The following is a 207,571-nucleotide window of genomic DNA, read 5'->3' on the forward strand; positions in this document are numbered from 1 at the left end:
CTTATTTCGACACTTGTACATTTGGTTAAACCACACCGTGCCACAATCCCAGATGTCTGTATTTTGGCCTATTTTACCGCCGCGTCTCCTCTCTCCGACCCCACCACTTTCCTGTTCGGTTGCTGTTATCCTTTCCCAAAGTTTCTTCCCCTAAATTAGTATTCTCTGAGTTTTTCCTTGCCCAGTTGTGGGCACTAGACCAGAGAATGTCATTGATTTTTGTGTGGGCCAGTGAAGCCCTTTGAGACTTTTACTGTGGGTAAAGTGGGTCTTTCTGTGTGATATTATTTCGAAAAGTGAGGTCACTTGAAAGTGGCCCTGGATCCACACCCAGTCTAGCCGATCATGTCATAGGGAAGAAACCCAATGCGGGGGTGGTTGTGTATATATAGTGATCTCACTTGTGGTTTAATTTCACACTTGATAAGTGGACAGGCACTCAGTATTTGTATACAAGACAGTAAAAAGTCAAATTTTCACATGTTCCCTTGGGGGGGAAAAAAAAAAGCTGCCCACACAGGGTGCATTCATTGCAAACTGAACATCTTTATTCATACCAGCAAAATATAGGACATTTGTATAAAAAAAAGTAGAAAAATTGTACAGAAAATATACCACTTGGCTTTTTAATCTATTATAGTTATTGCTACATACTCTCATAGCCTTTACTTTTGCTTAAGGTGATACTGTATACTTTTGCCAGCAAAAAAGTCCCAAAGAAAGGATGCAAACCAAACACACATGCACATGTCAAAGGCATCAACCATGAAATTCATTCATTTAAAAAAATCATACAAAACATCTTGTACATTCTAATGAACTGCGCTATGGTTCCATGCTTAATTATTGTTAGTGTTCAAAGCAGTGTTTTCGCTCAGGCGGTAAAAGTGTCTTTGGTAGCTCACTCATATTCTACAATCCGTTTATACATGGCCTTCAAAGTCCAGCTGCTGTGTTGCATGACCAAAAAAATGATAGAATTTAATGTTATTGCAGTGATGCTAATGCTAACAGCCTGCGGTCAGTGCAAAGCCACAGTGTGAATGATGTGTTTCCCGATTGGCAAAGGCGTACCTCAATGCACCGTGTTTTTATTGCAATTGCAGTGTTCGTCTAGCCATCTGTTTTTTTTTTTTTTTTTTTTTTAATACCTTGGGTGAACTGGAGCCTATCCCAACTGACTTTTGGCGGGAGAAGCGTGGTCCACCCTGGACAGGTCGCCGGCCAATCGCAAGGCACAGAAAGACAAAGAAACCATTCCCATTCACATACACACCTATGGACAATTTAGAGTTGGAAATGAACCTATTAAAAATGTTTTTGGAAAGTGGGAGGAAGCTGGAGTAGTCGGAGAAAACCCACGAAAGCACATGTGGACTGATTCGAACATCAATCCGCCGAAGTGTGAAGCAGACATGCTAGTTAGTCCACCGTGCTGCCCGTGTTATGTCATGTACCATTTTTGTTTTCTCAGTAAACGGTCGGCATGTACCAACTGATTTGTTTAATTTAAAATAGCCTTCATCCTTTGCCGCCTTGGCTGATTACATATCAACTGGTGGACCACTCATTGATAGTTGATTAATTCAAGCCATTGAGAGAAGAATGGAGTGCGCAACTTTCCTGCTCCCACCTATCAAATGCTTTCTGTATTAAAATATTTTTGGACACGACAATTAAAATGTTTTCAAATGCCTGTCATCGAATGCAAAATCAACTTCAGAAGGGAATAGCTTCCCACAGGCAATACAGCTGCTCTCGTAACACCTATCAATTAATGTCTGGAGTGCAAATTCTTTTCGAAAAGGCAATTCTGTCATTTTAAAACAGCAACCTGAGTGTCTGTGTTATCGGCTACACGTGTACCGTTCAATACACTGTGTGGAAATACTGCTGGGCTACTGATACCTACTACTTAGATTGTTAGTAGTACGAAGTACATGTTTGTATCTACCCCGACCACGAAAAGAACTTCATCATAATGTATGAACATCGATGTGAACTTTGACAAATAAAAAGCATCGTGAACGTTGACAAACAAAAAGCATCATCACGAGACAAAAGGTTTGCCCGCCGTCTTATTGCCGTATACACAACATATTACAGCATAAATGTATGTATCAGTTATATACATTGTATCCTTCTAGTAACCATCGTTGCCACTGGAATGCCCCGTTTTTGGGAAATAATGCAAGCAGCTGTTTCCAACACTGAAAAGGACAAAGTAATGGAAGAATATATGCGACATCTGAGTCTGAGTTACATTGCAACTCAAGAGAATTTCAAATTCTAACTCACATGGCACAGATACACTTGCATAGAAAGGCAGCAACGGAAAAAGTAGGCACCTTTGGTTTTAAAGTCCTGACGGAGTCACTCGAGTCCATATTATTGTCCGTGCAGCAAAGGTATCCAGTTGGTAAACAATCTCTGTCAGTCTCATGTCCTTACATTGAGAAACACGCGTTCAAAGGATTTAAGGCCTTGTCCCTGACACATAATCCATTAAACAAAATTGGGGGGGGGGGGGGGGGGGAAAGTATATTTCCCCAAACAGGACAAGTATGTGCTGGAGAACCGTGGCTTTTAGGCAACATAAAAACAAGGTTCTTTGATTGTTGGTCTGGTGTCGTCTTTTACGATAAAGTGTTTAGGTACTTATTCTCCCCCGCTAGTGAGGTGAGCATGGATGTCATGTCACCCACCGCCATGTTGGACAGGGTGACGGGGGTCTGTGGAGTGGTGAGACGTGATGATGTCTGGGAGGAACACCCCGGCTGACCCTGAATGGGATTGTTGAGCGGACTGAAGGAAGAGGGTTCCGCGTCATCAATAATGGAGGTAAAGTCTATGCGCGCGTTGTCCAGGTCCAGGTTTTCTAGGGCGTTAGGGATGGGGCCGGCCTCAGAATAGGGAGCCATGGGGGCAGATTTTGTACCAGCCGTTGGGTCTACGTTGGCTCCCATGCTGTGTTGCTGGGGGAGACAATGTCCATTCTGGGTATCCATGTGTTTCTCCATGTCCATGTGGATATGGCCCGAGTAGTAAACATTATTATTCGAAGGGGGGAACATTTCATGCTGTGGTTGCTGTGTGTGCTGGACTGGAGGCAGCCGGATGGCTCTTCTCGGGCTGGAAGTGGAGTGTGCTGGGCTGTGCTGTTGTGGACTCCCCATGTAGCCTCCTCCAACTTGTGACAAGCTGTTCTGGCGACTCAGAGGTTTCCGTCCTTGAGGAGGTGGTCTTGGGACCGCCATCTCCTGACTGTAGCAAGAGCCCTGGAGCCCTATCATCTGTTGGTCATTAGTTGCGGCTGATCCGGAACCACGGCTGTGTGTTGGAGGGCTCATGACAAGATTCTGGTTGGGGTAGGGGGTGTATGACTGGTTTGAGTACATGTTCTGATTTGGGTGCTGAGGACTGTGTTGTATCATTGATGCCTGGCCGGCCAGATCCACGTTCTCAGAGAGTGAAGGTGGCTTTATTGGACTCTGCTGCTGTTCTTGTTGCTGCTCCCACATGAGCGCTTGCTGGGACTGTACATAGTTTCTCACCATCATCTCCTTTACCTGCATCATGGGGGTTTCGGATCTCTGTCCTTCAGAAAGAGCGGTACCAGTGCATCCCAAATTCAAGCCCCCACCACTGGAGAAGGAGGTCTGGTTCTGTCCTTGAAAGTCACAGCTCATGCTGTTTGAGCTCCTCATCATAGCTCGGCCGCCAGTGTGCGGGGCATAACCCTGAACGTGCTGGAGGAGTAGCCGCTGCTGCTGAAGTTTAGCACTTTGACAGGCATCAGCACTCCCCATGCCAGGGTGGAACTGCTGCTCAGGCTTGATGTTGAGTTTATGTACCTCCTCTGGATTTTTGTAAAGGCCTGTCTGATTGTTGAAGTGGATTTGGGTCTGTTGAGGCGGCATTCTTGCTTCTGAATACGACAAACTACGCTGGTCCTGGAGAGAGCTTTGAACCGCGTTGTGACCATCGCGCCATTGACCATTTCCGGCCTCACTCCCCTGCCCCAAGATCGGGTAGTGGTGTCCTGACGGGCTGAGCTGACAGTTGCTCATACTGTACTCGGCCTGTTGAAGAAGTGTATTAGACATTCCCTCTGGGTGAGCAGGCCTTGCTTGACCCAAAGGATTGACCCTTGGAGTGACTTCCCCTTGGTTCTGGTAATGTCCCTTAATGTAACTTTGGTCCGGGCAGCCCAGGGGGTCATGGTTTGGAGATAATTGATTTGAAAGTGGTCCACCACCTCCTCCGAGTGTCTGCTGCTGATGGTATCCCACAAAGCCCCTCTCACTAGGTGGATCCATCATGGAACGGTCTCTGACATCCAAAGGGGGTAGCTGGGGCTCCATACCCATGGACTCCATTATGACATTCTCTGTAATGCTCAGGGGAAGAGGGGAATACATGTGGCGACCGATGCTTGTGCAGCGGTGGTCCTGGTGTTGCAAGGCGTTTTTTCGGGCCATCATGGATACATTGTTGAGGCTGTTGAACCGTTTCGGGAGGGCGAGCTGGTCTGCTGCTGCCGATCTTACCGGATCACTAGCCCTTCTATTGGTGTTGCCTGGAGCCAGTTGAGGGTAGATCACACCCGTGCCGTACTCGGTGTTGGCGCTGTGTCGACGTTGACCACATTGCTGAAGGAAAGGAGGCAGAGGTTGCCCTTGGAAGTCACCCAAGACACCTCCTCTTCTCCCGGGAGTGGCTGGTTGATCCATCCCAGGTAAGGGAGTTGGTGGTGGGCCACCAGTGGCTGCGGCGTACTTGGCCTTCAGGCTGTACTGCTGGGCTGGTGTCAGATTAGAAAGACCCGGCAGTGCACCACCGCCAGGACACGTTGCTCCTCTACGACAGTTCTCGGGGGAGAGCGGAACCCCGATACTCTGATCTTGGCCAAGGAGGTGGCATGCACCGCCTGCTGCGGCGCCCATCTGAGAGACATCGCTGGAGCGGCGGCTGGATAAGTAGGGCGATACCATGGAGGAGCGGCGGCTCACGGTATAGGCGGAGCTCAGGCTGCTTGTCCCGCTACCTCTGCGATCGTTTGGATTGGTGCCCATCGAGGCCCCGCCTCCGAGGTCATGGTTGGATAGCTCCATGACGCGCCGATTTGAAAGGAGGGGAGAAGGGCCACACATTCCCAAAGAATCACCCGAACCTGAAAATGCAGACAAAATAGCTCAGAAATAGTTGCAGGGTACATGTAAACAAACAACCATCCACAGGGCTTTAACTTGTACAACAGATGCGCTAACTAGTCATTCACCATGCTACCCAGACCTGTAGCTGATCAATCACACGGCACATATGGACACAGAAAAGCACATTCAGATTCCCACCATTACAGAGTGGCATTTGAACCCATGCTACTGCACGCAAGGTAGGCGTGTGAACTATGCCATCGTCAATGACATTCACATCAAATATTGAAAATATTTTTAACAAGTCAATTGGGATTTATCCAGACTTGCACCAACATTTAAATAGCGAGGGAATCGGTTACATAGCTTTCACAGAACCATGCAAAAAAACAAAGCAACTTGCCAACAAGGGACAATCTAGAATCTTCTCGCTTTGGCGAAGGTAGCAATAAACATTTACTGTACAGTATTTCCTTTACAATATGAAGGGTATGTCAAGGTTACACAGCACATACATGGAAGTGCAGGTAGCTTGTTGGGGAGACAGCGGCTAGGAGGTGTCGATCGGCGGATTTGCTTCAGTTTATCGATCTTGAGGTTCTCCAGCCTCTTGAGAGCCTGAGCCGACATTCCCATCGTCGCTGACCCACTTCCTGGCTCTCCTCCGCCTCCTCCGGTCGTTCCGCCATCTTCCAAGGCTGTGAGGTCTTCCAGGCTGCCTGCCGCATTCAGGTTCATCTCCACACCGCTGTCGTTGTTGTTGGTGCTGCCGAGCGGGGAACGTTCGCTGCTGCAGGACGATTGGCCACCAGGGCTTGGCTGGGATTTCTGAAACAGATTTGCAAAAACAAATATGCGAACACTTTGCTGTAATAATTGTTCTGTAAACAGTTTGAACCGTAACTATTTCAGAAATGATCATATCCATTTTTTTGTTGTTGTTGTATCCTGAATACGTAATGCCGGTACATACACATATTCCTTTACTCCCGAAGCCTGCGTGCATGTGCAGGGAAGACTCTCCTTAACTTCCACTTACAACCCAGGCCAAATTTAGCTCCTCCCCAACAAACTAAGATTTTGGTCTCTCGGTCGAGTGTAGTGAGGATAGCTTCCACGGAAAAAACCCACGAATGGATTGGAATTAATTCATGAATAGCAAACCACAAATAGACTGTACATTGGTCCTTTGCCATATGGTGGTTAAATTTTCCCAGTCTATATTACGGAATTTTACATCATATATATTTAATTTGATATTGCAGATATTTGGTGATCATGACAGATTTTGTGCTGATCATTTTTCCACATGGACTAATGATACTTATGCGCCTAGGAATAAGTGCGAGCCGGGACACAAGAGCGAGAGACGAAAAGACACTCACTAGAGCGCTATCGGGTGCCATCAGTTTGCAGTCCTCCCGTCGTTTCTCCTCCTTCTCCAGCAGCAATTCGGTGCCTGGAGCTCCGGCGGTCATGGCTGAGCCAGGCGGCCGAGGGCCCGTGTCACCTCGGTGCTTCTTGGTAATGTGGGCCTCGGGCCCGTGCACCGTCTTCACGTGTTTACGTAACGAGCTCGGGTCCGTGTATCGCTTGGTACAGCCGGGAATCTTGCAAACGTAGGGTTTCTGGACCACGGCAAAGTCCGAGTCAGGACAGAAAAGTTACATTCCGCCAGAGTGCTTTACGATCGGTTTGGATAACTACCTCATTGGAGTGGGTACGGTTCTGGTGCTTAGCCCGGTCGGAGGCATTGGAGAAGGCCTTGTTGCAACCCTCGTGTTCACACACGTAGGGTTTCTCCCCAGTGTGAGAGCGCAGGTGCGTCTTCAGGTTCTCCAGACGGGAGTATGCCTTGTTGCACCCTTCGAACTGAAACAAAAGTGCTCCTATAATCATTTGTATATAATCGGCGAAGGTTGAAAGGGGACATTTAATGTCAAGGTGACTTTTTTAATGGCTTGCATAAAAATAGGGTCTCTGGACTACCTGCCCACTATTCAAGGAAGGCGCCGATTTCCCCAACTGGGAGAGAATTGTTCTGAAGTTTCATTAATTACAACACTGTGGCTTAATAACAAAAAACGTTCTTTAACTCAGAAGCTCGGGTGTGCAAAGATCCTGAGCCACTCCCAAGCAATGACTGGACTATAGAGACACAGTGTCAAAGCCAAAATGTTAGAAAGCTGCGAGGTGTGTTGTTGGGTGTATCGATTAGCGTGAGCTAATAGCTTACTTCTGATAAGCAGCACATACCTCTTACTTAATTGGTCTGTAATGTTATTGACACAGTGGGGGCAGGGAGCATTTGTGTATGCCGTTACGTCAGCTGCATGCACCGCATACATGGATCCGGACAAGTGCATGAAGTCTTGTGTATGCAATGCTCCTTCCCCGGGTGAAAATGCTTCAATTTCAATTTATGAGTGCTCACTTTTTTCCACACTTTGTGCTTAGCCTCCACAAGAAAGAGCTGTCAGCCTCATCCAACCCTCTAGCTCCATCCCTTAGACCAGGCATGGCCAGCTCCGGGCCTGGCGGGCCTGTTTTCCATCTCTCCCGGGTGCAACACACCTGATTCAGAGGATCAGCTCGTCAGCCAGCTCTGAAGCAGCATTCAAAGGATCCTGATGATTTGAATCAGGTGTGTTGCTCCTGGGAGAGCCGGAAAACAGGCAGAACAGCGGCCCTCGGGACACCCCTGCCTTAGACGATTAGTACATGGTGGGGAAGACTATGGCTTCAAACCATGCTCGTTTCAGCTAAACAAAAAATAAAGTGTGTACGTGTAATTCTTATTCTTATTTTGATGAAAGCACGTCACAGACAATATTAAGACAATTGAGAACTGATTTAAATTGTGAAAGAAGCATAATGTGTCAGCTTTAAGGCATATATCAGCATACCGACCTGATGAGGTTTTTTTTCATTTACTCACAGTGCACTTATGTGGCTTTTCCCCTGTGTGCCTGCGCATGTGGACAACCAACATATACTGGGCCTTGAAGGGCCGTTGCTCGCGAGAACACTCCTGCCAGTGGCACACAAACTCTTTCTTCTCGCCGTGAATGTGCTCGTTGTTGATGTGCTGCATGTGAGGAAGGGGGAAAAAAATACTTGGATTTTGGAGGCATTCGTTTTTGCTTTCAATTGAACTGGTTCTTACATGAACGAGTTGGTCCTGCGTGTCAAACTCCTTGTTGCAGCTCTCCCAGCGGCAGTTGGTTTCGTAGACGGCCTCCGGTTCGGGCTTGCCATCCTCCTTATCTATGTCGTCTCGGCCGTCCAGGAGACCCAAGAGGGGGTCCTGATGAAACATTAACTTTATAACTTTTTTTTTCTTGCTTGATTTGTAATCAACACACACACACACACAATAATGCTAATTGTAAATAATATACATTTAACCAGGGTGGTCCAGTGGTTAGCGCATCAACCTCACAGTGCTAAGGTCGTGGGTTCAATCCCAGCTCCGGCCTCCTTGTGTGGAGTTTGCATGTTCTCCCCGGGCCTGTGTGGGTTTTCTCCGGGTACTCCGGTTTCCTCCCACATTCCAAAAACATGCATGGCAGGCTGTTTGAGCACTCTAAATTGTCCCCAAGTGTGAGTGTGAGCGCGGATGGTTGTTCGTCTCTGTGTGCCCTACAATTGGTTGGCAACCGGTTCAGGGTGTCCCCCGCCCACTGCCCGATGACGGCTGGGATAGGCTCCAGCACCCCCTCGCAACCCTTGTCAGGATGAAGCGGATCGGAAAATGCATGACTGAATATTTAACCATTTTTGAATATATAGAAATTATGAAAATAATTATAGTTATTCCCCCATTAAAAACATGTTGAAGCATAATATAAACTAATATAAATATATCAAGAGTTATTCAAAATATGACGAAATTACTACAAGTGTACTTAAAATATTGTGCTTGTTTGGACCTAATATTGTAACCAGCGACTGTATTTCACAGTCAACCGTTGGAAGGATGTAAGCATGTTTTAGTACCTGAGTACTAGTGGAGGAAGGGCTGGCCACATCTCCCTCAGACCTCTCCTCCAGGCTTTTCACATTTATGCCATCCATCACCACTCCCAGCCCAGGCTCTGTCTTTAGCTACAACATACAACAGATATAACTCAGCGTTGACCACTCTTGTCGCTTTTGTGGTATCGTGCTTCCCCTCAGGTGTCGGAAGCAGACGTCAAATAGATAATATATCAAGCTGAGCTAAGCTAGGTGAAGTCTTACTTGTCCGTGTTTGGGCGGAGCGTGGAGACGAGGATTGTGGGCGGGTAGTCGGGAAGCCTGGCAGGGGCCCGGTATGTGAGGTGCACCCCCACCTACTCCCCCGTAAATGGAGGCCTGAGACCTGGATTGGCAGTTCATGTTGCTGGAATAGCCCTGGGATGGACTGCGGGGGAACACATTCATGAAAAACAATAGTGGCAGTTTTAAATTTTGGATTTGGGTCCATGAAGGTAAAACTAAACATGTATTGTTACCATGGGGACCACTGCGATGAAGGCCACCATTTCACTCAAATTACACAACTGGTAAAAAGTGAAGTGCATGGAATACCAAATTGTGGTGGGAATATGGAAATCCAGTCTGGTATAATAGTACCTATAATTAGTAATGCATAGGCTAAATGATTGATTCATTAAAAATAAATAAATAAAGATTTGCTGTGCCTAAAGGCGGCCCGGTGAGCCAGTGTTTAGCACATGGAGGTGCAGGGTTCGATGCCGGCTCAGGCCTAGTGGAGTTTGCCTGTTCTCCACGTGCCTGCGTGGGTTTTCTCCGAGTACTCCGGTTTCCTCCCACATTCCAACAACATGCATGGCAGGCTGATTGAACACTCTAAATTGTCCCTCGGTGTGAGTGTGAGCGCTGATGGTTGTTCGTCTCTGTGTGCCCTGCGATTGGCTGGTAACCGGTTCAGGGTGTCCCCTGCCCACTACCCGAAGACAGCTGGGATAGGCTCCAGCATGCGCCGTGACCCTTGTGAGGATTAAGTGGTTCAGAAAATGGCTGGGTGGATGCTTTGCCTAATAACACTGTTAAATATGATATTTTCATAAAAACACAATACTCACACACCATTAAATCAAAATACAAATCTGGGATGCATGGTGTGCCACTCCAGAAGGCGCCCATGGTTAAAAGTGTCAAGGGGTCTATTCATTCTAATTCACTAGAAATAATCAAGTTTGAATTATCAATGAGTGTCATTATAATGGTCGACTGGTTCGCACATCTGTCTCACAGTGCAGAGATGCAGAGTTCGATACCAGCTCCGGCCTTGCTGTGTGGAGTTTGTAAGCTCTCCCTGTGCCTGTGTGGGTTTTCTCCGGGTCCACGCTCCAAAAATACATGTGGCAGGTTAATGGACCACTCTAAATTGTCCCTAATTGTGAGTGTGAGCGCAGAATGTTGTTTGTCTATGTGTGCCGTGCGATTGGCTGGCAACCAGTTCAGGGTGTGGTCCCCCACCAACTGCCCAAAGACGGTTGGGATGGGCTCCAACACGCACCATCACCCTTGTGAGACTCTTAAAATTCCAACAAACGAAAAAATTTGGGAAAGGCAGAATCACAGTACTGTAGCGCTGCTGAGTGGAGAAGTTGGTTAATTACAACCTTTCACTCCACCTGGTGGAATTTATCAGCATTTTAAAGAGGGGTTCTTCCAAGGCTCACTTAACAAATTTATTGATCAGTTTTTCGTAAGCCTGCTAACAAACAAGCAGTGATCACAACAATAACTCTCTCCCCCTCTCTCTTTTCTTTGAACAATTTCTGTTTCAGCAATAAGTAGGAAATAAGTTGAATTGAGAACAAAGGGGATTATAAAGCAAAATAGAAGAGTCGTGTTAAGTGAAGGAAGGAAGTATGCAAAATAAAAAGCGGGGAAGAAGGAGAGAATGTGCACAGGTAGGGAGGAGAGAGGAGAGAAAAAAAGGAAAGAGAAGGTCTGAGGTAGAATGATGGAGGCAAAGAGAAGGGAGAAAAATAGGTCAAAGAAATGGAAGGATGTAAAGATGTATGAATAGAAGCAGATCTGAAGGGACGGAGGCAAGCAAGGAAGGAAGGAAGGAAGGAGAGAAAGGAGGAACAAATGACCGAACGAAGCAAGAATAACAAATAGGTATGGCAGAAGGAGGGAAGGATGCAAGGAAAGGAGGAGTGAATGAAGGAAGGTAGGTAAAAAAGAGGTCTGAAAGGATACAGGCAAGGCGGGACCAAGGGAAGGAACAAGTGCAGAAAAGTCGTTTTTGGCAAAGGAAGGATGGAAGTAAGGATGCAAGAATAAAAAAAAAAGTGTCATGGAAGGAAGAAAGGAGGCAAGGAAGGATAGAATTCAGCATGGAGTTGGTTTAAGCCACGGTAGGAAGACCGTAAGGATGGATGAATGAAAAAACAACATCAAACGAAAAGGAAGCAGGAAAGAGGTCAAAGGAAGGAGGCTAGGAAGGAACAAAGGAAGGAAGTCAGAAAAATGTTTCAGTAAAGAAAGGATGGAAGTAGAGACGCAAGAATCAAAACAGGTGTGATGGAAGGAAGAAAGGGAAGACAAGGAAGGACAGAAGGGTGGAAGAAAGGCTGCATGATTATGAAGTAACTTTCAATGAAGGAAGGCCAGAGTACAAAAAGAAAAAAAATAGAAAAGGAATTAAAGGAGTGAATGAAGGAAGGCAGGAAGCGAACTTTAATCAAGGGAAGGGAAGATGTGAATAAGAATAAAAGCAGCTCGGAAGGAAGAAAGGTCAAGAAGAAAACAATGCCAGGATTTTTTCCCCCCAAAATGAACCGTGTATATTTCCAAGTTATACAAGACATCAGTATCTCGTATGTTCAATGACATCTGACCTCATGGCACTGACAGACAAATGGCCGTACGAGCTGGCCCCGTTGGGTGTGCAACGAGCGTTGACGAAGGCAACCAGGGAGTTGGGTGAAGTCCGGATGACCGTCTGCAGGTCCACGCTGGGGTCGGACAGTGGCGAGATGGACAAAGCTCGCTTCTTACTCAGCTTCAGCATGGAGCGTGGGGTGGAGAACCTGGAGCCTGCTTCAGGGTGGTGTCGTTCAAAATAAATCGGCTCATAATTGACGTGTTTGTTATTTTTGGTCTCTTACCGTCACCTGAGCCGATCTGATCCGAGGCCGAATGGCAGAAGTTGTGATGGGAGGACATCATATTGTTCTGGGTACAGTAGGGGGCGCTGTTGCCTGTGAAAATAGTCAAGGTCCTTCTTTACTTGCCACTGAAACAGAAATGTCCTCAAATAACCTTTATCCAGGCAATAACTACATTTCAAAATACTTAACGGCATAGTAGGAGGAACCTAACCGATTACATTCTTGCACCACGCCACAACAATAAATCAGTGTGGAATTTCTCGCCCAGCTTTCAGTCTTGTGTGAATACTTTCTATAAGATGTTGGAAGTTCTGGGTATTTGAGTTTCTTTCACCATCACCCATCAAGTATGTAAGGGTAAATTTGTGTGGCGATCGACTTCATTCCCTTGAAGAATGAGTTCAGGTATGATTGATCCCTGGAAATGAGCAAATTCCCTGAAAAATGACACTTTTGACCAAAAGGGCCAACTTCCTGTGCATTTCACAGTTTAGGTCCTATTTTTTTTTTTTGTCTGTCCTGACAAGATGAATATTCATGCCAAATTTTGGGTGAATTGCGTAAATCCCACAGCGGCGCAGTCCTCCCGCTCTTTGAAAAAAAATGGCCTGTGCTCGTCTGCGAATTACCAACAGGTTAAACCCGCCTCCGCGCAGCGCAGGATTTGCACCGGTCACAAAAATAAAGCCTATTGAATTCAATTTTTGTATAAATTGCCTGCCAACCTCCGACCTAAAACAACACTCTGACAAAAACCTAAGTGTTACCAGAGTGCCCATCAAAGAACCCTTACATGGAGCTTCCGTGGATGCCATGGTCCTGTGGCCCATCATTCCAAGGGGCAGTGGGGCCTGGGGGGGCCTCATGTATTGATCTAAACAATGGCCGATACTCTGCGCAGGTCCCGGGCCCGATCCGTGAGCCATGCCGGGAGTCATGGGATTGTACATGGCTCTGCAGTCCTGGGGAGGGCCGTTGAGGAGCGGAGCTCGCAACGAGGGGATATTGCTGTACTGGTCCGGGGGCAGTAAGCTGTAAAAAAAAAAAAAAAAAAAAAATCCAGAATAGCATGGAATCAGGATCAAAGACAAAGTAAAACACAGTTAATAAAAGTCGCAAATTGCAAAACCACTCAAACTCTGTACTAATATAAAATTACCAGTTGCATGTCACCAAACACTTAAAAGAAGGAGCATAAGCATTCCTTTTCCATAGACTGCCTCGTCTTGATTTGTTTTGGAAGTCGTCAGCAGTTACAAAGCATTCTACAGACACCTACTCGGCCATACATCCATCACCCAAAATGCATTTCAACATTTACATGTATTTTGTTAAAACTGACTTGCATATTTTTTTAAGTTACCTAAGGGATCCATTCAAGTGCATTATCAGTTTCTCTTTCCCAAACTCAGCTAGCGATGAAGACTCAAGATGTACAGTGAATGTGAGTGTAAATGCTTGTTTGTCCATCTGTGGCCTGCAATTGCCGCCGACCATCTGTGGTGATCCCCACATGTCTCACCAACAGACAGCTTGGATAAACTCTGCTTCACCTGCGTGTATAATGAGGACAAGTGCTATAGAAATGGACGCTTGAATCAAATACCTTTGAATGGCATCCAACCACTAGGTTGAAAACGTGTGCACCATACTGGTCCAGCATGGGCTCAGCTGTCATGTTTCCTCCTCCACACTAGAGAGCGGACTGTCATTATTTTTCTCCCGGTTGATGGAAAAGAAGCTCTGTGGGTATTTCCCATCCCTGCTTGGAGAAGGGAACTTTCCAGTCTCCCTTGACTTTCAACATTATTCCAAAAAAAACGTGTTTGTCTTTGTCTCTCCAAAAAGAGACCGTCTCTCATCCATCCATCCATCTTGTCCTAATTCTCTCTTTCAGATCTACGAGTCTTTCAGCACAACATGTATTCCCCACTGGAGCTTAATCTGCACCTTCTAATCCACAACTGCCCCCCACCCTGCCCCAGAATGCAACCCAGCTCCCCTTTTCTCTTCTGCCATTCAATCTGTTCAGTTCCTCCCTCTGCCCCCTCCGATCTCTCTCTTCACCAATCTCTTTCTATCTTCCTCTACGGATCGGCCCGTTAGCTCAATACGGTAACCTGAGCGGGGCCGTGGGGCAGTCATGCAGAGCGCAGCAGGGGCCGGTCAGCCTGTAATTAGCAGCTGTCAGAAAGGCCGAGTCCGCCCCGCAACCTGGGTGGCATGGGGAACCGAGGGAGGGTAGGGAGGCTTGGTGCGGAGAGCAAAAAGCGGGGGTGTGAAGGCTAAGCTCGCCCCACAACAATTGCAGCGTCACCTTCAGAATAGAAAGAAGCAGGTTCTGAGCATCTCCTAAGATGTCACCATCACCTATGTGAAGCTATGGTGATGCAAGGAAAAATTATGTTGGAGGTAAAGCAGTATGGAGACACTATTCTGTTTTTTATCACTTTGAATGTGATTTAAAGGTGACTGAAGGAGTTTTGGGGTGAACCGCTACCAAAAAAGTCCATTGTCATATTCGTGTCCTTTTGTTTTGGTTTTGGTTGCATTATTATAATTGTCATCACTGTAATTGTCTCATCCATTCATCCATTTTCCGATCCGCTTTGTCCTCACAAGGGTCGCGGGGTGTGCTGGAGCCTTTCCCAACTGTCTACGGGCAGTAGGAGGGGTACACCCTGAACTGGTTGCCAGCCAATCGCAGGGCACACATAGACAAACAACCATCCGTGCTCACACTTACACTTAGGGACAATTTACAGTCAAAATTTTAGAGTGTCTTTCCTGAAGAAAGTTACATTTTTATTTCCCCAAATGAAGGCCTAATTGTCCTTAAAATCACAATAAATGCTTCAATAAGTTGCCAAAACTTGGTCAAGAATATCCTGAATTAGTTAATAGTCTACATTTTCCCAAACATGACTTCTTACCCTCTGGAGGGCTGTCCGGGCGAGGTGTCATAGCGATACAGCCCCTGGTGTGGCTGCATGTCCACTGGCATCGGAGCTCAGAGACGGCCGACTGCTCCCCTTACGCCACCGACCTGCCGGCAGCCCAAACACAAGAACACATGCTGGTTAGTTCGGGCCAGCCCAGCACCAAACCAAAACAAACCAAAGTGGACCAAAATACCCCACTGCGACAGAAACAATTGTGGACGCGTAGGACGTTAATAACAGAGCAAAGCAAACACGAAAAAGCCTTCTTCCCAAAGATGGAGCTTATTTTAAAAGCGGCGCTGGCTATGAAATGCATTATATTAGAAGTACAACCGGGAATTACAGCAGGAATAACTGCCATTCAAAGCCACGTAATTAAACTTACTGGAACGCAAGGGAACTCCTTTATACACTGACTACAGTACGAGTGCTTGGAAAAGGCTGTTTTTTGACCCCCATTCTCTGCAAACAAACACATTTTAATTACTCTATTGCAACTATAATTATTCCTTTTATGTTTATAAATGCTGTTGTTTGGCATGCGGACTTGGAGAATACAGTGCAATGGGCAAATGTGCAATATTCGTAAAATGTGTATAAATTAGACATTTATGCCTTTTGTGTCATTTACAATATGAAACACATGTACAGTATAGAAAAAAAAGTCGATCTACAGGTATCTATCTATTTATCTTGTTGATGGCATACTGGTACACGCGCCGAGCTTTTGTGCGGGCAACATGGGATTGGTTCCCACTCAGTGGCGGTGTGAATGTGGGTGTGAATGGTCGCTTGACTCTGTATGTGCCCTGTGACTGACTGGCGACCAGTTCAGGGTGTAGTCTGCCTTCGGCCCGAAGTCAACTGAACAATGCTCCAGCCACTCCCCGCGACCCTATTCAGGATAAGCGGTGTTGAAAATGGATGGATGGATGTATATGTATATATGTATGTGTATATGTATATGTGGAAATATACAAGTGCTGTATATGTATATATACAATACAATAAATCTTTATTTGTATAGCGCTTTCATCACAGCTGCACCTGCACAGAACATTTAACATAAAATAATAATACAACTGAAAATATGAAGTGTCCCTCTTTTTGACCTTTCTGTCACTGGTAGGTCTTTAAAATATACCATGCCGTTTATAAATAATAGAAGATATAACAAACAAGCAGCACATCTGATAACATTTTTTTAAAATATAAAAAATAAATTTTTCCACAAAAATCACTGTGGCTCGACCCAACTCAGTGTTGACCACTCAATATTTGCCATCATAAATATTCAACAGATTTAGCATTTCAGATTGTCCATCTGAACCATTTTCAAAACTCCGATTTAACACCCCATACACTACAAAATAATCACTCCCATGTCTCTAAATGATTATGCCGATAATCCGTTTTTTGCTCACTTTTACCTATTTCGACTCATATGTGTTTGGTGTAATTTTACGGCATCTTGTGGTGTTTCAGAAAAAAGAATCGCAACATGTTGATGCTAATTCTTCCACTCAACGCCTATGACCCGGCCTCTGGTGGAGCCAGACGATCATGTTGCTGCTGTTCATGTGACGAGCGCTGAAAAAAGTCACGTTGGCCCTGAGATGAAAGCGTCCGTTTTCTATTGGCAGGACCGTTATGTGACCGTGCAAGTGTTAAAAGGGCAGCAGGGAACTGTTTAAGCCCCCGAGTCACCTTTGGGGATTTGGAGTGTAAACTTAGCAAGTGGCTAAATGACATGGGCAGCCCGGTGGTGGTAATTGCAAGTATTCGCCGCTGGCTTGACATGTATGTATGATAATTAGGTTGCAAGTGCTAAATAGAGATCTCGTCGTGCACTTCAGCTGTCCACAACTTGTAAATGCCACGAAGGGGCGCTTACACACACACACACACACACATGCACCTACATACACGTGCACACACAGTCCTGTCAGTCTCGCCAAGGGGATATCACAGTATTAGAGCACTTGTCCAGCAAGTCTGGAGTGGCCGCGGCACTACTGTATAAATGCATAAGTGTGGTGGCAGGTGCAATGCAAATGTGTGTGTATTAAATTCCCTGCACGTAAATGGAGCCACTGAGAACTAGAATGGGCTAACTCTGTTTTTGTCAGATCACAGGAAAGTGATTTGAAGTTACATGAAAAATCTGTGGGGGCGACGGGGGTTGTAGATTTATTTGATTATGGTATTATTGGGTGCACCTCCATCCATTTTCCGAACCGCTTGATCCTCACTAGGGTCGCGGGGGGTGCTGGAGCCTATCCCAGCCGTCTTCGGGCAGTAGGCGGGGGACACCCTGAATCAGTTGCCAGCCAATCGCAGGGCACACAGAGACGAACAACCATCCACGCCCACACTCACACCTAGGGACAATTTAGAGCGTCCAATCAACCTGCCATGCATGTTTTTGGAATGTGGGAGGAAACCGGAGCACCCGGAGAAAACCCACGCAGGCCCGGGGAGAACATGCAAACTCCACACAGGGAGGCCAGAGCTGGAATCGAACCCGGTACCTCTGCACTGTGAAGCCGATGTGCTAACCACTGGACTACCGGGCCGCCCGGTAATTTCATTAATTTGATAAAATAAGTTCAATAATAACGACAACAAGAAAAATGCAATCATTTTCACGGATTCAGGCCTGTGCAGTTCTAACCAAGCCATGTTGCACGAACCTGCTTGGATGAGAGGCAAAATGTCTTGAGCCAAGATAAAATCTCTACTTTTGCAATAACGTCTGATAAAAAAAGATGAATAATTTGCTGTATTTTATGAAGCTGGGGAATGTTATTTTATTTTTCAAAACTATTTTTATTCATTATTCATTTACATTTTTATATTTAATTTATATGTAATTTATATCAATATTTATAACGTTCATTTCTACAGATTCATTTTTTTTATGTAAATCCACTTAAGTCTTACAAAAATAATGAAATAAAATCACAAAGTAAAAATTAAAAAAGCATCCATATTCTCATGCAGGATACAAATAGCCATTTTAGACTGATTTTATTCATCCACACATGCATCTTGTCCTGCAGTGACACAACTTTGTTCTATTTTTGGCCATTTACTCATGAGAAATTCAGCATGAGTTTGCTGCTGCCCAGTGGAATTTTGTGGCCCTGGTTTCGAGTGGGATACGGCAGCAGCAGATTAAAACCCTCCGGAACATATGTCCAACGACGGACTAAAACAAGTGAGGGAAGCGGGTTCAAGCTGTCCCAAATTTGCAACACTTTAGAACTTTGGTCAACATCTGGATCCAAATTTTGCAGTCACAAGCGGGTTGGATGGCTGGTGATGTATTGCTCCTCCAGGCCAACATTTGAAGCTTGACCCTTGTTCCAAATTAAGTGTGTACAAATAGGGTGAGAACAGTTGAGCTCAAGTCGACGCTCATGTTTTTTAGCACAGCAACCATAATTTCTGAGCTTTTTCTGAGTTTGGGAGACCTTCTCGCACAATGTGTGCTCATATTAGTAGAACATGACTACAGAGCACACATTATGGAATATTGACTGATAGAAGAGTGAGGATAAGCGGTTCGGAGAATGAATGAATGAATGAATGAATGCAGTGATTGTAGTGATTGTAGTTAAACGGTAGGGTCTCTGGAGTGCGTGCTGACGAAGCAAAATGTAAGCTACCCATTCCAAAATGTGCCATGAGCGATCCGTTCAAAATTGTTCTGCATTGCAATTTCATAGTTTGGCAAATTTACAAAATACCACCCTCACGCTGACTTTTTGTCCACACATGAGTTGGCAGCTAGCCTAACTGAAGATCCAGCATTTTTTTTGAGCATGCCGGCAGGACCACTACACACGCAAAATTAATGGACACACACACACACGAATTGACAAAGTGCACTTCGGCAGATTGTTGGAGAAGTGCTGCCTACACGAGTGAAAATGCAAAATATAACTTATTTTTATGGTGGCTCACTTTGGTCTTCCATGTCGTGAGAACAAGTAGCCAGCCTAGCTTTGACCCTGGTTGTCATGGTAACAAAAGCTGTACTTGGCTCAGATCCATCTCTAAGGAGGCAGGCTGAGCAGTGGTTCATTTGCATGAGAAAGAACCGCCCCCTCAAAAACCGGCAAATTCCAGCGAGGCTCGAAAATGAGTACCAAAATGTGCAATTAATCTTGACTGTTTTGTATTATGTATGTTATTAAGCCAAATCGAAACTGTTTAAATTAGAATAAAATATCTCCTATCAGGGTAGCAAGACCGTGGGCATTAATGCATAGAAAAATGCCAGCAGTGTGTTGTCATAATTCACGATGGGTGACATTTTCCTGAAATCATCAGACCCTCCTTCCTGTAAGGTGGCCTGCAGAGAGGACAGACATTTCCTCAGGTTGCCGGTCACATGGGACAAAATGAACGGAACCAGGCCTTTTTCACCCCTAGGCCTCGCTTAGTGGGGTTTAAAATGGATGTCACCCTCATGCATCTCCCGGCACACTTTGCGGAGGATATCCAAAGTAGCACTTTTTTTTTCATCTCATCTCCCAGTTGGAAAATGTAAATACACAGCATGTGTGTTTACATGACTTTCCTGGATCGCCGTTCTCTCAGGAGTCCCTGATTCTTCAAACTTGAGTGTCCTTTACACAAAATGGTGATATCACAAAATTCCAACCGTGGACCTTGGAGAGAAACAAGTTATGTGTGGTGGTTGGTCATGGTAGCTTTCCACCAGTGAGAGCAGTGGTAGTTTGTGGAAGAGTCAACCCTGATCAAGTTTGCGTGTCTACAAACGTTAAGCGGTATGATGAAAAAAGTGTGGCACACAGAATTTCATGAATCAATCACCACATTGTAAACAAAATTATCATCTCATGAATCCTCTGTGTTTTTATCATGGCGCCTTTTTGAGTTCTCCTTAATTCATTGTTGTCAATTAATAATTAAGTCTATCCTAAAATTAAGTATTCACGGCAGCCAAAGCTGGAATCCAATCATCGCAGTTGTCAAACCAACTTATAATTGCCAACAATGGAAAGATAAAATACAATAACGTTGATGTCATTTACAGCTTCAAACAATGGAAATGCAGACAATTGCATACCGTTGTGTAAAGTACCCAAGTGTACCGTATTGGCCCGAATATAAGACGGTGTTTTTTGCATTGAAATAAGACTGAAAAAGTGGGGGTCGTCTTATATTCTGGGTCTAGACATTATACCCATGAAAGAAAATAAGAAGAAAATAATAGATAGAAAAAAATAGAAGAGATAACAGAAAATGAAGAAACGTAGTGACAATCTGGAGAAAAGTGGTTCGAAGATCGGCCAGGTTAACTGGCAGCTGAGGAGAAGTATGATGTAATTTACATTTCAAAAACCAGAAGCCATTCATTTATGAATGTGATTGCACTTTAGATTTGAATGAGGCAAAATATTGTTATAATCATTTGTTTCAAATGTACTGTAATTATTTTCTGTATAAAAATTTATTTGGTGTTCAAAAAGTCTTTTTTCAAACTTGAGTCTTGAAAAAGAGGGGGTCATCTTATAATCAGGGCCGTCTTATATTCGGGCCAATACGGTACTTCTCCATGAAATTGAATCAGTCTGGTTTCAAATTGGCACATACTGGACGCAAAATATCAATTGACTCAAGATCATTGTCTCAGGGCCTGTGATAAGTGCCCAGTTTCATTCAGATGCCATTACCTAACCTGCCACTGACCAGTAAGCAGTTCCTTGTGTTGTCCACCTTACATCCCACGTCAACTGAGATAGGCTTAATATGAGCAGGATACACGGAATAGAAAATGATGGACCAGGGTTGTTGCTAGTGTAGTGGTTCATGTGGCCAACTTCTGCGGAGATAACGGTGAATGCATTCTTTCGCTGCTTTTGGCACCTTAAGTCAAGTGGGATAGACTCATACTGAGCAGGAACAATGTTCGAGATCAGGGGTCACCGACATGGTGCCTGAATGGTATTTATCAACCAATTTCTGAGTGTGTATTTCTATCACAGCTCTTGGCAAATAGCGTGGGATGGATTCCGTAAGCTCCCATTGACTGATGACCGCCAGTCTGAGGGTAAAGGTGATCTTGAACAGGATACCCAGTGTTGGTAAAAATAAATAAATCAATCAATCAATAATGGATGGGGACGGCCTGGTGGACGAGTGGTTAGGGCGTTGACCTCACAGTGGAGTGATCGAGGGTTCGATCCCAGCTCCGGCCTTCCTGTGTAGAGTTTGCATGTTCTCCTCACGCCTGCTTGGGTTTTCACCGGGTACTTCAGTTTCCTCCCACATTCCAAAGACATGCATGGCAGGCTGATTGAACACTCTAAAGCGTGAGTGTGAGCGTGAATGGTTGTTCGTCTCTGTGTGCCTTGCGATTGGCTGGCAACCGGTTCAGGGTGCCTACTGCCCAAAGACAGGTGGGATAGGCTCCAGCACCCCCCTCGACCCTTGTGAGGATAAAGCATATCGGAAAATGGAGGGATGGATAATGGATGGATGTTTTTGAATCAGGGCCATTGGTGGAGTACTTCAGACAGGCAACTTTCATGTGTAAAGGATGGGATGGATTCCCCAACCAGGGGATGTAGTTGGTGAATGCTAGTGGAACAGTGCAGGGTGTATTTCCCCTTTAGTCAGCTTGTTTAAGATGACTTTGAACCTGATACGTGGTTTAAAAAAAATGGAAATGTCTTCTGGGGTTTTTTTTTGTACGATAAAGCAGGTCACCAAAAGTCGACTGCGGTTCGGCCCAACTTGTCAACAAATGGAAGACGTTGGTTGCGATTGTGCAGGCTACAAGTTCAAGTTCTCCACAGATTAAACTCTATGATTGTGTTCGCTGGCTGCCATCTTTTCTTGACTGTGTATCTCTGTCTACTATCTCTTGCTGCCTCCACCCTCATTCCTCCTCCTCTCGCTCTCTCTCTCTGGGCTCATTCCTACTCTCCCTCCCTCATTCCCTCCCTCCCCTCCCCCCTCCTGGTGGCAGCGCATTCGAGGTGGGTGTTCTCGGAGCTGTTATGACTTAGAGAGACGATAATGGCAGCTATAATGTAGCCAGCCGTTCCTGATGTGGCCGGCCTTGCGGAGGATGGTGTTGTGTTAAGGCTGGCGGGCGGGGGGGAGACTCTCAATCGACCACAGGGGCCAGAAAACCCTGCCCTCTCGTTCTCAGTTTTCTCCGCCCTCCAACCTACTGACTTATTGCGGCCCTCTTGTTTTCCTTCAGTGGTAAGCTTTGTTTTTAAATTCTGGATTTGTTTTGCTAACCCCACCCCACCCTCCACGGACTCTCAAGGGCTTACCCCGCACCCGCCTCGTCTCCTCGTTCACTTTCCCCAACTACCCTCCACTCTGTTTTTACCCCTTTTACTCAGTGAATTCCTCGCAGTTGCTGTAATGTGATGGGACGGCGGAGGCGGGGGTGCGAGGGCGAGGGGGGAGCCACGATGTGACCACCGCAAAGGCCACCGGGCTGGAGACATCACCGTAATGTACAATAAGCCTCGACTCACTGACCTGCTTCGGGCCAGATTAGTGTCAGTTCGACTTTCATCGAGCGTCATGGAAATGACTTTAATTCCCTTTTCAGCTTTAGCGTGACACTCACAAGATATCAAACAAGGGGAAATAGCTTTCTGAAAGTGGATGAAGAAAAATTCTGTTGTTTTGGATTTTGGTACCCTGAAAATGAGTGACATCGTCATTGTGAATGACAACGCTGTCATTCTTCACCTTTCTCAAAATTTATTTCATAACTCATACCGTATTTATCCCGTTTGTTTTGGAACTCTGAAATTTTGTATGACTTTTGAGGTGAACTTTTGTGGAACGATTGGAATGTGTACACACAAACACACACACGTGCATGCACACACACACACACACACACACACACACACACACACACACACACACGCACGGACAGACGCATGCACGCACACCCAGAGTCAGGTCCAAAGATATTGGGACACTTTCCCACAAATGTGGTGGAACTGGTTCCCTTGTATTTCTTGATGATGTAACTGCTGATAAAAGCAGCAGGATGAATTCTGAAGTGTTTCAGACCATATTATCTGTGCATTATCAGCCAAATGCTTCAAAACCTATTGGAATGCGCTTCACAGTGCAGATGGACAATAGCCCCAAGCATACTGCAAAACTAACGCAAAAGTTTGTTGTTTTTTTTAACCAAAGAAGTGGACTAGTACTGAACGGCCAAGTCAATCACCGTGACCTGAATCCGATTGAGCGTGCGTTTCATTTGCTGAAGACAAAACGCTCATTGAAAAAGTGTCGTCATAATACTGGATAATCAGTGGTTTTCTTAGCTTTGCTCCCTCAGGTTAGAGAAAACCGCAAATCTTCCTGTGTTGAAAAGAAGACTAAATAGTAAACGCTAATGTTTACTAGACTCTCTTTGTGGCTAAGCCCAGTCATCAAATGGGCTAATTCACACCTCGGCTAGTCAAGTATTGTAAACAGTGGCTGCTGATTTGGCTCTGTTGGCATTCTCACCCTGTCAAAATGAAGTGTTGATCCTTTGTTGTTACACGGCCAGAGTGACTGATGACAGACACGACAATGCACCGGAAGATTTTGTTCTTGGTGTATGCCAACAGTAGTGGGACGGGGGTCAAACTTTTGCTCTATTCATGTTGTGTGAATAGAGCAATAATAAACGCGTAGGAGTTTTCGCACTGTGCGCACAAGTTGAGCATATCCGTAAAATCACCGTCGGATTCACGACACACGTTTTGTGTTTAGATAAATAACGGTCGTTTCAATACGTTGTGTGTCTTGGGTAAAAGGTGTGTTTTCTGTCTTTTTCAGAAATCTGATCTTTCAGTATTTGTGGATACGCTTGGGCTGAGGATGTTTGAGATTTCTTTGCAGAATACGTTCAAAATCAAGTACAAAGATATTGGATGCGTACAGATGTTGTGCGAACAAATTAGTGTGTATGCACGTTAGTAAATGAGGGAATAGTAACTTCATATGACTGCTCTGAATTTTGAAAACTGTTGAGGTTGCTTTCTCTCTGGATTATAGTTCGATGAAGCCCAAGGTTTTTGGCAATTTACAAGAATATTTCCCAGATTTTTTTTCTAATTATAAAATGTTATGCGGCAGCTGAGGTGATTTTTTTTTTTGCTTGCTTTTTGTTTTTTACAACTCAAAAAAAATATTTGAGGTAATTTTCCCAGATTTTACCCCCTCAAATTTCGATGATTTGTGCAACTTTTTAATTATTTAGTTCCTTGATTTACTTTCTGAAGATGAATATTTGTGCAACTTTTTTTCACAGATCTGTTTTCTGAACTTCAAAATTCTAGGTATAGTTTACTAACTTTCTAACCAAGAAACTGTTTGCTGATTTATTTTTCTCTCCTGTGTTTTTTTTTTACTCCACAGATTTGTGAAAATTTAGCTTGTGCATTACCTTGTTTTTTTTTTTAATATACCTTTGAAATTCTGGACTAAAATTGAGGTGAACATTTCCAAGATTTTTTTTCTCAACAAAAACCCTCTGAATTTTGAGGGGGTGCGGGGGTTATATTCAACTTAAGAGTTTTGCTTGGGGAGGAATATTTTCATTTTTATTTATTTTTGGTGTAACTTTCCTTCTGTACTACTTCAATGCTTTTCTGCAGGCCACCCAGCCGTCTAGCTGTACATACCTGCGGTTTCCTGCACCCCAATCCTCTGCCACTCCTCCTGCTTCCCCCTGATGCACACGAATGCACTTGCGTGCACGCACACACACACACTTTTTTTCCCCACGTGTCGAACATGTATGAGCAACGTTGGCTCTTGTCTTGTCTGCCTCTTGTCAATTTTTCTTGTTTCTTGCATGGGTGTGTATTCTTCACAGATTATTTTCAAAGCAGAAAAGGCAACCTTTGAGGTTTATTAGTCCATATTAACTTACTTCTTATTAACTCCAAAGTGGTAAACAACTTTTGAGACATATATTCCCTGGATTTGTTTTTATAACGCTGAGGTTTTGCACAATAGATTGATAAATCAAATATCCATCCATCCATCCGTTAGTATATTGAAATAATTTCTACCTCCTGCTCCAACCGCCCAATCCAAACTACTCATAGTCACGCATACATTTTCTTCCCAGTGTGTCCGACATGTAACAGCAACATTGGTTCCTTTCTCATCTTCTCCCTTGCCCCCTTGCCACTTCGTCTACTTCTGTTGTTAGTCGCATAGGAGTTAGGTATAGCTCCGCCGAAAACCGCAAGTATTTCTTTGAACTCCTTTAAAGGAGAAGTGCCGGAGGAAACGAGGCTCAGGAAAAAAAAAAAAACAACGGCGGAGGTGGGCGGGAATGATAGATGCATAAAGCAGATGAGGAGAGCTGGATTCACACAGCTGGCTGGCAGCTGTAGATGGCAGCTTGCGGTAATGCTAATCTATAAACAACAAAGGAAGAACGTGGGGAAAAAAATCGTAAGTCCTCCACGACGACTAATTTATCATTTCTTTTCTATGGAAAGCTGTTTTCTTTGATATTCTTCATATCCAACTTCAGTTCTATGCACTAATGCGCTCTTTGGCGTCACTAGGAATACAATTCAGATGCCTGGTAGAATGACTCGTACGAGTAATGTTTTGGAGATATTAAGGATATCATGACTGCTCTTCATCAGCACCCTAGTTCTCGTATGCTAGTGCACTAACTACCTTATTTTCTGCACTATGAGGCACTTCGAAGTATAGGGCGCACCTTCAATGAATGGTCTATTTTTTAAACTTTTCATATATAGTGCGCACCTCATATAAGGCACATAGAATAGAAGTTACAATCGTGGCTGCATTATGCAACCACTAAATGGAGCTACGCTAAATGGAATACAATACAATACAATCCAGCTTTATTTATATAGAGCTTTCACAACCGCTGCAGCTGGAACAAAGCGCTTTACAGAACATTTAAAATACTACGTCCAAGAAATCAGAATATTGATCCATATATAAGGTGTATCGGATTATAAGGCGGACCGTTGGCTTTTGAGTAAATTGAATGCTTTTCGGTGTGTCCTATCGTGCGCAAAATACAGTAGTCTTGCTCAGGAAGACAAATGAGTGAACTAGTACAAGCACCTTAAATCAAGAATATCTTGAAGGTTCTTCTAGTGCACCGTAGTTGTTCTTTTCGTGCGCCCTAATAGTGAGGACAAAGGGTCTACACGTATGTGGACCTTTAGCTGAATATCAAGGATATTAAATAGAAGCTTACATTTCAATATCCTTGCAATCCAGGTGAAGGTCCATACTAGTAGACCAAAAGTGGTACAAGCAGTGGAAAACAAATGACGCTTCTACGCTTTGGTCGCCTGGGCTCATCCCTGTCACCACCCAAGCCTTTTTTTCCCCTGACCCCAGCGGCTCAGTCAAACCCCAAACCAGATCATTATCCGCTGGGTTTACACAAGCACCGCAGTGATTATAAGAAAAATAATAATCCTAACAGTCTTGGGTGGGCAGGCCATATTTATAGGCGGGCTGCCGCTGCTACTTATATATTCCTTAGCTGCGCAACAGCTGGAGGAAGAGAGACACAAGGGCACCAGGATGGGAAGAAGTGCGTGTGCGTGGGTGGATTCCCGTCGCATATGTGCGGCAGAAAGCGGGAAAAGACAAGACGGCAGAGTCGGCATGCACTTCAAGAGTGTGTGTGTGTGTGTGTGTGTGTGTGTGTGTGTGTGTGTGTGTGTGTGTGTGTGTGTGTGTGTGTGTGTGTGTGTGTGTGTGTGTGTGTGTGTGTGTGTGTGTGTGTGTGTGTGTGTGACGAAACCGCCGGACATGCATGACGACAATACAGAGGAGTAGCAGGCATGGACGCTTCATGTGGATTTTATTGCGCGTTAATGGTTGAGTCCATTTAGTTATATTATGAAATGTGTCCAGAAAGATGGATGGACACAAAATGGCAGATTTTTGTGATGTGGTTTCCTTTCAAGGCTCTTAAAGAATTCCTCACGTCATAATGACGCCTGTTCGTTGAGTGCCACAGTACAGGGCCAGTATGTTTGCGTCTGGCGCACGTTTCAAATGAGGAGCAATCGCAGCCCAGTTTCCATGAAATGGTACGGTTAGCAGTGGCGGTGCTAGAAATGTTTCAGTGGTGTGGTCCAGGGTACACAGCAACCCCGAAGGTGTGGCCATGAGGTGACACTTGGTGCACATATGCATCGGTGTACTACAACTTGTGAGATTTGCCTTTGCTACACAATGCACGCAGCTGAGAAGTCATAGCTTGTCATAATATAAACAGTCAGGGTTTCATAAAATATAATGAAAACACACAATAAACTTGCCCAACGCACTCATTATACAAGCTAAATAAGATGTGTTTTTCTGGATTTCATTTACTAGATAACACCTTTTTCATTTTTGTCATTTTTCTGCTTTTGTGTACTATTCTGTTGCGTGTATTGTCTTCTTATATCTCATGCATTGAGTTGCTCACTAATAACCAATCGTCAGTGATCATTTGTCACCTGACTGACGCATTTTGCATACTGCCGATTGACGGAGCATTCATTCAAATCACATCTAAGAAGCACAATAAGTGGTGTTTTTTTAAAAGCAATGTTCCTGCTTCTATTATGAGTATGACGGACAAGACTGATATCCATCCATTATTTGAATCGCTTATTCTCACGACATGGGCGTGCCTATCGCAGCTGTCTTCAGACTTTAGGGCAGTACACCACGAACTAGTTGCCGGCCAATCACAAGGCCCACATAGACAAACAACATTTGCACTCGCAATCATACCTTAGGACAATTTAGAGTGTTCAATTAACCTACCGTGCATGTTTTCGGATATGGGAGGAAACCAGAGAAACCAGAAGGGCAAAAAAAATAAAAAATCCTCATCTCCAATAATTCCTTGAAACAAAAGTTAACAACAATGGTTGGTACACTGCAACAAAAAAATTTCAATGTCTCATTCACTCGTCTTGTGCTCTTGACTATCAATTACAGCTTGACAATGGCGTCTCATGCTGTTCACAAGCCCACTTATTGTCTGCTGCGGCATGACATCCCACTCTTCTTGAAAAGCAGCCCTCAGGTCATTGAGGTTCTGGGGTACAGTTCCAAGTCTCTGCATGGCGACTCAGCTGATCCCACAGGTTTTCAATCGGATTCAGGGCTGGAGAAAGTGCAGGCCACTGACACGTGTGTACCTGGTGGTGTGGTCAGGAACCCTTGCAGGTCGTCTAGCACACAGACCAGGCTGATGTAAAAGATGTCAAATGGTGTGACGTGACACTTGGGTGCCTCTCACCTCCCTTCTACGTGCCTGGAGTTGAGGGCCACTCATCATCCGGTTTCTCAGGGCATTGTTCAAATTGTAGCGGTTATCAGCACGGGATGTGGCTGAAGGACGTCCACTTCTACATCTTTCTGTGACTCTTCCAGTCACTTGGTATGTCTGTTATTACCTGCTGATGACACTCCGTGACACTCTAAGCTCAGTGGTCACCTCCGTCTCAGACCATGAAGCTTCACCATGGCAAGGTACTGTTGATCCATTGTTCGGTGTGGTCTAGGTCTCATGATGTTAAAATGTGAACAGCATGATGACGACGACTGTTTAAACCCAGGCTCTCATTGAACCAGGACATTTAGTGGTCGCTTCTCTCTCTCTCTTTCTCTCTCTCTCTTTCTGTCTCTCTCTCTCTCATTGGACACTGAAGGTACCTTTTTAACGTGCAAGGTAAAAAGGTACTAACCGTGATACAGCTGTTACTATCAAGGTGCATAAATCTTTTGCATGATGCTTTGTGCTTGACATACTCAAGCCCTCCTCATGTGTGGTCCATCAAAGAGGCTTGCTCATTAATTGGCACCAATTATTCCCCCCCTGCCCCTCACTCACATTTTAGTGCTTGAGTTATTGTCTCATTGGCCCTGATACACAACACACATGCGGCACGCACATGTATTGTGTGAATTGATGTCACACTGCAGCTGTGTGAGCCTGCGTGTGCATGCGCGCATTTTTGTGTGTGTGTGCGTGTGTGTGTGTGTGTGTGTGTGTGTGTGTGTGTGTGTGTGTGATGTCCCACCAGGAGTGTAATTAAGAACATTAATTTAACTAAAAAGCAACAAATGACTCAATAGGAGAGGGGGAACATCGTCATGGTAATTCTACAAACACTTTTTTCTTCAGCTACAAAGGTCTGTACTTTATGACTTAGGATGTTTCTTTCTGTCAAGAGAGCTACAAAAGTCATGTTAACTATACAATGTACCTGAATATGATTATATTAGGATTGATGTAGGATTTCTTCACTCTCTGTCGAAAGTGAAAAAAAGTTTCAACATTACACAGTATACTGTACGTATTTACAATTTATGATTATATGTGTTTAAATGTAAAAAAGGACGATGTTGTTTTAAAATTGCAAAACAATTATTATTAATTTTGCCAAACTCAACCATGAAAAATGTCCCTCTATTAAAATATCCATTCATCCAGCCATGCATTATCTGAACCGCTTTATCCTTACGAGGGTTGCGGGCATGCTGGAGCCTATCCCAGCTGTCTTCGGGCAGGAGGCGAGGTACATCCTGAACTGATTGCCAGCTCATCACAGGGCACAAATAGTCTACAAACAGCTATTCACACTCACAATAACACCTGAGGACAATTTAGAGTGATCAATTAACCTACGTTTGTGGAATGTGGGAGGAAACGGAGCACCCAAAGAAAACCCACAAAGTCACGGGAAGGACATGCAAAATCTGCACAGGAAGGCCGGGGCGCAGAATCTGACCCGTGACCTCTGCACTGTGAGGCGGACGTGCTAACTCGTCAACAACCATGCCACTCATATTAAAACATGTGATCCAAATTTAAAATGCTAAAAACTATCAAATGCCGGTCTCAGATAAAACATGTTAAATTAGTGACGGTAAAATGTATTCATTAAAATTGTGATAATTGTACATTTAAGTATATATGTTTATAAAATTTAAATAACTGTATATCTTCTAAAAATATTACAAATAAGTAGATATTTAAATAGAAAAAGTAATTAAAAGGTCTCGTGTGTATAATGAAAAAACTATAGATAACTAAGTGTAAAATATCACTATTAAACATATGATTTTTTTTAAAAATTCTAAATCATTGTAGTTTTTAAATTAACAACAGAAACTGTGTGTGAGTCTTTCAGTGTTCCAGGAAAACTTGTCAATGGCATGATGCACTCGCATTGCACAATTGTGCGAATGGTGGTTTGCATGTAATGCAATCAACATGCAAGTGAAAGCTAAAACGAGGATGGCTCAACCAAAACAAAGAAAGAAAGAAAAACGAGTGAGTGTGAATCACTGGAGAAGGGAAGGGGGAAAAAAAGAAGCAAATCTGGCGTCTGTCACGTTGTTTTGTAGCGGATGACTCACCGAGTCTGTGTGTGGTATTCATGGCCTCCTTTCTACTGCACAAAGGCAGGATGGAGGGAATCGGAGGGGATCCAAATGGGGGAAGAAAGAGAGATTGACAAAGAAGAAGAAAAAGGAGCTGATGCTCGCAGAGTAATGGAGAGAAAGTAAAAGAGAGAGAGAGAGAGAGAGAGAGCCTATGCTTGAACGGATCTTTTGACTGACAAGAGAAGCACTGTTGGCGTTTCTGTTTTGCCCACTGTATTATCCCACCTGATCATCGTAGGGTCAGCGCCAAAAAATATTCACAGGCCCTCATTTTTAACTGTAATCTGTATAACTCAATTGGAAATTAAAAAAAAAAAACCCTATATATCCAGCACACTACTGCAACCATTTACAGTTCCTCTGATGATACCTCAATAAAGTTCAGCTGTTCTCTTCAGCCTTTTTGTGCCATATTTTCATCTGCACATGACAACTGTCTTCACTGTGTTCCTTTATATATTGTCAAAGCTTTGGAGATTCTTTTGTGCCATTTTCCTGACTGATACCTTTGAAGAATCAGATCCCGCTCATGCAGTGCTCGGTAGACCATGGCTTGTGCTAGAAGATGTGGTGACAAGAATGTCAGGAAACTCCTACTCGAAAACCTAACCATTATTCGGGGTTAATCAGGGGGCACTTGTGCTGCTGACTCTGACTTGACAAGAGTTTTAATGTGATTATTTAATTCTCCATGCAGCCGCATACCAATTTATGAGGGTGTGCACACTTGTGCAACCCAACGCTTGATGAGAAAAACAAAAAGATTATTATTCAAACTATTGTAATAGCTTTATGCTCCCAATTCTTGTTACCGTTTATCTATGACTGAGATCTAATTCTGATACAGATCTCATGGATCAGCTGCACATTTTTGTTGTTTTGTTTGTTTTGATAAATAAAAAGGATTTTTTTCGATTAATTCATGAATCTGATTTTTTTTAAAAACATTCGGTCAAATTTCCATCACTTCGTGATACAAAATCAGAAAATTATTTCAAACAGGGGTTGCCCCCTCTCAAAATAAATAATTATTTTTTGAATTAAATGTTTCTTCTTAATCCCTGAATAGGTGAAACCGTGAGTGCTGAGCCGTGAGTATGAGGGTATGCGGTGGCCTCCACTGTATATCTCTGTTACCCTAATAAGTGCACTTATATATACAGTATATATATTTTTTTATTTTATTTTGGGGCGGGGCTGATTATTCAATTATCGGAATTTCCTCTTGTCCAATATTGTAATCGGCATTGGCCTTATTCGCAAATGTGACTTTTGGGTACTGGATTACACTGTACAAGAGGTTCCACTCTGTTGTCCTGGGAGCCCGAGCAAAATTCCACGTCGGCTATAGAGGAGAATAAGAAAAGACCTAAGCATGTCTCCTTTAAGGGCCAGCAGACGTTTGGTATTCATTACTGGCCATAAAGGCTGACAGAGAGAAGGCTCGCATGTCGTGGAGAAGAGAGAAGAGCGTTGGAGTGCTTTCGCGAGGTTCAAGCGGAGAGTAGCGCCGAACTGAAGAAGTTCCTTGTGCCTGCCAAATGTGAGGGTACCTGAAGAGGGCCAAACATTAAGCCGAGGGGTCTGCGTTGTAGGACCCTTGGAGAGTTTGTCTTGTAATTGAGTCAATTGTTGACCCCCATCTCCCACCCCCGCCACTATCCTGCTACTGGCCCTGTTCAAGCTGCCTCAGCACGTCTTGCTTTAAAAGCCAGCCGTATAATTCATGCTCTCTCTCTCTCTCTCTCTCTCTCTCTTTCTCTCTCTCTCTCTCTCTCTCTCCCTCCCCCCTATCCATCTATCTCGTCCCCTCCCCAACCTCCTTCTCCCGCTCTTTTACGTCTTTTCCGTTGTCTCCCGGGATAATTGTGCTCTGAGTCAAAGGTGGCAGTTTGGGAGGGAGATCACCCGAATCTTTTTACAACCAGCCACCCCAACCATTTGTCGTCCTCTCCTGCTCTCTCCTCCTTCTTCTTCATTCCACCTTTTGTTTGCACCGTGGGATGAATTTTAATCACTCGCCACCTTCAATTCCACAACCCCCGCCTCCCCCCTCCCCCTACATTTCTTAGTTGATCATTCAAACTGTATGACTACCGTAGCTACAGAAGACTTTGGGAATGTGAAGACTTTCTCAAAAGATGCTGGGGTGCAATGACCATTCAACATTGAGGTTCAGTGCAGGTTCTTCTACACCAAACTCAGCCAAGCTCACCTTTATGTGCTTTGATTTTTGCAGTGGGAAAAGGCCCTTCTCCCAGTTTTACATATACAGTAGCTGGAAGCATAAATTTGATATTTTTGGGCGGGGATTTGTGAGATCCAAAGTGGTGAAGGGTACCAACTCTACCAATGTTGGGTAATGTTGTGTTGGGGTGCCAACCAAGGTGAGCTATGATAATTAACTCATTCAGTACCAGCCAATTCTGGACCAAGTCTGAAAACACGTTTAAAAACGTCTTTGGGAGTGAATGAGTTAAGGGGCCTTCTCCAAACTATTTCCTTTAGGTTGGGAGCATACAACTGTCTGAAATAAAATGCTGTTTGAGAAATTTTGTTGTGAAGGGTTCCAAAATACCACGACTTTGTACTGCACCAATTTTGGGCACAGTTCACTTGATGTACCGCAAATAGTGTTAAGGCAACTAAGGCATGTTTGCAATGCAGATCAATTTAGATGTTTTGGGGGCGGGGGTTGTTTTGTTTTGCTCATATGTGACATGTATCGATTATTTTCATGCAATGCAAGCAGTACAATCATGATTTTGAATGAAAATAAATCGAATTTGAGTCAGATGCGACGACAGCCGTCATCTGACCTACTTGTTTCAAAAGCCAAATATGCGCTATACGCACGTTGGAGAATGTCATTTCAATAGACGAATCACAATCCTCCTGACACGACAAAGTTGTGAAGAGTAACTGTTGATTTCATATTTGACCTTAATTTAGTTCCACTTGAGAAAAGAAGCATGAACTCGACATTTGTGACGACTGTAAAACTTCAGCCACACACAGACCGTTCATTTCACACACACGCCGATGACGTAGAGTAAAAATTACCTCAATCTCATTTCCCCCAAATATTTCTACCTCCTCCCGCTCGCTCCTCCGTCAATCTGAGATGAGCCCCTGCACGTTGGGACCATATTTACTTCTGTAAGCACTGCCCCACAGGACACCGTGTTGCATCACTTCATAGATGCATTCCGTTCACAGCAGAAGTCAAATTTGTTTTTGTTATGAGAATGTCTACATACAAAGATCATAGTTCTCAAAAATCCATGTTGGGCATCATGACGTGTCGTGCGAAGGTAGCCTAAAAGGCCCCTCTGTCTCTGTCTGGTTCCCGCGTTTAACCATATGCCATTGAAAGTGATCATATTTTCTGCTGACTTTCAAGCACAGTCAAAGCTACATTAGCAGTGAGGTCACGAGAAATGATGAGCACAAACTTATTTGAGGATAGACGTGGTGAGAACACAAAAAGATGTGAACTCATGGCTGGCTTCAGTAGAGATGATGCTCAACATTAATTTTCATATATGACCTTTATTTTCGACGAGTCTTCTGTAGGTTTTGTTTGGTTTTGTAAGGTTAGAAAATGCAACATCAAACGATTCTACAACAGACAGTCCGCTATTAGACGTCTAAATGGCGCTAGGCGGCTTTGGCGCTTGAAGTGGTCAGTTGTTTTAGCAAGCTTCATAAACACAATATGAAATATGGCCCCCATGTTACTCCCATTTTTTTGTACGTAGTTCCCTAGTACCTAATCTAGACGATTGATGGCGAGTCCAGGGGATTATCAAGCACAGGCCAAATGTTTGAAACAGCCAATGGGACTGGCCAGAACAGTTTAACCCTTTCATGCAGCCTGTAACCTGATAACATGATAAGTTGTCCCCTGTTGTAACCGCTGTCCCTGAAAGGGTTAAGGTTGGGGGTGTCGTGGGGGATGGGAATCATATTGTACCAGTGGAGAGGCATCAATTTAAATTCCTCCTTCATTTAAGAACACTTTGTTTGCTCAAGGGCTCTAGTGCGGTACCCCTACTGTGGTGCCTTTTCCCCGAGGGACACTGTTGTCATTCACCAACTTCGTAACAGGTGCTCTTACACACAATTGCGCTGGGGACGATAGCATGAGACAGAGCCGCAGGAATGAGTGACAAAGAGAAAATGATGACTCCCGCAAGAATGCAGTGGAGTGAAAAGGACAAACATCCTGACAACAACCAGCTAAAATGCGACCCATGTGTGATAGGTTTTGGTTTTACAAGCTTTGCCTCATTTCCTGGCCGCTGCGACATTTGGCCTACTGTGCTCTGCGCCCAGGGAGGATGTTTACAAGGTCAAACCAGAAGCTTGAGCGGAGTTTAGTCGGAAAATGCACAAAATACATAAAAATCATTCGGCAAAAGATCCATTGCATGTCGGTTTTGTTTGGTTTTGTAAATTTAGAAAATCCAACATCAAACGATTCTATAACAGGCAGTCCACTATTAGACGTCTAAATGGTGCTATATATACTGTGTGTGTGTATATATACAGGGTGACCCAAAAAAAACGGGCCCCTCTAATTAGGCCCCGTTTCTTAGTGTTTTGTCCGAATGAAATGAAACTTTGGCCATAACTAGTTTATTATATTCAAAACATCACATCAAAACACTAGGGTCTTTGGCCTTTTTTTCTCCGTTCTACAGCATATGTTCTAGATGGCCTCCATTTAGCTCCATGTATTTCTTGAGGCGCAGCCAGAAATCTCGGCCAGAGGCATCATTGGACCAATCTTCATCGAAAAATCTGGCGCAGCAGTGACAGTCACCAAGGAGCGGTATGTGGAGGTCCTCAAAACCTTCAAGAATGAGCTTCAGACCATCTACCCGTCGCTCATGAGCACGTTCTGGTTCCAGCAAGACGGAGCAAGTTCTCATCCCTCAAACCTGTCCCGAGATTGTCTGAAAGAGAACTTCGGAGGCCGAGTGATCAGTCTCAAGACTGATTTTGAGTGGGCACCCCATAGCCCGGACTTAAGCCCCCCAGATGTTTTTCTTTGGGGCTATCTTAAGGACAGAGTCTATGCAGGGAAACCCAGAACCATCACGGAACTCAAGAAAGCCATCAGGGAGGAGATGAGAGCCATTACCAATTCAGTCTGTAAGAACGTCATGGACAACTTCGTGCTGCGCCTCAAGAAATGCACGGAGCTAAATGGAGGCCATCTAGAACATATGCTGTAGAACGGAGAAAAAAAAGGCCAAAGACCCTAGTGTTTTGATGTGATGTTTTGAATATAATAAACTAGTTATGGCCAAAGTTTCATTTCATTCGGACAAAACACTAAGAAACGGGGCCTAATTAGAGTTGGGGCCCGTTTTTTTTTTTTTTTTGGATCACCCGTTATATATATAAAATATAGTATAGACCGACTGGAACATCAAAAGGCTGCTTTCCTTGTTAAAGTCAGGATGAAAGAGAGCCATCAGCTCCTTGATCCACATCCTCACTGCCTTACTGGGCTCCTCTCTCGTCCTCCTTGTTGAGTGTTTGTTCGGAAATCCTGAACAAACTGCTGCTGTTTGTCCTCACTTTGTCAATGATGGCTTTTTATAGACTTCTGCTATTGACAATCGCGCGACTCCCGATGGCCTCGCACACACCCTGGATAACACTGAGTAAATAGGTGTATGTACACACAATTCACAAACCGCTCTCAAACACTCTCACTACTTCACATTTGAATCACCCCCGAAGGGGAGATGGCTCCATTAGAGAGATCACACAGTGTCTCTTATATGGGGAAAGAACTCCAAATGTCACATTTAGCTGCCGATAATACGATGACGTCTTACCAGAGAGTTATTTTAAAGTCTACGGAAACAATCTCCGAAAATTTTTGCTGAATATCGCTAGTTCAGTAAACAACAATATATTGTACATGCAGATTTTAATGCAAAAAAAAAAGAAAAAAGCCAGCGAGAATAGCCGAACAGCACCGATGGCAGTCATTCTATAACCTTTTACAACCAACTTAAAAAATAATATTTCAATGCTCCAAATATCACTGTAATGACCAACATTAGAATGTAAGTGTACCGTAGCACAGTAGTAAGTCTGTTTATGAAAAGAATACTATTGTAAGTCACTGTAACATTATGTATAGTTTGAGCATTAACACTGCACTTGGATCTTGGAAAATTGGACTAAAAAGTGAAATACAACTGAACTGTACAAGGATAGTGATTCTTTCAAATACCATTAGTGGTACTAGCGGCAAACTTTAAGAATCACTCGAATAGTCAGAAGCAATATACGGTACTGGACTAACAAAATATTAATTTGTAATTCATTCATGAATATGTGAACAGTAGGCATTAATGCCTCTGAATAAGTGTAGCATGTTTTTTAAAATCATGTGCTTTCAACAAATCGAGACACTCTAGATCGATCGACCCTAGGGGTTCGGTGAATCGTCTCAGGGTGTGGACGGAGCCTCTGCCATGGAGGTTAAGGCCGACTCAACATGTCAATTAGTTCGGACACTTCCGCTTGGTCATCACTGGCTGCAGATGATCGCATTACATTGCTTGTCCAATCAGTGCTGTGGGAAAAATAATTTGCTTAGTCGTCAACGTGTGACTGTCGTGATAGTATGTCGTACAATTAAAAAAAATGTATACTTAGCTCTTGAAATTTTATTTACTGTTTTCTGTTTTTAATAAATGCATTTTTTGTATCTTGAATTTGTAAAAAATTATATATATTTATTTTTCACTAATGAAGGGTCCGGTTTATGTGGATATAAACTAGTTGGGTTTGGTACCTCTAGGAAGGTTAAGAACCCCTGCTCTCGATAGTCGAGGACACTCAATTTAAAGGCATTGAAAAGAGCCACTTTCACTGGCCATGACTGAAGTCAGCTATGATCACTCCCACAGCGGTGCAACCTTCCCTCTCACCCAGTTACAACATGTGCTGTGGAGGATTTTTGCCGGTCACGACACTAAAGGACTGTATGTTAATGGCACTGCTAATTCAATTAATACTATTTATGCAGGTATGAATAATAATAACAATACAATAATAGTCAGCAGGATTGCATTTAGCAAATGTACATGAGTAAATGAATACAACACATAAAGACGGCAATTACACGACGACACATTAATGGCAACTGGAGATGAATGTATGCTGTCAATGCAAATGTAATGTGGGCATAATAATCTGGCGACAAAGTGTCACACAATTTGGCACATTGCTTGTTGTTCCATTCCGTGGTCATGCTGCCAATGGTATAAATCTAATGTTGCTTTCAAGGAAGGTGGGACGTCGAATCCGTCCCATTTGGATTGTCCCAGTTCCGACATCAAAGTTTTCAAGGTGAATGTAAACAATAAAGATGGCTCATCCAAAAAGCTGTTTATTGTTCGAGTTCATCCTAAACATTTTGACCCCAGGCAAACCTTCTTCGTAATTTCCTTCATTTATATAAATACAGGAATATCTTATCTTCAAAGCATTTCATTAATTTCACCTTCATGCAGTCAGTACAAATCAGTGTTTCATGAAGTTATTTTGAATAACTAATGTAATAACAATAAATGAGGGTGGCTCTGGCCTCCCTGTGTGGAGTTTGCATGTTCTTTTCTTTTGCTCACGGTGTCTCATATTTTAGGGTCAAAATGAGACCATTTCGAGACAGTCTGGAGAACTGGCTGCTTGTTGTTAGCTTGTTTTTTTGGGGAGCGGGGGGGTCCAGTTAAATTGACTGGAAGACAGTAGAACACTCCAGAATCCTTTGACTGCCACTCTCAAGTGAAGGAGGAAGCCGTGATCGGCGAGAAAGAAAGTGAGAGGAAAAAGAAGACGTGAAAAAGTGGGTGGGTAAAAAGACAAACGCAAAGGAAATGAACCAACGCTTGTGTCTCAATGGAGGAGATCATGGATGCCGGTAGGGGGCTCAGCCTTTAACACAATAGACCCCCAACTGAGCCAAGACCCTTAATACCCATACACTTGTTTCACACATCTTTTCAAAGCACCCCGCAACCCCAATCCACAAGTCCACCCAAACCCCTCATCCCCCTCTCCCCAGCCTTGATAGTCTGGCCACGCTGACAGAAGCGAGAAAGCCCGCCTGGTGCAACAAGGGACCCTCACTGGGGCCATCAGGACACCTTGTCTTTTGTGTATTGGCGGACAATGGCGGCAACCCAGGACGGGGCAGGCTTCCTCTGTCCTGGCAGGGAGCTGTTAAGAATGACAGCGACATTAAGCGTTGGTGATAAATGGGTCATAATCATGTGATCTGAGGTGAAGTGCTTGCTAATGAGCCTCTGTATCAAAATCGCAGCATTGTTGTGAGAACCTGTCACTCAGAAGACAATTGACCAGTGGGCCGGATTAAGGCCAAGAAATTGGAAATGTCTTCATCCATTTTCTATACCCACTTGTTTTCATTAGGGTTGCGAATAAGCTGGTACCCATCTCAGCTGACTTTGGCCAAGAAAATCAGATTGATCTTATATTTTTAGTTTTTAAAAAAGTGGTATACCTTTTAGATTTATTCTGGAATACTATGTACCGGGTCCTAATGATGTCGATTTTTTTTAAGACCCATGCCAGTTCTGATAGTTGCCAGAAAAAAAATCTCCATCTCAACAAAATCTCTCTCTCTCTCTCTCTCTCTCTCTCTCGATATCTCTCTGACTTGTCAGCGTTTGAGACATTGGATGGTGAAGTCATACTAAAAAAATGTGAATATTTATGTTACAAAGACTAGATCCAGTGCACACGGACTGAAATATTTATCTATAAAACCCAAAGTTCACCATCTCAGGAAATTAGAAGGTTACACCACACTCAACAAGCTTTTAAATTCAGAAATCAGGTGGAAAATTGGCCATTTGAAAATATGTTCTCATCGGTCTAATGTATATGTAGAACTCATGATTTGAATTTAACTACCTAAATGAAGGAACCTTTCCATAATGTTCTAACTCAGGGTCCAATCACTCAGTATCCATACATCGTTGTGACCAGTCAAATATTTCAATTATCACATGTCAAATTGGAATCATTAAAGATGTGGTTGTGATGCATGAGTGTAATCAGAGAGAATTGCGAACATTTATTTATTTTTTCTCCTCCCCAAAAAGAAAACAACTTTTGAAAAAGAATCTTTGGGAGCCGGGGAGGAAAATTCTACCTCAGGGTCCTGGGCAGCTCCAAGGGATTTCTGGCTGCGACTCAAAAGCGCTGAAGGCATGGTGAAGAAGGCCGGGCTTTGTGGCCTTCAGCGACTTGGCCTTTTTTTTTTTTTTTTTTAACAGGAACAACTCACGTTGGCAAAATGGTTGTTTTCCATCAATGTAGATCAGTGGTGGGAAGTACATATAGACTTTTCAGGTATCTGCACTGAACCAGAGTTTCTTTTTCTGAGGACTTTGGCTTGCTACATGTTCTGCTTTGTGCTTGATCAAAACAGGCTCATTACCTGAGCATCATGGCATTAAAAAAAAAAAATTAAATTATGCACCTAATCTGAAATGACATACGGGTACGATGTATAGACTTTCACAGTGGACTATGTTGAAGTGAGGAGAGGAGTTGAATTAAGTCAGGCATAGCTATCTCTTATAGGCGGAAAAAAGTGCTTTGCCGCCATCTTGTAGTGTCGAGATGCATTTCCACACCATTTTGGGTGGTCATCAAATTCTTGTAATTTTTTTGCTATTTCCAGCAACGTGTGGTCCCTATCCCCTACGAATCATGTAAAAAGGTACTTTTATAAAACATTGCACAAAACATAAAAACATTTGTGTTTGTTTGTTGTCACGATGCTTCTTGTCAGTAACTTTTGTACTGTTACTAACATTAGGATGATGACCGAAGATGGTACTTTTTGGGATACGGACCGATTTGGGTTTGTACTATCGAGCACCGATTCACGTACTCAACTCAACTCAACTGAATTTATAGAGCACTTTCAAACAGCCATCGCTGCATACAAAGTGCTGTACATGGAACAACTAACATATACAACAGTAAAGCAACAAATTGGTCACAAAACGTAAAATCAGATGGCGCCATGTTTCAGTTCCGAAGTACCGTATTGGCCCGAATATAAGACGGTGTTTTTTGCATTGAAATAAGACTGAAAAAGTGGGAGTCGTCTTATATTCGGGGTCTCGACATTATACCCATTCACGACGCTAGATAGCGCCAGATATCATTGAAGCGAATGCTGAACTTGACTCCCCAGGCCAAAGCGAACCCCTGTCACGATGAATAAAAATAAAAATAGCAGAGGCACGAAGAAGAAAATAAAAAATAGCAGTAAGAAAGAAAAGAGAAAAAAATAATAGGAGATAACAGAAAATGGAGAAACGTAGCGACAATCTGGAGCAAAGTGGGTTGAAGCTGAGGAGAAGTCATGATGTAATTTACATTTCAAAAAAACAGAAGCCATTCATTTCCGATTGTGATTGCACTTTAGTATACATATGTAAATGTTCAGATATTAAGATTTGAATGAGGCAAAATAACATGCTTTTTCTCTCAAATATATTGCCATAATCATTTGTTTCAGATGTACTGTAATTATTTTCTGTATAAAAATTGATTTGGTGTTCAAAAAGTCTTTTTTTCAAAAAGAGGGGGTCGTCTTATAATCGGGCCAATACGGTACGTCTTTTTAAGTTACGACTGTGCCGAGCGTAATGACATCCCCCACTCACATTCGCTTTCTTGGAATATATTTCCAGGTTTGGACGCGAGCGAGACTTGCCCACTACAATTTATGAAGTATATTGCAGCGATGGTAAAGCCTCGCACTTTCTAGCATGCTTGGTTGAGCAGGCTGGGTGGACTTCTTAGTGCTTTCAGTACCATAGTAAGTTTGGGGTTGAAAGGGAGGATGCTGCCGGGGATTTCGTCCGAGCCGCCTGCCTCTGCCCGATGACTACACCAAATAGGGCCGTCGTCTCTGCCCCACCGAATAAAATCTTGCTGGACGGTGCGTGGCTTGACTGTAGGTACATTAGAGAGTATATACATTGTGTTTTAGATAAACACTTGTTGATCATATTTCTAATTTCATATGGGTGGCCAAAATGTAGCGAGCAGTAGGTACCATGTCGGGTACATTCAAATGATGAATTTGATCACAATAATTCGATCTGTTCTCGTTCTGGCCCTCTTCCAACTGTCATTTTTTGCTATATTTAAGTCCATGGTGGATTCAAATGCATTGCACAGCGTACAGTCGTATGTGGAAAAAAAAGGAGCGAAGAGAACACTAATCGGATTATTTGTCTTTCTTCCTTGCACTACTGTTTACCTTCATTCCTTGAGTTGTTCACCGCAAAAAAACCTTTGCTTCGCATCTTGTGTTTTGTGATATGAACTCTTTCATGCACCCTGGAACCTGATAACATATGAAGATGTCCACTGTAGTAACCGCTGTCCCTGTATGTTAATTTATTGTTTGTATTTGTATTTGATTATTTGGAAAATATTCTCGCTTTTATTTTTACTCTATCCTCTGGCTTATTTGTTTCAAATTCATGATGTTTTTATTAATCAAAATTTGGTTACATATTGAAAATCAATCAAATACAAATTTCCTTACATTTAATTAACTACATATCTTTAGAAAGCTGGTGAGTGTTCAGTTCTTCTATTTTACCAGTCCTTTTTTTGTTTGTTTGTTTGTTTTAAACAGGAGAACTTTAGTACACAATTTTATTACTGTACTTTTGCCGCCTCCGGCAAAGATAAACAAAATATATTCGATTAAATAAGATAAATCTATCTGGTAGTTCTCTCGGTTTAGCTTTAGCACCACTAGCCTCTGGGCTCCGGGCTCTTGCGGGCTCCCCCTTCCCCCCATTTACAAGGCCCTTCAGCAGCCGGCTGGTTGCTAGACAATGCGCTTGGTTATGTGGGTTATGTAAAGACCCTCGTGCACACAAAAGCCAGTGTGGGTGCCTGTTTTGTGGCGCTCTTCAGAGCCCCGGGTCAGTTAGCAGAAGAGCTCTGGTGCTAGCACTCCAAGTTGAGAACCCGTCCTCTCCACTGTGTTTGCTGAGAGGAGTGGGCACGTAAAGGCCAATGAATTATATGCTCGCCGTTAATTTCACTTACCCCTCAGCTCACAAAAAAAAGAAAAAGAAAAAATAAACACCACTTGACAGAGGTTAAAACAAGACGTTTGTTTACCGGGAGATGTCCTGCGGTTTGGATTTGTGAGGCCTGCGCTTGTTTACTTATACTTCAAGTACACAGGGTTGGATTAAGTTTGGGAAATATCAATTTATGGTCTTTAATTATTTGTTTTTTTCCGTGGTTAAGTGTTGCTTTTGTTTAAATCCATCCAATTTCTATACTGCTCTGAGCTGAAGCGTATTCCAGCTGATTTTAGGCGAGAGGCAGGCAAAGGTAGATGGCAATGTGCTTCGTTTACTCTGTTGGTAACAGAGTAACTCTTTGGATCAAGTGTACTTGTCAGAGTATTTTTAAAGCAACATCATTTTTACTTGAGTATTTCTGGAAAGAAGAAAAGCCACTTGATTTTGTTTTTGTGTGTCTCATTCTGCCAGATTTGTTCAATGCAGCACATTTTACTCCGTTTCATGAAGTACGCATCCATTTCTTTCCCGCTTCTCCTCACTCGGGTTTTGGATGAGCTGGGGCCTATCCCAGCTGACTTTGGGAGAGAGGTTGGGTCGCCAGACAAACACAGGACACTTGTAGACAAAAAAAAAAAAGGAATAAAATCTCGACCCAACATGCAGGGTCAACTCCTCAATTCCATGCGCTGGGTATAAATAACCCATCATTGCCTCTGTCTTTTTGGACTCAATGCTGGGTTAGCTATTTCCCCCAATTTGGGTTACTTTTAACCCAGCAGTTTCAAGCGTGTAACATGCCTATTTTTGGACTGGGGGATTAAGATGGAGCACCTAAAGAAAACCCATGCAAGCATGGTAGAGAGTTTGGACTCGAACCCACAATCTCAGAACTGAGACGCGGATATTACTAAATAATCCATACTAAATATAACCAGCAATATTATGTATCTTGCTATTTATCTTGTGACAGCATTTTAAAATATGTATGAACTCACATGGATTAACAAGAAGGTTTTATGGGCTTGCGTGTGTGTGTGTGTGTGTGTGTGTGTGTGTGTGTGTGTGTGTGTGTGTGTGTGTGTGTGTGTGTGTGTTTGTGTGACAAGAAGGGCCCTCCAGGCAATGACTAGCGGTAAGCCACACACCACAGACACATCAACAGTCCGCCCCAATGGCTGACCAGCAGGACGCTGAAGTCAAGCCACTTCGAAGGCGAGCACATTCGACGACACGCTAATGAGAGACTTTCTTGTCTGTCGCAGCGACTGAGCAGAGACGATTAGGAATGAGTGAGTTTCGATTGTTTATTTTCCAGCGCAATAGGAGATGGTAAATACTGAAGCGTCTACTTAAAAAACCTCAGCGAAGTCCCGCAAATTTATCATCTGAAACTCCCCCCCCCCTTCACAAAGACACAATACGTCACAGGAGCACAAACGTAGCGGGCTCTTCACCGCCAAACGTCTCCGACATGCTGCGGCATGAGAGCGAGCTGCTTGCAAACAGAGCATCCCGTTGCCCCCGAGGCCTCTGTCTCCATCCCACAGGAAGCCCGAGTGTGAGCCAGGACACACAAGGCGAGCGATGGTGGGCTGGGGGGGAGGGGCGTCGAGGGCTCTTGAGACTGTTCAGGATTGACTGACTCGCCACTGACTGCAAGGAAAGGAAACTCGTCAACTTGTCAGTTACCTTGCAGCCTTGCTGTTGAAAAGAACAGCCTGTGACCCGACTTACGTGTTTTACAAGATACAAACCGTACGAGTCATTTGGCCCTTTTTTTTTTTTTGCTCTGACTTGTGTGCACAAACTTGAGAACCGAGTGCCATGTGGTGGCAGTAAGATTGATTCAATTCACTTCCCGATGAGTAGCAGTTTGGCAAATAGTCACTCATGTTTTTCTGTATTCTTGGCATTTAACAAACCTCTGAAAAGCGCACCAGTGACAGTGGTTATCCTTTCCCCACATACAAGGTTTCCTTCCACAATAGCCCTACGACTGACTGGCGACCAGTTCAGGGGGTGATCCACCTTTCGCCCGGAGTCAGCTGGGATAGGCTCCAGCAACCCCCGCCACCCTGTTCAGGATAAGCGGTGTTGAAAATGGATGGATGGATTTCTACAATAGACTCGTAGATATTACTTCATCCAAAAAGAGTCTTCAAACTGTTTAATGTTGAATTTTACAATCAAACAAAACATAAAAGAGAGAATTAAAAATCGTATATTTTAAACAGCGAACCTACATTGCCTTCAGAACGACATCCAGTAGCTTGATACTAATCGAAAATTGAAAATCCTACTAGCATGCTCATGATTACCATCTATACTGTCATTGCAGTTTTTCAACCCTTTAAAGGTCGAGTGTTACGTAAACTTGGTCAATCATCTTTTGAGTAATACTTAGGACTAAACGATTTCAAGCAAGTTTTTTTGGTGGTAACCCACCTAGATTCATCGTTAGGCCCATAGCAACGCGCTGAACAATGAAAATGCCATTGTACTGCATTGTTGATTGTCCCGTTAACTGCTCTTTGCCATTCTTATCGAGTTTTTCGGTGAAATGCCTCAGCGCTGTGTGGCGATGCACTGTTTACATTCAGGCAAACGGTTGTTTGAAGGGCCAAAAGAAAAGAATAGTAAATGGACCTGAAAATTGGAACAATATCGTTTTGTTTTCGCAACGCGAGTGAATTTCACGCCGTGTCAACGAGCATTCTTTGTTACAAGCACTTTGAAGACCTCTGTTTTCTCAACCGGATTTGCAAAAAAAGAAAGGTGTGATAATCAATGAGCAACTCTGGCTGTTGTTTATGAAAACATTGGATTCAAAATATTATACATGAACATGGATGTAATCCTGTCCAAAAACATTCAAGCGATGTGATTGCATGGATGGAATCCTCCGTCATGATTTACAGCTAACAACTGCGAAGTGGCCGACAAAGTAACAGAACAACCTTGACAATGACAATGTAGGACACCAACTCACTTTAACGTGTGCTCTAACGGGAATACATGGACCAACATGCGCATTTTACAGCACAGATTAGTAGATTATTAAAATGAGCGTTTGATGCATATACATACAGTATATATTAGGGGCTGGACTTTCTCCTAAAATTCTGTCAAAAGAACATCAGGTATGATTTCATGTGATTAGACTCCATAACATTGTGTTTTAATTGCATCAACTGGCGTTCCCACATGGTTTAAATCTGTAACTGTCAGAGAAACGCCAATTCCGGTGATGTCACACCCATCTGATTCGAGTCGGATAAAATTTTTAATTTGTCACACCCTCGAATGTCCGAGGACACGGCAAGAGAAAATTAAAAAGGTAAAGCCGACAGTTTCAATTCATGGGCTAACGGTTGCAGTTCAAGAGCTCTGAATGTTCTTTAGCTTAACACCAGATTTCTTCTTATTTTATACTAAATGTACAAAAACTCAACATTAATTTCTTGCAAAAGCCGTAACAGCTTTTCTTCTTTTCCCCTGAAGCTATCGCCTAAATTCAACCAATGTCATTGATCCGTAGACTCCGAACACTCAGCACAACTGTCCAATAGTGACACAAACTCACCCCATTTTCATCCAGAGGGCAACCCCCAACAAAAAAGCTGCTTTCAAAAAGTTCCTCCAGTCAGCTTTGAACATTCAGGGGTTGTTCTCCCACCAACCGAACATGCCAAAAGAAGCGTTTCTTTCACCCCGGCAAGAATACAAAGGCACACACACACACAACCTCTATTCCGGGCCTTTTAATGGACTACAGGTGCTGCCTAATAAGGGGCAATAAATGTGCCACAGCAGAGCAACTGCCATGTCGCTTGCTGAATAGGAAGAACAGAAATGTAATGGTGGTGGACAAGGGGGTCAGGCTGCTGGAGGAATCATCAGTGGTCGGGAAAAGTCCCATAAAGTGCTAACCTGCTGCACCGTCATCAGCTTGGAGGACAATGGTGGATCACGCATACTTGTTGAAATGAGTAGTAGTAGGTGCAAAACTGCACCTCTGTCTTTATCACTGTCAGCAGTTGTGGCGGTACGAGTAGTAGCAGAAGTAAAATTAGGTGCGCAAACTACTTTATTGTTCTGTGAACACATTCTGGATAGCAGTGGTAACCGTATTTGTCGCGCTACCCATTTCAGTCGATGTAGTGATATTTGCTGTCGTAGGAGTAGTAGTTGAAACAGAAGTAATTGTAGTGGAAGTAGTAGCATTGGTAGTTGTAGTTGTAGCAGTAGCAGCAATTACAGAAATCATAGTGCACTCAGGTGATCATGCTGCTGTCAGAAATTCCTGACGTGAAGAGAAGGCCTCTGACAGGGGCTTCCACTCGTGCAAACCACCAGCAGTACCATTTACATTCGTCAAACCTGTGCTTGTAGCAGGTGCACCGCAGAGTGAGTTCCTGAGCTCTGTAGCGCAACCCCCCCCCTCGGGAGGAATACAGTGAGAGGAGCAAAAAGTACAGCAGGAGGAGCTGAAACAACAACAGCTGTGATGGCCGCATTGTCATCCCAACATTTGTTTCACGTCGAGTGCAGGGAAAGGTCGCGTCACCTCTGAATCGCTACTAGACGTTGACCATGTTTCCATCATGTTAGCTACACAAAAAAAATCATATTCCGATTATGCTCTTGTTTCAGATTTTGCAGAGGGGGAACTACCTGAGCTGAGTAAAATGGCATAAAAAAAATTCTGAAATCCAGAGTTTGGATTTTCCCTTCGAATAACGTGAAATTATTAGCGACACCAATGAAGTTGTGTCTTATCGATAATGTTAGTGAACAGGATTGGGCTAAAGCTACTTCCTTCAAAATCTTTCAGGCTGGGGCATTAACCCTTTCAGGGACAGCGGTTACTACAGTGGACAGCTTATCATGTTATCATCTTACAGGGTGAAAGAGAGCGGTAAAGGTGATTAAATCTCAGCAAAAATGTAGATCCTAAATTTTGTTTTCCCTTTTTTAACATTGCGATATTATTCAGGACACTAAAGACATTTTGTCTCATCATGGTAAAGAGCAGGATTACACAACAGCAACTCTCTGCAAGCCCTTTGTTGAACGCTGAAGCATTAATGGGAATTAAATTTCAGTTAAGATGCTGAATTTGTTCTTTTTTAAGATTACAATATCGTTCGTGACACCAAGGAAGTTTTCTTTTATTATGTTAGTGACAAGAGTGTCAGGGTGTGGAAGTATATAATCCCGATACAAACCAAAAGTTGTAAAAATATCACGGCTAAGGGTAAAGTATGAGCCTTAATGGAGACTTCTTTCTTCTTACTTTTTTCTTTTCTGATTGATATAAAAATGATTTATTAGATACAATCACATAACGGGGTAAGACTAGATAAGTTTTTTACTTCTTCCTACTCCCTTGAACATAATAACTGTGTTGAATGAAGATTGATTTCTTTTTTTATCTACCTTATTTTCTGTCAAATTATTACTGTATATATGTTTTATGTTCAATAAACAAACAAACAAAGCTGGACTGTGCAAAAACGAAATCATCAATTTCCTCAAAACCTTGTGGCATGGGCCAACGAAGAGACCATAAAATAAATCCAGACTTTGTTTGACACTTTTGTGAACGTTGTGAGTTTATGAGCAACACCGGGGTAGTTTCTTCTTATCATGTTAATGAAGCAGGATTACACAGAAGCTACTTTATCAGTTGTCTCTAAACTTTATGGAGGAATTGAGGGCTGGAACACGGAAGAAGCAATTCAAATTCGCTGAAAGTATAAAGTACAATTTTTGTCAATTTAGAGATTTTTCACAAAGTTTTAGATGAGTAAACTTCGTGAGCATGAAACGTACCAAAACGTATTCTATAAAACTTTAAAAAGGCAAATGAGCTAAAGAAGAAGCCGTGGTGGGGACTGTTTTCATGTGAGTTAACACTGAACTATCATCAGGGAAACCAAGGAAGTATGATTATGCCATATGACTGAAGTTAAAAAACAAACGAAAAACAAAAACAAATGGTTGAAGGCAGTGACCTAGCCAAAAGAAGAAGCCATTCAGTTTAGGTCCAGGAGTAAATGTGTATTTTTTTTTCAATTTAATACTTTGAAGTTATTAGTGACACTGAGAAAGTTTCATCATATCAGGATGGAGGAGAGCAAGACTATGCAAAATGTAATACTGTGATGTTCACAATCAATATTTATCACACAAAACAACTTGATGCACCTATCATGGGTTTCCTTTGGTCACATGATGGGCAGTTTTGAACGATTTCATTAGAAATCAATTTACATACATGGGGGGGGGGGGATACCTCTGAAAGAAAATTCCTATCTTAGGGGACTTGGCAGAGGTATGCTCTCTTCTGAGGGCCATTCCAGGTTTGGTTTAACCCCCCCCCCCCCGCCCCCCCCCCCACACCGCTAACCCTTACATTCCATAAGCACACTAGCTCTCCTCAGCGGCGGCGGTATGAAACCCACCGCGGCCGTCACACCTCCGTCCATCCAGTCACAACACGTACGCAGTATTTCTGCAAAGACGACCCGCGGGGAAGCTTTGTGTGTGGCCAGCAACAACGCCACGATCGGTTAAAAAGAGGCCGCGGTGATTTGCCATTTACATCAAGTATAACTAGACCGAAACCTCAAGTAGAAACCTCGGATCTAAACTAATACAAGTCAGTTGACTGAACTTCATAAAAGTGACCAACTGCACCAAGTTAATGCTTCATTTTTACCCATAAACACCCACACTAATATATTTGGCGAACAGATAGGCACCAAGACCAACATATGTAACTATGTACATGAGGATACGAAATAGTGGATAAAACGAGTCTGCACAGTCCTGTTCAAATGCCAGGCTTTGGAGGAATAAAAAATGAGTTCCAAATCAGTCAAAATCATTTCAAATGAAGCTTTCGATGAACAATAACTTGAGCTGTGAGATATGATTAACAATATGTAAGGAAAAGCCGACTACCTGAACTACATCAGTGACAGATGTGTGCTGACTCCCATTTAACATGAGTTTGAATTTTGATCCAAACACAGTCAGATCTCCATTCGTAAGACGGTGTGCACACTTGTGCGACCACATTGTCCTGCCTATTTATTTTTACTTCCCCACTTGATCATTTTTACATAGATTTTTTGAGTTGTATCGGTTGTAGATCACATTGGAAAAGTCTCCAAGCTGGACCGGAATGAGGCCACAATTCTGACACTTTGCCACATTCAATATGGCGGCACCAAGGCAGCGTGTGGCTATAAATAATGTGTGTGTGTTTTTTAAACCATAGGGGGCTATGTTTTATGTTTAATCACATGTAATCAAATGAAGAAGACTTCTTTACTGGCATCTTTGGCAAACAGGAAATGAGGCCCCTCCTCAGTGGAATTAATAGGCACAATTATGTAATCGCGGAGTGGTCTGCAGTTTTCTGTAAACGGGACCAGATGTCCCCCAAAGCCTGCCCCCGACCCCCGGCCCCTTTCTCACTCCAAAGCAACACCTGCATTCATTTGCCGCGATCACTTACAGTGGGGTCAGCACCGGTGCTCGGCCCACTTCGGCCTTTTTATTCCTTCTCTTGTAAATAAAGGCCGCGTGATTTACAAGCCTCCCAATAATCGTAATACTTTCAGAGTCAATTAGCAGCCAGACGCACAAGATGGCAGACTCTGAGGAGGAGGAAACGCTGGTGTGTCGTGTAACTTTTATGGAAATAGAGTGTTTGAGAATATCAGAATTTGAAATTGACAACGAATAATCACTAAAACGAGGTCAAGAGCCTTTTAGGTTGCTTGATAACAAGTTGGTGAACTGACTAACTATGTCATAGGTGCTGATTTGTTTTGGGGGGGGGGGGGTGAGGGGGGGTTGTAGCAGAAGTACTGACCAACGTTTTGTGAACCGAGGACTTGATTTGAATATTTTCTTGACTGCTCGCCAATCACACAAAGAAGATGAAGAAGTATTCCCGTTAGCTTGATAGGGCTCCTAGGTGGGGTCTAGCAATTTTTTTGTGAACACAAAACTTCAATTTAGACTTCCTCTCTTCCGTCTGGTTGTGCTATTTGATGATTAAGAGCACGGAAAAAACAAACTGCTTCGTTAGCTTCTCACGAGCTATTTGCAGACTGCTTAGCTGTCAGCTGTAAACAAAAAGTAAAGGTTTGTGTGTCAGTTGTGCGGATGAACAAGCAGAGGGTGTTCATGAGTGAACAACATCTTAACTTTTGTTTTGGTAAGTTTAAAGGTTGTGTTTTTCAAGCACATTATTTTGGAGTTGACCAACTTTTTTGTGAACAAATGAGTTTGATTTCGATGTAACTAACTGGTTACATGTATTTGAGTCCGAATTTGTGGACTTGAACATTAGCCTCTCCCCAGCTAGCCGCTGATTGGTTGACTGCTTGTCACTTGTAAACAAATGGTAGTTTTATATGTTAGTCATTGGACTGACCAAGCAGAAGTTGTTTGTTTTAGGTCTTTTTTTCAGCTTTTAATTTGATATGCTTCTACTTCCTATTTTTCAAAGTAGTTTGATTTAGACATCCTTCGACCATTGCTCTGTACCTGAGTCCACCTGAGCTGTTCGACGAGCATCGTGTAAAGATATAGACTGCTGTATTAGCTTCTTGGGAACTAACCATTGACTGGTTAGCTACCATGTGGTTCTCACTTGTGTACAACAAGTACAGTTTTATGTATCAGTCAAGTAGGTGAATGAGCAATTCTTGGAACTATTACTAGTTTTATTTTAGAAGGTTTCTACTCCCTTGTTCAGTTTCCATTGGCTTGGCTTGATAGAAATGCTACATTAGCTTCTTGCTTGCTAGCCATTTAACCGTATTTATTGGTGTTTCCCAACAGGGGTACACAAAAACATTGCAGACGGTACATGGAAAAATTCATAGATCCATCCATTTTCTAATCCACTTATATCCTCAATAGCGTTATTTACTATTCATGCATTTGTTTTAATTTAATACATTTTTTATTTATTTTACATATTTACAGTATTTATGTGGCAACCCAGTATTTATTTTTCTGTTTTATTTAAGAAAAAAAACCCCAAAAAACAAATAAGATGTCATGTAAGGTTAATAATTCTGCACACTCGTGGTCCAATGTTCCTGACATCATTAAGTTTAGTCTATCTCCAACTGTCATTGCTATTTGGTGTTCTTTCATGTCATCAAATATAGATGAGGGTTCAAAAAAAAAAAGAGAGAGGATGATGTCCTGTCTGATCACGGCAGTTCTGATCTGTTCTCTTTTTTTTTAGTACAAATCCAAGCAGTTAAACACTAACTGTGAAAGATATAACAAGGTGGGAAAGGGAGAGATAGTAGGGTAAAACAACACCGGAAAAACATGTTTGGTCAACAAGCGTCAGAAAGCAAAGCCAAGTGTACGGCAGGCAGGCGCGGCTGGCCGGGGCCAGGAACGCTTGACTTGGAAATGTGTTCCAGCAAGGGGAAGGAAAAAAAAAAAGCAGCCAAGCTCCTCGAGAAGCCAGGCCAGCAGTCGGCAACTTTCCCCTTGCTTTTTGGCTCCGGCGTCAAGCTTCCCTCCCTCCTCTCCTCCCTCCCTGCAGCCCACCCAAGAAGAAGCAGTGGCAGCGGCCCATGGGCGTACACTGGAGCGGCTGCACATTTAAAACAACATGCATCTCACTCTCACTGTCAAATGCTTCTTCCCTTTCCAAAACATACCACGCTTAATACAAATGGAACGTTTTGTGTCATCCTGCGCCAATCATAGTATTTCTTTTTACTCAAAAAAAAAAAATTGTCGACAAAGAATATGGGCCCTCACGCCCACACTTTCACGGCAAAGCCCTAAAATCCTCAAAAACCTTGATGATGCAGCAAAAAAGCTTGTAGTTACCAATCTGTCTAAGGTACCTGCTTCCAATTGTTACTCATTTGGGATAGTCCCCTAAAAGGAGTACAAGCCCTTGAAAGCACGCCAAAACCCGAACTTTGGCCAAAAATGGTCGACTTCCTGTTCAATTTTACAGATGGGATCTTCAGACTTTTTTGTGCATTCTGTTACAACACATGTCCACCAATTTTTATGCAGATAGGTAAAACTTCTGCTGGGGGGGGGGGGGGGGGTAATTTCTTTTTACTAACTGTCGGGGGGGCTAGTAAGTGACTTTTGGGTGGTTGTCTTTCGACCCTCTAAAATACCTTTCTTTTTCTGTCCATATTCCAGCTGAATTTTTGAGAAGCATATTGCTCACACTGTTCATGCCGTTAGCATCGCTGTCACCATCCAGCTTACACGAAAGCATGTTATTTTAACTGTTGTTTCGTAGAACTTTCTACAAAAACTCATGTATTTTGAAGGCTTCTCTAAGAAGCTTGTTTAAAAAAAAGTTGATTAATGCTCTAATTTTCATTTTTAATTACATTTTTTAGTAACACCAACCACTCGGCAAATATTCAGATTTAGCGTCATCATCGAGTTACATGCTTAATTTCTCGTACAATTTCTTACTTAAGTCTGATGAAGCACATTATAACATCATTGTTGTCACTGTATATATATATATATATATATATATATATATATAATATCTATAAAAATAGATATACAGGTACATATTTTTTTCCACATCTCTACTTGGTCTCTGTGGTGTCGTGTGGGTACCCAACTCATCATGCTGTATTCTATTATGCAGATATTCTGTATTTCCACGTTCGAGAAATGAATGAATATAAATTCATGGATTTTGTTTTTCTCTGCCAATATGACTGTGAAATAGATATTACGTTGTCGTTTTTCTTTTTTAATTCTAGTCTTAAAAAGTCTTAAATTTAACTTGAAGAAAATTGCAGGAACTCCACCCTTGAGAATTCTTTGTAAATCCTGTTATAATAGACATGCATGCCCAATTTCAGTTTTGGACATCTACGTCTCATTCCTACAGTTCCCCTTCCATTGAGATTTCCTCCAATTGTACTGTATGTAATCTTGCAAAAAACATAATTTCAGGCATTCCCTGAGTCCAACATAAACCCTAATTCATGTCAAAACAGAAATCTGAGTCGTGACCATCAACCCCGAAGAGCGTTTTAAATCACTGGCACATCATGTCAAGGTGTCAAGTTTTCCGTGGAATCCTCCAGGCACGTCCGTGACATTCTGCGTGGAGCCTTGAGGCTGGTAAAAGTCTGCAGAATGGGCGTCTGTCTGAACGTGGCGCGGTTGTAAATCTGAGGACGCTTGACCTGTGGCTGGCTGATGTGTGGGTGTATCGGTGACGGCGGTTGTAAGTCACACGTGCCAAGATTTCCTGTTATGGCATCGGATCTACTTGACATGGCGCCAGCCAGGCATGCTACTTGATGATTAGATGAATAAAAAAGAAGAAATTAACTCAAAACGATGAGACAGTCAGATTTATGCCCAGGTGAAAATGACTGGAAAAAAATGTGAAAAACAATTTTTAAGTTAAAAAAAAAAGACAACTTGTTTTAGAAAATCCATCCTTTTGCAAAAAAATATAATTACAATCCAATTCAGCTATATAGATTTTTTTATTTAATTATTTGAACGTTGCCAGTTTCTACACAAAAAAACTACGTAATTTTGTTAAGTACAAAAAAAAAAGTCTTCCAAACAAGAGGAAAAGTTCACAATATTGCATAAATATTTTTAAATGGGGGGGTACGAAAACATAAAAATGTTAAAGTTTAATGTTAAACTAAATAGAAAACAGAGAATTTTAAATTAAATGAAATTACAAATTGAATTACATTTAAAACAACCACATAGCTGAGCCTGATTTAATGGTAACGCTAAATAGTATGTACATTGTGGTGCTATAACATCTTCAGAATTGAACACATACGTTGCAGCAACGCGTGCAGACAGACAATATAACAGTACTCAGTCTCATATGTTCTTTATCTTCTGCAAAGAATGACTAATATTGTTGTACTGATAAGGCGATAAGATGCCTCAATGTGTGTGTATATGTATCTGTCTGACTTATACTGTCTCCATGTGGTCAAGGTGGGCACACCAGAAAGACCAGCGCAATGGCAATTCAGTGATGCAGTGTGAGAGAAATGGCTTTATTAGTTTTATTTCAGTGTTGTAATGCCATTACTTTATGTATTTATGAAATACAGTACTACGGAGTGCTGTTTTCTTCCTCACTTTTTGTCTTTTGTAGGGGGGGCCTGAAATGGATTCATGTATTTCCATCCAAAAGATCATTTGTCATATAATTGTGACAATTGTACAATTGTAGCATACATCTGTGAGGCACATCCTCAACGTCTGCGCCATGGAGTGCTAACGTGATACTGTACACCGGGTGTACATTAAAAGAAGGGAACATGTCGAGGAAAGCTGCCAAGTCAATGATGTTATCTCCTCTCAGATAACACGCTTGTTGGTCGGCAAGGTTCCATGGCGAGACTCGGGTGGTGTGAGCGATCCTCTGTTTGCCTTCCTATGCTAGCATTTTGGTGCGGTAAAATGTGTCAGCCCTGTTAAATTTGTATCCTGACAGAACAGTTGCTGAGAATTAGACTGGGCTAATTTTATTTTTGTCAAATGAATTGTTAAAAGGCATGTCTTTAATATGACAACATCAAGGTTTAGTTCAACTCAAGGCATTTAGCAGTCCATTTATGCACTCTGTACTTTTCCTGAGTCATCACTGCAATACTGGGCCAACTACCATTTTCAAGATTCCCGCTTCACCTCTCAGAAAGTGGGGTTCAGAGATTGCTCGAAGACTCACAAAGTAACTAGTGCTTGAGCTAAATGAGACTCTTTTTCATTTTGGGTGCCAGTGCATCTGCAGGTTACTTCATAATATAAATTAATGTTATTTATCAGCAATCATAACTGCTGATAGATTTGAAAGCCATTTTGGATTTAGACCACTGTTGCACTAAACATTTAGTGGCGGCCATTGAGCAGCAAAGACAAAACTCACAAAATGACAACAATTGAGTTACCCCACTTCACTGATGATGTAAAACTAAATCTTCTTTGGCTTTAAACTGGTAGTACAGTCGTGATTTAAGAGGGAAGTCCAATGCTCTAATTTCAACCCACGGACCCCAAATGCTTTGAAATATTGGAGGATTGTGATCGTGTGTCTAAATGGAATATGTTTGCTCCAAGCAGGTCTCTCTCGTGTTACAACAGCACTCACTTTTTTTGTTCAGAGTGCTGAATTTTTGGGGGGTGGAATTTCCTACTAAATTCTTGTGCGGCACTTTACTCTATAGTCAAGGCAGGGAGAAATTCAATCACGCGGGAGGGAAGAAAATAAACGCCGCTAACGGATGTTTCTCTGCCAGATCCAAGCAAGTCTGAGGAACGTGGCACCTGGAGTCTGCTTTAAAATATATGTGTAATATCAACCACACACAGCAGCAGTTACCAGGCCCCCCCACACACATTCAAACATTGCTTGAGGCGCATGCTTCAATAAAAGCAGCACATGTACTGTAATGAGATACAATCAACAGCTTGCTTTGCGTCAAGTCACACAGTGTGTACTTCCAATTTTCCCAAGTGTTCATCTTACTTCCCAATCCCAATTGTGAAGTATAGACGATTCAGGAAGGGCTACTACGTAAGAGGGATAGGCCAGCTTTTTTAAAATCAGATCCGTTTAATCATATCTCTTCAAGAAAAGATGATTTGATATCAACAATTTAAGGACAATTCATTTGTCCACTAAGTACCTGGAATCCAGCGCCTACATCAAGCATCTCATGCACACATGTAACTTTATTGAGTGATTTCTCGTAGGGCTTGTGAACGTCTCATCATGCCGCATTGCATCATGGACGTATCATCTATTTTCCGGTTGATATACTAACTTGGATGTGCCCTGTCACGGTGTTTCCTTCGTTTGTATTTCTGTTAACTTCTTATTTTGTCAGCTGAATTTAAGTGCAGTTTGCTCAGACGTTTCTGGGTTAAGGGGTGCAACCCCTTATGGCAAGGCTGCTAAGGGTGTTTTCTGTCGGTGAAATTCTAGTTATTCGCTATTGAATGTATTTTTTGTTGATATTTGTGAAACCCTGGAAGGGATTAATTAATTGTATATGAATGGGAGACATTGCTTTCCATTTTTATTTGATTCAGTTTTAGTCAAAAACTTTGAATCAAGGTTCCACTGTATAATGTATTTTAAAAAGTCTTTGAATCGAGTTTACAGGATCTTTAAGAACCACCTCTGACAAAAACCAACTTTTCTGTCACAATGACAGCGAGTTAAGAAAAACCGCACGCCGGGAATAAAGGCGAGCTCGCGGAGCATCCAGAGCATCATCATCGTCGCCTCCCTGCTTCTGTCCGGGCATACTTCTTTGAAGGGACAGACAGCTGCTATTAAAGCCTAATTGTTTCAGGTTCACAGGGTGTGAAAGGGCCTGATTGAGGGGCTGTGATCCCAGTGAGGGTGGTCTCACTCTCTCTCTCACTCTCTCTCTCTCTCTCTCTCTCTCTCTCTCTCTCTCTCTCTCTCTCTCTCTCTCTCTCTCTCTCTCTCTCTCTCTCTCTCTCTCTCTCTCTCTCTCTGCAAGGTTGGAGGAAGAATCATGTCGGTGTGGGGTGCACGTTTGCAGGCATCACGTGACACATGCTTTGGCCCAGAATGGAATCTGGACAAAAACACACCGCTTGTGGCCGTCTGCATCCCATGTCCCGTGATCAACACACCCTCGGTGATAACCTCCTTTACCTTCCATGCACAAGCGAACCCTCCAATCAGTGCTCTGTATGCTGATAAACAACTTATCTTGGCGTTTGATAAAAGCAGAGTGGAGGCTTCTTTCTCCTATTAGGAAGACGGCTCTTTCCTGTGTGCGCTCTATTTGTTTAAAACAAGTTCCCATTAAGGAGCCTTTTGGCCTTAAAGCACTTGATAAAGAGCTGGGGGAGTGTTAAGGGGGTGGGAGGGGCAAGAAGAAGCCCCCCCCCCATGATCTTTTCACATTTGGCCAAATGACGAGTGCACCCTCCATACTGTTCCCTAAACCTGCCCCCTCGACCTTGAAGCGAAAGGACAAAAAGTAAACTTCAAATGTTCCGGAATTGTTACCTACGACGTCAATCAAAACGATGCTGCTGACTATTATTTGCTGCCTAGGCAGTCATCGTATTGTACAGCGACCCGACAGCCGATCATATTGCAGTGGTGTACGTCCTGCTTTGTAGACTTTAGCAGGTTAGATTCCAAATAACTAAGCCTTGAAATTTCCAATGCAAGATATCTGGTGCACAAAATTGATTATGATGGGAACTTTGCTTAACTCAAGGATATGTGATGCTAGCATGCAGCAAGCAGGCCCCCAACATTAAAAATTGGGAGGCATATCCACAAACGGATACAATTCCGACACAGTTTGCATGTTTTGGATATAAATACCTTCAATGTCTGTAGTTGAAGCACATCTTGCTCATTTCCCTGCAAATCCAACTATCAACCGATGTAGGGCATCTTTATAGTATCAAAATCCAGAAATGAACATTTAAGACATCGAAATGAGGATGATATCAGTCACGTGACCTTGCCACGCTTGTGTTGCATGTGAACCTCAGTTAAAACAACCGCATTCCTCCTTTTGAATTTTATGTTGATCGACAATTAAAACCAGCCAATAACAATAATCCTGCGGAGGGCGGGAGAGAGCAGGGACAGATGCAGAGACAGCAAGGGATATATGCAGCTGCTGCCGCCTTGACAGCTCACATGCAAGAAATCCACTTCCGTGTTCGCGATCAAGTACAGACAGATGGTACACGTCCATTGTGTTTTAGAACATTACCTGACCATATTTATGCAGAATTCAGGACCAGTGGATAAAATAGAAGACCTTGTAAAAATATACAGGCAGCCTGCGGCTCACCGGTCCAGTGGTAGTGTGCCTCGCCTTTGAAATGATCCACACTTTCCTCATGATTATCGCCCACGTCCTATTTCTGTAGCAACATGTGTTTTCGTTGACTGCCAGCATCGTTTTGTGGATTTGTAAAAAGTCAGACCATGTGACATTATTGTATGGGGAGCCTCCGCAATCCTGGCTTTCATAGTCGCTGGGAGTCCACACATCACATCATATAATGCATCAATGCATACAAAAACCAACGTCATGTGCGGAGGTGATTTTTTTTTTCTTTCAAGCAACACAACATATCCATTCTGAACCGCTTGTCCAAGTTTTTTTTTTTTTTGTGGGGGGGGGGGGGGGGTTGCTGTTTTTATGATGGGATGCACGGTAGTCGACTGGTTAGCAAGTCCGCCTCACAGTATAGAGGTGCAGGGTTCGATTCCGGCTCCGGCCTTCCGATGTGGAGTTTGCATGTTCTCCCCGTGCCTGCGTGGATTTTCTCCAGGGACTTCGGTTTACTCTCACATTCGAAAAGCATTCATGGCAGGTTGATTGAACACTCTAAAATTGTCCCTTGGTGTGATTGTGAGTGTTCATCTATGTGTGCCCTGCAATTGGCTGGCAACCGGTTCAGGGTGTACACCGAGTGACCAAAGTCAGCTGGGATAGGCTAAAGCACGCCCGCGACCCTTGGAAGGAAAAAACAGATTAAGAAATGGATGGTTGGATGTTTTTGTGATTCCACCACAAAACAGAATGGGAAGCAAAAAATATGTGACAACCATCGAACCAGAAATGGACGGCTCTGTCATCGCTGCTTTATACAATACAGCTGAAATGACAAATGCAGCAAAAGAAAGGAATGTGAAATGAGTCTTTATGCGCGCATTCTTTAACTCAGCGTCTTCAAAGTTATGGGTGAGTTTATTGTTGTGGCATTTTATTGTGATGGCGGTTAACTTTGTTTGTATACTTTTATGGCTGTTAGGAATGTTGAAAATGTTTTGATTTGGCTTTTTGGGGCTCCAAAGTTGAACAAAAGGTCGTACTTCAAACCTGCATCAGGAGTACTTCGTCTTTGTTGGACAATTTAAGATTGAGTACCTTATTTATTTTGACATTTAGTCAAAACTGTGCCTTGTTTTTACACAATAATGAGAAAATGGTTTTTATGGCTTTTTGGGGACTCTGACTTAAAAAAAATAGTAGTTCCAAAATGTCAGGTATATTATACGTTTGTCATTCAAGGTTAGACAGAGTCATTCATTGTTTTGTTTTGTTTTGACCTTCTAACAGCGGTTCATTAATTTTTTTGCATTTATGGCACCCACATTTTAAAATGTTTTTTGTTTGGCTTTTTGGCAAATCTGAATTTAGAACATCAATTAGCCATATAAAGTTTGGACTCAAATTTAGGCGAGTACATCATTGTTTTGACATTATAGTGCAAACAGCGGTCAACTTGTTTTTGAAATTAGATGGTTGTGAAGAATTAGAACGTGCATTTTTTTTTTAACTTTTTGGCGACTTTGTAGTTCCAACCTCCATCATGTTATGTCATTCAAGTTAAGTCTTGTTTTGATGTTTGAACATGAACAACAGTTGATTTGTTCTTACGCGTGTATGACAGTCAAGATAGTCAAGTGTTTTTACTTTCTTTTTTTAGGACACTAAATTTGCATGATACTGTCATTGTTCGAACCTGTTTGGATTTTTGGAGACTCTTAAGTTGTATAAAATGTTCAAATGGCACTCAAGCATATTACTTGTGACTCAAGTTAAGATCGAGTGCGTTATTGTTTTGACGTTTTAGCATAAACAGCAATCAACTTGTTCTCACACTTGTATGGCGGTCAAGGTATTAAAATTCTTGGTCTTTGATTTTTTTTTTAAGGACTCTGAAGTTGGAGAAAACGCTGTGCTTAAAACCACCATCAGGCATCTCACGCCAGTGGTTCAAGTTAAGACCGGGTAATTTAATATTTTCACTCTTTAGCATAAAGAACGGATGAATGCAGTCATATTGTTAGTGTATGATGTTAAAAATTGGTATGTGTGAATTTTGCAGGACTTGTTTTTATACTTGACATAAATCTCTGACAACTTCAGGTGAAACGACTTACCAATCGTTGTTTAATTTTTGTATGATAGTTACAGTCTGTTCCAAGGGTCAACGATTTAAGCATTGTCCTTTTTGTTGTTGTTTGCTTTTTACATTTGTTTGACAAAGGTCAAAAACAATTAAATTAGAATTCAGAAAATCTTTTTTTGGTGGCGACCGTTTGACAATATTTACTACGGGGGACTAAAATAGACTCCACTTTGGAAATGTGCACCTCGAATGCATTTTCTTGCTCTTTGAACACAAACCAATTGAGTTATCTCGATTGCATGTGTACACACCATACAGCCCACGCGTATGTGCGTGCGTGTGTGTTTAGCACTTTTGCGGTAAATAAATTAGTGTTCTATTGAGTCCGGTGTTGACGCTCTTGGACGAGGGAAAGGGGGGGGGGGGGTCCTAATCTGTCCACAGATTAGATTTAAAAAAAACTCTTCAATTCAGGTTAGGCTTCAAACTAGAAATTGTGCACATCTTCGGGCAGGCAGGAGTGATGTTTTTAAAGGGGGGGGGGGGGGGGGGTTTAAAAAGAGTGGGAGGGAAGGGGGCACATTTGGGAATGATATTGGCACCTCAAGTATTTCAGGTTACAAGGAACAGCTGTTGGACACACACAGACAGACAAACACTCACACTGATGGACCCCCCCCCCCCCCCCAGCCCCCAGCAAAAGTGCAGCAATTGAACGCACTCCATCATATGAAGAAGTGATGCAAAAAAGGAAAGTCACTCCACTTACCACAGCCTGCATGAAACTTCACAAAATCCTTGCAAGAGCTTCCCAAGTTCCACTTTTGCTGTCTTGGCGTTCTCGGATGCGAGAAATCCGGATTGTTTCTCCCACGCACGCGCGATGTATCCTCTTTGTTCAAACTTTCCCTTCTTCTTTTCGTTCGTTCTTTCTTTTAGGCCAACGTCTTCGTTGGACTTCCCGAGGGGAAGCAAAAGCGTCGGCGGTCCATGTTCGTCAGCAACAAGGGAGTCCCGCAAGTTGCCTCGATCAGCCCCTCCAAACGCGTAATGCGTAATGCACCCCCTTCTCTCTCTCTCTCTCTCTCTCTCTCTCTCTCTCTCTCTCTCTGTCTCCCCTTCCCTCCCACCCTCCTTCCATGCCTCCACAGTCTGCGGACCACCCCGAAACAGGAAGTTCACTTTTTGTTTTTCTTGGAGGAAAAAGAAGAAAAAAAAGAAAAGAAAAAGACATACAAGACGATGCTGCTTCTCTGCTTTTCTCTTCTAAACGTTCAAATGCGCGCTTGTAGAAATCCACACACAACTTTCTAAATAACTTGGACCACTTTAAAAGAAATAATCAATCAAACTTTTTTTTTCCCTGATTATAAATCCAATCAGGCACGTAGCCATTTTCTGTCATAAGTCATTTGAATATGTGACTGGATTTTTTTGGGTTGGGTTTTCTAACGTTGTAAATTCAACGTGTGTGGTTTACTGCATGTGTGGATGCTGCACAAGTTGCTTCGAATCAACCGCAAAACGCGGACTGGAATTCAGTGAGTGCGTGCGCGTGTGGGTGCGCGTCTCTGTGCGTGTCACAAATTATTAGGTAGAATACGCACTCTCACAGTCGAGCGATTAACCAATAACAGCTGGATCAGCAATCATGACTTTTGACAATGTCAAACTGGGTTATTTTTCGTCCGTATGGACAGCAGTGCCTTGATTTAAGAATTTGTGACCACACTCGTAACTCAAATTACTCACGTCCCAGGTCAACTGCACCCAGTAAAATGAATGGAACCCCCAAAAACGGTTTAATATTTGAAACAAAGACAATAAAAGAACAAATGTAAATGAATGAAATGTAAAGAAATAAATTAAATCTTATGAAAGTCACACATGCACATACACCCACTCTCTCTCTCTCTCTTCTCTTTCTCTCTCTCTCTCTCTCTCTCTCTCTCTCTCTCTCACACACACACATTTTAGATTACATTTGTGAGTTGTGCATTTATATGGCATAGCCTACAGTGCCTTGTAGCTCTCCTTTAATGTTCTCACTCTCTCTCTCTCTCTCTCTCTCTCAGCAGGGTATGGGAAGGGCAAGAGCTCAGTGGACTTTCGGGGGTCTCTCAATGACGCAGGATATCTTGAACATGCTCTAAATTTCATTGCAACAACAAAAACTCTTGGCAAACTTCTTGGCAAATGTTTGCAATCTTGAACAAAAAAAACATTCGCGACCACTCCAAAATGTGCACCGCTCAGTAAGAAGCAGGCTTAAAGCTAATGCTAAGAGGCAGTGATTGGCATCTGTGACTGTGTTATAACCCTTTAATCAACAAATATTTGAACATGAATAGAGTGGCAACAGATGTAGACCAAACAAATTTACATTCCTCAGTCATACTGTATTCTTTGTCCTCTGCAAAGAACGGTCATAAGAATATGTATCTGTTGCGCTACATCAGCTCCAGTTAGCCAAAACAAAGTTTGTGGTATTTGTGGAAAAAGGGTAAGTAGTTGTGGCGATACAACAAACCTCAAGAAACATCTCACGTGAAAGGACAAAGAATATGAGGCATTTCCAATGAGGCAGAGTCGTGGAGAGAAGAACAGACCACAGTGTTGTTCCTCCAGTTCTGCAGGCAGAGGGACAAAATGTGGAGATGTAAGTGGCACTATGCACTGTTGCTGTTGGGAAAACTCAAATTACTCTACGTTATGCATATGCATTAAGTCCAATTTATCCCCATCCCCATATCACCAACCAAATCAATGACAAAGCCCCATTGTGGCGTCTGGCCACTCATGTAACTATTTGTTTCTATTGGCTTTTATATTCTCTCTCTCTCTCTTTCTTGCTCTCTCTCTCTGCTGTGTTTGCCCTTGGATATAATTTCCTCAATAACTGGATCATTGCCTCGGCCATAAAAAGTGTTTCTTATTATTCGCTTGCTGAGGCTTCTCTGCGCTGTCAATGTGTTCACGCAGCCGCTGTGATGTTTTGTCGCTGTCCGGTGATGGCAGCAAGACAGAGATGGTAATTGTCGATCTCTCCACTGATTTGCACCTATAGTACATTTAGGTCAAAAGAAAGAAGACATGTAAAATTACAAGAAAAAACTTTGTTACACTGAAATTCTTCTTCATTTTAAAGAAAATAGTTTGTTAATTTTAAAAACATTTTATCTTGGTCACATACTTGACTTTTTCATCCATCCATCCATTAGCCGCTTATTCTTATGAGGGGCACGGGCATGCTGGAGCCTATGCCAGCTGTCTTTGGGCAGTAGACAGTGTTACGCTCCAGAATTTATCCAGAGAGGGGTGGATCCCACAAACGTAGACAGGGATAAGATCTTGGCACCTAAAAGGTTTATTTACAAACAAAAATCACAAGAGACCGCCAATTTACAAATAATGACGCTGGTCAACAAACCAGGATAAAACGAGAGGAACAAAAAGCATTTGCAAAAGGCAAGGAAAATACAAATGGAAAGGACAAGAGAACCAAATTGCGACAAATAAAAAGCAAGAATAGTTTACTAAATAAAATGACGACTTACAGGAAGACAGAGAAGAACAAGAGACAAACAGAGCAGAATCTGGGAACGTCTAGAATACTGTATTGCACTTGGGGAAATGGCTTGAACAGGGCGAATTATCCGACGCTGATTGGTCAGAGTGAGAGTCCTTAAGTAGTCCGTGATCGTGATGAGTGAACGATGAGAGACACGTGCACAGCTGGAATGAATTACCGTAGTCCATCTCTGCTACCTGCTGGAGACTAACAGAACGGAATCATGACTGGCAGGGTACAACCTGCATCGGTTGCCAGCCAATTGCAGGGCACACATAGACAAACAACCCTTCCCACTCAGGGACAATTACAGTGTTACATTGACTTGCCACGCATGTTTTTGGAATGTGAGAGGAAACCGGAGTACCGGGAGAAACCAAACACAGGCACAGGGAGAACGTGCAAACTTCACACAGGAAGCCCAGACTCGAACTTCAGACCTCTGAATTGTGAGACAGATATGCTAACCAGTCGACCACCGTGCCACCTTTTACTTTTTAAAATAAATTAAAATACGTTGAAACTTTGATTGCATAATAAAATAATAAAATGTGATATTTTTGCTTCTTTAAACACATTCTGAAAAACTCCCCAATGGTATGTATGTATTTTTTGATTCATTCATTTTAAAAAATCAGTGAATGTAAAATAATGTCATCATTTCATATCAAGAGAATAAAACTTGGTCAAATACTAACAACTTTATTCTTGTAATATTTTGACTATATTCCTCAAAATATTCTGACTTAAGTCAACTTCAGTCGTACTCGTGCCAATTAAAAACACACTCACACATAAACACACACACACACACACACACACACACACACACACACATCGAAATTCAGAACCGCACGGTCAACATCCAGTAAATCCATTCCTGCAGTAGCATAGCAGCCTAATAACCAAATAACTGGCTTTAAAAGTGTCACTCAAAGCAGAGAGAGTCTGTGGCTGAACAGTTGGTGACCTGGATGAAGGCAAGAGTCCAGCAGTCGCATTTTGTCAATGAGAGTCTTGGGGCTTTAAGTCCCCCATATAGCCGCCAAAGCCGCAAGTTCTTGGCCCCTGAAGAGGCCCGCAGATGCTGGAGCCATATGCCAGCGTGCACAATCCTGCACCGATTTGTTAATGGACGGGATTAAAGGTGAATGGGCAAATCCTGTCAGCACACACATCGAAGTATAACCGTTTCGTTTTGCTATTTCAGTCGTGACTTCATTCTGCTCTGGTAATAATGCAATTTCGTCCATCCACCATCATTACAATGTATTTATGCCAGATAACGCTGGATGAGCAGAAATTCCTTTTTGGCATGTCGAACAATTGTCGAATCAGCATTTTATAACAGTTAGTGGGGGGGTTTTCATACTTTTGACTGATATTTTGTATAATGCTATCTTTAATAAACAACCATAAAATTAGAGTGAGCAAACCTACAAATTGAGCCTGAAAAAACATTTCCCCCACTGTATATTTATGTATATGTGCATGTATTTAAAACCCCAAATATTAATCATATGTATTTTACTGTCTTGTTGTGATGTTGTCAGTAGAGTCCAAATGAGGCGGATGAATGAATGAGACAGCTGTCCACTGCCAAAGCTAATGCAGGTTTTAGAGGGATTAGAAAGAGAGCAAGTACTGTGTCGGTGCAGGTAAATCAAAGAAGGAGCTTCTGGTAATACAAGTTTCATTTTTATAAAGTCATTTGTTTCCTCTTCAATGTAAAATTGAATGGGCTAGCGGGTGAAATAACACAGATCTATGAAGGACTATTGTGTCCCTCCAAAAGTTTTGGATAATAATAATGATAATAATACTAATAATAATAATGCCCGTGACAATTGTGAGGATAAGCGGATTAGAAAATGGATGGATGATAATAATAATAATAATAAGAGGCGTGGGCGGCCCGGTAGTCCAGTGGTTAGCACGTCGGCTTCACAGTGCAGAGGTACCGGGTTCGATTCCAGCTCCGGCCTCCCTGTGTGGAGTTTGCATGTTCTCCCCGGGCCTGTGTGGGTTTTCGCCGGGTGCTCCGGTTTCCTCCCACGTTCCAAAAACATGCATGGCAGGCTGATTGGATGCTCTAAATTGTCCCTAGGTGTGAGTGTGGGCGTGGATGGTTGTTCGTCTCTGTGTGCCCTGCGATTGGCTGGCAACTGATTCAGGGTGTCCCCCGCCTACTGCCCGGAGACGGCTGGGATAGGCTCCAGCACCCCCCGCGACCCTAGTGAGGATCAAGCGGTTTGGAAAATGGATGGATGGATAAGAGGCGTGCCCTGCGATTGGCTGGCAACTGATTCAGGGTGTCCCCCGCCTACTGCCCGGAGACGGCTGGGATAGGCTCCAGCACCCCCCGCGACCCTAGTGAGGATCAAGCGGTTCGGAAAATGGATGGATGGATAATAAGAGGCGAGGTAGACCCTGAATTGGTTACCAGCCAATCTCAGGACACACACTGACGAACAACCTTTCACGCTCACATTCACACCCGAAAGACAATTTTGAGTGTTCGAACCCCACACAGGGAGGCCAGCGCCGAAATCGAACCCTGCCCCTGTGCATTGTGAGGCGGACGTGCAAACTACAGGTAACGTAAGCACATTTAAACTACAAAGAATAATGACCATAGGGTGGAAAAACAACAGCAATCCCAAGAACCGTTGACAGTTGGTTTGAAGTGCATTAAGTTGTCCCAGCGCTTGTCTAAATTAATAATACTACAATACTACTATTTATTTCTTTAAACTTTTTTTTTTCCCGTGTAGATGCAAGCCTTCTTGAGCGAGTTTGGGAATTTGGCAGATCGTGCTGCACGATGCTGGATGCCCCGGTGGACTGAGGAAGTTTTGATTGTTGGTTTGTTTATTTTGTTTGACACGCCCTGACAATTTAGTCGCAGAAAGCAGATCTCACTCAATTTTGGTATATTTGATCAAAATGTAGAAACATAATATTTTACCAAGAAAAAAATACAATACACTCCCTTCTGCCTCAAAAATAGCATCATCCATTCTGCCATAACCCTCCCACTTCTGCTCACTGAAGTCGTTTGAGTGAGTAGCCCTATATTACTTCAAACAAGGATGTGTGGCAAATGTCTTAACTTCTACCACTCAATATCAACACATTATGAACATTACCAGCCCCAATTGCTGTTACCTTTTCGGTTAATATGCAGGAGTTACTTGACTTTTTTTTCCTTTCTTTTTTAAACAAAGGAACATACACGTATTGAGACAGACAATTGCAATGAGAGAGGCACACTTTTGACACACGGACACAAACAGTTGAGTGCATAGGCGGTCTCCTAGTTTGCACTTCACAGCTGGTCTGTGATCGCCTTGGCCAACATTACATCATCCACCGATGGAGGTCTGCCTGCAGTTCCTTCTCAGCGTAAAGCACGGACTCAAGTGAGTCTATTTCTGCTTTCCCAATGTGTGTGCTCCTCTGCACTGAACTTGTGCTAGGCACGAAAATAGGACTGTTGCGTGTAAACAAAAAGGTACACACACGGGGAGACCAGTTTGGACAATTGATGTAGCTTTTCTAACCGTAAACAGCGCTTATTTGTACCGAGGGGTGCAACTGTGAACCCTAGAGTAGGGTACCTCACAAAAAGTTGTACCTTGGATAACAGAAATGTGCCCCCTACAATATAATCTTTCTTAAGATTATATTCTTTGACGGTTCAAAAACCGTCAACGTCCCCCACTTTAACCCTCACCCCACTAGGAGTGTTAAATCGAGCGCAATTCGTTTCATATGGAAAACCATCTTTGGGTCAGTCCTAATGTAAAAGGAAATATTTGAGTGTGCCGGACACAGAGTGAAGATGCTGATCTCGTCCATGTCGTTTGTAAGAGGTGGCAGAAATCATCTGTTGCTAAGTCTCATGGCACCTGGACACCATTCCCCCATGCAGCAAAATCCAGCAGAATCTTTTAGGGGGATTTGTTTTTCCGTTGCAGATGGTCACTTGCACGTTTTCTTCATCCCATTGGTCCGGGTCCTGCAGTGATAGTGGCTCATATATAAGGCTGCACTCTCTCTCGCTCTTGCTCTCCTTCTCTTCTTGTATGGTGCAGATCAAATGGGCCCACACAGCTCGGGAAGACTGAGAACTGCAGGTAAGAGTTAGACATCATTTGCATAGAAATCTTTGGAAATCCTTTAATGGTGCATGCATGTGTTTGCAATACAGATGGACAGGTGGTTGCGCTGGAGAATTTTAGTGAGCAACCGCACTGATTTTGGACTGAAACTGCAGGAATATTGTTTCAAACCCCTCTCTCTCTCTCTCTCTCTCTCTCTCTCTCTCTCTCTCTCTCTCTCTCTCTCTCTCTCTCTCTCTCTCTCTCTCTCTATATATATATATATATATATATATAATTTACCACATTAGAATACGCTCTCTCTTTTGTTATGCATTGCGTTCATTACAATGCTATTTCAAAGCTGCTTTCTTTTCCAATGCACGCATGAGTCTTGGTGTCATAGTGACTCAAGTACAGTGGTGGTTCTCACTTGTTTGGCAGTGCAAGCAGTGTTTACCACCTAGTGGTCATCTCGTGTAAGTGCATCAAAAAAATAAAACGATCGAAGAACGCATATGACTTGAGTTTGTAAGAGCATTTTATTAGAGGCTGGAACAACGTTTACTTGAACAAAATTCACGTGTATTTCATTGTGTGCGTGTGTGCGCGCGTGTGTATGTGTTACACTAGTGTATGTAAAAGCATTTCATGGGAATGGAAAGAAAATCACTTGTTAATATGAGATTATTTCAATATAGTATTGTGTGCGTAAAAGCATTTCACTTTTGCATGTCAATGAAATAAAATCACAATGATAGCATTTCTGAAATGCAACATTGACCACAGGAATCATGCACATACAGTACAGGGAAAGAAAACTTTTGAATCACTGCCAAGAGATTTATTTCATTTAGGTTTTTATGGCCTATTTTAGCAATGCATTTGACAATATTGTATTATATGAACACATCAGCTAAGTAACATTTTGAATGCATAAATAAAAATGGGAGTAATTTTTTTGTGCGGTGGGGTTGTGGGCGGAATTCTGATGCTGGACTGTTTGAAGCAAACAGTTGAGTTCTGTAACTGTATTGGAAAGACTAGGAAAAAAAGTGCCTGCTTGAGGTACTGCCGCTAGAGGGTAGTATTGCTCAATGATGGGAATAGTACCAACGAAACGTCAAACATTCCAAGGATCTTTGCTTACTGTACAGTACTGTATGCAAACACAAGTTCAGGTAGTACATATTAGAGTAATCATAATATTCCACCTGGCCTGGTGGTGTGGTGAATAAAATCAATCAATCAAACAAAAATCCCATAGAAAAATGACCTGCATTTTTCTTTACAAAACAATTTCTCTTCACATTTTGCCAATCGGCAGGACTCAAAGTGCATCTCACGAAAGTGAATACATATTCACCATGAATATGTTATATTCACCGTTGTGTTTGAAAACAACCATCACAGTTCAGGTTCAGCAAGGATAAATTGCATACAGTTAAATAAGCTGTTACCATCCATCCATCCATCCATCATCTACCGCTTATCCGGGGCCGGGTCGCGGGGGCAACAGCTTTAGCAGGGAAGCCCAGACTTCCCTCTCCCTAGCTACTTCTTCCAGCTCTCCCCGGGGGATCCCGAGACGTTCCCAGGCCAGCTGGGTGACATAGTCTCTCCAGCGTGTCCTGGGTCTTCCTCGGGGTCTCCTCCCGGTGGGACATGCCCGGAACACCTCACCAGGGAGGCGCTCAGGGGGCATCCGAATCAGATGCCCAAGCCACCTCATCTGGCTCCTCTCGATGTGGAGGAGAAGCGGCTCGACTCTGAGCCCCTCCCGGATGTCCGAGCTTCTCACCTTATCTCTAAGGGAGAGCCCGGACACCCTGCGGAGAAAACTCATTTCGGCCGCTTGTAGCCGGGATCTCGTTCTTTCGGTCACGACCCATAGCTCGTGACCATAGATGAGGGTTGGAACGTAGATCGACCGGTAAATTGAGAGCTTCGCCCTTTGGCTCAGCTCCTTCTTCACCACGACAGACCGATACAACGTCCGCATCACAGCAGACGCTGCACCGATCCGCCTGTCGATCTCCCGCTCCCTCCTGCCCCCACTCGTGAACAAGACCCCAAGATACTTGAACTCCTCCACTTGGGGCAAGATCTCCTCCCCGACCCGGAGGGGACACTCCACCCTTTTCCGACTGAGGACCATGGTTTCAGATTTGGAGGTGCTGATCCTCATCCCAACCGCTTCACACTCGGCTGCGAAATGCTCCAGTGAGAGTTGGAGAGCCCTGTTTGAAGGAGCCAACAGCACCACATCATCTGCAAAAAGCAGGGATGCAATACTGAGGCCCCCAAAACGGATCCCCTCAACGCTTCGGCTGCGCCTAGAAATTCTGTCCATAAAGGTTATGAACAGAATCGGCGACAAAGGGCAGCCTTGGCGGAGTCCTACCCCCACTGGAAACGATTCCGACTTACTGCCGGCAATGCGAACCAAACTCTGACATCGGTGGTATAGTGACCGAACAGCCCGTATCAGGGGGTTCGGTACCCCATACCCACGAAGCACCCCCCACAGAACTCCCCGAGGGACACGGTCAAACGCCTTCTCCAAGTCCACAAAACACATGTAGACTGGTTGGGCGAATTCCCACATACCCTCGAGGACCCTGCTAAGGGTGTAGAGCTGGTCCACTGTTCCACGGCCGGGACGAAAACCACACTGCTCCTCCTCAATCTGAGGCTCGACTTCCTGACGGACCCTCCTCTCCAGCACCCCTGAATAGACCTTACCAGGGAGGCTGAGGAGTGTGATCCCTCTGTAGTTGGAACACACCCTCCGGTCCCCCTTTTTAAAAAGAGGGACTACCACCCCAGTCTGCCAATCCAGAGGCACTCTCCCTGTTGACCACGCGATGTTGCAGAGGCGTGTCAACCAGGACAGCCCCACAGCATCCAGAGCCTTGAGGAACTCCGGGCGGATCTCATCCACCCCCGGGGCCTTGCCACCGAGGAGCTTTTTAACCACATCGGTGACTTCAACCACAGAGATAGGAGAGCCCACCTCAGAGTCCCCAGGCTCTGCTTCCTCCAAGGAAGGCGTGTTGGTGGAGTTGAGGAGGTCTTCGAAGTACTCTGCCCACCGATTCACAACGTCCCGAGTCGAAGTCAGCAGCGCCCCATCCCCACTGTACACAGTGTTAGTGGTGCACTGCTTCCCCCTCCTGAGACGTCGGATGGTGGACCAGAATTTCCTCGAAGCCGTCCGGAAGTCGGCTTCCATGGCCTCACCGAACTCTTCCCACGCTCTGGTTTTTGCCTCGGCGACCACCGAAGCTGCGTTCCGCTTGGCCAGTCGATACCCGTCAGCTGCCTCTGGGGTCCCACAGGCCATAAAGGCTCGATAGGACTCCTTCTTCAGCTTGACGGCATCCCTTACTGCTGGTGTCCACCAGCGAGTACGGGGGTTGCCGCCACGACAGGCACCAACCACCTTACGGCCACAACTCAGATTGGCCGCCTCAACAATAGAGGCACGGAACATGGTCCACTCGGGCTCAATGTCCCCCGCCTCCCCCGGAACATGGGAAAAGCTCTGTCGGAGGTGGGAGTTGAAACTCCTTCTGACAGGGGATTCCGCCAGACGCTCCCAACAAACCCTCACAATACGTTTGGGTCTGCCAGGACGGACCGGCATCTTTCCCCACCAGCGGAGCCTACTCACCACCAGGTGGTGATCAGTTGACAGCTCCGCCCCTCTCTTCACCCGAGTGTCCAGAACATGCGGCCGCAAATCCGATGATACAACTACAAAGTCGATCATCGAACTGCGGCCTAGGGTGTCCTGGTGCCAAGTGCACATATGGACACCCTTATGTTTGAACAAGATGTTCGTTATGGACAATCCGTGGCGAGCACAGAAGTCCAATAACAAAACACCACTCGAGTTCTGAACGGGGGGGCCGTTCCTCCCAATCACGCCCCTCCAGGTCTCATTGTCATTGCCCACGTGAGCATTGAAGTCCCCCAGCAGAACAAGGGAGTCCCCAGCAGGAGTACTCTCCAGCACACCCTCCAAGGACTCCAAAAAGGGTGGGTATGCTGAGCTGCTGTTTGGTGCATATGCACAAACAACAGTCAGGACCCGTCCACCCACCCGAAGGCGGAGGGAGGCAACCCTCTCGTCTACCGGTGTGAACCCCAATGTACAGGCACTGAGCCGGGGGGCAATGAGTATGCCCACACCTGCTCTGCGCCTCTCACCTTGAGCAACTCCAGAGTGGAAGCTGTTACCGTCCATTCATATGCCCGCTTGCTGAGAATTAGGTCACGTGTGTCCTCTTCAAATTGATGTAACACTTTTCAACGTGTACAGTGTCAATGAGTGATGGACGCAGCAGCGAGTGTTAAAAAGTGAGGCTGGCCGGTGCGCAATAACCTGATTAGGTGTTGGCTGTTTAGTCCTCGACAGAATTAGGTCCCATGCAGGAACAGGATCTTGTGCCGTAAGACCTGACGGTGAGGGTGGAATAGCACAGACCGTGACATTAATTCCCTTGTGCTCTTTGTGAATGCTGGGCAATTTACATTCACACTCAACATTGGTTTCTGATTTATCACACATTTACAGTCTTCACTGATGTTTTTGCAAAATACTTTGCACAATTAAGAAAACCTTTCAAAATGACAATGCATTGTATTTCTCTTACAAAAGCAAGTCAGTCTTGCTTAACTTTTCAAACCTTTGTACAAATTATATTTTTTGGACCAGAATTAATTGATAAATACTGTACAATACAAAACAATACATAAAAAACAACCCTACAACTGTCCTTAACAAACATCTCCCCCAACCATTTGTGATAATAGTACAGTAGTGTTATATTTAAATAGATAAATATTTTAATATTTTATTATAATGTTTAAAATTTTACACCATACATATCACGGTTTAAAAGGCAATATACAATTCCTCTCTCTCTCTCTTTCTATATACATATAGATAGATAGATAGGTATAGAGTAAGTATATATATATATGTGTGTGTATGTATGTATGTATGTATTATGTGTGTGTGTGTGTGTGTATATATATGTCTTCTATCACCAGCAATACTCGCCACATTTTAGACTGAAATAAGGAATTGACCTGGGTGATACTATTTTCCACAGAACCGAAAGTGACTGTTTATCTTTACACCATCTTCAATCGTTTGCGCACCTCGAATGTTCCATATTTAGATCCATTTTGCTATTCCTGAGAGTTAAAGAGACAACAGAGCTGGCTTTACTGATCTTAGGTCAGTCGAAATCCAAGCAATTGGATTCCACTTTGTAGTAAATGTGACCCACATTACTAAAATATGCGCACAGCCTATTTGTCAACAGTAGTTGCTCGTCATTTTATCTACATTATATTAGCACTGCGGCCATTACATCATCATCCACTGACAGATGCAAGCAAAAATTAAAAACAAAAAGTCATTTTTCACACAAGCTAAATGGGTTTCAATCTAGTTAAATCCCGTGAAGTGAAAAATCCTCTCAAGGATCCTCAAACATTTTGGCCCCCTTTCTGGATAAAGATTTTCTCTGACCCCAGTTTGAGAACACCTGACCTATTATGTGAAGGCAAGGGGAAAGCTTCAGTAGAGAGTCCATGAAGGATGCAGTGTACTGTTGTTGTGGTTCAGGCAGGTGTGATGTAACATAGCGATATAACAGGTAATTGGGTCTGTCCTAATTGGATCATCCCAAGGATTTAAAAGTTATTTCAAGTGCTTCTTCCATCAAGAACGGTGACCACTTTTGACCAACTTCATTCCTTGCATCAGGTCCTTTGTTTTCGCAGATGATCGTACAGTACAATGCTCATTACAATGTACAGTGAACCGGTCGCTATTCACAAATTCACCTTTTAGCGTAAGCTGCATATTTTTGTGCTCTTTCTGGAAAGCCACCAAAGCTCTGCAGCATATAGGAAGGGAGCATTTGGTGTCAATGAAGTCTGGTGACGTGGTGCATCTCGACTGTTCTAATGGTGTATGATGGGGGGGCTAGTTTAGCCTGGGTTGTTAGTGGAAGTTCTGAAGAGTCTTCGCCGCATTCTGAATGGGGTTTTTTATTTCCTCCGCTGAGTAGTTGATAAAAGGCTAAGAAAAAAAACTGTTGTTGTTCTTGCTTGACAATGACATTTATTTCATTGATTGTCAAGCAAAGACAAAGTTGCAAATGTCCACACACTTGTGGATCTTTTTTTTTTTTTTTGGAAAGATCAAATATTTGCAACCTCATATATGAAAGCGTCATACTATTTGATTTCATCAATTCTGTATGAAATTTGGACAAAGAGTGAAACACCTTTTTCCGTTTGGGGTACATTTGTGGCAAATTCCCAAGTATAAATTTATCACAGTACAAGCCCTCAGATTTGCCCAACATGACTGCTTCAAGCCAAAATGGCTGACACATTGGCAAAAAAACAAAAACAAACAAAACAGCCAGTTCCGCACATCAACACAAAATTCAGTGGGCATGACAATTATATCAGGATGCATAAAAAACTTTCACGAACCCATGCCGTATATTGAACAGGAAGTCAGCCATTTTGATCAAATTCCAGTGCTATTCTGACTAAATTTGTCCAAATGAGCCCAGTCAAAAGCAGATATCCGAAAGAGAAGCACAACATCTCTTTTTCCTGTGCAATCTAATGTAGACGAAGCACGGCGTCAAAGTCTGATCATTATACCGAAGATTTGTTGTGGAAAAGCGTTTGGGAGGGATTGTTCCTTGTTACTCCTAGCTTGAATGTTAAGTTTTTTGTTTTTCTCACATTGCTGAAAAAAAAATGATGACCGCTTACTATCTTTTCCCTGCCATTCATTGTCCTCCACTGCCTTGTCTTGTTGGAGGATTTTCCAGGCACTCACTGATTTCTTTTCACTTTTGTTGACAGTTCGACCTCGAACTAATCCAATCAGCTTGCATTATCTTGGTACAGTTCACTGTTGACCGGCCGACAGAAGGGTGCATGGGAATGGTGTCTTCCCAGGTTAGCTTGGCATGACGCTGCAAGCGGACGAAGCCAAAGTCACACCTTATTAATCCTCCACAAAGGAGATTTTGTGGGATTGCATGGAGTGAAGATTAGGGTTTTAGTGGCCAACAGTGGGTCAGTGTGTCAGTGTATCAGTGAGTCAGTAGGCTTTTAGTCTATCTATCTATCTATCTATCTATCCATCTATCCATCTATCCATCTATCTATCTATCTGATGTGTTTTGGGAATTGTTTGCTTGATTGTGGTTACAGAGATTGCGTTGTTGTCATTGATTGATTTATTTGAGAACTGCAAATGTCATACCGGTGTACAGAAATGTGTTAACCACTTTAATAATAATGATGAAAAACAATACAACACTTTCTGAATAAATTTGAGCATTTCGGACTAATTTTAAATTGAACTGCTATGACCATTTTTTTCAGACGGCTAAACCAGGGGTGTCCAATTTTTTTGCTAAGAGGGCCAGATTTGGTGAGGTGAAAATATGTGGGGGGCCGACCAACCATTCAGCTCTACACCGCGGCTTTAATTATTCACAGCGTACATTCTCAATCACCTTGTCATAGTTTGGATGTTTTATCTGGTTGTGCCACTTGATATTGAAAACCGCCACAGTCTCTCAGCAAATTACGTTGAAACAGTTGTTTTTGTATTTCCCGTGTAAAAATATACAAATTCACACTTGTCCTGGAGTGACAGCCATGTCTGTCAACTTTGCATTTTAGAAGTGGGCTGGAGACGGCCACGCAAGGATCATGTAGCAAGGGGAGCATTTGGAAATTCACTCTAACGCCTAACACGACTCAAGTGGCATGTTCGGAGAGGCAGAGTTTGCTCGGAGCGTATTTCCGAAAGCATACAGTAGGTCAGCTGCCATCTTCTGCAGAAATATAAAATAGCCTTTTCTACTGTAGTTCACGGTGCTGATGGGCCACAAATGATTAATCTTATGCTACTGGCTGCGGATCGGTCGGAATTTGAACACGGGCTGCAAATGGCCTGACTGAAGTTGGCAATTTGCTATAACTTGTATTGAACAGATTTCGCAATAGTTTTGAAAAAGTCACATGGTATTCAGTCAAGATAGCTCGTTGATGGTTTCAACTGCTGAAACATGTCTGTTATACCTTTTTGATCCACTGTGTCAAATTCTGTCATGGTAAATGAATTATTCCTGGGTGATCTTAAGTGCTGCATCATTTTGTGATTTGGCTGGTTTGTGACGATGTTTGACCATTTGACCATGCTGAGTGAGACCAAACGTATCAAGTCTGGTAAAACTTTCTTTGGCATTTTTATCCAAATTGTTGACAACATGAATGTTAAAGTTTTCAGTTATGTACCAGATAGCCTTCGTCAGATTTCTTCAAATTCCTCAATAAACCTGCCTTTTTGTTTAAATGATTACAATGATCATCTTTGAATCAACTTTTACAAAAAAGAAACAACAACAAAAAACTGAGACATTCAAGTGAATTAAAGTAGGCATCGATTAGAGTCCATTTGGATGGTGCAACACCAATTCTTTTGGCTGACCCCTCCAAGAGCTGCCAACTTTTGGCAAGTATTTTTTTAATCTTTTGGAAAGATTACAACCTAGCAGGGTACCCCGCCTCTGGCTCAAAGTTAACTGGGATATGCTCCAGCTGACTGGTGCCTCTAATGAGGACAAACGCAATAGAAAATGCAAGAAGAGAGATTTTCTAAGTCATTGGCTGAAAAAGTACTTTTCCAAATCAAAATCTGAATTCCATCCCTCCACTGCCTATAGAGCTCCACCTTAATAGCAGGGGCATAGCCAGAAAGTTTTCAGTGGGATGGCCACAAAAAACACAGATCCCAAAAATTTCCCCAAAGCTATGTGGGTGGCTTGGGGGTGCGGTGGGGGGCACAGAGTGACAAAGGATGGCCTTGCCCCAAGCGGGCAACTGTAAGCCTGCCCCTGCTCATTAGGGTTACAGGTAAGCAATTGGTGACTTAATATGTGGAGTCAACAATGAATTGGTCACCAGTCAATTGCAGGGTACATATACTGTAGATAATTTAGAGCAGAGGTGTTTTTTTTTTCTCAATACCATCCATCCATCTTCCATTTTCTAATCCACTTATCTTCACCAGGGTTACAGATGTGCCTAGTCTATCCCAGCAGTCTTCGGGCAATAGCTTCGGGCAACCCTCAGCTGATTGTCAACCAATCACAGGGCACACATAGATAAACAACTATTCGCATTCACACCTATGGACAATTTAGAGTGTTCCATTAACCTGCCAGGCATGTTTTTGGAATGTGGGAGGACACCAGAGTGCATGCAGGCACGGGGAGAACATGCAAACTCCACACAGGAAAGCCGGAGCCGGAAGTAAACCCTGCACCTCTGCATTGTGAAGCAGACGTGCTCACGAGTCTATCACTGTGCCACCCTCCCAAAGGCCATATTCAGAAAAATCAAACGATGCGAGGGCCACTTTGACTTTATTGACCATGATAAAACTAATCTGTAAATTTAGGTGAACGATATGTGAAGCGGTTGGCCCGGTGGTCCAGTGATTGGCGCATCGACCTCACAGTGCAGAGGTACCGGGTTCAATTCCACTTTCGGCCTCCCTGTGTGGAGTTTGCATGTTCTCCCTGGGCCTGTGTAGGTTTTTTCCGGGTACTCCAGTTTCCTTCCACATTCCAAAAACATGCATGGTAAGCTGATTAAACACTTTAATTTGTCCCGATGTGTTAGCGTGAGCGTGGATGGTTGTGGGCACCATTCAAGTTAGGACTATTCTGAATCAAAAGAAGACCAATCCGTACTTTACACGTAGCAAGAAGTGGAAACAAAAAAAAATTCCATCCCGAAGCATGTCTTGCTGAATGATGTGTGAATTGTGGAAGAAAAAGTTCTGAGGAATTAGAATGCAGGCTGCTTGAAAAATATATGTTTATATTCTGATATGGCTCTTGATCTATTGAGCAGAACCAAAAGACAAGGATCACATGCCCTAGATGTCGTAATTTATCCTGAGCTATCTCACATGAAAAGATCATTTACCTTCATAGCGAAATCAAAATATGTGCATGCCAAGGGAATGTGTTAACTGTTTACACACCAAACACAGACAGTCGATAAACCCACTTCCACTGTTTGTATGAGCAAACACACCCTTTGCCTTACAGACCGTGGACATGACAGGTAGCATGCCAGCTGAAATTGGTCTTTTGGTCACAACAGGGGCATGCATAGGGTTGTGGTAACGGGGAGGCTGCCCTCGACATCCAGCTGGGGGGGAAGGGCGTTCACATTTTCCCCATACCAGTCGACCAAAATTTTAATTGAAAGTCTGCCAGTAGGGCATCTGCTTTAGATCGAAGAGGCTTTTTTTTTTACTTCACTTTATTACACAATCCTTAGTGGCCTTTTTTAAATCTTACCTTTGACAAATAAAGTGATCCCTCGCTATATCGCAGCCAGTACATCACCTCTTTATTTTTATTTTTTTTACCAAAGTACTGTATTAAAAAAATGCCTAACGACTCAGAAGTTTTGTCCATTCAAGGCGCATGACTGGTGAAGTAAATGCATGTACAGTGATCCCTCGCTCTAACGCGGTTCACTTTCCGCGGCTGCGCTGCTTCACGGATTTTTTTGTGCAGTTTTTTTAATGCTTTTAACCCTTTTAAATCAGAACGCGTCGGCTTATTTATTTCCAAAAACTATTTTCGTTAGTTGTTGAAAACGTTTGTTTTTTTTATAATTGGGCCTGAAAACAGGTTTTGGTCTTTGATTTCATTGTATATATACTGTAGTTAAGTATTGTATAATAACTGTAAAAAAATGTTCACTACTTCACGGATTTCACTTATCACTGGTACTTTTTGGAACGTAACCCCCGCGATAAATGAGGGATTACTGTACTGCTGCAGTCTTTGTCACAAATATGTAAAGTATAATCACTGTTTACATATTTTAAACATCCTGGTACCCACATACACTTACACAAACATTCCTGGGGGGGGGGGGGGGTGAGCAAACCCTCCTTCGCGATTTTTCCACTTATCGCGGCAGGTTCCCTGTCCCCATTACATTGATTATTTATTTAAGATGCAATATGAAAGAAAACAGAACAGATGCATTTGTGCATTTCTTTTATTCCAAAATAGATTCATACAGAACATTAAAACTGCAATGCTGTAATTAGATAAAAATCTGACAATGAATCAGTCAATAAAATATATTATGTATAAAAAATAAAAACATAATTACAGTCATGCCGCTACAGATAAAAGCCACCCATTTTAACACAAATAGAACCTGAGAAAATACACTGATTCACATTTCCTTTCTGTGGGCTTCTTTATATTATGAAGTAAACTATTGCCCAGTTTGATTATACTGTACATTGTTTTCGAGCACAATTGTCTCGGGGTGTTAAAGTGCTTGTTATGGTATGATGGCAACAGGATGCTAATAATAATAATACATAAAACCCCATTTGCATTAAACAGTAAAACAACAATTCAAGTGCAGCTTTGGAGGCAACAGATGTAATATGTCCAATTAGTTGTGGATGAAGTAAAAGTTCATATATGTGTACTAGTTACGCAAGACATAGCTCGGTGAGCCCCTGTTGCGCAAGTGGAATGATGTCAAGTCCCTGATGGAATGATTAACTGACTGGGTTTGGTTGGAAAGCTTCTAATTATACATCACATCAGTAAACTTTGGACTTTGACAATTATATGCGCCAGCGTACAACAGCCCTTACCCATTTGACCCCCCCGCCACGCAGACCTTCACATTACCCGACCACTGAGGCAATCGTGTCCAAATGTTTGCCAAATCATGACCTTGAGTTTAAATGCTGACCGTGTTGTCCAACTTAAAAGACCGCTTGTAACAACAATACAGTGGAGATGCTGAGTAAACTTTTTTGGGAGGAGGGAGGGGGAAGGGGTGCTCCCCCACAATGCCCCCTGGAATGTTAGGGTAGGGAAAAAAAAGAGCCCCCAACACCCTTATAACCGATTGACACAACATTGGATGAGTGTGTCGATCTCAACAGGATGCACTAAAATAATCTCTTCATTGCCATTCCTGATGCATTCCATTGCCTATGCGCCTGTAATTTGTCAACTTTAACTTGAAAAATGATGTCATTGTATTAGCCAATATTTTGGAGCCACGGGCAAGCCATTTGTGGCCACCTGTACTACCCATACAATACTCTAGGACTGCTGCATGCGAACAAATCTACACATTGCTACAAACTCTTATTATGTGCATCCACAGGACTCCACGATCATGTCAGGCACGTCGGTTTTGATGATACTGTGCTGAGAGTTGAAGTACACCATGGACAGAGGCTGCCGTTCCGTGGGGACGCAACACGAAGACGCGGCCGTGTTGACACCGTTGACCTTCAGCTGGCTCAAGACGGTGGCATGGAAGGACGAGGCGATACCGGGAGACCCGGCAAGATGCTGGGGGCACTGCCCCACGCAATAGTTCATGTGGTAGCCCTCAGGCGCGATGATCCAGTCGTGCCACTGGATGTCCTTAAACTTGATGTACAATTCTTTCTTGCAGCACACGGTGATGTCGTCGCCACACCGCAAGGAGCGTTTTCTGAGCAAGTGCTTGGCGGGGTTGTCGCGGGGACGCACCTGGGCCATCAGGAAGGGCTGATACGAGCTCTTGGGAGAGTTTTCCAGGGAGCAAAGATTTTTCCCATCCTCGTCGCAGCGCACCTCCAGATGGAGTCGCTTCTGACCGCCATCCAGGAAGGGCTGTAGTGTGCGGCTGATGGGGAAGGTGTGCCAGTTACTCTCCTGGACCTCCAGCATCTTTTCTATAACTAAGGTCCGGTTTGACTCTCCACCGTCTGCCGTGAGGAAGACTTGCGCTGGGACTTGGTAGGGCGACTTGGAGGAGCGGACGTAGATCCAAAGGGAGGACTGCAGCACCTGGAGGCTGCGACCATGTTCTTGAAGGAACTGGAAGGTAAGGCTGAGATTTGCTTCATCCCCATTCCCACGTTCATCTGGGGGTCAAACAAAGTCGACACGCAAAGTAAGGAAATGTCATTGAACCACAATGACCGTACTGTATGTATCTCGGGCTGCTTACACCTGATCTGGCATTCAAGCTTGGGATACAATATAGAAACATTACCATCAGTGTCAACACCATCTATTTGTCTATGTGTGATTCATGTTTAATATGTTTGTCCAAATACCGTAACTATTCATCTGTACGTCGATCAGTAATTGTTTGCCCATGCGCCCTTCCGTTTATCTGTGATGCCGGATACGCTTGCTGTTTAGCTGTCCATCCATCCATCCATCTGCCCGTCTCAATGTCTGTCGATGTCACCTTCTCGTTGTCTGTTCATTTGTCCTGTTGATCATCTCTGATCCTAGCTTTTTGTTTGTCGATGCATCCATCTAGCTGTCCGTCCGTCTTTAATGTCTTTTGTCTGACCAACATTCTTTCCATACGCCGGGCCGCTCTGCCATCAGTCTGTCTGTCCATCCATTTGTCCCTCTGTGATGCCTTCTGCTTATCAGTTCCATCCGCAGCAGTGGTTCACAAACTTTTTGCGCCAAGTGCCACCTCACAACATACTTGGTTGACTCGACAAGTACCATCATAATGACCAACAATAAAATGATGTCGTACAGGCGGCCCAATTGTTCATTAAAAGGAGTGAGAGGTTTTATTCTTTAAATTTGCGTTCAATGTTATTGTAAGCTACTGTCACGTTATGCACAGTTTGAACAGTAACACTGCTCTCATATAAAGGCACAAAAAAAAATGTATTTCATGAATCCGTGAAGAGGTACTGCACATAAAAGTTTAAAAGGTGAACAAAATGTTTATAAACGGTTATGAAATATTAAATCCAGATGTACAGTACGTAAAAGTTAAATACAACCAGCTGTACTAAACAATTAAATTCAAGAAGAAAAAGTTCAAGCTACATAAAGTATTACATATACCACATAATGATGCACATCTTTCAAATTTAATTCAGTAATACAATTCATCTTTTGGGGGGCGGGGTACTGGATCTCAGTTCGGCTGTCTGTCCATCTATCCATCTAAGCTTCCTTAAAAGTGTGTTGTTGCCCATCCATGATGGCTTCCATCATCCACCTGTCCCTCTGTTTGTCTGTTGGTCCATCTAACTGTGATACCTTGTAATTACATATCTACCATCCAAAATCTATCTGAGAGTCATAAATATACACCCACGAGCTGGCCGTCCATCCGCCCATCAATCCAGGCATTCAGTCTTCTGCCCATCTGTAGATTAATCCATCCATCCATTTGATCAAATACGTCCCATGCTTGCGTTCATGTTTGGGTCAAAGCTGTTAACTTGTCATTTTGTGAATATGGTATGCTGGCTGAGAGAAAAGCGAAATAAATCATAGACTTAACAGTTGCTCTTTTGTAATAGGACTGCAGAGTTAACATACACCAGCCAATTAAAATGCTGGTAGGCTATTATCATTACACCGATGACTTGGAAAAATCGTGAGACAATTTATGCTGCACTTTCACCTAATTTCCTCACCACCTGAACAGACAAATAGGCACAAAGAAATTATTAGGAGCCATCGTTTTTGGCGGAATGGTACATGTCAGACTGTCACGTAAAAGTTCTTTTTTTTTTTTAATTATATCAAGATCACAGAGCACACTTACTTATATCGGCAAAGCTGACTATTTCATAGCCTGGGTCTTTGGATAGCGCATTGTTGTCTAGTTCGAGGGTACCGTTCTGCTTGACGCGCCCATAGTGCAATTTGCGCAGCGCAGTGAGCAGCGCCGCCCGGGGCACAGTCTGAGAGATCCTGGGTCTCTTTTTCAGGTGCAGCTTGTCCAAAAGTTGCTGCTTGGCGATCTCCACCATCAGCCTCTCCTCCGCGTCCCTCCCCAGGGACCGGGAGCCGCAGGACGCGCAACCCGGAGGGCTACCGCTTACCCAGAGACCCCCCGAAAGCAACGGGACCAAAAATAGAAATGTGCGTAATGAAGGCTGCGCCATTTCACTGTCAAATCAACCAGTGCGTTAAAATGAAGAATAGAAGAAAAAAAAAGTCTTCTTATGTTTTAAATTGGAGGTCCTGGTCTGCAGCTGGAGAGTTGCGTGATGCCTCGGTGTCCTGATGGTGAAGATATCTAATGTGGGGTAATCCACCAAAAGTGGTGACACGTTGGAGGGACGCACCAATAAGCGCACCGGGGCACCGTGTGAGGAACTTTGCTGGCAGCGCATCTGCAGACGTGAGCACGTACTTATAAGCGGACATGCGGGAAAGGCAATGTGGATGTCTGATTGGCGCTGACCCGAGAACATACAGGGACAACTACAAGCGTGTCCGTCCGGTTTGGGGAAAGTACACAGTGCAAGAGTTGCCCCTCACACGTGGGGTGAACAGCCCTCACTTAAATGCGCAGAAAACGTGACATCACCTCAGGCGGCCAAAGTTGAATTGAGGTGCCCTTTCACCCACTTTCAGCTCGGCATAATGTCAGCTGGACGTCATCCATACGTCTCTAATCATAAACGGCAAAATTAAATGCCATTTAGTGGTTTATATTCCCCCAAAGTTTGTCCACATTTAGCCGTATATGCTTAATTGTTCAATTGCTGTACGATATCAGACGCATTTAAGTCGTTAGAAAACGTAGCAAAACTAAATCACCTTACCTGCTTGTGGAAGCTTTCTGCATGCTTTTACATTTTTTAAAAAAATGCATGTTTTAGCATATTGTATTACAATAATGTGTGTATGATGCACATTCTCATTTAAAAAACATTAGTTTTTGCTGAAAGTATGGTTAAAAAGTGCGATGGTATTATATCGTTTTGAATATTCGACCCAGTACAACCGTTGATGAAGACATGTGTAGTGCATGACTGCCAATGTGTGGAGTTTCTATGTAACTACAATCCTTTCTTTTCACTTCAGGCAGGAAGGTCACTTTTTAATTTGTAATGTTTCATTTTGTTTGTTTGTTCAAACACCACGCCACACGTAAAACGACATGTTTTCAAGACCACTGCGGTGGAGTTACCATGTAAAAGCTTACTCTTAGCAATAAACATTCAGTATACAGTAAATGAGCCTTTCAAGGAGTGTTTCTCAAACCTTTTTACAAGCAAGTACTGTCTCGAGAAAATCTTGGCTCGCAAATACCAACTTCACCAACATAAAAAAACATTAGCATAGTAGGCCGAAATCCTTCCATCCGTCCATTTTATAATTTGTTTATCCTCACAAGGGTCGCGGGCGGTTTGGAGCCTATCCCAGCGGTCTTCGGGCAGTCGGTGGGGGGACACCCTGATCTGGTTGCCAGCCAATAGTAGGCATACGTGTGAATCAAAAATGAGGCAGTTTTTATTCCTAAAACGTATATCTATTATGATTGTAAGCTACTCTTATGTAGTATTACACAGTTTAAACATTACCACTGCTCTTATAGGGAAATAAAAAGCTGTAAAAAAAGAAAGAAAAAAAGCTCATTGGGGAAAAAAGCACATTATTGCATTTTTGTATATAATAACACCAGCGACAAAGGCATAGGCTTCACCGGCCATTTTCATGTCATGTGTTCTTATTGGCTCAGCGGCACAGAGCTTCATGGTCACCGGAGTTCACAAAGCTGTGTTCAGCATGATGGTGACGATATCGTGCCAGTTTTAATGCTGCAATATCGCCGTTATCGTGACATCCCTCCTTGCGATACAAGCAACATTTGAGACGCAAGTGCGCTTCAGACTCCAACCACCAGAAGGTGGCAGCAAACTTCACAACATCCAGCCACCATCAATGGACTCTATGCACGCACCATTTCCACGTTTGGAGTGCTACGGCGGGATAGTTTCCGGTTGCCAAGCCAACTTTGAGCGAAAACAATGACAGCATCAAACTCTTCAAAATATACTCATTGTCTACCGGAATGACGTCAAGTTACCAAAAATGACGTATACCTTTCTAATTGCTCCAGCGTGTACACACACTTGCACGCGTTTTAAGATGGTTATATCAAGTTTGTTTATAGTCCACAAAATAAATGACAACTATGCCAAAGCACTCTACAGAAAGAGTGAATGAAAGAGAAAAATAAGCCTTTATTGTCAACGTATCGTGCAGATGCGGCAAAACTGAGGTCATGAAAATGTAGACAACCAAAAATACAATAAAAATGCCAAGCATACTATTCACTGCCAGAATGAGGATGTTGATGTCTTCTTGATCCCTGTGACTGCAGCTTCATGAGAGGAACCGCAGACACTAGTGACTAGTGTCTGGGGTTCCTCTCATGAGGCACTAGTCACCCATTCGTTGTTTCATTGTGAAATTGTTTCGGCGAATGTACAAGCAGTCTTTCCTCTTTGTTGTAGTAGCGACTCACTGTAAACCAGTTTAACTAAAAAGCTGGGTTGATGAGCACAAATGCTTGTTTGTATATGTATATGGACAACAACAACATCCAACATCTCTGTGAGTGCAGAAGAGCGCAATACTGGGGACAGCGAAGATCCTATGCAGAGCCCTCAAGATCCCAGGCATGAAGGAGATACCGCCCAGGTGGGCAAGGAAACGGAACAGCAAGGTCAATTCCTTTGTTTTTGTTGGATGCTGAAGACATATGGAATTCAGATCAAAAGATGTGCATAACACAAAAGTTTTAAATCACTGCTTTTATTTCATGGTATTTACATCTAGATGTGTTAACTCAGGACAGAGTACCTTTTGTTTGAAGCCACCCTCTTTTCAAGCGAGCGAAAGTATTGGAACATGTGATAAATGGTTGTTTCTAGTTGCTCAGATGTTGCCTTTGAGAGTGATTGCTTAAACATTAGAGAGTACTTGTTTTTGCTTTGAGTTTCGTCTGTGAAAACTAGATGTACTGTCAAGCAAAGAGACCAAAAAGCTGTCGATGGGAGAAAAGCAAATTTATTTGAAACAGAGAAGAGGGAAAATCGATCAGAGCTATAGCACAAACATTGGGCATAGCCACAGTCAACACAACAATTTGGAATGTCCTGAAAAGGAAGACACTTCTGGTGCTCTTAGCGACAGACATTGAACAGGTCGGCCAAGTGTATCAACAGGAGCTGATGATACATAGAAACATTGTGAGAGCTGTCATCAAAACACCCAAAAATGTCAGTGACATCATTGCCAACAGGGTAGGGTTGTAGGTATCATAAGCCACTGTTCAAAGATGACATTGAGAGAAGAAACATACAGGCCATACCACAAATGCAAATCGCTTATCTGCAAAAAAAATAAATAAAAAATTGGAAGGCCAAATTGGATTTTCCAAAGAAGTACAGAGATAAGCCACAAACGTGTTGGAACAAAGTTTTGCGGACTGATGAGACCAAAATGAACTTCTATTGAAGTGATGGAAAGGCCAATGTATGGAGACGGAAAGCTCCAGGCAAAGCTTTTGATCCAAAACATACAAGTTCATCTGTAAAGCATAGAACCGGTAATGTCATGGCTTGGGCTTCCACGACTGCTTCTGGAGCAGTCACACTAATCTTTATTGATGATGCAACTCATGTTGGTAGTCGCACAATTAATTCTGAAATCGATTAAATCACTCTGTCTGGCAATCTACAGAAAAAGGCAACCAAAATAATCTGCAAAAGTTTCTTTATGCACCAAGACAATGACCCAAAACACATTGCCAACTCTCAAGGTTTTATACTGGCCAAGTCAATCACCTTCTGTCAATCTCCTGAAGAGGAGTGACTGAACCTACATGTTTGACTCCGCCCACATACACTCAAATTTTGCACCAATGACTCCAAATGACCCAAAACGTCCTCTTAACATGGTTCAGGGGTAACGTTTTTTACAGTTAGACTTTTTTTACATACACTTTTTTAAAATGATGCACAAAACTCAAATACTGTACTTTGCTCCTTGTGGCAGCAAGCTGTTATGTGTGGTGTTGTGACACATTCTCATCTTCCAATCACAAATCTAACTGCAGCCACCTAGATTTCTGATTGACATGGGAAAAACGACACGTTTCAATTGATCTTTTTTGTGTCAAAAAAACTAATTAGAAAATCAACAAAAGGAAAAACATCTGAAAAAGATTATTTTGGAATGAGACTCTTTTTCAGCTAATGTCTCTCCACTCATCATTTCCATTTAAAGTGCAATAAGAACTTATGTTTGTTTCGTGTTATTTATTCATAATGAATGATATTATCACTTACATTTACAATTGAAATTGAAACTAAAATTGAATATATAGGAAAAATTCTGAACGGATTGATTGCAATCCCATTGATCGCAATGGGTAGAGTTACCTTGATTTATGAACTTTCTCATTCAAAAATTTTCTATGTGGAGGACATCTTTTGAATAGGCGCTCAGAACCAACGTCAATTCCTAATTTTCTGGGCCCCGGAACACACTGAACGTGCTTCCGTGGCGTTTCGACAATGTTCACCCTCAATGGACGTTTCAACCACTTCCGGAGTCAAACGTTTAGCTCCACCCACATGTAGTCCAACCCCAATCTACGGGCTGCTGGCAGGGGCAATTGGATTCTGTCGGGTGGTAGGGTGGGTGAAAAAGTGACGCCGACACACGGTGTATGTACAGACACTCACAAACCAGAGCTGAGGCTGCAGGGGGGGTAATCGCGTTTCTTTTCTTTTTTTTTTCTTTACTTTTTATTCATTTGGACTCTGTCGATTCGGCCTGTTGCTGTCGGCGTCTCAAAATGACTTGCTTTTGAGTCACCACTGCGAGCCTGTCGTTTCGGCTCACGCGACGCTATTTTGACAGTCCGGGGGTCGCAGTGAACCACCACTACCAGCGCCTACCGAGCTGCTAGCATTAGCCCTTGTAAGTCACATACGGGCAATGAGGTTAATGACATCTAGTTAGCACCTTCACTTTTCGTGGGGGTTGGCTGACAAGTGATCTGCGGAAAACGCGTGCTATGTCTTGGCTTGCTAATGTGCACGATTCGCGATCTGCTAGCGTAGAGAAAAGACGCGTTCGTGGGCTAACGTTAGCTACATGCTGTGTGTATGTGTGTGTGTGTTAGTGAGAGAGAGAGAGAGAGAGAGAGAATATGTGCGCGCGCGTGTGTTGTGGCTAATTATATGCGCCGGGGAGGAGGAGACGGCGAGGAGCTTATACCGTGCGTGCTAGCTATTGTTAGCTTCTGGTCTTGTGTGGCTAATAATCTCAACCGGACCTGGTTCTGACTACACCAACCATCTATTCTCCTACAGACTCAACTTGAAAGGGGGAGAAAGAGAGTAAGGTTGAGGGGGATTCTTCAACACGGACCCTCCCGCATTCGACCCGGAAAAAAAAGGTAAGGCGAACGCCTCTGGTGACTTGTTGAGTTCAGATAATGAATGTAAAATCCATCTTTAAATTTGCCTTTCGACCTGGCGCGAGATTGTGTTGAAAAAAATCGCGATTGAATGAGGATGAAACGAGGAGGTGGCGTTGCTTCGAGGAACCGAAAGCCTTGCTTTCCTGTGACAACACGATCTAATATATACCCCGGACGACCGCAGAGAATAAGATATTACTTGGGAGTTGACGGTATCCAAAGCAAATGTTAAATCGGAATACTGTGAACCCCCAATTCACAAATTTCAAACTCACGTATTTGTGAACGAATCCAGCCAAACTTTTTACTTGACCCCTACTTATTACCACCTGTCAGCGAAATGTTGTGCTCTTTCCTTAAAACCTGGCATGATTTCACAAAAATTACGAAGTGCTGAACCTGTTTGGAATGGGCACCTCGCCCTTCTAAATAAATTCGAAAATGGAGATGCTGCGTTTTGGAGAAATTTGTTGTTGTTGTTAAACAAATGGCCTGATATCGCCTATCGAAAAATATGGGAAAAAACAGTTCTAATTCGAGTAAAACAGTATTACTCAAATATTCCTCAACAAATCTCCACAACCCTTTTGTTTCATCTTTTATTGGGGAATCCTTTCTGCAATGAACGGACAAATTTCCTTTAAAATTATTCACCCTTAAATTCTGGGGATTCTCTAAGTCTGTGTGTCAACATTACTGTGATGTTTCAAACTGCGTTACTTGTCCTAGAAGTTTGATTTAAATACTGCAAATGGAAAATTATTTGTAAGAATTGTAGTGTGGGCAGCATAATAGGTAATGTACTTCAGTAATCAATTGTTAATTTGTCAACACTATTTGTGATGGAGGTTTTTATGGAGGATTGAACTACACATTTGATCTTTTTTTCCTTTTAGAAAATTCATCAAAGATGACAGCTATCTGTTGAAAGGACAAGGAGATATCTTGAGAAATAATGAAGTCATGCTGTTTTACTTCTTGACCAAATTTTCTGTCGGCGATGCATAGAATCACAAATGATTATTTTGCTCAGTAGATAGCACTAGTTTACCAAAATTCATAAGGGTCATGCTGTAAGATGAGTTTGACAGCATATATAGGCAGTTCTAAAATATATATATATATAAAATATCGCGGCAACCCTGATTTCTAATCCCTATGAATACGAAGGGTCACACTTAAAATAAATCCACCTCAATTAGCCTACTTGCTTTGGATTCCAGTCCGCAAGTGTCCACGATCACGTTTTGTCATTTGCTTTTTTTCATTTGAAAATGAAACAATTCTTGACAAACGGCGACTTTACGTTTTAACACCTCAGCAGCAAATAGATGAAGAGTTGCTCGATTTCCCACAAAGTGGGATCATTGCACAGACCCCTCGAGCTGTGACTCGAACATCTGCTCTGTGGAGATAAGTAAATAACACAATGCTTAATGCTTGAAAGTCCAACAAGATCTTTTGGGGAGGATTGCGAGCAAAATCAGCCATTTTAGGGTTGCCATATTTGACCTAAGTTTTCCCATAATATAAACATTGCCAATGGGCATGCACACCAAAAGTGGAAGTAAGTAAACCTACCAATCAGAAGGAACTCTTCTGCTCAGTCGTCTGCATAACGATTGGCGATGGTCATTGATCCTAATGACAGGGAAAACACTTGAGTCACAACACTAAATTCTTTAATGCTGCCTGAAATGAATTGACACATTGACAATTCAATGTCTAAAACTCATATGACATATACATTAAGGCACTGTATATTATCCTAACACAAAACTTCAAAGTTCACAAGATGTGTAATGTTTGACTTGGCGGTTTCACTGTATGTTGTTTTGCAATTTAGCAAGCCTGGATTCACACTGCAGGTCCAAGTGCTCATTTCCAATTTAATGCCTGTATCCTATTTTTTAAATGGTCTTTTTCCATGTATGCTACGTCTGAAGTGACTCGTATCTAATATGTCTGTGTTTACGTTCACGGAACACATCGAACAACCCATATGCACAGATGCCCAAATTGCACATGGATACCTCCATAAGGTTCCAATCTGCAATTACAGTCAACCTTCGCCTCATTGCAGACACTTTTCCCTGTCTCACTCGATCGCTGTTTTTTTAAATTATGCCTATCCTTCATCTGAACTGCTTATCCTTTTCGAATCCAATCCAATTTGACATTGCAGATTTTTTTTGATATTCTGGGATTTTCCAGTGATCATTTTCCCCACACTTACTGTTATTGTAGAATGAAGCAACAGCCCGGTGGAAAGTGTGTCTCTAAAAGACAGAGAATAGCCAACGTTTGAGGTCATTTCACATTTAAAAAAAGCAGATAATGAGTAATATTTCGACTGCAAAGCAAAATTGTCTGACGCAACTGCACGTCAACGGTCAATGTTGTTAGCTAATTCAATATAATCTACCACTGCCAGTGAGAATGAATTCTAATCCATTGGGCAAGGATGGACACAGTTGCAAGTGCAATTTTAATGGCTTTCTTGAACAAATAGTGAGAAAATAAACAATTAACAAGCGCATTCATACACAAGCTGCACGGCTACAACTGAGGCACTCAGTGGGGAGACTGGCTAACGGGTGGCCATAGCCAGCCGCTATCTTGTGCCTACACTATCATTTGTTGACTTTCACGTTACTCAACAGGCCAGGCCCCACCATTTACAGCCATACATAATCATAGGTCACTGATACTACATTGTAAAACTTGAGGATGCCCCAAATTGTTAAAAATAATACTTACACCTCACATGCATTTTTCTGATTGGTATTACAGTATGTGAAAATCTTTGTCTTATTCGTTATCTGATGACCCTATTTTATCGATGAGATGATTTGTAGAATCATCAATTATAAAACACCCCAATCCTAAGAGGAAATGTTCAACAAGTGTATGGTGAAGGGTGATAAGACTGTAAGAGTCATAAAGCCTTAACATACATATCAATAAAATAATAAATATATGCCCAATGCATTTGTCAATAAAATACAAACAGTATATCTAGTTGAATGCGTCTTATTTTTTTCTATTTATGCTGCCATGATGCAATATCCAGTTTTGCCACTCGAGAGCAAAATATTTGAATTGTCACTTGAACCTGTGTCTGATATTTATGTTATTTCGCCCCCCCTACCCCCCATACTGCGCAATATGTTATGTGTGCTTAGTTCGGCTGTATTCCACACCCACTATTAATTATTTATACAAGCCAAGACGGCTGACATGAAAGCATTTTAAAAAATTGTCATTTAAGAGATCTGAAGCCATTGAAATAGGCAGCTCTGATCCACCGGGATGCAGTCCGCAGGTTTATTCACCGGCGTGCTATCCATATCTGCTTATGCCTTTGAATGCCTCGCTTTCAGCAGCAGTGGAAGAAGAACAGTGGTTTTTCTAGTGAGATTTCAAGAGCTATTTATAGATCTCTGCCAGAGCACCATGCGTGGTGTTGCTGCTGCTGCTGCTCCCATCCCTCTCCCCTCTCCTCTCATTCTCTTTCTTTACTCCATCCTTCTCATCTTTCAAACTGTTTGTTTTCACCCCCACACCCCCAAAACCGATGTTTCCACTCGTGCCCTCCATCGTTTGCTTTGAAGTCAATTATTGATTTGGTTGGAGGGGAGGTGACGGGCTTTAAATCTTTGCCTGGGTGACTTCACAGGCTTTGCTGCAAAGCTCAGAGGGTTACAATGCATATGCATGACACAGTGGAAGCTCTAAGGTCGAACACGGTGCTTTGGTCTTAGATGCTGTTCGACAGCTGATTTGTTACTATTCCTCCCAAAGTCATGTGAATTGAATTTACAACAGGTACTCATAAGAAGTTTTGTTCATTTGCCACATCAAGGCGAGTTGATGGAGTCTTTGATACCTGAGTTTGGAGCGAACCCGCAACGTCTTTAGCAGGCAGTAGTCAACGCTCGTTGTTGTTATCGCTAGCTCGCTAGCAGCATCTTGCCTCGACCTCTCGACTGTCCGACTGCAGGTGACATAAGCAGCCCAATTAACCTTTTTGGGACGGTCATGATGTGTATACATCCTGACTGAACGTTAACATGCCACCCCACAATGAACACTCAAGCGGCTGCGTGCATAGTCCATTTTGACTCTAAAACCGCATCAGCATGGGTTCGTTTTTCATTCAGAATCATCCAAGATGGAAATAATGGTCAGTAGTAGAAGATATCAAGGATAATAGTCACTCTGGTCTCTATTCTAGTCTTATTTTTGCTAATTGATCAATCGTTTAGACTTGTTAAAATTAAAATTGTCCAAATCATCTGAACTTCAGCCTCGACAGTAACTATTCTCAGATTCCTGTCGTCCTTCATGAAGGCAGATGATTGGGGTTTTTTTTCAAAATCAGAGCTTGCAAACATCTGCTTGTACTTTGAAAAATAGTCTTATAATTTTTCTTAGAATTTCTGACCGATCTTACGTAACCGAATCATAATTCATTTAAATTTGTGTGTTTTCTTCTCAGAGTGTGTAAAAGTATTGAAAGGTCAAACTTTCCAATACCATCACATGACCAGTGATGGTGAATTCGGCTGAGGTATGGAAAATGGAGTGAAGGAGGAGAGGATGTCGGAGGCAACAGAAATGAGAATGCTAAGATGAATTGAAGGAGTGACACTGAAGCAGAAGGACAGAAGGATGTAACAGGGAGGCTTTAATGGGAAGGCAAAGGAGATCTGAATCAGGTAGAATGAATATCTGAAAAGGATGGAGGGGGAAGGCCCAGTTAGGGAGGCTAAGAGTCTGCAGTTGAGGCCTTTTCACACTGCACTTAGCAATGCGCGGTCGGCAGTCAATGAGCCAATTCATTGTTTATGTGATTTGAGAAAAATGTTCTATTCGAGAGTGCTGTCGCGGTGACGTCAGGAGGGCCCATCAAATTGGGAGAGATGCTAGCGGAGTGATTCCAGAATATGAACAGCAAATGGCAAACAAGCAGGAAAGCCTCCCCGTTACTTCCTTGTTGGCTTCTAAATATGGGCGTACTTGTACGAGGGCTCTGTCGCCCTTGTGCACAGCCTTGCAGAAAATACCAGCAAAACCAAGTGCCGTGTGGCACGGCCTTCGGGATTTGCTCCACTTCAAAGTTAAAGGTGAGGATGCTCGCAAGTTCTTGGAAGTAAAGATTATATCTTAACCCTGCAATTTAGTGAGGAAAGGCATAGAAAGAGTTTTGCTTGGACCTAGGTCTAAATTTTACTTTGCTGCCGTAGGACAGAAACCCCAACCTAAAATATCTATTTGACCATTTTGCCTCACCTCACCACTGCAGCAGCCCAAACTCTTTATTAATCATACAGGTAGTGTTTATATTATGTTTTAAAAATAACTAACTGCCAAAAAAAGTGTAAAAAGAAGTTAATGGACGTGATTACAAATTGTGGTAAAGTCTACATAACTCACTTTGGTGTTAATTCCATTCTGGAGATGCGTTGAACACTCCTCACGTCATCTCATTTAACATGAACTGTCATACATATAAAATGAAATCACCCAAGCATAACGTGTAACCTTCGATTGCACACGCCTAGTGTGTTTGCATTTTGGACGGCCCATGAACATAAACATTTTTAAAATGACAAAAATGGACAGACGTGTTTTTGACAGGACCAAGGACATTATTTTGATCATAAGGGACAAGCAAATGTCGTTTTATTTGGTAGCAGCTAATGCAAGAATCAAATGTTGCAATCTCCATCTTCACTCAGTGCAGTGCTGCTTCTTGTCACACAGCACAGGCAGATGGATTTACTTCACAAATGTAAATTGATTAAAATAATCCAAAATGAGACCCATATGAGGTAGCGTAACATACTGTATGTTGATGAGGTTTCATAGTTTTTCATATCGAGACCACCCCTGCCTGTCCGGCGATGGTGTTCATGGCGCAAAATTGTTTATTTGCGATATCTTTGGCCACTGATCCTCGCTTAATGCCTCTCCTGTTTATCCATCCTCCTTTCTAAGCCTTTCACCTCTGTCTTTTGCTGTCCCACGAAAGAGTTGAAGAGCTTGGATGCAAAAGACGTGGCTCTGCTCGTTCGAGTGAAGCATTAGACGGCATTAGTGCTGTCTTCTTTATCCCCGGTCATGTGGCCGCCCCGAAATTTCTGTGAGAACAGTTGTGAAATATGCAAAACTCTGCTTTGTTGTTGATGCAATCAAGTCAATGATCTGGCTACCATGTCCAATGCGCAAATCTGTTCTCGACTTTACACTTTTGGGTGATTTTAAAGACAGCCCCGTGCCCTTGGAAATGATAGATTTGACCGTCCCAACAAAATTCTTCCTTTTTACAATTTGAATGGCTATAGTTGGAAGGGCACATCTGTTGGAAATCTTTCAAAACTGGTGACCCGACCACTCTGTTGGTGAAATGAATCATTGACACACCCATTAACTGCAACTTAACTAACCTATCATGCTGTGCTAACACCCAAGAGACAACGGGGGAAAAAAATGTCGATTCATTGTTATTTTTAACACTAGGAATATTTTCATGTTCGCAGCTGCTCTTCCACTGATTTATATTGGAATAATGCTTCCAGGATGTGTTGTCATAGCAAAGGTCTTCAGTACCAGCCAATTCTCGACCCCATATTTTATTATTTATTTATTTTTTTAACCCTAATGCTTGGAAAAAAATGAAAAAAAAAGTATCTGGGGTTGAACGTGTGGACTGTGAAAAGACATAAATATATCTTTGGGAGTGAATGAGTTAAGGACATCTTGTTTTTTGAGACAGTTTATCAACAGTCAATTGCACACAATCACCCAAATCTATAACAGTTGATGAATTGATGAGCACATTAGAGGGTTTGAATATGGGAGTGTATTGTTTTAATGTATTGGACGACTGTTTTGTGTTTGAAAGTTAGCAGCTCCTTTCATCAATTTGTTAGCCACTAACATGTTTTCATAATCATCTCGGTTGCATCTTTCCCTGGTAATTCAAAGCTGGCGCTTGACGTACTTGGATCCCAAATGAATCCTGGTTCCACGGTAGCCAAGCGAGGCACAAAGCAGACATCCCTTGACGTCTACCTTATCCTGAGCTCGCTGCAGATAGTTGCTTTGATGCTGAACTTTTGACGTCCTCCTCTCGTATTCCCTGAAGCTGCAGGGAGAACATGCAAATAAATCATCTTGAGGGATTAAGGCTTTCCCAGCTAATGAGTTTTTTTCTTTCATTAATTTTGCCTGCTATCTTCCCTTTTATATTCTTTGTACCGTATCTTTTTTTAACCATTAAAGCAGTGCTGCGTTTTGACATCAGCTGTCAGCACTTCATACCCCGCAGTCGAGTAGTTCCAATCAATCATCAGCCTCCTAACACAGTGATCCCATAATTCTGCAGCCCCTGCCTTTTATGCCAAACCCAGTGAAGTGAGAGAATTCCTCAACTGTACGTTTTCACAACGCGACGCGGCCTCCCACCGTCAAATAATTAGTGATGAATTCTTTGTCTGAAACACTCTCATTTGCTGTCAATACAGAAGTGAGAATCTGGATTGAATCTTTACATCCCTGTTTTGGCGTAATGGAACGACTCTAATATCACCTGAGAATGCCCGTTTACACGTAGTGTGAAAGGGGATTGATCATTAGTGACTATGCTAGTTCAAGTTTAATGATTCGGGGAACAAAGTTTCACAATCATGCAACCTTGGTGACTGATTCATGTAGCTTTTTAAAACAGCTGGGGTGCTCGCGAGCCCTCGCTTGGCTGTCACTGCAATTACATCGTAGCACCGAGAGCAGCAAGCGAACAAGATGTGAGAGGGAGGGAGGAAAAGAGAGAGCTAGAATCCATGCGAAAGGGAGCAGGTTTTGCAAGAGACGGCAGCGTTGTGAACGATGCAAATGTTGGCCTGAGAGCGGGAAAGGATTTTTGTCCTGGTCCGTGCGAATTTCATTGAGAAAAAAAGAAGCGACACCTCTCAAACATGAGAACAAGGCAAGTTGTCGGAAGGAGAAAGTAGAATGAACTGAACTTGCCGGAAACTCACCCCCCCACCGACAATGGAATTCATTACCTTTTGCAGTTAAGCAGCGAGAGTTCTTTCTGGTCCACACCTGCTGTTTCTTCTGCCGTGATTCATTTACCGAGTTTCAAAAACAAAACACAGAACAACTATCTGACCTGATTGACTTGGCTGGAGATCCATCGAGATGACTTCTTCATACCGTAAGAATGTTTTGTCTCTGTATTATCTATAATTGAAATTCATCCATTGTAATCCTAGTCTGTATATCTTGGTGCACCAATTCATGCCTCTGATTGTGCTCTAAGCATGGCATGTTTTTTTGGGGGAGGGGGGTGAAATTCTGCTGGTAGTTTCGTAACCTTAGTACTTTAGTGTCTTGCAACTTTTTTTGGTGTTTTTTTTAGTCAACGGTGTAATTTGAATGAGCAGTAACTGACAAACTGGATTGTTAACGCAAGCTATGCATCAAATATGGACCCCGCCGTCTTGATGACTCTCACTAATTTGTGGCCACTTAAAGGCGGGGGTAATGAGGAATTCCCTTCCACTGTGTTCCTGTGTGGGTGGAGGGCAGTGGGCGGAGGTGGTCACAGCGCAAGAAGGCATCGCTGCAACACCGTCACGCCGAGGAGCGAGGGGAGGGGTGTAGCGAAGAGGGGCAACCTAGTCGCTTACATAAGGCTGCATGTGGGAAGTCCTGCGTTAAGAGACCTTGACGCTTATCCACAATGATCATCTTAACTTGGAGCTACAGCAGTGGCCTGTGGTCATGTCAGTTTAGGTGTGTGCCACGCACGCTCAGAATCTCATTTTCTCTCGCCAAGGTAATTTGTGTCCGTGTTTTCGCCGTCTGTTGAGACCGAATGTGCGGGCAGCAGTAAAACAAGAGGAGGTGATAAAAGCACAACAGAAGAGCCCTCTTGAATAAAAAATCAGTGGTTATAAATAGCAGCGCGCCCTCATTGACTGTTTCAGGTTGAGGAGACCTGGCTTCGAAGACACGCTCTCCGCTGATGGTTACAGCCTTGCAAAATCCCACTCGCAATTACCCGATTCTCATTTGTGAAAGCTTTTTTAGTGACTCAGCCCAGATCTGTTTCGATGAAATCTGGAAGATCGTTATAGCAGTTAAATTCGAGGGTTAGGCGGGGGGAGGCGGAGAGCTCATGTATCCAAATCACCAGATTTGCCAGATGGTGCCACAACTATAACAAGTGTAATTTTAAAAAATTTAATGTTGCAGCACCAAAAAATCAATTAGCTCTGTGAATCCACGTGTTCATTTATAGCTGGGGCATGTAAACCACACTTATCTGTAACATCATACAGTGGAGCCTCCAAAGTCGAACACCAGCTGTTTCATGAAATGGGTTGACAAAATTTAATTTGATTGTGATTACAGGTGGTGGAATAATGGGTTCATAAAAGCTTTATTAACCTAACAATACAATGTTTCAACTAACATGGCCTAACGAAGCCATCCTTAACAGTCCAGTATCAATACGTTAGCAACAATAAAATCACTTAACTTTAATGATAAATGGGAATTAGGTAAACACATGCACCCCTTGCACATCATTCTTTAACATACAATCAACATGTATAAAATGAAACCGACCTCTAATGTGGTAAATGTTAAAACGTAACTCATACTTTGCATTTTGATCACAAGTGACAAGTATCTGGCAGCTAGCCAGCCTGCGTCAACACTCGTTAGCTAGCACCTTCTCTTAGAAGCTATGGGTTCACTCTTGTCAGACAGCATACACAACTGAGATTCCAATGCACAACAGTTATCAGATGATCAAATTCAAAGCTCTTTGTTCATAGCGCATTCATCCATACAGTAAATGCCAGTGCATCTTGTCTTGTCTTCGGTTCTTCTTTCCGTCAGTACTGTCCTTTCAGGAAAAATTGTAGGAAACAGCACCTTTGATGCTGGCTAAAATGAGGCTTAGTGAGGTACAGCAACATCACACATTTATGACATTACAATGTCCAATAATTTCTGTGGCAAGGCGTATTTTCCTTAAAAACTCCAAACATACTCCATGACTTTTATTTGTTTAATTTTTAGGTAACTTAGCACTCCTGCATCCCAGGTAGCTGGCCCTCCTGCAGCCTGCATGCTAATTGCCAGTGCGTGGGAAAAAGACCAAGCACAAAAGAGAGGATGCTCAAGAGGCAGAGGGAAGGGTGGGTTGGGGCGGGGGGGCAAAATAATCAATGGCACCCTCTGGAGAAACTCACTGCTGTAATTGCCTCCAAGTCAGAAGGTTTACACTGACTCACCTGCAGTCTGGAGGAAACCTACACACCAGGGTCATTCATTCAGTGTAGTTTGTACAGAATGCGCTGGGCGAGTTAAGATAGCAAATATCGCCCATTGTTAATTGTGCAGGGCAAAGCTTGATTGGCAGCTCTCAATGAGTCGAACAATGCACAAATTCAGTTCACGCTGATCATCTCATCGTTGAAGCAATTCCAACCTCGATTGCATGCCACCAAATCAGAGCAAATGGTTTTAGTTTCAGATGAATTTGTAGTATCACAAAGTTCGGCTGGCCTTTGTATTTAGAAATGCTTGCATCCAGGACTTAAGAGTTCAGAGAATGAATCTATCATGCCGATAAAAACTCAAAGTCTGAACAATACAAAGTCAGGGAGACATATTTAGAAGTGGTTCGTTTTCACGAGCGATCCTGCCTGCAGCTCTGCAACCACACACACAGTGGTTTTCTTTTCTGTTGTTGCAGAATGGATACAGCAATGTCCTGGTTATTATTGCATCCTCCTCCTCAGTGGCTATTTTTGGGATGCAACTTGTCGCATTGTAAGAGTGACTTTAGCCCTTTACACGCGTGCAACTAACGGTGCCTGACTTGGTGACTGGCTGGTTGCATGATTTCTGGGTAAAGCCTGCGAGCTGGCAGCTCTCAAGCCCCCATCACTGTTGGCATTGCAGGCCAGGCTGCCAGCTGTTGTCAAATGGATGTATTTGTGCATGTCAGGAAAGCCACTGGCCCCCATCTGGATTCAGCTAAATACCGAACTGTACGATACTCATTTTAGGGCCACCTTTTCCTACTCATAGGTCTCATCAAATATAGGCCTCCTTCTCCAACCCTAACTGAGATGCTCTACTCATTTTTCAACGATGACAAACCGATCAGTACAATACTTTATCATAAACATATTTGATAGAAATAAAGATGTATAATGTATGTACTCGTTCACAATCCGAAAACAAATGCCACATCTAATATGAAAGGAGCGCATCCATGATGTGACACGCATGCGCACAAGGCACCTCGAGTGACACGCCCAAAAGACATCATGCGGCAGTGTTAACACAAGTAAATATGGTCCTGCGTGTAGGTGCTCATTTAAAAATCATACATTGACAGAGGGGCAATGCTGGAGGAGCTAGAAATACTTTGGGGAAATGGCCTTTTCGATCTCTGCATTTCATAGGGATGTCTGATAATGACGACTCCACGTCATTGCCTTCACTCCCGCTCGGAATGATGCATTTGCCTGTCTGAATTACGTACTACTATCACTACAAATGTCTGTTTTATGCTTCATGTTTCAAGTGGGATTAAATTACTGGAAAGTCAATCATAAAGGTCAGCACTGTTACTCAAAACAACTTTGCAGATTCACGGACAATAATCAGCCGGCCCCACCCGTGCGGACCGCATATTGGGCTGATGTATGGGACGGATCTCTGCGATCTGCCCATTCAAGCTGAGGTTGCTTTGCAAAAAATCAGATATGTATCCGATGTAGGACCACATATTGAAGTTACCTGAGTTGGATTTGAAAAAAATCCAAACTGAATCGTGCACATTGTCATAAAAATAATGAGATACAGGTCACATATGGGCCCCCCAAAAAAATCTGATTCGTGTGGCATTTGCATGCAGTCTGAACATAGCCAAAGGCGAGTCGTGTCACTTTACTCTCTACTACAAAACTGGCTGTCTACACAGCAAACAGCAAGTTATTATCTTTTATTCTTTCATGTCTATAATCCGTTTTAACCCAGAAACGAAGTCTCATCATATAGTTGCGGGTCTTCTTGCAAGTAAATCCTACACATTTCACAACTTTCCGGTCACCAGTTAGCATTCATTGCAAGTTCTACATGCAAAAAACACGAGCCCTGACTCAATGCATTTGCACAGAATTTCATCAAATGTATGCTGAATTCCAGAAGTTTTCTGGCAGTAAAGGTGCTGATTTTGTACAACCGAGCATTTCTTAACGTTTAAAGATGGCCCCGCTATTCTATTTTCTTCCCCGTAGACCCTAAGAGTTCATCCATCACACTCGAGGCTACACCACAGAGTGCGCGCCGATGGTGGGAATTGACTGAGCCGGTATCGATCCGTGTTGTGTTGAGGAGCGGGCGCTTCACAGCAGTTCCAAGTGTGAATAATCATTTTATTGTAAAAACAGAACAGAACAAAAAAGACAAAAAGGTATTGGCAGTTTTAATATAGAAGCAGAAATGACAGAGTAAATTTTTAAAACACTGTAAATATGTATCTTTTTTTTATCTGCACACATTAATCATAAGCTTATAGGTCAGAAAATGTTTACGTATTTGAGAATTACCTTGGTAACCGCAGCCTGTAATGTCAGGGAGGGATCAAACTGTGACTTACTGTGTGAATGCAGCTTTAATTTTACTGGTGTGAATGATACAAGACAGTCTGTGTGTGAAGAAGCTGCACATTCTGCACATTTTAATGACTCTTTGTGAATGAATCCTATTCTGATCACTCTGTAAGCCTCATTAAGTCCGAGGGATCTTCGAGCCATGTTTGGTTGGCACGTGTGGGTTTGTTTTTGTCTGTGCCGTGTAGCCACGTCGTTAAGTGTCCCCCCCTCCTCCCAGTGGTGTAAATCTGTGTTAAACTCAATCCCCTTTAATAATGGCCTTGGAATTTGGGAAAGCGAAAGGTGGGTTGGTACATGAGGGGGTCGTGAGGGTGAGGAAGGGAGTGAAAAATATGGGGGTGTTGAGGGATATGGCTGGATTTCTCTTGGCGACAGAGCTTGTTGCCATGGATCTGATCCTCCAATTGGTGGAGGGTTGGTCCAATCACTTAACAGCACAGATTGTTTCATCATTGAGAAGTTTTCCCCTCTCTCTCCCTGTCTCACTTGTAAGCCGCTGCTCCTCCGTCTTTCTCACCTCCTACTGGCTGCCCAGAAAAACTGAAATAGAAGTTGTGATGCTTGGAAATGAACTAAAAGGTGAACTCTTTGAAGTCGAACTGTGTTTTATGCATCTAACGTTTTTACGACTCTTTATTCTGACTGATTAGCAGTCCTCCCGTGAGGTAGTTGTTACATTCCGCAGTGGGAAAAATGGTCAGGTGTCCCTCCGTTTGTCGCGTACAGAATCACACGTGACACAAGAAGGTTGGGGTGTCCTGATTTGATATTGAAATTGAATATCAATGTCATCTTAAAATACAGTCTCAGATTATATCGGTCTACATCCAAAATTTCTGATATTAGCATTCCTATTATAAGCAGTCCATTGCAGACTCTGTTCCTACCACCTAAAAAAGAAATCTGGCCGTACTGAAGTCAACTTGAATTGCTATTTTGCAGTACAATTAGTACAATTTGATTTTATTGAGTACATTCTTGTTATTTCTCAGGGTACTTTAAATTCTTTTAGTTTAACTCGCAGCCACTGTTGGAATGGAACTCGGTTTTAAACCGACGGCTGCTAAATTTTGTACTGTTACATGTTTGGCCATCCCGCTGCTTGTAGCTGATAATGTCACATTCATTGTGGGTATATTCTTGATTTTTGCCTCAGGTATCCACAGAATTTTTTTTTCTGGCCCGAGCACACGAAGTCCCGCTTGAAATAGCTTAATTGTTTTGTCGTCTTTATTCCTGGCAGAGTTTGATGTTAACTCTGGTCCAGTGGCCCGGGGCCAGCATGCCAATGTGTCTTTCCACCACCTACCTAACGATGCTGGTCTGGTCAGACTAGAACAAACAAAGTCACCCGAGAAAAAGGCCAAAAAGAGCATTGCCGATTTTGGACCAAAAGCCTTTCATCACTAAATCAAGCTTGCCGAAACAGAATGTAGTGATGCAAAAACCGCAATTGTGACTGGCATGTGATTGAGGGGTTTGCCTCATGGTGCTATTCTTGGAGTAGTGCATCCACCATCAGTGGCAGCAGGACCACGGAATGGCGGCGAGAGCAGCGAAACAATCAAGCGTCATTGACAGATTATTATTTCCAGTAATGCATGAGCAACAACTGTGAGCTCGCAAGAACTTAATTAATCATAGACACAACTTGCACCAAAACACCATGACACGTTACTGCACAGTGTTGTTACTGGATCTTGGCAGTGAAATTTAAAGTCTCAACCCAAAGTCAGAAACCATTTCATTGTGTAAGATACAATTTGCAGGCATGTCTCTCATGATTAAATTCACCCAAAAAAAAACAAAACAAAAAAAACCACACGCACTTGATGTAAATTGAAAACAAAGTCTGGTTTATTGGTTTGTAGCATAAATTGGGAGATTTGCTTTTTCACTACTGCTAGCGGATGGAGCGTGGCAGCCCCATTAAAGGCACACATCACATCCAATTGAAGAATACAACACTATTGTACATACAGAAATTACCTTTATAAAATCAAATTTCTTTGCAATCTCTCTTACTATATTTTATCTTATTCAGTGCTGATTTTCTTTATCTCATTCACTGCCAGCGGAGTACCCCGAAATGCCAGCTATTTTAGAGCATTTTGAATGACCGATCAAGAATATGGTATAGAGCAGGGGTCCCCAACCTTTTTTGCCCCACGGACCGGTTTATGTCGGACAATATTTTCAGGGACCGGCATTTAAGGTGTGACGGAAATAATACGACAAAATAATATGGTATGAGCTGCATGAAAATGGTGGTTTTTCGAAATATAATAATAAACACAAGGAGCTTCTAATCTGGCTGCAGCACTCTGATCGCGATGGTCATGTTTAATGCCTTCAAAATACTATACAATGCAAATTTAAAGTGCATGAAAATTACGACTCACCACAGCCCCGAGCTTGATTTTCTGCAACCAGACGGTCCCATTTCGTGGTAATAGGAGACAATGACACCTCAAGTGTGTGTTTTATGTCCAGTCTACTTCGTAATTTGTTTTAGTCGCCGTTGCTGCAGAAAACCCCGCCTCACACGGGTAGCATGTCTGAAATAGCAACAGTGCTATTGTAGCGATCTCAGAATATTCAGCCATAACTTTAATCCAGTTGGCTCGAACGTACTTTTAAGGTCGCCGTCATTTGCGATCTCCAGCAGTTTTTTAAACTCATTTTTTACTCATTGTTTTTAGCGTAATCGGTCACGTGACGCAGAAGCGTGGTTTGACGCGTGTCAAGCGTGACACAGACGGATGTAACAGAGAATCCGGTAATCTTTCAAAATAAAACATCTTTCGTATTCCGAAATAAAATGAAATTAAGGCAAGTTCTTTCCACGTGGCCCGGTACCAAATGCCCTGCGGGCCGGTACCGGTCCGCGGACCGGCGGTGTGGGACCCCTGGTATAGAGGATATTGTGTTCTGACAATATAAAGCAGCATCAAACGAAACAAAAAAAGAGGAGACATGTCTTACAAGAAAAAAAAAGTTGCTAGCTAACAAACGTGTTGGCATTTTCCTCCCTTGCAATGGGCTTGACAAGCCAAGATTTAACCCCAATCTTTATTTTCACCTCAAAAACTATGCACATCTCAATCTGAAGTGATGCATCGCTGCCATCTACTGCCGTTAGTTTTTCATTACAGTTTTGTACATGCAAGCATTTAATCGACAAGCTATGTAAGATGTCTTCCACATGGAAAAACATAATTAATGGTTATATTTGTCAGTGGCAATGAACGGGTAGGTTTTAGTTGATGTAATGTAAAAGTTAACAGCAGTGACTGAGTCAAGTCATGGTACCGTAAAGGTAATCACCTTACTTCAAATGCTATTCGCGTCCTCCGTTTGGTGCACCTCCCAACTTTCACACGCCCCGACAGGCAACTGAACCTAGAACTAAACATATGTAGATCCTGTAGCTGAAAGTGGCTGTAAAAGAGACTTGAGGGGATCTGCAGAAAGGTAGGGAGGAAGGTAGGTAACAAGGACGGGGAGGGAAAGAGGAAGCGAATGAGTCATAGCTCGTCCCACAGGACTGAGTGGGCTGACTGTGGAGGAGGATGGCGTCAGCAACAGGGCTGACAATTTAAGAAGACACATTAAAAGAGGAAGAAAAGGAGCGAAAGAGAGCAAACACTTTTTTCGTGGGCGGATGGAGCAAGCTGTAGCGATGGGTGAGGTGGTGGGGGTGGAGGCTCAGGAAGGCAGGAAGGAGACAAGCAAGGGGTATCCTCGTCACACGGGAAGAGCAAGGACATGAGGGGGTGGTTGTGAGGACGTAGATGGTTCGAGAAATCCTGCCTTCCGTTGCTGTTGACCATGTATGTCGGGTTTCTGTCATCATCTAAAGTTGGCTGTCTGTTTTATACAAGTGTATCATGTAACCAAACGGTGCATGTGTGTGAACTCGCTTCAGTGACGCTCTCACTCATGGGCCGTCCCCTCCAGGCCACCGCGCCCCCGTTCCCTCCCAGGGAGATTGTGTAACCGATGCAAAGGGGAATCCTCTCTGACATAGACGAGCGCGGCGGCGCCCGCACACACACACACACACACACACACCACAAACACTGCTGATATATGATATGCGCAGGCTCTGAGTTTGCAGAAACTTGGCTGTTATGACACGCGCGCGCGCGCGCACACACACACACACAGCACCCTTCACTGTGTGCAGTAATAACCTTGCTGTCTTTTGTGAAATGGCTTGTCTCTGACGTCAAATGGGCGAGGTGCACAGCTGAATACAAGACAAGATGAATTGGGCCATGCTGCCTGTGGATGGCTCTCTCCCCTTGCTGTCTGCGGGTTTGACCATACGAGCACATACCTGTTTACTTGCTTCCTGGGCTTTATTCATCTCCATCCTTCATCCTTGGAGAGCACGGAAGGGCATTCTTAAGTGTGACATTTCCAGTAATACAATTAACAATGTAACTGCTAACCTTGCTAAATCAATTTAAGATTGTATGTATGTGTATCTCCATTGAGCCTAAGTCACTCATCCTTCCCTACTTTCGCGACTGCTCTGGAACTACCGGGGGATTGCTCACTTGCTCCGCACCAGCTACAAGCTGCAGTTGGCTCGATACAGCAGCTAAACACTGTCATTTCAAGGATTGGAGTTGTTCTGTAAATTAGTGATCCTCGCCTCCGTGGTGGCCAATAAACTCCACTTCTGACAAGTATTGTTATCACGAAAGGATGACAAGTAATAGCTAATCATGCAACATATCAAGCAAGATGAGAGAACAGGTGAAGATGGAGAAGCAATGCTAATCGCTAAGCTAACTTGAAACGTAGAGCACCAAAACGGCAACATGCTTCGTGGCTTCACTATACTTTTAACAGAGGTCTCGCTGGAACCATGTTACAGGGGAGAGTAATCAACTCTGAACGGCAAATTAGCTGCTAAATTAGTAAGTGTCTAGAGAGAAATATAACGGCTTCACAGCAAGCATATGAGTCTCTATGTTACTGTAGAACTTTATAAGGTAGCTTGACAATATGACTGAAAACTATGAACTATGCTGGAATTACTCATAGTCATACCGTGGAGCCACAAAACGATCCGTGCTAACACTTCGCAAGCTAGGTTCAAGTATATATTTTCTTGTTCAGTGTCGTGCATAGGTTTATGTAAGTCTGTTTAATATGCATAATCCAAGGCAAAGTGAGTTAAAAATGACTCACTCTTGGTTTCTATTTGTGCACACTGACTGGCGAGTAAATTATTTAGAGTTGAATTTTAAATTAAATACACCACGAAATCAGTAGATTCATCTCCAATTTGTGCTACACACTGGTTTCAAAAGCTCCTTCGCATGACGGATTTGTCTGTCAAAGGGGCATTTTCATGTTCTTCAGTGATTTAGATAAACCAACTCTTCCATTAGAATTTTCAATAGCTCGCCCCAATGCTAACTTTTGTTTAGTCCCTGATCCTGTTCAACCTGTCGTGGATCAATGTGACTGAGCGCATACCACATAAAAAAAAATCTGTACGCAACTGTAAGCCTCAACACACCAAAGTGCCAAGAGTAGCCCTGATACACACCCGATACACACTCTCTCTTACTCTCTCTCTCTCACACTCTTTTTTTTCATGAATAGAGACCACATGGATGCTCGCGCAAATCCAGTGTTTCATGCTAGCCAAGCAAGCATCCTTTGGTGTGGAAACTTGACACACGGTGCAGGGAAGCTTGGCCCCTGCGCCTCAGCTGGTTGCCTGTCATCAGGACGGTCCCATTTTTAAATTGTCAGTACATACTGTGTGCTTGTTAAGTGGGTCAAACTGGTTTTCACTGCAGTGCTGCTTCAGGGGATAAAAGGGGTTTTTGGGAGGTCTAGACCGCTCTTTGTCACACATTTACAGTGATCCCTCGCTCTTTCGCGGTTCATTTATCGCGGCTTCAGTGCATCGCGAATTTTTTCAAACATTCATTTAAAAAAAATCTATATACAGGTACATGGAGTACAGTACTGTATATGTTGCTCTATGTGACTCGCTGTTGTTTTTCTGACTTTCGCAGCTTCTCACAGTTTGCGGACTTTTTGCGGACCTAAAAAATTTATTATTTTAAAAAAAAATTTTTATTGGTCGCTACATCACAGATTTTCGTTTATCGCGGGTGGTTTTGGTCCCCATTAACCGCGATAAATGAGGGATTACTTTATTCTTATCAATTTGCAAGGGCTGCAGCTTTAATATATTTTTAGAATTGAGTATTCTAACTCATTATCCCATTGATTTATCAAGTAATTGGATAAAAAAAATACTTCTCACTTCTAAACTCAATAAAATGTGAAGTGCAGTTTTTTTCTCACCCACTTGGGTTCCCCAACCTTTGTTTACCGTCGTATCTTTGAGTGTGTATGGCGTTAAAAGCGGGATCTGCCCTGATGAGTGACTTGAGTATGTAGAGTTGGAGAGCTGGTTACTGGTTAACACATTAGCCAGTTTGTACAGGTATATAGAATGATTCCGTTTCACTTGTGGCCATCATTGATCTGAAACGTTGGATATTTTGTCATTTACAGTCTCTTTCCTTGTAGTTTGCTGCTATCATGCTCAGTTATTTATTGGGATTGACTGACATTAATATTTTGAGGCAGATGCCGATTCTGATACAGCAGTACCTCTACTTGCGAACGTCTCTTAATAGGAAATTTTCAAGTTACGAAATGCCTCAACAGGAAATTGTTGCCTCTTGGTACGAAAGAAATTTCAACATATGAAAGGTAAAAATACAGTATGGGCTGCTACTTGCAGCTCTGAGTTTCCTCAACGCAACATACGTAGAGCTGCTGTGCTATTGACTATTACCGAGCATCCTCCTGGCATCCCATTGGCTAAGAGGGACTTCTACCATATGTGTCTGTGTGTAAATAGAGACATACAAGTATGTGTCGTTGCAGCGTCCGCATCATTCGCAACTCGGGTCATGAAGTGTTCCGATAGTTTTACGTCAAACATTCATGTCTGAATTTTGGGGAGATTGGAACAGATTAGGAAAATGCGTCTCTACTATCGAAATTTCTTCCAGTCCCAATCCAATTCGTAAGTGGAGGCACCACAGTATTAGGCAGGAAAAAAATATATAGATTACCCATTAAAACAAATCTCGATCATTTCTATTGATGTAGAAATCACAATGATTAAAAATGATCAATTGATTTAGTATCTCCTCATTTACCAAAGCTCATCGATTCAATACTATCATCATAGCCTCATTCCAATTAATGCCTGCATGTTGAAGACTATTCTTGAACACTTCTTTCTTTTTGTCAAATACCAAATGACCTTGTAAATATCGTGTCAACTTCAAGCCTCTTGCATTTCCATTCTGCTGCAGCCACACCTTTGCTGCATTGCTTAGCTGCACATATTCAAAACCGTGAAGAAGCTTCTCCCTTAATGTCTTTTTTAAATATTATTTTATCTTGTGCTATTTTTATTTTCACAAGTCTTGCCGTTCTTACCTCGGACCTTGCGTATCGTATTTATTGCCATATGTGGACTTGTGTGTTGGTACTGTACCGCTCAAAAAAATCCCATAATTCTTGAAAACTCAACTTTAATATAGAAGAACCAGAAAATAAATTTGAAACAAAGTAAAATAAGAATATGGCTCTGTTGGGCGAACTCCCATTCACCCGTAAGGACTTTACTGAAGCTCTTGAGCTGGTCCACTGTTCCACGGCAAGGAGAAAAACCACACTGCTTTTCCTGAATCTGAGAGTTAATTTTCTAATGGACCCTCCTTTCCAGCACTCTTGAATAGACCTTACCAGGGAGACTGAGGAGCGTGATGCCCCTGCAGCAACATGCTCTACGGTGCCCCTTCTTAAAAAACAAACAAACAAACAAAAAAATTGGGTTTGGTGATTGCACCAACCACCTTACGGCTACAGCTTTGGTCGGCCGCCTCAATGATGTGCCATCGAACATGGTGAACTCTGAGTCAATGTCCCCTGCCACTTCTGGGACGTGGGTGTGCCGGCCCCTGTCCGGGCTAGGGTAAACGTTGTCCATGTATAGTATTTGTCACAGGGGTTTTTTTGAGCCGTGCATTGTCTGGGCCCTCACCTAGAACCTGTTTGCCATGGGTGACTGCCAAGAGCATAAAGCCCCAGACAACTCAGCTGCTAAGGATCATTGGGACACATAAACCCCTCCACTGTGATAAGGTGATGGGTCAAGGAGGGGAGGGTAGCTGGTCATTTTAAAATGTTCAGGCAGGTCTGAAATTCTGAATACGCACATGGGAGATCAGCCAGTGTAGTCTGTTTGGGAAACCTTTGCGAGTCAGTCCTTTGCTTATGCTGCCATTGCATGTTAAAAATTAGGCACCTAAATCCTTGCACAATCAGAAACAAGTTGAATTTATTATAGTACTGCAACCAGCCAGTTGTAGATGTGACATTTCCTGAACCATTATATTGGTCATTTAAAGTGTTGATTGCCATCTGTGTTCGTGCTTGGGATTTATTTCAGTTTAATTATGCAGATAACCTCTTGTGAGTATAGTCGTCGTAAGAAGCCTGAGCTGTGTGGTATGTCAAGTCAAATGATAACAGCAGGCACAATTGAAGTGGTGACACAGGCAGATAGCAGTGTTGCAGCTTTTGTCGCCTGCCTGCTCTTTGACACAGGCTCTACTGTCCATCCTTGGCCTTGACGACCCCTACCGCAAAGTGCTTAAATTGAATTGGTCATTGATGTGGCTAACACATATGCAACACAGGACAGAGATAGTGTAACAATACACTCCGGGAGGGATGATTTGGAATACATGACTACAATCTATTGTATTGCATCTTCAGAACGTTTACAAAACTCCTTCAAGATGTGATGAAGTGTCATTTAGGCACTCGCAGCCTTAAAAAGGAACATTATGGAAGTTTTACTTTGAATTGCTTCTGTACAAATAGTTGTCTCAGTGCAGTGCCTGCTCTCTCATGAAGTTGGAAATAACATAAATCATTTGGAAGCTGCCTCCCTCTGAAAATGATGAATGATGAATGTTTATCTGAATTGTGACGAAACAGTGGGGCTGATTTACATTACTAAGCCCCGACACTGAATTCTCCCACCATGACTTTGTTGGCCAGGCCAGGCCAGGCCAATATCTGCCACTTTAAGGCCACAGACAGAAGTATTATCATGTCAAAGCTGAAAGGTAAACAGTTAACATTCGCACCAGATAACCAGCACATAGCAGGTGATTTGCCCTGGATGTTGTGGTAACAAAAGTCATACTTGGCATTAATCCCCAGTAGAGGGAGTGGGGTGAGCAGCCGATTTATTTTTCCCCATGAGATGGAAACACGTGAAATGGCTGATTTCATTTCATTTCGTGGGAAGCATGTCACAGATATGTTGTGACTATTGTGCAAACAACGTTCTTTAACACTTGAGCATGTTGATTTTTGCAACCCTAATCAACCACCCGTCAATTTAGTGTGGTTGAGGCCCAACAACCTTGCAGAAATCTGAACGCAAGCGAATGCATACCTGACTGCTCCTCTTATTGCTTTCAACTGCTATCGATGTTCCTCTCAGCGTGTGCTACAAGCTGTGTATTTATTTTTGCCATCATTCCCCACCTGACCCCCCTCACTGGTACTTGCTCAACACAAATGGCAGCAGTTGAGAATGACGTTGCCGTCTCCCTGGCAACCGAGTGTGCCAGTAGCGCTGAGTGTGTTGCGGGAAGCAGGGGTGAGGAGGAAACATGAAAGAAGATTGGGGTGGAGGAGGAGTGACGAGTTGAAGCCAGTTTATTCATAAGCGCACTATTTTTGCAGTGCGGTCCTAAGGAGCCGTCAAATTCTACCTTTTTAAAAAAATATATATATATTTTTTTGCCCTTAGTGACGCACAGATACAACCTACTCTATCCCTGTTATATCAGAAACACTATGTCGAACAGACTGTAACTTAACTGCTTAAGATACCAATTCAATGAATCTAAACATAACCACAAGAGGACGTACCGCAACGGGAGAAGAGGATTGTCTCTGTAAGGCAAAAACCGTGGGAGTCTTGTATAAGTCTAGCTGTGGGCGTCACGGTCAATGCCGCTGCTGTGACGCAGTTGCTGTAGAATCGCCCGGGTTCTCCCTGCTGTGGGAAACCCTGCCTCGATTGTTCGCTTATCTCTGACGATCCTGCAGCACACGCAAGTAATCTGCGTTTGTGCGTGCATGCGAGACAACCCCCAGGTGTAAGATGCATCGTCTGATTTGCGTGACTCCACTGCCAAATCTCTCCGTTTGGCTGCTTCAAGGTCGTGTACAAGCATATTTTTGGATAGAAGAGATTCTTCGGATGTCTTAAAAAGTTGTTTTAAAGAGGGATTTATTCAGGACATGAAGGGAGTGAGTACAAACCTGATGGAGTGCAATTCTGCTTCTTCCTCTCTCCTCTCCGCTACATCCAGCAGCAGTAAGCAGCAGAGATGAGTCACTCGGTTTGCCTGTGTGTGTATGTTTGAGAAACATGACGTCATGCGTGTCTTACTCTTTTTCGCTTTGACTATTCAGGGCTCCCGAGTGGAAGAGCGACCATGTTGCTGCACTGAGTCGCAGGGAGACACAAGAGAGGCCCCAGAGGAGAGCTGAGGTGGTGGCTGGCCCGTTGGTGTGCTCCTCCTCCTCAACTGGACGGCGAACTGCTCCCCCTTCAGTTCACCTGATTGTGTAACTATATTGTTGATTGGATTATATTATAAAACCGTGTACACTTATCCCGATGTTTAAATTGTGTATTACAACTGACAAGGACTACGTTTATATGCAGTCACTGTTTGGGTTAAGGTCAAAATATATATATTTTTTTAAACATTAGGAATAAACCAGTTTACATCTATGAGCGGATAGAATTACCCTAATATATGTTAACTCATTCACTCCCAAAGACGTTTTTAAACGTCTTTTCAGACTTGGTCCAGAATTGGCTGGTACTGAATGAGTTAATTGTGATCAATCGGAATATTCCAATCTAATTTGTGACATAATGGATAACATCATGCCGTGAATTTCCACTACTTGCATTCTCCCGTCAATAAAACATTATGTTCATGTCACTCACCACAGTAATAAAGCAGTCGGTTTCCTCGCACCAAAAGAGCGGTTCCGTCCTGTGTCTGAGTTTCGCCGTGTTTGTTTACCTCTGCTTGTGTTATTTTCATTGAGTTACGTGCCAGACGCATCAACTTTTATATCCACATATAAGTGTGTGTCGATATACACTCTGTGTCACTTTCGCCATAGAGACAGAAAAATAATGTGAAACAGACGCAGAGAAAACAAGGCAGGCTCGCATAGTAAGTGGCAACGTAAGATGGCCGCCAGTTCACTTCTCGCTATGGCGAATAAGCGGCATTGTAATAAGCGGTACTTGTACTCAAAAGACCGACGTTGCTTGTGGATTGACTGAAGGGTAGATAGAAAATGGTCAATCCAGTGGTCTTGGAAGGGTATTTAAAAACTCGAATCTGAGCTTATTTTGTATGTTTACATGGCCTTTCAAAGCGCGTATATTACCAAAATTGGAGTATCTAAAGTGTAATTTCATGTCATGTAGTCAAGGAAGTAGATTGGCAAGTGTGTGCAGTTAGAGTGTGTGATATGAGTTGAACGACTTCACATTTTTTGGTATTTTGTATTTTATTTTCTATGCTGAAGTCATTACATTTTTTCCCCTCTTGTCAAGCTGTTTGCACCTTGGAGCACAAGCTCAGTCGCTCACACTCCACATCATTCTCCATTGTGCAAGCTCACCCCCTCGACTCACTCAGCTCTTCGCATTCAGACACTCGCTCATCCTTTCATATTTTGATACCTTTAGTTTCTTGCAGTCAGTAGGAAATTATGACAATCTTCCTGCGACTATACGGTATATAATAAGTGGACACAGGAAACCAAATTGCAGGACTAGGGGATTTTCTGCAGTCATGTTGCAAACTTATAGTTTTGTTGTGTGGATTGTTGAAAGAGTTTCATCAATTTCAACTGTATCTCTGAGTCCATGAACGTGTCTGTGATTGTGAAAGCGCTATATAAATCAGCATGTATTGTATTGTATTGTGATTTGATGGTGCCAGTGGAAGAAAAAAAAGACTTGCGAGTGTCTGCAGGATGAAAGCCTGACTGACGGTTCAAAGAAACCCACGTTGGATGTTTTTTTTTTCTCCTCTTTGCGGGCAAAGATATGAAATGTTCATTCTCACCATGAAAACGTTATTGATGGGCAACCGCTTGCCATTCATCAGCTAGCATTAACGATTGCCTTTTTAGACCGGGTGCATTTATTATTTTTACGGGTGTAAATGGCATACTTTACAAATGAGCATGCTGCTGGTCTCATTTTTCATAAAATATTTCCACACGTTTGAAGTAACACTGCTAGTGTGCTGCACAAACTTGCCACCTGTTGATTTCAGCAAGGCATCTGTATTAATGCTAAAACATGCCATGAATCAACTTGAAGATATAATCGTCTTTACGGAGTTTTAAAGTCAATGTGTCAATGAGTGGTCTCAACTTGGTATGATATCGCTGACAATTGCGAGTTTCTTCTCACAAACCACATGCCTGTCGTAGTAACAAGACTGACCTGTGAGAGGCAGTACAGTGCCTCAGGACATTGACATTGCTAGAAAGTACAACAAAGAAGAGACAGTCACAGCAGAAGAAATACAAGAAGCTAGGTTTACTGTTATCTTGTCCGAACACTACTACAATGTGTGGTTTACAACTCTTACTTGTGACACAAATTGTACAGACACTCAACATGACCAGTTGCTCCTCTATTTGTGTCTGGCATCTTAGTCTCATAAAAGTGCCAGCCAATCAAAGGCCTATTAACAAGCAGTTGAGCATCACAAATGAACGAAACTTTTTCCTCTCCAGCCCAACCCCGGAAGGCTAAGGCTTACTATGGCCTGCACTTCCCCTCCTGCTGCAGTCCATCCTAGTACACGACCTTAGTGGCTTCTTCACCGCATCTTCCTCTCCAGGATTTCCCAGCCGCACTCACTGTAAAACGTGGAAAGACGATCTGATCCCACCCAAAGGTAGATATGAATACATTACCACATACAAACACAATTCCTGGCATTTTTATGTTTTTGTCTTGTTTCGTTTCTCCATTGAGAAGCTCCTGGGTCCTGCACCCAACCCCCTCCCCATCTCCCACCCTCTCCCTCTCCCAGGGGAAGATGTCAGTCAGCCTGACCCCAGACATCCAGAAGGAGGGAGAGAGTGGGCCACTCATCGAGCCCTGTGGTCGAGGAAAGACCTCTCCTCAGCCCCAGGGCCCCAAGGAAGGCACAGGAGAGGGTCCGGAGCCTGAAGATAGCTCACCACATGATGTTCAGGTTGGGTGGAGTGATCCGTGTGTACGCATAAATCTTCTCAGTAGGCTTGAACACAATTGAAACTTTCCAATTTTTGGGGAGATAAAATTCATTCATTATTTGTCCTGCAGGTCATCTCCAATACATGTTTTTTTTTCCTCCATATGTGAACGGCACAAATCATATAATTGATACAGTAATTGCTAATTCTGTATTGCTACTGTAACAATTACTATACTGTAAAATGCCGTGTATAAAATGCTCCCAGTGAATAATACACCTTCCCAAAATCACCCGTAAAAATGTTTTTTTCCCTCCACAATTGTCTATAATTACGTTTCCCTGATGTGCTGGCATTCTTTATTTTTTTTTTATAGTGGCCAACAATTTTATTTTTTCCAGTGCCAAAGGTTTGAATTTGATTTCTGTGTAATTCTGAGCTGATGAGTCTGAAAATGACATCCATTTCTTGGAATTGGCTCTAGTTTTTGAGATTGATAATTTCGTCAATTAATTGATTGAAAATTCATTTGGGGAAATCAAAAAAGCCCTTTGTTGATGCTCTAATAAAAGTGAAACATGCTTGTTCCTACGAACATTATCAATCTTTTGCTTGATGTTCACAGGAAACTTGATATACATATAGAAGGTTCTCTGTTACGATTGGCGTCTTTGAATATATTGCATCAAAAATGAAAGAGTATTGTATGGACATGCTTGAAAAGACGGATACAGCCTCAAATTTGTAGCATAAAGACAATACCAATGTCAAAATTTGCGTATTTTTAGCACTTTTGTTGAACAAAAACATTGACTATCTCACAAAAACTTTTCCAGCCAATTCAGAGAAAAACTGTCATTTTCAGATTCAGCGACATCAAGATACGCTAAAACTGTTGAAACTTTCTTAGCGCCAAAATGTTTATTGACCAGTGTTATCTGAGTGAATAATATGAATGAAGATTTAAAAACATACCAATACAGTGTAAATGCTTTAAAATCAGGGTTAAAAATAGGCTCTTTTCCTGCACCAGTAAATAAGGTCTTTCAAAGCCTTTATCAAACCACGTTCTCCAAAATGTTGAACGAACTGCTTTTCCTTTTTACCTACCACTTTTCAGCCGTAAAAAAATTATTTTATCTGTAATGAATTGATGACGATCATGTGCTCAGGGGTCAAGTAACAACTATGTTGTTCGCAAGCTGAGCAGTGACTGGTTATGACCTAAGCCCTGAGGACATGCAATGTCATTTTTCAGTCGACAGCAAGTGGCAAAATGTGTTTTTAAAGGTGTTAATTTAACATGAAAAATAATGACATTTCAAATTTACTGTAGACAAATTATTAACTTTTTACTGCTCCCTCTAAATTTCAACTGTGCTTAGCAGCACTCATAAGTGACAATTTTGACAAATCTCTCCCCAAAGATCTCGATCTGTGAGACGAATTGATCCACACTCGTGATTTTGCAGGCCTAAACCACACATTTGAATCAACATGGTTTGTTAAAAAGTGATCATTAGGTGTGGCAACTGTGTCAGGCTGTCAGCATCAACGCGTCTTGTCATTTTTGTCTATTAAAAGTAGTTAAAAGTAATCCGAGGGCTCTTGCTATCTTGTTTGCTGAGCAGCGAGCTGCTAGCCACTAATGCTGGCAACAGGCGCCATATAATACAATGTCAATGTAATAAGATACATATATTTTAGTGTCCTTAGTTACCGATTGCACTTGATTTCAGGATGGCGTGTAGTTGACGCCGCAACTCCAAAAACAAGTCGAGTCAGCCGTTTCGCCGCGACACCCTGCCAGAACAACTTCAAAATAAAAGTAGATCAAGGAACTAATGTCTGTGTGTTACTGTAGTTGGAAAGATTTGATTTTGAAGTTGGCCTCACCAGATTGGCTGCTTGTTCCATCATGGGTTCATGAACCATTATTGCTGCTGCTGGCTTGACTAATTGTGCCCACGGTGCACACACGAGCAATTTATTGAAACCAACTACTTTATATTACATGATTTTTTTTTTTACCATTAGACATTAAATTATTGTAACCTTTCCTTGAAATTGTCTTGCAGAAACGGGCTCCTAACCACAGTCATGGCAGGAAAAGGGCCAAGGTAAATTTATTACATGCTGAGCTTTTACGTACACTATTGGATACTCCTGTTAGTTATGCATGATGACCAACTTGCTATTTTTGCTTCTGAACATGCGACTCTTCTGACCTCTACCTTTATTTATTTTTGTGGCCATGCTATAGAAATATGTAGATGTACACAATGCTTCTTGTGAAGGAGATTGATTAGCTCAAATGGTGCCTGAGTGGAAGACTGAAGTATAGCTTTTACTGTCTTAACAATTGGATCACCCTCATTTTGTTTGAGTGTCCATAATCTGCCTAAGGAAAGCGTGTCCTAATGAGCTCTGCCACATTTAGCCTCTGTGCGTTCCCCATGTGACACTTAAGGCTGTCCTCTTTCCTTGCAGAACTGTCTTTTTTTCTGTTACGCACATCAGCCATCTATAGTCCTAACGTTATCTTGTCTCCATTGAGATGGTTGCACAGCAAATGCATATTAAAGAACAGGTAAAGAATGTTTTTACTGTTTCAGTCTAATGCTAAGCTGAAGCTGGTGAGGAGTCTGGCTGTATGTGAGGAGTCTTCTGGTCTCTTCTCCAATGATGGCCCCCCAGAATCGGTACCATACTGCTATTTACCTTCAAACACTGCACACCAACAGCCAGTTTCGGTGTCAATTTTTAGTGTGCAACCTTTTAGAGTTGATGCACTGTTTTCTTTTTAGGATATTATCCAGCTCCACATCAGTTGTCCATCAGACAAGGAAGAGGAGAAGTCCTCCAAGGAAGAGTATGAAAATGAAGAGAAGGAGAAAAAGGACAAGGCTCCGCGGAAGATGTTGTCACGTGGTAAGTTTATGGTGGAGCCTGAACTTGGAACAATAAAAGTTTTGTTACTGTCTTTATAAACCAAGCTGGTGTGACAAACATGGGCACGCACATCGCGACACATTTTAACCAGTTTTTAAAAAATGTGGCACCCCACACATGACGAAGAAAAAAACCCTTCTTATCGTGGTGACATACTCGATTACCAACACAGGACGTCTCGCACATACACACACATAAGAATTTGTGTCTATGAATGTTGAACAGGTTTATCTGTTATGATTGTCATCCCTTCTCTTCCAAGCAGATTGTGCAAAAATTGGTCGAAACTGGAAATGCACCAATACCTGGCCTTTTTTCAGACAGAGGGCGAGTACTTATATTTACTTTAATTTGAGTACTCGTTGATAGTGCGAAGGGCTACCTGTTGATACACCCTTCTTAAATAATGAATTTCCTCAATTTACGTATAATCATAAAATTGTTATTATCTGTTTATTTTTAGAGCTCGGAAAAATATCTAACTCAGCTAGGTCGACCATAAAAATTGGTCGAAATGGGCGGGGGGGGGGGGGGGCGCAATTACTCCAGTAATCAATGGAATAATCTATAGGATAATCAATTCTGGAAAAGATGCATTCGTGTCTGACCTAGTTATTAAAAGTGTATGCCATTAATTTATGCAAAGACACTGATCATGTTAATGATTTCTCACAACAGTTATGCAACCTTTATTTCAATAAATCTCTTCCAATGTTTACATTTACAAATGGTCAGTTATACAACATTCCGTGAAAATCACAATGCTCCTTCACCAGCGAGCTAATTTTGGAACTAGCCCACGTCCCACTGATTCTTGGGTGCTACCTTGTGCACGCAGGCACTAGGTTGGTGACCCCTATTTTCAAGTACCACCTTGAATTAGTGATCCAGCTTCATGATATCCTAACAGTCTAACCCATTTTATCGAAATGTTGCCTGTTATATGAGGCAATTCAGTTATAAAATAAAATCGTGACCACGACATCTTAAATTATACTTGTTCACACCATTGCTTACTTATGTTTTTTTTTAAGTGCTATGCTACAGTGCATTGCCCAGCTGGCCTGCTCCGACATGGCCTTGTCACAGGCACGCAGCTGGCCTGGCTCAACTGTAACAGTGCAGAGCTGAGCTTGAGAAACTCGATGCTTGCCGGATGGCCCACCGGCACAATTTGTGGGACAGCTGCCTCCATCGCCACCCAAGTGGATTTCATTCTCCAGTTCAGTTGTGGAGCCGGGCTGTCCGGCATGCATAGATTTTCTAGAGCTTCACTCCGTGTTCCTCAACTAGGGGAGGACCTGTGTTGTCATCCGTGTTACCGTTAAGGTCGATCTCCACAATGGCTGTCATGGTTCATACCCAACCTGCTCAAAAGGTAGATGTCAGGCCACTAAACTGGTATGGGTTGCCATAGTATTGGAGTGTTTTTCAATTGCGAGTACAAGGCCAATAAACAACATCGATAGCGATACTGTTATCAGTACATCCCTAGTCTTGAAACACCCCACACAATAGTGTCATTCGATAATCTTTTCGAGACATCTGATAATTTTGTGACTTTGATTGGAATGGGTAAAAACGTGAGATTCCAGCCCAGTTATCGGTATGAGAAAATTGCACTGGAGTGCTTTTTATGTCTAACATCTCTGGTCAATCTCTGATAATTCATGTTACGTTACAAAATGAAGACGTGCACACACACAGAAAGACTCTTGGTTATTATATGATGCCCAGTTGTATTTTTTGCTCTTTCTCTGTCATTATCTTCCCTCCCTTCCACTTGGGGCACTGGCCTTTAGGCGTCATTAGACTGAGTGCGGCGGAGATCAAATGGCTGTCCTGACTGTTTAATGTCGCGGAAAATAGTAAAAACGATCTCCTGAAGTTGAGTGAGTGAGAGAGTGCGCATACCCGCCCGCCCGCCCGCGTGTGTGTTTGTATAATGGCGCAGAACAGTGCGCTTTACTTTTCCGGCTGTTCGTCCTTGTCTCAGCAACTAGGAATTGTTAATACTGTGTCAGAAGCTGCTCTGGTTGTTATACCTAGTAGCTTTCTTGACTTTGCACTTGAATGTATTACTCTTCTATCATCTACATTAAGGCTATCTTTTTGTCTTTCTCTGGTCAGACTCCAGTCAGGAATACACTGATTCCACGGGTATCGACGTGCATGAGTTTCTGGTCAACACACTGAAAAACAATCCCAGGTAGGAGGTTGTTCCTTTATCACTTGCTCTTATTCGACTCTTTCATAGGTTGCACAAGTTAAACATAACAATCTGTTGTCTAGATTCTCAAATTAAAATAGTGACTACATGATCAGTTCGTAGCACACGAATGGTTTGCAGTCAAGTGCTTATTTCACTCTGATTCGCTGCTGGATAAAATGAACAAAATACTAGACTTTGAGAAGTCAGCAATGTTTTTGTCCCCCCCAGAGATGGACTTTTATTCCCATACAAGTGTGACTCTTTGAAATGGAAATGAACAACATTTGTTAGCCAAGAACAATAGATGCGTCTTAAATGTAAAAGTAAGCCAGTCAACAAGTCCAGGCACTGATATTTCTCTCTCTTCCCACTTTTTGGGCTGCCAGGGATCGAATGATGCTGCTGAAACTAGAACAAGATATCCTGGAGTTCATTAATGACGACAAGTAAGTTACTTTGTTTTGAGTGACCCTTGTATCCCTTTCTTTGTATTTATTGACTTGTCCAGGTGTTAAGCTCTATGACACAGTTTATCGGTTTATGATTTCATGCGGGCCAGCTTTTATCTGGCAGGATCTCAGAAAATGTTATCAGCACTTTATTAGTCAAACTTAAGAGATCGATTTTTCATCGTCACAAGATGACATTGTGATGAGAATATTGTCAATCTACCTACACTTAACTGTGTGTGTTTGGTTCCTCTTAGTAACCAATACAAGAAGTTTCCTCAGATGACGTCATATCACCGCATGCTGCTGCACCGTGTGGCCGCCTACTTTGGTATGGATCACAACGTGGATCAGACGGGCAAGGCGGTCATCATCAACAAGACGGGCAACACGCGCATGTGAGCGTTCGTTCAGGCCAAGACCGTTTGGCTTTTTTTCCTCATCGCACCAAATAACTAAACTTGTTTTATGGTTTGGTAGTCCCGAGCAAAGGTTCTCGGAACACATCAAGGATGAGCGCAACATGGACTTCCAGAAGAAATTCATTCTCAAGAGAGATGACGCCAGCATGGACAAGGATGATAATCAGGTATGATAAAACATTTGTGTCTTAAATGTACTTTGTAGTGGACTGCTTTCTCATTTTGTCACCCAACATTTCCCCTTCCATATTCTAATCAAATCTTTCCCCCTTGCCAATATTAGATCCGTGTACCACTGCAGGACGGTCGGCGTAGCAAATCCATCGAGGAGCGAGAGGAAGAATATCAGCGGGTACGAGACCGGATCTTTGCCCGAGAAGTAAGTTTTGGATCTTGCTATTAGGAAACCAAACACAGATTGAAAACAGCCTCCTGCTCCTGTACATGTGAGATCTTTACAAATGCACAAATGCAAATGTTAGATGCGCTAACTCGGGCCACTCTCCTGAATGAGCTTGTCAAAAGTTGAACCTGGATTATCCAGCCAAATAATAGCTAAGCGGACCAAACTTTATTAAGGGCAACTGGCTGAACCTTATTGTGTTGGAAAGCATGACTCAGTTCTGTCAATGTATCAAAAAAAACATTTACATGTATATATAGTATATGAACTATTGTGCCTTGAATGAATTTTGAAGCCGTTGCACTGATTGAGTGTGAATGAAGCCTTTCATAATGTGCAGGTGTCCTTTTTTTTGCAGGCCTCTCAGAATGGATACATCAACGACAACAGGTAAAGGATGTCGTCATTTGGTCTTTCTTTTTTTGTGGTTGTCAGGTTAAATCACTACATCTCACAAGTGTAAAAAAAGTTTGACTTCTCAGATTTGTTAATGTGTCTAGTTGTCATCAACAATTCTGAGGTTCAAGTGACACCATAATGTTTTTTTTCTTTGGTCTGAAACAGCCCAATTGGGATAGGTCTAATGTCAGCATAATGAGAATAAAACAGCTCATTGAATAAGGCCTCTTTCAATTGTGAGTAAAAACCTGATCAGCTCCCCATGTGAGTGCCACGTAAACGCGTTAAAGCATACTTTATTTCACAGTGGCATTCCAATTAGTATACACACACACAATTTCAATTCCTCTATTCCAAAACAGGACGTTATATCAAATTGACAAGGCACAAAATGCATAAACATTAATTGATTATTATTTAGTTCCGGGTTTAGTCCGTAAAATGTCAGTAAATAGGCAAAAATGTTGATCATTGTTTTCCAAAGTAGAAGCAGATGTTTGTAAATGTCTCATTTTGATTAAACATCAAAAATAGGAGGAGTAGGGCGCCCCGGTAGTCCAGTGGTTAGCACGTCGACTTCACAGTGCAGAGGTACCGGGTTCAATTCCAGCTCCGGCCTCCCTGTGTGGAGTTTGCATGTTCTCCCCGGGCCTGCGTGGGTTTTCTCCGGGTACTCCGGTTTCCTCCCACATTCCAAAAAAACATGCATGGCAGGCTGATTGGACGCTCTAAATTGTCCCTAGGTGTGAATGTGAGCGTGGATGGTTGTTCGTCTCTGTGTGCCCTGCGATTGGCTGGCAACCGATTCAGGGTGTCCCCCGCCTACTGCCCGAAGACAGCTGGGATAGGCTCCAGCACCCCGCGCGACCCTAGTGAGGATCAAGCGGTTCGGAAAATGGATGGAAATAGGAGGAGTACAGAAATCTGACAGTATTTACCAGTGAGAAGCTGAAATTGAGAGGTCTTGGACAATTTTAGGTTCAACTGTCTCTAAATGATTCATCGATCATCAAAATAGTTGTTGATTCATTTGTTTAGGTAAAATCCATGACTCTCAGTGACGTGCACCCGAAAGCACAAGTTAGCCTAGCTTGCTAATTTGCTAGCATGACTTATTTGGAATGGAGTGTTATTTAAAAGCAAATGTTGTCAAATTTAAGTTGTAATTTTTTTTTAATTTGATGTAAAAGGGGATGAACTTAAATTCTCAAGCAGAAATGTTGCCAAATCCTTATACTGTAGGTTCCAAATTGTTTCGGCTGCCTCTGGTCACTCTACCTCTGAAAGACAGCTTCCATGTTGGGTCTTGGGATCTGTCCAATTCCTTCTTTTAAACGTTTTCCCCTCAAGGACAATGTAATGGGTAACAGCATAACACTTTGAGGCCGCAGTGGTGTGCCCCGTGAGTGCACGAGAATTACTGACACCTTGTTAGTCATGCTCTCTGACTCCAGTTAATTTTTAATTTTAATTTTTTTAATCAAATCAGTGGGTACAAAATGGGGCTTTAGTGGGCTGATATTTTTGTTTATTTATGTATTTATATTTCATTCCAACATCTGGTTTTACAAATGTACTTATCAGGTCATACAGTTTTTGCAAAAAATATATTATTTTTCTTTATTTGCCATTTGGACCTGCAGTGTAAATCCAGCCCAAATTATTTTTTGAAGTTGTATCTCTTAAGCACTTGGTGAGCATCATATGGGATCTGCCGTGCTTGAAAAAGAGTACAAGAGCGGCAGTGATTAATACAAGTTGACTCCCAGGACCGTCAACTTTATTCCAAATGCACTCTGGCTGTGGAATACTCTATAACATGCAGAGAAAGGAGAGTCCTGAGGTTTCAACTGTTCTGAATGTTGCTTTGTAAGCATTTTCCCCCATCCCTCCCTCTCCTTTTGAAGATCTAAAGTGCTACACTGTGATGACCTCTACCCACCCTGACCCCTCCCCCCTTCTCCCCATTGTCAACTACAGTCTTGTAATGCCAGCATTTTCTCCCAATATTAACCCCAACAGACTTTCCACCGAGGGCTACTGCTCTAGCTCTCAAAAGAGGAGGCAGATCTTTAGGTATTGGGGAGCTGCTGCACTTGTACTTTTGTGTTGCCATGCCCATACTTGAAAGTGGATCAGTGATGATAGTGGTGACTTGTGTTTTTTTATTTTTTTTGGTATCTCTGCTTGGCATAGTCCACTGATTGATGGCTATTCCACTCTCTACTGCACCGTGGGGCTCCCTGCGGCCCATGCATGGCTGCTTTGTGGTTTCACTGAGGACTGACTGATGTACTTTACCTCTGGACCTACCATCCACTGCCACCATTGTATAAAGTACTCACATTGCCTCCTCAGCGACCTGTTTGTTTTGTGGTTGACGTACAGTATTCTTGTAGTTTTTGTAAGCATGTCATCCGTTGCCAACAATCATAAAATGTAATGGGGCCAACATATCGGGATTATCGAGCTGAAATAATTGCAATGATTCCAAAATGTCTAAAATAATTTTTGTGTAGTTGCCTTCACTCTAATAGAGGCCTTGTTTCATATAATCACAGCGTGTTTATATTAACACCCTTCAAATGAACTTATGGTAACTGTAAAAACCTGTAGTAGCATACAACCTCATTAATACTGTTGTTTCCTGTTGCTAACCAAAACGGTTTTTGTGGCTGATAGTTGTTATTACTTTGACTGCTAAATGCTGTCTTGATTGGCAGTTTAAGAGCCGTTAACTCGTCCGTACACTGACCAGATATACCAACTTCCTCATTCCCCATTCTCCAAGTCTGCTCCTTTTTAGCTCAGTCCCGGTCGGTATTGGAAGCTGTTTTCTACCTCCCAGTACCACAGCCCGCAATGATATTGTCCTTCATTATTATTTTACCACCTCGTGTCTGTGACTGTTTGGGCTTGTGCTATTGCTGTGTGTGACAAGCTAAGTACATTCTCTATGCTGATTGGCTGCCGGCGATGCAATGCCACAAAGTTACTTTGCAAGCTCAGGTGAAGAAGCAACATTTTCAATTCAAATGCTTCATTCGCACGGCCCTCCACACAACCGCGCAAACTGTATTGACTATATATGGAAACGCACCGCCAAAACGAACGTGTGTGTGTGTGTGTGTGTGTGGCAATGAAGACTGTCATAAGGTGGAGAAGAAATATGATTACCTTATCCCCTGGATCATGCCTCATTTCATCTCCATCTGTAAACATGTGCCTTAAAAACGGTTGTGCAGAAAGAGGTAGCACGAGAAAGGACTCAAAATAGATTCTCCATTAATTATAGAGGGTGGGATATAGTTTCAGCCACCGCTAAGCAGCTCACTGCGCAGTTGTACAGTACATCACTCATCGCAGAAAGGACTCCGGGTCAGTAAGCTCGGCCTTTTCCTGCACCCATTCCTCATCCTTATCTCCATTGATAACATCATAACCTCAGCTGCACTGTGATGGTTCCCCTTACAGTGTGATCATTGGTTTTCTCAAAAACTGACTGCAGGGTGACAGCATCACATCACAATAGGCCAATCAGCGTGTGTATACCACACCGTAGTGTTATAATCTGTCGTAGTGATGAACCAGTGGTAGCAGACAATTATTTTGTAGATTATGTATACGTGTGTGTGAGTCTAAATGTTTTTTTACATTTTGTATTCAGAAATATGTGGGTCTTTGTACATTTTGTATAAAATGACTTGAGGATATGTGCTGTGTTGTCTGTAATACAACCCTTTTTAAATGCATGTGCTGTTTTCTGGTACAGGGGAACCTTCAAACTCAAACCAAAGTTCATTCCATTACAGAAAACGCAAATTTCCCATTGAGATTAATTGTAAGTGCAAGCATTTGTTCCTAGGTTAACAAACTGCCCCTATCAGTAAACCCTGATCAACTTATTTTGAGATGTTAAGTTTTCTGCTGGCATCTCACACTTTTAACATGCCGTAGATCTGAAAACCTGGTTCTTAAAGGAATTTAAGCCAAGTATTGTGAGTTTGCATTACTTAAAATTTTGATGTTGATATTTTCTGTGGACGGCCCGGTGAACAAGTGGTTAGTGATCTGACCTCACAGGTCGTGGGTTCGATCCCGGCTCCGGCCTTCCTATGTGGAGTTTGCATGTTCTCCCCGTGCCTGCGTGGGTTTTCTCCCGAGTCCTCCGGATTCCTCCCACATTCCAAAAACATGCATGGCAAGCTGATTGAACACTCTAAATTGTGCCTCGGTGTGAGTGTGAGCGCGGATGGTTGTTTGTCTCTGTGTGGCAACCGGTTAAGGGTGTCTGTCCCCTGCCTACTGCTTGGATCGGCTCCAGCACCCCCCGCGACCCTTGTGAGGATAAAGCACATCGGAAAATGGATGGATGGATGGATATTTTCAGTTTTACAGCCCCCCCCCAAAATAGCTTCAAATATCGGTTATTGGCCTCTTTGACAACTCATCAACGGTATTGGTATTGGACCTGAAAAAAAAAAAACAGTATCACTCGTGTGTACCCTGCTTAGCCAGAATAAGATAAAATAAAATAGTTAGTGGAAACATTTGAAGATACTCTAAATATGAGTTAGTTGAACCAACATCTCTGCTCAGATGCCCATAAGGCTACTTGTAAAAGAGCACTTCCTTTGACAACATATTTTGACAAACTGAAAGGCATTTGAATTGGAGGTTCCACTGAATTCAGTTTGACAACCTTGCCATTAATTGTCTGCATCATTTTCAGTTCATTACTTGGTTGTTTCCTCCTGTCTTGGATTGTTTGTGCAAGTGTCGTCCCATCCTATGTCACTGTCAAGGAGTCGAGTGTTCGTCTGGAGCGTATTTTGTATTATTCTCCCTCTGCATGTGTTCCTCTGTTTGTTTGCGTGTGTGTACGCGTGGCTCAGAGAGATTGTGGTGGTTGAATGTCTTTTCAAATCCAAATTCTTGTCAAGTGGCTCGTTGCCTGATTTGTATTTTGCATCTGTGTTGAGAGTCCGCACACCTAAAACTCATACGGTGACATTATTGATGTACTTGTTTCCGACTCGACTGGACCTCCTTGCTCTTACAAGCCTTTCATCCTGTTTTTCTGCAACTCTGACTTGAATCCTTTCGACCTCATTTTCTGTCTTCCTCATTCCTGGCTCTGTATTTACTCTTTTTTTTTTAAATCCCCTTTTGTTTCATCCCATCCCTCCTTTTGCATTTCCTCTCAGAGGGAACCGCGATAGCTCCAGCCGGGCATCCAGCAGTCGTCAGAGCAGTACGGACAGTGACATGAAATGCTTGGAGCCGCGACCCTGGAGCAGCACCGACTCAGACAGCTCTAACCGCACACTGCGGCCTCCCGTCACCAAGGCCAGCAGCTTCTCCGGTATCTCCATCCTGACTCGCGGAGACAGCCTCGGCAGCAACAAAGGCTCGCAGGGAAGCTGCAAAGGCTCTCGCTCAGGTAAGTACAGTTGTGGTGAACATTTGGGCACAAGTAAAAAACTCATGAAACAAGCTTGCCAGAAGTTTAATTTCACTTCTTCAATCATTGGAATATAAATATAAATACCAATTAATTCATTATTGGTACTGTTATGTTAAAAAAAACAACTACTCTTAAAACAATGACGAGCAAGTTATGAGGAAATTAAATAAACTAATAGTGGTGATTGTTAGAGTTCTCAAACTGAAAATTATTAGGAAAGGGACAAGAGGTCTAACTACGTCATTCCCTTGCCCCATGCCAAGTCTGTAAATGAACACAGTACCACTCAGCTTCTGGCTGACACATTATGAATGCGACTTCAAATCGTATTTAATCAGAACAGCACTGGGCGTTTCAGTAAATTCCGCTGGTTCGTCCTTCGCCAGTGGCCGCCCAGCCAGTTAGTCACCTTCAGTCGGTTATATTTTCAGGCAGCCCATCAGTGCTTAGTTGGGTTTTAATTACAGATGTCATTGTATATAACACTGTCCTGCGCACAGTGCCGCTGTAATGTTCCCGGATTTTACATGTGAATGTTTGTACACCTGCCTTATGCACAATTCTGTGCGTATGCACATTTGAAAAATTTGACCCATGGGGTCTTCAGATAGCCACAACGATAACAAATGCTGTACTGAATATTTTTATAGCATAATTCCAGCAGTTAAACTATTGATGTTGCACATGAACAGAAAAGATTGAAGCTTTTTTTTTTAATTGCCGTAGATGTTATTGAATTGGTTCCAGTTTACACAAAAGATAAGCGGTAAGAAAGTTTGGCTTTACATGTTATTCCTTTCCTCTTGTGAATGTGAACCAAACCCTGAACTTAAAACCAAGGTACTTGGCAAACCATGAAAGGATGGACATGTACGGTCACATTCAGACTAATAACAGCGTTGTACAAATCTCAAAATCCTTTTAAGTAGATTTTATTTTAGCATTGCAGTCACTCCAATATGTTTGCTCTGTTGTGGCCCAATAAACTGTTATTTTAAAATAAGAGAGAGGTGGTCTCTCTCTCTCTCTCTCTATGTCTATGTGTCTATGTCTATGTGTCTATGTCTATGTGTCTATGTCTATGTGTCTATGTCTATGTGTCTATGTCTATGTGTCTATGTCTATATCTGTCTATGTCTATATCTGTCTATGTCTATGTGTCTATGTCTATATCTGTCTGTCTATATCTATGTCTGTCTATATCTATGTCTATATATATATATATAGAGAGAGAGAGAGAGAGTGTGTTTTATTTGTATATGTGCAATTGTGTTTGATGTACTTTTTTGCATCACAAGGCGTGCCTCGAGTTGGTCCTAATGTGTGTCTCCCACCTGTAGCCTCCCAGTCCAGCCGCAGCCTGCTGCCTTGCCCAACTCAGCAGCCACAGCCCCAGGCCCTGCCACAGACTGCCCTGCTGCCGACCCCGCCGCAACACCCAATGGGCAACCACATCATTGCTCAGGTGAGAGACAAGCAAGTGTATTTTGCATTTCACACAATTTCTGCTTTCAATTCCTGTTCATTTGTAGTGTAAAAAAAGTTTTGAAGATTTTCACAGTTGTTTTCCCATAAAAATACAGCTTATTAACTGCTTTTCTCCAATGATCTGACCCACGTATCCAATGTCTCCACGTATCTTTATTTCTTTCTGCCTTTTGTATGCTTCTGACCCCTTTCTTCTTGCTGTGCCTATTCTTTTCCTCTCTCCTTCTGGTGGTGGTGTGTGCGCGTGTGCTTGTGCATGTATGTAGCCCGTAGCATCTTTGCAGCCTTCTCAGGCTGTCTCTTACTCCAGCCCCTCCTGCCCCCAGGTTCTCCTGCCAGTTTCTCCTCCCCAGCAGTACACAATGGTACTTGCCCAATTTGTGGCGTCATTACTTTTTGTTTGTTTGCCTGACTTGTTCAGACAACAGTTAATCAATGCCATATTCATCTACACACTCATGCCCTCATTGAAATAATGTTAGTATTAACCTTAATCACCTTTGCTTTACGAAACCATTAAAACATTACAATATTCCATTCACCAAATAACAATGTGTGGTGACAAAATAATTGATATTGATAGAAAATGTTTCTATTTTACAAACCCAATTCCAATAAAGTTGAGTTAAACCTAAATGAAAACAGAATACAATGATTTGCAAGTCATGTTCAACCTATTTTATTGAAAACACGACAAAGACAAGATATTTCATGTTCAAACAGACTTTATTGTTTTTAGCAAATGATCATTAATTTAGAATTTTAACAGGTCTGGGCTGCAGGTGGTTTAGTCTCGTACCCACACTCTTTTATTACAAAGCCACGCCGGTGTAACATGTAGAATGGGGTTTTGCAGGGTCTTGCTGAATTAGGCAGAGGTGTCCATGAAAAAGACAGCATAGATGGCACCATGTATGTACCTTTCAGCATTAATGGTGCCTTCACAGATGTGTAAGTTAGGATGGTTCTTTTCCTCTTTGGCCTGGAGGACACGGTTTCGAAAAACAATTTGAAATGTGGACTCGTCAGACCAGAGAACACTTTTCCACTGTGCATCTGTCCATCTAAGATGAACGTGGCGGTGTTTCAGAGTGTTATTGATGAAGGGATTTTGCTTTGCATAGTAGAGTTTTATGTTGCACTTACGGATGGGGCGCCAAACTGTATTTACTGCCATTGGTTTTCTGAAGTGTTCTTGAGCCCATGCAGTGATATCCTTGACACATTGTCGTTTTTTGATGAAGTGCTGCCTGAGGGATCAAAGGCGACAAGCTTTTAATGTTGGTTTTTGGCTTTGCAGTGATTTCTCCAGATTCTCTGAATCTTTTGATGCTATTATCGACATTAGATGATGAAATCTCAAAATTCCTTGCTACTGTACTTTGAGGAACATTGATCTGAAACGGTTGGGCTATTTTGTCACACGGTTATTCACAAAGAGGTGAACCTCGCCCGATCTTGGCTAGTGAATGACTGAACACTTCAGGGAAGCTCCTTTTATACCCAATCATGGCACCCACCTGTTCCCAGTTGGCCTGTTCACCCGTGGTATGTTCCAAACAGTTGTTTGATGGGCATACCTCAACGTTCTCTTTTTTTGTCGCCTGTCCCAGCTTTGTTGGTACGTATTGCAGCCATCCATCCATCCATCCATCTTCTACCGCTTATCCGGGGCCGGGTCGCGGGGGCAACAGCTTTTTTTTGCAGCCATAAAATTCTAATAACAAAGTTTATCAGTTTGAGCATTAGATGCCTTGTCTTTGTAGTGTAGTCAATTAAATATAGGTTAAACATGATTTGCAAATCATTGTATCTGTTCATTGATTTTTCACATTTATTTGGGTTTGTATGGTAATCGATAAATTTGTACTTGTATTTAAGAGACCAACTCTCATGATTGATTTCTCCCTCCCATTCAATTTTTGAAATAAATAAACAGAACAGTACATAGAAGTATTTTATGACAAGAAATTTTACATGATTTAATCTTGTTTTGTTTTTTTTCCCCCTCAAGGGAGAAGAACTGGCGCCCCAGTTCAGCCAAATTACGCTGAGCCGCCAGGGCTCCAGCGAGAACCCTGAGGCTCCCCCCTTGTACCAGGCTCCTCCAACTGTCCTCTCTCAGCACCCCCCTCCTCAGACCAGCTACATCATGGCGACCACCGGCCAGCCCATGCCTCCTCCGTCGGGCTACCAGCCTGCCACAGGACACCCCCACCCTCCGCCGCCACCCCCTCCTCCGTCTCAGCCTGTCATGCAGGCGCCGCCCCCGCAAGGCTACATGCAGCCGCCTCCTCCCCAGCAAGTAAGTCACTGACCATAGATAGAACATAAATTCAATTCAGGATCAACCTAAAATGCACGATGATCTTCACAGGTGAAATATCTTTATACCTTCTTTGAACTTTGATTGAACATCTCCATCTGTTTGGCATTTCATCACATTTTGCCCAACTTTGTTCTCTGACAAGGATCGGAATGGCAACATTCGCAGCACATCTAATCCATAAAATTGTAATTGCGCTCAATCTGAGGCACACTCTCTAAACTGGCTTTTAAATGCGCAACGGCGGGTGTAATGGGAAGTGTTCGATAAAAGCATTGGTAGAACGGTAGGCTTTTTTAATTGAGTCTTCATAGCTGCGCTCACGCAATGATGAGGCTTTGCTAATAGTGCTGTGTCCAGGTGTAAAGCGATGCAACATCTGTATATTCCAAAAGCTTTTTACAGTACAACTGCATGCGCTCGCAGGCACGGCAGTTTCCCTTCTTACTGACAGAGTGCTGCCCTGTGTTGTTCAACTTGTGGGTGGTCCCCAGTGTAACAGGAGTGGAGATATTGGCAGGTGCACCCTCAGAAAATGCAGCATGTTTTCGTGCAGGAAGAACAGATCGATCCTCTTTCACATTTGCTTTCCCCTCTGCCTTCCTGCTGGATGTCTCATTTGGAAATAGTATATGCCACTTTTAGCCTCGTTGTATAAGACACAAGTGGTTCAAGTCCTATTGATTTTTCTCCTGGAAAGTTTCATTTGACTATGTTCTATTTCCACACTCAACAGACTGATAAAGGGGAAGCAGTTTTAAGTTTGGCCTTGGTGACGCGCCTATCCAGTGGCGCTTTGACCACAGTCTGTTCGAAGAGGCTTTTAAAAGTGGATGAACATTCTCCCCTTAATGCTCGTCTGTACAAGGGCTCCTCTCGTATGACATACCCGTTATACAGGTTATGAGCATCATGTTCTCCCCCCCCCATTTGATTATGGTCTACTCTAGAAGTGTTTCTTAAAAATATGAAGTGTGGTTTGGGGCCGTGATGATTAATCAAATAATGAAATTACAAAAGAAGGTCAATGCAAAATCTCTCAAAGGCTCGTAGCAATCATTTTTCCACACTGACTGTTACTGCAATCGCAAGCACCACTCCATGTCGAAATAAGTTGAGCCAGGCGGAAAGAGTCAATAATAGACAGCGAATGTCCAAAGTTTGGGATCAGTTTCGTACTGAACGAGGAAGATAAAATGCAATGCGTACCAATGGTAGCCTCTTCTCTTTAAGAAGGTCCCCTTTGCATGTCAGACTGCGTCGTGCCCGTGTTTAATTTTGTGTTTTTGTCTTCAGATTCAAGTTTCATACTATCCCCCTGGTCAGTATCCCAGTTCAGGCCAGCAGTACCGTGTGGCTCAGCCCATATCCCACCAGGTGTCTTACACTGCTCAACGCACGCAGCCCATGACTCAGCCCGCACAACAGTCAGGTCTGTCCATTTGTTCAATACTCCATCTGCTGAAAAATATTTTTTATATACTACTGGGATAACCTGTGCCCTTAATCAATCCTATCCTCTCCCTAGTTGTTTTCATTTCTGTTTTGCAGAGGTTGCTTATGTGTTGGATGGAAAATATTGACAAACACACTGGATTTTTTTTTTTTTTAAATCTGCCAGATAGACGTGCATCTCGGTCAGTGTGACCTTGATCCCTGGTCAATGTCTTATTTGATATTTGGGTGAGAGGAAAATGGGGCACTATGCTTATAGGCTTCCATTCAACCTTGTTTAAGATGTTGATTCTTGAAATAAATGTAATTTGGGGTCATATATTATTTTTATTTTTTATTTATTTTTTATAATTTAGAAGAGCAAGTCTGTGTTTACTCCTTTCTTATATTGTGTGGTACACCACAAACGTGACTACCTTCTCTCAGAATCATGAATTTCCTGCCCAAAACCAGATGGAATTGACCCCCCCCACCCTGAAATTCTTGTTTTCTGTTACCAGGTCTTCAGACCATAATGCCCAGCCAGCAGCCCAGTTACCAGGGCATGATGGGGGTGCAGCAGCAGCAAAACCCTGCTTTGCTCAACTCACAGAGAGCTGGCATTGGAGGACAAATGCAAAGTATCATGGTGCAGTATCCGCAGATGCCATCCTATCAGGTACTTTTGATGACAATGAAAAACTGCTGCGATATGAAATGCCTTCAAATATGTGTTGTCCGCTAAAACAAGCAGCAGCAGAAACAAATCCACAAAGGCTTGCTTTTGTTGATACGCCCGTCTTGTGCAGGTGCCAGTGGGTAACGAGAATCAGCAGGTGGTGCAGCAGCAGTACCAGCAGCAAGTGATGGTGCCGGTCAGCCAGTCGGTCCAAGGCCCCGTGCCCGTTTTCTACAGTGTTATCACACCCACACAGCAGAACAGCACAAGGTACGAATTCACTTCTGTGGACTTCTGTTGGCCAGAGCATATTGTAGCGTTGCGGACATTGCCCCCTGCTGAGAAAAAAGTGAATTTCACCATTCCAAAAAAATTACAGCTTGTCAAATAGAGCAGTGATAGTTTAATTTCATACCACACAATGTTACGTTTCATTTATTTTAGGAACGTAGCGGTCAGAGTGGCAATTCAGCCATACACATGTACGCACTGATGCACGTCTGCGTGTTCACAGTGGTTTTATTCCCTACTCCAGCGGGAGTACATTAGAGCAACGGCGACACAAATTATGTGAAAACACTCAGGGTAACACACACATTTATGTTCCATATATCCATGTCCATCTATACATTTGGATGTTAATTTCAGATGTGCACATATTGATTTATTTATTTTTAAATGTATTGAGTAAGATGCCACATCAGCAGATTCTTAAAACTAAAGACTCACACTCGGGTGCCAAAACAGTGTGATCGGGGCATCCCTACAGTACACGAACAAGTTAGATTTTTTTTCTTTACTTTTTTTTGCCTCCTATTCACAATGGATTTGAATTAAAACAATCAAACGATTGGTTTGTCGATTTTTACATTTAATTGATGACTTGATTCATCATTGAGGAACTAAAACCATTTTCTGCTGCCATTTTTAGAGGCTCCAAAGCAGTTGGCCATTTGATGTTATTGTAAATATCACCATCATTTCAAACACCTGGATGAAATTCCTTGATGTTTTACATTGTGCCTGTATAAAAGAGTTTTCACAATGTCTTTGTTCCTTTTTTGCGCAGTCCATCAGTCGGCTACCTGCAGGCCCCAAGCTCTGAACAGTATCAAATCACACCATCGCCATCTCCCTGCAACCCACAACAATTACAGCAGCAATATTCAGGTGAGAATGCCTATTTTGTTAAATGAAAAGGGGGGTGTGGACACAATCACTTTGTCTTGAACAATGTTGCCATCTTATTTAGCCATCATTGCGTGTGTTGTCAGAGGTTATATAAAACCTAAGTGAAAGTTTACCTGGGGAAAGTTCAGACAAGGACAAAAAGATTGTTAGCCACTAGATATTTAAAGACTTTTTAGAAAACCTGATAAACACCAATGCCATATGCACTCATTTGGCTGTGAATGAATGTGGAATAAAATCAGTCACCCATCAATGCATCCTTGTTCATGCTTTGTTGTGCCTTAACGCATCAGATGAATGTCATATACTGTATAATATAATTACAACTTTAATCATTTGTCTGTCTCATCAGGAGTCCCGCCTCCTGGTCCCGGAGTCATGGTGATGCAGCTCAGCGTCCCGAATGGTCCCCAGCCTTCCCAGAATCCTCCACTGGTCCAGTGGAACCCGTGCAAGTACTACAGCATAGAGCAAAGACCCAGCAAGCCGGGAGAGCTCTACAAAGCCGACAACACTCCACAGGTGCACATGCTTCGACAAGTCAAGTGAAGCTCTATCAAGCGGTCATTCTCACCTTTATATGTTCTCCTCTTTGTGTGCAGGCCAGCACCCAGCTGACGAGTCCGCTGGCCTCTCCGACTCAGTCTCCAGCCCCGTCTCCCTCTGGCAGCGTCAGCAGTGTCTGTCCGGGCCTGGGACCATTACCCCTCATTCCCCAGTTTCCACGGCCAGGAGGGACTGCTCCAGGTGAACAAGAATTGTAGAATTTCACACTTTGCGGGCCCTTCAGAGACCACGCTATTTGTGTGCAAAAAATTCTAGGTTTCCTAGTTTGTGCAGACCCAAACGTCCTATTTAAGTAATTTGCAACCGACCGTTGGCCCTTCCTATTAAAGTTGCCAACATAAAATCAACATTCTAACTATACATGCTTGTGATACCTTTCACCTATTTCCCCTTACCCCTAATCGCTTCAAAGTGATGACAAAGCCATTTGTCTGTCATGTCACCTCTTTGGGTCACATGATTGGCACTGTGCCACTTCAAACATACTGTTCGCAGCACACGGGTTGCCTCATTTGCACTTTGACCTATGTTTACACATACATAGCCTTACTTTGTTGGATTGGCTCTGCAATCATTTTAATATTCCGCCATAATAATCAACATTTTATCTCTGACTGTAACTCAAAGTGAGAATTAATATACAGGTACTATACAGGTATATTCTAAAGTCACAAAACAACTTTTACTGTTGTTTTGAACTTTCAACTTGTGTTCAGGTGACGGCCGCTACTCTCTATTGGGACAGCCCCTCCAGTACAGCCTGTGCCCGCCTCAGCTCATGCATGGCCAGTCGTCATTCAACTCCCATCAGGTCAGGCCTTTCTTACGTGGGACATTTCAATTCCCCATGTTATGTTTGCCCCCATTTAGTGTCCCAACTGTAGTCCCGCAATCCATTCTCTGTCTTGTGCAGGGCCAAGGTGTCATGAAACACGGTGCACGAGGGAAGAAGCAAACGCTCAAATCGGCATCCACTGATCTTGGCACCACTGATGTTGGTGAGTTTGAATGTCACATATTTGATGTGGCAAAATCATTTTTCATCATAAGGCTGCAGAATGATTCATATTCCTTTTGGCTGAATTTACACTGCAGGTCCAGGTGCTTAATTCTATTTAATACCAACATCAGATATTTTTTACTCACAACCAGACACTCAACATGTCAATTCGGCAACTTTGTACGCCACCCCACCAGGCCCCGCCTCTTAAAGGCATGTACACAAACGTTACATCACCTTCTGTAGTAGTGCCCTCACTGCTATATGCAAAACGGTTTGTTTTGTTTAAAGCACTTTTTCTTTCAGCCAAGGCTGTGACCTGACAAAATGAAGATCCTCTCCTCGGTTGTTTTCATACATTTTAGTGTTTAGATAAGTTTAAATGTGATTCAAGTATGTGCAATGGCAACGTACACAAAAACAATTATGATCTTTCTCATGTGGATTTTCCCCTATTGCAGGTACCATACCTACCTACACACACATCCACGCACGCACACACACACACAAATTCTTGTCTACGACTGTTTTCTCAAGCAGATCAAGGGGGACAATATCAGTTAACACACCCCACAACAGGATAGGATAATTGCTCAGGATAATCTTAAGTGAAAATAACGGAGCTAATACCGACTTTGAGTGTAAAGGGGAAAGTGCCCAAATTCAGCTCAACTTTTTGGAACTTTGTGTTCATTCTGCTTCAGTAGCCTTCCATTTTGCCAGTGAACAAAGAGGCTTCCATTACCTAAACGTTAGATCCCACAGACCCAAACTCCTCCCTTTAATGTCTGCCCAACATGATCTGGAAAGAAAAACGACCCTTAATTTACCTCACACAGCAGGGTAATGGCTCAGGGTAATCTTTAAGAACCACCTAAAATCAGATCTGCACTGACTTTGCTTTCTTAAATTCAGCCTGATTATCAGTTGAGAAAGCAAAATTGTGGGCAACACATATTATTTTCAATATTATCATCAAAATTGCTTTCACGATGTGCAATTTTACATGATTGAGTTTTAATACTATCTCTAAAACGGCCCAAAATGAAAGTTTTTTTGAATTGAATACAACTTTATTGTTTCATTAATTGTCTGCAAAGTAGGAGGAAGTGATGAAATCCTCGTTGAAGAGAATCAGCGGACAAGATTTAGTTCCTCCATTGGAGCAGCCCAGGGAACACATTTTTGATTTGACTTTTTATTAGGTCTCCCATAGGAGAAACTTGTCTCAGAGGACAGTCCCTCTGTGCTGCTACATACGTTGATCAAAAAACCTGCACATACACACACAACATAATTAGGACAATTACTTACAAGACACGACAGTAAACACTACACACATTGGACACTACATTACAGTTCTATGCACCCCCTCAACCCCACCACCACCACCACCACCACACTCATGTCCTTCCGCTTGTCTGTCTGCCTCCCTCTAATTGTTTATTGATTAAAATGATAGCCTGTGGTATGAATGAGTTTTTATACTGCTTTAATTTGCAGAGAAGAGTCCTATACCTCTTTCCCGAGTTTAGGAGCTCAAATTGGGAGTTTTTTCCCCCTCCAATACAGACGAGTCCTGATCCTTAGTGATTTGAGGGAGTATACTTGTCTCTTGAACCTTCATCCATCTGCTTGTGTTTCAGTGGTGAGTCGCGTGCTGGAAGTAACGGACCTGCCCGAAGGGATTTCGCGTCCAGACGCAGAAAAACTCTTCAACCAGCTGTCGCTGTGTGGCGCCAAGATCCAGTGGCTGAAGGAGCCTCAGGGAGGCCGGGGAAGCTGCGGACCCACTGGGGCTGCGGGCTTGGCAGGCAGCTGCGGCGGCGGCGACCCGGCCCACCTGTATACGGTGGTGGCTGTGTTCCCCAACACCATGGCCGCCCAGAGTGCTTCCTTCAAACTGAACAACAGCGCAGCCGGTCTCTTCAAACTGAGGGCCGCCAAAAAGAACTATGACCTGCGCGTGTTGGAGAGAGCCAGCTCTCAGTGAGAGGAAGACAACGTGCGGACTCTCAGCGGGAAAAGGACGGAGGACTGAGGTGGGTCGCGGGCGAGGGGGGGGGGCTGCTCTTGGTGTATAATTAAAACAAAGGAAAAAAGAAACAAATGTGTCAAATGTACAAAAAGGGAAGGTGTGAATCTTGAGGTGGTCGGTGTTTGCTTTCAACTATAATTTAGTCGTCGTTTTTTATTCCTCGTTTTTTGTATTTAAGTAATGGAAGAGCACACGGGACACGCAAGCGTGCGTTTCACCCTTGAGATTTGTGCTGCCATCATACGGAAATGCGATCTCACACACATTACAGAAATCACACACACGCATCCACATTCACCACAGGGTCACGTAGCACACAAAGGAAAACACACTGGACAGTCGACCTCAGTCAAACCTCTTTGTCCTCCGCTTTCTTTGCGTCCTTTCTCCTTCCAGCGCTTTTTCCGTCACCAATCATCTCCTGCCACCTCTTCGATTTACACATTCTTTCACTCTCTCAAGTCAAGTCAATCTCGCCATGTCTCATGCTGCTCGCCACCTCTTCGATTTACATTCTCTCGCTCTCTCCAATCTCGCCATGTCTCATGCTGCTCTCTCTCTCTCTCTCTCTCTCTCTCTCTCTCTCTCTTCCCTCTCTCTCTCTCTCTCTCTCTCTCTCTTTTCCCTCTCTCTCTCTCCCCCCCTCTTTGTCTCTCTTTCTCCATTTCTGTCTCTCGCTCTCCTCTCGCTTTCTGTTTGCCTTACTGCTGTTGTGGGGTTCTGTATTGCGCTCTTCTTTTCGGGGGAGGGAGAGGGTTCAATATATTTATATAAGTGATGTAAGGAATAAAGAAATCTATATATTCAGTGATTTTTTTTTCTTCCTCCCCAAGTGAAAAAAGTTTTTTGCCTTTTTTTCCCCCCTCCCTTTCCTCCTTCCTTCCCTTTTCATCCCCTGCTCCAGTTGCCCACATAGCCCCCTCTTTACTGTCCTCTCCCACAACACCCAACTACCCCCCGACCACAATGTGTTTGCGTTTTTTGTTGACAGCTGTGCAGAAAGTATCAGAAAATGTAGTTGAAGTGCACAATGTTTGCATATGTCTACTGTAAATTTTATTTAATCTGTTACTTTTTGTTTGTTTTTAAAAATATAAAAGGTGAAAAATGAAAAATAATTGCTTGATGTGCTTTTTTTGCTTTTAAGTGCCTACACATTCAGCGGTCGGGTTACTTGGTTGTGGCCCTTTTTCTTGCTATTTCTTGTCCCCTGGTGAGACCATGGTGGAACGTGCAAACATTTTTTAATGTTGTTTTACCGACTCTTCCCTTGAATAATCAAGTAATTAATATTCACTTCCAATTGTCCCACATCTTTGCGTGATATCTAGTCTACAAACACCATTCAGTACTTTCCAACTACGGTCTAACTAGTGGATTAGTAAATTGAAAAACATGTTACCTAGCAGCTGAACAAGGCAGTGGATGGCTGCCTTTGGCAAAGGGGACCAGAGTTTAAATCCCAGTCATGAATGCTACAATTGTAATGGGGTATGCTCGGCCCTAATTCCAATACCCGGTACCAAATACAGATGAAAATGATTGGGATGCATCAGGAAGGGCATTTGGTCTCCAAACACCCGATGAGACCAAGAGAGGGCGCCATAGACTGTGAAAAGATCGTGAGTAATTTGAGTACAATGGATTTGTGTGTCTAGGAATTATCTGGATGGTGCAGGCAATGCTTTGGGGCAAAATAGTTTATGTCAACCATTTATATTTATTTATTTGGTTTACTCGACTTGGTCAACTTTTTTTTTCCAAGCCCTAGTTAAGATCCGGCCTGTCCTTAATAGTGCACTGGACCCCGTCGCAGCTTCCATTAGTTGAGAAAAGCTAGGCCCTCACTGGTCACCAGTTACAAATAGGGCACATCCATCAGTTTTTGATAGCGTGTGACCTCAATAGGGTCATGTTAATAGGGGTGGGGCGCACGGGGCGGGCGTATTAAAGAAACCTTGAATAGGGATCACAGATGGATGACCAGGCCGCAATAGATGGCAACTGGTTAACATTTATCATATGAACCGCTTGGGTTAAGGTTAAGAACCACTGCTCTAACCATTACAGAGAATGGTCTCGAACAGTGGTTCTTAACCTGGGTTCGATCGAACCTTTGGGATTCGGTGAATGGGTCGCAGGGGTTCGACAGAGCCTCTACATATACTGTACAATTAAAAAAACGTATGTCTTGAATTTGAATTTATGTTTTTTTCTGTTTTTAATAAATGCATTTTTTGATGTCTTTGTAAAAAAAAAATCACATTTTTATTTTTCACTAAATAAGGCTTCGGTGAATGTGCAAATGAACTGGATGGGTTCGGTACCTCTATTGAGGTTAAGAACCACTGCTCTAGAATGTGCTAACTTTTACGCTTTCAGAATCGCCAAAGGACTAGTATATTGTGAGCATCAGGTTCGGGACGGAACACGAGGGACCACTAAGTCAACAAGATAACAAGGTGCTAAAATCATACCTTACACACAGAAGCTGTCTAATTTATATATTCTTCCATCCCATTCCTTGAATTCCACCTTGAGGGATTATGAATAAGGGATTTAAAACGAATACTTCAAATAAATTGTCAATGCCATTAATGCAGAAATTGAGTTTGAGAATGCATTTTTCTTTTATGCAATGTCTTGGGGATATCTGTGCTCATCTTCTTAAATGAGTGGTTATATTGGGGTCGGGCGCACTTGGGGGAGCCGTGCAATTCTTTCCCATTCAGCTGGGAGAGCCTTTCAAAGCTTTTCAAGTGCCCCAGCTGTCCCAAACTGTCACGCATGCTGTTGCATGGCGAGCCAGGCTGGGAAGGGCTGGACAGGCATTTCTCTTCTGAACTTCCCACCTGTTGGAGCCTCATTTGGAACATCAGCCAGAAGGAATTGTGAGGAGAAGTGGAGTTCGACATTTATGGTCAGTTTGATCAACTACATTGTGCGTGTCGCTCATTGGTAACTTTTTTTGGTCACAGTATTTAGATCTTTGCGGTGTTGTATGGCCGCATGTTCTTTTTTTGTTATTTTTTGATGTTCTTCATTGTCACACATTTCTTTCTTCCTGTTTGCTTGAATTGACACATTTTGTGTGTGGTCTGACTCTGCTGAGACCATCAAAACTTAGCTTCTGGTACATCTGATACCTAAAAACCCTACTGATACCTTTACAACCCTGCCTTCTGTGACTCTAAACCTTAGCTTCTTGATACGTCTTGCACCCAGAACCCTAGCTATGTACCATGGCCAACTATGATTCGTGAGTACCCTGTTTTTTTTATTTTTTTTATGAAATCTTTGAGTGTTCAGTGTTTTTGTTGTTGTTGTTGTTTGGTTCGTTCATTTTGCCACTTGGTGTGATGTTTTGCTACTTGATGATGACAGATTGGATGACAAGGACTCTGTGGATATTCATGATAACCCCCCTCTGCCAGATAATGTCATGAAAGAAAAAGATAACAGGGTAAGTTGTTTTTACATGCGTTATTTATTCAGATTCTGTCCCAAGTTAAGTATGCCTTGGCTGTTTGGATCGAAGCGGTAATAAATAATATTTTGACCTTAAGGTAAAGTGTTCACAAGGTACATTGATCAGCATCTTTGTTCTTGCCATGGTGACCTGCGACCACCAAATAAATGCCTTTTGACTTTATTTCTTCAGCTGCAGGATGTGCGAAGTGTTAATTTGTACAAATGCATTTTGGAAACAATATGTCTGCTAGCTTAATGCATAATGTGAAATGCCGTTGACTGATTAACTCATTCACTACCAAAGACGTTTTTAAACGTCTTTTCAGACATGGTCCAGAATTGGCTGGTACTGAATGAGTTAATGAAACTTGCATTGATATTGTGGCATTTATAAACATTTAAATAATGTATGTACTTGAACACAAACGTTAGCAATACATGCAAAGAGAGCATACAATACTCAGAAGCATGTTATTTATCCTCTGCGAAGAACGACTCATCCTGTCGTATAGTTGTGATCTTCTGTTTCATCATCCTATTTAATTGGAGTTTGTATGTACAATATTATACTGCCCTCTGGTGGCCAAGACACACACACACACACAAGGAACAACAATGATTTAAAACATGAAATCAGGATGCACAAACCATTTAATTATTTACATTCTATCGAAATATATTATTACTGTATATAAAAGTACAGTAGTAAGGAGTTTGTGGGGTGCATTTTGGGGCCTTTTGTTATGTACTGCCTCGTTATTGTCAGAGCACACACTGCAGAGTAGAAATTGTGCTACCGTGTCGTGACATGAAGAGATTGTCAACATATGACCGCCCCTATACTTTTGAACATTGCGGAGAGACGTCACCTCTTGTTTTCACTGGGGGATTACTTTTCCAGAGTGGACGTCATCCTTGAGGGAATTCCTGCTCGCAATGATCTGAGCCATTGTGGCCGCCGGCTTTAGGAGCCCTGATTACTGGATAGAGTTGCCGATTGACGGCAGCGTAATGTGCGAACGGTTTGCTGTATCATCGCTGATTGCAGCGCTAATCCACAGCCTGACGAGCGCTTCACAACCTCTAATCCTGACAGTGATGGAGAGCTGCAAGCCGCTCATGTCTGAAGCCTAAATGTGCGTGCGTGATCAGTGCAGTGGTATCTTTAGGAGTAGCGTAGTCAAGCTTTGTTACATTTCATTTGGGGATTCTGCCAGTTGGCAGTCAAAAGCTATTTTGGGATCCAAGCCTTTTCAAACTGTCACACCTGTGGTGTATCGAGTCTACGGAGTTCATATTTGAACTCATTTTTTGACATTAAGCAGAATGTACTGAGTTGACACTTGCTGTCCGGCTGTATTTAATATGATGTGTTACGAAAAGTCTTTGCAATCTAGCATCACCCGTGTCTATCGTATATGTCGTCTATCTGGCTTCAAACCAAAATTTGTTTTATCAGGCAGTGGTTTTGATACTTTTGTGGTTGTACTCATGATAGACACGCTTAGAAATTGTCGTTTTGCCAAATGACACTCAAACTGGCTTTTAGGGATGGTTTTTTAGAAAATTCATGGGGAGCCGCCGGGCCAGACTTCACCAACATGCTATGACACATCATCATAAAAAATAGTAAAATAGCAAAACGTCTTCACAACATCACTTCACACATTTGTCCGGTATTGCAAGATATAACAATTAAAAGGTCTTGCAATAAAGTATCATTCATCGGTGTATTATATACGTGGTTCAAATTTGGTAACAATTTGATAACATTTCAGCTTTAAAGGACCCCTGGAAATGTCCAAAATGAGCCCTCTTGAATGGTTGACTTCCTATTAGTGTTCTAGTATGTTATTTATTTATTTATTTTAAAATGGGTCTACTCATGATTATTATACCTACCAAATGTCCTGTTGCTGAGAAAAAAATTATTTGGGGACCTTTTTTTGTCCCAAAGAATTTAATGGGGCACTTTTAAGCCAATTTTACTGCCATGTTCCACTCGCACAAAATGACAAAAAAAGAAAGTCTTTGCAATTTAGCTTCTCTCATCTATTATACAGGGTTAAAGATTTGGTTGCCATCATCCTTGGAAAGACCCCTTGGAAATCACAGTCATTTTGTTAAATACAGTAACTGGCATTGTTTTTGGAGAAGTCTTATTTCACTACATGGTGCCGAGTGTTGTGGTGCAGGTCTATTTCATCTATGACGAGGAGGTGGAGGAAGAGGAACGAGATGAGCCCCCGCCGCCGGAGTCCATCAAACCCATTAACGATCGGCCGCACAAGTTCAAAGATCATTACTGCAAGAAGCCCAAATTCTGCGATGTGTGCGCACGCATGATCGTTTGTATGTGCAGTGCTTCATGCATCACAATAGTTGACTTACTATGCTCTTTTATTTCATTTTAGTTTCAACCTTTTCCTTGTGTGTCTCCAGTAAACAACAAGTTTGCGTTGCGCTGCAAGAACTGCAAAACCAGCATCCACCACCAGTGCCAGTCCTATGTGGAGTTCCAGAGGTGCTTTGGCAAAATTGTGAGCTTTCTTTCCTTTAATACATTTTAATTTGTGTCTCCCAGCTGCTAGTTTTAAAGTAATTCTATCTCATGTCATTGTTTTATGATACTGTCAGTATAGCTATTGCCAGGGAATTGTGTAACTGTCAGTATTCTTCACAAAGTATTGGGATACTATCGCTATCATTGACAACAATCATGGCTGTTTCTTTGGCAGTGGATAGGGACACTGGCAGTATTCTTTGCAGTTTTATAATACTGGCAGTGTCCTGATATTATTGCTATGGTGTAATGATGCGATCAGTATCACAGTCATGTGATATTATCAGTATTGTATCGTGATGATACCGGTATCATGATACTTTCTGTATTGTTGGCAAAGTAGAATGATGCTATCAGTACCATGGGCAATATATTGTGATAGTATTATATGCAACATCTTGTGACTAGGTGTGTTCCGATCATGACTTTATGCTTCAGTTTCTAATACTGATTATCCATGAGTGAGATCTGCTGATACGAATTCCGACCACCAAAGTATTGAGATGCTATCGATGTAGTTGTTGAAGTATACTGCCAGTATTGTTGGAAAAGTATTGTGATGATGTTAGTATCTTTTGTAAAGCTTCACATCACATCATTGCGTCGTATGTCTCTCAGCCTCCAGGCTTCAGGAGAGCATACAGTTCTCCTCTGTACACCAGCCAGCAGAATGCGACTGTCTCCCAGCTGTTGCCTTTCTGTGAGTCCAACTAATACGGCGATACCCGAAAGCAAAATCAAAAGTAATGCCACACGCGTTCTATTTTTCTTGTCGGTATAATTGCTGCTTATGTTTTTCCATTCCCCTCATTCCTGTTTTCCTTCTCGCTGGTTGGGTGATTTTGGGTCTCCAGCGCAGTCCAATCGCACCGACCCCGTGTTTGAGACTCTGCGCATCGGTGTCATTATGGCCAACAAGGAGCGCAAGAAAGGCTCAGAGGACAAAAAGAACGTCGGTTGACACATTCACTGTCCTAACGATCCAATTCATTACAGTAATTCGTGTCATAGCGTACTATTCATTTTAGATGATGATGATGATGGAGGACGACGAGTCCCAGCCCAAACAGCAGGAGAATGGGGCTGAAGGAGGCGAGTCACTAATTCATGTTTAAATTGTTAAATAGTCAGTATCATTGGCCAAGTATGGCGATACTGTCGGTATCGTTGACAAAGTTTCTTGAGAACATGAGCATCGCTTACTAATTAATCTGATATTAGTATCATTGTGGCAGTATCGGAACACTATTGGTATCATTGGCAAATTATCGTAACTTCTGTATCATTTGGAATATAGGTGCAACTAGCAGCATCTTTGGAATAGTATTGTGATACTATCAGCACTGTTGCCAATGTATTGAAATAATATGAAAAAATGTTTCAAGTACCGTATTTTCCGCACTAAAAGGCGCACCTAAAAGCCTTCCATTTTCTTAAAAGCTCACAGTGCGCCTTAAAATCCGATGTGCCTTGTGTATGGTCATTACGGTAATATGTCAATCTCAAAATGGCTCCTTGCTAGAGACACCCTTACAACGCAGAGTTCAAACTTAAGGCGATCGGTTTCGCAGTTGAACACGGAAATAAAGCAGCGGCAAGAGAGTTCAACGTTAACGAGTCAATGTTATAACTTGCTGTTGGTGAAGTGAACTGTGTCCCTGCTTTATTAAATACGTTTTACTGACATCTGATCATCTCTATATAAATCAGGGTGTAGTGTAGTGTTTTGTTGGCATTTCCTTTCGCGTAGCTCTATCTAGTGGATACATTGTAGATTGCGTCTTGTGCAATATATGAAAAAAAAAATACAAAATAGGCCATTCAATGAAGGTGCGCCTCATAACCCAGTGTGCCTTTTAGTGTGGAAAATACAGTATCCTGATTCACAGTTTGTTTTTTGAAACTGATATGATATTGTAAAAATATGCTAAACGAATCATGCAAGTGACTCTCTGTGGCACCCCCTGATGTGATAAGCAGAAAGTTACAACATTAACGACTCAGTATCATTTCTAAAATTAACCTGACAGTGTCAGTGTCTTTGGCAAAAGTATCATGCTAATTTTTTGTCTTCCACAGTGTCTTGTGATACTCGCACGATTGCTCACAAAGTAACAAGATATTATTTGGGTAGTTAGCAAAGTATTTGGATGAATCAGAATCTCTGGCAAAGTATTATTGTTCAATTGGTCATATGGACAAATTATTGTTACAATATCTGTATTACAAATATAGAGTGATAGTATCACTACCCTTGGCAAAGTATTGAGATACCTAGAGTATTGTTTGCAAATTGCTGTCATACTTAAGTACCAAAATATCAGTATCGTGGGCAAAGTATGAAGATACTGTTTGCATCACGAGCAAAGTAATGGGATATACTTGAGCAAATGATCATGATACTATGGGTATCATTAGCACTTAACAAGTATCATTTGTGTTGTGATGCTTGTAGTAACAGTCTCTAGATAACACAATTTGAGCTATCATTTGCCAATCATTGTCAGATTATTAGTGATGCTTGAAGAATTATGTCATATTATCAATAATGGGGCGAATCTGTAATATGTAAACATTATTGTATAAATATTAGCATTGTTGTCAAAGTATTTCAATGATATCAGTTTTGGTTAAAAAAACTATTAGGATGCTTTTCAAAAACAGATATACTGTCAATGTTGTTGGTAAATCATCCAGAAAATACCACTGTTGTTAAATATTGTGATACTATCAGTATGGGTTGTAAGTTATCGTCATAATGCAAATTATCTGATACTGTCACTCACTGTCTTTTACACATGCTTGTAATTATTATATAAGCTTTGTGGGTTTTCTAGCTAGCTCAGAGGGAGACAAGCGAGGAGACAAGGCTGCAGCAGAAGACAAGGTCAGATTAATAACATTAAAATGATGCTAATTAATGAGTGAATCCAGGATGTGACGAAATGGCAAATATGATTTGTCTTGTGTGTTTTACTCAGAGTAAAAAGCCTCAGCCAGGGAAGATTGGCTTGTTCAGTCAGTCTCATTACTACTTGGCGCTGTACAGCTTCAAGGCTATTGAGAAAGATGACCTGGACGTACAGTAAGCGCGCTGTAAGATTTCATGTCTTTTCTTAATGAGTCGTCAATGATATCCTGTTTGTTGTCCAGCGCTGGCGACCGCATCACAGTGATCGACGATTCCAATGAGGAGTGGTGGCGGGTGAGTACGTCTTGCTTTTCAACAAGAAGGTGTTTACTCATACAGTGGTGCCTTGAGACGCGTAAGGAAGTTAACACATGGTGCGTGATGGTGATTAAATCATTGCGACTCCTTCTGGTGTGTAAAGTACTTTAGTCCCACAGACACAAATGAACGAGTTTCATGACTACTGTAAGTGACTCAGTGATGTACCGTAATATTAGTTATTTTTGCACAAAGGATAAAGAGGGTTATATTGTTTGTCTACATGTGCTGCAGTACTCTTTGTGGTGAAATATCAGAGGCTTAAAATGTGTCATTCATTCGCCGGTTTGTAGCGTTTCCCATTACGTGTTAGCATTAATCTAAGTCATTCTTAAACACAACTGAGTAACTGTTTGAATTCATAAATGTTTGTATCTGTAGTGAAAAAGATGTCCAAACATTTTTTTTAATGCTATTTATAATACAAGCCTTGCCTCAAACTTTAGTTAGCGGAAGAAAGCCTGACCTAGTTCGAAATACAACACGCATTTCACATTAAATGGATGTCACGCAAGTAGACCGGGTTGAATTGGACAACATCATAGCAGCTGAGTACTTGGCAAATATAGGGAGGCTGTAGGTGGGGTTGGAGTCAAGGACACCTTTAAAATAAGAGCCTGTTCAGCAAATGGTTGGAGACCACAGAGAGACACAGATAGAACTCAAATTTCACGTCGTGCCACACATAGTACGTAGCACAGGGGTGACACCGTTACAAAACCGCCGAATCTGCAAAACACAAAAGAGAAAAGGGGCAATTCCACGTCCATACTGGGCATCCCATTGTGTATTAAAGCATATAAATTAGGGCCTGACTGATCTGAATGGTTTTGGGGGTTTTATTAAGCCAATTCAGATTCTGGTATTTGGCAGGATAAAATTCCAATAACCTGTCAATCACCCGATAAATTAAAAAAAAACATGCAATGAATCTCAAAGTTGTAAATTGTTGGAAGGGGATAAATAATGTAAAATGATACATCATCATCACCAACTTGCGTTTGCCTCATACTAAAATGTGTCTCCTGTCAGGGGAAGATCGGCGAGAGGACGGGCTTCATCCCGGCGAACTACATCATCCGAGTACGAGCTGGAGAGCGAGTGTACAAGGTGACGCGTTCCTTTGTTGGCAACAGAGAGATGGGCCAGATTACACTGAAGAAAGACCAGGTGAAGACACACACACACACACACACACACAAAATATGACAACTAAGACCAAGAAGATTGTCGTGTGTGTGTGTGTGTGTGTTGGGTGAGATGCACTAAATTCATTGTCGTGTGTGTGTGTGTGTGTATGTGTGTGTGTGTGTCCGGGTGGGTGGTGGGTGCAGATTGTGGTGAAGAAAGGTGATGAGGTGAATGGTTACCTGAAAGTCAGCACAGGACGCAAGCTCGGCTTCTTCCCTGCCAATTTACTGCAGGAGATCTGAAGGTTTGTTTGTTTTTTTGAAATGGTACAGTAGTGGCACGTTACAATGACTCATCACCCCACCATTAATATCACATTGACATCAGTATCCTTTTGATTTCAATCACTTTAAAGAGTTGATGACGATGATGCTTGCATAGCAGCAGTTTTATGAAAACGATGTACTTTGGTTTGGCCTCCAATGGATGTGACTGTGATATTTCTATATACTGAATATGGTTTGATAGATATTATTAGCATTGTTCCCATTGTTATGGTGTTAGTGCTGCTCGAAAAGGTACGTGTTTGTTGTTGCATTCTATTAATCAGCCAACCACTGATCCTCCCGCTTCCTCGCCGACTTGCGTGAACCGGTCCGCGGCGGAAAAAAGATTGGGGACCGCTGGCCTAGCCCATCGAAGTTTGGTCGGCTGTCAATTTTCGGTTACATCCAGACAAATTCACACCGAAGTAATTTTTAATTTTTATTGAAACTATCATGCATGTTTTTTGTTTTTTTTAGTGTCCAGAGAAAAATTACTTCAATTCCACACAGGTGACATATTTCTTCAACAAATAACCCAAATGACCTGTGAAAAGGAATTCCATACAAGGAGAGTATTTTTAAGAATGTATAGGAATTTTTGATTGGGCTTTTTCCAAAGTATCCGTCCAAAGTGGCCACATTTTTATGACGCGTTTAAAGACCTTTGAAGGGATGGGTAGCTGTTTTCCGTGCGGCGTCATTTCCATCAAGTACCACCGAGGGGCTAGTTTGCCATGTCGGGAGGCATCTGGAATGACGGGAATGGCATTCCACAAGCCGCGCAGGCCAGGACACCATCAAAACAGACAGCTGCACATCAGCACCGTGTTTCTTTGCTTGCATTGCCATCGTGTGTCCTGATTCTCCTTTCTCTTCCTCTATCTTCAGATGTCTTTGTCAATTGTCATCTGAGGGTGGGAGCAGCGAGTAGGTGGACACGGGTCACTTCCGCCCCAAGAAACTGCTTCTCCCCTCCGATGCCCCACAGCAGGATATTTAAGCAGATACATTTCAGGAATAATATGCCCAAGATGTCTAAAAAGTCACCAGTCATGACAGCACCTGTTCATCCCTCACTCGATCTCAGTTCAGCAACCTTGTAGTTTGCTTTCTCTTTTGTTGCAAAAATAGATAAATGAATAAATAGGATGGTTGGGGGGTGGGCGGGGGGGATGCAGTACGGTCAACTACCACGCATGTTGTAACTGTGATTAACTAGTGACCTGTCCAGGGTGTACCGCTCTTCTCAGCTCACCTTTGACCCTAAGGGAGGATAAAATGAACAGATCCTTTTTGCCATGACCATGTGTAATCTATCTCCAAAATTGTTTTCTTTTATTTTTGCAAATAGTCAGCCCAACAAACAGAACGCATTGACAAGTTTTTCATGCATTATATCTTTTGACCAATAGAGGGCTCTCCTGCGCCGCAATTTGACCAAATCAACATGGACCAAAATGTATCATGTTATTGCATTGTTACTCAACTCAGTTAATTAAATACAAAGAGATTATAGTTGCATGATCTAATCATCATAATATGCATCATATATGATGAATATATTCAAATGTGGAGGTAATAATATCACAGTATTATCAATAATACCGCTCTAATATGCGGGAGTGGAAAAACATGTTGCCGCTTCATGCTACACGCACGCTTTGCAGAAAGTATCACCCTGAACATTTAGTATTTACAAAACCCTCGTTTGATGAAAAGTAATTACTATATTAGTGATTCTCTTTGCCTGACAAACTCTTATTGATTTTTGTTGTTGTTGAGAAATGTTTGGCCAAATTATCAAGACATTGCCAGAACTGCTTCCTGTCTTTGTCTAAAATAATCCAAGCTGTTTTCCCCCCTTATTTTTATTTCTTTTCAACAAACAAAAACATAAAACCTCAGCTACTAAAATGATCACTCTATTGATCACCGTGTAAGCGAAAACAGGACAAAATTGGAACAATACAAAACAATGTAAGAGCTGGTCAACGCAGCCATGCGAACTAGCCAAGCTAAATTACACGAAGATGAAAAAATAAAGTGTGTGTGAAGACAAGTTATATTAAAATACAAGATGATAGGATGAGCTCAACTCCTCGCAAGCTTTGCTAAGCTAAGATAAACGAAACAGTCAGTCTCCACCAAAAAAGAAAGAAATAAAAAGACAAAATGACATCTGTCCATCACTATGAACACTGTAAAATAAACTGGACAAAAATGTGCCAGCAAGCGGTATAAGATCTGATCACCTAAATTGTGTTAAACTATGCTATTTCAAGCTAACTCTACAAGCTAAAGCAAGAAACGCTACATTGAGATAACAAAATAGCCTTTTTCTTCCTGAAAGATAATATACAACAACCACATAAATTAATCTGAGCCAAACTAAAGTTAAGTCTAGATACCCCCCCACCCAAAAAAAAGATAGCATACAGTTACACAACAAAACCTGTCTGATCAGTAAGACAAGACAAATTTTGACAGCCAAGAAACGCTACCCTATCCATACATTTCTGTCATTTGGATCGTAGCAAGCTGTTGCCAAGCCCAGCTGACTTTTGGTGAAAGAAGCAGGCTCCACCGGGATGTGCTCGCCCGTCAATCACAAGGCACATCCTTCCTCTGTCCATTTTTTCTTTTTTCTACTTTTCTCATTTGCGATGTGGGTGAGCTCTGGAACCTAGCTATCCCGTCTGACTTCTGGCAACAGAAGCGCGATCCACCCTGGAATGGTCACCATTCAATTGCAGAGCACATCCATTCATTTTCCACCATGCTTGTGCTCATTAGAATGGTGGGGAACTCGAGTATATCCCATCTGACTTAGTGAGAGAAGCGGGGTCCACCCCGGAGTGGGAACATATAGGCAGACAAGCATAGAGGATGAAGCACACACTAGTTTACAGAGCGGCTCCTGAGCGCTAGGGAGGTGACGCCGGGAAAACGCTGCAGGGTTGGAACCAATTAGGCCAAGATTAACCCACACACAAACATACATACAAGCCACCCAACACGCACACACACACACACACACGCACACACACACACACACACACACACACACACACACACCACATCCCTCTTGGGGGTGTGCCCTGGTGACAAGATGAGGGATCGTCATCATTACTATTATTTATTTGCGAAGCAGAGGCCGACTCTGGGGCCAATCCGAATAGGATTCACGCATTATCAATGAGCGCCCTTTGCTTTTGGGCTTTGGGTAGCATGCTCCAGGAGAAAGTGCCTTTGTTAATGCATGGATGATAAAAGCATGCGTTCTTTTTGGAAGCAGCATCACAATAAACGCCTTTTAATCAATTACGCAGCCCCCATTGTCAGCCCCGCAAACTATCATCAATAATATGTGGCGGCAGCCAGCGACGTTGCATGAATAACTTCAGCACGCTGGGGAGGATCAATTGTAATTCAAACGCATACTTGGGAATCCAAATGAGTATTACAGATAACTTAACATTGAGGTCCCCAACATTTGGTACTGAGTCGCACAGATAGATCAAGATAGAAAAAAAAGCCCACATATCCAAAACCATATCGAATATTCTTTTGTGGAGAAATGTAAGCCCCAAATAAATACTACAAACATGTTCATGAAAAAATTGTGAGGGGAAATGAAGGAATTTTAAAAAATTACAATAAAGTATTATTGTTTTGGTTTATTTCAAGCAGGTACCGTATTTTCCGCACTGTAAGTCGCACCTAAAAGCATTCCATTTTCTCAAAAGCCGACAGTGCGCCTCTTAATCTTTATATATGGATCAATATTCTGATTTCTTGGACGTAGTGTTTTAAATGTTCTGTAAAGCGCTTTGTTACAGCCGCAGTGGTGGTGAAAGCTTTATATAAATCAAGCTGTATTGTTTTGTATTCCCTTTAGCATAGCTCCATGTAGTGGATGCATAATGCAACCACAGCCACGATTGTAGCTTCTAGTCTGTGTCTTATAATGTGGCGCGCCCTTTATATGAAAACAATTTTTGAATAGGCCATTCATTGAAGGTGCGCCTAATACTCCGAAGCACCTTATAATGCGGAAAATACGGTAAATAAAGCACAAAACGTTTTTAAAAAAAAACACGTCTATAATTTTTTATTTTTTTAATCACTAAAGGAAATTGTATTTTCTATTGTTCATATCAAACACGTACAAAGCATCCTAACAAGACTGCCACATAGATGTAAACTGTGAATTTCACCTGGGAGTGGTAATAAGCAACTTGAAGCCTCTTTTTGGAAGAATTGTTTACTTTCCATTAACTGCTGCTTCCCATACAAGTTGGCGCTCTCAAACCAAAAAAAAATCGCAAAGCAAGAAATGGGCCAATCAATGTCTTGAATCTCGAAAAACGTTTGCGGCGTGTCACTCGTATCTGAAGTCACCACTGTTTCAGGGATGTTATAATGCGACTTAAAACATTGCCTAATGGGGACGTTTGACCCTGGAATATTTCCACCATTTACCGCAATTGTTGAAAAGACACCTGGATGTGACCAAAAAAAAAAAATCAAAAAGACACTAAATGACACCTTGGAGTTTTTCCTCTCCTCACATTTTGGCATTTCAGCAGTGCGAATTCATTGCATACGATCAATGTGCACATCCTTTGTCTCCGTACACGGGCGCTTTGCATTGGGGAGTGTGTTGGTGTGTGCGATTCAAGTGTTGTGGAAGCCTTACTATACTTAGTCCATAAGTCATGATGCTCTCCATTCCGAAGACACCTTTGGGGCCCCGCATTACGCCCAGTGAGACTCCATCACGGGCTACGCCAAATCGATAATCCCGGGGAGATAGTCGGCAGGAGGGGGCGGGGGTGGGGGGAGACGCAGGGAATGTGGCTGCAGGACAGAAGGAGAGGACAGAGATGGAGGTGGAGGTGGGGAAAGAGGGAACCCAGCCAGGAATATGAAGATGAAAGATGAGGGCTGCTTGCTGACGGTGTCTTATCCGAGGAAAGAAAATACAGAAGACTCAAAAAGAGTGATGAAAAAAGACAGTTTCTTGAAAAAAAAATGTTGAATGAAATGTTTTTGAGACTTGGGGGTTAAAAATAAATAAATAAGTTGAATGTTTCAAGAATAAAGTTGGAGTATTTATTTTTTCTAAAACCTGACAAGAATTCATAATTGCGGGTTTGTTATTGATAAGTTACAATGGTTTGAGAATGTCCCCCCGCCCCCCAAGAAATAATATTGGTAATTTTCCAAGACTATGATCATGAATTGCACAAAAACAGCTTGAAGAGAGGTAAATGTATTTTTCAAGAGATAAAAAGTTGGAAATGTTACAAGAATGCAGTCCTATTTCAAGAAAATCAAGTTAAATTAAAACATGGGCCACAATATAAGTGTGCAATTTTCAAGTGATTGCGCCACATTTTTTCATGCCTCAAGGCATAGATTTTGCGCTTGCTCACAATTTTGCATCGATTATTCGATAGAGTTTTCAGTAGGCTATCCAAAAACCAAAATATTCGATAGTTGCAGCCCTACAGCTGCTTGGCTAGCCTCGAATTAATGTGTTCTTGCCGCAGCCCGTCTATGCAGCTCCTTCACCAATCTCTCGATATTTCTAAAGCTGCACCTCCTCCTGCCCGCCATTGTTGTTGTTGTTGGGGTTTTTTTTTTTGAGTGATGAGCAGCTGATGGCAAGCGCCGGGCGATGACAGATGAACGTGACAGGCAGATGGTTTGCGCCCGTCGTCTCTTTAATCACACAAAGTCGGTCGGCCGAGACGCGTCGCCTCCGTCCTGTCAGCGCGACACAAAGCGGGGAAAAATTCGTCACGCTCGCCACGCATTCCGACGCCCAAAAACTGCAAATGTATTGTTTTTGATTGAATGCCGGCTGTGGAACTGACTGCTCGCTCGACGGGAAGTCGAATTTTTAATCTGAAATGTTTGACGAGCAAAGAATGGCCGCAGCGGGATAAATGGTTGACGAAGATCAGACTGTCGCATTTAGGGGACTTATTTGACTTTTCGCCAGGTAAATGTGCAATGTGTCAACAAATTGACTCCCCAATTAATCGGTGGGTTGAATGAATCAATACGTCAACTGAAATAGACGCCCCCTTATTTTCTTTCGGATAGACAAAAATTCCTCAGTGCCCGTGAGTGGCTTTTATTAGCTTCTTATAGTAGCCTGTAAAATGGAGTGGGGAAGTGGATTGGACGGTGGCGACATCCACAGCAGCCCCCCCCCCCCCAACCCTGTTGCCAAAAAAAAAATGTCCATTCCCACCCCGCGCATCAATGTATGACAGAGACAGTAGAGTAAAACAGCATTATTTTTTTATCATGGTTCAAATTATGCTCATTATTTGAAATATTGTTGCTTGGAGGAGAATGCAGTAAAATGCATCCGACAAGTCGTGACCACACAGCACCCTGCGTGGCATCTTTAAAGCTGACATTGGAGACTCAGACTTTGGAAAGTTATTCCTTGCGGGAAATTAACTGTTATTCTTAACAGAAATTAAACATATTATTATTATGATGATGATGATGAAAAGTCCAAATCTAAAATGGGGGAAGACTTAATTGTACAAGTGCTAAGTGAAATTCTTCTGAGATTGTTATGGAGCAAACTATTCTAAAAGAAAAAAAATCATTGCAATCTTTTCATTAAAAAGGCTCAAGTATTAAAAAAAAAGCAGTCCTTTGTCTCAACCTAATTTTTTTTTTACCTCAAGTTTCAAATTCATAAAAGAACAACAACAACAAAAAACACATTGACACTCATTAAAAAAATCCCAAATATTCCTTAACTTTTCGATAACACACAGACGCACTCTCGCACACACAGACTGTAGCTATGAAGCCGCCTGCGAGATAAGCTGACAACTATTAAACACCTAAATGACGAACTCAGCGAAATAAGCCGGCAATAGGCAGATAAGGTGCCACGTGTCACACATGCACACACAGACACAGCAACACTTCATTTGGTGTTGGAACCGTAGATCAGGCTAGCGATAAGACGACATCAGTCCTCCTGGTGCAGCGGTCCACCTCAGGTCTCAAGGTCAAATTGACTTTAGATTAATTAACTGTCAATTAAGCCACTAATAGTTTCGAGATGTGCTGCCCCGCCCCTCCCCTCTGCTCCCTTCAGGACACACTGAGGGTGGGCCCTCTGCTGTCAAGGCTCATCTAAGACAATGATATGGAGAGCTAAAGCCACGCGTGTGTGTGTGTGTGTGTGTGTGTGTGTGTGTGTGTGTGTGTGTGTGTGTGTGTGTGTGTGTGTGTGTGTGTGTGTGTATGCGTGCGTGTGTGCGTGAATGTGTGTGTGTGTGTGTGTGTGTGTGTGCATGTAAAACAATAATGAGCCCGTTTGTTTTTGCATGTACATAACGTGTGGTTGAAACACAGTAACGTGTATTTGCGCATGTGTGTGTCAATGCTTCCTCACTCTTCCTCTCTCACATGAAAGCTCTCACACACTCTCGCTGAATGTTCTAAACTCTTGTACTCCCTAACACACTCACACACACACACGTATGCATACGCAGTCTCCTGCACACATACTCTCTCTCTCTCGGCCTTGCTCCCTTCCTCCCTCCTCTCACATTCACACTTATTACACTCTCACACATTTTTTCTAGCACACTCACACTTTCTCACTCCATTTTGCTCTCCCCCTCTCACATTCACCCTTGTTATTACACTCTCAAATGTTCTTTCTAGCACTCTCACAATTCTCATTCCCTTTTGCTTTCTCTCTCTCTCTCTCTCTCTCTGGTACATACGCTCTCACTCTTTCTCACAATTTTTTTCTACCTCTCTTGCTCTCTTTCTCTCTCTGTCTCTCACACACACTCTCAAACACACTTTCTGTCACTCTAGAAGTCTCCAGTATCTCAAGAGGTGGGAGAGAATGAAAAGCAGAGACACGGGGGGAAAATAATACTTTTGAAAAAAGGAAGTAGTGAGCAGACATGAATAAAAGAGAGCGCCGGAGGGTGTGCAGGGAAGGCTGATGAAATGGCCGCGCGCGACCTTCTGCTTGCTAATAGTTAGCCCTCGGGGTTGTCTTACAGTATTGCTGATAGCACGTACCTTTTGACCGTGCGTCCTGTGGATGCGTCTCAATGGGAACATGCTCATTAATTTAACTCCATGTTAGAGGCAACAAATAGGCAAGTCATGTATATTTAGTTTTTATGGAGCTTCTCATTTGAATTCACTCAAAGGTTAAGACGTACGAGAAATGTGTAACTTTTTTTAATGACTTGTTTATTTTTCACCAAAATATACAACTTTTCCCCAGAGAAGTTTATGAATTTTTACTTGTATTACGATTTTCGTCCTTCAGTAGTACAACTTTGTTATTGTACCTTTTCCACTCCCCCCATACCTTCTGATGTTATGACCTTTTTTTAAAATTATTAGCTTTGTCTTTTTGTTCTTTTGCAATATAACTATTTTCAGATCATTAGTACCTTTTCTTGTAACCTTTTCTAAAAATGCAAATTGGGCCAGGTTTTATAGGTCAAATAAAAAATGAAAATATCGCAAAAAACTGATATGCAAAAATTTTTAAATTTTTTTTAAAGCAGCATCAAAAATATATTCAGGGACAAATAAAGTAATCTCCGATTATAATTTACTGTTTCCTAGCATAATTTTTCTTTTTTTCCTACACTAAAATTTTTTTTGAACATACTGCTTGATATTTGAGTATGCACTGGATGTTTTTTTTTGGTCCATGGATGGACGTTAGAATTTAAAAATATATATATACCTGTATATATACAGTATATATATATATATGTATATATACAGTATATATATATATTCTTGGCTCAAATGGCAAAATCTGCAGTTTTATCCAGCTCTGTCGTGAAACCTAATGGCTCCTTCTTTTTCCTCATCCCAAGTCTTCCTGGATGAGTGGATCTCATCGTATCGGCTTATTGATACATGGCATGTCCTATAAGAGTAGTAGTGTCGTCCAATCACACGCTTACAAGAGCATTACAATTAGTGGGATGAATTTAGAACGGCCTCAGCAAGATATCTCCATGTCCCGCTGACAGTATGGTATTGACATCCGTCCTTCCCGTGATGCAACATCTGTGTCACATTTGCAGCCTCGCCACCATTTTTTTTTTTTTGCCATAGGCAATTCGCGAGTACCTTTTATATCAGGGTCTGTATTTCAGATGGCACCCTGAGGGCTGTTTGTCTCCGATAGGGGCAGTAGATTTACATAATGGTCCAGTGGTCGAAAAACAGGCTAATTTGTATTTAATACGGAGTAATTATGGTGACATCAGCATGTGTTAATAATCCTGATGGTGCGAGGCAGAAATTGCCCTCTCCTCCAAATGACCAAGGTCGACTGAGTGGCATATCGCTGAAACCTCCTATGTCACAATTTCATATTATTTTCACATAGACGCTCAGTTCACACATGTTGTGAGTGCAAATTATCGACCAATCAGCTCTCCTTGATGATTGCAATGTTAATGGTACACAAACATACCATTTTGGGCCCTCCTCAAAAAGGATGGAGAATTCCACCTGACGTCAGCAATGTGGCAGCTCGTGAGCGAGTCCTCAAAAAAAAAAGAGAGACTTCAATCTGTTTATTTCAACGACCAGTTAACGTTTCCCCTCAAATAGAATCTGAAACCAAGAGAATTCAGCTCCATGTACATCAGAAGCATTTGAGGATTTGGAAAAGACCTGCTCACATTTAAAGTTTAGTCTCGCACTGAGATTTGACAGAGACTGTGGATTTTGCAGGGTCACTATTTACAAGACCACAACCAGATTATTTGCCCCCCCCCCCCCCCGCCTCACCCCCAATGTGCTCAGTTGCGTTTTCGCCTCTGTTTCCCCTTTTTTCCATGCCGCTCTCATGATTGTTGGCAACGTTTCCCTATTATGGTTTTGATTGAGCTGATCAATTGGTGGTTGGTTGTGTCACATCATACTAGAGCAGTGGTGTCAAACTCAAATTTGTGGCGGGCCACATTGTAATTCTGGTTTCCCTTTGAGGGCCATTATGACAGTGAATTTTGTGAAACCATATAAATGTTTAACCACCTCCACATATTAGATACACAGTGAGCAACAAATTGATGGCTAACTAGTTTTGAAATCAAAAGTCAAGAATAATGGCTTGTTCAAACATTGTTATTATGGATTACATATGCCAATTTAAAATGTTGGTTCAGACTTTAGCAAGCATCATGGAAGGTGACATGCTTGATTTGCTTTTTTCAGGCCACATAAAATGATGTGGCGGGCCAGATCTGGCCCCCGGGCCTTGACTTTGACACCTGTGTGCTAGAGGGATTTAGCTGGGGCCACACAAATTTTAGACGCGATGATGGCTCCCCCTAGCCCCAGTGTAGCGCCATCCACATGAACACGTCAACCGCATAGCTTTGTCTTATGACGGTCAGTTTGGTTGAATGCTAGCGAACTATTCCAGACCACCATTAAGAATGCTAGTGCAAGGTTTTTAGTACATTGCGGGAGTAAATGGAAGTTAAAAATGTAGGTAGGTTGGCTGCTGTGAAAGATACCAAAGATTGTTGGTCGCCTCAAATATATTTGGCCTCATTCGTTCATCCAAAGCACCATCAAGGCACCCAATGATGCAGCTAGAAAAAGCCTCAAATTAAGAGAACGGTGGGATGGCATGCCGTCTTTCTACTCCAGCACAAAATCCCCTGCCGGTTCACGGCTGCTTGTACAGCAGAATGATCCTTTTAGCGCAAATCCATTTCAATTAGCTGATTTATCTGCTGGCTCGTAATTGATTCCAGAGGCTCTCGGTTACTGAGGCCACCGATGGCATCTGTACTTTGGCTTTTTCAATCTGACACATTTTAATTGTTTTTTCCTCCTCCACCTATTGACACCACATGGCCTCACTTTTTTTTTCTTTTTTGTCATTTGTCTGTTTAAGAGGCATCCGAATGGAGCCGCTGAATGTGTGTGTGTGTGTGTGCGTGTGTGTGTGTGTGTGTGTCTCTAAAGGTGGATGCATGCTTCGATGATGGACAAAAAGCTGAATGATGGCCACACATAAATGGCACGTTGGACGAGTGCTCAGATGGATGCGTTGATGGACTGATTATCTGTAAGATGGAGGGCAGGCAGACATATAGTAACGTGGAATGGACCGATTGTCGCCGTAACCAGCTGATGAATAAATGGGCTGAGCGAAGGGTAGAGATTGAGAGGCGCTCCCCTCGCCGGGCCACCTGCACCTTCAGCCTATACGAGTGTACGTACTCGTCTGTAATGGGGGGTAATGGGGCTCAAAATAAACTCACCAACAACTCTCATTTCCACCTTTTCTCTCTTCAGCCAACCAGCATTGTCACCTCTCGCTCAGAACGGACCCGGTTTTGAGATTTCACACACGTCCAGCACTGATGATTTACTCCATACAGTAAAGCAAAGCAGGGTACTCACATTGATGACACGCATTTTGATTTAGATCTTTTTAATTTTCGATAACCAGACTGTAAATACCCTCCCACTAACCAGCCCCCCCCCACCCTACTTCAGCTAGTCAGCGTGTTTTTTCTTTTTGTTTTTTTTTCCTTCCCACATCCGTTCAGAAACCTAAGCTAATGTTTTACATTTTTTATGATGGGAAATGTTTGTGTGTGGTCAAAACTCATTTTGGCTGACAACACAACCCATGTATTGGGAGGGAAATGGAACGATAGCCAGTGACATGCAGGGGATGGGGATGGGGGGGGCGTGACTTTGTGACAGATCCACCTGAGGGTGGCAACCCTCCTCCCCCAATTTAACATCAACAATGTGGAATCAAACAGTACAACAGAAGAGCATAATATGGTGAATGTACAGCACGGAATAGGAATACAGTGGTGAGATAGGACCGGCCTGCAAAAAGCGAAAATCTGCATATACTGTCCTGTAATTGAGCAAAAAGCGAAAATCTTCATATACTGTCCTGTAATTGATCCCATTGAAATGCATTCAGCTGGTAGAAAATAAACTTTTTATTTTTATTTTTTTTGCAAACCCCCAAAATCTTCACACAATGCTGGTCAGCATTCAATAAATATGCTTTCCATGAAAATATTTTTGGGGGACAAAAAATAACCCCCCCAACCCAAAATATGAAACATTGAAAAGGATATGAAAAAACATAGATGTGAATCTGTGTGCCCCAAGTATACCGGGGTCAACAGCATATCGAAATGGCTGACATGGCCCGAAAGTTAGATGTCAGTCTGGGAAAGCAGTATCAAAGTGTTAGTATTGTTGGAGGATGATCAAACAGGGGGAAGCGTGTTGTTGTCGACACGGCGGGATCCCTTGACCGTTCTCCACTTCCCCAGGTCCTCCGCGTGTTCGTTTGATTCGGGCTGAGTTGATGTGCAAAAGTCAGAGGCTGGAAATGGAGAAGTTCTTGCAAGATGTTTTACTGAACGTTCAGGGCACAACACGAATCGATTCGGGCTCCTGTGAGTCTAAGATTTCATCAGGAAGCCCCGAGCAACTACAGTCACACGTACATATAGGCATAGTATGTTAATTATATTAATTAGGGGCGGGCAGTCCTTCCCCTCATGTAAAAATCTGAAACAAAGAAAGTCAAGCAAAGTTCGATTTTGGCATTTTGACAAAGTACAGACCATATCTGTTGGTCCACAAATCTTGAGATTAGGGTTCCTCTTCGAAGGCACTTGACAGCCTTCAGGGACTTTCCCAAGGTGGGAGACGCAAAAGAAAACACTTGGGGGGCTGTTAATCACTCAAGGGGAAATAGGAGCCCAGCTTCACACTACATTCTTTGTTTTAAGTAGCGGATGTTCAGGACAGAGACCTAATAGTCAAGGTCGACCTGTCTATGATACAAAGTTTTAAGCTAAACATATAACATAGGTGATATCTTCAGTATCTAAACTTTTGTTTGTTTGGTTTTTTTTTTTGTTTAGGTCCGAGTAGGCGTACAGACATACAATAATGGCAGCGATGTTAGTATTGATGAATATCTCATTAAAATGATACTTAAAAAATGTACTCTGGAGTTCATAAAGATTTTATGCTGACTGTAAAAATTGGATGAACTACATCATTTCCAATGGGAAAAGGAGTTTCTTGGTTCTTGCGCCATTTGCTTACTTTAAATCCATACTTCAATGCAAATTGACCTCGGTAATGACACAATTGTTCCAGGAAAAAGGGATCAAGGGACCTCTCATTCTACTTGCCATCTTTTTTTTTTTTTTATATGTATGCATAACATTTCAACACTTGCTGAAATGAGAGTTCGCTGAGCACACTTGCATGCGGCGTTGTTTGGGCTACTCTGAATTTTCAAAGTTGCAAGTATTTGACACTTTCGGAGATTTCTTCTTTGTTTTTTAGACTTTTCCTGCAACTCCACTCCAAACTCTTCCTGCCTTTTGCTTTTCTCCGGATGACTTTCAGCAATATTTGGGTGCATGCGCGAAGCGTCATTTTGGAGGAGCAGACGAGTGACGCACAGGGCGAGAGAGAGAGAGAGAGAGAGAAAGAGACTGATGGGTATTGACGGGATTGTTTCAAGTCTTTGTCCTCAGGTAAATCAGTTGAATGACAGAATGGTGCCAGCGATCAACAAATGGCCTCCAGAGAATATGGCGGGTGTCTCCGACACAAACTCGGGAGAGATGCTCTGTCAGGAGCCAGGCGTGAGCTGCGCCTATGCATGTCTGCGTAGTCTGCGAGACTGATCAGCTTTGAATGCTGTTTTTTTTCTCCTTTTTGTCTGTTTTCAAGGCCAAGGAGCCATCGCGTGATATAGATGCCGTTCATCATTCACGAAATGAGTTATTATTATATTATTGTAATCAGAGATGGCCTTACGGGTCCCTGAACAAATTTTTATGTTTTTATTTTTTGGACTTTTTTCCCCCAGCACATCAGTTTTTTGAGATTTTATTTTGGGGGTCGGAGGGGGGTTAAGTTTGGCCCGATAAGAAGTTCACACAAGACAGATTTGACACAACTTGTATATTGGACAATCTCTCATCTTATGCTGCTTCACTGTGTCGAAAGATAAAGCCACTACTCTATTCCTGTTATTTAAATGTGCTGTGCCAATGTGCTGCTATCACCCCTTCACTCTGTCTTTATTACATTTCACATAATCATGGCACTGCAATCGGAAAGAATGATGGAATTCTCTTGATTGAATCCTGATGCTAGTGATAGAGTTTGATGGACAGCAAGGCCACATGCGCTGTAATTGCATTATTTCGCCTTTATGCCGCCATCCTGGCGTACATCTCAAGGTCTCGAGACAACTGCTGCAACCTCCCGACCACCTGCTAGCCAGATTGCTTCACTCGTAACTCACACAAAGCATCAAAATGAAGTCTGATGCCAGTACATTAACCTCTATGTCATGTGATTACAGTGGCTCTTAATAGGCATATGGAATGGAATTCTACCTGGAGATGTCATCAGATAATTATTTATTTGACATGAGATTTGTTGTAGAAGCATGTGGTTTATTTTCCAAGGCTCTTTGGGGTACCAACAGATATTTACCAAACGATTATTATTAGTAGTATTTTTAACAGCTAATGTGTCAAGTCACAATTACAGATCATGAACTAAAAAAAACCCCAAACAAATAAGAACTGGTTGGTACAGCGGTCGCCAAGTGTGTCTTCCTGGACCGGTTGTAAACTGCTCAAAAAAAATTAAAGGAAACCCTTAAACAACACAATGTAACTCCCCTTATTTTTATTTAGCCTAACAGCATTAAAAATGTCATTTGTACCTTTCACACCCCAATCATTTCCACGCCTGTTTTGTCATTTGACTTATTTGATTAAAATCAGCAAGTATATATAAAAAGGCTTTGTGAAAAATCGAGCTATTTCCTCTGCTCTCAAACACAGTGGGTGTGTCATGTGTGTCGCCCGATTGCGCTGAAACCACGCCACTTTCACCTGTCAAATACAACTACTGTGCCCCAGAAAATGGATGTTACTTGATCAACTGTCTTTCTTATGCTTACACATCACTACAAGTCATTTGTAGTTGTAGTCATTTGTTATAAAAAATGCATTTATGAGGTGTAGGCTGAGTTAGCTAGCGAACTGAAGATCTCGCAATTACATCGGATAACTGCTGATGTAAATGAAGATGTTAAAAATGTTATATATAGTTGGAGATGGACAAATACTGGACTCCAAAGCGTCAAAAACCTTCTAACTGTTAGACAGTGCATCTGTAGAGTGCAAGGCAAGCGGATTCAAATTTTTGCTCCAGCATTTTCGGCCATATGAACAATTTGGGATTGGGGGCAAAATCTCAGCATTTTGAAGGGAGTGAGATTAGCTGTTTTAATTATTCATGATTGAAGCTGACTGTGATCGCTCCCACAGCGGTGTACACCTCCCTCTTTCAGATCCACCATCCTGCATACCTCTGCTAAATTACTAACACCTGATCCAACCCACGGCAAATTCAGGCAAATGTTTTCGGATAATGGATGGATGAATTCAAATTATGACAATTAATATTCATTGTGTCGCCCAGAACTGTATAAAGTTTCCTCGTTTAACGGTAGAATGTCACATCTCGATGAATGAAATGAATGGAATCAATACTCCATGGCTGCATGTGGAAAAATCGATAGACTTTAATAGAATTGTTGTGTGTGCGTGCGTGCGTATCACAATGGCTACTCATTTAAGTGTTTTCACAGCGTGGCAAAAAAGCAAAACACGCCACAATAATGCAGCTTTATTGTTTTTCCAATCGCAAAAGTGAGAGAATTGCTGTTCTTCTCTTGTATGGATTGCATAATTGAATCAACGATGAGAGCAACGGCCCAATGGGAGGCCGACTAAATTGACCGGACTGGCTGGACTACATAATCGTATTTTCTCAAAGGTACAAAAACACCATCTTATTGTCCCTACTTCGCCTATGAAACAAATGTGCCGAGGTGTATCAATTTTATTTCCAACTTGGAAGAAACTTTTTTTTTTTTTAATGGCAACGTTCGATCCTCCTGCCATGGAATGCAAATGTGGCTTTCTGAGTAAAGCAAAAGTGCAAGAACAGCATGTTCACCTGGGCCATCAGCACAAGTGTATCTCTCCAACCTCGCCATCAGCCAGAATGGATTGTACCTAATTTCCAATAAGGTGTTTAAGCGCGAGCCCTAATCACACCTTTAATTAGAATCCCCTGGTCATTAGGAAGAGATAATTCCATGACAAATACCACCTCTCTCGCACTTTCTGGGAGTGCGACAGTGGCAGACGGACGAATGCTCTTATCGCACTAATTCTTCTCCCCACTGAGCACGCACCAAGTTCCTATCGAAAGGCACACGGCCATTGTTGCTGTGTTATTACTAAAAGGACAGACAAATGCTATCACCCCTGACAACAACAACATGCAATAAATTGAGCCCACTTACAATTAATACACATTTTAAAACAGCTTTTATTTCAAAAGGGATGATAAAATGAATAAACTTTATTGGTTTAATTTTGTACCTGTGATCTTATGGTGGGCGGCCCGGTGTTCCAGTGGTTAGCGTGTCGACCTCACAGTGCAAAAGTACCGCGTTCGATTCCACCTCTGGCCTCCCTGTGTGGAGTTTGCATGTTCTCCCTGTGCCTGCGTGGGTTTTCTCTGGGTACTCCGATTTCCTCCCACACTCCAAAAACATGAATGACAGGCTGATTGAACGCTCCAAATTGTCCCTCGGTGTGATTGTGGGCATTTGATGGTTGTTTGTCTCTTTACGTGCCCGGTGACTGACTGGCGGCCAGTTAAGGGTGTCCCCCGTCTACTGCCCGAAGACGACTGGTATAGACTTCCGCACGCCCCGTGACCCTTGTGAGGATAAAGTGGATCACAAAATGGATGGATGGGTGGATCTTATGGTGGCGATAGTTGTGTTTGGAGCCAAGTTTTTGGTCAGGGTTAATCTGAACTCCCTTGCAGTTCCTTTGGCATTGATGGTGGTTATTGTGGTGGTTGTGCTTGCAGTTGTTTTTGTAGCAGTGGCGGTTATTATGGTTGGTCTTGTTGTCATTGTTATGTTCTTCATTGTGGCTGGTGTGGAAGTGATTGTTGTGGTTGTTGTTGTGGCTCTTGCCGCTGTTTGTGTTGTTGTTCTTGCTGTGATAGTTGTCACCGTTGTTCTTTTAGTTCCCGTGGTGGTGATGGTTGTTCAAGTGGCTTCAAGTGACAGTTGCGATGGTTGGTCTTGTTATCGTAGTTATGGTCATTGTTGTGATTGATCTTGGGACAAGTGTGGTTGTTCTCATCAATGGTGATTTCCATCCATCCATTTTCCGAACCGCTTTATCCTCACTAGGGTCGCGGGGGTGCTGGAGCCTATCCCTTCGGGCAGTAGGCGTGGGACACCCTGGACCAGTTGCCAGCCAATTGCAGGGCACGCAGAGACGAACAACCATCCGCGCTCACACTCACACCGAGGGACAATTTTGAGTGTTCAATTAGCCTGCCATGCATGTTTTTGGAATGTGGGAGGAAACTGGAGCACCCGGAGAAAACCCACGCAGGCCCCGGGAGACCATGCAAACTCCACACAGGAAGGCCGGAGCCGGGATCGAACCCACGGCATTTGCACTGTGAGGTTGACTCGCTAACTACTGGATCACCGGGCTGCCCATGGTGGTTTCCATTTTAATCATTCCTGCTGGTGAAGTTGTTGCACTTGTTCATATGGTTGCTGTTGTGTGGTTGTTGTTGCGGCGTTTTTTGTTGTTGTTGTTGTTATGGATGTGACTGTTGTTGTTGCTATGGTGGTGACCATTGTTGCTCTGGTAGTTGCTGCGGGTGTTGTCGTTGTTCTTGTTGTGGTAGTCGTTACGGTTGTGTCTCCGTCGTTGTGGTTATTGTGATTGTTGTCATTGCTTTAGTGTGGGTTGTGGTAGTAGATGTTTATGTGGTTGTTCTTACCATTGTAGGTTTTCAAGTTGTTCTTGTGTTTTGTGATTGTTGTTGGTATTGTTATTCTTCTGTTTCATCATTTCGAGATTGTTTTGATAGTTGATGATGGTATTGTTCTTTTTACAATAGTTATAATATCCTATTTCATTTCAAGTTTTTTTTTTGTCATTAGTCGGGAAAGAAGTCACTCGGTCTTACTGCTTCATTGTGAGATAAGGCTTACCAAATGGAGTTCCTCGCCAAGTAAAAAGTGTGAATGAGACCGGGCTCACCCCCATGGCGAACAACTCACTCTGTTATGCTTTGGCGGTTAGCCACCTCAAAGTGTGCACCACATGCAGCTGCATGAATCCAATAACAAAACATCATTTTCTTTTCCGACCTTGATATCGCTGAATTGTCTGGAGGTGTCAGTCATCCAAACACTAAAGAGGCTCAGTTGCTGGTGGTAGCACAGCACAAGACAACCACTCTGATAAGCGTCCGCTTCTGCGTGTCGGTTATGTATTATCTCCATTTTCTCTTTTGTCACTTGTTTCATTGTACGCTACGTGTCTTCCGATTTCATCGGAGCGCGCGTAAATGGATACATGGTGGCGTTTGCTTAATAATGTCCAGATCGTTTCATTCCAGTAATCGTGGCCTGGATCGGCAGCGGTGGCAGGATGACTTAGAGCTGAGGGCACCGCCTCATTAACTTTGCGTGACCAACGAGCGACACCCTCAAGATACACCGGAATTGCCTCCGCCACAGCCCAAGTAAAGATTGTGTTCCTTTTTCTTTGAATCACATTTCAAAACATTGTTCGCTTGCTTTTTCTTCAAACTATGGCGTGATATTAGGAGACTAATTTGATTGTTCCTGCATATGATGTTTTCTGCGTGATGGCTTGCTGAAACAATTTGGGAGACGCTTGAAATGTTAAATATTGTAATTGCCTGTAGATGCCACACGTTTGTTCGTGAAGCAGCTTCGAAGACAATAAAAGCACTTTCACTCATGTAGGCAGCTAATAATTGTTTACTTTCACTTTAGTGAAAGCATATATGCTTTTATCCATATACTGTATATATAGACCGATGCGCAAAGCAGTCGACCACCGGGCCACCTTGAGTAATATTTGAGGTGCTAATATCATTTTTGTTCACTTGTGGCGCCGCCATCATGTTGAATTATCTGTCTTTGAGTATGTGTGGCTTTAGAAGGCAGGGACTGGTCTGGTGAGTGATATGTGCGTCAATGATTAAGTCATTGGGTCAAGTTAGCGATTGGCTGTCAGACTGACTCATCGTTAGCCAGTCTGCGTGTTGACTATATTAATTTAGCTAATGATGTTTACCTTACCTTATGTTGCCAATCATAAGAAAATCTTTATTTGTCTCACAATGGAGACATTCCCAATGTACAGCAGCAAAATTATGAAAAGGAGAAGTAGAAGAACAAAAAGTGCTGTCAGGATTGCATGGAGGGCGTTGGAGGGTCTGTCCATCACAGCTTTTGGCTTGGCGAGCATCTTCCTGTTGCCCACCTCCTCCAGAGTGTCCAGTGGCTCTGTCAGCATATTCTCTATTGCAGTGCACACACAATTACAAGATAATATTTGGTTTTTTTTTGTTTGTTTAAAAATATATATATATATATTTATTTATTTATTTTAAACGACATAAAAACTAAAGACTTGGCTTGATTGTTTAATGTCACATTTAAATTGCGGGCAGGAACTCCAGTGAGCCAACTATTTCCGGATGAGCCATTAAAAACTCAAAATAAAAAGAAGCCGAAATACTATGAGACTAGTTGTGTTGTCGACTAGCAATTGTACAATCATAACTCTATTACAAAAGATTTCGTTTGGAACAATGCAAATCAAAAGGTAACTTTAACCACTCGAGTTGAATGTTAAACTCTCTGTTGGAGCTGCCGAACCTGCCTCCATATTTCCTTGCACGGCTGACACTAATGGGCTGTGTTGCGCAAGCAGGAGCCTTTAAGTGGAGGCGGTCATCTTTTTCCTGAGCAGAAAACAAAACTTAGCAACCCGCTGGGCACTTAAGACGCAGCAGCATAACTACGGTCACTTCAACGTGCGAGATGAGCAATGCGGTGGCGGCGCGGCCTGGCCGTTATCCACTCATCAGTCGGAGCTTTAAGGTGAGACAGCAACAGATGCTATCTCGCTTTGTTTAGTTCCCAACAGCGTGCGGCGTCTTGTTCACACTCGCAGTTAGGAAAACGGCTCAAGTAAAAGGGCTTTCCCCTGCACACAAGATAACGAGAACACGTTCTGATCAGTCATCTGTACGTAGGACGTACACCCAATGATTCCATTCATTGTTTTGCTTACCAATGTCATTTTTATTTTAGATTTAAATTGTGAAAAAAAATGCATGTAATACTCTCTCTGAAAAAGGGAAAAGGCCCCAATTTGTTTTAAAAAAAATATTTTTTTATGACCGTGTTTATGAGAATTACTACTACTACTACTACTAATTATTATTATTATTATTATTACATGTAATACTACAAACATTGTAAGTTCAAAATATTGCACGTTTATGAAAATGACGTCATAATGTGAGAAATGTTGCAATTTTATCAATCATAATACTACAAGAAAAGTGTTCCTGAAAATCAAATGTATGAATTCTGCCCATCTGTAAACCGAACTTTAATTAATGCCCTTGCAACAATATTAACACTCGTTTTGAATGGACAGTAATTGAATTTTATATAAATCCTATTCCACCTCATTATTTATGAATGTATATCTGTTTCAATTGTTGTACATAATGTTCGGTGTCCTTGAGTGTCAAGAAAGCCACCCGTAAATGCAATTATTAATTACCATGAAAACGGAATCACTTGTACAACGATTCATTTATTTAAAATTTGTAGTTGAGAAGAATGGCACTGAGCAAAGCCGAATAAGGGAACCAAAATATAAGAAGCAAACAGCATAGCTCAGCCCAAATGTGAACAGTATTAAATATTGTTAAATTAATACCTGACAGTGTCAAGGAAAGAGCAATGCTGATTTTCATACACTCAGTGAATATTTTTCTTCGTTTCACTGAAACATGTTTCCTTTTTCATTTCTGAAGTGCTGGAAGTGACAATATTTTTTCTTCTTTAGCGGAGCTTTTACCCCCAACCTGATCGCAATCGGGGTCTGATGATAATTAATGAGGTGATTAATTGCTGGATTGATTCTCTGATCCATTAAAGGAAAAAAAAACAGTGGTGGAAATCCAAAGAGAGCAGTTGTGTAGTTGCTGAGATGTTTAAACTCTTTATTGGATTCTGGGGTCCAATTTGCTGAGGATGTTGGATTAAATATGCATGTGTGTAATTGTCAATTTCAAGAAAATAAGTGCAGAGTTGAGTTTCACGAGAATTCGGATTAAAAAAAAAACAAGAGGCTCCGCACGAGCCGACGATTTCATGTTCAAGTGGCAGGCAGTAAATCACACACTGGGTGGGGGTGAGGTGAGGAGGTGGTGGTCCTCGTGTATGCTGGGTGCTGCAGAAGGTGACCCTTAGATCCAGGCGGCCTAGTTCATTTAGACAGCCTGCAAGCACGCCGTTGACAGCCAGAAGCAGAGTGGAGGGGCACCCCCCCGGAGGGATGCAATGGAAAGAATGTAGATGAACGATCTACACAGTACAGCACGCGTTCATCCTGATAATCTGCTTGTAAGGAAGTACACCCAAATTCGGACCAGCACCAAATTGTCATCCACATCCCAGAGATGAAGAAAAATGTTCTGTCATGTTTTGAAGTGAGAAATTTGCCACTGTATTTGTTCTGAGAATAGTTTAAAAACAATTTAGATTTGGACTATCATGACAAATGTTGTGGTTGTGTGTGTACAGTTGGTTATATTGAGCAACGGCCACTTTTGGTGGACCAAGGAAAAAATAATTGTTAAAATTGAAGGGCTAACCGATCTGGATATTTGGATGCCGATTCTGCAATTTGGCCGAATAAAATTTAACGGATTAATCAGATGATTAATTAAAAAAAAAGTGACGTACAAAAATGTATGCTGTTTCGTATTTGTTTAACTTTACAACAGAAAAAAAAGGCAAAAGTTGGCCGTCATTGCGTGTGTGTGGGGGGGGGGGGCAAAGGTGGGGGGTTGGATATGCCAGATGAATTTATACATATTTGGAGGGAAAAAAACATTCATATTAAATTTATGGGAACAAGTTAAATAATGTACCGTAAATTGAATGCACGAAATGGTGAAACTTTTTTTCGAGCGGCCTTTTCAAAAGTAGAAAAGTATTCACATACTGTATTCATCTGTAATAGGAAAGAGTCATGAGAAGAAATCTATGTCTATCTGGTGACATACTGTAGTACAGTCGAATCAAGCTGCTATATCTCATCTTATTGTAACAACTGAAGCATGTTATTGATAAAAAGCAATCTGGGAGTGGAAAAACACTGGGAGACGATTCTAACTTTAAAATTGTAGGTGCCACAATTGAGCCCATGCGGAACACAGTCGGACCAGAAAGAAAATGAGTGAACACATTGGAAAAAGGACAAGCTTGACCAAGCAGCTGCATAATGTTTTTTGTTTTTTTTTTGCAAAGTCCAAATCTCAGTTGTGCACTTTTTGCCCACACATGGACAATGGTATTGTTTATTCCAAGAAAAAAAATGAATGCACATCTTAATCTTAATCTTAATTCATTCACATTTTATCTACTAGCAATATATTTGGAGTTGTCATAAAAAATGTGGTTTTTCAAAATAACGTGCAAGCAGGTTGTTCACCCACAGCAGCACTTTGGCAAAATCTCAACATTTATTTATAAAAAGAGACTCAAAGCTGTTCAATGCCATTCCCATTTGAAGTGTACTGTCAAAAAAACGTATACTACTAGAAGAATTATATCGTAAATTATGGATTTAAAAGAAACATTTGATTTACCTTTAGTCTGCTAGCGTAAGGCTAACGCTAACACATAATGCGAAATTAATATTTAACCCTTCAAGCAACTGATACTTGAACACAAATAGTCCAGCAACACATTTAGACATTCAATATAACAGTGAACACGGTCATATATTCTTTATCCCCATATGAGGAGCTAAAACAACCTGTGAGGTCTATACTGTTGACGTCCATGTCTAATAGTAGTATACCGCAGAATGGCTTATACTGCACCCAGGTGGCCAAGGCATGCAGCAGCAGATGTGCATTGACTTGAATGACAAACTGTGACCAAAAAAAAAGTTTATTTTTTTTAAATTCTATTTCATAATCTCATTGCTTTATGTTGTTCTAATCTATGTGGTCTCACTTGTCAAAACACAGTATTGTGAATGATATTGCATTTGTGGACATTGGGGGCGGCAACGGCCCCAAACCTAAAAAATAAATGTTACATAAATGGTTTTGTGTTATGTAATGGCACAACATGATTAACGGGTCCCAATTAAACTGAGACCGCCACTCATTGGCACTTAAAACAGTACAGTTTACAGTATACAGTATAAAATTAACACTCCCCCCAAAAAATCAATGGTCAAGTTTTTTTCCCTGTCGCCAACTTCCTATTTTGCACATTTTATACTATATATCTTTTTATCACACCGAAAAAGATTCGATTGTAATATAAAATCCAAACATGGAATAAATAATAATAATTTGTTTGATATTATGTTTTTCTTTTCTTTCATTTTGTCCTTGATCTTTTTCCAGATTTGTCGTTTTTCCAACAAACAGCGCATGACTTTCCTGTTGCTCGAGGCACTCCCTGTAAAACAAACACAGTGCAGCTCTTCTTCCGGCGAGCATCCTTTATGGGTCGTGACATAATTTTGGCAGTACGTCAAACTTGTTAACTCAGGAAACCTGAATATCAGTGCTTGAAAGTGTTCAAATAAGAGCGATGTTGTGAACAGATGCTGGCAATTTGCTGTCTCCAGGTGGTGTCTGTCTTCGCCCCCCCATGGGAGACCACCTAGCAAAGCTCCTACACAACATTTATTTGACAGCTGCCACATCATGCCAACAGCGCACCATCCCGCAAAAAGGCACCAGCCAGACACCTGTACATTGTATTTTTATAGATAAATGCCTCTATACTCAAATAAATGCCTTTGCAAAGGCCTACTACTCTTGGCAGTTGGGTAAATGATGGCCGCTGTGCAGGAAATATACATACAGTGTATAATACGAATTAGGGCATTTACATGGAAAATGTGTCTCTACTTACAAGATTTTCCAGTCAAGAAATTTCTTCCAGAACCCATTAATTGCATAAGTCGAGCTACCACTGTACATGTAATAACATTCTACTCAATGCTTTGCATGGCAGCAGAAGAGACATTGCGATTCGTACGTCTGGCTCACAGGTAGCAGATCCCGGGTTGATTCTCTGTTAGAACATTCCCGTGTGGAGTTTGCATAGTGTCCCCTGTGCTTCCTAGGCTTTTCTGCAGGCACTCCGCTTTCCTACATTCCAGGACACATGCATTTTAGGGCTTCACCCCGGTCGATACTCGAAGATCGACTGGCCACCACTCTAAAGTGTACTGCATTTTGTTTTCTAAAAGTCAGCTGGGATAGGCTCCAGCTCACCTGTGATGTATTGCAACCTTTGCCAAAAGTATGTTCGGATTGGCAACCAGTCTAGGGTGTATTGTACTTCTCTTGCCAAAATTCAGCTCAATGTAAATATGCTGGGACAGGCTCAAGCTCAACCACGTGATTGATTTGGCAACTAGTCCAGTGTGGGACCGCACTGTCCTCACCAAGTCAATAAGGATAGGCTTCAGATCACCTGCAACCCTACGACTGACTGGTGCCCAATCCAGGGTGGAATCCACTTCTTTTGTCAAACAATGATTGGCTCCAGTTTTGCTGACAACTTACTGACCAGTCCAGGACGCTCTTCAGATTCTCTTTACAAACGTCTGCTGGGATAGACTTACTCGTGACCATAATGAGGACAAGTTTTGTTGAAAATGGATGAATGGGCTTACTTCCCCGATTCACACTCGGAGCCCATGATTTTCCGCATAAAACGAAGTGGATCTATTCGACAAAATGCAATTACCATCCCTCACTATTCCGACAGTTTCTCTGAAAGGTCACTCTTGTCCTCCTCGAAATGAAAATCCTTAAGGAAGAGATTTTCTAGCCTTTTGTAACATTTACACAAGATATTCCGCCGGGTTGACTCATTGTGCGCCGCGGAGACTCCTCGCAGATCTATACTAAACACTGTGCGTTTTTATGGAATCAATGGCTTCTGGGTGCTTGTCTTGTCTAATCACCTGCTCGCACCCATTGATCATGACAGCTGGGGTCAGATGAGCAGTAACAATTACCAATCGCAACTGGCGAGCCATTTTTAATCGCGTGTGTAGTCCAGGGCCCGCAGCACCTTGCGCTCCTTGGCTGCATGTCGTAATTGAGATGCCGTGGAAGCAAATGGATGGAGGTCAGCTTGTTTGTGTCTGACAGCGAGGGTCAAATGGTCCACCCCTCCCAGGAAGACATGGGGGGGGGGGTCCACATGGACCCCTCAGCCCTCCTTACAACACCAATTTGCGCCTCACTTAGTCGCCGCACAGAACTGGGTGGGCTGTCGCTACGTTCTGAGGCTTGTGGATATGTTCAGGTGACATCTTAACTAAGTCTGCTGCTATCAATTAGAGTGAAGAGGCGAGAGGAGGGGAATGAAGGGGCACTGCAAAGAAAGAGGTGGGTGAGAGCTTTGCTACAAGATCACAGAGAAGCTGCTTCGACAAAAACAGCCACGCTCCAAGTGCCGCCACTGACTAGAGCTCGGACTTTCACCTAAAATCCACATTCACTATTTGTTTATTGTTTAAGCAGCGTGTACCAAAACAATTTGAATGGGTGACTAATTATACCTTTGTCTAAAACACGTGATAGTCCAAAAAAATGAAAACTCCAATTTGATTATAATAGTAAATGGAGTGCACTTAACACTTTATCTACACCCACATGTTGTCCAAACTGCTTTACTAAAACCTTCACTTCTTTGAAAACATATGGCAGTGTACACCGACTATCGCAGCCACATCATCCTACTTGGACTTTGTAGTTTAAAATAACTTCCTTTAACCTCCAGGATCCTTCACCATACACTGGCTAACGGCAGAAGCCAGGGTGGTTTTTCTGCCTTTGGTAAAGTTTTAAATCCATCTGTGTTCTGTCGTACTCGCGCTAAGCTAACCTGGGAAATTTCGTCTCTCCAGTCCAAAATCCAGGTTTGCAAACTCCCTTTGTGCTTCGGCGTCAAAGGCCAACAGCGAAGTCACGACAAAGGCGTCGATAAACCGCCGAGATGTGCTTGATGGCTTGTCAGTTAAATGTAATGCTTGTTAGATGGCTAAGCATTCCCATACACGTAATAACACTTCCGGGTGTCACTCTTAAACAGCGCGCTTCACATTTAAATTGTTGTTGTGAAATATCACGTGATTTTACCCGGCTTTTTGATTGAATTGGCTTTTGCTCATCTATCTTTACCAAGTTTGTTAAGAAGCTGAATTTGCATAAATGACTTTATTGATTCCCACTAAGCCTCTCCGTGAGCCGTCACCTTACCGTGGTGGAGGGGTTTGTGTGTCCCAATGATCCTAGGAGCTAAGTTGTCTGGGGCTTTATGCCCCTGGCAGGGTCACCCATGGCAAACAGGTTCTAGGTGAGGGACCAGACAAAGCACGGCTCCAAGACCCCTTATGATGAGTAAAATTAAAGGATCTCAGTTTCCCTTGCCCGGACGCGGGTCACCGGGGCCCCCCTCTGGAGCCAGGCCTGGAGGTGGGGCTCGTTGGCGAGCGCCTGGTGGCCGGGCCTACACCCATGGGGCCCGGCCGGGCTCAGCCCGAAGAGGCAACGTGGGTCCCCCTTCTCATGGTCTCACCACCCGTGGGAGGGGTCAAAGGGGTCGGGTGCAATGCGAGCTGGGCGGCAGCCAAAGGCGGGGACCCTGGCGGTCCGATCCTCGGCTACAGAAGCTAGCTCTTGGGACATGGAATGTCACCTCTCTGGCAGGGAAGGAGCCCGAGCTGGTGTGTGAGGTAGAGAAGTTCCGACTGGATATAGTCGGACTTGCCTCCACACACATCCTGGGTTCTGGTACTAGTTCTCTCGAGAGGGGTTGGACTCTCTTCCACTCTGGAGTTGCTCATGGTGAGAGGTGCAGAGCAGGTGTGGGCATACTCATTGCCCCCCGGCTCAGTGCCTGTACATTGGGGTTCACACCGGTAGACGAGAGGGTTGCTTCCCTCCGCCTTCGGGTGGGGGGACGGGTCCTGACTGTTGTTTGTGCATATGCACCAAACGGCAGCTCAGCATACCCACCCTTTTTGGAGTCCTTGGAGGGTGTGCTGGAGAGTACTCCTGCTGGGGACTCCCTTGTTCTGCTGGGGGACTTCAATGCTCACGTGGGCAATGACAGTGAGACCTGGAGGGGCGTGATTGGGAGGAACGGCCCCCCCGATCAGAACTCGAGTGGTGTTTTGTTATTGGACTTCTGTGCTCGCCACGGATTGTCCATAACGAACACCTTGTTCAAACATAAGGGTGTCCATATGTGCACTTGGCACCAGGACACCCTAGGCCGTAGTTCGATGATCGACCTTGTGGTTGTATCATCGGATTTGCGGCCGCATGTTTTGGACACTCGGGTGAAGAGAGGGGCGGAGCTGTCAACTGATCACCACCTGGTGGTGAGTAGGCTCCGATGGTGGGGGAAGATGCCGGTCCGTCCTGGCAGACCCAAACGTATTGTGAGGGTTTGTTGGGAGCGTCTGGCGGAATCCCCTGTCAGAAGGAGTTTCAACTCCCACCTCCGACAGAGCTTTTCCCATGTTCCGGGGGAGACGGGGGACATTGAGTCCGAGTGGACCATGTTCCGTGCCTCTATTGTTGAGGCGGCCAATCTGAGTTGTGGCCGTAAGGTGGTTGGTGCCTGTCGTGGCGGCAACCCTCGTACTCGCTGGTGGACACCAGCAGTAAGGGATGCCGTCAAGCTGAAGAAGGAGTCCTATCGAGCCTTTATGGCCTGTGGGACCCCAGAGGCAGCTGACGGGTATCGACTGGCCAAGCGGAACGCAGCTTCGGTGGTCGCCGAGGCAAAAACCCGAGCGTGGGAAGAGTTCGGTGAGGCCATGGAAGCCGACTTCCGGACGGCTTCGAGGAAATTCTGGTCCACCATCCGACGTCTCAGGAGGGGGAAGCAGTGCACCACTAACACTGTGTACAGTGGGGATGGGGCACTGCTGACTTCGAGTCGGGACGTTGTGAACCGGTGGGCAGAGTACTTCGAAGACCTCCTCAACCCCACCAACACGTCTTCCTTGGAGGAAGCAGAGTCTGAGGACCCTGAGGTGGGCTCTCCTATCTCTGTGGTTGAAGTCACCGATGTGGTTAAAAAGCTCCTCGGTGGCAGGGCCCCAGGGGTGGATGAGATCCGCCCGGAGTTCCTCAAGGCTCTGGATGTTGTGGGGCTGTCCTGGTTGACACGCCTCTGCAACATCGCGTGGTCAACGGGGAGAGTGCCTCTGGATTGGCAGACCGGGGTGGTAGTCCCTCTTTTTAAAAGGGGGGACCGGAGGGTGTGTTCCAACTACAGAGGGATCACACTCCTCAGCCTCCCTGGTAAGGTCTATTCAGGGGTGCTGGAGAGGAGGGTCCGTCAGGAAGTCGAGCCTCAGATTGAGGAGGAGCAGTGTGGTTTTCGTCCCGGCCGTGGAACAGTGGACCAGCTCTACACCCTTAGCAGGGTCCTCGAGGGTATGTGGGAATTCGCCCAACCAGTCTACATGTGTTTTGTGGACTTGGAGAAGGCGTTTGACCGTGTCCCTCGGGGAGTTCTGTGGGGGGTGCTTCGTGGGTATGGGGTACCGAACCCCCTGATACGGGCTATTCGGTCACTATACCACCGATGTCAGAGTTTGGTTCGCATTGCCGGCAGTAAGTCGGAATCGTTTCCAGTGAGGGTAGGACTCCGCCAAGGCTGCCCTTTGTCGCCGATTCTGTTCATAATCTTTATGGACAGAATTTCTAGGCGCAGCCGAAGCGTTGAGGGCGTCCGTTTTGGTGGCCTCAGTATTGCATCCCTGCTTTTTGCAGATGATGTGGTGCTGTTGGCTCCTTCAAACGGGGCTCTCCAACGCTCACTGGAGCGTTTCGCAGCTGAGTGTGAAGCGGTTGGGATGAAAATCAGCACCTCCAAATCTGAAACCATGGTCCTCAGTCGGAAAAGGGTGGAGTGCCCCCTCCGGGTCGGGGGAGAGATCTTGCCCCAAGTGGAGGAGTTTAAGTATCTTGGGGTCTTGTTCACGAGTGAGGGCAGGAGGGAGCGAGAGATCGACAGGCGGATCGGTGCAGCGTCTGCTGTGATGCGGACGTTGTATCGGTCTGTCGTGGTGAAGAAGGAGCTGAGCCAAAGGGCGAAGCTCTCAATTTACCGGTCGATCTACGTTCCAACCCTCATCTATGGTCACGAGCTATGGGTCGTGACCGAAAGAACGAGATCCCGGATACAAGCGGCCGAAATGAGTTTTCTCCGCAGGGTGTCCGGGCTCTCCCTTAGAGATAAGGTGAGAAGCTCGGTCATCCGGGAGGGGCTCAGAGTCGAGCCGCTTCTCCTCCACATCGAGAGGAGCCAGATGAGGTGGCTTGGGCATCTGATTCGGATGCCTCCTGAACGCCTCCCTGGTGAGGTGTTCCGGGCATGTCCCACCGGGAGGAGACCCCGAGGAAGACCCAGGACACGCTGGAGTGACTATGTCACCCAGCTGGCCTGGGAACGCCTCGGGATCCCCCGGGGAGAGCTGGAAGAAGTAGCTAGGGAGAGGGAAGTCTGGGCTTCCCTGCTAAAGCTGTTGCCCCCGCGACCCGGCCCCGGATAAGCGGTAGAAGATGGATGGATGGATGGATGGATTCCCACTAAGCTTTTTGGAGGGTTGGTGCTTAGGCCAAGTAAGAGCCCATTAAGACTTGGTGTGTATCCAGGCATTTTCTTTCACACTGCGAGATTGGACATTTATCAACATTTTCTTCCATTTCTACCTGAATAATGCATAAGTCCAAAAGACAATATACAGGGTTAAAAAAAAATAAAAATAAATAGGAGGATTGTGTCTGTGAACATCTGGAAACTCATTCTAGCTTTCTTTAGTTTGACAATATAGAAATGAGATGGCGGCAGCCACCTTTATGACTCCATGCCGGTTGAACTACTGCTCACCATACTGTTCACTTCTCTCTCTTCTTCCTCAGGCTTTCTCTGCAGACTCATTTCTTACACAGCTCATCTGAAAAAGTTGTCATTTGACTGCTGAATTCAGAAACAATGACATGCATCCTTCACTTGTTCCCATGGACCGAAGGTGACACACGTGCACACACAGACACAAACGCAACACACATGCTCACATGCGAATACACAGGCCTCCCCCAACCCCCCCCCCCCCCCCCACGCACACCTAAACAAATACATACATACATACAATACACACATGAATTGATTAACACAGTAATGCACACTGACACATACGAACATGAAAACAAACGCACATAAATGCAAACACAAAAACAAACATTGTAAACACACACACACATGCACACAAAAGTAAATACACACTGGCAAACAGAAACGCAAACACCCAAAAAATTGCAAATTTCCCCAGTGTGGGACAAATAAAGGTTATCTTATCTAAAAAAAATGCACAAAAGCAATGACATGTCAACAAATAAAAAACCAAAAATACAAATAACCACACACAAAAACAAATGCATACAGGCAAACACAAAAACGTGCATACAAATATTTGCACAGAAACACATACAGATGCACAAACACACATGCTTAAATATCATCACAAAAATTGTGTACAAACACATCAGCCACAATTTTCACACATACAAAAACATCCACATCTAGATCGTGCCACTGAGCTACACGCACACACACACACGCACACACACACTATCGGGGAGGACATTTTGCGTGTTAACTGTCCTTTTGCCTGTAGGGTAAAATTGCAGCGAATGTTGTTTCAGTGTTGTGTGTTCTCTCATTGAAAAGCGTCATTAAAATGACATGATAGATCTCAAAATGTAAAAATCGACAAAAGGTCCTTTGAGAAGGACACAGACCCCGGAGGGCTCCTTTGACTCTTTTTCTAGTTGAAGACCATTTAACCTCCTCTTCTTCCTCATTGTGCAGTGTAGTGGAGCAGTTGGCCTGCAGCACCCCCTCGAAATACAGAGGCTGATTTTTTTTCTTTTTCTTTTTGGCAAACTCGCTCAGGTGATGTGACATATTACAACACTCCTGCTCAGCAAACAAATATTGTTACCGGCAAGCAGTGTTTATAATATAAAAGTTGACATTTTAATGCATCCTGGGCCTCTAATGGATGTTCCATCACCATCAGGACCCCCGATATAGATGGATCGCGCCTTTTGTGTTTGGGACAGGGCCTCATCAATCTCACCGACCGCCGCCCCTGCAACAAAAACGTAGAGGAAAGCAAATTGCTGTATTTTAATTAATGTACTGCCTCGCCTCCTATATGCTCAGCATCTTTGAGCGTGGAACTGATGAAATGGAAGCTGTGAGAGGTGAGGGTGGAGTGCGTGCTGGGAAAGCGGGGTCTTTAAGTTGCATCCGTCGGCAAACTTTCAAATGAGCGTCAAAGTTAGCCCGACGTGATGGATGAGTGCCAAATGTCGCTTGTCATCATCGAGCTTCTCCCGGTCGCCGCGCTCGCCTGTCCCTGCCAGGGCCGTGCCATAATCTCATCGTTAATGAGGCCCACAAAGAATAATTAAGCTCTTTAGACGAGCTTAAAAAACACGTCAGGCCAATAACGCGGCAAAGTGTGACATAGTGTATTTAGTTCGCTCTGAGTGATGTATTGGTCACGGAGCATGTGATCATGTGCACAATTGTTTGTGTTGTGACAATGGTCCAATGTGATACAAGGGTATTGGCAAAATAATGACATGGGGGGGTGTATATATATATATATATATATATATATATATATATATATATTTATATCATTAATAATTCGAGTCAATCATATTGAATTGGTGTAGCTTTATAAAACTGTAATCTTTATCTTATTTTGTTTCTTGACAGTGATTGAAATGGCCATCCCTATAAACCTTTTTCGATGAGACAGTATCATCAGAGGCAAAGCCACCAAATATTCGGTGAGGGAAAATCTTGCCATCCTGATGCGGTAGTTTGTTTAACTATTTGAGCTACCGGTATATTACGGAATGGATAAAAATATAGAATGTCATGGTCAGTAACCATGTGAGAAGTTTCATTGGTTAAAATAAATAAATAAAAAAGAGGATGCGTGGGATGAAGAGCGAAGTAAGAAAAGAGAAGGTGTTCACCTTGAGAGCGGCCATCCATTACAAAAATGGCTCAAGCTCGCTCTGTCACGCTGTCACTGAGACGCCACCTCGTCACCAGCCGAAAGGTCACCTAGCGCTTCGCTGCACAGCACTGATGCGTTCCTCACATGTGCAGACACACACACACACACACGCACGCACGCACGCACACACACACACACACACACACACTAATTATGCTGCCATACATGCCTACTTTTTATGCAACGGTATCACTCAACTGATAATAATGGTAATACACACACACACACACTTACACTGTTGATAGCCTGGCCATGTATACCTGCAGCAGCGGCTTGGCGTGTGACACTCTTAAAGTGAAAGTTGCCAGAACAATGTTGGTGTATTTGAGCTGTCTCTTATTATCGGTCCAGTTTTGTTGATATTGGACCAATGAACGTGACAGCATATTTCCCTAATATCGGTCCAATAGTTATCTGTCCAATAGTTATTCCTAGTTGTTTTAGGAGCCTAATAAAATAATGGCATTTCCATTTATTTCAGTGGGAAAAGACAATTTGAGCATGAAGGAACAAGGCACCACATTATATTAAATTGTGTATTTTTTCTTTCTCTTTACAGTGTATTTATTGCTAGTTTTCATTGAAGCTGAAGGAAAACAGGATTTTACTGATTCGTCGTGAAGCATGCAGGGTCTCTTGTTCAGCTTGATTCGTGACAAATATGGCTTACATTTTTGCTCAATACGTCCACATCGGATCACATTTCACGCCACAATTATGGCTTCAATTGCGCGACATGAGAACGCGGCTCAGCAGTTAGCATACGGCTCATTAGGCAGCTAATTAAAAGTTGCCGTGGCAACCATTGAACAGACGACCGCAACAAAAATAAGCCAGGCAGACAGTTCATGGAGAGGGGTTGACACTGAACAATGGAACCGCTCAGCTGAGAGCATCAAAATTTTTCTCATGGTGCCACTTGTTGATGAAAAGAAATATGAATAATAATTTCACAGCCATTCTTTTGCGATGATGGGGCCTGAGGGCTATTGTTACTCAGGGTGCATACTGTATTGAAAATGTTAAATACTGTACCATAAAAATACTAGTTTGGGGTTTGTATGCTTCAAAATTCAGTGTGATGCTCACATCCTTTATACTTGACATGTTATTCAAGCGGCAGCCCGATGGTCGACTGGTTAGCGTGTCAGCCTCACAGCGCAGAAATGCAGGGTTCAATTCCAGCTCCAGCCTTCCTATGTGGAGTTCTCATGTTCTCCTCGTGCCTGCGTCGATTTTCTCCGGGTACTCCGGTTTCCTCCCACGTTCCAAAAGCATGCATGGCAGGCTGATTGAACACTCTAAATTGTCCCTAGGTGTGAGTGTGAGCGTGCATGGTTGTTTGTCTATGTGTGCCCTGCAAATTGGCTGGCAACCAGTGCAGGGTGTACCCAGCCTACTGCCCAAAGACGGCTGGAATAGGCTCCAGCACGCCCGCGCCCCTTGTGAGGATAAGCGGATCAGAAAATGGATGGTTGGCTATTTCACTTCTCTTTACATTCACAAAGATTGTGAATGAGTACGTAGGTGTCTTCAAAGGGTGAGCAGTTTTACTTATCTTACAATATATGTTTGTCCTTGTATGAAATGCTGTTTAAATGATGAGTCACTCTTAGTTTGGTTTGTCTAGTAGTGGTAACTTGTGAAATCATAGATTTGATTCTTAATCTATTTTTTCTTGAAGGTAACTGCTGGAAATAGAAGAGCTAAGTGGTCCGGGATTGTGAAGCTATAGCATTCAACAATTTTTTATCATTTCGGTTTTCCGGAATTTTGCCCATTGATGCTCTTGGGTGCCAAGTATGAGTTGCCCATCGCTGATTATATAAGGTCTTGAGTTGTCCATTCGGCCGTCATATTATGTCAACACCAATGAGTGAAAGCTGCCTAATGTGCTTATTTATTGATTAATATCTCCAGTTCAGGCGGCCCGGTAGTCCAGTGGTTAGCACGTAGACTTCACAGTGCAGAGGTACCAGGTTCAATTCCAGCTCCGGCCTCCCTGTGTGGAGTTTGCATGTTCTCCCCGGGCCTGTGTGGGTTTTCTCCGGGTACTCCGGTTTCCTCTCACATTCCAAAAACATGCATGGCAGGCTAATTGGACACTCCAAATTGTCCCGAGGTGTGAGTGTGAGCGCGAGTGGTTGTTCGTCTCTGTGTGCCCTGCGATTGGCTGGCAACCGGTTCAGAGTGTCCCCCCGCCTACTGTCCGAAGACGGCTGGGATGGGTTCCAGCACCCCCCGCGACCCTAGTGAGGATGAAGCGGTTTGGAAGATGGATGGATGGATGGATCTCCAGTACCGGGAACTACATTTCGTTTTAAACGCAAGTCTCTGAACATGATTTTACATCATGTAGGTTTACCATTGTTTTCATAGTTCATGTACACATTGTTTTTGTTTTTGTTTTTTTGGTGGTATTTAATTGGCAGTCAACAATTGAGCATGGTTTCAGTGCATTCAAAGGCCACGCCCATTGCATTCCAGAGTGGAGATAAAGGCTAAAAAGAAAAGAAAAATCCCTAACAATTTTCAAGCCTTGTGTTATTTGACTGGCGATTTTTTTTCTTCAAATTTAGGAAATTTGTTAACTCTCTTCTCTGAAGTGTGTGTTGAATTGTCTTTGTGGCAACTCACAATGTTACTTTCCTCAAAACATTTCCCGCACAGCTAATGAGGCCCCACTCTAAACATCCTTTTATCGCGCATTATGAGCATTTGTACTTTCCAAGTACTTGTATCATTTCTCTTTGTCCCCTTTATGGATTTAATTTTCTCTCTTTACAAGGTGGCATTTGCAAGCCTGCACAGAAAAAGAGAACGCTAGGTTGTATGAGGTGCGATGTGGAAGTAAAATGGCAAAGGACTAGTAGAAGTAGAAGAAAAAGTCTTGCATGAGTGTCAGGAGTGACAGCAAAGAAATCATTAGTGCCGAGGAAAAGGTTAATTGAGTCTAACTTAAGAGCGTTTGCATTTTCTCTCATCGTCCATCTGACCTTTATGTTTGGTGCCTAATGAAACCCTGTGATACATCACAGATGACACGCCTCCTTTCCCTCCTTGGTCCACACTTCTTGTTGTAGTTACGCCGCGCTCAGAAGTCCACACGCCAGCCCCGCTGTGTGGCTGCGCACTCCCTCTTCCCCTGGCACTGCCGTGTGTCTCCCTCTTGTGTGGCCCTGCGTATTAATAACAGTGACACTTCAAACGGCGGAGATAAAGGGAAATGAAGATGGGAACCAGAGTCTCAATATGTGCACTTCATCATATGTCAAGAGACGGAAACAGCACGAGGGAAGATGTGAGGGAGTTGTTGGAAAGTTGTACAGAGCATCTGGAATGGGTACAAAAACACTGATAAAAGTAGAAGTACTGACTCACCACCTGTACTTCCAGTATTTCACAAAAGTGAGTACGTCCTTCACATTTTTATAAATATTTGATTGTACAGTGGTACCTCTACTTACGAAAGTCTCTTCGTATGAAATTTTCAAGTTACGAAAGGTAAAAATACTTTGCCCAACAACAAAAATCTTTGCAAACACAATAATTTCCCTCATTTTATTTTTTTTTACTTAAAAAATAAATTGCTGGACATAATCCACGTTGTGAACTGACCAACACAAAATGCTAAATCAACTATTGGCAATTGAAAAAAGACAAGTGATCCATGCGGCTTGATTTCAGATGAGATGACACATTCACAAATTATTCTTGTCGCCAACAACATCACAGGGCAAATCCATCCATCGATTTGCACCACGACTTGTCCTCGTTAAGCTGTAGCTCATCCGTGACCCTGCATCAGTTACATTTTGGCAAGAGAAGCAGGCTACACTCTGCACTGCTTGCCAGCCAATCACAGGGCACACATAGACAAACAATCACACTGACACTCATGCACACAACTCCAGACAATTCCGAATGTTTAATCGACCTAATCTGCACAAACTATGCACAGAAAGGTTTTTGCCTAAATTTGAACCCAGAATGCCAGAACTGTGAGGCAGAAATGCTAATGATGATCGAATTGTCCTACCCCCTTAGCTAAAACCATACCTCAAAATTTGCCCATGTAACCGAGTGTAGGAGTAAAGCTTTTCTTCAACCAGCATAGAATTGCTTTGCAGCCGATCGAGACATGAGAGAAGTTGGTGGAAGGCTGACATTGTGAAGAAGGCTTTTGGTTAAAGCTCAGTGTGAAACATACACAAGTTGTTTTGAAATAGAATTACAGTCCCACACTCCTGTTCTGCTCTCCTCATGTAATCGCTTTTGCAGGAAGGACCCTGATAGCAGAGAACATGACTTTGACTTCCCGCCATGAGTCATCTGTTGCAATCACAAGTCAACCAACCAGCATCTGATATTATTCCAGTTCCCATCAGGGCCGCTGTCGCGCTAATAAGCCATGTCACCTTTCATTTCCACCAGGGTGTGCACATTTAAATCTCACATGAAGCCATTTCTTTTATTTTATTTTTATTTTTTTATTTGCCAGAGCCACAGAGAATCTCCGGTGAATTGCATTTTCTTAATTTTTCTTCTCCTTTCTTGCAGAAAGACTGTTGTCAGAAGCAGCTTGTAAAGCGCTCCCACCAGTAATTAACAAGCAGAAGCAAAACAGGAAGACACATCCTTAGTGCTTTTTAATTGGCGCAACATCTCACGCTGTGCAGGATGTGAAGGCACCACAACCCTCACCCATCATCCGCACACGCACACACACACACACACACACACACACACACACACACACACGTATACACATAGTTTCCCCCTTTTCTCTATATGCTTGCCTTCAATTAGCACCGGCCAATCAAGTGCCCAATTAAGTGCATGCTGTGATTGTTCTGCAGACAAATATTGAACAATCTCCCAGTTAAATTGAGATTTCTGGGGGTGCATGGTCAGGAGGGGGCTTGGGGGGCATTAGTTACATGAAACTAACTGAGCAGATAGCACAGTAGATGGATGGATGATACTTTGGGTTGGGTTATCTTGCCCTATTGAAATGAATGGAAATGCCATAAATCCTTTCCAACGTCCTTAAAAACAACAACATGAAATATTTTAAAGAAAATAGGCTCAACTCGACCTGCTCCACAGGATGCAGGAATCATTCAGGATTTTCTTTTAGACACCTCCAACAATTGGGCCTTTGCTGACCTTGATCAGAAAGGTGGGGTGCCTATCATGATGTGTACTCTAACCTTAACCTGAAGTGCAACCAAAGAAACATCTTCTACCTTACACGCACACACACACACACGCACACAAATACCCCTACAGACTTTCATACGTCCTTGTTTGCATGAAATAGCACGTTGGTTTGAAATATGTCATTAATTGTACTTTTTCTAAATTAATAATACATTGTCAATATTAGTTTATTTCATCAGAATCGTAAAATAACTCCCCTGCTCGCCATCATGGAGTCTTATCATTCAGAGGCAATTTCACACCGAACTTCCACCCTTAATTGAACAGCCTGTTTTTTTCCACTCCCACTCCCATTCCATCCCATCCGCCTCACGGCAAGCCTGTGGGACGGATCATGAGGAATGACACTCTTTGCGCCTCATTGAGCGTTGGCTGGCTAAAACAAAGCTCACAAATCCGCGCGTGCACACACACACACACGCGCATCGTCGCCTCAAGTCATTGATTCTGCCCAGCGTAGGAACCAGGATTGGGGAACACAACGAAGCAAGAAGAGGGTGGTTTGAGTCCTAAGTCCATTTTAGTTGATTAAAACACACAATTTGTTTAGTCCCCCAACTTCTGTAAGAATGAAATTCAATAATAATAATAATAATAATGTGTATTATTATCATTATAAACACATTCACATGCTGTCATGTTGGGTAATTTTACTGAGAAATTCACGATGTGATGTTTTTTTTTTTTTTTATCCATAGTTGCCTAGAGACACAGATACCATCACAATACAACAGTGCTTCTCAATTATTTTCTGTTACAGCCCCCCCCCCAGGAAGAAGAAAATATTTCACACCCGGCTGCCAACTCTCCACTGCAACTATAAATAGTATCATTTGTCGATAGAATTGTTGGAAGTACACTTCTGCCTAACATTCTATCCTTATTAACGTTCTCAAACCAAAAAAAAAGAATAAAAAAGAAATAGAGCTCAGCTTCCAACCAAGAATAACGTTATTTATTTATTTACACATTGGTTTTCTTCAGTCTCTAGCCCTTTCTTATTATTTATCTTACATATTTTTCCATGATGTGTCTAGAGCAGGAGTGCCCACACTTTTCAGCATGGAAGCTACTTATGAAAGGACCCAGTCCAAATGATGTACCGTATTGGCCCGAATATAAGACGGTGTTTTTTGAAATAAGACTGAAAGAGTGGGGGTCGTCTTATTTTCGGGGTCTAGACATTATACCCATTCACGATGCTATATGGCGCCAGATATCTTTGAAGCGAATGCTTAACTTGACTCCCCAGGCCAAAGTGAACCCCTGTCACGAAAAATAAAAATAAAAATAGCGGTAGCACGAAGAAGAAAAGAAAAAAATAGAAGAGAAAACAGAAATGGAGAAACGTAGTGACAATCTGGAGAAAAGTGGGTCGAAGATCAGCCAGGTTAACCGAGGAGAAGTTATGATGTAATTTACATTTCAAAAACCAGAAGCCATTCTTTTACGAATGTAATTGCACTTTAGTTTACATATTTAAATGTTCCGATATTAAGATTTGAATGAGGCAAAATAACATGCTTTTTCTCTCAAATATATTGTTATCATTTCTTTCAGATGTACTGAAACAAATGTATTATCTGTATAAAATGAATTTGGTGTTCAAAAAGTCATTTTTCAAACTTGAGTCTTGAAAAAGAGGGGGGTTGTCTTATAATCAGGGCCGTCTTATATTCGGGCCAATACGGTACTTTATTTGATTTTTTATTTATTCATCCATCCATTTTCAAAGCCGCATATCCTCACAAGCGTCGCGGGCGGCCTGGATGTAGCCTATCACAGCTGTCTTCGGGGAGTAGGCAAGGGACACCTTGAACCGGTTACCAGCCAATCACAGGGCACACATAGACGAACAACTATTAACTCGGAACCATGAGACTGATTTGCTAACTTCTTGCACCTAAATATTTTTGATTTTTAGCAATTCAAATCCACTGAAAATGATCAGTGTGCTGTGTTAGGTCTGTCTACCCCTCTACTGCTTCACTCTGAACTCTTTGCTGACATAATGGATGCATAGGCCTGAAGCCACTACCCCCGTAGCTCATACATCACCGAATAAAGGTTAAGCAACTGAAGCTTCCTCAGACGCTGGTCCCAGCAAAGGGCACATAGCACAGTGAAGATGAGAAAAACCAATGCAGAAAGTTTGTAACTCACAGAGGCGGGCAGACTCTCAGTCCTTAAGACAAACGAGCTGATTAAAGAACCGGATGACTTGAAGTCCGCAGGGGATGTTTCAAGCACAGCTCCGGCACTCCAACAGCAAGGTGCGGGAAACAAGAGAGATATGTCGAGGGGGTCGTCACATCGGGGAGACAATTTAGAGAGGGAGCTGCTAATTAAGTGACACTTCATGATGCAACGACTGACCAACTGAACCCAGCCCAATGTGTTGATTCTCGGAGCTCCTGAATGGTATTTGGGAACTAGAATTGAACTTGAATTAGTGTGTATCTACACATGATATTTTATATTGATACAAGTTTGGATTCTGTCATTTTCTGCGTGTCCTGTTATAATTTTGAAGTTAAACAAGACATGTTTCCTAATGCCATGTTTATCAGTCTAGAAAGATATTAAATTCAGACATACAGTGGTGCCTGAAGATACGAGTTGATTTATTTATTTATTTTGCTTTAACATGCAAGTAAACATTTGCTATACAAGTGCTGTTTGCTGGCAACAAACTCAACTTCACAACAAGCAGCAATATGGCAGTTTGAAAAACTACTGAGGGGTGGGGGGGTAGACAGATTTCAAACTGTTAATGCCACTCCCAGTTGATATTTGCTGTCAAACTAAACATAAAATAAAGAGAATCATGCATGTATTTAAAACAACCACATTTCTTTGTTTAGCTAAATGCCTAAAAATAATGAAAATTGCTCTAGCATCTGCGTTGCAACTCTTTAAGCAATGGATATCTGAACACAAACAGCAAAGCAACACAAGCAGATAGAATATATTAGATAGACAATCCTCTGACGCGTGTATTCTTTATCCTTTGCGAAATACTGAAAAACAATTATAATTTCAGATACATCTTACATTGTTGTTTAAAGCAAATGGCTTACAAATGAGACAAACTTGACCAGAAGTGTGCATGTTGCCTCCGTAAACCCGTGAAAATACTAATTGTCAAGAAACCATGAGACCTCTGCTTTTTGTTTACTTCAGCTCTTTAACGGACACTCAGCAGAGCACTTCCACTAACAACCCAGGCTAAACTTAAAAACTTTCACGACACTTAAACATGCTTCCGTGCCACTAATTACTACTTTCCTGTTCGTCAGGACTCTGCCATCATCCTGTGGCATCTTAGGACAATTCAGGAAGAGCACGAAACCACGACTGGTGGAATTTTTTCAGAAAATAGCTGAGGATAGGGGCCACAAAAAAAAAAACACCAAAAAAACATGGAACGGTCAAATTGTGATTTGAATAGGAACGGGTTCACAACTCCAATTTATCTATTACTGTGTGGTCATACCACCAGTATCATTGATAAAATATCACAATAACGCTGTAATATAAACAATCATGGCTTACATTGCAATGAGCCAAAAGATGACCGAAACAATCATAAAGAGCAAATGGTCATATGTGATGCATGTTATTTCGTGTTAAAAATGTCATAATTTTGTTCATTTTCAGTGGACTTAGCTTGCGAGGACTCTGCTTGTGGTCACATCTGGGATTCTAGTAGACTCTTTAAAGACACAGCACAAGAGCCTCAGCCACAAAGAGGCAACTTTATATGGATGACTTTATTGAGCGGACAATCAGCCTGTAACAATGGTGAGCAGGTATGACGTTTAAATCCCCGATCCTGCTGAAATCAGCACACTTGACTGTGGCTCTTGTTCCTCGAGTGCATTCCTGACAATGAAAAATGTCTTTAGTCTTTGTCTCAGTGTGCGTGTTTGTGTGTAAGGGAAAGGTAGTAGGCAACTTTGGCAAGTCCAAAGAAAAGCTGCACCATGACTTTGCTGCTGCTTACTCGGCTGTAAAGGCCTTGCTCAGTTAGCTTCCTGCCCGCTTTCCTTCATCAATAACCGAAGGCAACAGATGAGTCGTGCACATTGGGGAAAGAGGGAAGGTGGTTCGTTCAACCACCCCTCCTCTTCCAGCTGGTCTCTCTCTAGCTAACCTCCACTCTCATCTAGCCATAACGCCTCAGAGAGCAGGTTTTCAGCAGATGGGATAGTAGGGTTAAAGACCCCCCTGCAACCATTCGGCAATCACTCGATTGTGAAAGTCTCGTAAGATTTATGACTCGCTGTTTTTTTTTGTTGTTTTTTTTCAGTGCGTCCATTCACCATTTTCCTCTGACACAAGCTGAATATGTATGGTTTTAATTCGACTTCAGGCTGGAATTAAACTGCATGTTCTCAGTGATAAACATGAGATTTCTTTGCTCTCCAAGGACATAATTGGGGTATGCGTCATGGCAGCGAAAACTCATGTAATTGGATATCTTCAGATCGGAATTGGGTCTTTTTCCAAATATGGATACAAATCTGCTGGTGACATATGTGTATTAGAAATCTCAATCTAAGCTACAGCGAAAGCAAAGACAAAATCGTTCAACTTGTCCCATCAGAGGTCACCACATTGAGTCGCTTGCATGTGTTTCTTTCGTCCAGTTTTTACACCCTTCTGACTTAACCCATCCATTTCCTTGTTTTTTTTTTACCCAGACTTGAGACCAACCAGTGTTGTAGCACTAGCCAGGAATCGGACCCAAACCATGCCGTCTAATATTAAATACGCTAAGATTGGTTAAGAATGGACAACTGTCTGTGTCTTATGTGTTGTGTTGTATTATTTTGTCATTTTATCTTAACTGTTCTTTTGATGGCGGGGCGAGCACCCGCGGCGGCTCCTCTCTCTCCTGAGGAATGTAATTTCATCTGTGCTGTATGTTGCACATCTAGCACATTTGACAATAAAGTTGAGTTGAGTTGAGTTGACTAAGTCACAGGTGTCAAAATCCGGTCCGCGAGGGCCCGGTGTCTGCATGTTTTCCATGTCTCCTTGCTGCAACACACCTGGTTCAAATGATCAGGATCATTGTCAGGCTCCTATAGAGCTTGCCGATCAGCTGTGTAAATGTGTTATCGCGTTAATGGGCTAACTTTACACCACCTCGTTACCTTTTTTTTTTTCGGTCACACCTGAACAATTTGTGTTCAAGAGCGACTAAAGCGAAGCCTTTTTTTTTGGATCAACAATCACAGCCTTGTGCTTTTGTTATGGTCGTTGTTGAACTGAAAGGCACGAGTCGGGAAACTTCATGCCCTGCTGACGTGGACTGGTTGTAGAAGAGATTCCAACAAAAGAGAGGGAGAAGGAAGAAAAATGAAAGAAAAGACTGAAGAAGAAATTGAGGGGGAACAAAAGGACAGAAAGATGACAGTACAGATGGATGGAGGAGGGAATGACGGACAAAATGAATAAAGGGAGGACTCAAAATTGAAGGACAGGAGGAAGAAAGTGAGGGGTAGAATGAACAAATGAAGGAATAAGTAGAGAGGAAATAAGGGGGGGGAGATGGTCAAACAAATGGGAGGAAGGAACAGAATGACAGGAAGATTGTCCTTCTGAACACGGAAAAAGGAGGGCTCAAAGAAGGAAACGAAGACATATAAATGATGGAAGTACATCATAAAAAAATGGACAACCATAAGGAAGAAATGTGGAAGGAAGGATAAAAGCAGGGAAGGGAAAAACCGACAGGGAAGCACAAAATAAAAAAAGAATGACAAAGGAGAATACAGTATGAGGAAGCACTGCAAGGAGAAAGAAAAGACGTGTTTCTGAAACGAAGGACATAAAGGAAGACAGGAACCAAACACCATGCAGTAGGTAAGATGACAAAAGTCTATTGCAGTAACAGTTCACATGTATCTCCAAGGTGACATTTTGTTCAAGGTGGGCCTCGTCACCAAGTACACTTTCACTCGCACACAATCAATAACTGGGGAAATTACTTTATAGATTGTGGAGGACGACTCAACCAAAGCGTGAACACAGTACAGGACCTTAATGAAGGCAACACTTCTTACAGTTGCTAATCGGGGTAGTGAGCTATCACCTTGCGCATCCGACAGGACGAGGAACTTCATTCCAGTACAAAACACTTGGAAAAATACCAAATGTCTACCAAAGACGACCATATCCGACGGCCGTGGCATTTTCAGGGCGAAATCTCAAATCCCGGCCACGAACATGGCCAAAGATTTCCAGATGCACGCGATATGTCTTGCAGACAAGATCTGATTACAAAGGTACGTAACGTGTTTCCCTGACGGTACGAGTGGCCACTCAATGAGCCGTTTTTTTCCATATTGGTCACCTGCCTTGACTCGCATATGAATTGAACCGACATCCCATTCTTAATCCAGAAGGTTTAATATGTGTCGGTTTACAAGTGTGTTTCTGGGAATCTTCCAAAAGCGCATTTGTGAAGTCACAGTCTTATATTGGACGAGAAGGCTCCAAATCTGCGCAGTGATTAATCCAAGAAGTGTTTTTATCAGGTTGAGGTCAGGACTCTGTGCTGGCCAGTCAAGTTCATCCATGCACGGAAAACTCTGTCATCCGTTTCTTTATGGACTTTGTGTAATTGGACAGAAATGCTGGGCCCCTTAGTTCCTGTGAAATCAACTCTGAATGCTTCAACAGACCACAAGATCTTGCTCCACGCCGCCATCTTTCTGGGAACCGTTTGGAGCTGCCCCCTTGGTCTTCTTCCACTGCTGCGACTGTGCACCAGATCTGCATAGAATCCTGACCTCAACCCGATAGAAAGCTTTCAGGTAAAATATCACACTCCTAAATCTTGCGGAAAGCCTTGGATTAAGAATGAGATAGCACCTAAATTCAGATGTGAGTCAAGATAGCGACACAGAAAAGCACAACCCGTACAGATATTGGATGAACAGGTCAAGTTAAGAAGTCAAGCTTGCCTCCTGGTTGATGAATTAACTGATCAAGAGGTGTGTCTTGATACATTTTCTGCCCCCGTATAGCGAAGATCATTACAGGCCAGCTGGAAGGCACACCTTGGGCCATCACTTTCTCACCACCGCTTCCTATTTACCTCCCGCAGCTTTCTTTTTTTTTTTTTTTCCTTCTTCCCTCTGCCTGATTCTTGAGGCTTAATTATGCCTCTAGCTAAATGAGGCTGCCTCTGGCCTGGCATAAATACATAAATAGGCAGACGGAGTTAGGCGGGTGGACAGACACTAACACACACACACACACACACACACCCTTGAAGGCAAAAAGAAGAGTGCGTTAACAACACGAGCCATCTGAAGGGAACACAAGGAAGTGTCAGGTCCCAAGGTTTTCGGCGGGCCTAGCCAGCCAGTCAGTTAGCAGCCTGTCTGGGCGCAACCGCCGCAGAATACAAAGCACGCCGGCCGCCACCCAAGTTGCCCTTCGCACCTTGTATTCGGAGCCACGTATAGCATGCGTAATGGCCGACTACCTTTAATGCCGACAATGTGACGGCGCTTGTAAGGCGCGATAAATTCCAGATGCCATCGTTGTCCAAACAGGGATGCTTCTGTTCAACTGTCACGGGACTCGTTACTTTGTATAGTCACCCGGTCACCAAAGATGGTGAGATACGGGCGTTTATTTGTATGATTGCTGGCATGTTTACAATTGAACGAATATTGTATTCGAGCAATGCTGCCGAGATGTAATGAGTAATCAATATTAACTTAGCGAACCATCATAGAATAATACTCATGAACATAATACAGCGTCTGTTTTGTAAATGTGACATCGTGTCCACAATGTGCGCTCGTGCCATACACAACTGCGTCTGAGAAATTAGGAGGAACAATTGCTCAAAAAGAAAATGATTGAAAATGGAATTTCAGTTTTCAGTGAATGAATGAATGCCGCTGGTCTGTGTGTCTTTTTAGTACGCCGCAATACCAAAATGTCCAATGACGCACAGAGAGCAACTGCATGCTCACAAGAACTTTATTCGCAACACATCCACACAACAGCTTAATTCCGCATCGTAAGTTCAAAAATGTGTTTGTAACTGTTTGTATAGCGGTCCGTCGAATTAAATCTTTATGTAAAACTGGTGCTTGGCGCAAGAAAGGTTGGGGGGCTGCTCTACTGTGCTGAATGATTGATTAATCGACTTTGCCACATTATATTGTGGTTGACTACAAAAAAAAAAAAATCTATCAGCGTTAGACCTCGAAGTTTGAAAAGGTGAATAAATGTAATGCATATATACTGTGTATATATAAGGTGTCAATTTTTCCTCATTAGATGGCCAATGGGCTGTCATTTATAAAGCACTTTTCTACCTCGGGTACTCAAAGCACTTTACACCAAGACCTCATTCACCTACTGATGACGCAGCATCAGGAGCAACTGGGGGTATCAGTATCTTGCTCAAGGACACTTGAGCAAGATGCCCACTCTACCACTGAGCCATGCCGCCGTCCATATTTAGAGACAAATGAGAACAATTATTTAAGGTACGTGCCTCTTAAGAGTTGAGAGTGAATTTTTAGAGAAACTTCTGAAGATTTTGAATAATGGATTGGACCTTGTGATTCAGTCTCCCTCTCCCCATTGCACCTACCATTCCACCCCCTGTTAACGTAAGCAATAATACGTCGGCCATTTATTCATTTTGCATTCATGTCTAGAGGGAATGCAGCCCCAACAAGTGCAAGCGAAAACACATGCTCATTATGAGGACTTAATCAGACGCGCATTGAGTGGTTGTATGTACAATAGTGTGTGTGTGTGTGTGTGTGTGTGTGTTATACACAATTGTTCCATTTACAAAAAGAAAATCATTGCTTAGTTTCTCCCTCGCAAAGTTTCCTTGACCTGGGGTGCTTCTGAAAAGTGACTTGTGCCCGTCCGAGTTGGTGGACTGTGTATTAGCTTTAACACAACAGGGGAAAACACAAGGGACGAGTACAGAACGAATGGAGAAGGAGGGGGGGGGGGGGGGGGGGATTTGCTGAGATTGATGTGATTGCGCACACACAAGTGATATACAGGTGCGGACAATCACACACACACACACACACACACACACACCCAGGGCCCCGTGGTATATGATCCAGAAAGTGTGGGATAATGGAAAAGCCTGGAGGGGTGTGAGGCCTGTGTCTTCTCCACAGCTACAACTCTCCACTGTTCGCTGCCTTGCAATCCATCAGACGCTCCACCACAAAGCCTACAGCCAGGCCTCCAAAACACTCATTAAAAGGAGGGCTTCCGCGAACACAGTTCATCTTAGGAAACCAAAACAGCCACAGCCATGACCCTAAATTCCATGTCAGCGCTGCGAAAAACACCAGTGGTGATAACAGTACGGTAATTATAATGCATTTCATTACTATGGAAGACGAAACATTTTCTGAAAATAATCGTGGGCCTGGACTGAATTAAAAAAAAAAAAAATCCAAATAAAGGAGAAAGAACACTTCAAAATATTTGACCCGGCAATAATGTTTTTCAATCCAAAAGAATTTTGGCCCACAAACAAAAGAAATAAATGAGTATGCCAAACAAAGTAAATTAAAATCTGAATTAAAAAGATACATAGACAAGTTTATCCATCCATTGTCTAATCCAGCGGTGCCCAGTACATCGATCGCATCTACTAATCGATTGCTAAAGTGGTGTGAGTCGATCGCGTGACGCCAACATACGCAGACAGAATTGCGCATGCGCATACAACGGCACCTTCCGTGCAAGCGAGTGAGGTATTGTTCCATTTCTAAATCAAATGTCATTGATAAAAAGGGGTGTGTGCGTGTGTGTGTGTGTGTGTGCGTGTGTGTGTGTGTGTTAATTAAATTAATAATTCAATTAAAAAGAAGGTTTATCTACTTCGAATGCTACTTAACTTTCTAAAACCCTTTGCAGTCTTTGTAGCATTCGCTACGACCACGTCACAAAATTCCACCAAACAAGTGTGGTGTAAAAGTAAGTCAGTAAATCATAAATCCGATTACAATACCCATCCCAACAAATCTGTCTTGATCGCATCAACTTTTCCTGTTTCATGAAACAATATTATGATGTAAACGTGGACTGCACTTCACAAGCACTATATACAGAAACAAATTCATAAAATATGACATCCTCTGATTTGCTTACAAGTGGATTTATTTTGTTAGATAATACACTGAATGTTTTTGAGCATTTTTTTTCCAAGAAATTTGGTGGGGTTTCATTTTCTTTTTTCTTCTGCGTCTACCATTTTTGTTCTTCGCTGGCCAGCCTGGTGCCTATCTCCTGCGAGTAGCAAGTGTCCCTGGTACTGTGTATATACTGTATAAAAACTAACCAATCAACCAAAATGAAGCAGAGGATTTTCAAAAAGTTTTGCTTTTGTATTTTTTGTTGTTGTTGTTTGCTCCGCTATTGCTTTGTTCTTTGAAAATGACATGGTACTACATTGCGAAATCAATTTCAATCTGTTTACTTGTTTAGCCCTCATGTGAATGGACAAATGTTTCGCTTTGTGTGAGTGTGAATGGACAGACGTGAGTACTTAAGACACGTTTGACGGGACGGATGTTTACATGAGATATGTAGGAAAGGATCGCTGCACATTTACCTCATTCGTATATGAACATTAATTTATGAGGCATTGAAAGTTGACTTAACGCAAGTGCGATCTTGAGTCGTCGAGCGCTTTTCCACGCTCTGCCGCTCTCACTGTATGATGAGTTCATCGTGATGACATGGAATTAGGCCACTTCAATTAGTGCTGCCATAAGTGGCTCGTTAGACAGGTGCGCCATGAAAAACCCTCCAATTGACGAACAGATGCCGAGAGGGTTCTTCACGTATGTTTATTTGTGCGCGTATCAGATTGAAGAATTTGATAGAATTTGGTTCTGCGCTAGTTCTGAAGCATTTTGTTGCAGCGTAATTCAAACAGATGTCAGTCTGTATTCCTCTTTGTTTAGTCCCGCGGAGGAGAAATTCAATTTCTTCGCTTCTTTATTGCATGTAAAAGTGCTCGGCACACAGATAGACAGTAAACCCTCATTATCTGGAGAGGTTGTGTAGCAAGCACCAAAGTGAATCATGGGAATTTGCATGTACTTGGGTTGTCCCAGAAAAAGCACAAAAATACGCGGATGCAAAAGTTGTGTTTTTCAGTGAATAGTTTTAGTTAGGTTCTACAGGAATAATTACGTATGGAAGTAGAAAAAAAAATCTTCATTAAAGTCCTTGAACCAGCTGTCCTTTGTCCCTACATGATCTATTATTTGTCAACTCTACAAGATGTGAACAAAACTAAGAAAATAGCACTTTTTTTTTTTTATGGCTGTCTCGCCCATATTCTTCCTTCTTTGTACAAGCCTCCTCTTTGGATTGTAAAGCTTTCTAACAGTTGCTGTCTCCTAGCAGAAAAAGATTTGTACTTTTTAGTGATCTTAATGCATTTCTTGACAGCAGTTCCTCTTTATTCGGATTCCTGATCAGACATCCACTCTCGACATCCTGCTTTCTGAAGGGAATCAAAAAAGTCGGCAAAATTGGGGTGATGCTGCCGATAGATGGAAGTTATAGCGAGACGTGCGTATGATTGTCAGGGGCATATGAGTACGGACAGACCTTTGTGCGGAATATGTGAACTAGGGAAAAAAAAGTTGTTTTTATGTGCGTATTGAGAGCTGTTTCGTGGATTTGTGAACGGGCGGACAGACGTGATCAGACGTGAGGGAGCAGTGAGGATAAAGACCAGACAGATACGTTTAGCCACACCTACGAGACACGCGAATGTGTTGTTGGTTGGCTTTCAGAGGAACTTTTTTTTTAACAAGCTCCCACAATGCAATGCAATGAAACGGGAAGCCTGGTTTTGTGCAGGTGGGAAGGCACACAGGAGCTCGTTATCGCCTAAATTGCTCCGCCCTCGCTGAGAAGCCCGTATCACGTCTCGGACTTTGAATGCTCAGTCCTTTTTGGCTAGATCGTCGACAAGGAGTTATTTGGTTGAAAGTGACTTACAGCATGAAGATAGTTTAATCCCCTACCTTGGTTGTTTGTTCATCAGTCTCTGTGTGACACGTCATTTTGACGGTGTAAAAATGTCTTCTCCAGTCAACCAAACACATTTAATTGCCAGTGACGTGATCGTGAGATTTCACTTGTGAACTGTGAGCAGAAAAGTGTTGGACCATCATTAGCTGAAGGTTTTTTTTCCCTCCCAACCCCCATTTAGCTACAGTTCATCAGCTCACAGAGGATGTCTTTTTGCACTGTGGAGGACTTTTTAGTCTTCTTGACTGTTCTGAAGTTGCTGATTAGTTCATCTATTCTTCTAACTTTCTAGTCTGCTTCTCATTATTCATGTCGTCAGATCAAGCTGTTGTAGCGCGCGTGGCAATTTTGTCTTCCCGCCTCGCGTCTTCTGTCAAATTGGAGAGTCAGGTGTTTTCACTGTGCTGGTGTGAATTGTCAGACCTAATATTATGTGAGTATGTAGACGAAAATCCTCTTGTTTTATGTTGAGAGGGAAGACATTTCATCTGTGCTGCATGTTACATGTTACACATACAGTACATTTGACAATAAAGTTTTATCCAATCCAATCCAAAATAAATGGTTTTATGGGAATAGACAGAGTTGATTTTTTGGATATGCACAGACTTTAATTGTGTGTATGCAAGGGAACACAAATGTTTACATCGTGCATATGTGAATGAATAGATGACCGTGTAGAAAAACACTTGGTAGCATTTTCAAATAGCGAACAATTGTTTATTGCCTGTCTCAGTTGAACTGTACTAGCAAACTACTTCGGAAAAATAAAACAGAGATTTACACATTGTGGATGGAAAACAACCACAAAGCCTTTCAGCCTTCTTGCTTAATGCTAATACAAAATAGCATCTGTGTTGTGGCGCTATCAGCTTTTAAGCATTGGATTCAACAAAAATGGTGCAGCAACACATGAAGACAAACAATTATACAGTACTGAGTCTTCTGTTGTTAATGCTCTGCAAAGAGCAACTAATATGAATTTCGTATTGATGAGCTAAGAGTTGATATGTCTCGATCTCTTTTACGCTGACCCCAGGGGGCCAAGGGGCACACACCAGAAAAAGGAGCACAATAGCTATTTATATTAGGGATAAATGTAAATACATAATCTGTGTATGTGAATGGAATGGCAGGCAGTTGGACACTAGATGGTTTTCCATTTTGCTTAAACAGCAAGAGGGGACATTCGACTAATAGTCCAGCAAAAATTCTACCATAGTGGGATGGTTGGATGTGGGGGGAAAAAAAAACTAACTAGAAAAAGAAAAAAAATTATTCAATCCCCTGAGATCCTCATGTCAGGGGTCATCTTTGACTTGATAATCTTGCTTGTCTTGGCCACACAGGGGCACACACATGCACACACAGAGAAAGCCGAGAAAGGTAGTCCCAGGGGAGCGTAGCTACCTGTCACAGTGCCTACATACCTCCAGGCTGCTGGCTGGTGAGGGTTGGTGGCTTGTCACCATGCCCCACTACGGAGTCACCTTTCGGGGATATGAATCTTAATAAGGTGACGATGAAGGAGGATTGAGCAGATGCTTATGTGTGTGTGTGTGCGTGTGTGTGTGTGTGTGTGTGTGTGTGTGTGTGTGTGTGTGTGTGTGTGTGTGTGTGTGTGTGTGTGTGTGTGTGTGTGTGTGTGTGTGTGTGCATGAGCGAGAGAGAGAGAGAGAGATGGAAAGTTGCAGAGTGCCGACAGGTCCTGTTTGCTTCCTGCAAACCTGATTATTTTTGGAAATGTAGAACAATGGCTGCTTGAACTTGCTTTTATCGCCTCTTGATCGATGCAACCACCATGAATCTCAAACAGGCGTCTGACAACCTTGTCATTTTGGCTATTATTACCTCTGACAAGGCTTAAATACGTGTCAACTAAAATGAGTTGCAAAAGCTTTTCTATTTTGTAAACCATTTTGGCTAATCACAAAGGTACAGTACGTGCGGGTCGATCACATGACATCATTTACCCTTTACTATGGCAGCTTCAAAGTGTGTTCACCAATTTCTGTCAGTCTCACATTGCTATTCCGTAGAAGAGAAAAGTGGAGCGGCATTTTTGGACTGTTCATAAAAACTACGCCACAGACTTCAGGAACTAAAATCTCAGTTGACTGGACAGCAATCCTTTTTCTCACAGCCGACTACAAAAGCAAGAACAGCCACTGAAGTCCTTCCAAAAGGGAGAGACAGTAAAAAGAGGGATTGAAGCAGTTCCCTTGCTTGTTGTTCCGAGACTTTACAAGCAAACTGGAAATATAATCTTCAATCGAAGCCCTACTGCAATCGAGAATGACACTCATGTCATGCAATGAAGCCATGACCGCAAAACATACTTATGCGGCTCCATTTTTTGTAGACAGGCGCACATGCACTAAAACTGGCGTGTTTTCATTTTCGTGACTGGGCAAGACTATTTTACCGTGTCTGTGAATCTGCTGGCTGTTCTGGCAGACCGAGGACGTTTTGTTTTACATGCCCCTGGCTCACCTGGTAATTTGGTGACAGAGAGTAGACTAAACCTTAGACTAGCTAGAAGCAGGTCTAAGCTGTGGTGCAATTTTGGCGGATTTGATCGAAGCACAGGCAGACAGATTCGGCATTGATATATGTGGTGGATGTTATTGTATTTCATTCATAAATAAGACAACAGCATGCATAAAACCCTCTGAATTCTTGTAGAAATAAATTATTTTCATCATCTTTCTTTTATTTTTTTCAAACACCCCCCTGGGCCATAGCACAGCAATTGCAGGCTGGGCGGTATTCACACACATGGACACAAAAAGATCAGGCTGGAAGACGGTCTCCAAATGCTCACATCACTGCAGTGATCCGTGATTGCCCTGGTCAACTTTACATCGTCTTGCCAGTTGAGATCTGCTTGCAGTCCTGCATAAACGTACTTTGCACACTTCAATCTTCTGCATGGACTCCAGGGAGTCTATTTCAGCTTTCACAATCTTTATAGAGCACTTTAAAACAACCACCGCTGTATACAAAGTGCTGTACATGGAGCATATCGTATATACAACAATAAAACAAAAACATTAATACAGTGAAACTCCTCTACAATGAAATCATGTTTGCGGCAAACATTTTTCACAACAGGGGGGTTTTCACTGTGGCAAATTTGATCTCAGATATAAGCACACACACACAAACGTATGTGTACACGCACACACAAACGCATGTGTACTCTATTTTTATTCCAATAGTGCATAAGTATGAGCACACACTTATTTGACACTTCACATTGTCAGTGTAGAAAGAAAAAAAGGGAAAGAAATTGCGAAATTTATGATCAGCATTCACTTTCACTTACATCAATTTCTTGGATAATGTCTTTTATTTGGCTTGCTCCGTCTTTCATTTTGATCACTTTTACACTCTCTTCCAGCATCAGAGCTCTTCTTGTCTTAGCTGCTTGACATCCAAGGCCCGTTTTGTAGCCATTTTAGCAATGCAACGTCCATCCTCGTCTGAATCTAACAATAACAAATACTTCCTTGCATGCAATGAACTTTTAAGCCAGCCACGGGACGCTTCGTAGTCCTCGATGGCCATAGTTAGCTCTCGAAGGCTAAAAACCTTACGCTAACTGGAGCGCTAATGAGAGAGAAGCGCTCCAGTTAGCGTAAGGTTTTCAGCCTTCGAGAGCTAACTATGGCCATCGAGGACTACGAAGCGTCCCGTGGCTGTTTTTAGCATGATAACAAGTAAAGCATTCGAGGAAACGTTCGTTTATTTGAATGTCCGTCGAGCCATAAGCAAATTAGCAATAGCAGCTAATCAGATGCTACGGATCTAGCTTCAGTATCTACACACAGAGACAGTGAGGTCCCTCTTGGCCAATCGGAGGCCAGGATGATGCTCGGTAAGCCAATGGCAGAGCAGCTATGAGTATGTTGAGTCCAGGAAACTCGCAGCTGTGACCGAAATAAACATCGTTCACTATGTAAACCAGTGTGGTGGTTGCTGCTGCCGTTTCCGAACAAAGCAGTAGAGGTCGCTGTTGGATTAGACTTCGTTGTAGTGAATGCCTTCACGAGGCTGGAGCAGAGAAAATGATTTCGTATAACGCAACGGGGGTTTTCGTCGTATGGGGTGCAGGAGAATGGGAATTGTGTTAATGCATGAAGATTTTTTCGCATAAGGGGGTATTTTCGCCCATGTAGGTTTCGTTCTCGAGGAGTTTCACTGTAACGAAGACAGTAGAAAGCACAAAACAGTAAAACTAAGAACAAGTCTGAGTCATGCTGAGTCAAAAGCCAAAGAATACAAATAAGTCATGAGACGAGTTTTAAAGATGTCAAAGACTGCGTTCGCGCCTCTCCACTACTCAATTTAAAGGGAATTAGTTGAGGCACTTTCACTGGCCAGAAAGGGAATTGGATGTGTTCACTCCCACAATGGTGCAAACATCCCTTTTGGACTGTGCGCCTCTATGAAGGTACCAAAAGAAAGACTCCACGCATGTGCAAAGTTAGGATGCATGTTGCGGAAGACTTGCACTGGCTATGAAAATAGGGCATGCGGAATTAACCCTCTAAAATGCACATTCTGTTTAGTTTGAGGCATGTTTTTTTTTTTTTTTGCAGATTAAAAAAAAATTAAAGAAAATCAACATTGAGTGTGACAAAGTTGTTTTTCAGAAGTGTGGACGGGTTGATCACATTGATTTAGAGATGCATTAGCCAATGCTGGATGTTATGTGTACAGCCTTGGTGTGACTGGAGTTTGATGTATTACAAGTATTTCTTTTCACCGGGTGGCATTGACGTTGTACATCATCTGATTTGGACACATCAGCGACTTGTGAGTGGAGGTCACACAGTGTAATGTAAACACCAACATTCACTCACAGAGTAATAACACCAGACTGGATCGATCATCATGCAGTCCATGTTGGCTACGTGCGTATGTACGTGTGTGTGCGCGTGTGTGTGTGTGTGCACGCTCGCATGCGTGTTTTTAAATAAGCCCCAATCTATATGTGATGCAGTTTGAGAATACAGTAAATCAATTCTATCTAAATTTTATTTTCAGTGGGCTATGAAATGGATAGCCAAAATGTGGGGTGCAAAAGTTTACATTGTGTGCAAGTAATGAACAAAAACGTATGTATTGTTGCTGCAAAATAGACATTTTGTGTGTCTGAAGGGACCGGCATGTTTACATTCTGTATGTAAATAGACAGACAGGACTTACGTTCAGATCTTGTAAGGTGAATTGAAACATTTCTTTCTAAGTATGTTAGGCAAAGTAGCATCCATTGTTCCTTGTCAAAGTAATCGTATTTGATTGAGTGGGGTGTGGTTTACATTCATTTCCCACATGATTTATTTTCTTTTAACCATTTCAACTTCGCATGATTATCTCTGTTGTGTGTCAAATTTACAGGACATTTATTTGCACTTAACAGGGACTTTAAGGGTGTATATCAGAATGGACAGTCAGACATCTAAATTAATAAAACATGAATGCAAATACAATGTCCCGTTTTTTCAGGTTTTATTGCCGTATGCCAACTTAATACAACTACAACATGATCCCTGACAATTCCCACACTCTCTTCATCCCAGCACGCCCACCCGACGCCGTCACACGCAATTCCGTCCATGTGCACATTATGTCCCGTCCTGACGCACATCATCCCATCCAATTATTCCACTTCTCCCCGGTGCTCCCCATTAGCACTCCTCTGCCATTCCCTTGTCCTGCAACAGTACATTTGAATGACAATGCCGCACACCGGCGATACTCATTCTCTCACTCTGTCGCTGTCCATTCTGAAGCCCCCTGCAGAAGAAGGGAAAACAACGCTGGCTGGTTTCAGACGGCTGTTGTGAAATGACAATTTGCACACACAAAGGGCTCCATTACTGCCAGCTGACCTCTCGGCATTGTACTCGGCAACCACCCGATAAGATTATCCAGGCGTGTGTGGATATGCTTCGGGGTGTGTTATTCCCTTTAGGGATAATTTTGCTCCCCGTTTGCGTTATGCTACTGTTGCACGGTGCTTTTTAACCTGAAAAAAAAATATATAGCATAGATGTAGTTTCTATCCACAACAATAATACACTCTACAACAATTGCCACTCCCAGTTGAAGTTTCCCATCAAACTAATTATAAAACAAAGATAATAACATCTTGTTTTCAACACAACCAAAAAAAAAAAAAGATGGAATATGAATTAAGCAGCAAAATCCACCTGTTTTTAGGCATCTCATGGGGCGGCCATTTTGCTACTTTTTGTCAACTGAAAATGACATCACAGTTGCTCAGGGCTCAGGTAACAACCACATATGGCTCACCTCTTTTCTGAAGCTGAGACATGATTGGTTGTTCTCCGAGTCCTGAGCAACTATGATTTCATTTTCAGGCAACAGCAAGCAGCAAAATGGCCACTCCATGAAACGGACAGGTGGATTTTACTGCTCCATTCATATTCCATGAACACAATATTCATCAGACTGCCGTGTTCTGACTAGTAAGGTTACATCGGGCATATTATTGTACAGACAGTTTTTGGGTGAACTTCCCCTTTAAGCATTTTAGACTGTACCTCAGTTGGCAACTCTACAGTCCACCATCTTAGCAAAGCTTTGGGAACATGTTGCTGTTCTTATAGCATGAAATGTTAAGCTAAGTACTAGTAGCTTGCTCTTAGCTTTAAAACAACATTTTTCTTCATTGTACCATGTTCTAAATTATTTACTCGATTTTTATTTATATATTAAGCACATTTCAAAGTTTGTGCTTTGTGCAAAGTTTTACTTTTACTGAAGTAAAGGAGTTAAACAAAAACTTTGTTGTTGTTGTTTTTAACCCAAGTATCTGTGCTTCGACTTAAGTACAGAGTGTGAGTACTTTTGCCACCTCTGTTCTGCAGACGTCTGGGTGGGAGGCGGAGAATAATGGCAGCCGGATGATATTTGTGAGGGGAGATGCAGAGATTCTTGTTCATTCATTTGCGTCTCGCTGAGTGTGTGTGTGTGTGTGTGTGTGTGTGTGTGCGCGCGTTTGTGTGTGTGTACATTTGGCAAGTGGAGGACAGAGCTTACTGCTGAGGGCAGCCGTGTTTACGTTCTTGGAGTCCTGCTGCATTTGATAGACATTTTCGTGCTCGAGAGGAGATGAAGAAACAAATGTTATTACAGCAGGTAGACTGGACCAAGGAGAAAGTTTGGAAAGGGGAATTTCAGGACTCAAAGCAAGGGTAACATGCATCCTGAATCTCAAGACCCTGTCCATATCAAACTAAAGCTGCAGAATAAAGATATGGAGCTGATGTCTCGAATCATACATTTCTTCCCTTGGCAAGTCGAATAAGGTAATTTTTGTGGGTTTCTAAAAAAGACAGTTGTATGCCCACAGTCTGATTAGCTAGGAATTACAGAGTTTGAAGAAAATCTGAGAATCAGGCGCAGCTTTACTGTCAAGTATATACTGTATGTGTTATACAGAGGTGCAAATTCTGTCAGTACTGGCGCAAGGTCCAACAGTCTGTCGCCTCTGGGCATACGTTTTTCTGATGAATGTCGGGAAACGAAAAAAAAGGACAGATTCAGCACTGACGGAAGCGGGGTTTTTTTTCCATCAGTGTAATCGTCACTAAGTGGGTCAAATTCCGACGCACTTTTCAGGCCATCACTGACAGACGACCAGTTTGTTGACAACTCATTGAAACACGACCTGCCTGTCTCGTGTGTGTGTGTTGGTTTGTGGGGAGTTCTGAGACTGACTATAGACGTGTTACATTGAGTGCTACTGTTTTCAAAAGCATCTCTGTGGGGGGACTGTGATGGCCCGCTGTCATTGGCTAAGGAGGCTGAACCAAATGATGTCCCTTTTTACCTTTCTGTGACAAGTCTAATATTGGATGTATGTGTGTACGTCTATTTATTTGAATCTAAACCTTTATGGTTGTGATTTTCTGTTAAATTTCGGTGAAATTATTTATATACAACAATGGCTCGCAGAGTTGATTCGAATACAAGCAGGGTTGCTTCCATTGACAACATATGGAAATGCCTGTACAGTAGGTGGCGTTATGCACCAAAGATCTGCAATCCACCAATGAACCAAGAAGAAGAAGAAGCAGAAGCAGATGCCAAGCATTTACAGACAGGAGGAGGGTGCAAATTGCTTGGATTGGATTTTACCCTTGGCTACAATGCAGAGCAGGATTCTGGTTAAGGTGAGCCATTTTAAACTTTAAATGACTTAAACTTTTTGGCATTTTAGGAGTTAAAGAGCTGCCGGCAGCCACTGGTGCTCCCGCTTACTCTACTTTTAGAGTTTAATAGATTGGCAAATAAGTGTATGAGACATGTATGTTGGCAGCTTCCGTATGACAGTGCACTCCATTTACCATTTTAATCACATTGGAATTTTTATCTTTTGTATGTGATGTGTTTTTTTGGGGGGGGGGGGGGGGGGGTTGAGTGGACAGACTGCCAGACTGCAACCCGGTGAAATTGACTGGCGGAAGTGATGACGGAAATATGCTTAACCTGACAGACAGACCGACTCATGATGACAATTTCGTTCAGCTTGAAAAAATGACGGACTGACGATGACGCACCTGCAAAATTTTGTAAAATGGCTACCTGTGTGTGTGTGCGTGCGTGCGTGTATGTGTGTGTTTGTGTGGTATATATATATATATATAATATACATCCATCCATCCATTATCCGAACCGCTTGATCCTCACTAGGGTCGCGGGGGGTGCTGGAGCCTATCCCAGCCATCTCCGGGCAGTAGGCGGGGGACACCCTGAATCAGTTGCCAGCCAATCGCAGGGCACACAGAGACGAACAACCATCCACGCCCACACTCACACCTAGGGACAATTTAGAGCATCCAATCAGCCTGACATGCATGTTTTTGGAATGTGGGAGGAAACCGGAGCACCCGGAGAAAACCCACGCACCCGGGGAGAACATGCAAACTCCACACAGGGAGGCCGGAGCTGGAATCGAACCCGGTACCTCTGCACTGTGAAGCCGACGTGCTAACCACTGGACTACCGGGCCGCCCTATAATATACATGACAGTGTATAATTAGAAGCATGTGTCCTCACTGAAGTGTGTGCAGT

General features: G+C 42.7%; 4 protein-coding genes and 1 long non-coding RNA gene across 16 annotated transcripts; 2 read left to right on the plus strand and 3 right to left on the minus strand.

The window, feature by feature from the left end:
• Positions 1 to 526: 526 nt before the first annotated feature.
• Positions 527 to 61,772, minus strand: gli1 (GLI family zinc finger 1). The gene is made up of 13 exons (XM_086118426.1): positions 61,588 to 61,772; positions 15,226 to 15,338; positions 13,086 to 13,324; positions 12,290 to 12,382; positions 12,020 to 12,218; positions 9,399 to 9,561; positions 9,156 to 9,263; positions 8,323 to 8,463; positions 8,095 to 8,244; positions 6,864 to 7,028; positions 6,542 to 6,784; positions 5,672 to 5,984; positions 527 to 5,173 (listed from the first exon to the last, which is right to left on the minus strand). Exons 2-13 carry the CDS (start codon positions 15,294 to 15,296, stop codon positions 2,637 to 2,639), a joined length of 4,422 nt encoding a protein of 1,473 aa, XP_085974552.1. The 5' UTR covers positions 15,297 to 15,338; positions 61,588 to 61,772; the 3' UTR covers positions 527 to 2,636.
• Positions 61,773 to 79,628: 17,856 nt separating this feature from the next.
• On the minus strand, positions 79,629 to 83,550 carry LOC147201064 (inhibin beta B chain). The gene is made up of 2 exons (XM_086118440.1): positions 83,208 to 83,550; positions 79,629 to 81,537 (listed from the first exon to the last, which is right to left on the minus strand). Exons 1-2 carry the CDS (start codon positions 83,548 to 83,550, stop codon positions 80,771 to 80,773), a joined length of 1,110 nt encoding a protein of 369 aa, XP_085974566.1. The 3' UTR covers positions 79,629 to 80,770.
• r3hdm2 (R3H domain containing 2) lies at positions 83,386 to 139,134 on the plus strand. Of its 12 annotated transcripts, none has more exons than XM_086118430.1 (29): positions 83,386 to 83,527; positions 86,025 to 86,126; positions 88,786 to 88,871; positions 112,172 to 112,327; positions 114,542 to 114,705; positions 114,789 to 115,008; positions 117,067 to 117,108; positions 117,604 to 117,690; positions 117,796 to 117,919; positions 120,071 to 120,149; positions 120,539 to 120,598; positions 120,859 to 120,999; positions 121,082 to 121,190; positions 121,307 to 121,402; positions 121,767 to 121,816; positions 123,848 to 123,901; positions 127,033 to 127,268; positions 128,633 to 128,757; positions 129,047 to 129,145; positions 130,795 to 131,085; positions 132,403 to 132,538; positions 133,062 to 133,219; positions 133,350 to 133,489; positions 134,289 to 134,389; positions 134,763 to 134,932; positions 135,013 to 135,157; positions 135,694 to 135,788; positions 135,891 to 135,975; positions 137,624 to 139,134. In XM_086118430.1, exons 6-29 carry the CDS (start codon positions 114,850 to 114,852, stop codon positions 137,968 to 137,970), a joined length of 3,129 nt encoding a protein of 1,042 aa, XP_085974556.1. In that variant the 5' UTR covers positions 83,386 to 83,527; positions 86,025 to 86,126; positions 88,786 to 88,871; positions 112,172 to 112,327; positions 114,542 to 114,705; positions 114,789 to 114,849; the 3' UTR covers positions 137,971 to 139,134. The 12 variants fall into 12 exon arrangements, with proteins under 12 accessions (XP_085974556.1, XP_085974555.1, XP_085974553.1 ...); XM_086118429.1 differs by lacking the exon at positions 83,386 to 83,527 and adding an exon at positions 83,639 to 83,789 and having other exon boundaries at positions 114,786 to 115,008; XM_086118427.1 differs by lacking the exon at positions 83,386 to 83,527 and adding an exon at positions 83,639 to 83,789.
• LOC147201066 (uncharacterized) lies at positions 134,047 to 135,123 on the minus strand. Its single transcript, XR_015101675.1, has 2 exons — positions 134,985 to 135,123; positions 134,047 to 134,868 (listed from the first exon to the last, which is right to left on the minus strand). It is a non-coding gene; the product is annotated as an uncharacterized LOC147201066 (long non-coding RNA).
• A 1,750-nt stretch (positions 139,135 to 140,884) lies between the features above and the next one.
• Positions 140,885 to 149,842, plus strand: LOC147201067 (SH3 and cysteine-rich domain-containing protein 3-like). The gene is made up of 14 exons (XM_086118069.1): positions 140,885 to 140,935; positions 141,217 to 141,274; positions 141,400 to 141,478; positions 143,682 to 143,838; positions 143,929 to 144,026; positions 144,668 to 144,749; positions 144,904 to 145,001; positions 145,078 to 145,145; positions 146,891 to 146,936; positions 147,031 to 147,134; positions 147,203 to 147,254; positions 148,311 to 148,448; positions 148,613 to 148,713; positions 149,624 to 149,842. The coding sequence occupies exons 2-13, from the start codon at positions 141,258 to 141,260 to the stop codon at positions 148,709 to 148,711; spliced, it is 1,038 nt and encodes a 345-aa protein (XP_085974195.1). The 5' UTR covers positions 140,885 to 140,935; positions 141,217 to 141,257; the 3' UTR covers positions 148,712 to 148,713; positions 149,624 to 149,842.
• Positions 149,843 to 207,571: the final 57,729 nt, after the last annotated feature.

The sequence above is a fragment of the Hippocampus guttulatus genome, chromosome 8 (genome assembly GCF_054856545.1).
Source record: "Hippocampus guttulatus isolate MCC_2025c chromosome 8, RoL_Hgut_1.0, whole genome shotgun sequence".
In the NCBI taxonomy this organism is placed as follows: Eukaryota; Metazoa; Chordata; class Actinopteri; order Syngnathiformes; family Syngnathidae; genus Hippocampus; species Hippocampus guttulatus.

Bases quoted from the DNA above. Each gene is read 5' to 3' on its own strand.
- r3hdm2 (XM_086118430.1), top strand. From the start codon at position 114,850: ATGTCAGTCAGCCTGACCCCAGACATCCAGAAGGAGGGAGAGAGTGGG. The intron at 121,817-123,847 runs GTAAAGGATGTC...TAACCCCAACAG, and splicing joins GGATACATCAACGACAACAG to ACTTTCCACCGAGGGCTACT. The intron at 135,976-137,623 runs GTGAGTTTGAAT...CTTGTGTTTCAG, and splicing joins TCTTGGCACCACTGATGTTG to TGGTGAGTCGCGTGCTGGAA.
- LOC147201067 (XM_086118069.1), top strand. The intron at 145,002-145,077 runs GTCGGTTGACAC...TATTCATTTTAG, and splicing joins GCTCAGAGGACAAAAAGAAC to ATGATGATGATGATGGAGGA. The intron at 146,937-147,030 runs GTCAGATTAATA...TGTTTTACTCAG, and splicing joins AGGCTGCAGCAGAAGACAAG to AGTAAAAAGCCTCAGCCAGG.
- gli1 (XM_086118426.1), bottom strand. From the start codon at position 15,296: ATGCCAGTGGACATGCAGCCACACCAGGGGCTGTATCGCTATGACACC. The intron at 9,562-12,019 runs GTCAGATGTCAT...GTTCCCCCGCAG, and splicing joins TTGTCTGTCAGTGCCATGAG to TCCATCCCAGGGCTATTCCA. The intron at 9,264-9,398 runs GTAAGACTTCAC...TGTATGTTGTAG, and splicing joins CTCCGCCCAAACACGGACAA to CTAAAGACAGAGCCTGGGCT.
- LOC147201064 (XM_086118440.1), bottom strand. From the start codon at position 83,550: ATGGCGCAGCCTTCATTACGCACATTTCTATTTTTGGTCCCGTTGCTT. The intron at 81,538-83,207 runs GTAAGTGTGCTC...TTTGACCCCCAG, and splicing joins AGTCAGCTTTGCCGATATAA to ATGAACGTGGGAATGGGGAT.